Genomic DNA, 243904 nt, shown 5'->3' on the forward strand with positions numbered 1-243904 from the left:
ACCCTGTGCATAGAATTCTTTATTAAGGAGTCATCCACATATTACGTCACAGCAATAGGGGGAGGGGGGTCATGCCAAATGTGACAGTACGTATAAGTTTTTTCCTATCTTACATACAAAAAGTGTAACAAGGGTGGGTCCAAAAAATCTAAATTTTGTGAGATGTAATAAATGGATAATCCCTATAAGTATGAAGGAATAGGTATAGGTACATAATTCATTTATTAGTGCCGTTGACTAATCTAACATAATAATAATTTTTTATGTGAAATACACTTTATAAATAGGTAAATTTAGGTTCTGAACCGTAAACAAATCTAATTAAGATTAAGTATATATTGTACTTTGTATAGTCGCCATCAGATATATCGGAGCGGCCAAGGTGCTCAAAAATATCTGAGCACGCCTTGACAATAGAGGCGTGTTCAGATATTTGCGAGCACCTTGGCCGCTCCGATATATCTGATGGAGACTGTACCCTGACATTGCATATTACTTTAACAAGCTACCGCCATCTATTACGTAACATGATCCAGTAATGCTTTTAGCCTTGTCGCTCGCCAAAAACACGATGACTTCAGCAACATCATCTGCCTGCACCGGCTTCTGTAGCGGCTGGCTATTGACAATATTCTGCACGACCAGCTCTAATTGGTCCTCCGATAATCCAGCATCACTCAGGATATTCGTTTTCACAAATCCAGGGTTCACGGAGTTAACGCGTACCCCATCCGCCGCCAATTCGAGCGCTACGCATTTTGTGAACTGATCTAAAGCGGCTTTAGAAACGTTGTACGCTATGGTTAAAGCGCTAGGCTTCGTGCTATTTATGCTCGATACGTTGATTATACAACCTTTGGTTTGTACGAGATGACGCGTAGCCAGCATCGTTAAGTGGTAAACTGCGCGCATGTTTGTTGACATTACTTTGTCATAGTTCTCCATGTTGGAATTCTTCATTCCACCCGGCTTTAAAACACCGGCACTGTTGACCAGCACATCTAACTTCCCAAAATGTCCCACGGCTTCCTCAACAATCCTTCCTACCTCTGCGTCCTCGGTAACATCCGCGGTTATAGTCAAAGGTTTTATTCCTTTAGCATTCTCACAGTATGCAGCGATAGTCCGCAAGGCGTTTTCTTTGCGGCCAACTAAGACCAGCTTTGCTGACAAGTTGGCAAAGTAAATGGCGGTGGCTGCTCCAATTCCTGAACTGCCACCGGTTATTAAAACAACTTTATCGCTGAAATCCATGTTGTGTTGGTTTATTTTGTTTTTGCGCACAAGGTCGAACTGACTGCCAGATAGAGCGCCGGCGCGTCGAGTCGACTACTGAACTGGAAAAAAATTTGCCAGACATAACTAATATTAGACATATATTACGCATAGACGCATATAGTCAAATTTTTATGCACTCGAAGTAAACAAAGGTGTGACCGGTGAGAAAAAAACTTTGGAACATTCGAGATATTTTAACTTTTCACAGTTTCTATATAAATAAGTAATTTACTTTTATAGACGTAATTTTATAAATTAATTAACTTATATTCTACTGCAAGAATATTTACTTCGTTGATAGAAAACTTCATTGTTATATGAACACTTTGGTATGTTAAAAGAGAAAAAATGAAAAGTATTTTTGGCACCATCACCATAATTTGTTTATTGCACTGGTATCCCTGTCTGGACACACCGACGACCAAGTTGCGGCCGTTAAATTGCTCGTTTCACAGGATGATTGAGATTGAGTGTTTCTATAATGGCTATTATTTACTTTTTTTTCGTCACACTTGCTCGAAAAAGATCTTATTTCATGTGTACTGAAGGGTAGGCCTATATTGTTCCCGCGAGAATTATGGATTGTGAAAAATAGTCATAACTTTTACAATTTCAATAAGTAACTATTACGTATACTGAGATACTCAACTACTTCTAGCATTGCTTACAGTCGCGAGCTAAATATTTCACCACTACTTCTCTTGTCGTCGTTTTTTTCTCGTATAAAAAAATTACAACAGCGCCACCTAGGGCTAATTTAATAGCGACGTCGTTTAAACTGGGGCGCGATCATTACTAAGATATGTACTTATTTCAAAGCTAAAGCTAAAGTCTGTTTAATAAAAGCAAAAAGAATAGATAGTATAGAGGGGTCCTGTCATTGTCAATTTTGTAGTCACGGTACATTTACTGCCATCTATCGACACACGATTAAAACTTAAAATAAAATTGAAAATGTATAAAATAATCAAAATATGTTTACGGATAAATGATTCTTAATTTTTATTGTTCCATACTGACCCATGTTCTTTTACTGATATGGGGTCATCCATTAATTACGTCACACGAATTTCTAGGTTTTTTTACCCCTCCCCCCCCTCCTTGTCACACTTGGTCACATTTGGCAAACCCCTCCCCCCGTAGTGTGACGTCACATTTTTTCTACGAAATCGACAAATCGAATTAAGTAAGTACCTAAGTATTATTAATATTTAATCAAAATATTTTTGACGATATAAATATTAGTAATTTTATAACCCAAAACTGCTGAGGAAAGAAAATTAAACGAATAAAAACGATTATCGTTTTAAAAACTTGTTATTTAAATGTACAGCGAATAAAATAATTTAAATAAATTTTCGGTTACTGATGAAGTTAAAGTGACGTCACAAAGTTTGTGTCTCCCCCCTCCCCCATGTCACAATATGTCACATTTTCTTGACCCCCTCCCTCCCCCTAAACGTGTGATGTAATTAATGGATGACCCCTATGTGTTATAATTGTTAAATACCAAACGGTGTCGTTAACGCCATCTATTCGAGAATGACTTTTCCTTGGCCGTCCGCGGCACGTTTTTTTCTTAGACTTTATTTATCTTATACGGAGTTATATATATATTATATATCTCTGATAACAGTAAACAAAATCTACCCTCAAATGGCTCCTTAAGTCAGTTGAGGGTAGATAAAACAATTCACGATTAAATAATGTAGGTTAAAGTCAGGTCGTTCATTTCAGTGACAGATCCAGGCGGTTTTGTTAACCAATAAATAAACGGTTGGGTTTGGATAACCAATAAATGTTATAACTACCCGAAAATGTACAAATAATTTGTTTACTTTTAAATGTACCTAACGATACATAGTATATGTAAGTAATTATGATTAGCACACATTACATGTATGTTAGATTAGATAAATACAAAATTAAAAACAATTATATCAGACTAGCCTTATATTTATACATAATACAGATACCTTAGAGACTAAATTATTAATATGACATTGCTTTTGCTAATGACAATGATAGTGTTCATGTCGAAATTGATATTTTTAGTCTCGTATCCAGAATTAGATAGTTTTGTTCAGTTAAAGCACAGAATAAATAATAGTACTAGGTACAGAAGATTCACTCTCTGACAAAACGCGTCTGTTACGATTAGGACAGATATGGCCGCTAGGTGGCGCAGCGCGGCCTATGGCTAGCTACCAAAATTGGAGTGGAACGGATGTACTTTCAGCTACCTGTAGCAAAGCGACGAAATCGCGGAGTGAGCCACGCCTGGTTAAAGTGATTGTTTTACGATTCGATAGGCTTTTTAAATCATATTTGTTCATAAAATTTATGAATCAGAATAGTTATTTGTTTTACAAGGGGGCAAAGTTGTTGTTTAACCGCTCGTGCTAATATTGATACCCGAGCAAGCGAAAGATTCCAAAATTGAACCACGAGCGTAGCGAGTGGTTCGAAATGGAATCTTGAGCGTTGCGAGGGTTTCAAAGCACGAGGGTTAAACAAAATTTGCCCCCGAGTGAAACACAAAATTTTTCACCACACCAACCCGAAGCAAATATTAAATGTAAAATATCAAACAAAATCAAACCAAATCAAATCCAAATGAATGTTATTAAATATTTATCATCCAAAATCATCATTTAAAAGTCAATTCTACCAGCAAACATAAGAAAATAACTCAAAATTTGCATTTGATTACTTTGCCTCACATGTGGATAAAATGCAACTTTGCTATTCGTTTTTGAAGTGCAAAGTAATTCTTTCCGAGCTGGTGTGGTGAAAACATTATTTCAACACATTTAATACACTTTTACCTTTCTAATACTGGATATGAGTGTTGTAACCCGACTTTTTACAGTAACACTGACACTGACCGCACAGTTAAAATTTAAAATCAAGTTTGATAACAACGCCACCTAGCGTCGGATGGCGACGTTAGGCCTGACGGTAGCTGGTCGTATGTAGACGGCGGGGTGGTCGTGCGGGGGGCGCTGCAATCGTCCGGGGGCCGGGGGGCGGGGGGCCGCTTGGACTGGGGCGCGCTCTGGTGGCGGAGATATGATCTCTTCCCGCGGCGCCATTGCTGAAATTACAAAATTCACAAGTGGGATAAAGTTGTTTTGGTACTTATCTGCTTTGCCTAAAGGTTGACTGGTAGAGAATGCCTTATGGCATTAAGTTCGCCTTTTGTACAGTGTGTTTTCTTATGTGCAATAAAGATTAAATAAATAAATAAGTATATATTATATATTTGATACCTACATGAATGCTCGTGGGTCTTATTTATTTTTTAAGTCTTAGGTACTTAAATCTAACAAGCTTAGTAAAAGCCACGGTCGGAAACGAGACTTCTGATCGGACTACTGAGACCTTGGTGAGCGTCCATTAATTACGTAAGGGGTTATTGAGGGTTATTTTGACCCCTCTTCCTCCCCTGGTGACATGTCGTGAGATTTTTTTCGACCCCCTCCCCCCAATCTCACGTGAGATCTTTCAAAGTTAGTATTTCGTTTTGAGTATTAATGCATTTATTAAACAAAACACAATTTGCTATATTTTCTTTTATTAAGAGTAGTAATGACCACGTCGACATGGACCGAATCATCAATATTAAATAATAAGAATTTAATATGTAGAAGAATTGTGTCAGATTTTAGCATATTTTAGTCTTAAACAAAACGTGTTTTACTTTAAATTAATCTGATGCTTTCATTATTTTTACACTAATTCTTGCCCCGATAAAAATGACTTAGTACTTGCTAACATTCTTATTGTTTTACTATTTACTTACAGAAATACCTATATAAAATATATTTCTGTCTAGTTATTAGCAAATGGTACAGACTTTTACGCTGATATTGACTGTATAAAGTCGGCTACGCAAAATCTGACAATGATATATTAATCTGCCTCGACCTAAAGGCATTGGAAACAACCTAGATTTCATTTAATGTGAAATAACTTAAATAATTAACTTACCGATTTAATATTTCAAACTCCAAGTATTTTAAGACTAAAAATGAATATATTTAAGCGTTGTTATGTATCAGAGTGACGGTAGCCATTTGGATTGTTGTTTTGAACGTTGCAAGAGCTGGAGATATGTTATCGCTATCTCGGGATTAGATTGTGATAAATATTACAGATGTATAGGTAGTTATAGGTGTGTTTTATAAGCGAACGTGATTTTTGCAATCTAGATATCCATCCATGTCTCAAGCGTACGAGTATACCTACCTATGGGGCTGTGCACAAGTCCCGCGAGGTGTTTTCGGCTACTTTTTGACCCCCTTCCCCTTTGGTGAAATTTGGTGAGGTTTTTGGCTACCCTTCCCTCTCCGACATAACCTCACGAGTATTTTTTTGAAATTGTTTTTTCCGACCGGTCAAGGCCACGCGCTCCAAAATTTCGTAAAATAGACTCGCTATTTTGAAGTGCCGAGTGAAGATTTATGTTTAACGAAACCGAGAAAAAGTATCCACTCATGTGGCAGATATTTTTTCTTAGTTTCGTTTACTGTAGAAAAATACAGGTGAGGTCTCCTTATACCCCCCTCCCCCAAAGTGATCTGTCGTGACCCCCCACCTCGAACCTCGCGTGATTTGTGCACACTGCACAAGCCCTATGCAAGAGATACCAATCTACTTATCTCTAGATAACAAAATAATACTATGCATAATAAAAATACCTTAACGTTTGACTAGAATTTTTACTTTTATTTTACCTATACTTTCAGTTTATTTTAATGCGGTAGAAATGTTACAGGTAATTATCATTGAAATATTAAAAAAATAAAATATACCTATAGAAATGGTGCCGTTACCATACTTACTAAAAACCGAACAATTTGCGAGTTGGACTTGTCCACCGAGCAATAGCGCGATATGCTAGCCCGACCGCAAGGTAACTCGTGCTAGCCACGCAATGTGTTATAAAACTGATTAATTAAACATTTTAACCGTAATTTGAAATCGTTCCAAAATTAAAACGAATGTGTAATTGAGTCGCGCGTCATTTACTTAGATGAGAAGCGATAAAAACCTCCATTACCGTAATTATAGCTTATTAATAATGGATAAGGGTCTAACTGCATGGGAAGTTCATACAATTTGTGTCATTTTCTAACAAATACATTGCGCCTGTGTGTCAAATCCATAAGAGCGTATTTCACGTACTATTTCAAGTAGTTAAGTCCTGTTGAACTAAGAGGAGTGATATTATAATTAAAAGTTATCAGCATAGCGCAGTAATTTTATTGTTATTGTCACAGTGTAACAGTTAATAGGTATGATAATTTATGTAAGGAATATGCGTATGCTTGTGTGCATCGGTCTCCATCAGATATATCGGCCGAGCGCCCCAAGTTTCAAAAATATTTGTTAAATTTGCCGCCTTTTCTACTGGTTGGTCTTTTTCCTTCAATTTTATTTCTGCTTCCACACCACCTGATTAAATTGATAATTTAATCAGATTGGGTGAAAAATTGTCACGTCTGAACTGGCCTTTAGGCCTTTGCAATGTCAAGTTGACGCTGAAATCTGGTGTCCAAACTATGTTAATACTAGTTACCTAATTTTAACTCTGAGCGTAACTTTTTGTACATTTGAACAATTATGTCGATTACGTGCATTAAATTTAAGTCCAGTTTGTAACTATAATTTTGTTTTGGGTTTTTATTTATTTAATTTTAGTATTTAAGACTTTAACGTAATAAGTAACTAGCACTGTGTACAGTTAGCTTAATTTGGACCACATATTATTTGTTATGTTGACAGCTCAGCTTCGACTTTGACAGTTGTAAAGTGGAGCACGGTGTTTCGGGTGTTGCTTCGAGAACTTGAAAGAACACAACAATTTCTAGAATTTACATCAGCTTTTGTGAATCATTCCAAACGATATACACCCACACTATTATCCGTATTCAACCAGTGTCACAATACTGTACATTTGTCTTGTTAGTTAACCTCAAATAAGTTGTTTTCATTCAAAACATGGCTTCGAGTAATCCTGGTGGTAACAATCCTATTGCTGGAGCCCTGACGTTCCCTAGCAGGAGTGAGGATGTTCAGCGAGTGGCGGAACAACCTCGGCAGCCAAGGAATTTACAGGCAAGTATTTAAGTTATGTTTGAATACCAGTTTTTAAGCCCGTTTTAAACACCAGAGTGTGGTCTTGTAATAATATAATGTTTAATTATTATTTCAGGGTCTCCTCAGATTTGCTATGGAAGCAACGAAGGCTGAAGATGCGCCAGGAAATTCAGAGTTAGGTCCTATGGATGAAGAGGTATGTTATTTAAAGATTCTTTAAGGGTTGGTTGGTTGGCTGGTGCATCACATTTTTTTACATACTTAAATAATATACTTAACACATAATACTGACTACATATGTATTATCAGTATAAGCTGTAAACTTTATACTTTGTGTTTGCCTGAATAAAGCATATAGAATAAAATGTCACCAATAGCAACTAAAGATACAAGTGAGTGTAACCTTTGTGATCTAAATATTTAAATATATGTCTCACTGAAAGTTTAATTTCGAATACACTTGTCTGAATTGGCAGTTACAATACTACAATAAAGCTCGGAACACACTTATCCTACGTATGTAATGCATTATGACATCTGAACCCTAAAATGTACCTTAGAAACATACTTGTCATACGCAATACAGCATACAACTTTCAGGGTTCAGATTGTCATAATGCATTGCATGTTGCGTACGTGGGATGTGTGTCCCTGCCTTCTTCTTCTTCTTCTTTATTAGGGGCTATATAAGGCTCCAAAGCCTATGTATGTATCACTGCGACCATTCCTGATCTATTGTGATCGCCACCTACTACAACTCTCGATCCAACCCTGCAACTTCAAATAGCTGCAGGATCTTTTTGGTTTCGAGAGACTTTACCTCCTCCGGGCGTAATATGTGTCCGCCCAAGATTAGGTCACGAGTACGCATTAGGCAAGGGCACTCTGTGAGGATGTGTAAGGGCGTCTCCTCTGCCTCCATGCAGAGTCTGCACCGCCCTATGTCACGTTTCCCCATGGTGTGCATGTGCTTATTTAGGCCGCAGTGCCCGGTAAGCACCCTTACCAAGTTGCGCAGTTGGTTCCTAGACAGCGCTAAGGCGTTCGAGGACGCCTTTTTGCTGAAGGCCTTGATAAGCGCTTTGGAATGGTTCAAACCTGTTGTTTCTCTCCAGAGTTGAATGGTTTTGTAGTGACAGTAGGTCTTTAGGGTGAGCCGCGTTAGGCTTTTGGGGATACCACAAAAGGGCTCAGGACTGTAGTTCTTCCCCTTAGCCCCTGCTCGCGCGAGTTCGTCGGCCTTCTCGTTTCCTACGACACCCGCATGCCCCGGGACCCAACGTAGAACAACCTTGTTCCTGGCTCCAAGGTTGTTCAATAGTTGCCTGCAGTTCTGAACCAGCCTCGATGTGGTGACATCGGAGGTTAGGGCTGAGAGTGCCGCCTGGCTATCCGAATGGATATAGATAGTATGGTTGCCGTAGTTGCTTTGCAGATTGATTGACGCACATTCCAGAATGGCGTATACCTCTGCCTGGAATATAGAGCAAAAACGTCCTAGGTTTAAGCTGATACTTTTTACCTAGGCGCTTCACCGTATACTCCGCAGCCTACTTCAGATCCGGATTTGGAGCCATCAGTGTACCACCTCAGGCTTCCTTCTTTCCACTTGATTTGACTGTTTGACCAGTCCTCCCGTTTGGGGATTTCCACTGAGTAAAGTTTGAGTGGACAAAATTTGGGTGACATAGTGTCGGATGGCATCCCAAGAACAGGAATATCGTACACTGATTCCTTAAACAGTCTCAGAGTTTGCGATAACCAATTACCTCTCCTCGCGCCCGCTATTCTAAGCATACTAGATCTCGCCTCCAATTCTAGATGTAAGTGGAGGGGCGGTAGATTTAGTATGGCTTCTAGGGCTGCCGTCGGGGAGGATGACATGGCCCCAGTGACGATGACACAGGCAGTTCTTTGAAGGCTGCCAAGCTTCATCACTGTTACCTTCTGCGTCGTTTTCCTGTACCATGCTACAGAGGCGTAAGACACTATCGGCCTCACTATGGATGTGTACAGCCATAAGGCAATTTTGGGTTTTAGACCCCATCTGTTGCCTGCTAAACGACAGCATATTGCCAAGGCTGATCTGGCCTTTTGTATGGTTCCGTCCACATGTTTGTTCCAGGTCAGTTTCTGGTCCAGTGAGAACGGAATAGTTTTACCATTCATGACAAGAGGTTTAAGTTTGTCCAGTTTCCTCTTGTTCGTGAATGGTACTATAATTGTCTTATCTGCATTGATAGACAATTCATTCTCTCCGCACCATGTATTTATGGTGTTGAGAGCCCTCTGCATAAGGTCTGATAAAGTACTTTGGCAGTTGCCCCTCACCGTCACAACAAGGTCGTCTGCGTACCCCTGAGTGTCGATTCGGAGTTCCGCCATCTTGTGCAGAAGTCCATCCACCGCGAGAGTCCAGAGCAAGGGAGATAGGACACCTCCCTGCGGGCAGCCTCTCACAGTGGCCACTTCGAGTGTAGTGTTAAGCAAGTCTAGCCTAACCACTCTGCTTGAGAGCATGCTTTGCACCCAGCGGACAGTGGTGGAATCCACCTCCTTGGCCCTAAGCCCTTCCACCAGTGTCCGAATGGGTGTATTATCAAAGGCGCCCTCAATATCTAAGAAGGCCGACATGGCTATGTCCTTGTCTTCCAAGGCCCTTTCCACTCTGTCAACTAGCTCCAGCAAGGCAGTCTCTGTAGACCTGCCCCTGCGGTAAGCATGTTGGCTGTCGTGTATGGGTTTTCTCAGAAGACAGCTCTCCCTGATATACTTATCGATTACCTTTTCCAAGGTTTTAAGGAGGAACGAGGAAAGGCTGATCGGTCTGAAGGACTTGGCTAAAGCGTAATCCTTCCTCCCAGCCTTTGGTATAAATAATACCTTGACCTTGTTCCACTGTTCTGGCAAGTGTCCCCAGGCATAACTAGCTCTGAAGATTCTAACCAAATGCGGGATTAGGACTTCAGCTCCTCGCTGCATTAGCACAGGGCTTACTCCGTCCAGGCCGCACGTCTTGTAAGGTTTGAAAGAGTTTATAGCCCACTTCACCATCCCGGGCCTTATGACGAGGGCAGCCTGCCTCCAGTCCTCCGGGCGAGGCCTATGCAAGCCTCTGAACACCTGGGACTCGTGCGCCTGTCCTGCCCCTGGGAAGTGAGTTTCAGCTAAGAGCTCCAAAGTCTCCGTCTCACTAGCAGTGAAGGAGCCATCATGCCTCCTGAGAAGGCCTACCTGATTGCTTCTAGCTTTGGAGAGTATCCTGTGAAGTCTCGCTCCTTGAGGCGTATTTTCAATTTCCTCGCAGAACCTCCTCCATGACGCTCTCTTAGCTTTCCTAATCTCTTTACTGTATTCATTTAGGGCTTTCCGATAGACCTCCCACTCCCCTGTCCTCTTAGCCCTATTGAATAACTTGCGTGTTTTGTCCCTGAGCCTCCTAAGGTTGGAGTTCCACCATGGGACCACACGTTTGGTAGTTTTGACCTTGGGAGCACAGTTTTCTTCAAAGGCACTTACAATGCCATTTGAGACAACCTCTACCGCAAGTTCTAAACTCTCCCGCGTTTTTATTACCTTCCCTACGGATTCCAGATTACGTTCTAGGCAGCTCCTGTAGCCTTCCCAGTCAGTCCTCCGGGGATCCCTGAAGGTGACCGTTTGAACGCTGAGAGAAAAAGATATATTAAAACAGATGTGTTTATGATCTGACAACGATTCTACATCACTTACCCTCCAGTTCTGAATATGCCTGGCTAGATTTGAAGATGCAAAAGTCAAGTCCAAAACCTCCTTCCTAACCCTAGTGACAAAGGTGGGTGAACATCCTATGTTTAGAATTTGGAAGTTATTGCATAGAAGAAAGTCATGTAGTAACTCACCCCTATCATTGATGTCGGTGCTCCCCCAGTTGGTGTGGTGGGCGTTGGCATCACATCCCACCAGTATTTCTGCGTTGTGTTTGCGGGCATAGTCGGCCACGGCTGTGAGTTCCGCAGAGGGGTCGTTCCTATCTCCAGGGAGGTATGCCGAACAGAGTATAACTCTCTGCCCGCTCCATCCCTTGAAATTTACATACGCTGCTACCAGGTCGTCTGTGCATAACTCTGGAACAGGTAAAAAGTCAATGTTCTTGCCAAAAGCAATGCAAGCCCTAGGCTTAATTCCGTTAGTATTGTATAAAACTTTACCAACCGAGTTCAGTCCTAGTATGGTTGAGTTCCGCACCCAAGGTTCTTGAAGTAGTGCGAGGTCGACGTGTCCTGCAAGCCGGCTTTCAACAATAGCCGTGGCTGCTGCCGCATGGTGGATGTTTGCTTGCAGGACCCTCGCGGGTGCCGTAGGGCCAGGGAATTTTATTTGGCCCTCTTAGTGACCCGTTGTGGCCCTCCCCTGCCTCTCGCAACAGGAGTCCTTTGAGGCCCTCCTGTCACCGAGGTTATGGGTCTGGCCCTACCGGGTACCATGCCCCTCGTCATGCCCCTTGTGCCTCTAGCTGCCGGTTGCCCGCCCCCACGGCCACGAGAGCCCTGGGGTCTAGGAGTTCGGCCACTAGGTACCATGGTACTTGGCCCGGGAGTAGATTCAGCGAGGGGCTGGGGTTGCTGCTCCGTCTGCTGTGCTGGGGGAGCGTTTGGCCCCCCTTTTAGTCGGAACAGTACCTTCTTAAAGCCAATCGCTACCTCCCCACGATTGGCCTTAAGGGTTTCGGCGGAAGGCTCATCCAGAGCGAAGGTGACCACCTTGCCACCCTGCTCAGCCTTCTCCCCGAGAACCTTCCAGAGCTCTGTATTCAGGCCAAAGTTCTGGACCCTGATCAGCGCCAAGGCTTCCTCCACTGAGGCCGCCTCGGACTCTGGAATAAATGTGATGGCCGTGGCTGGTTTGGGCAATTCACCCTCCGGGATGACGGAGAGATTCGCCTCCGGCCACGGCTTTAGGTTCGGGACCTCACTCACAAGCCAGTCCCTGCTAACCTGGTTGACACAGGTCACCAGTATCCAGCCTGTCTTGTGAATGAAGCCCAGAAACTGTGGTGCACCGCCCTTCGCATTCGCCCATTGGCTGACCATGGCGAGATTTAGGTGACGGTGGACCAACTTCATCTGGTCCTCACTCATAGGGTCCGAATTACGGATCCCTACTCGTGAGGACCCCGCTACCTCCCTGAAGCTCGGTTGACGAGGCTCCCCTGAGGTTTCAGCGCGGAGTTTCGGGGCCTTTTTCGCTGATCCCTGTGGAGATTCGTCCTCAGAGCGGACCCTTTTTACAGGGCCTTTCTCTTTGGCCGGCTTCTCCACAGCGATATCCACCCAAGGCTTACGGGCCAATGACAGGGCCTGCTCTTTGGCTACCCCGTCGCCCATTAGCCTGCGGAACCTCTTGCGCGCAGCACCCGACATGCGTTTAAAAACACGCGGCTCTTTGGTCGAGGAGCTGTCACCGGGCGCACCAGAGACGATGTCGTCTCTGTCGACCTCAGCTACCCCCTCCCCTCCCTGAGAGCAAACCTCGGGCGTGCCAGAGGCTTCTGCAGCCTCCTTCGCTCCGATACTACCTTCAGCCTGGATCAAGTCCAGAGCTGAGGACATGGCGTCAAAACTTTCTAAATTGTTGTTGCTAATATTTTCCATGAACGTCCCACGAGTAGCAAGGGAAATATAGGTCACAGAACGGCAGAGCCCCGCTTGCCGACTGAAGGACTAGATACTACTACGATTCGCCCCGGTTTCGTAGAGACGCCGTTAGAGACTGGTCTCGCCACCAGCCACGCATCCATCGGCACGGTACGTATGACACCTTGGATTGGCGGAGAGGAAATGGAGTAGGAAAGGGGAGCAAAAGGGAGAAATAGGGAGGGGGAGGGTTAGAGAGAGGAGGGATAAATATAGGAGTAAAGACGGGAAATGACTATTTGGATCACAGGATGTTAAGACGGGAGATAAGGTAGGGGAAAAGGATTACCTGGCGGGTGGGACTGTCACACCAGGTATGGCCCTCATACTTAGCTGCTAGTGGCCCGAGGTTGTTGGTAAATAGTGCGACGCTCGTTAAGACCACTAGCATTTCCAGGGTGTACGACCCACCCAGCAGTGAACCCCGGGTGGGTTCAACCCTGGTCCGCGGCGGCAAATCCAGGGTCGACGGGGACGTGTATGAAGGACTTGAGTGAGCAGACCTGTAGCCCAGCGTCGCAAACCTGAGCGTGCCTACCCCCTCCTACACCCCGTGTCCCTGCCTTAATGTAAGTCTTTTTCCCTTAAATAAAATATTCAAATGTATTTAAATAAATATTTTATTATTTCAGCGCAGGCGATTCTTAGAAGAAGCCCTCAAAAGCCTCACGGTGGACGTAGCAAAGGTGCTACAAGATGCCATAGCTGTGCTGTCAGACGCGGACAAGATACACAGTGTTCAACTGGGGCAGTCGCTGCCCGATGAGATTAATCAGGCCTTCACTAGTGTCATGGACTTCATTGATGACATTGACACCGCTAATGGTAAGTTTCAGCGTACATAAAATGTATTTTAAAAAAAACAATAGTCCTGTGAGACATAGACATATTAAATATATTACTCCGTACTGAGGAGTGTCATGTGACCCGTTCTCAATATATTTAATACATAAAATGTATTCTCAATATGGCCGCAATTATAACACTTTATAAACTTTCGCGTTTTTTACACATATTTAATAACACAACTGCAGCTGGTGCAACTCAGATGAAACGTCGGAATTAAAGGTAAAAACAATGAAATTATATGTGGTAGACCCTAGAGTTTGTGTAATTAAATATATGACTGGTATTATTTTCCAATAATCTTTGGATGAGGCTCATCTACACATGCCGTTGTGCGCGAGGAAATTGCCTTTCGCACATGCTCACTCTGTGTAGCCGGGTATTCACTAAAATACATTAATTTCACAATTACACTAACAACCATCTTTCCAGATTTCTACAAGCTAGGCGGTTTCTCCATCTTCCCTGTCTGCTATGGCAGCGAGAACGAAGAAATCCGCGCGCGGGCCAGCGGCATACTGGCAGAACTGTGCCAGAATAACCCCTTCTGCCAGTCGCGAGCGTTGGAGAGTGGTCTACTCAATGTGTTGCTGGCTTTAGCGAGGACAGAGCGCGGGGAAGCGTTGGCAAAGTGTGTGGCCGCTATCTCTTGTAAGTATGGTTGACTGTGTGCTATCCTGGTTCACTGTGTGTCAGAATAGCCCCTTATGCCAGTCGCGAGCATTGGAGAGTGGTCTACTTAATGTGTTGCTGGCTTTAGCGAGGACAGAGCGCGGGGAAGCGTTGGCGAAGTGTGTGGCCGCTATCTCTTGTAAGTATGGTTGACCGTGTGCTATCCTGGTTCACTGTGTGTCAGAACAGCCCCTTCTGTCAGTCGCGAGCGTTGGAGAGTGGTCTACTCAATGTGTTGCTGGCTTTAGCGAGGACAGAGCGCGGGGAAGCGTTGGCGAAGTGTGTGGCCGCTATCTCTTGTAAGTATGGTTGACTGTGTGCTGTCCTGGTTCACTGTGTGTCAGAACAGCCCCTTCTGCCAGTCGCGAGCGTTGGAGAGTGGCCTACTTAATGTGTTGCTGGCTTTAGCGAGGACAGAGCGCGGGGAAGCGTTGGCGAAGTGTGTGGCCGCTATCTCTTGTAAGTATGGTTGACCGTGTGCTATCCTGGTTCACTGTGTGTCAGAACAGCCCCTTCTGTCAGTCGCGAGCGTTGGAGAGTGGTCTACTCAATGTGTTGCTGGCTTTAGCGAGGACAGAGCGCGGGGAAGCGTTGGCGAAGTGTGTGGCCGCTATCTCTTGTAAGCAGAGGCGTAACTAGGGGGGGGTTGGAGGGGGCACGTGCCCCGGGCGCCGTCCTAGGGGGGGCGCCAAAATGGGCAAATGACTACCTCTCCGCCTTGCCAAAAGGCAGCAGGGAAACTTTTGTCAGTCGTATTTACCACCACTGTGAAGTGTGAAATGCGGATGGTATTCTGGCCCACAGCGCAAAAGAGAAAGCCGATCTCTTAGGTAGCCTTTTTGCCTCGAACTCGACCTTGAAAGACGACGGTAGCCCCCTACTGCCCACCATCCCGCAGTGTGGATACTCTATGCCAGAAACTTCTATTTATTTAATCGTATGGCAATAGCCATATGGCAAATTACCATCTTATGGACTGTCCAAGAGACTACCTATGCAAATGGATCACTATCCCTTTGTCCGGCAGGCGCATATGAGCCGTAGTAGACGGAACCTGGCCGCGTAGTCACTGTCACACTAATAAGGAAGAGTGATAGAGAGACATACTCGTAATGCTTTTCGTTGTCGAAGCGATAGCGATTGTAACCTTGGCTAGGCCGGCTGCTCCAATAGCTGCTGCTGCTGCTTATCGGTGACATGTTGTCTATCGACGCCATTCATCAATATGCGGACGACAGTACCATGGCTAAAAAATAACTACATTCCCGTTGCCATGGAGGTTTTGGGATTATACTGAGCAACTTTTACTACGGGACCAACCCCGAAATCGCGAAAAAAAAGTTTACCCTCCCATAGAAAATGGACCAGCCAAAATGTAAGAAACAGCTAAATTTTTTTTCGCGACTCAGGGGTTGGACTCATAGTAAAAGTTGCTCAGTATAATCCCAAAACGTCCCTGGCAACGGAAATGCAGTTATTTTTTAGCCACCCTGTATACAGGCTGGTCCAAACCTTGACGCCCAAAATTTTTTTTAGAATCCTCGACATGGGTTATCAGAATATTCCCCATGTACGAGTATGTTAGCCGATTTGCGTAGTTTTCGAGACTTTTAACTTTTGTTAAGAAATTGCGGGGTGAAGCTTTGCTTTGCTTAAATTATTAAACACAAGTTCTATTTAATAAATAATAATAATAATAAATAATTTCTTTATTCAGACAAATACAGTCCACATTTGTTAGTCTGTTGCTTATAAACTAGGCCTTCTAAACTTTAAAATTATGCCTTCTAATAACAAAAAAGGATTTTTTTTACAACTTATGACTATTAAGTATCACTTTTTTGACCTTTTAAAAAACTTAGGGTCTAGCAGTTTCTAAAATAACCAAAAGTCCTTGAAATCGCCTGTATTTTTTATTTATTTAGGCAAGGGCAACATCTAAGCTTGACATGCTTGAACGTAAAACTGTCCTTTTTTCCCAATTCAGCCAAGTGAGGATGCTGTTTTTTTTTAGCAACTGCGCCGTTTATCAAGGATTATGTTACAAAAAGAAACATTTAAAAAAGTTGAATAGTTTTTTTAAATAAATTAATTGCTTCACCCCGGAATTTCTTAACAAAAGTTAAAAGCAATAACTAGAAAACTACGAAAATTCGGCTAACATACATACCTATTCTAATAGCCCACGGCGTGAGCAATATAAAAAAAAAATTGAACGTCAAGGTTTGGGCCAATCTGTATAACACATGCCGAGCCAACATCACTCGGTCTGTGATACTAGAATGTCGTGAAAAACCTGTGTCAGGTATCGAGAGCATTCTATCCAGAGTTACGGTGTGGGATCGGGACAATTCAGTCCAATTCAATCCCACCAAGACTCAATTTTGCGCGTTTACCGCTAAGAAAACCTCATTTTTCAAGGCACAACCCTTCCCATGTCAGGGAGTATTGGGAGCCTTGATCGGTGTTGACATCTCCATCAGTGACGTCCAATAATTTCGTAGCCACCTTGCTGGGTAGGCTGCGCTCGTATCCAAAAAAAACTCGGTGTGCTCAATAAAGGGAGGCGATATACTTTACTCTGGGGTAGACTGATCCCATATATTGAGTACTGCTGTCACCTTAGGACAGGAGCACCTGGATGCCACCTTGGACCCTTCAAATCAGTCCAAAGCCGCGCTGTACCTATGAATAGTCTACGATCCCAAATTCACAAGCGATATTGAACCTTTAAGTCTAAGGAGATCTCCACAAAAGAAGTTTATAAGTTTTAAAATGGTCGGCAACGCGCATGTAACACCCCTGGAGTGTAGACGTCCATAGGATGCGGTGACCGCTTAATATCAGGTGGGTCGTAAGCTTGTTAGCCACCGATGTACTAAAAAAACATAGGTACACTGTATTTGTCTAAATTAAAAGTAAACTTTAATAAGCAAAAAAATAACCCTTTCGTTTCGTTAGTTCATTTCGTTTGGGGGGGGGGGGCGCAAATTTGGTGTCTGCCCCGGGCGCCATATCCTCTAGCTACGCCCCTGCTTGTAAGTATGGTTGACTGTGTGCTGTCCTGGTTCACTGTGTGTCAGAACAGCCCCTTCTGCCAGTCGCGAGCGTTGGAGAGTGGTCTACTCAATGTGTTGCTGGCTTTAGCGAGGACAGAGCGCGGGGAAGCGTTGGCAAAGTGTGTGGCCGCTATCTCTTGTAAGTATGGTTGACTGTGTGCTATCCTGGTTCACTGTGTGTCAGAACAGCCCCTTCTGCCAGTCGCGAGCGTTGGAGAGTGGTCTACCTTGTAAGACATGCCATATCTTGTAATTATGGTTCACAATATCTGAACACGCACTCTAACGCCTTGAAAATTGAGGCGTGTTCAGATATTTGTTAGCGCCTTGTCCGCTCCGATATATCTGATGGCGACTGTACCATATGGATTGATGGCGCATGTGTAACTTCTAAGCTAAATATTCAAAAGGATAGCTTTTTTTTGGGTATTCTATTAATTATTTACCATGCGAAATTACGAGCCCGGACTACTGTGTATAGTTTTGTCAGCCTAAAATAGAGTGTGGCCTTTTTAATGTTGGCTCTTTTGTACAATACAATCAATATAACTAAAAACAACAAAACTAGTAAATGTACATTATACAAATTATGTATTTGTTTTTCTTATCAGGTGCATGTCGCGAATATGCGCCCTCGTGCCGCGAGTTCCTATCCCAAGGTGGTTGTGAGACTATAACCACCGTGTGTGGCGCCACGGATGTCCGTGCGAGAACGAAGGCCGCGCTGCTGGCCCGGCACCTGTGCGACCACTACCCCGAGGCCAGAGGTAAATTCAACCATCTTTGTTCAAGTAGACCTAGCCAAATACAGTTTAAATTTATTTTACGCACGTGTCTTCTATTTCAGTCAGCCTCGGTACAAAAAGTACTGACGTTGGCTGAAGTAGCATGACAAATACGAACGTTTCCGAGAAAATACGATGGAAAACAACTATCCACTACATCTGTGCTTTCGTTAAGCTTGTATGTTAAAGCAGTGGAATATCAATATCAAATATCAATTTGTAGAGGGGTATCAGAACATTTGCAAGCCCAAGAAATTCTATATGAAAATTTTTGTTTTTAGATTATTTTATGCGTTTTGTTTAAACTCAATTTCTAAAAATCTTAATCCAAAACTGAGTGTATTAAAGGACTCTGGAGGGGCACTTTTTGAAATCGTTGAAATACCTAATTTTGTCAAAAAGAACTTGATGTTATTTTTTCTTAAGAAAAATAAGTTAAGTAAAATAACTTTTCCAGAAAAATTCATCGAGCAGAACCTAGTAAAGACATTAGGAGAACAGCTGTCAGCGGGCAGAGATGCATCATCAGAACACCTGCTGAACACATTACTCACTCTTCTGGCTGACTTGGATGAGAGGGTGCTGGCGCAGTGCCGGGACCCTGGCTTAGGGCTGAAAGGTATGCTTATAATTACCTTCTTCTTCGCGTTACCACGGCATTTTGTCACGGCTCATGAGAGCCTGAGGTCCGCTTGACAACTAATCCCAAGAATTGACGTAGGCAACGATAACGTCGGCTTAATGAGAATTTTTATTTTCGTCACGTTAAAACAATACTTTACAACAATATATTGGTTTATGGATTTTATAATGACAACCTAATCCAATATGTACAACAAATCATACAAATACGAAGCTCTTTCAGAAAACATAAAATTCTCACAAAAGGAACTTTTTAAAAAAAAGAAATGAGAATACATATTATATAAATCTGACTGATGGTTATGAAATACCTACATAAAATATTTGATGTGCTTACTTACCTGAGCTGTGTCACCTATAACTATACATAATACAATTATTTTAATTGCTTCTTGTTAGGGTTCCGTACTTAAAGGGTAAAAGCGGGACCCTATTACTAAGACTTCACTGTCCGTCTGTCTGTCACCAGGCTGTATCTCATGATTCTCATGAACCATGATAGCTAGACAGTTGAAATTTTCACAGATAATGTATTTCTGTTGCCGCTATAACAACGAATACTAAAAAGTACGAAACCCTCGGTGGGCGGATCCGATTCGCACTTGTCCCGTTTTGTTTATTACAATTTCTGGTTTGGACCATGCATGTTTGTCTGTCAAGTAGTCCTCAACTCTGTAATAAGCTTTCAACATCAATTCAACTCTAGCAAAGTATGGATTTTCTTCCACATTCAAAATTTTACACTTTAAACTCTCGCGTTATGTACACATATTTAATTACACAAACGGGTCTACCGCGATATAATTTCATTGTTTTTACCTTAAATTCCGACGTTTCAGCTCAGTTGCACCAGCTGTTGTTTAATTAAATATATTCTAAATTTATTCTATTTTTCCGCAGGTATCCTAGAAAGGCACCTAAAACACCCCGACCTGAGAGACGACACGTTCAGAGAGGAGGTGGACTACTGCCAGGAGATCCTCTGCAAGGTGTTCCTCAACAGACCAGACGTGGTGCCAGCCAATGAGGAGGCCGACAGATAGGGGATAGGGTTCACCGACTCTTGGATGACTCTCGCTTTGTTAGGGATTTTTTAGCTTTATGCATATCAAATATGTTTAAAACATGTGAGATACTTAAGTAAGGGTTGGCAATTGTCAAATGTATGCGTAGATGGCGCCATCATAGCTTGCCCCCTTTTTCTATGAGATTTGGCTCAAAGGGCTGGCATCTACCGCATCTAGGGTATTAAAAAAACAAAAAATTGACCCAATTCTACGGATTGACAGGCCAAACTATGATGGCGCCATCTGCTAAAAACTTCCACCGGCCAACCCATTTTATTCGCGCGAAGTACCAATGTGAAGTTAAAGCTGTTTCTGTAGGCCACAAGATGGCAGAGCAACGCGCACGGTCCCTGGTGTATAAATACATGGTGTTAAAAATTGGACTTAACTTATTTGTATGTACGAGAGAGGAGTTTTAAGATCTAATATAATGCTTTTTTTATATTGCTGGAGTTTTTTTTGTTGAAGTGCCACTGCTATGCGTTTATGTGCTGGAACAATTATGTAGGTATAGGTATTACCTAGGTCAGCGGTCGGCAACCTTTTAGCAGCCAAGGGCCACATATAGCAGTTAACGAAGTGGACGCGGGCCGCACTTTGTTAATATTTATGACTTTATCAGACATTGTCATTTGTCAATATTACATAAAAAATAGCCAGGCAGGCTCGCGCGCCGCAAGTGAGAGGTTCGCGGGCCGCATGCGGCTCGCGGGCCGTTGGTTGCCGACCGCTGACCTAGGTGATCATCCCTGGCCCTTAAAAAATAATCTAAGTACACCTAATCTCTAGGTACTTGATCATCACTAGACCTAGAAACTACAATTTTTATATTAGGTACCAACTTCGATATGTCTTTGCATGAAGGCTCCAGGTTTTGACCTAGGTTTTCAGGGGTACAGGGTCTAAACAAAGATGAAATAAAATACTTAAAAAGTATTTATTGCAAAGGTCATGTCAAAATATCTAGACTTGAAGGCCTTCAACAGGCAGTTGTATGGGTTTGTATGAAGGCTGCAGGTCTGCGGTGGACCAGTCGAAGTTGATGCCAGTTATCTCGAGGAACCAGTCGTGGTAGTGGCCGGGACGGACGTACGCTGAAAGAGAAGTAAAACATTATAGTGGCGAGGTATAAATGACGCTAACTATATGTATAAGCACGTTCAATAGGCGAGTCCACACAGGACGAGGCGCCTGGTGAGACAATAGCCGCGCGAAGCAGCTCGTTCTGTATAGACTTGCCTCGGCCGCATTGCCTCGCGCGTGGCACGTCTTCACCGACTGAGCTGCTTCGCGCGGCAATTTCCTCGCGAGCCTGCTCGCTCTGTGTGGACCCGCCTACTCGCACAATCGCACGGTAGGCGAGTCAATGTACGTCCTTACTTGAATACGAATCGCCACCATACCAGTATATACCTACTATACGAGTTAGGTACAGGGTACCTACCTAACTCGTATAAAATCAGTAGGTATTATACTAGCATTCGGCATTTAACCCTTTAACCGCCGTAGACTGACACAAAATCGGGCTCATTTCGCCGCGGTCTGATAAATAGGTAACACAAAACTTCGTACCGGCGGCGGCACGAGCACACTCGATGAAAAATTCTATGGCGGTTAAAAGGCTGGTAGGTAATGGTTAGTAGGTACTTACCAGAGGGGAAGGGGCTGTTGCAGCCAGCCGAGGAACCGAAGCTGACGATGCCCACCATGGTCGGCTTGCCGTCCAAGTCCACTTCCGTCAGGGGACCGCCGCTGTCACCCTGTACAAAAATAAGCAATTTTAATTTTCTTGGCCACTTCAATAATATATTTCCAATGCACGATTAGGCACTACACTGAATGGGCTGCCTCACGAGGAAATTGTTGTGCGAGGCAGGATTGTGTAGACAGGCCTCGGCAGACACAAAGGCGCAAAGCTTCGGGCGAGGCACGTCTAACGTCTTCACAGATCGAGTTGCTTCTCGCGGCAATTTCCTGACGAGTCAGACTGTGTGGACGTACTTATTCGGGTAAGCTTCGATATCCCAGAGTCTTGGAATCGAATTTCGAATTTATCATATCATATCAACGAAGTAAATATATGTTAGTACAGATGTAGGTCCTGTAGTGCATGATTTTATTGCATCGTGTTTCCTCGGAAACGTTCGTATTTGTCATGTTCAATTAATGTCAGTACTTATTGTACCGAGACTGACTGAAATAGCAAGACACGTTCGTACGATTCCGTGAAAATACGATGGAAAATAAATTATGCATTACATCTGTAAACGGCTTTAGGTACTGTGAGGTTCTACATTCAGATTTTTGACATGGCTCTTACCTGGCAAGATGACTGTGCTGTGTCGTTATAGTATTCAGCGCAGATGGTCTCGTCCTGGACGACGGTGCTGCCGCCGTACCACTGCCTGCATTCCTCGTTGGAGATGCCTCGCAGGTGCACCCAGCGGAGGATCTCAGAAGCCACACCACCTGGTAACCGGAATTTTACTTGATCATTATAGTATCATCAATATCATCATTATTATTATAAAACAGGCCATGTATATGGAAGAGTGTTCTTAGAAAATAAATAAAGAGAAAATGTATAATTTACTTCCTCGAACGATTACTTACTCGAATTGGTTAGTTCCCGATAATTCCGATTCGCCGGATTCTTGTTTCGATGGATTCCTGTTTCGCCGGATTTACTTTAGTACCTACGTCACAATCCGAATATACGAGAAACCGACGAAACAAGAATCCGGCGAATCGGGAACCAACCCGAATTTCCTACTAATAAAAACATTTTATATAATATAGTTACCGCTCAATCAATCAGTCGCTCTCAGGTCTGTAGAGAGTACTTCTTTCATACGCCGCCTCTGATTGTTATTCTTATGTATACGGAAGAGACTCTCGGAGGGTCTGTTAGGTGATGAAAAAAGCTGTATGGTTGTAGAAGTGGAGGGCAAGTGGGTTGCTTTCCTTTCAATTCCTTGGAGCTCGTGTGCTGTGAGATTGTAAACTAACCGTTGATGGGATCGTCAGTCCTGCCGTAGCCGCTGACGGTGAGGACTATTCCGGTGTAGACGTTGTTCTTCTTCTCGCTGTTCTGCAGACGGCAGGGCTGGATGAATTCTGTTTAAGAAGATCTGTTTAGTACTTAGCCCTTGATATCTATCAGAAAAACCTTTTATTTTTACCCCTATGGGTAAAGAGCCTTGTTTATGAATCAATGCTGGTGCACACGACCAGGGGGCCGATTTATGAAATTCGTCCACTCGATTTCGTGTATTTAGTTATATAATTAATATCTCCACTACCAGGAATTTAAGTTCTACTAATAGAATTGCAATTGAGTAGTCAATACCAATAGATTCCAAATTTCTATCGCTCGTATTTAAAAAATTAGCACCGTTTTCCACCGATTTTCGTGTGACGAAATCGAGGGATTGAAATTCAAAAATCGCCCTCCAGATCTAATTTATGTTCTGAACGCCTTGAGGTTACAAGTTACAATTTCTCTCTAATTTTAACGGGTGAGAGCAAGTGTGTTTTCCAGTGAGTCGTAAACCCAATGGGCATAAGTATATCGCATCGCATATATATATCAAGGTCCATCCAGATTTCGTGCGGCACGCCTATGGCGCGAACAGAGATGTGACTTATTTGAAATACTTGTATTTAAAATGCAAATACAAAATGCAAAATACCTATTTTGTATTTAAATACCTTTTGAAGAAAACTATTTTGTATTTTATTTGAAATAGTTTTTGGGACCTATTTTCTATTTTCAAAATACAAAATACTTTATAGTAGGTAGGTAGGAGTTACTATCTCTTCTGATGTTACAATCCTGGCAACTCTCTCATTCTTTTAACATGGAACTGTTGAATCTGTTTAGTAACGTCGCACATGACCACAAGCGTAGCGAGAGGTTAAAAAAGTGGAATCTTGAGTGTTGGGAGAGTTTCAAGGCACGAGAGGAGAACAAACTTTTCTGCCCTGGTGAAACACAAACGTGACGTTTTCATTACACTAACGAGAACTTTTCAACTCGGAAATTCCGAGTAATACTTTTTAATTCAGACTAGGTATTCACGACTCAGAGTACCTTTTGTCGAAAAGTATTTGTATTTTAAAAAAGTATTTTGAAAATACCTATTTCGTATTTTGTATTTAAATACAATTTCAAAAACTATTTTGTATTTTGCATTTGAAATAGTATTATCAAGAAAGTATTTGTATTTTGTACTTAAATACTTTTTATAAAGTATTTTTCGCATCTCTGGGCGCGAAAGCCTGACCGGTGATCCTAATCTGAGCGCATCTTGTGACGATGTTTTGTATTTCGGTATTCTGACAAAGTTTAGGAGACCGCGTCAGTACGTATACAGTGAAGGTATCTAATACCGTCTTGACTCACCTCCGTAAGGAATGCTCTGCTCAAGGCCCAGCAGCGCGATATCATCAGTCTGCACGCCCGCCGACACTTCGTTGTATTTGGGGTGGATGAATTTGCGGGAAGTTTCCACGAGGTACTCTGGGCGAGTGAGGTTGGTCAGCCCAAGGCGGATCACGAAGGTTGGACGGCTGTGAGGATAAAGTAGGAATATCAAGAATAGAATTCAGGGGCAGTCAGCAATGGACGAAAAATATTTATAATTGCGTCTCAGCGTCGTAGTGAGAAATCACTAAGATAAATGTGAGACGCAAATACACATTGGGCAAAGAAATTGGACAGGTGGAATACCACCGTAAGGTGAGGGGACCATTATTTCTGGGGACACGGCACCAAGGTTGCTCAATAGACTGGTCCTAGGCAACCTGGATTTAAATAAACTTACTTGGCCACGCAGTGGGCGGCAGTGATGACCCACTCGTGGTGGATGATGGAACCTCCGCAGGAGGACACCGCGCCGAGATGGCTGACCATGCGGAGGCTGATCTGGTAAGGGATCTGGCCGTCTTTGGCTTCCCAGCCGGCCACGATACGGCCACCGTTACCTAAAAAAAGGTATTTTATTGTCACACACCCAAAAAATAAATTAAGGAAAAAAAGGCAACCAAGTGCAAGTTAGCTAAGACCTCGTAATGGTTTTGAACATAATATCTTTATTACCTAAATACTTAACAATAATTTTGGCTCAGCGATCCAAAGAGAACCTTGGCCTCCGAAACGAGAGCGTGCCACCTGTCCCGATCCTGTGAAACTTCCTGCCAGTTACTGACGCGAAGCTGAAGCAGATCCGCCGCCACACTGTACCACTGTACTCTGTACCTGTTACTGTTACCTATACTGGGTAATTATGGTATAATTCTTACCCATTCGCAAGTCCTCAATGATAGCGGGATCATTATCTCTTTGGAGAGGTTCACTCTGTAAACGTTAAGGCATGTAAATAGCCGGGTCCACACAGAGGAGCATACGCGCGAGGCAATTTCCTCGCGCACAAAACGGCCAGTGTAATGTAGACTGCCTCGGCCGAGGCGGCGCGCGCGAGGCATGCCGAGGAAATTGCCTCGCGCGTATTGCTCGCTCTGTGTGGACCCGGAAAGCTTAATTTCTCATCACTAATTATTATTGGCAGAAAAATAAATCACTTAGTGTAGCGCATTATATGACGATAAAAAGTACTTAAGTATGATAAGATATGAATAAAGAAAATAAAAGTTACACAACTTTTGAAGAGTTAGATTACTTAGAATCATGATCTTTCTTTTATTGGTTTTATTTCCCCGCATACAATAGCATTCAAAAGTGCATGCATAGATGTCGACCGTAATGCCTTAATATGACGGTTGAAATTTAACATCTCCATGCACTTTTGAACGCCAGTGTAAATCATCACGTCACGTTAAATGCATTTTTAGGGTTCCGTACCCAAAGGGTAAAACGGGACCCTATTACTAAGACTTCGCTGTCCGTCCGTCTGTCTGTCACCAGGGTGTATCTCACGAACCGTGATAGCTAGACAGTTGAAATTTTCACAGATGATGTATTTCTGTTGCCGCTATAACAACAAATACTAAAAACAGAATAAATTAAAGATTTAAGTGGGGCTCCCATACAGCAATCGTGATTTTTGACCAAAGTTAAGCAACGTCGGGCGTGGTCAGTACTTGAATGGGTGACCGTTTTCTTTTTGCATTTTTTTCCGTTTTTTTTTTTGCTTTATGGTACGGAACCCTTCGTGCGCGAGTCCGACTCGCACTTGCCCGGTTTTATTACGGTTGATGTAAGTAGGTACCTACGCCCATCGGTTTATGTCCGGGATCGAAAAGACGCGAAAATTTTAAAATGGAGGCAGATAATAATTATTGATTATGATTAATATTAATTAGTTAAGGATTGTATAATTACCTGAACCACCCCAAAGATAAACAAAACTAGAAGGTACGCGGCCGCCATCCTTCGATCAACTCGCGAATGTGATTGAACCGTTGAGTAGCGCTAATCTCTCATTAACACGGACTTATCACATATTAGTGTTTACCCGCGGCGTTGCTTGACTTGTAGACTAATGCTAATTCCAAAAGGATCTACCGCGAAAATCGAAATGCGCTATGCAACCGCTGTAGGCCTAGCCAAATAGCCAATCGTTTGCGCCCTATCACTCTAAGTGAGATAGAGAGACGATATAATTAGCGTTACGTTCGCTACGGCGCAAACGATAGGCATCTTTGGCTAGGCCCCCTGGTGTAAACAGGTTAGATATAGTGTCCGCTTGTTTGCCACCATTGTTGTTTGAACAGTACGTCCCTACTTATGTACTTACAGGCTCTTTAGGTAATTATTTATAGATATTACTTCAATTAAGATATAAATAATTATAGTCATTGAGATAATGCTTGGATTATATGGGATAATTAATTACTTATCAATGATTAATATCGAGACAATATTATTTTGATTAAAGGTTAATTATGTTGCCAAACTTTTCAAAGATAGGCAGGTACTTACATGGTGTACGTTGGAAATGTTAGAATTTAGCCCGTGTAGGCTAGAAGGTGAAACTTGACTTAACCCTTTTCCAGGCATAGTACGATTTATCGACCACATACGCACCGCTAGAATTTCAACTTTAGCATTCGGATTTAAGATTCAAATTAGATTGCACTTTCGGGATATTTGAGTTGTCTTCAAATGAATTATCGAAGCTGGATTAATTGGAATATATTTGTATTTTTCGGGAAAACTTTGTAGATTGGTGCGGCCTGTAAAAGGATTAAAATAGTGAGTCACATGGTCTAGAAAAATAAAATTCTAATTTATATGCATATGTGGAAAATATAATCACTCCTCAAAACAGAATTAAGTATAATATTTACATTTCAATGTCATAAATAACAATAATCTTTCATTTTGGTACAGTTATACACAAAAGTTAACTCAGATTTTGGGGCACAAATCTTTTTGGGGGCTTTGCATACATTTCTTCAACAGAACCAACTTTACAGTAAAAAGTAAAAATCAACCCGAAATAATATAATAGAAATCGTTGGTGCGCTTGAAATCTCCCCTATATGTCTAGTAATTTTCTTTTGTAAGGTACATAACTTGAAAGCGCAACAGAACTTGCAAGCGTAACAACGAGTTCTTCAATATTTAAAATATAACATAATTTATTCTTCTATCGTAAACAAAAAAAAAAAAAAAACTAAAAACTTTAAACTTTTCAACTAAAAATATGACAATAGGCGCACTCCACACAGAACGGTCCGCCTCGAGAGGAAATTGCCGCGCGAGGCAACTCGGCCTGTGTACACGTGCCTCGGGGTGGAGCAAACGCACTCGCGGTCCTATTGCCTCGACTGCGACTCGCGTGGCATGCCCTAATCAAAAGTGTCTGAGAAACATAAATAAAATAACACACGATTTAAACTAAGCATAATCTTCATCAGCACTGTCATCAGGCTCCGAATAATCTTCATCTATCTCAATCTTCCTTCTCTTCTTTTCCTGTACATTTTCCTTATTCTCTATCTCGTTCTGCGCTTCAGTTTTAGCTGAGCGGTGATGGAAAACGAAGGAAATACTCTTTGCAAGGTCCCAGCATTGCTTGAGAACAAGATCTGCCAAGTTTTTCTTATCGGCACAGTGATACCAGTTGGATAAGTCTGATGTACAATCAGAATTCTCCGGAGGTAATGTGACTTGGATGTTATTTACACATCTACGGCATTTAAACTTGGTGTGTGTATCTGACAATGTGTTCTCTTCCAATCTAAACAAGTCTTTCAGGTCTTCTGAAGTGAAATGCCTTAGAGACTCCTCATTTTGGTCAACAACAGTGTCGCTTAGGGCTTTCTTGTGGGCTTGTCGTTGGAATATCTTCTCTTCTATGGTTCCTGTGGCTAGGAGTCGGTAGATGTAGCATGGTTTCTTCTGTCCGTCTCGCCACACTCGAGCCATGGCTTGGTCATCGTTAGCCGGGTTCCAATCTGGATCGAACATGATCAAACGGTTTGCTCCGATGAGATTCAATCCGCATCCTCCTGCTTTAGAACTCAACATGAAGATCCATTCTTTAGATTCCTTATTGTTGAAGCTCTCAACAACTTTCGCTCGTTTTTTGATCGTCATAGAGCCATCCAGTCTTACGTATTGGTAGCATCGTTTACGGCAAAGCTTTTCAAACAGATCTAAAGTTTGTGTGTAGTTTGATACAAGGACTATCTTGTCATCTGTGTTTGTTTTCAGATTAGCGAGAATGCAGTCTAGAATCATGAGTTTTCCCGAGTATTCGGGCTTGACATCTTTAATGTCATAGTTGCTTGGTAGCAAGTCTATTGCATTTTCAAAACCTTCTGATCTTTCAAGGATCTTGTCATAAATCAGGTCAGGATGGTTGCAGAGCTTTTTCAGTGTTGTGATGCTTGACAAGGCACTCAAAGTATTCTTCTCCCCATTGCCGGAGAATTTATTCCGGATTGCATCAGAATCGATGAAGTTCTTGTATAACTGTGTCTGAAGTCGAGTCATTTTCACGCAAATGACCTGTTCAAACTTGACCGGCAAGTATTTTGTGAGCAGGCTGCTTGTCCTTCGGATCATACATTTGTTGACTATTCCAGTGAGAGTAGCTAGGCATTCTTGCGCCTTTTCTCTCTCTAGCTCAGTTGCTAAGGCATCCTGGCCTCTTAAAATTGCGTTTTCGTATTTCTTCTTGAACTCTTGTGCTGTTCCAAGAATCCCTTCATTGACAAAGTGTACCAAACTGAAATATTCAGTCAAGTCATTTTGAATAGGCGTGCCCGAGATCAAAATCCTCCTTTTAGCTTTCAAACCCATCAGTGCTTGGTACGTCTGATTCTCGCTATTCTTTAATCTATGGCCTTCGTCACAGAGGACCAAGCCAACCTCTGATGAGTGAAGTATATTTGAGTATATCCTGAATGTCTCATAGGAGATTATCAACACTGGAGTAGCAACTCTAGTAGCAGAGTATGTGTTCATGAATTGCTGTAGCTTCAAGGTTATGTCTGCTTTAGAGCCTCCATCCATAGCTAAAGCATTAATCCTCGACGCAAGCCATTTCTGTATCTCATTATACCAGTTCTTGACCAAACTGCTTGGGCACACGATGATTGCCTTGCAAATGGTTGGTTTACAATCCGGGCTCTGTCTTAACAATGTCCATAGCAAAGTTATGCATTGCAGAGTCTTCCCGAGACCCATTTCGTCAGCCATAATACAGCCAAAAGCGTTTTCTATCTGCTTTCCAGTCACACAGTCATACATAAATTTAACTCCATCTCGCTGATGCGGTCTTAGTATATTTCCTAGTACGGGATCGACCACAACAGCTACTCTTATGTCCTTTGGGTTCATCTTCATCTTTTCATGCTCCGGTATGTGTGGAGGACGATACAGGACCAAGGCATTCGGCTCATCAGGGTCGTGTAATGCTCGTCTGACTTGTGTCCGTTTTAACCCCAAACTTTTACTGCAATACGACGAAACGTAGTTAGGAATGGGCACTTTGAATGGCTTGCTCAATATCTCTTTGATTAAATTCTCGTGTTCTGATGTAGACATGGATTGAGTGAGGGTTCGAGGTGCGACCGTCTTCGTGCATTCCCGCTTCTTGCGTTTGGTCGAATTTAGCAGAGGGCTTTTAAAAACACTATCCCCGGAGCCGAGTTGGCTTGGCGCTAGACTGCGCCGCATTTTGGAATACTTTTTTCAGTTCACCATAGCGTAATAAAAGGTAAAATGTTGAAAATAAACTATTTATGAAGGAAAAGAACCGATATAAAACAAAACAAATCTCGACTTGTTTGACGTTTAACTGACAGTGTTGCTGTAGTCTTCGAAAGTAGTATTACAAAATGTCAGTGTGAAAGAATGTACCTCAAACAGTCGTGATGAATCAATAATTTATGAGTACGGCAGTGGTAACACCAAACTTGTATTTTTTGAACAACTATGTATACATACGTTTGAGAAAATATTCGGACAAGAAATTATTATAAAATTAGGTTAAGGAGACAAGAATTTAAGGTTTCTAACGAATGAAAGTATATATACGATGAAAAAATATTTATTACAAAAACAAGCGTTGACACTTATTCATAACATTACGTTAGATGTTTAACATCGAGAAATTGGTAGTTTCATCACAGAGAATTTTAAGAAAGAACCTTAAAGCTAGCACACTTGTTATTTCAATTGATAACAGTAATATGGCGTTTGATATAATTTAGCGTAGGTTTTTTTCAAAAAATACTGGGAAGATTTAGGAGTAACAATCTTGAATCTATGTTATACCTACGTACATACATCAGGTACATTTTAAACTGCAAAGAAATAAACAATTTTTTTCAGTTGTTTTCACTTATAATCAATAAACACGAGTTTAATGAGGACAATCACCTCAGAAACATAATAATTTAAAAAACAAATAAAAAAAGAAACATAAATCACCATCTCTCAGAAAAGAAATGACAAATAAGAAAAAAAAATTGGGCATACTAAACACTGCTATTTGCTACTATTTTCTTTGTATAAACAAGGAAGGTATTCATTCCATTCTCTAGCACTCTACAATAACAAAATACTGTGTGGAATCCTTTTAAAAGGACTTACAATACATCCACTTTTTAAATCAGAATTTGAAAATTAGATCTAATCATTTTATAGCTAAATGTAGTCAAGATGAAGACAAACAAGTAAATTTCTTATTATATTATAATAAATTCTTATGCCAGAGCTTCGCTTACCAAAGATGATAAGAAGATAATATTCAGATGATATTCTAAGACTTGATTTAAAAAATTAAGTGTCTAACAAAAAAAATGTTTGTGAATGCTAGGTTTCTTAAAAAAAATCAAAAGAGCAGAGTTTGTAAGCGACATTCAGGACCCCATTTCATAAAAGAACAAATCACATTTTTATTCAAACTTTCAATAAAAAAAAAAGAATAAAAAAGTCAACGTGTGATTTTGCCGCAGCTTATTTCTTGGGCAGCCGGAACACTTTGACGTTTGCCGCGTCCTCGTACACGCAGTCCGTTCGCGATGGGTACACGCTCTTCAGGTTGCCTTCTGTGTCCACTATCTTCACCTGTAAGTACATTTTCTTAAGTATTTCATTTTTATTTCTTAAGATGGGAGCCGGCAAACTATTAGGATAAAGAGCAAGGCAGCAAGCCATGGCAAGAGAACGGTAATGATCATCAGAAAGAGAAACAAATATAGAATAACTGTTTTATACAAAATTTGTAAATAAAAATGGAAATGACGATGATGCGGTTTTCTCGGGTGGATGCAACGGGTTAGGGGTAAAGACGCTTAGCAATCCGATTCGCACGTCGCTTCGAAGTTTAAGCGAGACAACGCTATGCGTGTATTACAGCGACATCCCACTCGCACGGAACGACGTGCTAATCCATCCACCATGCCTGCCTCCAGGTGTTCCAGGTCTTGCAGAACTCAACCTGCCCACAGCATACTCTACCAGCTGCACATTAAGCGAGTGATACCCCTGATCCGTTGCATCCAGCCGCCCTCCAGGTGTTCCAGGTCTTGCAGAACTCGACCTGCCTACAGCATACTCTAGCAGCTGTACATTGAGCGAGTGACACCCCTGATCCGTTGCATCCAGCAGCCCTCCAGGTGTTCCAGCATACTCTACCTGCTGCACGTTCAGCGTGTGGTAGCCCTGGTCTCCAGCCTGCCCCAGCAGCAGCGTTTCCAGCAGGAACTTGTCGAGGACAGTCTTGCAGGCGCCGAGCGACGCGTGGGAGGTCACCTCCACGAACATACTCGTGCTCTCGTGCGACATCTGGGGGAGTAAGTTTATAATAACATAATCTATACCATAGTCTAATAAAACATGGTCTTCTCTTCCCTGAATGACACAAGCCTACGTCACAATAACATTGCCACTTTATACCTATATAGCGCTATCGCATATTATCAATATAGCGCTGTGGCATGATGACGTAGGCTTGTGTCAGTGTCACGTGACCACGGAAAGACGGGAAGAGAGTACCAGGCGGAGTATATTATTATACCATGATCTAAACATTTTCTGTACAGTCAAGTATAAAAATATGGGTGCACAAATCATCTCATAAATATGTCCTATAGCTCTTATGTCAGTGAATTAAGAAATATGGGACATATTTTTGAGTAAGTTGTCTACTACACCCATATTTTTACACTTGACCAACAGCCGTCTTCTACTTCTTAGTTACAGTTTTACTCATGGCCTTACTCATGGCCACAGACTAGCCTAGGCGTAGACGTGGCCTACGATGGAGCGAGCTCGCCCAGAAGGTGCCTGTTCACTCTTGATTTGAAGGTTGCCGGGAGAGTAAGATAAAGAGGTAAGAATACGGGAATATAGACGCCGGCAAGGAATTCCATTCCTTGGCAGTGCGCGTAAAGAAAGAAGAAGCAAAGCGCTTCGTGCGAATTGGTGGAATATCTACCAAGGATGGAAACCGGCCGTGCGTCTAAAAGTCCGATGGTAGAATGGGGTATTTGATATGACAATATTTTTACCTTAGTGACTTCCGAGTTGGTGATGGGCGGGAAGCTGATCACCTGCCCGTTGGAGTCCTGCAGGCACGGGTACTTCGGCTTGCCCTCCAGTAGGTATAAATACCTGGAATACAAAATATAGTTGTTTACAATACAAATATTCTTTATTGAACACCTCAATAAAAGAAAACAATACAAAAGAAAACAGAAATAGAAGAAGACGTAAACAACATAAGGTCTTATCGCTAAAAAGAACTGAAGAGGTAGGACCCTGGGCCTTAGAAAAAAAAAATACAAAAAGATGAATTTTTGGGATCCTTATCATACACAGCATGGTCATTGTACAGTCAGCAGCAGAAGTTGCTAAGCGGGCGACGTGTTCAAAATGATCTTGACGCGACTTTACTGTCAAGAAAATAAGTGTGCCAAGGTAATTTTGAACACCTCGCCCGCTTAGCAACTTCAGCTGCTGATTGTAGCTGAACTTCCTTACTTATGTATCCCCGAGTAGACATTTCTTTTCTTCTCCTTCCTGAGGGCGTCGGCCTCCGCCACCAGCTGTTGGAACAGCTGTTCACCGGTGAAAGGCTTGGAGCGCCCCAGTGGCACCAGCTTGAGAACATTCGGTGGCTTCGCTGTGTAGGTTAGGTTTCCTGTGAGGAAATAATTAGGAGGGTAAATTACAAGTCTCTCTCTCTCTCTCTAGCCTTTTTCTACCCTTCGGGTGTAGGCCTCCTTCATTTTACGCCATTTGTCACGGTCTTTTGCAACCTGGAGCCACTTCTTCCCCGCAGTCCTTTTGATGTCGTCGTCCCAACGCATCTTGGGTCTACTTTGGGGACGCTCTTCTCCCCATGGTCGCCACTCAAGTAGTCGTTTACTCCACGAGTCGGTCTTTCTTGCTATATGACCCGCCCATTCCCACTTCAAATTTGCTACGCGTTTCACACCACGCCACGGATGTTGTGAAACGCGTAGCAAAATTACAAGTATAATAATAAAATGTCTGTTAATCTACATAGATATTAGATACATCTCTTTTTATTGTTAGATAAGAAGATGGATTAGGTCATTTCTGTATCTAAGATACAGGGTGTTTATTTAGTCACCTGCAATAATTTACGGACTGAATATACATATAAGTTATACTGAGCAACTTTTACTAAAGGACCAAACCTGAAAGCCGGATACAAAATTTACTCTCCCATTGAAAATGGACACGGTCGGACAGCCAAAATGTATGAAACAGCAAATTATAAATATTTCTAATCTAACTCACCAGGTGCAATTTTCTTCAAGTCATGTGTGGCTATAGTAGCAACGTTTCTCTTCTCGCACACCGTGTCATGCAGCTTCGTCTGCATCTGAATGAACTTCTTAAAAGACGCCTCCGTAAAGTTCAGATCATTAACGATACAACACACTATGAACGGACGGACAGCGCTAACTTGAGACTCTATGATTTGTACGTTAGGAATATTATCTTCAACATATAGAATCTTCATTGAATGGCATAGATCACAGACAGCTTCTTCGATAGGTGGGTCTTCTTGTTTTTTGGCGCCCTTTTTTCCTTTTCCTTTTGTCTGGGCTTGAGAATCACTCCTCGGGCAGTGTTCCCTGACGTAATCTAGGACTTGCTTGGTGCGGCACTGGTCGACTAGTTTCATGAGACGCTTGTCAGCGAGTTTGTTGCCTTTGAGGTTTAGTTCTGGAAGATATGATGCAATTTTAGTAAATAAAAATAATCAAATATTTTTGGAAGACTTAGCAGCATATTCATATATCTTAAGTGTATGTTTGTTATTAGGTGTAGTGTGTATGGGATCATCCATTAATTACGTCACACGAATTTCTAGGTTTTTTGACCCCTCCCCCCCTCCTTGTCACACTTGGTCACATTTTGCAAATCCCTCCCCACCTGGTGTGACGTCACATTTTAGGCAATTTTCAATGAAATCGGCACTATTTTTTTAATAAAAAAATATTTTTGGTAAAACAAATATTAGTAATTTTATAACACAAAACCAATTAGGAACGAAAATTACCTACTTCCAAAACCTCATTATTTAAATGTACAGCGAATTAAAAAATATAAATTAATTTTTGGTTACTGATGAATAGTGATGAAGTTAAAATGACATCACAATGTTTGTGACTCCCCCCTCCCCCATGTCACATCATGTCACATTTTCTTGACCCCCTCCCATCCCCTAAACGTGTAACGTAATTAATGGATGACCCCTATGAGGAATGTTATGAAAGTGAAGGAAGCGAAAGAGGTATGTCAGGATTGTAGCAAGTAGAAATCCATGGTCTCTGCCTACCCGGGAAATAGCCGTGATTATATGTATGTTAGGTAAAGTACCACAACTAATGTATGAAAAGGAAATATAAAATATCATGTTTAAGATACTAAGTCAGCAGTAAATAATAGCATGACATTAAATCAAATGTTGTGCAATATATATGTAATTTACTAGTATCATTTCGCAACGTTGCATTTTTTGCATCCTGTTTAAACCTTAAGTTATAAATATATATTTTTACCTTTTAGTTTTTGTAGATTGGCGAGTTCCCCCGGTACAACTTTGATTTTGTTATCACCCATATCATAGTTCTTCAGCGACGGCAAACTTTGCGGTAAATAGCTAGGGATTGTCTCAATAGCGTTGCCTTTCAGCTTCAGATCCGTCAAATGAGGCAAATGAGCGCCTTCCAGGTCTATAAACTCGGTTAATTTGTTATTAGACACATCAACTATAATTAAGTTGGGAAAATCGACGAATTTCGGCATAGCTTCGATTTGGTTCGAACTTAAATTGATGCTAGTCAATTCTTTCATCTTATTCAGGCTGTCTGGGATACTTTTAATCTCGTTTCTGGACAAATCGAGCACCTTTAACTTGCGCAGAGAGGTTATATTTTCGTTAAAGTCTTGCAGTTTGTTTCCGAATAATAACAGCGATTGTAGGTTAACTAACCTATTGATATCATCGGGAATAATCGTGAGGCACGTATCACTAATATTTAGAAGGTTTAAATTGGTTAATTGGAACAAGTTGTTATCTAAACCTTCCTCGGATATTCGTTTGGATATTGACGCGCCAGACAGCTTGATTTCATGTCTGTTCTCATTTTTTACAGTTGTTACCTCTGGCCAAACTCCCATTTTGTATGTTGATCACTAAAGAAAATGTTTTTTAGAAATTTTATATTAAATTTTGATTTAAACACACCACGTCTTTCTTGTTAGCAAACTGAAAATGACATGAAAATGAAATGAAGAGTGAAGACTGTAAAGATGACAAACGAGAAGTGGTGTTGCTACTCTTGAAAATAGTTCATATTAAGCTGTTTCAGTCACTGAATATACGGCTGATAAAGTAGCCTGGCAAACCAATTTGTCAGTAGAAAAAGGCGCGAAATTTTTTTTTATGGAAGTTGCTGTGGACGCTAGAGTGGGATTGACAATCTTATTGCCTACATTTAAGATCAAATTGTCTATTGGATTGCCAACTAAGAAAGGAAACAAACTTCAAACATTAAAAGACAAATACAAAATAACTTCCACTTTATTTAATCCAAATCTTCAATTTAAAATCCTGCGAAAGCACCGCGGAAGACCGACCAGAAAAGACGAGACTGGACTTCCTCGCTAGTCTCTTCGGTTGTTTCCTCTGATTCGGCCTCAGGGGTTTCAATAGATTCAGCCTCAGTGGACTCCTTAGATTCGGCCTCAGTGGTTTCTTGGGATACGGCCTCAGGGGTTTCGTTAGATTCAGCCTCAGGACTTTCATTCGATTCGACCTCAGGGCTTTCATTTGATTCGGCCTCAGGAGTTTCATTCGATTCGACCTCAGGGTTTTCATTAGATTCGGCTTCAGGGATTTCATTAGATTCGGCGTCAGGAGTTTCATTCGATTCGGCCTCAGTGGTTTCATTAGATGCGGCCTCAGGAGTTTCATTCGATTCAGCCTCAGGGGTTTCATTAGATTCGGCCTCAGGAGTTTCATTCGATTCGGCCTCAGATGTTTCATTAGATTCGGCCTCAGGAGTTTCATTCGATTCAGCCTCAGGGCTTTCATTAGATTCAGCCTCAGGCCGTTCATTAGATTCGGCCTCAGGGGTTTCATTAGATTCAGCCTCAGGCCGTTCATTAGATTCGGCCTCAGGGGTTTCATTAGATTCAGCCTCAGGCCGTTCATTAGATTCGGCCTCAGGGGTTTCATTAGATTCGGCCTCAGGGGTTTCATTCGATTCAGCCTCAGCGGTCTCCTTGGACTCGGCTTCAGGCGTTTCATTTGATTCGGTCTCATTGGTTTCTTGGGATACGGCCTCAGGGCTTTCATTAGATTCAACTTCAGGAGTTTCGTTAGATTCGGCCTCAGAGGTTTCATTCGATTCGGCCTCAGGAGTTTCAATTGATTCGACCTCAGGGGTTTCATTAGATTCAGCTTCAGTGGTCTCTTTTGATTCGGTTTCTGTGGTCTCCTGGGATTCAGCTTCAGCTGTTTCCTTGGAGTCAGACTCGGAGGTTTCCTTAGATTTGCTCTCGGATGATTCCTTAGAATTAGATTCTGACTCGGACGCCGCCTTAGACTCGCTCTCAGAGGTTTCCTTACTTTCCTTAGATTCAGAAGAGTCCTTCGATTCTGATTTTTCTTGACTAGACTCGCTAGATTCATTGGATTTTGACTCACTGGATTTCGACTCGCTAGATTTGGATTCGCTGGATTTTGACTCGCTGGAGCTTGACTCGCTGGATTCGGACTCGCTGGAGCTTTTTGGTGGTTCCAGCTCCCAGTTGTCGAAGTTGATACCGGTTACCTGAGTGACCCAATCGTGGTAATGGCCGGGACGGATGAATCCTGTAGAATAGGAAAATTACGTATTTTATTTTTTCTTGACATCGCAAGTTTTAATAAGATTTAAGACTTCTACAGCTTATAAAGCCCTCTCGCGCATGAGAGGAGGCCTGTGCTCAGCAGTGGGACAGCTTATTTTAAAGGCACTAGTTTAATTTTATGTTCGAGTTTTAATAGTTTTTTTATACCAGCAGGAGCGTCGACATGGCAACCTTCAATGGACACGAAGGAGGTGACTCCGACCAGCGTGTATTTGCCGTCTTCTTCCAACTCCACGAGAGGACCTCCGCTATCACCCTGAGGATGAGACACACCGCATTTAGGTACTTCTAAATATTTAGTAAACCTAATGATCGGCCGTTTCGACCATGGCGACCACTTCGACTCCTAGTCAGTTCGGCGCTAATGCATCCGAAGATGACTGACGTGGCTATTAGGGATCTAATAATCTGTGCTTATAGACTCGCGTTAGACCGGGACATATAAGCTTACTTTTCTATGACATGACAGGCGATCACGTGATGCTTTACATAGAAAACGATTCGCCGGAAGCTCCGGCCGGTCTACCGTGTCATCCTTAAGGCTCTTTTTTATGGATCTCCATGTCAAATCAAGAGTATAAGTTAGTTTTAAATTGTGCCCCTGTGGATACATTTTGTAAGGGTTAAATAACCATCCATCATAGTCTTACCGAGCAAGTAGATTGGCTGGTGAGGTTGTAACCACTGGCGCAGATCGTGGAATCCACTACTATGTCGAAGCCGACATAGGCGTCCCGACAACGCTCGTTTGTGTCTCCTCGCAGGTAGACCCACTGCAGGTTCTCTGGAGAAGCTCCTGACAGAGGAAATAAAGAATTACAAATACCACAGGCGATAGTTCATTCACATTCACAGTAGGTCTGAAGCGAGGATAATTAAAAAAGAAAGTTCATTCACAGTTTAGTTGTGCAAGGAAGGAAGATTCTGGAGAAAGTCACAAGTCACAACAGGCAATAATCGCTTATGTGTGTAGACCTTATTGCGCTGGAACGGCAGGCCACCCAATGGCACCAGAAACTGCAGGCGGACTGGTATTGATTCCCTTAAAAAGGATGTCTTAATACGCTAGACCGGGCCGAGCCCGGGCCAAGGCGGGGCGTCCGACATGTCATTTTCTATGACGACTGTTCAGTGATCACGTGGAGCTTCCCATAGAAAATGAAGCGCCGGAAGTTCCGGCCCGATTACGGAATGGTCCCGGCCCGGTCTAATAGCGTGAGTCATCCTTAAGGAGAAGGTGGGATTACCGTCAGTCCACGTGCGGCCCCAGCCGGATGCTGCAAGTCTGACTCCGTCATAGTTCCGGTCTTTCTCCGCTGAGCGCTGCACTCGGATGGGTTGTACACGATCTGAAAAACGATAGGTAATTCACACAGTTTTGCCGCAAAATGAAATAAATATTAAAGTGGGGCTCCCATACAACATTTTTTTTTGCTGTTTTTTGCATAATGTACGGTACGGGTACGGTACCTTTCGTGCGCGAGTCCGACTCGCATTTGGCCGGTTTTTTTGTCTGATTTCGTAAAAAAATGGTAGCTATATATGTGAGGTGACTATGTCCTATGGTGGCTATACTATGTATGTATGTATGCACAGTACCTTGCAAGGCGTCAATGTAAAACGGGTTGTCGTAAGAGAGCACGATACTTACCAGAGAAGGGGATACTACGTTGGAACTTCAATATGGCTATGTCATGTGGTTGCACGGTGCCTTGCAGGGCCTCAATGTATAGGGGGTGGTTGTAGTACTCGTAGGTCTCGAAGATGAGTTCAGGACGCCAGAGACTGACTGCTCCAGCTCTTATCACCATGGTTACGCGGCTGTGGAAGCATGAAAGAATAAGATTTAACTACCTTTCAGTCACAGTATATGGAATACTTTATGCACGACCCAAAATAAGTATATATCATAAACTTAAACTTGAGAGAGGAGAGCTGTGCTGTGCCTATAATAGCGGCACGAACAAAATATTTCTGTTCATCACAAATAAATACCTACTTTTACCGGGATTCAAATTTAGCTTCACAGGCAGGGTCACTACCACATATTAACTCACATTTATAGACGGGTCTAACGCTACGTCTTACGTAGGCGAACAACGCGCGAACGCGGCGCGGCGCGGCGCGGCGAAATCAATCCTTTGATGCCCATAGAAGTGTCCTACGTAAGCGATCTCGTTGCGAACGCGGTGCGGCGCGATTTGCACGCGAATGTCAGGCGGCGCGGCGCGGCGCGGCGCGGCGGCGGCCGCTTTCGCCGCGCCGCGCCGCGCCGCGTTCGCGCGTTGTTCGCCTACGTAAGACGTAGCGTAACGCGAATTTTATTCAATTACCTTGATTTACCGACGTTTCGACACAGGTTTCACTGGTCGTGGTCGCGGCTGACTGATGTCCCAGCAAAATGTCAAAACAGAGATTTGTGCAACTATCCGACGAAAAGTGTATGGAAAAGACCCGTCTATAAATGTGAGTTAATGTGTTCAAAACGCGAAAGTTTAAAATATTATAGGGTCACTACCAGTGGCGGATTTGCAGTCTTTGCCACCCTAGGCCCCAGGCCCTATAGTCGCCCCTTTCGCAGCGCCCATCATATTCACTACATTTTAAGTTATTTCTTGTTACCATCAGCGAATTTTTTGTCACAATTTGCTGCCCCTAATTTTTTGCCGCCCTAGGCCCGGGCCTACTGGGCCATAGGGAAATCCGCCAGGCCTCGGGGGTTTCGTTAGTAGTGACTCACTAGGCCAGACCGGTCGTCAAAATAGCCTGGTTATGATTATTACTTAGCGGTGCAATGCGCAGCGGTGAGGCCCCACTCGGGGTGTATGATGGAGCCCCCGCAGGCGCTCACGGTGCCGGTGGGGTTCACCATCCGCAGGGACAGCTGCCACGGGATCTGGCCTTCCCGTGCCTCCCAGCCGGACACGATACGGGCACCGGCTTCTGGAAAATATTTAATTTTAAAGTATAAGAAAAAATAATACTGGCCATACTGCAACAATAGGCTAGAGTCAGTCCATGAAAAGTCTGCAGCGGATTTGATAGCCCACGCAGTGCAAGTGTATTTTAAACGTCAAACTTTCATGAAATTATGACGTATAAAATAAATGACACTTGCACTGCGTGGGCTATCAAATCCGGTGCAGACTTTTCTTGGTCTGACTCTACGTCAGTCAACTGAGAGCTCACGATCGTCTCTTTTACTAGCCAGTACAAACTCTTTTTTTTTTGTCAGAGGTGGAGGTAATAATCTTCATTGGATACTGCCGGCCCGGTATTCGACAGCATGCCCGACTCGGCTGCGTTGGAGATTTTTCTCCCAGCCGCCTACGGACTAAACCCCTCCACCCTGTAAAGTGCTTTGTTGCCAGATCGGTGCTATCGGTATACGATACCTTGTTTCGTGTATCGGTATACGATACGATACGATGCCTTGTTTCTGATGTAGTTGTGTGATCGCTTTGCTACAGGTAGCTAAAAGTACATCTGTTCGACCCCAATTTTGCGGTTTGCCGTAAGCCGCGCGTGGCGCTGTCGCCACCTAGCGGCCATATCTGTGCTGATCGTGACAGACGCGTTTTGTTAGAGAGTGAGTCTTCTGTACCTAGTACTATTATTTATTCTGTGATTTAGTGTATCTATGTGTTAACAGTGCCACTACAAACAGGCGCCTAGGAGGAGGAAACCGCACTGAGAGAAAAATCATCACCAGGAATTAAAAAACAGTTCTGTACTGGGGGAAAAAATGAAGTTTTAATAAGGAAGATTCACTATTTCTGTAAAGTTTATTTATTTCTACAAACAGCTCAGTAATCCCAAATATAGTTTCAACAAACAGATAATAGAAATTGCAAGAACTAATAGAAATTGCAAAAGTCAATTTGTTCCTATGTCTCCTTGTTCCCGGATTAAGTTTATTTTTGTAATTCTAAGGCCCACTTGCACCATTCTACTAACCCGAGGTTAACGGGTTTCGCCTGGAGTTACCATGGTTACCAGTACAATTTGACACTAAGTTAACAGTTTAATCGCTTAACCCCGGGTTATTGGGATGGTGCAAGTGGGCCTAAGTGTATTTTTGTTGTACTTTTCTCTCAGTGCGGTCTGGACAGGGCAGGAGGATGTGTGTAGGTACTTACGACGAACATTTTCAGGGAACGCAGGCAGGTCAGCGAATACCTACAAAACAGCAACATCTAATTATCGGTGTTAGCTTAGGTAAAAATAAAATAACCATTCCAAATTTCAAATCGATAGCTTCAGTAGTTCTCGAGATAGTTAGCGACGTGACAGAAGGACGGACAGACGGACAGAGTCGCACTCGCACCATAAGGTTCCCTTTTGTACCTTTTTTGGTACGGAACCCTAAAAAGAAACTCTAAACTCTCTAAAGTTGATCCTCGTGGCATAGCGCCGGGAATGCTGGCAGCATTTCGCTGAATCGCAATAGATATACGGATTGAAACCATGCAGGCGTAAAGGATGGCTTTATCCATGATAATATAGGGTAGGGTGGTCTAAGACTGCGCGCTTAAGGTTTGAGACGTGATAAAATAAAAACAAACGGTAATAAATGAAATCAACTTTTGTTATATTTTTCCCTAATAACAAGACAACATAATTTTAAACACTTTTTGTAAATGAGATCAACCAATATTGATATATTAGAGCATAATTGAAAAATGAGAAATGCGCATTCTTACACTATCTGTGTTGTAAGAATGCGCAGCGTGATGTGTAAGTCTGCGCGGGTAGGGTAAGAATGCGCGATACCCAAAAAGGCTATAATTATTTACATAAGTCCTCAGTACAGTATAGTGTCCTCAATACCATGTCCATATTAATCGCCTAGAAAGAATACAAAATGTTTTTTTGAGAGCACTTTGTTACAGAACCGGTACTCCTCTGGAATCATCAGCCAAGTCAGCCAAACATTTCAATATGATTTCCCTTTGTAATAGAAGACTCTTCTTAGACACAGTTTTCTTCTTCAAAATCTTAAAAAATGAAATTAATTGTCCAAATTTGCTACAAAATATTATGTTTAATGTACCGCATCGCTCCTTACGTCCTCGTAATTTGTTTTATGTGAGTTTCGCACGAACTAATTATTCTAGACATACTTTTTTCAAACGAGTATCAAAAAACTATAATGAGTATTTCTGTGACATCGATCCATTTATGCACTCTCTTGCAGCTTTAAAAGAACATACGAGATCCAAACTGCTCTTGATAAAATAAATTATGACTATAATTAGTAGGTAGTAGTATTATCAGTTATGTTTTACTTATTTTCTCTTCGCAAAACGCTTTTGTACCTTTTAATGTTTACATTATGAACCTCCAGGTCTGTTCTTATATCTTTTTGTAAGTTATATCTATATTTTTATGTATGACTGTATGTGTTCTGAACAATAAATAAAAAATAAAATAAAAATAAGTCAAAAGCAAAGGCGGCAGCACCCGTGTACGCTGTGCATTGTTTATGCCACCATTCATTACAAGTGACACACGCGATCCAGTCTTCAGTAATAGGATCTTTATAGATCTTGCCACATCACGGGCATATCCAAGAGGGTCAACATGATTAACAACAACATATCTTGGCTTGTAAATTGCGCTTGATGTGTTTCTTTGCCATCAGCAAAATCAGCCTCGTTTTATCGTTCTATAATATCGGGTATAGAATTAGCCAAGAAATCAGCTTCAGTGAGTACCTCAGGATTATAAGGCGATATTCCTGTAGTTATACAACTTTCAGGATCACATGCGGGGTTTGCAGCTTTGAGACAAGCTGGTTGGAAGGTTTTACGCATTTGGAATACAGTTATAAAGTCCTGGGGTATTTCTGAGCCATTTTTCACATTAATGTGGAAATGGATGTGCAAGACTGCGCGCGCACCCTTTTTATACGGTCGTACCATGCGCATTCTTACACATTCCTTCATTTTCACTAAAACATACTGGTAACGCCATCTATGCAAAATGACGTGAACTAACGACTCCCAGTCAAACGCGCCTTCGCATACGCGATGCAAATTCAACATCTCATCTTTTAATTTACTTAAGTCTATTTAGTGACAATAAATTTAAATTGAAGAAAAATAAGATCAAAGTGTGATAAAAACTTCAAACTTACCTAGAGTGTCGTATTTTCACAATAAACTAAATTAATTCCTGGAGCAATAACGGGTGCCAATACACTTCAAAACAGCACTGAAGTTAGCCACGAGCTTCACTTTGAATCTAAGTTATGATGTATGCGCATTCTTATCGACCGCGCAGTCTTAGACCACCCTACCCTAACTGTCACTTTTTAACACCGTGGGATAAAGTCACAGACACCGTTTTATCACGCTGTCACGTAGACAAGACCATCATGACCGTGCTTATGTATGTACATATATATATGACGTATGACGTAATTAATGGACCCCCACTCACCTGTCCTGTAGCAACTAACAGGAACACAATCGCTTTCCAAGACTTCATTTTGTCGATTGCCATAATATTTACCTACTTACTTAGTACTTCCCTATCAAATAATGCTCTTCGTCACTTATCATAGCTTAAAAGATAAATTTGGGTATATGTATATATATGTGACTAATTTTACGTCCAAAAATATGTTCGATTAATTTGATAATTGGTGAGCCTTATTTCAATACTATTAAGATCTAACAACGATCAGTTGCTGTTTGCTGTTAGTCCATATTTAAATAAGTTTTGGGTTTTTTTATTATCTTTTATCCTATAATCCATTCATGCTTCCTGTCAATAACTAGTTTATCGCCTCTGGGTTAATGAATGATCAAAACCATGATGATATAAAAAGTAAGTACATTTTGTTTTTTTTAATATACAATAACATGAATCTCAGAGATTTATATCTGAATAAATAAACGAATAAACCCTCTATGTACCTACATACATACATATTTAAGTCTGTTCGGGTAATTTCGGAAAATGGGTAATCCCTAAAATCATGTCAAAATCACTCATTCCATTGTAATAAGGATTGGAATTATGGTCACTTTTCGAAATTATCCGCCACTTTTTAGGGTTCTATACCTCCATAGGAAAAAACGGAACCCTTATAGGATCACTTTGTCCATCCGGCCAATCGTCCGTTCGTCGGTCCGTCCGTCCGTCCGTCTGACAAGTCAAGGTCCTCCGGTCTGTCAAGACCCTTTATCTCGGGAGTGCGTGGAGGTATCGAGTTGAAATTAAAACCTACATGACATTTTATGCTCTTATTGCTCTACAAATAAGATCGCATCAGATACTTTTGCGGCCTTCGTTGTGTAACTTATTATTGCAGTTGACTGTACATATGACACTCTTTATACACGGTGTAACATGAGTAAACCGAATAATTTTAACAGCGTATTCCTGATCATATTTAGAGACAAAAATGTCCTATAAACTTTTTTGAAATTCGCCTAGTTTCAGAGATATTATTATTAAAAAAAAACAAGTTTTTATTGTTACATAGTGTAAAAGGCCTTTTTGATGGTGATGTTGCTGCTATGGGAAGTAGTCTAAATATCCTTATTGATAGATGTCAAAAAGTGACAAGTAACACTTTGCAAAAAGTAGGTTCTATGAAAAAAAATGTAAAAATCAATTTTAAGTGACAAGTTTACCAATAACATTTATTTTTTATGTACAATTACATTAAAAAAATTGAAAATAAAACAAAAAAAAAATTTTTTTGGCGAAATTTACCTAAACTCATATTACATTTTTGACTTCTTTTGACCTCAGAAATGCGTGGTTAAAATTATTCGGTTTCCTCATCTTACACCGTGTATAGTCCGCTTCACACTGATCTGCGAAATCGACTCCACACTCGCGTTCTCGGCTTCGCGCCGCGATTCGCGAATTCAAGTGTGGAGCGGGCTTATGATTTTCAGGGAATTAAATAGGACTAAAATACACAATTTATTTCAAAATAACTTTTATTTTATTATATTCTACTTATCTTCTTTAATTTAATATCCAAAGGCTCTCAACGAGGCACCACGGAAGACTGACCAGAAAAGGCGAGACTGTTCTTCCTCGCTAGTCTCTTCCGATTCGGTTTCATTTGATTCGGCCTCAGGGGTTTCATTTGATTCGGCCTCAGGGGTTTCGTCAGATTCAGCCTCAGGTGTTTCATTCGATTCAGCCTCAGGGGTTTCGTCAGATTCAGCCTCAGGTGTTTCATTTGATTCGGCCTCAGTGGTTTCATTCGATTCGGCCTCAGGGGTTTCATTCGATTCAGCCTCGGGGGTTTCGTTAGATTCAGCCTCAGGGGTTTCGTTAGATTCAGCCTCAGGTGTTTCATTAGATTCGGCCTCAGGTGTTTCATTTGATTCGGCCTCAGGGGTTTCATTCGATTCAGCCTCGGGGGTTTCGTCAGATTCAGCTTCAGGTGTTTCGTTTGATTCGGCCTCAGTGGTTTCATTCGATTCGGCCTCAGGGGTTTCGTTAGATTCAGCCTCAGGTGTTTCATTTGATTCAGCCTCAGGAGTTTCGTTAGATTCAGCCTCAGGTGTTTCGTTAGATTCAGCCTCAGGTGTTTCGTTAGATCCGGCCTCAGGAGTTTCATTCGATTCGGCCTCAGGTGTTTCATTTGATTCGGCGTCAGGGGTTTCATTCGATTCGGCCTCAGGGGTTTCGTTAGATTCAGCCTCAGGGGTTTCATTCGATTCGGCCTCAGGGGTTTCGTTAGATTCAGCCTCAGGTGTTTCATTAGATTCGGCCTCAGAGGTTTCATTTGATTCGGCCTCAGGGGTTTCATTGGATTCGGCCTCAGGGGTTTCGTCAGATTCAGCCCCAGGTGTTTCATTTGATTCAACCTCAGGAGTTTCGTTAGATTCAGCCTCAGGGGTCTCATTCGACTCGGCCTCAGGAGTTTCGTTAGATTCGGCCTCAGAGGTTTCCTCAGAGGACTCGGCAGACTCAGATTTTTCTTCGCTTTCACTAGACTCGCTAGAGCTGGACTCGCTGGATTTGGACTCGCTAGATTTGGACTCGCTAGATTTGGACTCGCTGGAGTCGGTGGGCGGTTCAGGGACCCAGTCGAAGTTGATACCGGTCACGTCGGTAATCCAATCGTGGTAGTGTCCGGGACGGATGAAACCTAGAAAAAAATGGTATTTAAAGTTTGGAATCACAGTAGAAATATATGTAGGAAGAAATGGAATATATAGTAACTTTTACCTTTTACCAAGTTTAGCGGAAGTGTTCTTTTGTGAATGCTACAAAATAATGTAATAATGTAATAACTAATGTTGTTTTACAAAAGCGGCATTTGTTAAGTAGTTTAGACAGTTTGGGAATTTTTCGAAAAGGACTGTATAAGAATGAATTTAATTATGATACGTGCTTTTTACTTTTTAAACTGATACCTAATTAAAGACAGTCATTTACGTGTATATTCATTTAGCGCCTGGAAGAGAAAGACGACTGCCATTGCCGAAACTCAAAAGCAAAGTTAGTGGTAAGACTGGCAAGGCAGTATGTAAACATTCGAGCTCGATCGTGCTACAGCAGTAATTGGGATATTAATGCCGGCAGCGGCAGTACAGTAGTTGAAAGTAAATGTAGTAAAATAAATATTTACCGGCAGGCATGCCAGCATGACATCCTAGAGCTGACACGAAGGACGTGACTCCGACCAGCGTGTATTTGCCGTCCTCTTCCAAGTCGACGAGAGGGCCGCCACTGTCACCCTGTAGTTAATAAGTACAAATTATTATAGATACAGACTTATATTGCATCTTCTTTTTTTATTCAAGTCTATCTTTATATTTTCTTTTTAGGCCAGGTACAGTCCCCATCAGATATATCGGAGCGGCCGAGGTGTTCACAATATCTGAACACGCACTCTAACGCCTTGACAATAGAGGCGTGTTCAGATATTTGTGAGCGCCCTAGCCGCTCCGATATATCTGATGGCGACTACATTGTTTATCTGACAAAGACGTTTAAAGGTGAAAAGAGATTGCATGCAGCGGAGATGAGAATGTTAAAATGGATGTGGCGTGACGAGAATGGATAGGATAAGGAATGAGTATACCTATAAGAGGGAGACTGAAAATTGCACCAATACCTAACAGAAAAAGTAAGGGCAAATCGCTTTAGCGTGGTACGGGCACGTGACGAGAAAGGTATTATGAATGAATGTAGCGAGCAAAGGAAAACCGAGGAAAAGGTGGACTGTGTGAGAGATGATAATATGAAACGAATGCGAATGAATGATGAGATGACTGGCGATAGAGAGGTATGGAAGAAAAGGACATGCTGCGCCGACCCGAATGATGATATTGTTTGCAAGCACTGGTGGCCTAGTGGTAAGAGCGTGCGACTTTCAATCCGGAGGTCGCGGGTTCAAACTCCGGTTGGTACCAATGAGCTTTTGCGCAGTGTTGCCAACTCGGATTTTGAAAAAATGCTAAACTAATGTCTAGATTATGCCAAAATAATGCCAATTTTTGAAATATGCTAATAAAACTGATTTGCAAGACCGAAGTGATCCCATAAGTGTTCCGTAAACAAAGTTTTGTACGGAACACTAAAAATGGTAAAGTGTCACTTGTAATTAGACACTTAAACGACATACATTTTTCAAATTTGCCGCCTTTTTCTACTGACAAGATCTGCTTGACCAACTTTATATGTGTATTATGTGTGTGTATAGACCGTCGACGTCCATCCGTCCACTAAAGTCAAAATTCATAATGAAAATATAAACCACATAAGGCGATGGCGCATATTGTTGCTGCCAAGTTGGTGCAAACTTGGCTTTCGACTAAATTATGCTAAAAAATATGCCAGATGCTAAATGGAAAGTTTTGGTGCCAAAGCGAGTGAAAATATGCCAGATCTGGCATCATTTATGCCAAGTTGGCAACACTGGTTTTGCGAACTTATGTACGAAATATCATTTGATATTTACCAGTTGTGTTTCGGTGAAGGAAAACATGTTGGAATGTCAGATGGCAGTCGCTTCCGTAAAAACTAGTGCCTACGTCAATTCTTAGGATTAGTTGTCAAGCGGACCCCAGGCAGTGGGGAGACACTCCTGACTTCGGTCGAACTCGGCACCGTTCGGCTCAGCATTGCTCCGAGATGATATTAGGGTTGGCACCACTTGACTTCCTTGTGCGTGCACGACCACAGATAAGATAATCACTTGAATTTTGACAACCCTAAATAGCCGAAAGGGATAGTGCTATATATTAGAAAGGGATAGCATGATTCGACCCTGAATCGCTGTCAAACTTCGGGTTTGTAGGAAGTGCCCTTTCTGTACGGTAGTACTATTATTTCTTCTGTGCCCCAGGCTCCCATGGGCCGTGGCAAAACGCCGGGATAATGCAAGGAAGAAGAAGAACGATGATATTACCTGACAAGTAGACTGACTGGTGACATTGTAGGCGCTGGCGCAGATGGTGGAGTCGACGATGATCGAGCTGCCACCGAAGGCAGACGAGCAGCGTTGGTTCGAGTCTCCGGTCAGGTACACCCACTGCAGGTTCTCGGGAGTAGCTCCTGCGGATAGAACATTCAACATTTTAGAAAAAGGTCACTTCTGTGGACAATGCAATAAAAGGTAACTCGGGTACAGTCAGCAGCAGAAGTTTCTAAATTTTGAACACCTCGCCCGCTTAGCAACTTCTGCTGCTGACTGTACATATATAGGTATCACGTTTTCTTATTCGAGTCTAAAGTACTGAAAAAAGTATCACGCCTGTGTAGCGCAAAATTTTGCTTTAGATTCCCTTAACTTTGCGATGTCTATAGGAAAGAACGGATAGATATACGTTAGAAAGGATTCCGACCACAAATCACCTAAACTATAAGATGGAACATACAAAACAACCAATGGTAATTCACATATCATTCCTTTATTAACTTTAGTAACGGAATAGGGCCACTTTATACTTGTTGCGTCTTCGTTTGTTAAGGTCATGTAAATTAAAGATAATTATATCAACAAAAGTTTTTGGGGATGAATGAACGGTTGTTGCAGCATAAAATGATGCCTACATCTCTCTAGATATCATAGGTAAGTCATAGATGCTGATTAAATCATTTGTAAAGATGCACAAGGCCTAATGATGATGATGATGACATCTCTCTATGGACATGATGGTTGAGTTCTACTCGTCAACGTGATCAAGACAGTCTTTCAATCGCGCAGTGTTAAATATTAAATAGTGACAGTTTATATCACGTGGATAAGGTCAAACCTACAGGGCCCAGTGTCTTACCGTTGGTCCAAGTGCGACCCCAGCCAGAAGCGACGAGCCTTACTCCATCATAGTCGCGATTCCTATCGAGAGAGTTCTGCACACGGATGGGCTGCACACGATCTGAAAGAGCAACATATAATTACCTCTAGAATATAATAATATTTCAAACCACATAGTGTCTGCCAAACTACATAATATACTATCATTGGCCAGGGTATTCATGCCGATGAAAATTGCAGCGTGTAAGGAAATATTTTGCGATGCCGTAAAACCTCCCAACTATACGAAAGCTCCCAACTATGGTCCATAATTAACTGTAATTTTTTCGTTCACGTATGTCTCTTACTGTATTTATTGTATTCTAAGACAAAGTAGGTATGTATAAGGAAGAAAAAGAATATTTATACTTAAATGGAAGAAAAAACGCGGAGTAAACCAAAAGGAACATTGGTATTGATGCCTAGCATGAACGGTAAGCTCACAAGGGCGCTCCTTCAACTAGGAAAGGTTCGACTGAGTATGGTAACCAGTGTCATAACAGGTCATGGACTTTTTAACAAACATCTTTTTATAACAGGTGTCACAGACAGTCCCCTATGCCGTGGATGCATGGAGGAAGAAGAAACAGCCTCTCACGTGGTGTTGGAATGCAGCGGATTGGCCCCATACAGGGCAAAACATCTCGGATCCCCGAGTGACCTCCCCGAGGTCCTACTCAACATCAAAGGTTTGATAGGATTCGTCGAGGAGCTGGGCTGGCAAGACTAGTCCACCCCCTATCACGCAAAATAGGCGCAAGACGTCGAGTTGCGGAAAATCGCCCGAGCTACAATACAATACAATTGGTATTGATTTAATTAATTTCCTTTTGAACCCGTGGGCTATAGTTGCAGTTTTGGACTATAGTTGGGGGCTTTTACGGTGGCGGTATAATCCAATAGCCGATCGGCCGGTTCGATCATTGACATTCTTCACGACACGATCACGGACAGAGATCGGATACTTAACAATGAAGGTGATATAGTACGTTGAAACCTGTGTACAGTGAGTGCATGGTTGAAAAGATCGTTGACCTTCGTAAGATAATTAGAGATCTTACGAAAGTCAATGACATTGTAAAGTATGTGACAGCGAAGACCGGATTCATCCTGAGGGTCGCGAAGTTGGAATCTCGACACACTAAAAAACTGAACTATCTGGCGGCCTTCGGCCTATATGACTGAACATCTAGCGGCCTTCACCAAGGAGGAGTTTTGGCCGATGGGTGTCAAGTTTCGGCGGGTCCGCGGCCGGTTCCCTGCCACTGAGGGGTTGCGTAATGCATGCGGTACGTTGGAACTTCAGTATAGCGATGTCATGACGCTGTACGCTGGACTGCAGGGCGTTGATTTACAACGGATAATTGAAATATATTGAAGTACTCGGTGTTGCTTACAGACTGGCAAAAAAGAGTAGGTAGAAACTAAAAAGTTGCCACACTGTAGTGTCGTCCCTTTTAAATCAATTTATATAAGAGAACTGGACGTTGCTACAGTGTTGCCACTTTTTAATTTCTACTCTTTTTTGCCAGAGGGCCTACCGCGAACCACGTTCGACTTGTTGCCTCTCTGTCGCACTTGTTGATTCGTACGTAAGTGGGACAGGGAGGCAACATGTCGAACGTGGTTCGCGGAGGCCCTCAGGCTGTACAAGAGGGTATGATTGAAGAGTCAACAACTTACCAGAGAAGGTGATGGTACGTTGGAACTTCAAAAGAGATATATCATGCGGCTGCACGACAGACTGCAGGGCGTCGATGTACAGGGGATGGTTGAAGTACTCGAAGGTCTCGAAGATCAGCTCCGGACGCCACAGGCTGACTGCGCCGGCGCGAAGCACCATGGTGACGCGGCTGGAAGAGATGGAAATCGTGAGTTATGGATGAGTTCTATTTGTAATTTGTATATACAAATGTGTAGGTATCACAATGAAAAAAGGAAATAAGTATGATCAACTCTGCCAACGTGAGATTTGAACTTATATTTAAGGATTGCCGGTCCAACACACTAATACCTACCGCCAGCTCCATTTTAGCTTAAATCCCGACGTTTCAGGTGAGTTGCACCAGCTGTGGTCACGGCATGACCACAGATGTGGTGACGGCATCGTTGACATTTACTGGGACGTGAGTCTTTCCGTGTCCACAGCTGGTGCTACTCAGCAGAAACGTCGGAATTTAAGGTAAACACAATGAAATTATATCGCTGTAGGCGTTTGTGTAATTAATTATGTTAGACCGGGAGACAGTGACACATTTTACTGAGTCATTTCTACCAGTATGGCGGTTCGTCAGGGGTCTAAGTACGTAATGAAGGAAAGAAAAATGATGGTTATAGCGCTGGTACCGGCGGCCCAATCGCGTGGGCGTTAGTCTTTTTTATGGACTATCGGAAAATACGAGGATTTTTGTGGAACAAATCGTATTTTATCCAACACGTTCGACTAACGCCCACGCGATTGGGCCGCCGGTACCAGCGCTATGACCATCATTTTTCTTTCCTTCATTACGTACTTAGACCCCTGACGAACCGCCATACTGGTACAAATGACTCAGTAAAATGTGTCACTGTCTCCCGGTCTATGTGTACAAAACCCGAGAGTTTGAAGTGTTATATGTACATATATTTATATTTGGTATATAATACGTACGTAGCAGTGCAGTGAGCGGCAGTCATACCCCACTCAGGGTGGATGACTGAGCCTCCGCATGAAGACACGGCTCCCGTCGGGTCCACCATCCGCAGGGACAGTTGCCACGGGATCTGGCCCTCTGCGGCCTCCCAGCCGGACACGATACGGGTAGTGGAGGAAGCTAAAAATGTAAATACAATTTTTTATTGCCGACTGTACTTTGCTTTAGAGAGTAGGCCAATAGTATGGTGCCATCGCTCTAAATTGCTCGAAAAGATGGCACCATACCTTTGGCTTATCCTCGACTAGATGGCGATTCTTTTTGACATTTTACAAATTTAACACATATCAGTGAAAAATAAAGATCAGAGTCAAACGGCGTTCTAAAAGTGGTACTCATTTGTGTTGAATGACGGCAGTATTAAATGTCAATATAAATTTATATTTTTATTCATTTAGTATAATTTTAGTTTATAAGTTTTTATACAACATCTATGTGTGCTTGTCTATAAGAGAATAAATGTCATATAATGTGTATGTGTAATGTGTTTGCCAATATCTCTCTAGTTTAAATTCTCTTTGATGATAGGTAACTACAAAATGGAGGCCGATTCTGACTAAACTGTTTGTTAAGGGTTGGATCTTGTTAAGATACGACTTTGACACGACTCGCTGTGCATCTCACGCGCACCAATAAGTGCGAACGAAACGTGTACCTATCTATAGCTGTTCAATTGTACTCATATTTTTAGATTTTGGGACTTGCGAATACTGGAATCATTTGAATAAGTAAAAGAAATTAGAAAATATAAAATCAGAAATAATAAAATTAAATTCACTTTTAATATTAATACACCTTATAAAATAAAGTTCCCCGCCGCGTCTGTCTGTTTGTGTGTTTGTTCGCGATAAACTCAAAAACTACTGAACGGATTTTCATGCGGTTTTCACCTATGAATAGAGTGATTCTTGAGGTTTAGGTGTATAATTTGTTAACCCGTGCGAAGCTGGGGCGGGTCGCTAGTTAGAAATATAAAAAGTGTCCAACATTGGGACATTTGTGTTACTTACTTCTTGCATTCTCAGGGAACGCGAGGTCCTCGGCGAATACCTAAAACGTCAAATGTTATCAGTATTATTTTTTAATTAACAAGATAACATACTGATATTGGATTACATTATGTGTAATCCAGCTTATCGATGACGAAAATCCGGCTGAAAACGTTGACGGACTAGATTATAGACTACGTTTTTTTAGCATTAGAAAAAAGATAAACAATCTTGATGGGTCTTTATATTGAAACACACTTTAGAAAAATAAGTCACAGCAAATATGTAACAATCATATAGTATGTTAATTTACATTATTTTGGTTTCATAACTAATGGATACTATTTTTTAATGCGTTTTTCAGTAAAAAGACACGTCAAGATTGTTTACCATTTTTCTAATGCTAAAAAAACGAGGTATAGATTATAACTATAGTTCGTTTTTTTTAGCATTAGAAATAAGGTAAACTATCTTGATGTGTCTTTTAATTGAAAAACACATTTTAAAAATAAGTTACGGCAAATATGTAACAATTATGAATCATATACGATCATTTATATTCTTCTGCTTTCATAAGTAATAGTTTTTGATTTTTAAAAAGCGTTTTTCAATTAAAAAACATGTCAACATCGCTTACCTTCTTGCAAGTTCTTTCTAATGCTAAAAAAACGAACTATAGAAATAAATGAGATTTACAATAAATATCAATTAGACATAGACATAGAAAAACTTTATTTAAAAATTACATTTGCAATGATTTAAGCCCGTCAACAAGGGATCTAAACCACTACCACCAGTTTTTGACACTGACAGATACGCTCGCGTCTAAGTAACTTACTTTCTATGCATCTCGCTCGTACTCGCATATTAGTGCAAGCGAGATTTACGTAGTGTAATTTACGTAGACGCGAGCGTATCTGTCAATGTCAAAACTGGTGGTTGCCGTAAAAAGTCTGTAGCGATTTTGATAGCCCACGCAGTGCAAGTGTCATTTTAAACGTCATACTTTTATGAAATTATGACGTATACATAACACTTACACTGCGCGGGCTATCAAATCCGCTGCAGACTTTGTTTGGTGCGACTTATACTAAATTAATTACGTGACACACGAATGGCGGCTGCCTTTTTGGCGCGAGCATGTATTTTTCTTTGCATAAAGCGATGTTATTTTCATTAAATAAAAATACTAGCAAAGCTATACGAACATTTACCTACCTATAAATATAATGAAAAAAAATGTGGAATAACATTTGAAAAGCAGAAAAATAGAAAAAAAAACCTGGCCTTAGTTACCAAAACTTGAGAAATAATAGGAAAAAATTATTGGCTACTTTTTATAATACCTGTATTCCGGCAACTGCCACTAAAAACACTATCACTCCCCACGATTTCATCTTGGCAATTAATTAATTACATTGGATTAATTAATTTGGAAATAATCAATCGTGACGTACATAAATAATCAATATAATCGTGGATTAAATGATAAAGTAGGAAGTCGCGGATGCACGGTAGTGCGATCGCCAAGTAAACAAATCAATTTCAAAGTTTATATAACGTCATGCATGCTGTTTGTACACAGCTGAAAAGGTGAAACATAATACTGTATAACAATAAGACCTGTAATTACCCTTTTTTGCAAATAAATAATTTGTTTGTTTGTTTGTTTGTCAAATGTCTGTTATTGATGATACAAATATATTTAAGACACACTTATAGATGCCAATTTTTTTTTTTGCTTTGCAAAATCATTAGGTACTTAATAGGGTCAATATGGCTAATTACGTCATATTAGGGCCTATACCGTCCACGAGCATATATTTCATTGATTTCCAATCATAGGGAAAAAAACCATTTGCGTTTGATTGCTGAAGCTGAAACTATTTAAAGCAATCGCTGCTTCGTCGATGAAATTATCGTTGTGTTTTTTGTTCGACTTGTTCGACACAAACGCTAGTGGACGGAATTAGCCACAACCACACTGACCTTATACTTACTTAATCACAATGTGAAACTGTCTACTAATGTGCAGTTATATGTGTTGTTATTTGTGCCAAAAGATATTAAGATTCCTTTGACTTGGCCTGCTTGTTTACATTTTTTTTCTAATTCTCATAATTATTGCGTATTACAATTATCTACTATACAATATATAACGAGTCACCGATGAATGTATTCTTTTTACATAAAAAATAGTAGTACCTTTTGATAAAGACTATGAAAAAACAACAGGTTATGGGCCAGTCACTTTAAAGACATGTATTTATTTGAAACTAACTTCTGTCTGCGACTTCGTCTGCATGGAATGATGACGATTTTTTATAACACGTCGGTGGCAAACAAGCATACGGCGCGCTTGATGGTAAGCAGTCACCGTAGCTTGTCAACACGTCTGCATGCAACTCCGAAGGTTATATGCGCTTTGCCGACCCTTTAAAAACTTGTACACTCCTTTCGATAAAAACTATCTTATGCCCTGGCCTCAAAATATCTCTATACCAAATTTATCTAAATCGGTTCAGCAGTTTGAGCTTGAAAAGGTGGGTTCCTTTGTTTGACATAAACTTTTAAGTCATAATGTATTCTTTGTCATATTATCATTAGTCCTAATACTGAAACCTTTAACGTTTTAGGATTTTCGTAAGGTTATCCTATAAATAGGTTAGGTTAGTTAAAACCAAAATAATATTAATTAAAAAATAATATTAATATAAAATAATAATAAAATCAAAATAATATTGCTAGATTTTATTCATTAGGTTAGGTTATAGTTCGTTTTTATAGCATTAGAAAGAACTTGAAAGAAGGTAAGCGAACGAAATGCTTTTTAAAAATCAGTAACTATTACTTATGAAAGCAGAAGAATATAAATAATCGTATTAGATTCATAATTGTTACATATTTGCAGTAACTTATTTTTAAAATGTGTTTTTTAATTAAAAGACACATCAAAATTGTTTACTTTATTTCTAATGCTAAAGAAAACGAACTATATTTGTTTTAAGGTTAGGTTTGTTTTATGGCAATCCTGAAATATTACGCGTTTCTAGCCCCCTCCAGACTATGTGCGTGAATCGCGGCGCGACGTCGCGGAGCGAACATATCGCGAAGTTGACGTATGACTCCACACTCGCCCACTTCACGGCGATTTCGCAGTTTGGTTTGCGGCAAGATGGCGGAAAAGCATCAGCTGATCGAGTTTAACTGTTAGTTATCTATGGCATCATACGTGATTTAGCTGTTTTTCCATTTTGATTTCTTGTGAAACCGTAAAATATAGCTGCTTAATGTAATATAATCATAATATAATTAATATTTATCTGGCCACATAAGAGCCAACATAGTGTGTAATGTGGAGTCTTGCAAGTTCGCGCTTCGCGTCTCCTTTGACGCGGGCCGAAATACCGACAAAAAACGGAGAACAAGGCGCGAAGACGTGAACAATCTGCGAAATCGACGCCACACTTGCGTTCGCGGCTTCGCCCGCGATTCACGCGCATAGTCTGGAGGAGGCTTCTGAACAAAACAAATTATGACTAACGAAAATGCGAACAAAAATACATTATGACTTAATTTTGTGAAACAAGTCCCTGGAAAAGGTAATTATACTTAATATTAGTTGGGATTATGTAGCAGGGATTGGGTACCGTAAAATGGGGTGAGTTGGATGAAATTTGACTTTCACACCTCGATAATATTTTATTTTTACATGTGTAAACTGAATGGTGTATATAGTGGTTCGGACGTTTGTATTATAGTTTGTATTTTATTTTGGGTAGTTCCATTTCTTAAATTTGACGATAAAGAGGAAAACCCGCCTCACCCTGTAGTGACTCGTATTTGGGGTGAGAGGGTTTTTCATACAAAGGTGATTTTGGAAGATTGTTGGATCGATTTTTTTTTATTATGCGTATTACTATAGCCCCATTTTAAATTGGAATACATTATTTTTGTAGCAGTAGCCTTAAAATCCCTTCTCACCCCCCTTTCAAACTTTCTCTCCCCATTCATAACCCAACTCTCCCCGCGAAACCTACTCACCCCGTTTTACGGTAATTGAACAATGATCCATCATGATTCATTTGTATGCGACAGCTGTGCTGTATAGAAAAGAAGCACGTGGCTACTGTTATGAATGAAGAATAGGTACATATGTATATGTATTGTATGTCTGTATATTCCGACTGTACGTGTACACATACCTACCTGGGTGCTTACTAGGGTGGTTCAAAAATATTTTTTATTTTATTTTCCGACGGGGCACCCCTTTATTTTGTTACACTTATTATGCTGATAAAATACACCAAGTTTCGTAATTTTATCTCAACTACAAGGGGGTTGAAAATTTTGTATGTTGTATGAAAACCAAAAAAAATACAAGTATTTATTATTCAGAATTTTATTTAAGTATCTATTTTCTCATTATTTGCACATGTGATTTATAAGTTTTTAAGTAGAAAAACAGTTTTATTTCTAATTTTTATAATTTTTCAAAAGTAAGATATTTAGAATTTCACCTAAAAAAATCATAAAAATTGAAATAAAAATGGTTTTTCATCAAATAACTTTTAAATCACACTTTCAAATAATGTGAAAACTACTACTTACATAAAACTGAAACAATAATAACTCGTTTTTTTTTGGATTTCATACAAATTTGAAAAATTTCAAAGTGTTTGAGCACCCCCTTGTAGTTGAGATAATATTACAAAACTTGGCATATTTAGTCAACAGAACAAGTGTAACAAAATGAGAGGGTGCCGCTTCTTCTAGCTAGAGTTTGAATTTTCGTGAACCACCCCTAGTGCTTACCCAAGATACGAATCGTTCGCCACCGAACGACAAGCTTACGTGGGCCATACTGAAAGTTTCTGGATTCTGATATATGAGACGACTTATTTTTTCTAAGTGGCCAGTTCCAGGAATTTTCAGTATGCCCTAGCCCTAAGTATCTCTCTCTATCACTCTTACACAACAGTGCGACAGAGGACAGAGAGACATTAGCGTACCGTTCGGTGCGGAGCGAAGGATTGACATCTTGGCTAGGCACCCTGCCATGTTATAGGTCTAACGCCTAACAAAGGCGGTTGGTAAGAAGTTATTATGATCACGTTAAGTACTAAGATATATTTTATGCTTTAGATCAATATGCTTTAGATCTGTAGGTTCATCGATATATGGGGTTTTTTAATTTTTTACTGATTCTGACAGTCACGGGTATACTAAGTCGTATATGACATTCCTAAAAATTTACCACATTACGTCCTAACTCCTCAAGCGTCCGGTTTGCGGCAACCGGAAATCGGAAGTCCGGCAAAATGGACAAGCCGGAAAAGTATCTAGTCTGTGATTGCCTTTATATCTCGTAGAAATAGTTATTGATTGAATAATTTCAGTTAATATGTTGAAATTGCTGTTATGTCCCAAATATTTTCCAGGAAAATGGTGCAGCTGCGCCGGCAGAAATCATTTTCACATGGAAATCGGTTATTCACGTGGATTTCACCGTTGAAACTGACTGACCATACATAACCCTTATTCCGTCTACATAAGACCGACCAAAGGGCAGTGAAATGTGTTACTTTACGTACGTCTGGCTCCTTGGTCGCGTGGACAATAAAAATAGGCGCAAGTCGCTCGCGTCGTAATGCAGTGGCGGTGACGCGCATGCGCGAGGGGGTTGCCAGCCGTGGCAATCAATAATCCGAGGGGAGATTAGTTTTCTGTAGATATACGTTTTTTGTTAAAAATTTCATTTATGACTAAAAAACTTACCAATATAACCTAATATGCAGTTTACGCGGCGCGTGACACGCGGTGATTGTCATTTTGCCGGCCTAGGCTGATAACTTTGTATGAAAATTTATTGCCGGCGCGCTTTGCTTGAGCGACCGCAACACGCAGCCTTTTATTATGAATTATGACAATATTTTCTTTTCACGTATGTTCCTTAATAATACTTTTGGACTGCCGTTTTCGTTTATATATGTCTGCGGCCGATCGTAATATCCACCCTATCGTAAAGTTCCTGCGTAATGTCTTGACGGTAAACCAATAAATAGGTATAGGAAAGGTTCCTTAAAAGGTTGCATCAGATGCCCGAAGGGCAAACTGTACAGAAATGGGCGGGCGTTACAATATTATTATTAATATGTAGAAAATTATTCAGGGCGCTACTTCCTACGTAACTGTCATATTTTTGACGTATAATACAACATGGCAACAGCAACAATTTAAGTTCTAAATTATTTAATTTCTACTATTTTATGTCACACTATACAACAAAACTCTTAAAATCCCGCTAGCCTCCCTAACCTGGCAATACCTTATTAAAATTGGCGCGCGCGCGAATCGCTCCCCAAGACTCCATCATGGCCGCCGCTCGCACCGCGCGCCTCGCGTCCCAATAACCGTGTTCAAAGTGTCTCAATAATGTTATAGTGCACAAAAGTGTCTGTTATTTCGTGTTGAAGAGCCGTTTAGTTCTTTGCATGATTGACCGGCATGGCGGGGACGGCCGGGACTCACCGGCCAGCACTGAGCAGCTAACGTTAGTAACGATTGATTTTTGTATTTCGAACGTGTTTTTAAATGTTTTTTTAATTTGGACGCGGCTGCAGCGCGTTGGGTTCTAGGTTTTTGAGCATCATTTTTATACCATACATTATTGTACTTCGTAAATATTTCATTTGTAACAATTGAAAATTATTACATATATTTAATGTATATTTGTAACAGTTGGAACTACGTCATTATCTGTGATTTAATGCATAAAAAATACTTTACAGAAATAACCTTGCAATGATTACAAAGGTTTAGGGCTTTAAGGGATCTAACCCAGATAACCTACAGAGTAATTGCGTCTCTAGGTTAGAAGTCCGTCGCGGCTTTTCAAAATTCACAGCCTGAGTTTTCATTTCATCGTGTTCGTAAAATGAAAATAATCATATAACCACCCTTTGACTAATTTGTATTCGTATTTATGTAATATGATTTAACCCATTCAGCGCTAATCACGACACGTTGTCTTTTTGCCTCTACGAAGCATTTTCGCTACATACCGGGAAATCCAGGATATCGGCTACGACCGTAGCTCAGCGGTGAATGTGTTCAAGATTCTAGTATGCTCAATTTAAACCAAAATATCACTTTGTTAATCCGCGTAAAAGATAACGTGCTAGTCAATCAGTGCTAACCCGTTATATATACTTACTTGCGTATTTTTTACATGCTCCCACCGCAAAAATAAATGCGTAAATAAATATAACAAACCACCACCAAAAGAATAATACTCGAGACGTGTTACGCGGATTAGCAAAGTAATATTTTGGTTTAAATTAATATGGATTTCCGCAAAGTAACGCCTGATTCTATTCACTAATATGCTCTACTTTTTTGCTTTGCCTGCGTGGCATGTCTATTCCACATATACTCGAGTACTTAGCGCAATATTTCCGGTATTAAACGTGAAGTAGGTTAAATTATACAACTTATAAAGATTATAAACACCGTATTCGTTTAAAAAACGGCACATACCGTAAAAATTGTAAAAAAATAAATATACTTTCAAACCTCGATAAAATTTTATTTTTACATGTGAAAACTGAATGGTGTATATAATAAGTGGTTCGGACGTTTGTATTTTAGTTTGTATTTTATTTTGGGTAGTTCCATTTCATAACTTTGACGATAAAGAGGAAAACCCACCTCACCCCTTAGTGCCTCGTATTTGGGGTGAGAGGGTTTTTCATACAAAGGTAATTTTGGAAGATTGTTGGATCGATTTTTTTTTATTATGTGTATTACTGTAGCCCCATTTTAAATTGGAATACATTATTTTTGTAGCAGTAGCCTTAAAAACCCTTCTCACCCCCCTCTCAAACCTTCTCTCCCCATTCATAACCCACCTCTCCCCGCGAAACCTACTCACCCCGTTTTACGGTAATTCGTTTACTGCTATGTTTCGTATAAAACTCCCTCTTTTGGCAATTGGTTTAAAATGTAGGCTATGTCACTTGGCCGGGCCGTCTCGGGCCGTATAAAGGACCAGATAGATCTTAGAGCATTTAATAAATGGAGTCGCCTTTAAGAGCTTACCACTCTGCTAAAAACCTTGCACAATTGTGCAAACTTTTGTATGAACTCACGTTTATCTGACATATATGGCGACCAACCTACATTATTTGATCATGTAATGTTTTCATCTGCCCCCAAGTAGGATAAGGAACTATTTGAGGGTTGATTTTGTTTACTTTTATTTAAATACTTAAAGATACAGACTATAATACATAAAGTCACGACTAGATATCACAATTAAACTTGAACGGCAAAAATGAAACGTTAATGTAGACTCCCAATTTTATATTTTCACAATAAAAGTATAAAAACAAAGTTTGTAAAATTCGATAAGATACCTACGATACTCGAATTTAATAACATAAGAGCAGAACACACTAGAAATGTAATATGAATTTAATAAAAATACCACGACAAAAACGTAATTCAATTTTCTCTTCACTCTCAACGTCATGATATTTTCACAATAAAAAAAAACTCAATAACATAAGAGTGCATCATATCATATCATACTTGAAATGTAATATTACTAAGTTCCTCGAAAATACAGTGGCAAAAACGAAATGCAATTTCCAACTCACAAGGGCTCGATGCACGAATACTTGAAGTATTGGAAACATACTCGTATTGATTGTATGCGCTTAGGGTTTCTGCTCGAGAATTCTCGAGGCGGGAAATCTCGAGAAATTTGTCCTAAGTCGAGACGGGAAAAATAAACTCTATGCCTCGAGAACTCGAGAAATAAATCTCTTGTGATAAGTAAAAAGAAAACACGCGTATAACACGTGGTGTGTCTATAGTGTATTTCTTTAGGTATTTAAATTAATGTAAACATTGTTTTTTTTTTTACATTTTCAGGTACTTAAACCATTTATTAGGTACCAACCAAATAAAAAACTGCTTTGATCCGTCCCCTAGCGTTCTGGCTTCAACCGTTTTTTATGTTTTGTAAGCTTTGAACTATCGTGAATGACGTGTGTTTTTACTGAAAAATTAATAATTTTTTGAAACTTATGAAAGCAAAATAATATAAAATATCGTATATGATTTGTTAATTGTTACATAACCGTGGTTTGTTTTTCAAAAGTGTTTTTCAATAACTTTTTATTAGCACGTCAAGATCACGTAGGTATCTTCTTTTTCAAAAACTTCAAAACTAAGTTAGTATTGATAAATTAAATCATCCCGATATATTCATATTAGCAAAGTATCACAATTTTAGCAGTTTCATTGTTATGTTCAGTAAGTATTAATATTACCGTATTACGTAGTAAAACTTCTGTAAGTTTGTCACATCAAGTTAAATTTATTGACTTGAATATTCTTGCTTAATAAAATAGGTTCCATATTGTGGTTTGTTTACATTTTGTTAAATATAAATAAATCATAAATCATTTATTTTTCGTGATAAACTTATTTTACATACAAAAATATGTACCTAAAGATATACACTATATCATATCACATATCGCTGTCGCGCGCGCCTGCATCTATAGTTTTTTTTTGCTCGTTGTTGAATTTATGATTATTGAAGAGAGCAATTTATGGTGACAAAAATTTTACCATACGTTTGATTATTGATCTCACCTACGATTCGCGTGAGTCTTATTTGTACTAAAGCAAAAAAATAAAAATAACATAGCGTTTTTTACAACTTTCAAAATTTCTCGAGATACTCGAGAAATCCTGGTCGAGAATTCCCGTGCCTCGAGAAATTAAAAAGGTCGAGAAACCAGAAACCCTATATGCGCTCTCTGTGGACCGATTCCATCCAGCCCAGGCCCGGCTCGGTATAGCTAGCAATATACAAATTGCAGAAATTGCAGAAATGTTCTCAGAAATTTCAGAAAAATTACATGAAAGAAACTTAGAAAGTTCTCTGAGAACTTTAACGTTTTTTGTAATATATGCCGACCGACCGACGTAGACACATGCCATTTTAAATGTTTCACCTATATATATATATATATATATATATATATATATATATATATATATATACAGTGGAACCTGGATAATTGCAATCTCAAGGGACCGGCCAATTTTTGTCAATTAACCAGGTTTTTCATTTAAGCAGGTCGTGTCAATTAACGAGGTTCATAAAATCGTTGTGTCAATTATAGAGGTTTTCATTAATAGAGGTTGCGTTCTGACAAATTTCTTTTATGGAGGTGCAAATAACCATGTAAAGTAGATTTACACGCTTACGTTCTGGGTTTCTGGTCTATATATTGCTTCTGTCTATAAGTACTTTCACTTTTACACTATATTAATTACCACTTTATTTTCTTATCATTTGGGTTTAAAAATTCCCTTGAATTGTAGAAGAAAGTTTTATTAGAATGTAAAAAGCATACTTTGTTTTTTATTGATCAAAACTATTTCACCTACTACAGGCTGTGATAGATACCCAATAAATAAATTAAATTCTGGATGAAGATATAAATAAAATGGTCATTGCTATTAAAACATTGTTTGTGCTGTCTACAACTACACTATTTCAATTACAGAGGTAATAAGTAAGACTCGTTTCAATAATAGAGGTAAAAACAAGAGAATAATAAGGGATTTTTTTAGCACAGTGTCAATTATAGAGGTCTTAAGTTGCGATGTGGTCAATTACAGAGGCAAAATTACGAAAAAGCACTAAAATCTAAATTGCAATTATAGAGGTTCCAAAATTTCAATTATAGAGGCCTTTTGGTCTCAAGGGGCCGGGACCGGACTTTTGGTTGCAATTATTGAGGTTTTCCGTTTATCCAGGTGCCAATTAACCAGGTTTCACTGTATATATATATATATATATATATATATATAATATTACACGCCACATAACAGTAAAGCGGGCAGGTGAAACATTTAAAATGGCATGTGTCTACGTCGGTCTTGACACGATTAGATTGTTTATTAAATTTAAGTCCCAGAGAATATTCTTCATAGAAGTTTCGCAACTTAAGAAACTTCTCCTCGGTACATTGCTGGGTATAGCGTAAGTTATCCTTAACTCAGACGAAGATTTTTCAGGACTACCGTGAAATTTCGCTTTTATTCGACAAAATACGAAACTATCTATGCACTAAACTTTATCGACTGGCGAAAAAAAATCGTTAATGAAATAATAATTGGACCCTTTACAGATTTAGCGCATATTCATTTTCCATCGTATTTTCACGGAAACGTACGAACGCGTCTTGCTAATTCAGACGGTCTCTGTACAAAAAGTACTGAAGTTGACTGAAGTAGCATGACAAATACGAACGTTTCCGAGAAAACACGATGGTTTAACAATTATGCAGTACATCTGTACTAGAAAGGGGAAACGCCAGCAGCGTGCTAGGTACAATTAGCCGGGTACCTATGCCCTAATAGCATGTAATACCCTTAATTTTTATATTTACCTAGTTATAAGTTTGTAAATTTCTGTTCTTAAATAAATATTATGTATAGAAAGAAAGAAAATAAATTTATTCAGGACGCTTACAGTATTGCTTAATACGAATACAACACTTTTATAAGTTTAAAACATCAACGTCACTGAATAGGTCTCCCCTCAGCTTGATGACAAGTTACCTTTCGGGTATCTTGACGCTGGTCTTCCGTGGAGACTGACCTACTAGATTGTCATGTCATGAAATAAGTGTTTCGTAGCAGTCTACGCCATGCGCGTAGAGGTCTCTCGGTCGTAGCGCCGTAGCGTGACGTCACAAGTTAATTTACTTCGTAGACGTATATGAGTGACAGGCGAGAATGTGGAGCAAAGCCACGAGGGCCGGGTTTGAGTTGGTTTAATAGCGTGACATGACTTCCTTGTATTTGAAAATTAGCAGTTAGAATTCACAAATGTAAATTTTTATAGTAATTAATATAGTGAAGTTTAAGGTGTAATCCGATTGCAGTTTTCTTCTTAGCTATATATGCGGGTTTTCGGGGGCGAAAACTCGACCTAGCTAGGTGTTATCGCTGGGAAAACGCACATTTTAGAGTTTTTATGTTTTCCGAGCAATTAAAGCTCGGTCTTCCAGAATAGATATTATATACTTATTAGTAATAGGGGGTCATAATCGGCTCGATTCAGGAAATAAATTAGAGACTCACTAGACATGAAATAGTAAAGATATGTGACGTTCCGCTGCAAAGGTACCTTATGGCGGCCGGCGCCGCGATTCGGGAAATGAATTAGAGATTCAGTACATATGAAATAGTGAAGATATGTGACGTTCCACGGAAAAAGGTACCTTGTGGCGGCCGGCGCTTACGTCGCATAGTGCCGCAATAATATTGGAGCGGCGTTAATAATACCGTAAGCGCTAACTGCCATAAGATACCTTTACCCGTGGGACGTCACATACCTTTACTATATCGTATCTAGTTAATCTCTAATTCATTTCCCGAATCGCGCCGAATATTGGTTTTTGTTGAGTGGTCGTTTTGAATAAGTATGCCTCTAGTGATGGCGCGCGGCCAAATTGCCGTTGCGCAATTATATAGGGAACGAAAACTATAACATTAGGGAATTTATGATTTGTATAATAACAATAATACTGTCAATAAGTACCTATACGTTCTATATAGAGACGGTACATGGTCATCAAAATTATCTGTACGTAGACACAGAATAAATAATAGTACTAGGTACAGAAGACTCACTCTCTAACAAAACGCGTCTGTCACGATCAGCACAGATATGGCCGCTAGGTGGCGACAGCGCCACGCGCGGCTTATGGCAAACCCCAAAATTGGAGTCGAACGGATGTGCTTTTAGCTACCTGTAGCAAAGCGCCGAAATCGCGGAGTGAGCCACGCCTGACGTAGACCACAATTTTCTCCAACGCTTTGACAAAAGAGTCGTTGTTCCGATATTTACGAGCATTCTAGCAGACCATATATATATCTGAGTGAGCACTTTTGTTACGAGAGCAACCCGAAAATCACAAAGTTATCAGGTGTTCCATACTTACTAAAATTTTGTCCTACAATTGTATGGAGACCTGATTTTTTGTGTAATTTCCGAACTACTGCTAGATATAGGTACAGTCGACGTCAAAGATATGTTTACACTTTTCGCCTTATTACAAAGGAGTTATGGTGCAAAAGTGTAAACATATCTTTGACGTCGACTGTACCTAAAAGTTGATCATACAGCAAAGAGTACAATCACGTACATGTATCTTGTATCACTGAAAAATATCACCCAGCATATAAAGTGCGTCTGTCATTCAGTTTTATGGATAGATAGATAGATAATATTTATTTCTGATTGAAAATTTACATGTTATTCTTCCTTAAAAATAGCAGAAAAAGTAAAAGTATAGTGTGAATCAATACTTAATGTCAAAAATAAAATAAAATAGAAATCAAATTAAAACTATTTTGTATATTATACCAGGGCTTTCCTAGGTCATATGTGACGTTCCACGGGAAAAGGTACCTTATGAGGGTTTCTAGTTTCGGAGATATGAAATGTTTTGTAAAGAGGTGAAAAAATGCTCAATTTTTTTTTATTATGTGATCTGAAACCTTAATGCGTAACGTTTGTTTACCTGTTTTTATTTTTGTTATAAGTTAGTTATAAGCCTAGTAATGTCGTCTCAGAGTTTAGTCGAAAAGGTACCTTATGGAAAAAAGATTGAAAATTCCCAAAAAAACTAGTCAATACGGGAAAAGAAGTTTGGTAGAGAACTGTATTAGCATTCTGCAAAACTAATTTGATAATTTCAGTTCTGGTTGGGGCGCCTAGCAAATATTATAACCGTACATCGACCGACATTACAAATCCAAGTAGCCTGCTATTATACCAAAGTTACTCTCGTCAAGTCTTTCTTAACTAGTATAATCTTCATTTAGTTTGGTCGCATGCAATAAATCAGCCATTGGTTTGCTGAAAAATGCCAATACCCGACGCATTACCTTATGGAATATCTGAGGTCATTGAACCTCAATGCCGCTTCTCTTCAATGGCAACCAAAATATATTATTGATAAGAAATAGACGATTTATACCATCTTTACCCCAAAATATTATTAGTTTATCCTAACTGTTCCATCATCATCATGCCTCATCATGTAACTTAACCACAAGGTACCTTTTCATTACATACAAATTATTGGTCTTTTTTAAGATTATTATGACGAAGAACTAATTAAATTTGTGGCAGTTTAATGTAAATTAATATTTTCTATTCATAAAAGATAAACTTCAATGTGATTGATGTTTTGTAGTGATGTATTATTAGATTTATTTCCATAAGGTACCTTTTCGTAAATGTATGGAGCAAATACTGTAATTGTTATGTAAGTTTAAAGTGGCATAAGGGGTTAAATATAGTATTTAGTTGGGGTTTTAGGATTTATTTCATTTGAATGACAGAATTTCTTTCATATGTGCTCAGAAAAATTGATTGTGTGTTACATTAAAAGTAAAAATATTCAATTTTCTGATTTTATATGAAAAAGTCAGAAAATACATTTTCACCTCTAAATCGGTACCTATTGTTTTTTGCTTAAACTGTCTCTCAGTGTCGTTTTCTAATAGATACAATTTAAATCTTGAGAGCTCATTGCAATCAATCGTGAAAATGAAATAAAACTTTATTTTCAAGAGATTGGTTAGTATACACATAAATCAGTCGATATCAAAGGTTTCTATTTGCATTACAGAACAAGTCGCAACATTTTTTTAATCTCAGATATATAAGGTATTATTATTTGTAGTCAACTATGTAACTTACTTCAGGAACATAGTTTTTTAGGCGGCTAAACTTAAAACTTCTCTATCGTAAAGTTGCTCATTTCACAACATTATTTTCAAAAAATCATATCTCTGTAACTACGCAACTTAGAAGGTTGATCTTTTGTGTTATCGATAGCTTATTTATTGTAGATTACTGGGGTATGCATAACTCCATACCCGCCATAAGGTACCTTTGCCCGTGGGACGTCACATATAATGTCAAGTTCCATAAATAAAATGTCAACAATCAATACCAGAAAACAAAAATATGTGGTTCAAGGACAAGCGTAAAATGTATAAAAAATACAAATATTATGCCATACTCAATATCCGGCGACAGACTCCCCTTTGATCTATAAATACATCAGTATTTGTGGCCCATTCACGTCTATTAATACCCGTATACACTTGACGGCACCGGACTTCGCCCCGTGCGATGTCCGGCTACGAGTAGGTACGTTGTTTGACGACAATCTATAAGTAAATTGGAAGCGCTGGTGGCCTAGCGGTGAGAGCGTGCGACTTGCAATCTGGAGGTCGCGGGTTCAAACCCCGGCTCGTACCAATGAGTTTTTCGGAACTTATGTACGAAATATTATTTGATATTTACCAGTCGCTTTTCGGTGAAGGAAAACATCGTGAGGAAACCGGACTAATCCCAATAAGGCCTAGTTTACCCTCTGGGTTGGAAGGTCAGGTGGCAGTTGCTTTCGTAAAAACTAGTGCCTGCGTAAAATCATGGGATTAGTTGTCAAGCGGACCCCAGGCTCTCATGAGCCGTGGCGAAATGCCGGGATAACGCGAGGAAGAAGAATCTATAAGTAAATATTTTTTCTCAAACATGCGTCAAAATTTACTAATATGTCGACATTACCACACATCAAGAAAGCTGTGACATCTTTTAAGCATTATTCGAATGGGCGGATTGACGTTCATACAGATTTAGTGAATAATCCTTTCTTTCTCGGAATCATTCAACATCTACTTTTTGTACTGAGGCTGACTGAATTAGCAAGACATGTTCGTACGTTTCCGTAAGAAAAAAAATGGGAAAGAACTATTTACCACATCTGTAATAGAAGGCTAAAAAACCGGACAAGTGCGAGTCGGACTCGCCCACCGAGGGTTCCGTACTTTTTAGTATTTGTTGTTATAGCGGCAACAGAAATACATCATCTGTGAAAATTTCAACTGTCTAGCTATCACGGTTCGTGAGATACAGACAGACGGACGGACAGCGAAGTCTTAGTAATAGGGTCCCGTTTTACCCTTTGGGTACGGAACCCTAAAAAAACATGCTACGTGCGCAGTCACCGGCAACAGTTTTGCGTACAACATTGAAGGCCTAGCAAAGCATACATTGAAATTTAAGGTGATTATTAGTTTTCACGCATTATTGGAAAGGCACAAACACTTAGAGCCGCCATACACGGACTGCTCGAGCAGTAACCCAGTGATCAACATACACGGACTGCTTTTGCAGCTTGACCGCATGATGAAATTTCACCGCGCAGCCAACCGCCCGAAGCAGTTGCAACTGCTTGAGCGGTTCGTGTATTGCGAATGACGATTTTGTATTGAAATTGCAGATCACCCATCGGCGACCGCTCGAAGCTGTTGGCATTGACTCAAAGCAGTCCGTGTATGGCGGCCCTTACATAAACATTTGTTCCTTGATTACCTACTGGAAACGTCCAACCAAACCTCGTTTAAGTAGATAGTGAAGATAGTGTAGATAGAGATAGTGAAGAGTGAACAGGCCCCTTCTGGGCGAGCTCGCTCCATCGTAGGCCACGTCTACGCCTCGGCTAGTCTGTGGCCATGAGTAAGCCCATTCATAATAATAATAAAAAAAAAGATAGGCAAAAAGTGATCAAATATATATATATATAAATTTTCTTGATGTGACGAACAAATGGTTATTAATTGTATGATTTCTATTTCTGTCCATTTGACCTGACCTTCTAGGAATCCAAAATAAACAAGATAGCGTAAATATTGATATTCCATATGGACGCTATGAATACAATTGGGGCGACAAATTAGATTTCGACTTCGACTTGGCAGTTGATTCGAATGTACAATTTGATCTAGAGTCTGTGCGGAAAGAGAAGAGTTGTGGAATGTATTGAGCCCCATACATTCCACGACTCTTCTCTTTCCGCACAGACTCTAGTTAATTTGATTTCATTTCATCATCTCAATAATATTTAATTAACCTACATTATATAGTGTGAGTGAGATGTGTTACCGAGTAATCATATGGATAACCAACGAACCAAAACCGTCGCGTTATATAGGTTATACAGATGTAGTGCATAATTATTTTCCATCGTATTTTCACGGAAACGTACGAACGTGTCTTTCTATTTCAGTCAGTCTCTGTACAAAAAGTACTGAGGTTGACTGAAGTAGCATGACAAATACGAACGTTTCCGAGAAAATACGATGGAAACAATTACGCACTACATCTGTAGATAGTGAATACTGACACACAACACACAAAGATAAACTACTGAAGGTAGAGTCGGACCAACGGAATTTTGCACAGACTGTTAAATCCGTAGGATGTTTTGAGTATGCCTTTTTGCCTATTTGTTTTTAAGGGAATTGCCTAGACTACCTAGAGTCTGGCTAATGATAGTTAAACCTGTAGCAGGGGTTCTTTAATTACAAGGATTGCATATTTTTTATACTTTTTATTCTACTTTTACTTGCCAAACTCCAGGAAGCGATTCGTTTTAGCCGCTAATGTATTTGAACTGTTTTGAAATGGTTTATTAGAATGATACATGAATCGAATAATTCATCCAGAATTCAGTTTTAAATTTTCGCGGTAGACCCCATGACAAGAACTTTCCGTAGACCTGCGCGCACACTCCGGTTGTAATGTTAGAAATTATATGTCAGCTGTCACATCGCTAGCGTGTTCATGAACGTGCGTAGAACACGCAATTCAAGCGTTTTGACAGGTAATATTATAATTTCATAGCTTGGCCTTTAGTTGCGTAATAAAATAACTGTTTTGCCCGGTACCACGAGAGCTAAATAAAAGAAAATGTGTCTTTCGGTTCTTCGGGCAGCCCTGGCTAGAAGGCTAGACTTCGTTGTTATAAAATACAAAATGGCGACTACAGAATCGAATTGTTGACCGTAAAATAAACGGCATACATATACTACGTTGTAAGCAGCGACGGAATACATAAATTTAAAAAATGTAGGCGCGAAGGGTTATCGTCCCATAGAAAATTTGAATTTCGCGCGTTTTTCTACTGACTAGATTTGCTTGCCCAGCTATACAGGGTGGAAAGATAAGTCGGGCCCTGGAGGGAAACTACCTTAAATCCTTAAGCTGCATGGCTCATTTTACTTCAAGGAGACATTCCTTTATTTTTAAAAAGAAACAAAACTGCATTCAAAGATTTTCTAAAACTCGCTTGCCTCGCCCGGGACTCGAATCGACAAAAAATTAAAAAATAATAACTCGCAATTTTATTCTACTAGTCGATACAGTTAATGTTAATGATAACATTTCTCCAAGAAACATTAGGTCTTACACTCGTCTGTCGTACAAAATATCCATAGAATCTAATATTTAGTACTTAAGATTTTTTTAGACAAGCCAAATTGATGAAATTAAGAAAACAACTTTGAATGCAGTTCTGTTTCTTTTTAAAAATAAAGGCATGTCTCCTTTAAGTAAAATGAGCCAGCTTAAGGATTTAAGGTAGTTTCCCTCCAGGGCCCGACTTATCTTTCCACCCTGTATATGTAAATACAATTAACGAACTAGAATAACTATTTATTTGTAGAAGTATGACTAGAGCCACAGAATAAATACTTAATAGTATTAGATACAGAAGACTCACTCTCTAACAAAACGCGTCTGTCACGATCAGCACAGATATGGCCGCTAGGTGGCGACAGCGCCACGCGCGGCTTATGGCAAACCCCATAATTGGGGTCGAACGGATGTACTTTTAGCTGCCTGTAGCAAAGCGACGAAATCGCGGAGTGAGCCACGCCTGCTAGAGCTAGAAATGGCCCCCACGTGGCCATCCCGTGAGCGACTCAACAGTACCTGCGCGCAGCTTGACTAGGGTTGCCAGATTCGAAGGCGCTATTATCGGGAAACAATATCAATTTTTCGGGATTTTGGGACATAAGTCGGGAAAAAAATACATTCAAATTAAAGTACCTAATTGTATTGAAAACAACGATATTTTATTGGCACTACGTCAGCTCGCTCGCTCGACGACAGTTCGGAACTTAAAATTATTGTTTTATAACGTGAAGCTGTTTTTCGGGACAATTTTCACTTTGTCGGGAATCGGGAACACATGCTAAAAATCGGAAGAATCCCGCCAAATCCCGACCATCTGGCAACCCTAAGCTTGACAACCAACCAACCAAACGCCGCGCAAGGTGATTGACATTATAGAATTGAATTTTTGTCAATCAAAACTTTTAATAACCTTTTCAAGGGTCCAACGTTTTCTGTTCTCTTTCAAGGCGCAGCAACTAGTATAATTTCTCTCTCCTCGCTCGTTAAAAATGCCGTTTGTCAAAAAAGGACAACCATACTGTTGACAAGGTGGACTTCAAATCAAGTGTTGCCTTTCTTGATGCGCCCAGTCTGTATATGTGTGCGTAAAAGCGTATATGTGTGCTCTTTTAGGGATGTGAAAAGTCGATTTTAATCATGTTATATATCGATAAACGCTACATAGCGGAACGAAATAGCGATTAATTGAAGCTTCAATATCTTCGTTAAACATAAACATAATTGAAATGCTAATGGATAATTAATATATTATAATATAATAATATAATTCAATTATTGCGGAACACCTATTTTAGGAGGTATTTATGTATTTTAATTAAATATCTGAACTTTCCCTTGGTTCCCTGCTGGGGCGTGACTATAAAATTGTAATCTGATAACCACAATAAAGAATAAAAGCGTTTTTGGTCATTTTAGGTATCGTTAAGCCTTTGAAGTAAAATTAAAATTGCAAGAAATGTCGATAGTTTATCGATATGACTTTATCGACATGGCTACAGCAACGTGGGCCTCATTGTTAATCGTACACTAAACAAAAGTGGCAACAGTGACAGCTCGCTGAGACACCGTCTTTATATATTATTAAGTCTATGAACCTTTTTTATAGCACAACGTTTTTATAGCGATATTAGATATTAAAAGCTGTCGTCAGGGTATTATGTATTTATGGAAAAGCGATATGTGTCAGACAAGCGTCAGACACGTGGACCGTTTATTGAAGTCATACATGAACCTAGTCGGTTCCCTAAAAAGTATGTTATTTTTACGTTGCGTAATGTGCAGGGAGGCAATTTCAACTGCGGGGAAATTTAAACTAATCGAAATATCTTCCATATTCTACATTATTAAGTAACTAGAGTGTCATGTATGTCCAAATATCGAATAAGATGTCTTGTGTGTGTTGTGTGTTACTCTAGTTAATAACTATGATATTTTATGTGTAGATAAGCCATACACTAACATATCAAGCGAAAAAATTGATGCCAACCAATGCTGCCAACGACACGGCAGCATTAGTTACAATTTGTTTACAACTTCATACGCAAATGCGTAAAAGAGACGGCACAATTAAAAGAATACCTAAGTAAAAAAGAGACGGCTAGTGTTTGTCACTTGCGCGTGAATTTGGTAAATCAGTGATACCACCATAACACGACGGCAAACAGTGAATATGGCGCGAAGCGTAAAACTTATTAAGAAAAAAAAAAATCAAAGACTAAGATGTTTGACAGAAGGTGCAAATCATTTTAATGCAGTTTTATGTAGTAATGTACTCGCTACCGAAGTAAAAAGTTTTCATATTTAGTTATGTAAATAAAAGATATTATATAATACTCTTTATTCATCATTTTTCTTATACTATAGAAACATTTTGACAAAAAGCAAACTCAATAACAACAAAATCCTTTATTTTACTAACAATTTTATGTTATTAATAATTGTTACTGTGTGAGAAAATGAAATGCCTGACAATAAATACTAATTTTGTAGTAATCTTTGTATAAACAGCAATATACCTATTTACTTAATTGACGCGACCCGGACAATAATATGGCCAATAATAATCTTTAATTTGCCAATTGTTGTACTTAAATACAAGAAAAAATGCGTTCAAGTAAAAAACTTCAATATTAAAGTTGAAATTTAGAAATAGAATAGAATAGAATAGAAATAATTTTATTCGTAAGCACAAACACAAAATAAAAACTTATACTAAACAGAGAAACATAAAAAAGAGAAAGTGCCACGAAATGGTCTCACCTCAGCATGTTGCTGGCGACTTCCAGCGCTGATCTTCCGATAAGACCATCCGGTGAAACAATCACGACAGGTAACATGAATAACAAGAGAATTAACAACAAAATTAATACATACACAAGACAAAGATAGTAATAAGAATACAAAAGACAAAGATAGCAATTAGTCAAGAATACATTACAATAAATTACTATGTATAGTTTTACTACGTACAATACAGCTGTTACATTATCAGGTCAAACTCATCTTGGCCGTACATTACGCCTGACATTACATCTAGCGCCATGCGTATTTAAGTATATTTCTTTTATTTGTACGACAAGCACCAAACAATGAATGCAACTTACCATGACGCGTCTGCTATGATAATCTATGTACGCAGTTGGTGCGTCCTTGTCATTCTCGCTGATGAGAACATAAACTTATCTCGTTCTGTCAGCCGGCGAAAATGGCGGCTGGGTTTATTTCATTCAAGATTAAACCGAAGAAAAACGGGTTATTTCAGCTTTTACTTACCAATGATATGTGACGCCGTCAATTTTATTGCGCTTCCGCGGATAATTTGAGCATTTCAACATAACGCAGGTCGGCATTTTGTTGCTTAATACACGTTATTTGTGGAAAAGTATTAACCGGTGTACACTTCGCGCTTGCGTCAGGCAGACTGAGACAAACTCGTACACATGACACGAGGTGAGTGCTTCAATTTTGGAACGTGTATAACACATCTACATATAAAATATCATAGGTTAATAATAAAACATGGAAGATATTTCGATTAGTTGAAATTATCCCCCAGTCGAAATGGGCCCCCTGCATCTTATCCACTTTTCTATACAATTACTATACTAACACGTACGACCATACTAAGAACTTTCTCTATGTATATTGGGCCTCATACCAGGCGTGGCTCACTCCGCGATTTCGTCGCTTTGCTACAGGTAGCTAAAAGTACATCCGTTCGACCCCAATTTTAGAGTTTGCCATAAGCCGCGCGTGGCGCTGTCGCCACCTAGCGACCATATCTATCCTGATCGTAACAGACGCGTTTTGTTAGAGTGTGAGTTCTTCTGTACCTAGTACTATTATTTATTCTGTGACTCAACTTAGTTTTCTGACGCTCTGTAAGGTATTGGAATACATCCAGACAGGTGCCATTCCACCCACCGACTGCGTCACATCAAGCCTTTCCACATTTGCAACTCAATATTAAAGGGAATAAAGTACAAATTGCGCTACCAACGATTAAATAACAAATAACAGTACTGGGACTAGACGTCACGGGTGTCATTGGGCGTTGTGACGTGACGTACGTACGCACAAAATTGTACTATGGCGTCATGTGCTTTAGGTAGGTATTTTTGTTTAGGTAATAGGGATGTTTTTTATGGCTACACATGGGCTAAAGACTCTGTAGTCTTCTACATCTGTGATGTAGTGTATAATTAATTTATTTTCCATCGTACTTTCACGGAAACGTATACGAACGTGTCTTGCTATTTCAGTCAGTCTCGATACAAACAGTACTGAGGTTGACCGAAGTACTGAAGTAGCATGACAAATACGAACGTTTTCGAGAAAATAAGAAGGAAAACAATTATGCACTACATCGTACAGTAGTGCATAATTGTTTTCCTTCTACCTAGTTGGATAGGATTTTAAAAACTAGAAGCTCTCTGTGCTTCAAATCGTCATTCCCCATGGCCTGGCCTAGCCATTAAACAAATCTGAAGTAGGTGTATACTATAATTATCGAAACAGTTCCTAATATTTCACGAGAACCGGTTGAGAAATACGACCTGTAGAGAAAAATTGCTGGAATTAAGAGCGCTGGTGGCCTAGCGGTAAGAGCGTGCGACTTGCAATCCGGAGGTCGCGGGTTCAAACCCCGGCTCGTACCAATGAGTTTTTCGGAACTTATGTACGAAATATCATTTGATATTTACCAGTCGCTTTTCGGTGAAGGAAAACATTGTGAGGAAACCTGCATACATCTGCGAAGAAATTCAAAGGTGTATGTGAAGTCCCCAATCCGCATTGGGCTAGCGTGGGGACTGTAGCCCAAGCCCTCTCGCGCTCGAGAGGAGGCCTGTGCCCAGCAGTGGGACGTATATAGGCTGAGATGATGATTGATAATCCAATGAGTGAACCCTAAATTGAAACGGAGGCGCTTTCTCTCACGTGCTGGGGTCGTTTCTATATAAAACTAAACAAAATCTACTCACAAATGGCTCCTTAAGCCAGTTGAGGGTAGTTGAAAGCATTACATGATCAAATAATGTAGGTTAAAGTCAGGTCGTTCAGTGACTGATCCAGGCGGCTTTGTATTTGGTTGGTTAACCAATAAATGTTATATTATAACTACCCGAAAATGTACAAATTGTTTGTTTACTTTTATTTAAATACTTAAAGATACAGACTATAGAATCCGGTTTCGTGAAAAACGGAACCTGTTTGCTGCATCTGTTCCGGTACCTATACGAGGTACCGGAACAGACGCAGCGAACAAACATAAATCGGCAGATTATTGATTCTGGTGCAATATTTAGGCGGCCTTCATCGCGAGTACTCGAATCGGCCACGCGCCAACGGTAAAAGCGCCGCTCGGTCTAGGATGCAGAACAGCTTGCAAGACTAGCAACCAGTGACTAGCTACCTAAAGGACGTTCTATACTTTACAAAATCTACTCTGCTCTGCTCTGCGCTGCGCTACGTGAACTGCGTCGCACGGTGCGTCTCAGCATACTTACGCTTACGCTTTACGCTTAGTCTTAGGTACTGGGCTATAACCGCGAAAATCGAGTTCGCAAATTGCGGGCATCTTTCTCTGTCACCCTTATTACGCCTTCATTGGAGTAAAAGAGAAAGTTCCCCGCAATTTGCGAACTTCGATTTTCGCGGTTATAAGCCCTGTTGCGACGTTCGCCGCTGTATTTGCTCAAGGTAGGCGGTTACTCTTTTTTATGTCACTCTATGTATAATCTGTATTATTTAGTAATCTTTGTACAAACCTTGGGACCTCTATCTTGGTCCAAAGTGTGTTTCCATAAGATTTTCGTTCGGACTTGGCAAGTCCCCAAACAAAACAAAGGGTTCGTAAGGCGTTGTCATTCCAACCGTTAACTTTCTAACCTTGTTATCGAATAAAACAATGAGTGGCAGACCTGCCGGCCTAGCCAAGGTTACAATCGCTATCGCTTCGACAACGAAAAGCTTTATTCTTTCTATCACTCTTCCATATTAGTGCGACAGTCAATCAAACAATCAAATTTTATTTGGTATAAGTAAGCACAGTTGTATGAATCCAAATACAGTTCATTTCACTTATAACAGTCGTGGGTTACTCCGCGATTTCGTCGCTTTGCTACAGGTAGCTAAAAGTACATCCGTTCGACCCCAATTTTGGGGTTTGGCATAAGCCGCGCGTGGCGCTGTCGCTACTCGCTACCTAAGCGACCATATCTGTGCTGATCGTAACAGACGCGTTTTGTTAGAGAGTGAGTCTTCTGTACCTACTATCTGTGCTTATAATAATAAGTCACAACAATAGATACCTATACAAAGAATAAAACTAGATATAACACAAGTAAAATAAACAAACAGAAGAAAATAATAATAATAATAACAGTAGATATGGATAACAGTGACAGTTGCGTTTCGATCGCTGCGGAGCGTAGAGTCAGACCGAGAAAAGTCTGCATCTATTTTGATAGCCCATGCAGTGCAACTGTCATTATAAACGTCAAACTTCTATGAAATTATTACGTGTAAATATCCCGTGTAATTTCTTGGTCTGACCCGTCTAACTCTACCTGTTTGAAGTGTCGCCCCTGAAATCCGATACCTGTGTATTAAATACCCTCCTGAAACCCTTTACATAGTCTAATAAAACATGGTCTTCTCTTCCCAGAGTGACACAAGCCTACGTCACAATAACATTGCCACTTTGTATAGCGCTATTGCATATTATTATACCGGGTGTGGGCTGTAACATAAGCAAATAATTAAAACATAGATTATACTCCTGAAACGTTGAAACTTTTGTTAAACAACTTTTAAAAAACATGAAGTATTTAGACTTCCTATTTTTCATACAAAATAAATATTATTTTCAATGGACGCCATCGCCATGCCATATCATTTGTGATTGACGTTGCTTGTCATGCCTTAAACATAACAAAATTCGCAATACTTACATTGCGCCTTTGAATAAACTTTAAAATGTATTAAAAATCAAACCACAAGTTATTTTTAAAAGTTGCTGAACAAATGTTGGTCAGTATGAGGAGTACAGCCTACAGTTTAATTTTATGCTCGTATTACAGGCCACACCCGGTATAGCGCTGTCGCACGATGACGTAGGCTTGTGTCAGTCACGTGACCACGAAAAGACGGGAAGAGAGTACCAGGCGGAGTATATTATTATACCATGAACCCTTTATATCTCAGCTCATATTATTTTTGACGCTAAGCCAAAGTTTCAAGGACACATCGCTTTGTGCGGATCGATAGAGAAAGTTCAATGATTCGAATTTGATTGTATAAGGGCTTTGAACCGAATAGGGAATGATTTTACTTTTTGTTAGCCCTTTTATAGGGTTCCGTATCCAAAGGGTAAAACCCTATTACTTAAGACTCCGCTGTCCGTCTGTCCGTGATAGACAGTTGAAATTTTCACAGATGATTTATTTCTGTTGCCGCTATAACAACAAATCGTCGGGTGACAAGCAAAAGTCACTAACTAATGTGATATTTCATAAGATTTCAAGAATAAATTATAATTATTTTGCGTGAGTTATGTTAAACTTATGGCATTCAGTGGGTAGTGATTAAAAATGTGATTTGTGTTTACCCGAATATTTGTTAATTAATCTGTGGGTAGTCGCGCAAATGACCCTTCTCTCCTACCCGCCAATTCCAATGAGGGAAAAGTATAAAATGTAACTTACCATGGGATGGAGGGATCATTCTCGCTTGGCGCTTGAACCAGTAACATGTAGCACGAAGGGTACGGCTTGTTAACTAAATATTGTCAAAGAGTGTTGAAGTAAGAAGTTGGAGTAAAATAAAAGTAATTGATTGTACGAAGGACTTTGATTCATCATACTAACATTGAAATTATTGGACAATAAACCGTGTTACAAGTGTAATAAGGTGCATTGTTACTTTATATTTTTGATAGTACCTACTTAGTGACTTTTGCTTGTCACCCGTCGAAATACTATATTTACATAATTTTTAAGAAAAAAAAACCGACTTCTATGGGGGCCGGTGAAAGATTATTGTAGATGGTGCGTTATCTAGAAAATGAGATAAAACCACCCACTTTTCTACTAGCATTTCGCTTCTGTAAGGGTCGTAGTTCTAGCCTAACCTGACCCACTTCTCTGATAGCAGTTCGGTTCTGTGAGGATCGCAGTTCAAACCTAATCAAACCCACTTTTCAAGTAGCATTTCGTTTCTGTAACGTGTGTGTGTGTTGTGTGTGTGTGTTTGTGTTGTGTGTTCGGTTCTGTGAGGATCGCAGTTCAAACCTAACCTAACCTATTTAACGGCGCATGCGGTGACCGTGTACGGGGGTTTGAGCGGGTGGGGCTAGTAAGATTGGCATCATCATACTTTATACCTACATTTTATGGTAGGTAATCATAGTGGTTTATTTAGTTAAGGTATCATAGTGGTTGTCCGGGTCTGAGTCCGGGTCAGAGTCCGAGTCCGGGTCCGAATTCGGTTCCCAGTCCGGGTCCCAGTCCGGGTCCGAGTCCGGTTCCAAGTCCGGTCCCAAGTCCTGGACGGGACAAAAAAATTAAAAAATCACTTTGGGGTCATCCATTAATTACGTCACACGAATTTCTAGGTTTTTGACCCCTCCCCCCCTCCTTGTCACACTTGGTCACATTTGGCAAACCCCTCCCCCCTAGTGTGACGTCACATTTTTTTCTACGGAATCGCCAAATCGAATTAAGTAAGTACCTAAGTATTATTAATATTTTATCAAAATATTTTTGACGATATAAATATTAGTAATTTTATAACCCAAAACTGCTTAAGAAAGAAAATTAAACAAATAAAAACGATTACCGTTTTAAAAACTTGTTATTTAAATGTACAGCGAATAAAATAATTTAAATACATTTTCGGTTACTGATGAAGTTAAAGTGACGTCACAAAGTTTGTGTCTCCCCCCTCCCCCATGTCACAATATGTCACATTTTCTTGACCCCCTCCCTCCCCTAAACGTGTGATGTAATTAATGGATGATCCCTTTCTAAAAACACCCGTAAATGAAAATGATTTTACATAATCCAGCTACATACTACTACTACTTTAATATAACAAAAAGCCAACGACCCGATTCGAACAATATTTATAAGAAGTCATAGCGGTACGATCCGATCTGTCAGTGTCAAAAACAAAATCTTCAACCGCATTCACTTTTGACACTGACAGAATCTTTATCGTACTGCGGTGACTTCTTATGAGCATTGTTCGAATAGGGCCGTTAGTCTAAGCCCATAACTATGTAGAAAGCACAAGAACTATTTCTTAAGTAAAGGTCGCGGCACACCTCCGCGCCGCGGCGGCGGCGAAGGCCATAATTGTATGCAACGAAGGTTGTGTGATTAGGGTGTTTTTACGATGACCACAGACATATGTCTAAGTAGACCACGCAAGTGGACTTGAAAAATAAATAAACCCTAGTCGTGGCAGGGGTGCGAAACTCCTGACTTCGGTCAAACTCGGCTCCGTTCGGCTCAGCATTGCTCCGAGCAATTATTAGGGTTGGCACCACTTGACTTCCTTTTGCGTGCAAAACCACAGGATAAGATAATCACTTGATTTTTGACAACCTTAAATAGCCGAAAGGGATAGTGCCATATATTAGAAAGAGACAGCATGATTCGACCCTGAACCGCTGTCAAACTTCGTTTTTGTAGGAAGTTTCCTTTAATATGTACGGTAGTACTATTAATTATTCAGTGGTCGTGGCCGAAGACAGCAGCGAAGCGTTTACTAGGACGCGGACGTGTACAAACAGCAACACTTCTAACTGTACATCGGTAGACCTTATTATAAAAGGCATAAGGTCCACCAATTTACAGTTAACAGTGTGGGCGATGATACCTTAAATTAAGATGCGATTGACACATGAGTCGTTATTTTAACATTTCATTTATTTTATTTTATTTTTAGCGTTACTATATGATAAATAGCGCAACGAATGGAGTAAAACGATTGTTTTTTTTTTAGTGCATTTGAACCAAACTTAGAGCAAACTAATGATCTGGGCGACTAGTCGGCCGACTAATCGGCCATCCGACCGCCAATTAGTCGGCTAGTCGGCTAGTCGGCCAAATCAATAGTCTGTACATCACTAATTTTAACACATCCCAGCAAAGGTAACATTATAATGTTTATAAATAGATACTTAATACTTAAAGATATTTTTCGTTATTTCTCATATGCAAGTGTGACAGATATGTAGCTTTTTTATAATAATCGCGACCTAAGTAATATATATAAATATATATGTCTGTGGCAGCAGTAGGGTTATTCTATAATTCATAGACCGGGAATACCCTCCATGACAGTCAATAACAAGTAAAGTATCTAGGTGCTATGTGGGGTCATTGGCAGTTACAAAACCGTTATGCTATTTTATATTATCCCTACTAATATTATAAATGGGTGAATTAACTGTTGGTTCACTGATTTATTATGAGGCAACTATTGCAACTAAGGCCCATAATAGTTTATTAAGGCCATAATATAAATATTTTATTAAGGCCCATAAATACAAACCTTACAAACTTACATAGGGAAATTCTAATTATATATGTCATAATAAAAAAATCTTACAAGCTAAAAATTATTTCGGCGACAAGGTGGTTTTCTATTGGGTCGCATGTACCGGTGTGTAATTTTCATAATTATAATCATTTATTTACAGACTGCAATGGTCCACACAGTAAACGTAATATTATTATTATGTATTACACACAATTTTAATGTTTTAATTAAATACTTATGGATCTAATAATGACCTAATAATAACCTTATGACCCCATGCATCCACGAAAGTCAGATATACCTAGATGTTATATTAAACTTGTTATGTATTTGACGTACACCCCCTATAACACTAATAATAAATTATGAGCTAATTGTATTAGTTAACCTAATGAGGGTGATAGAATTTGCATAATTGGATGGAGAGCTTGCTTAGGCCAGTGTTTTGCTAGAATATATTATGATTACATATTAACTCACATTATAGACGGGTCTAACGCGAATTATATTCAATTACCTTGATTTACCGACGTTTCGACACAGGTTTCACTGGTCGTGGTTAGACCCGTCTATACATACATACATCACTGGCTCAGTGACCCAAAGAGGATCTTGGCCTCTGACACAAGAGAGCGCCATTCTGCCCTATTTTGCGCCACTTCACGCCAGTTGGGTATTCCGAGGGCAGACAGGTCTTTTTGGGCTTCGTCACTCCAGCGGTATCTGGGACGCCCAGACGGACGTTTTCCGCCCGGGCGGCCCACATACGCTCTTCTCACAGCACGATCCTCCCCCATTCTCTCCAGGTGACCAAGCCAGCGGAGTCGTGTTGCTTTGATCTCGCCAATTATATTAGGCATCGCAACCAGCTCCTCTAGCTCCCTATTTTTTCTTCGCCTCCAAGTTCCATCCTCCTCTCTGATAGGTCCTAGAATCTTCCGCCAGATTTTCCTCTCCGCCACTAAGAGCTTGCTCTCTTCTGTCTGAGTCAGCGTCCAAGCTTCACACCCATACATCAAAATTGGTCTAATCACGGTCTTCCCCCCCCCCCGTCCCCGTCTATAATGTGAGTTAATATGTATTCAAAACGCGAAAGTTTAAAATATTATATATTATGATTAGATGCTAATATAGTAATATAGGTACTTGATGGCTTTAATTATTAATAATTTGATCTATTACGTTTTTCAGACGTACTTTTCTTTGTCTATTTTTTTTTGTTTTGTTTTTTTTTTTGCTATTTAATAATCCCAAACCAATTAGGTTGCGTTGTTATATCACAGAGTTCCAATGGCCCACTCTTGTGTCCATCATCATATCAGCTCGATGGTGCTTACATTTATATGTATATGTATGGGCATTTCTCAGGAGGGCCGTTTTTACGTGTCCGGGGCAGTAATTGATTGAATTTACTGTTCAATAAATCTGAATTAATTTAGGCATGATCTTCAGCTTATATTCTGTCTGGGACACTATTAAATTATTTATTTATTATTTAAATAATACAAGAAAAAGAAATTCAAATGCCAAAAATGATGTTCGGTGGGCGTGTCCCGCACCCAGATTTTATGAAACAAAAAATTATTACTCAAGATGGGGCATTAGATCGGAGTTATTATGGGTATTCACGCATAGGGTATTAGTTAGCTTATCATATTCTTTATATAACAATAATGTGTTTGCTCAACACATTGAATAAAACCAAATTTACGATGTGTCCCGGGCTAGCGACTGATATCGGTGTAATTTGCAAAACATGTCAGTACTCCTTCAAAGTTGTAGACCAGGAACTCAGTGTCTCAAACATAGTATGCTTTAGTTGTGCCTTAACCGTTGAATGAAGTAGAGGTACAGTCACAGTACAATAAAGTGATTTTTTAAACGTTTCTCCGTCCTTCGCTGGGTTTGGTCCTATGTTTTTTTGAGATCGGTGGTGCAATTTACTACGAAAGTTTTAGTGCAATTATCCTTATGTAAGTGATTAAGAAGTCATCGAAAGTACGTAAATCCACCATTATTACATCTTCTCTGTATCGTTCATGCTATTTCTGTAATTGCTAAAAAGCGATTAATTTTGATATCGCTGGTGTTGATTTCCCTGGTTTCGGTGGATTTTTTGACCACCGATATCAAAAAAGTGATCACTGAATTCAAATCCTGCTTTGTAAACTAGTTTGTTGTACTAATTTATTGTGTCTAAAAAGTGAAAGATACGTTGTACAAACGTAAAATTATGTTTGTAAGTAAATTATGTCATAGTAGGTACACAAAATCACTAGTTCACTATGAGTAGTTTTTTAAACCAGACGTATAGACCCAATGTTTCTTTCTCTGTCTTGATATTCTTTTCCAACCAATTAAGTAAATTATGTTCGTTGTCCTCTGTATCACCGGAGGCCCTACACCTCGATACCTTTAAACATGTTAACATGTCAGCCATGTTAAATAAATGTAGTCAATTAGATCCCACTTCTTTTAAAATAACTTGTGTATGTAAGTACTATGCAAGGTAAACCCAAGGGACAGGATGTACAGAACAAGGGATTAAAAATAAAATTGCATTCTAATGTCGAGATCGCTTCAAAGGCACTAAGCGTACCTACTGATCGATATTTCTAAAGCATAGCCATAGACACAAATTGAACACAGCAAATGTTTTAAGAATCCTCAATGTCTTATGTCTTTGTCAACAACTTTGTTACAATTTAGCTCAAGTGTTTGAGGGTGCTGGATTAATTGGTAATTGGATCTTCAAGCATTACTCGACTACTTCAAATATTATAGTTTTAAATTGACGGAGTTCACGCTTTTAAACTCTTTTATTAAAAAAAATACTTGTTTTCCGTATTGCATCACATTGCTTTATAAGTACATTAAATATTTAATGAGCATTGAACACCACTCAAGAGTGTATTGTTTATCGGGAGCAGGTAACATAAGTTTTTTTAGATGCGTGTGCGGTCGGATTGCGTGAAACAAACATCTTCTCCTTCATGGATATAATAATGCAATGAATAAATGATTATAATGTGCGAATTTGTGGTCGACAATGTCGACATGTCTAAAACTCGTTTCAGGACCACACATCACCCTATTATATGAGGCCAGTCATATAGTGTGGGATATCTTCTAGAGATGTTGATTTACAAGCCGTAATTTGGTTATTTTAAAATCTTGAGTCTATATCTATTAAATTTATGTAAGCTTTCGAGATCATTAGCCTTGTTACATAGCTTATCAACAAATAGGATTGAAAAATATGATTAAGATAATTATATAATTGAGATATAATACCTAAATGTGATTTTGGTGTAAGCATTATTGAATTCGGTGACGCAAATTGATTTCAGTGCCTGCACATGATTTCGGTGTTTTTTAAATCTCAAATATCTTGAAAACTATAAGGTTCTAATGGAGGCCTCCACTACCTATATTTTTTATATTAAGGGTAGATTTTAGGAAATAAACTCGCATATTATATAAGTTAAAAAAAAATTTTGGCACCGAAGTCAGGCACCGAATGTCATCTCTGAGAATCGCCCGTATTTATATGTCATACAATAATATATGTATGTCAAGTTTCAGCTCAATCGAATGAAAGTGATGGGTTTAATTTAGCTTGCAAGATTTGACTCTATCATACATCATTGGTAGAATAAGTTTTTATAATTATAAAAACTACTTCAAAATTGGTGTTAGAGGCCATCATTTTATTTTAATACATATATACTTAGTCATCATCAGCGGTTCCACAGCGCTGTAACGAAAGCTACTAAAGTGCAATTTTAAGTGGATTAACTTCGATTCTGGGTCAAATCGGGGGTGTGATTTCGGACAACGCCCTTTAGATTAGGAGGGGCCGAGGAGGGAAGGAGGGGGCGACAAAGTTGAATCATATCAGAAGGTACTAGGCTCGAAAACAAAAATAATTTATCTTTGTGTTTACGCGCGACACTCGGACACTCACATATTCACAACTTGAAGGCGAGCGGTGAATGTCTACATATGTAACACATACTCTAGGTAACACATAGATATCAGTGAATGAATATGGGTCAAATAGATATAAAAATAATAAAATCATTTATCCATATAGGGTAATTGCGTTAGTTTTCCGTCCGGTGTCAGTTTCCGTCCACTTGACGAATTAGTAAATAATACATTTCATTTATAATTTGCTACTTGCGAAATATATTTTTTATGTAGATAGATAAATTGTTTAGATTTTAAGGATGCAATAAGTCCAAATTTGTGCAGCAATGAAGGATTATATTCAAATTTCGTCAAGTGGACGGAAACTGACACCGGACGAAAACTAGCACAATGACCCTATATTAATTTTTTTGATAATTTTATACGTGTTTATTTTGAGTTATAGTCGTGTGTCGATAGATGGCAGTAAATTTACAGTGACTACAACATTTACTATGTCAGGACCCCTCTATACTATCTATTCTTTTTGTTCGGGACTGTCAAAATTTTGTTCTAACTGACAGGCCGATACCGCCCGGCGGACTGTTAATCAGTGGGCCCCAAGATCTTCATCTACGCCCACGCCCCCTATTCATTGATTGCGCGTGGTGTAACCTGCCCTTAATCGAAAAACATCGATGTCGTAAAACCAATACCCTGATCACACAATATAAACGTTACCTTTTAATTAACTCGCCTTTACGGCGTACTGAGACGTCATGGCATAGATGGCCTCGAATAGATCTCGTGTTAAAGGCTCTGGCACACTGCGTGGCGTAGACGTGCACTAAGATGACAATCATACATCGACAAACGCCAAACGAAAAATATGTAAACATATATCAGGATGACATATGTTACGGAAAGTCGTCTAGGCTATTTCTCCAGCCCGCGTAGCCAACATGCCTTACGCTCCGTAGCAATTGAAAGCAACTGTCACGGTCGCACTAATATTTAGTCGTATGGCACAAGTAGGTACATCATATAGGTAATAAATTAACAATTAAAATTACAATAAAACAATTATTAAGTCAGATGTCAACATTCAGTGTGATCAGCCATGCGGAAAAGTGATAGAGAGACACAAAGCGTTTCGTTGTCATCGCACTCGCATATTAGTGCAAACGGGATGTATAGAAAGTAAATTACGTTCTCGACGGCGTTTATGTCAGTGACAAACTGATGGTAACCGTACTGGGCTAGGCCGGCTGGAACGTTATAGCATGAATTCACTCAATTTAACTGAATGTTTTCGAACTTTTACGACGCTCTATAGAAGTCTCGCCCTAAATGCTCCCTCTATCGGGCAAATGATTTGCGTCACGGCAATCAAGTTTGGAGGCCGGGACCCTGACGCGCCCTGCAGCCCTGGACTTTGTTTTCATTCTTCGCTTCGCCTACATTCTGTCAGATTTACCTATTGCGAAGGGGAAGCGTTGAATGCTTGACCAAAATTAATTTGAGATTATCAGCTCGATTCGGGAAATGAATAAGAGATGCACTAGATATGAAATAGTAAAGATTGTGACGTTCCACTGCAAAAGGTACCTTATGGCGGCTGGCGCCGCGAGTCGGGAAATTAATTAGAGATTCACTAGATATGAAATAGTAAAGTTAATTATGTGACGTTCCACGACAAAAGGTACCTTATGGCGGCTGGCGCTTACGTCGCATAGCGCCGCAATAATATTGGAGCGACGTTAATAATTGTAAGCGCCAACCGCCATAAGGTACCTTTTTTAACCGTGGGACGTCACATATCTTTACTATATCGTATCTAGTTAATCTCTAATTCACTTTCCGAATCGCGCCGTATGATCCTTAGAGTTACATGTAGTGCATATTGTTTTCCATCGTATTTTCATGGAAACGTACGAAGTGTTTTGCTATTTCAGTCAGTCTTGGTACAAAAAGTAGGTACTGAGGTTGACTGAAGTAGCATGACGAATTATACGAACGTTTCCGTGAAAAAAAAAAATACAACGGGTTGCACTCCGGGAGTGCCGACAAAAGTGAAAATACAATGACTAGCCCAAAATGTCTGCAGCACTATGTATAATTGACCCATCCTCCTTTCTATTGAAAAACTTTAGTTCCGAAATTGCTGGTCAGTGAGCTTGTTTAAAATTCGAAATTCTAATTTGTAGCGTTAATTGTTTAAAATTCGAATAGAAATTGTAAAGTTACCTTGCGATATAAAGTTAGAATGTAACTGGGAGATCCTCGTATTTTCTTTTTTATTATTAAGAATGGGCTTACTCATGGCCACAGACTAGCCGAGGCGTAGACGTGGCCTACGATGGAGCGAGCTCGCCCAGAAGGTGCCTGTTCACTCTTGACTTGAAGGTTGCCGGGTTATAAGAACACGAAAATATTTGAACCCGTACAAGATTAGAACCTTTTTCATGTAATGTCATTGAGTTTTTCTTTATTGATTTAAATGCCATCTAAATGACTGGCCATCTAAACGTTACGGCCACGTGATCGCCTTACGCTGTCTCGAGTTTATCATTTTTTCCCACCTCAAAAAGTGCCCAGCGCCGCTAAAGAAGTTTTCACTTCAAAAATCAAAAGCTACAAACAAAAAAGGGGGAAGGAAGTGGATGAGTATTACTTATTTCCCCAATATCTCAAAAAGTATTAATATTTAAGAAACCAAAATTAATATTATTTATAAAAGAGGAGGATATTTCCAATAAAAAGTCCATACTTGCTGAACTGTATCTCAATTATTTTATTCAACTAGCACTGGGGGCCGATTTTTGAATTCCGATCGTTCGATTTCGTCACTCGAAAATCGGTGAAAAACGGCGAAATGCTAATTTTTGAAATACGAGCAATAGAAATTGGGAATCTCGTGGTATTGACCACTCGTTTTCAATTCTATTAGTAGAATTTAAATGCCTAGTATTGGAGATATTATTGAACGAAATACACGAAATCGAGCGGTCGAATTTCAAAAATCGGGCAAGTGCGAGTCGGACTCGCGCACAAAGGGTTCCGTACCATAAAGCAAAAAAATAAACGGAAAAAATGCAAAAAGAAAACGGTCACCCATCCAAGACCACTGACCACGCCCGACGTTGCTTAACTTTGGTCAAAAATCACGTTTGCTGTATGGGAGCCCCACTTAAATCTTTATTTTATTCTGTTTTTAGTATATGTTGTTATAGCGGCAGAACAGAAATACATCATCTGTGAAAATTTCAACTGTCTAGCTATCACGGTTCGTGAGATACAGCCTGGTGACAGACAGACGGACGGACGGACGGACAGCGAAGTCTTAGTAATAGGGTCCCGTTTTACCCTTTGGGTACGGAACCCTAAAAATCGGCTCCCTGGTCTCTGCCACTCGCTCCGTGTTGATAATTTTATTGTCATTTATTTTATCACGTGGATAACACCGATCGATATAGAAGGTCACGCGTCCGAAACTGTAGTGTTCTGAGGGCCTACCGCGAACCGCGTTGGACGTGTTGCCTCTCTGTCGCACTTGTAAATTCGTACGTAAGTGTGACAGGGAGGCAACACGTCGAACGTGATTCGCGGTAGGCCCCCTGATCAGATTAGGAAGCCGTTGTATTACGTGGTTTATCGATGACGAGGGTTGAGCCGACACATCTGTCGTGCTTGAAAACATTAAATGTGATGGGCCCCTATTTCAGTGATGATGGAACGTTTATATGTGAATTTCAATATGATACATACATATTCTTATTCTCATAATAATATTCTGGAGTTTTCCTCTCATCTAATCGAAGGTTAGCTGGAAGAGATCCCTTATAGGGATAAGTTCGCCTTTGTACTTCCATTACTGTAATTTATTTTTGTAAACCTGTGTTGTGTACAATAAAGTGATTACTACTACTACTACTACTAATATTTAATTTTCTGAAATTTTTATTTATAAGGTACATACAAATATTAAAAATAAAAAAAACAACGGGTTGCACTCCGGGAGTGCCGACAGAAGTGAAAACTCAATGACTAGTCCAAAATGTCTGCAGCACTATGTATAATTGACCGTAGTTCTGTAGAAAGCGACCAACTTTTTATTTTTGTCAAAGTGACTTATACCCTAACTCAGTGGCTTTGGTCGCTTTCTGTATTGATAAAAAAATTGAGTTGGTCGTTTTCTGCATAACTACGGTCAATTGACCCATCCTCCTTTCTATTGAAAAACTTTAGTTCCGAAATTGCTGGCCAGTGAGCTTAAATTTGTAGCGTTAATTGTTTAAAATTCGAATAGAAATTGTAAACCTTGCAGACCTCGCATCTAAATATATCTGGTGATGATATTTTGAGTTTTATTCACCAGTACTAGAGTTCAATTTTATTAGCGATTTCATCAAGATGTAGCTTTATTGAATTATATTTGAGTGATATAAAGTTAGAATGTAACTGTGAGATCCTCGTATTTCAGCCCGTACAAGATTAGAACATTGAGCTTTATTGCTTAATATAAAAGTCCAGTTTTAAATAATTGACCTGATTATGATACGTTATGACTAAAGTTCTTTGGTGAATAACATTGTCTGTCACACATGACGTCAGCGTTACGTTACGCGTTACGCTGAATCGAGTTTATAATTTTTTCCCCACCTCAAAAAGTGCTCAGCGCCGCTAAAGAAGTTTTCACTTTAAAAATAAACTAACTGATCTATAAAATAAAACCAAATTAAAACTAAAAACTAATACTAAATAAAATAAAATAATATTAAATTAAAATATGTCTAAGAAATTGACAATATATTTATAATATCAGTAAATTGAAGAATAAGGATGTTGTCCTTAAGGATTTTAATAATAAAAAAACAATAATAAATTATCAAGTTGTATAAAATTTAAAATAGATTTGAAGAAGCGAGCTAAATAAAGTTATTTAAATAAAGTGTAACAAAAAATTATAAACTAATATTAAAAACTACATAAACTACATAAATAAAGCCTAAATAAACTACATAAGCAAGCTGGGAAATTAGAAATAAGTAAACAAAATGCAAAAAAATAGGTAAGTACCTGCTTGTCATGTTTCCCCGGATTCTTGAAATGTAAAGTGCTCGTGTCTGATTAGGAAGCCGTTTGGTTCGATGACGAGTCCGACACGTGACGAGGGTTGAGCCGATTTTACGCGATGAGCCTTTAATTCGGAGAACATTGGTGTTGAACACTAGGTAATATATACGATGACACACGGTAAGAAATATTTACGAACTCTCTCTTGGCACGATTCGGGATTTTCGGGAACTGAATCAGAGATTCACTAGATATGAAATAGTAAAGATATGTGAAGTTCCACGGCAAAAGGTACCATTGCCCCGGCTGAATATTGGAGCGGCGTTAATTATAGCGTAAGCGCCAGCCGCCAATAAGGTACCGTTTGCCGTGGAACGTCACATATCTTTACTATTTCATATCTAGTGAATCTTTCAATCATTTCCCGAATCGCGCCGTCTGTCTCGCTTTCTTTCTTACACGTGTTTTGCCTTGTTTCGTCTTGATAAAAAAATTACTTGTTAAAATACCCCTGTGGCCTATTTGCTGAATAGTTTTTTGAGACGTGTCTGACGTGTATTCAAAAATACATAGGACTCGCGCATTAAGAATCTTCATTTATAATATACTAGCTGTTGCCCGCGACTTAGTCCGCGTGGAATCTTATCTTCAACATTTTACATCTTTAGTACCTATAATTTTCATATCCAAGCAATGTTGAAATTAAGTGCTTTTCGTTTTTAGCAAGTTGTATGAAGTTTTAAGTCAAGTGGATTTTGATGTTGGTTGCTGAAATTACTTTTCTTGTATTCTCATAATAGGTACCTATGCCCTTACACAAAGATTCAAGTTCCGCATTCCGCACTCACAAAATATCTGATCTCCATACTAACTTTCAACCCCTTTCTCACCACCTTGGGGGATGATTATCAAAAATGCTTGAATTAGTTTTCATGTTTATTAATTTATTACCTTTTTTTTCCAAAAAGTTAAAGTTCCTAGCTTAAAATTAAATTTACACCCCAAGACGAATTTTCATCCCCTTTTTAGCCCCCTTAGGGATTGAATTTCCAAAAACGTTGCAATTTTTTTTTGTAATCGGCTATTATGTCTTTCTAAGAAGTTTCAAAGCATTTGTAATGGATTCAAACTTTGAACCCCATTTTAACCCTGTTAGGGGATGAATTTCACAAATTGCTGAATCCACTTTTATTGTTTTCTAATAATATCCCCAAATACAAAGATTCAAATCCCGCGCTCGAAAAAATGCATGATATCCATACAAACTATCAACCCCGTTTTCACCACCATAGGGATGAATTTTCAAAAACGCCGAAATTAGTTTTCTTGTATTTTAATATAATACCTTTTTACAAAGTTTCAAGTTCCTAGCTTCAAATAAAATTTGCACCTGAAGACGAACTTTCATCCCCTTTTTAACCCCCTTAGGGGTTGAATTTCCAAGAACGTTGCAATTACTTTTTTTTTGTAATCGGGTATTATGCCTTTCTAAAAATTTTCAAAGCATTTGTAATGGATTTAAACTTTGAAACCCATTTTAACCCTGTTAGGGGATGAATTTCACAAAACGCTGAAATTACTTTTATTGTCTTTTAATAGTATCCCCAAATACAAAGATTCAAGTCCCGCGCTCGAAAAAATGTTTGATATCCATACAAACATTCAACCCCTTTTTCACCACCTTGGGGGATGAATTTTCTAAAACGCTGAAATTAGTTTTCTTGTATTTTAATTTAAAACGTTTTTACAAAGTTTCAAGTTCCTTGCTTAAAATAAAATTTGCACCCGCAGACGAACTTCCATCCCCTTTTAACCCCCTTACGGGTTGAATTTCCAAAAACGTTGCAATCACTTTTTTTGTAATCGGCTATTATGCCTTTCTACGAAGTTTCAAAGCATTTGTAATGGATTAAAATTTTCAACCCCTTTTTAACCCTGTTAGGGGATGAATTTTACAAAACGCTGAAATTACATTTCCTGTCTTCTAATAATATCCCTAAATACAAAAATTCAAGTCCACCACTTGAAAATTTTTTTGATATCCATACAAACTTTCAACCCTTTTTTCACCACCTTAGGGGATGAATTTTCAAAAACGCTGAAATTAGTTTTCTTGTATTTTAATAATATATCTTTTTACGAAATTTCAAATTCCTAGCTTAAAAGAAAACTTTAACCCCATACAAACTTTCATCCCCTTTTTAACCCCCTTAGGAGTTGAATTTCTCAAAATCGCTTCTTATCTCTTGTACACTTTATAAATGCAATCTGGTGTGCAAATTTCAACTTTCTGGCTTTTGTAGTTTCGGCTCTGCGTTGATGAATCAGTCAGTCAGTCAGTCAGTCAGTCAGTCAGTCAGGACACTTGCATTTATATATATAGATAGATTATTGCAGATCACTGTACTGTGGTATTTAGACTGTGCCCAGACATTTTCTCGTCCTTGGCATTTTGACGTTTCAGGCTATAGCGAGTGTCGTAAAGCTGCCCCAAATCGTAACTTGTAGCCTCCAGGGCTTACCTAGTCTACGTCTGAAAGCCTGGATTTACAACGAAAAGTATTTTAGCATTTAGCATTAGTTTAATCCTTGAGTGCCAATTACTTACGACACATTCTGCCTTACGAAAATCCTGAAAAGTAAACGGTTTCAAAATTATGACTAATGATAATCTGACAATCGTTACATTATGCCATTTAGTGTAGTAAATAAAGGTAGTGGACCCCGCAGTAATTCCTCAGCCAGAAAAAGCTTTACAGTATGATAAAGTATCAATAAATAAAAAGTATTGTATAAATTTCCAAAGAATAATAATAATAGTATTTAAGTAAATACCTAAAGTCTTAAATCGTTAATATCTATTTACGGAAAATTGCTCCGTTTAAACTTTCTTCTCCGGACATGTTCATGTAACGTATTGCAACAACATATGAAATATCAAAAAAAAAATCCCCGCAGAAATACCAATATTAACAAAATATAATTTTTTGGCGTGGCTTGGACCGGAAAATTACTCAGTCTAATTTTTTCACTGGAATGCCATTTTATTGCCGATTTATACATACAAATTGAAAATCTAAAAAATTTACCATGTAACTATACTTTTTTTCAGAAATTGCCTTTTTACTCGCTGTGGAAAATTTCTCTATCCATTTTATTTATTGAATTAAGTTCACAGTTTTCTTTCCATTTAACTATAAAAACATCCAAAAAAATAACGAGCGTATTCAAAACTAAACATATCGGGAGCAGTGTATAGGGAGCGGGGTGTACGAGAGATGACAGTTCTTTTGGATATTTTGGATTTAAGTATATACGTGACTACTTAGTATATATTTCAAAAGAAATCAGGCTGAGAAATTTACCACTCTCAGTTTTTAATATGTAGTTCTAAAATACATAAACTTGGGTATGCATTTTTTTTTGGATTTTCTTACCCACTACGCCAAATTATATTCTAAGATCATATAAGAAGGAAAAAATGGCAGAGCAATTTTCCGATGAAAATGAGCGTCAAAAGTTTTAATTTTTTTTCTAGTATCACATAATGATACAAATAACTTACATATTTGGTAAAATAATTTTGGACAGAGGAATTACTCGGTTCAATATATAAACAGATTTGTATTTTTACGTATAAATACCTAACTTAATAAATACCTAACTTAGGAGTGGTTTTTTTTAGGATATATTTATATGTTACTTTCGGCTCATACTATACAATAACCTAGCAAAATTTCATCGACTGAGAAATTAATGCATGGGTCTCCATACAACAACTTGCTTCGTTTACTACACTAATTCAATAATTATGTCAAACTAAGGGATCCGTTCTGTACCATTTGCTTGATGATAGCGTCCATAAACAGTGCAACATATTTGCTAAACGTTTCATTGTTCTTGAGTGCATCTGCAAATAACTAGATCTAACTGCGTAATAAAGAGGAAAGGTAGTATAATTATACAACCGTAGTAGTCTCCATTTTCCTTCCTGGATATTGACATAATGGAAATATGCAATTTATTTCCACAATATAAGACTTTTTTCGATTCGTTTCGTTTCCGTTCTATGTTGGACTTTCATCGATTTTTTTAGTTGTCATAATTACTTAATGCGGAGTAGAAATCAAAATCCACGCAAATCCATGAAATATGAAAAAAAAACATGAAAACACTCCTAACTATTATAAAAATCATACTAAGCTAAATATGCATTTAGCTGTGGTGAGGTTAATACCTATACATTTAATTGCGTACATTTATTTTCTATAAGTACCTACTTGATTTCATCCCCTTTTCTCTTAAGTACTTCTTTGGGAGAGTGAACAGACAAATGACACAGAAAAAAACCTATTCATCTCCGTCTCGTTCTGATCTGAATTTACAACACGTCTTCTAAGCAAATACATTTTTCAAAAGACTAAAGACCTAAACGCCTAGATCTTACACTAGAGCTTACACTTTAGTCCTTTCGGGGCAAAATGTCGCGGCAAGGCCAGACTCCCCGGCGGCGGGGGCTGGCATTCATCCCAGAGAATGTAGGTTACCCGGGCAAAATGGAAGGAATACCCGGTCCAAAGCGGTTTAGTGTAAGGAAAACTAGTCCACGAAAATATGTATATTTTAAAAACTTTAGCTAAATATGCAGAAAGATCTCTGAAAGACAGTTGTGGTCAAATTTCCGTCACCCGTTGATAGATTTATGAATCGTGTGCAAAGATACTAGTTCATATAATCGAGGCTATATGTAATACGAATCAAGTACGAATCTGTTGAAACCTCGTTTATTAAATCTGCAGTTTTGACCCATATGAATACAAGGTTGACCGTTACTAATACCACAAGAGTAAACCTTTGGCGTATTCGGGTAGAAACTAGAAACAAAGAGACACACCGGGTTAAAGCAATTAGGTTCACGTCACTCCTATGAATATACCTAAAGTAAAGGGCCTTAAAGCGCCATTTTTGGGTTGATGTTGATTCCTTATCCACTATATATATGTAGTGCCTGTGATGAAATCACACAAGTTGTTAATTATTGTTTACAGAAGTGACAGATATTGTTTAAAATCTGTGCATGATCCCACACCTACCTTACAAAGATTCCTACTATCACCGTCAACCTTTCCATATTTTTGCACTTTCCTGTCAAAGTACACTCTGGTGTCTTTAAAAACCGCACCATGTGCTTGCACATAAAGTAGACAATCAATCAAACCAGTCACGTCTCCAACGCAATCAGTCCATGCCAATATGATTGACAGATAATGACAGCTAACTGGTACTAATGAGCTGCATTGAACAATGGATATCAAATCATATAGGTCCTAAAATTTGAATGTCGCACCGTGAGTCAAAATAGGATTACAGCGTATTTTCGGGTTAGGTATTATTATAAATGTAATAGAGTTAGTCCAAAAAGTCTGTCCGCGAATTTGATAGCCCACGCAGTGCAACTTTATTTAAATGTGTCATCATTTCATAGAAGTTTGACGTTTAAAATAACACTTACACTGCGTGGGCTATCAAAATCGCTGTAGACTTTTCTTGGTATATAAGAAATTCAATACATTAAACAATACAGGGGCCAGAGGCCTCATGATTTGGCAATAAGAGACTTCGGTGAGCTTTATGGCTCTTACATAATAATGCGACACGTAAATAAAGGTCGGACTGGAAAGTATGTAAATTTCAAAGAAATGGTAACTGAATCCTAGGGTAAATATATTGGCTGAAAGTTATTTTGAACTATAACCCGGCGAACTTCGTTTTACTCGTACCTACGTTTATCTATTTCTTAGACTCTATCTATTTTTTAGACTTCCTTATTTTTTAGGGTTCCGTACCCAAAGGGTAAAACGGGACCCTATTACTAAGACTTCGCTGTCCGTCCGTCCGTCCGTCCGTCCGTCCATCTGTCACCAGGCTGTATCTCACGAACCGTGATAGCTAGACAGTTGAAATTTTCACAGATGATGTATTTCTGTTGCCGCTATAACAACAAATACTAAAAACAGAATAAAATAAAGATTTAAATGGGGCTCCCATACAACAAACGTGATTTTTGACCAAAGTTAAGCAACGTCGGGAGGGGTCAGTACTTGGATGGGTGACCGTTTTCTTTTTGCTTTTTTTTGTTTTTTTTTTTTGCATTATGGTACGGAACCCTTCGTGCGCGAGAGTTTTTTTCTTTCATAAGAACCTTTTCCTGACAATAACAAACACAACACAAAAAGAATCAGCGAAATTGGTCCAGCCGTTCACGCGTGATGCCGTGACCAAGGGAAAAAGGGATTCATTTATAAACTTTTATATATAGATTACTGGACTTGAGTTTGCAGTGATTTTGATAGCCCACGCAGTGCAAGTATCATTTTAAACGTCAAACTTCTATGAAATTATGACGTGTAAATAACACTTACACTGCGTGGGCTATCAGATCCGCTGCAGACTTTGGTGTGACTCTAGCCACAGAATATGAGTCTAATATCTTGTTTTTCTTTGTCGTACACTATTGGACATACATATTTAGATTGCTAAAGGGCCTGAACACTGTTATATATCATCACAAATCGTCATCGTAAAGACATTTCTGGTCAGCTGCTGCGTGCCAGATTTACGACAGAAACATTTTTATTCCAAAACAATATAAAACCATAGAAATTTCACGGCACGTAAGCCCTTCTTCAACTAAAACACAGATGATATAACCAATTCCAAAACGTCTTATCAGCTTATTTAAATGTATTAAAGTCTAGTCAAAGTTTCTTCTTTGTCGCTTGCCATAAGGACGAGATTTGCTTGTACCTTTATACGAATAACCTGCCAAATCGTCCTTACGGCAAGCCACAAAGTTGAACTTTTTGCTTGGAAACGACACAAATAATGTTTTTATGCTCTTATTCTAATGAAGACAGTATAGGGAAATGGAATCGCGCCAAAAATGGACGCTTTTGTGGCCTTCACCTCGGAGATTACGATCGCGATGATAGAAAACGGTGATGGCGGGTTTTAATGAAAATAAATGAAATACGGGACTGTATAGTTAAAGCGTCAAGTCCAAGGATTAATTAAACTAACATTTACTCCTGAACATGGCAGTTATCTCTCTATCACGCCAATCGATAGGTATTTCAATAGAATTTTCAAAATATTTTTATACTAAATAGCTACAGAAAACAGCTATTTTATATATCCCCTCAGCTGTGGGAGATGAATATGGCCGCTCCCCCTCATGCATCTGTGGCAGCCTAAGGGGTCTGCTCCACAGACAGGGTTTCTAGGTCCATGTGCAAGTGGAAAATTGCGATTTATTCCGTTTTTTACAATGATACAGTCTATAGTTTGTATTTTTTCTGCTCTTTATTTAATTATCTAACTGCTACTTAAAATTACGACCATTAAACTAACATAAAATAACTGTACAGTCGAATTCAAATTATAGGTACCGAAATGTATCTTTCATTTTCTATTGTAATAAAAAAATAAACAGTTTTTAGGCGTATCTGTTACTCTAATAATGTACATAATGTAATCATACACATCAAAAAAACATAAAATGTCAGGCTTATCAATTAAATACATGAAATATACCATTTGAAAACTTTATTGAAATTATGTCTGCCCTAGAAATGGCGCACGTAAATAAGTTTCTAATTACATGCATTGTGGAGTCCTACCACACCTTATGTAATAATTTTATACATAAATAAGAAATTTAAGTTGTAAACTATCTGTGGCCAAAGTAATAGTAATGCAGGTGCAGTAGTTATATGGTAAGAAATGTTTAAAAAATGCTTTTATTTATTCATGCACCATTGATAGCCCACAAAATGTTGAAAAATCACAGCAACCAGCAGCCTTAATCCAAAGAAATTCCGTTTCTCAGGGTATTAATGAAACAATATTTAATAATAAATAATCGCACTTGTTCTTATTAAACAAAAAACATCTAAAAACTTGATCTGAAAACAAGACAAATATAGACCAAATCACATCTATATGGTTTGATTAATATGGACATACCTAGACCGTAAGAGCAATAAAGGAATATTTCAGAATGTGTGAAGAGTAACACCTAAAATCTTAATAGCAAACCCCACCACCATCATTATTATTATCATCATCATCATCACTGTCGCCTAGTACCCATATTAAAACCCTTGCATAATTAATTTATATTAAATTTTTTTATACTCGTCAATCTCAGTATAAAGACTTCATGGACCAAACTATAATCTTACAAATTAAATGTCCAGCCCTTGCTCTCACTCATTACAGTTGCGCTGAGCTGTGTTATTATAGCCTATGTGGAAAGAGAATTATCGTAGAATTAGTTAGTAAGTGGAATGTCCATGCTATGCAAACGTGCGTTAGTAACATGACAGCGCCGTCTGTGGTGACAGCCTGGCAGGTGCTCGTCCAGTCTGTTGCGACAGCCCGAGAGGTTATGTGCCGACCGTTATTTAGTTTGATAGCTATTATTCACTTTAAACAGATTTTAAACTAATTTCATTGTATTTAATATAATCTATATGAACTACGACATATTATGATTGTTTTGAGACATAGTAAAACTTATACAAATAATAAGAAACCGAGTAAGAAAATTTCGGCTATGACTTGGCATGTCATTTCTTCACACCTTTAGCACTTATATTATTCTAAAAACACACCCAAACATAATATTAACATAAGTTTACTGACATTTCCTCAGCTTTTTAACGGTTTCACCATAAAAATCCACAATTTTACTATAAAAACACGTAAAATCCTACTCGTTACAGTGGCTGTTTTTGACTGACGAAAGTTAACGACTTTTTCAACCGTTGATCATTCAAATGTTCGCTTGCTAGCTGTCTTGCTTCATTCACTCCACGATTAAATATGTCAGAGCGAGTTAAACATATGTTTCACTGATATTTTACCTTAAGTTTAGGCGCAAATTATGCGAACCTGGCAGGTTGAGCCACAGATAAACCGCCAATTTTATGACCGCCTGAAAGGCGCTCCCACAGTTGAGGGGATATATAACTACAGAATATTGAATGAGAAATAAAATAATGTGAGAGAGTAAAGTACGTACAAAATATAAAATTTGGTACATTACTTACGTATGAATATTAAATGAAAATCGAAACGAAACACGATTGCAGCCGAAATATTCATGTCAAATGTACAACGGACAGTAAATATTGGCCATTTGTTTCTTTTATGCCCCGTTTTTTGTAGCTCATGAAATGCCAACGAGTTTAACGACGCTGTGTGTTTGGCTTGGCCGAGTAAATACGAGTAGACGAGACGAGTAGTCTATTGTTAACCCCATTCCCACATTAGAGTTATCAAAACTTGTGAAGCAAAAATGTATTCGAGGCTGGGTGGGGATACATTTTGTATGAGGGTAGATTTTTGAAATATATTTTTGTGCAATTTTTCTGGTTTGAAGATCGTATGTATGCTAGTATGTATTTTATGTATTTTATGAGTTGACAATACGTTAGTTTACTTTTTCTAAATATTACTGTACATCCCGTAAGTTTGTCTATCTGACCTGACTGGAGTTTTCCTCTCATCTAATCGAAGGTTAGCTGGAAGAGATCCCTTATAGGGATAAGTTCGCCTTTGTACTTCCATTACTGTAATTTATTTTTGTAAACCTGTCTTGTGTACAATAAAGTGATTACTACTACTACTACTACGTATCAAAACCATTTCAAAACCATAACAAATTGCTTAATCTGAATATGCTCTAGCGGCTAGATTCGAACTTTAAGATACGGAAAAAAATTGCTAAAGATACGATATATGGATCTGATATGTCACGTTTTTGTTTGAATAATCTTAAAGTTCGAATCAGTCCGTTCCGTAGGTAAATGCCCTGAACAGAATTCCAACGCCCTGACTACTCTAGATTCTAGAATACTTTCCCAACTTCCACAATTCCAGGAACGCGAGTATTTCTCTCATCGCTCACTTCCTTTATGATTCAGATGAAAGAAACTTTCTTGGAATTTATTTGATGTTTCATAATGTATTGAAATGAACTGTTTCTATAGTTTCTAAAATCGGAACTTTTGCATAGTTCGAACGTCTACTTTTTACAGTATAATTGGGGTTACTCTTAGCTAGCAATGCACCAAGGAGAAGTTTCCAAAGTTGCGAAATTTTCCATACGGAATGTTCTCAGAACTTAAATTTTACGAACCATAAAAATTATTCAGGAAGTCGACGGACACCGCCGTTATCAATTATTTTAACTGACTGTCTTATTTACGAGTTTACTAAAGTAATACTAATAGTACATTTTTTGATAATTCTCATAGGGAATGTTCGCATTGGAAATTTAATTTAAAATGATTGTGTAAGTTTCCGGAAATTCCCAGAATGTTACTGAATTTTTGAGAATGTTCTGCAACTTGTACATTGCTACTCTTCGCTATATAGTTTAATATTCTGCTATTCCGAAACCTTTATATTTATGTGGAAAACCTCGCACAGTTGTCCAAACTTTTGTATGGACTAACATGGTTATTTGTACGTTACCTAGAAATCATGTAGAAATAGCAATACATTTTGACGTCCCCGCAAAAATCGGCAGACTTTTTTGTACAGAAAATGATATCCATGACGTCTCCAGTTACTACTAAATGTTCTGGGGGCCCACTGATTAACAGTCCGCCGGACGGTATCGGCCTGTCAGTTAGAACAAAATTTTGTCAGTTCCGAACAACTGACAGGCCGATACCGTCCGGCGGACTGTTAGTCAGTGGGCTCCTTAAGCCTTCAAAGTTCTCAAAGTCAGTTGTATACACAGACAAAACATCCTCCAGACTGAGCATAGTCGCGCTACCCCCTCTGCCACGCATACGGTAATTTTACTCCATGTTCGAGTCGAAAGTGTCTTTGTGCGACGTCCGTGTCTTTGAACGGACCAATCACGGCACGGGACTAAACTCGCTCTAGAGAATTCCTAGTCTATGGTTGTATATTAAGTACTTACAAATCAGATCGATCGTTATACCCTATAAAACAGGTTATGCCTTCCCCTGGCACCTTGGCCCCTCCGGAAGTGCTGCCCTGAGGGTGCGGTGCATATTGTATGACAGGGACTCTATTCTGCCATATGCCTACTGATTTATTCATATTCAACCGTTTTATAACTTCTGACGATTATAATTGCCTTAAGTACCTACAAAAAAAAATATTTAAAGGTGACAGTCTATTTCCAACGACAGCTGCATTACTGTTCACTTTACCTACCTATGGAAATTGACAATAACAGCGACGCGTTCAGTACTAGTAGTGCAGCTGCAGTTAGAAATGGAATGTTACCATTAGCCTCCGCGCGTGATTTTGTCGACGAATCTAGTTATTGTTAGATGGTGAATTTCAAAAATTCGTTTCTTTGTGTAGTTTCGCAAAGAGTTAGCTGATTCGACTAGTTAGTAATAGTTATTTACGATACAAGTGCGAAAAATAGGAAAATCGCAACTTGTGGCGAATATTATAAACACGACCGAAGGGAGGGTTTTAAATCGACACAAGTTGCGAATTACCTATTTGCATGTGTATCGTACATTGTTATACAGTACATATTGCCCTTTAAACGTAGTTACGTAATGTGCTTATTATAGCGCAGGGTGTCGTAATGGAGCATCAGAACTGCAAAATAAGTAACCTAACTGGCTCTCAAACTCCGATATGCTTGTGATGGCCCACATATTTATTTTATTTAGAAATTTAATTCAGGCAACAAGGCCCATATTACAAATACCTTACAGACTAACATACATAATGTATTTTATAAACTTAAAACTAAACATATGAGATCAACATTCATTTCATGTACGAAAACGCACCATAAAGTTCGAAACTACAGGTACTTATTCGTGCTAACGAGTTTCCAAAGTATCTGGTATAAACGTTCTCGTGTGTCATATTACCGGGAACTGTTGGAACTTTGTATTTTCAAGGTTACTTCCCCGTAACTACTTAATAGTTAGCTTTACATAATTCATAGCTACTAATAACTTTAATTCTGTGATACCTAAGCTAATTCAAAATAAAAGAATGCGTATTTTTGAAATTAGATTTTTGTTAAATTTCATATTATTACAGAGCTATGTAAAATGTGAGACATTTTTTTACGTACCTTTTATTTTACAATAATTTAAACGTAATCTAGTCAATCAAGCATACTAAACGTAAACTTAAAATCGAAATTGTAGAAATTATCAATCTAATAATTTCAATAACATGCTCACCGCGCGAGAATATAGCCCCAGTTAAAATGCATGACAGTGGCGCCAGGGGGGCTCACTCATTAGGGCGCCCTAATAATCACTCCAATAAAGGTAGGGTTCAAAAACACACGCACTAAAGGTAAAGTTAAACTGCTTGTATGCTTTAAATTACTAGGTTACCGTTATCGCACGCAATGGGGAAATTGTCAGTGTGATTTCTAGCAAATGGTGTATAAAAGCAAGTTTGAGTATGAAGTACTTATTTAGGGGCCATACTTTTATATCCACAACGCAGGCTTCGTCAGGTGAACACAAATTTACAATCAGCTACAGGCATCGTCACAAAAAACTACAGCGATAAACTCCGCAACAGGCTTCTTACGTACTTATTTCAAGCTGATTCTGTCTTAGAGCGATTAGAGACGACCTTAATATTTCGCCAATGTTAATTGTTTACCCTTTTCAAATTAATTTGTAAAATTACTTTCTTCAATGTCACCCCTTTTGCCCTTTTAAGAAGATTAGTGTAATCGAAAGATCAACCTATAGCTATTAATTATGTGTGTGTTTCCTTGTAAATTTATTTTGAGGTTATGCAATAAAGAGCAGTTGTAGTGTATTGTAACCTCTACTCTACAGGATAGAGTTAGGCCAAGATAAAGTGATCTTGGTCTAACTTTATGTTAGTTATTATTAGAATAGTTAGTCTGAAATGTCACTGATCATGACAATGACGGTAACATTTCTTGTTATAGAAAATGCGAAAAAGGCGCTGGCACGCCCGACTGCGTGGCGGCGGGCAGCCGGCTGCGCGGGACCATGGGCTCGCGGCCGCCCGCGCGCTTCTGGCCGCAGCTCTGGGCCACCACCGTGCGGAACCTGTTACTCAAGAAGAGGGACACGAGGAAGACCTTGGCTGTGAGTAATCTGGGTTAAAACTAGATTAATTGGCCTCAACGGTCCGATTGTTCAGAATCCTGGTCACGGCACCAAATTGTAACTGCCCATCCAATGTTAATTTAGAGATACGATCCAGGTAACGATGATGCCATTCTTATCACCATCATCATCATCTCAGCCATAAGACGTCCACTGCTGAACATAGGCCTCCCCCTTGGACCTACATTCGTACCGGTTGGAAGCGACCCGCATCCAGCGTCTTCCGGCGGCCTTAACCATTCTTATATTGTCAGTAAATTGTTATGTATCGTCTGAAACTTGCTACTAAAGACTTTATGATTGTAATATTTGTAATTCATTAAATATCGGAAATTTTGATAAACATTAAATAATCTCACTCTATACAAAACAGAAAATGCATCGTGAAAAACATTCCAATTTAACTGAAAATATTGTACATCTCAAAATTTACTATGTATGTCTAGAAAATTTTACTGATTAATTTTGACTCATATATTCTTTCACAGGAGGTACTAGTACCGCTATACTCGCTGGGCGTCCTGATATTCCTGAAGATGCTGGTACCCAACCCCAACTTTCCTGAGGTCACCAAGCCGGGTCGGACGGTCCGGGTGCACTATGACGCTTTCCCGGCTAACCACTCCGTCGCTGTGGTTGCTGATTGGTTGAATGATAATGGGACTGTGGTGAGTACATACAGCAATACATTTGACCGATTATCAGTAAATGTTACTTCGTTGGATCATTGTTTTGTCAGTTTTTATGTAGACGATGCGATTGTTCACGATGATAGATCTATGAAACACAGTAGGAAACCAGAGGTAAAAACGGTTAAATATTTCGATGTATTTAACCTCGTAAGATCCACCATAGAAAGTTTTCCAATTTTTAATTTGAACCTTGTTCTGTAAGTGAATTGGAACGCTTGTTTTAAAACGCAATTAAAGAAAAGAAATACCACTTTATTTGTTTCACGACAGGTTCAAATTCGATTGCAATGCAACGAATATATACATTTTGATGTACATTTAGACTCGCGAGGTTAAAATTGAAAATAATAAGTCGTGTGTTTTTTTAGTTTCTTGCATAATATATTTATGGAATATTAAAGAATTCACTGAGTATAAGATGTACCCAAATCCTCTAACAGTTCTAAATTGTTCACAAATAATTCTAATCATCTTCCTGCTGCAGCCTTTCCTCGAAGAACTGAACGAGATGCTATTGGAGTCCCACCAGCAGCCAATTCGCTGGGTGCGCTACAACAACACCACCGAGCTCAACGACGCCTACCACAGCGATGCCAAGAACTTCCCCATTGCCGTCATATTCCATACGGATCCGACTAGCTTCGGGGAACCACTTAGGTAAGACGCAACCCTTTACTGCTAAAAAATCTCTTTGTTCCTGTTTGCCTCAGATGGAGACCATGCTTTCTTATGGTTTTCTAGCTTCGGGGAAACAGTAAGTAAACAATAAGACCTTCACTACTGAAAACATTCCTTTTCTCATCTATAACGCCGTCCCTGACCCTCTGTGCACATGCTTAGAAAGGTAGCTCAGGGAGCTGTGACATTGTGTAAAGTATAAACACCTTACTGATACTTATGCTGCTACCCGATTATTGACAGAGGAGTTTTGAGTATGAGAGAGTTCACACTAATGTCTTTGCCCGGTGCGGCGTGTTTACACCCTACAGCTATAGCACGAACTATGTGTTAACGACACCATCATCCACCATCCACCATTCAGCCTATATACGTCCCACTGCTGGGCACAGGCCTCCTCTCATGCGCGAGAGGGCTTGGGCTATTGTCCTCACGCTAGCCCCATGCGGATTGGGGACTTAACGACATATAACACTTTTTCTGCAGGTACACAATCCGCACAAACCCCTCAAACTTCGGGACGCCCTCAACTCGAACCCTCTACACATCCGACGCGTTCTGCCGCGAGGCCCCTCCGAAAGGCGACTGGTCGTCCGACTGGTCGCGCGGAGGGCAGCTGATACCGCTCTCGGAGATGCACAGCGAGGATACGTGTCCTGTGCTGCAGTATTACTATTCTGGTTTCCTGGCGCTGCAGACCTTGATCGATTTTACGAAGATTAAGGTAAGACTTTTACTCATTTGTTTTTCCACGGCGAAGGTGACACTAATAATTTTAGATCTCTGAACAAGACAATACGGTATTTGATTGTAATAAATTATTTTACACCATGCATGAAATAAAGCATCAGAAGATTCAGAAGGTTAATAGAAAAACGTAGACATGAGTTATTTTAAAACCCGTATAAAACTATAAAGAGATGGTAATTTGATAGTGTCTGGCTGTAGCTAATCAATTGGACTTTATATCTCAATACAACTGCGAATCTACTTCTTTATGAATGCTCTCAGATTTATGTATCATACTCGTATGTCGTGATGATCATGAAATATACGATAGATTCCCTTGGTTGTCGAACTGCATAAAGAATGACTCACGTTAGGCCGGGCCGTGTCCGGGCCGGAGCTTCCGGCGCATCGTTTTCTATGGAAAGCATCACGTGATTGCCTCTCATGTCATAGAAAAGTAAGCTCCGGAAGCTCCGGCCCAAACACGACCCGGTCTAACGTGAGTCATCCTTTACTTACCCACTTTTATCATTTTTCAGTTGGACACCGGCACACCCTTCCCCCCACCCCGAGTAGACCTAACCCAGTTCCCCAAGCGCCAGCACACCGGCGACTGGCTGGTCATCTTCCGCGTCATCATGCCCATGTACATGGTGATGACGCTCAGTCAGTTCATCACGTATCTCCTCATGTTCGTGGTGGGGGAGAAGGAGAAGAAGATCAGGGAGGGAATGAGGATTATGGGGCTTAAGGATTCTGTTTACTGGTGAGATTCCTAATAAATACTAACTAAGACTGAGTCTAATTTCTATAATCTATTTGTCTATAATCGTCTAAAACTGGTCACGATTACCTGTGTATGATCGGTATGACTTTAGAGACTTTAGAGCATATGATCCACTAAATAACTCAGGATTTCTCATTGAGAAATAGGTTAAATAATAATAATCGGAGTGGAATGTTTGATTCATTTTAATGTTCTTTGTTTTTTTAGGGCGTCATGGTTCCTGATCTACGCTGTCTTCGTAACCATTCTATCAGTCTTCAGTACTGTTTTGCTGTTTGCTCTAAAGGTAAGGCTGTAAGAATTATGGTTATTGCGAAATCTACTGTTACTGTTAAATGAAATCTAATTTACTGTTAAAATACGTCATATTCTTAATATATTATTGATTTTTTCAGGTGTTCCAACATTCGTCGTACATCCTAATTTTCCTCTTGATGCTGCTATTCGGGTTCACGATCATAACCTTTGCATTCATGCTGACACCATTCTTCGATAAAGCTAGGGTGAGTACACGTGGAGTTTGGTGTTTGTCAAAATTTGTATCAACGATGATCTGGTGAGAAGCTAGAAGAAGGATTGACAAATGAACCTAGGATCTTATATACTTGGTGTCAGTTCATCCTCGGCGATGAAAAATTGTCTGAATAACTTGCATTGCATAGGTAGCAAGAAAAAAAGTGTTTTAAGGGCCGGATTCCATTGGTCATGCGTCGCGGGGACTACGTCTCTAACCCTCTTGTAAAACTATAGGCAAGAGATGTGATATGTGAGAACCTCTAGCATAAAACAATACTGTTATCTATTTGTATCCAGACGGCCGGTATCCTGGGCAGCTTCGCAGTGAACCTGATGAGCGGTCTGTACTTCATCCAAGTGTTTGTGCAAAACGCCGACTCCCTCGCCTTCTGGTTCGTCTCTCTTATCAGCTCCAGTGCATACGCGCTCGCTATGGATAAGGTGAGTTTTCTCTCCTCCTCCCGACTCCTGATTTTTGTCTCCATATGTGTTGTCGTGGCCAGATATGGCCATCATTTAAAAAATATTATCGGTTGGCCACATCATGAAAAAGTCAAACCTAACCTACCTATTCATACTATACAGACTAATGATGACCACTATCCAACGACTGATGATGATCTTGTGTTTGTACATAGATTATTACAGCTTGGCAAAAAAGCTGTCGTCCCTTTCAAACCAATATATAGAAAAGGGGCGACACTACAGTGTTGCTACTTTTTAATTTCTACTCGTTTTTGCCAAGCTGTACTGTACTTTGCTTGACTTTGACTTGGGTTTTTTTTGACGGCGTGGGAATGCATTTACGCATGGTTTGTGCCGCTCCATTTCCCTCTCTTGGCGAGAGTAGGGGAGAATTTGGTCGTACCCACTAAACCCACTCCGGCGTTTCACTCTCGTTGCCGTTCGTGACGGCGCACTGGGATCGATGACATTCCACCACGGCGCCCTCCGGCAGGCTTGTCGCCAGGGCACCCTCACAATGGAGGGGGGATCTTACCGTAAAAGTGTTGGTCGGCAGATCAGACGCATATTACCTACTTTGTTATAAGTTTCCTGTATTCTATATTTGTGTGTTCCAGGCCTTAGTGCTAGACATGCAAGGGCAGGGCGTGACGTGGGACAGCCTCTGGAGCGGGCCTGGAGTGCCATTCGGCGGGAGTCTCATCATGATGGCGGTTGACACTGTGCTCTACGCCCTCATAGCTTATTGGCTCGATGCTGTGATGCCCAGTAAGTCCATTCGTTTAAGAGCCAACAGGAGTGGTCATTTCACGAAGCGCTGGTGGCCTAGCGGTGAGAGCGTGCGACTTGCAATCTGGAGGTCGCGAGTTCAAACCCCGGCTCGTACCAATGAGTTTTTCGGAACTTATGTACGAAATATCATTTGATATTTACCAGTCGCTTTTCGGTGAAGGAAAACATCGTGAAATCGGACTAATCCCAATAAGGCCTAGTTTACCCTCTGGGTTGGAAGGTCAGATGGCAGTCGCTTTCGTAAAAATTAGTGCCTACGTCAAATCATGGGATTAGTTGTCAAGCGGACCCCAGGCTCTCATGAGCCGTGGCGAAATGCCGGGATAACGCGAGGAAGAAGAAGAGTGGTCATTTCTCCATACAAACGTACTCGACTGTTTCCTCCGTGGGTTTTGATGCTAGAGCATTGATTTTTTCAACACAGATTAATATTGTCAATATCTGTGTCGGAGCGTTTTGCTTTTTTTGATATTTTTGTTTTTTAAGGCGCTAGAGCCCTTCAAAAATGGCCAAAATGGCATAATTGACTATGCCGCAATGAGAGGCGTAGTATTCAAAACTGATATCAATAAGCCAAAAAAGCAAAACGGTCCGACACAGATAATTTCATAATCATTTAGATTTCCAAGTTTGGTTAGGATTGGTTAAGTTTTGGAGGAGGAAACAGTCGAGTACGAATCCTCGATTTTTGAGATTTTTACGCGGGATTTTTCGCCTTGTCCTTATCGCACTAGTTTTAGGAGCCGCTTCCGTTAGCGAGACGGGTATATTTACCTAAAATATTTAAAACTCAGCTCCTGTTTCGTCTTAAATACACCTGTGGCGGTAGCACGGTCGCATTTTTATCGCTTGTCACCATGCCTGTCACGTTCTAACAAGTATGTAAGTGCGAAAGTGACAGGCGATAGAAATGGAACCAGGTTGCGCCCGTCTCGTTGAAAATGAAAAGAGAAAGATTTTGCGGTATGGTTGGTTAAAAAAATCTGTATCCTAAATTCGGCTGCCTACGCTGAATGTTTAGTTTTTAATGCATAGTTTCACCTCATTTCATTCCCGCCTTTTTATATATATATTGTCGTTTGGGGAAAGAAGAAAAAAACAGAAGAAATATATGTGTCAGTGAAAAGAAAACGATCGGTGCGGACAATTTTACACGAAAACTTATTTATTTCGGAAGAATTGCGGTTACATTGATTGCGGATGACCTGCACCACGGCACAGGGGGGTGAGTGTAGGGTTCTTATTTATTTATCTTATATTTTGTGTTTTTTCCACCCTTCATATGAAACGGGTGTCGATTTGGCGAGGCCATTGAACCAGCGCAAGGAATAAGTCAAAATCCACGCCGAACCGGCTGGAAGGCCTATTTTAACATTTGGTCCTTCGAGCCGGATTTTTTTGTCGGCGCCTCGGCAAATCTCACCCGTTTCTTTCATTTTATCATTGCGGTTTCATTTCATACCAATTTGGGGGAAATATTTATTTTTAGGTCACATTTTTTAATATTTTATATATATTGACTGGGGATTTTGTTTTATTTCATTTCATTTTCCATACATTTTCCATCTTTATTCGTCGCGTTGAAATTCAATTTGTCATAAATTTATTTTATTGGTTTTGACATCTCAAACTAAAACAGTTTTGGTTGTCAAGTTACCACATCGCTAGGTTCAGATACTATAGGGTTATTTCGTCTAGTTAGGTAACTGCTACACTAGCCTAGTGGTTGTAGTGGTTGCTTACTATTATTGAGGTCGAGGGTTCGATCCTCAGCTAAGGTGGGATTTTTGTGTTTTTCTGAACATTGATATTTCTAGTTTAAGCGGTATTGAGCATTATTTATCGGTATTTAATGCAATTTCGGTACATGAACAGATTTTTCAGGGGTTCTAAACATTTTCTTTCAAAGTTTGCGGAATAAATATTTCATAATATATATTGAAGTTAGCGGTAAAAACTCAATAGGTATTATTACAAAGTGCGGTTTATATTTAATGATTTATTGCGGTGCGGTACGTTAAAAATAAAAATAATGTATAATTGTTATTTGTAGTTTTCATGGTGTGGTTCTTGTTTGGATTCGTGATCCTATTGATTATATTTATTTGGATTTCGTATTCGAATACCAACGTAAACATGGCGGCAGCTAGGCGGATACAGTTGCTGCAGATGAAATATCATACAGCATGTCGTAGTATGGATGTGTTGGATGGATTGGCTCGTAATCCCGAATTGTCTTCGGAACAAGAAGGTGATTTTCTCGTGCGGTTTCAAGATTTAGAGAAAGTTTATGAGACATTTACGGAAATGTTTTATGAACTTCAACTCTCTGCTGCGGATATAGAGAGCTTTGATTTGGAAAGTCATCTTCAGGAGTACGAAGCGTACAACAAGAAATATTATTTTATAAAACAACGCCATTTAGGGTTGACTAATTTGAACGCTTCAGCTAACGCGGACAATAGCTGTAGCAGCGGTAACGGTAATGACAATCCTAAAAGCGCGCGGAATAGGGCAGTTCTCCCTAAAGTCAAACTTCCTACCTTTGCGGGACAGGTGGAAGAGTTTGTTCCTTTTATGGAATTGTTCCAATCTTTGGTGGGCAATGATACCACCTTATCGGATACTGAAAAAATGTATTATTTAGCGGGGTCGCTTTTAGGTGAACCAAAGTCCTTGATCCAGCATTTGTCGGTCACAGGAGATAATTATTCGGTTGCGATTGATTTGTTAAATGCACGGTACAACAACAAAAGGTTGTTAGCGGATCGTTTGTTGCACAATTTGTTAAGTGCACCTCATGTCACCATTAAAGGGGCAAGTGGTTTAAAAATGTTTTTAAATACTTTAATTGAAAACACAAAGGCCTTGGAAAAGATGCAGTTTCCTGTTGATTCGTGGTGCTATTTGCTGTTTTATATTAACTTTCAAAAGTTAGACGGCAACTTGAAGAAACATTTTGAAGATAAGCACGCCGATAAAGAGTTACCCACATTCTCGGACCTTATAAAGTTTTTGGAAACCGAAATACGGATTTTGGAATCCAGTGCGGAGCCACAGGCCAGTACGTCAGCGGGAAGGCGTAGTGGAAGTGGACAGAGCCATGCGGTAAAGGCTCATGCGGCATTCGAGGGTGCGGGTTCGGCGTCGGCGTGTCGACTGTGCGGAAAAAGCGGACACTTCATTGCTAGGTGTGAAAAATTCCTGGAGATGAAACCTGCGGCTAGGAAGCGTGAGGTGGTATCGCTCAGGTTGTGCTTCAAGTGTTTGAATGGTCACAACATTAACCAGTGCACTTATAACAAGAACTGTTACAAGTGTAATTCGGCTAAACACCATTATTTATTACATTTCGATCTTCCGGCGACTGGTTCAGATCGTGAACAACGTTTGACTTCAAATAATGTTGCTACAATTGGGAAGGCTCACAGTGCTACCTCGTTCTCTCCAAGTGCTCCTATTGTGAGTGCACCTTTGGCCAGCGGCAACCCAGGAAGTGCGGTCCCTGGAATTACTGGACTAATGGCATCACAGGTCAACAAATCTGATAGGTTTCAGCGGAAGGTGCTTCTTGCGACGGCAATAATAAGAGTACTGGACAGCAGCGGAAGCTTCCACGAGGCGCGGGCCTTACTGGATGGAGGCAGCGAGAGCACATTTATATCGGAGGCTTGCGTGCAGAAGTTGGGCTTAAAACGGTTTAAGTCTGATGTCCCAATCACAGGACTGAACTGTACTCCTATAAGCGGTTGTAGGGGGGCAGTTAATTTAACCATGGCACCTAGGCTGACGGATCAGCCTGTGCTAGTGACCACGGCTACAGTTTTAAATGAAGTTACCTATAACATACCTGCATATTCGTTGCCGGCCCAATTAGCGGATAATTATCGGGGACTGTATCTTGCGGATGAACAGTTCTTTGTCAGTCGACAAATTGATATTTTAATAGGCGAAGATCTACTTGGTGATATTGTACTCAGCGGACGCATTAAAATCAAGGATCACATTCCACGGGTGACGAAAACGGTGTTCGGCTACGTGCTGTCAGGTCCAGCCACTTTAACGGCTTCTTTATCTGATGCTCCGGAGAATGTAAATACTGTACCATTAGCCACGAATCGGTTCTTGGCTATGGAAAAGCGGTTCCTCGCGAAGGGGAATCGAGTTCACCAATTGTGAATTGCGGTTTAGACAAGTCCTGGAGACACTTACCTTCAGAAATTAACCCTGCTGATGTCGCGAATTGCGGTTGTCGCGCATCAGTGCTTCTTGAGTACCCGTTATGGTAGGGTCTTTATTAGTTGTCAGGTGATGCGGATACCTGACCCAGGAATAAAATGGATATCGCGGATGATCCATTACCTGGATTGCGGAAGATGAAGGTAAATGTTCGGGCCTTAGTCGGGATTGTTGACAAAATTAATATTTTTACGCGGTTTAGTAGATTCAATATGTTATAGGCGGTCGTAGCATATTGTTTCCGGTTTGTCAGCAATCCCAGGAATTTGTCTGAAAGACTGATAGGGGTATTAATTGTCTCAGAGCGACGGTTCGGTTAATTTTAATTTCATTATTGTTTTAATTTTTTGCGGTTAAATTGGTCCAGCAGGAGGAGTTTGCGGAAGTAATTATTCTAGTGCAAATAAGTATTTGGATTATGTGCGGAGAAATTTGGCTTCTCAGGAAGTACAGCAAGGGCTTAGCGATGGCGCGGCCAAGCTGTCTCATTTCGGTGGTCTATTTGAGGCGACCGTAAAATCGGCTACCTATATCACTATTGCGGCGTGTCATAGGTCAACAAGTTTTGACGTTCGACGAATTGGTAACGGTATTTACCAGGTTGAGTAGCGGTTCTTAATTATATTTTGTCGTCCGTTATGCCCGTTGTCCCAAGATCCTCATGAACTTGAGGTCTTGACGTTTGCTCATCAATTTATAGGTAGTTTGCTTTCGGTTCCGGAGTACAATTTTGAGGACATTCCAAACTCGCGGTTGAGTCGTTTTAACTTAATTCAAGCTATGTCTCAACGCCTGTGGAGAAAATGGAGTGAACAATATCTACATTCTCTCCAAATGCGTAGAAAATGGACATCTCCAACTGATCAGCCTAAGCTGGGCGATCTAGTTCTTATAAAGGAGGAAAATTTACCTCCTCTTAAATGGAAGTTAGGGAGAATAGAGGAGTTGCTACCCGGCAAAGACGGCGTTTTTAGGGTAGTACGTTTAAAAACTCCAACAGGTAGCCTCACGCGGCCGGTTGTAAATTTTGTAGGCTTCCTTTGGAAGAATAAGCGGAGGTAGCGATACCAAACTGTTTTAGTTTAGTTGTAGTTTATTAATAGAGTTGAATTTTCTTTGTTGATAAAGGCTTTAGCCTTTCTCAGGCGGGGGAATGTTTAGTTTTTAATGCATAGTTTCACCTCATTTCATTCCCGCCTTTTTATATATATATTGTCGTTTGGGGAAAGAAGAAAAAAACAGAAGAAATATATGTGTCAGTGAAAAGAAAACGATCGGTGCGGACAATTTTACACGAAAACTTATTTATTTCGGAAGAATTGCGGTTACATTGATTGCGGATGACCTGCACCACGGCACAGGGGGGTGAGTGTAGGGTTCTTATTTATTTATCTTATATTTTGTGTTTTTTCCACCCTTCATATGAAACGGGTGTCGATTTGGCGAGGCCATTGAACCAGCGCAAGGAATAAGTCAAAATCCACGCCGAACCGGCTGGAAGGCCTATTTTAACACTGACTAACTAGCATTCTCAGAATTGGCGGAGATTATGAGGGTTCCGTACCGGAAACGGAAAAAATGGAACCTTATAGGATCACTCTTGCGTCTGTCTGTCTGTCCGACCATTTCCCCCCTTTTATCTCCGAAACTACTGGGTCTAAAATTTTGAACGTGAGTCGGACTTAATTACTTAGTTTTTGATCCAAGCCGTACAGGTTTTTTAAAGACATTTTATTCCCGTTCCACATAAAAAATACATTGTCAAAAATAGGGTAATGCACGGAACCCTTGGAACGCGAGTCCGAGTCGCACTTGACCGGTTTTTACCAAATTGGTCGTTTTCCCACATCTCCGCTCCGCTCCGCCTCAGTGGACAAGCAGCCTGATTGTTTGTCTAAGACTAGTTATGTTAAAGCAGCCTGTATTTCTAGGTGAATACGGTATAAAGCAGAAACCTTGGTTCTGTCTGCTACCCTCCTACTGGGTCGGCAGCAGACGCGGCCGAGTGTCGGCCGTGCACTTCCACTCTAACGGCGACACGCAACATAATAAGGATATTGAGCCTGTGCCTAGGTAAGTCTTGAATATTAAGGATGACTCGCGCTAGACCGGGCCGCGGCCGGGCCGGAGCTTCCGGGGCTTCATAGAAAATGACATGTCGGACGCCTCGGCCCGGGTACGGCTCAGTCTAACGTGAGTCATCCTTTTGGCTCCGCCCGTGACTTCGTCCGCATGAAATTCGTGAATAACCCTATTTCACCACTCCCGCCTTTAACTATCTTCTGTACTTTTCATCCTTAGGTAGGTAGTGAATAAAGGAAAAAATTGTGCTCCTTTCGGTTATAATTTAAATTACATTAGTAAAATTTTGCTCAACAAACTCCTATTTTCTTATTTATTTCTCCACTTACCTATACCAACCTTCAGCTATCTTTATCAAAGGCGACAAACTCATCCGGCCATCTCTGACGATATCAACCGTGATTCCTGATAAGATTTTATCGGGTTCAATCGTCCCTATTCCTCAAATATTATAGAAAATCAAGCAGACATTTTAGTTATTTTTCAACTTAAAAACTACTTTTTTTCAACAGAGAACTCCAAGACAAAGAAGCCATCCGCATCGTTGGGCTCCAGAAGTCCTTCCGTCACTGCCGAAGACCAGAGATCAAAGCCATCGATAACATAGAGCTCAGCATCTATGAGGGACAGATCACGGCGGTTCTGGGGCATAATGGGGCCGGAAAGTCCACGCTGTTTAATATCTTGACCGGGTTGACCGCTCCCACGGCTGGGACGGCGTATGTTTATGGATTGGATGTTAGGTAAGCTGTTTTTTTTTTGTCAGAGGTGGAGGTAATCCTGGTTTTAACCTTTTAACTGTTGGTATATTTATCAGGCTGGTAAGAATGTACAGCAAATGATCAGAACTTTTGGAAGACAATGGGGCTAAGAAAGCTACCCTATTTACCTGACCTTGGCCGGCCTAATTTTTTGGATTGGCCTGCATGTTGTATATACCTAATAGTTAACTTCAGTGAAATTACAGAAAGAACATGATTTTTAGTAAAGATTCTCAATTCCCCGCATAAAATGACTGTATTAACTTGGGTTTTCTAATGTAGCATCGGCAAAGCATCACGTGGTATTTATACATGATGCCATAGCAAACCCGTTTAAAGTTTGCTTATTTTTTAGCAAAATAACTACAAAAGAATCAAGAGAGATTTTCATTTCGGAATGTTCTCCTAACCCAAAAGAAATTTAGAGAATTTTCGAGCACTTGTAAAGTTTCTGATTATAGCAGTTTTGAAAATGTTGCTGACGGTTTCAGGGACCCCAACGACATGCACGAGATCCGGCAGATGATAGGCGTGTGTCCTCAGCAAGACGTCCTGTTTGATCTGCTGACTGTACGGGAACATCTTCAATTCTTCGCTGCCGTTAAGGTACCACCAAAAATACCATGATACCAAAACAAAAATACCATGAGTTGAAGTCCCTTCCCCGAGGAAGAGATCCCCGATTAGTGAACGGTCTACCCTAAGTTGACCCTAGTCTTACATTTGAAGCACTAGAAATAATTTATTCTTCCAGGGTATACCGCGCAAGCGTCACAACGAGGAGATCAGTAAAGCGATGAGCGACGTTGGTCTCTCAGACCAGGCCAACGTGTTCTCCAAACATCTCTCTGGGGGGCAGAAGAGGAAGCTTAGCATCGCTATAGCTTGTATAGGAGATCCCAAGGTACTTAAATAATTCGATTTGCTAGATAACCCTCTCCCAATACGCAAAACGATCGTTCAATGCCCTGAACCAAGGGTTTTCGTCGATCTTGACAAAGACAACTATTTCAAAATCTGAATAATTATATCTTGGTTTTTAGAGATTTGAGCTTTGTATTTCTTAATTATTATTTACTTAAACGGGACTTATAATTAAGCTTTAAAATTACCTCCAATGTTTCGATGGTGGCTTTGTCCCCGTTATCACAGCAAAAATATTTATCCGTATCCAGTCCAGTAAATAATAACGTGTGAAAATCGTGAAAGTTTTCCTTCGTGAATCGTGTAAGTTCGCCTTTGTACTGCCTATCCTGTGCCATAAATTTGTGTTTTGTGTTTTGTACAATAAAGAGTTTATACATACTCGTACATACAAAGTTTTAATAAAACAATGAATCTTTTAATGCCATAAAATCGACTATCAACATTTTTCCTACACACTTCATTAAGAATACAACCTTGTTGCTTGAGGATAATACTATATTTTATGATTCTCAGATAATAATCCTGGACGAACCAACGGCAGGCGTGGATCCAGTGTCCCGCCGACAAACATGGCGGATCCTGCAGCGGGCGAAAAAGGGGAAGGTTCTGCTCCTGACTACACACTTTATGGACGAGGCGGACATTTTGGGGGATCGGAAGGCGGTCATTAGTAAAGGCAGGGTGAGTAGCAGTGTTTAATGGGAATGCCCCTACTATTCACTACACACCTAATCTGCGCAGACCTGTGGGGTTCTACCCACGCCGCCCCCATTGGGAAAATAATAGACCGTGCAGGAGTTAAATACTATTATTAGTCATAACATTCTGAAATAGCGTTATTGTTGCTATGAGTTAACTTCTCTATTCTTTGCCTTTCTCTATCCTATTTCTCTTCTGTATTCCTTGCTATCCTTACTCTGTAAATTTCCTTTCCTTTTCGTCCTTGATGGTGCCGCGGCCCTTTCGGCCACGACACCAATCTCTTCACACCAAAAGCAGTCGCTGGTCACTGTGTCGACCAAACTGCGTAACCAATAAAATAAAAAGCAAAGTGTTGACCGTAAATGTACACTCGTAACTCTCGCAAGAAATGCGCTAAGTTGGTTTTCTTGTATTCTCCGAAGTTTAGAAAGGCAGGAATTGAAGGACCATTATTTCTGGGGCCAGATTCGACATGTAGAACTGTCAGATTTCGCACCCAGGGGTGCTAGACCACAGACAAAACATCCTCCAGACTGAGTATAGTCGCGCTACCCCCTCTGCCACGCATACGGTAGTTTTACTCTATGTTCGAGTCGAAAGCGTCTTTGTGTGACGTCCGTGTCTTTGAAGGGACCAATCACGGCACGGGACTTCGCTCACCTCGTTCCGCGCACCCCCGCATTTTTGGCATCATCGGTTGCATGAAATAATTGCTCTAAAGAGCCAACAGGAGTGGTCATTTCTCCTTACAAACGCACTCCTTGTTTTCCTCCGTGGTTTTTGAAGTTAGAGCAATGATTTTTTCAACACAGATTAATATTGTCAATATCTGTGTCGGACCGTTTTGCTTTTTTTGATATTTTTGTTTTTTAAGGCGCTAGAGCCCTTCAAAAATGGCCAAAATGGCCTAATTGACTATGCCGCAATGAGAGGCGTGGCATTCAAAACTGATATCAATTAGCCAAAAAAGCAAAACGGTTCGACACAGATAATTTTATAATCATTTAGATTTCCAAATTTGGTTACGATTGGTTAAGTTTTGGAGGAGGAAACAGAGGAGTACGAAACCTCGATTTTTGAGATTTTTACGCAGGATTTTTCGCCTTGTCCTTATCGCACTACTTTTAGGTGCCGCTTCCGTTGGCGAGACGGGTATATTTACCTAAAATATTTAAAACTCAGCTCCTGTTTCGTCTAACCCCGGTCTAGAGGCTTCCTAGTCTATGTCTAGCACTAATTGTGACAATGAGAATTTTTAATACTCAATTTGATTACAGGTGAGATGTGCTGGCACATCATTATTCCTGAAGAATAAATTCGGTATTGGATACCACCTCACTTTAGTATTAGATGGTAAGTATATTTACTTAAAGATATATTTCGTTCCATTCTACCTGCCGGTAGAAGTTTAAATACTCATAAATCACATAGTTAATACATCTTATGTAGGAATATTAAAGCCGTATATACTAATTTAGTTCTATAGTACCACAGGTAGATGTCGTTGCGCCATCTATTGTAGCTTTTAACTTGAAATGTTTGAATGTAGCTTGTAGAGTCTGAACGGAAAGACAAGAGTCGTAGAATGTATATATACATTCCACGACTCTTCTGTTTCCGCACAAACTCTAACGTACTTTAATCATATCATCAAACCAATGTGATCTTGGAAACCGAAAGTGGCCATAGGAAAGGAACAAAAACATTATTTCTTTATGAAACATGGTCTTCTCTTCCCTGAGTGACACAAGCCTACGTCACAATAACATATATAGCGCTGTCGCATGATGAAGTAGGCTTGTGTCAGTCAGGTGACCTAGAAAAGACTGGAAGAGAGTACCAGGCGGAGTATATTATTATACCATGGTTCAAAAATAAAACTCTTTGTCTAGGAGCGTGCCGTGAGCACCAAATAACGCGGCTGGTCCGCGGACACGTGCCACGAGCTGAGAAAGCGCGCAGACATGGACGGGAGTTGTCCTACATCCTTCCCCATTACGCTGTTCATCTGTTTCCACCACTATTCCTCGCTATCGAGCAGGAGATACGGGAGAAGACTAATCGATTGGGTAAGTTTATGTAGTGCCATCTAGTGGCGCATTATGGAACTATACTATACGTCAGCTAGTGGCGTAATGTGATTGGTCCGTGGACACGTGCCCCGAGCAGAGAAGGCTCGTAGATACGGAGCCTTTTCTGTTCGGGGCACGTTTGATAAAATAAATGTGGAGTATAGTCTACAAGTTGTGGGTATTAAATAACGCTGCTGAAACTAGGTACTACTTTGAATATTGACCAGTAAGGCTTGACCTTCGTAGTAACAGTAAGTAACGGATTTGCCAAGTAATATATTTGCCACTAACACTTGCACTGCGTGTGCTATCAAAGTCATTGCAATGTTGTCTTGGTCTAACTTTAATTTGTTCCATACGTTAAATCCCTCTTCAACTATTCCAGGAGTAACAAGTTATGGCGTATCCATGACAACTCTAGAAGAGGTGTTCCTGAGCCTAGAAGGAGAGAACGCCGAAGAGATTGAGGCGGTGGAAGGAGTGTCGTCAGTGAAGCTGGTCAGAGCTCGCGCGCTGTCCAGGAGCTTATCTTTGCAGAGCAAGACTTTGAGCTATCAGGTATGATACTGCCACGACTTAGGTACTAAAGATATAACATAGCCCTATTGGTCGATATAACGACACCAAGAGGTGTTCCTGAGGCTGTGGAAGGAGAGAACGCCGAAGAGATTGAGGCGGTCGAAGGAGTGTCGTCAGTGAAGCTGGTCAGAGCTCACGCGCTGTCCAGGAGCCTGTCGTTGCAGAGCAAGACTTTGAGCTATCAGGTATGAAACTGTCATAACTTAGGTAGAGTCTGTGCGGAAAGAGAAGAGTCGTGGGATTTGAGGGCGCGCCAGTGCTATTTTATGGTTTTTGCTATGCTGACAACACTGGTCACGTGATTATAACACGACACTAAAGGTCTTGATACTTGAATCCCTTTTGTTCCGGTTTATTACCACGGCTTACTAAACGGAGCCTGGTGGTGGTGTCGGCTCGTCAACTCAATCCCCTGATTTAGCGCAGGCACTAGTTTTCTTTTTAAAACACACTTGTTTTTATGTCTCAGATACTAAAAAGTGACAGTGCGATTGACAAAACTGCTAAAAGTGCTAAAACTAGTTAAGAATCTGCCCAATACAACTGTAATTTTAGTACCAAACAAGATAGAGTCTCATTTATGTACTGCCTAATCTGTGCAGTCCAACAGTTATTAAAACCGGGTAGATCGGGTAGAAATTGGGCAATAGAACTGTAATTTTATCAGGGATATATTTCACCCATTGTAAACTTGACTTGTAATGTATGTGTACATTATTAATAATAAATATGGATATGAATAAAAATAGTGCATAAAGGATCATCCATTAATTACGTCACACGAATTTCTAGGTTTTTTGACCCCTCCCCCCCTCCTTGTCACACTTGGTCACATTTTACAAATCCCTCCCCACCTCGTGTGACGTCACATTTAGGCAATTTTTTCTTTGTAATCGAAGTCTGAATTAAAATATTCAATGTCACTTATGTTTGAGCTAGCTTCAGAACAACCAGGGACACTCATAGAACTATCTTCATCTGAACTGGATGTGCTTGAATCCGGCACGTAGATTACGAATTCTTGCATATCACCTACTTAGCGGGCTTTTATTCGAGATACCGTAGGTACTTTTACACAATCCTGAAAAAAATTTTTACATATAAATATGCATAAAATGGCAAGTATCAAGACTATTTGTCAGTTATTTTAAAGACCATGAATGACCTGCATATTTATGAAAATTTATATATTTTGAATGAATATACTTACCGATTATGTACCGGAGACAAGTTACTTAGGGGGCTTATTAAATAGGTAATTATTTAATATTAAATACAACATCAATACCCGCGAATAGCGGAAACACGTTCCGTCGACTTTTAGCCGTTTTCTTCCCGCTGACAAAACCGAACAATGTTAAATGTAATTTTCCTTGTGGTTTTATGTACGGTTTTATCGTGTTTTGAAAATATTTTATACATAAAACTTGCGGTTTTTGTTAATAAATATACAATGACAGAAGTTTGTTTACTTTTTACATGACAAGGTGTCAAAGGTTTGATTGCCATATAAAATTTAAAATGTTAGTTCCCGTTTCTGCCACGACTCTTCTCTTTCCGCACAGACTCTACTAAAGAAGAAATAACCAAAGCATTTGGTGATAAAGGTTACATTTGAACTGTAAGCATCTTTAGCTTTATTAATTTATTTATATTTAAACTTTATTGCATAAAAGAAAAACTTAATGTAAGAACAAAAGGCGAACTTAATGCCATGAGGCATCACAATTAAGCTATAACTCCTATCATCACTATTCATCACCCATCCCAGCCCCGGGACCCTTGTCCGAATTTCTCAGGTTTTGGAAATTTTACTTCAAATCTGCCTTTATGTTGGTTGGTAGTACTGGCTTATGGCAATGAAAACCAGCCAGAACCCAGAGCCAATACATATCAATATCATCTTCATGGCGATCACGTCGAATTACAAATATATAAATTGACAGAAACGTATGTTTCAGGAGCTGAACGACAAGGATAACCAGAAGGCCACATCACTACCGACACCTGCGTCGCATGCCTTGCACTCAACCACGCATGGTGTGGAACATGTCAAGGTAATCTACATCATATAATTTTTTCTTCAAAAAATCTAACGTTTGAAGATAGCTTGAAGAAGATAGAGATTGAAGTTCTCAATTTTTCAAAGATGGCTGAATAATTTGGAAGATTCTTTCCTGTTTTAAAGAACCTTGTGGTTTCACTGTCGTCATCACATTAGAAACTTATTATGGGATCCTGGAGAAATCGAGGGAACTCTCGGAATACTTATTATGGGATTTATAGTCTAGAATTTTAGATGATTGTTGGGGTATATTTTATAACATGCCCTTGAAGATTTGCTCTCGAAAAGTTTCGGTTCCGGTCCACGTATAGTGTAGAAAATTAATGAAGGCGCCATTTTTTACGTAACTGTCACATTTTTGACGTAACATGCTTAAACATGGCAACAATTTAGTATGGATTTTTTTAGTTCCAATTTATTTACTTAATGTCTACTGTTTTATGTCGCACTATAACTAGGCACTTAGTGAATTTTAGACTGTTTTGTGGAGTTGAATCTTTATTTGTTAAACATAAAAAAATTGTGTGATTAATCATTATATTTTTCATCAGGTGACTCCCGAAGCCCCAATCTCAGTGGACACCCTCGGCGACGTGGTGAAGACCAACCCGTCCTGCTGGCGGACTTTCTGCGCGTTAGTGTACATCCGAACCGTACGGATGATCCGTGATCCGTACAAGCTTTATGTCATGATCTTCATGCCTATTAGTAAGTGCTTCTTATTAATTAAAGGATAATATAATATTTATGTCATATACTAAGAAAAATTACAAGGGTCTTGAAGATGGCTGAAGCTGGCCTTGAAACAGCCGCTTCGGTTTCAACGGCTGATGTCATATCCCATCCCATATAGACCACCCAGACTTCTAGAATCTTTAGGATTAGTATGTCTTTAGAGAGTCAGTAGAGGGAGAGTCCTTTGACAAAATTGCGTGTTTATAAAATAAAAGTAATTAAAAGTTTTCTTAAGTACTTGCTGTGGTAACTTTAAAAGACTTTCGTTTCTTTTTTCAGTATCATGCGCTCTCGGTCTTTACATCAAATCGAAACAGATAGTATTCTTCAGGATGCAGCCGCTGAAATTGGATCCTTATGCGTACCAAAATAAGACTCCTATTGCGTTGTTCAGTGAGCAAAACAATACCAGAGACCTCCTTGATTTGAGGAGTTCATTAGAAGTTTTAGGAGCTACGCCGATTGGAGGTAAATAACACTTTGATTCATATAATGCTGATTGAATGTTATGATCTTGTTGATTTGTAAGTTTGGAGACATCTGGCAGCAGCCAAACAGCGTCTGTGAGTAGTCTGCCATAGTATGTGACGCCATAAGCTCATAAGACAAGGTGGTGTCGAAAACTGAAAACCCCGTATAAGGTGTAACTTTTAAATGCATAGCTCATATTTAACCCATATCATCTAACTGCTAGAAATAGTAGAAATACATTGTTTCAATTTTACAAACTATTTCCAGGCTACGATGGTAACTTCTCAAGCCTTCTTAAAATGGAGAACATCGGAGCATTCAGCGTGAGAGACAGCGTGATTCCGTATGGGAAAATTATGGCCTACTACAATACCACCCTGACACACGGCCTGCCAATCATTATTAATCTGCTCGATAATAGTATATTTAGGTGAGTTAATATTTAACAAAACCAAAAATGGCCCCTACTTTTCAAGTGTATGTCTTTGTCAGTTCAAATTTGGTGCAGATTTGGTTCAGACGGACTCTTAGAAAGCATCACTAAGTCCTACTAGTCAAAGCCCTATCCCTGGACTCCGGGAAGGTGACTAAATCGATCCTCTATTTCCTTTACCTGCCTTGTCCACCTTTTAACTAGAACAAGCCCGCTAATTACAATAAATGCGGCAAACGCCACCACCTCAGTCCTACTTCAGCGCAGTAGTTTTTTCGCCTGAGCTATGTGGTTTTTCGAGAGCAGTATTCCTGATGTGGTCAAGAAACAAGCTTGTTCCTTTCAGAATCCTAATGCACACATCGGGCCAGCCAGAGAACTTCAGGCCTATCGAAGTGTTCGCTCATCCGTTCCAACAGACAGAGCAGCCAGAGGAATTCAATCTGGGCAATCTGGTCTGCGCCATCTTCATGGGCATGATCTTCGCGTTGGTTCCTGTCACGCTCGCGGTGGACATCGTGTATGACAGAGAGGTGGGTTAAATAGGCTAGAAGCCATTTCCTGTTAAAGGGCCGGTTTTTGTGAGAATTCAATGTATATGTGGGACAGATAGCAATTATGCAATGCAAAGTCAGATATGGGCGTCAAATACCACCCTCAAAATGCTTCTTACTTAATGAAGCCGTGATGTGCGATGTATGACATTGTTTAATATTAATGAAATATCAAGAATATTGCTGTTTTTACTGTATAATATAAATTAAATTGTCATACTATAATTTTTAAATCAATCTCACAGTATTTTTTCATTTTAGACGCAAAAAAAGACTTAAATGAGGAAACTTACTGTCTACCTTTTTTACAATTTCAGATAAAAGCAAAAAATCAACTACGCGTGAACGGGCTGTCGATGAGCATGTACTTTCTGACATATTTTACTATCCTGATTTTCATTATGATCGTTACGAGCATTGGCGTCCTGCTCCTGGTAAGTTCATAATTGCAAACCTGATTTTTTATTGTTTGTTTAGTTAGAGTCAGACCATGTCAGAGTGTACAGATATTAACTACAATGTATTAGGCACTCAAAGAGCTTCGCGTGACCTTTTTAAGGTTTCGTACCTCAAAAGGAAAAAACGGAACCCTTATAGGATCACTCGTGCGTCTGTCTGTCTGTCCGTCTGTCACAGCCGATACTCCGGAACTACTGGACCAATTAAGTTGAAATTTGGTACACATATGTAAGTTTGTGACGCAAATACGGACATGTAACGTAAACAAATGAATTTTAAACATGGGGGCCACTTTTGGGGGGTAAATGAAATAAAGTTTTTCAAACTATATTATGTTACATATCAAATGAAATAGCTTATTGTAAGGATCTCAAATATATATATTTTTTTTATAATTTTCGAATAAACAGTTTAGAAGTTATTCAAGAGAATAGGCAAAAAATTACCATTTCCCCCCCCCCCCCTTTATCTCTGAAAATACTGGGTCTAATATTTTGAAAAAAAATACATCAAATAGGTCTATACCTATAGATGACAGAAAAAACCTATTAGAAATGTACAGTCAGCGTGAGTCGGACTTAATTACTTAGTTTTGATCCGACCCCTACGGATTTTTTAAAGAGATTTCACTCACGTTTCACATAAAAAAATACATTGTTAAAAATTGTGTAATGTACGGAACCCTTGGAACGCGAGTTCGACTCGCACTTGGCCGGTTTTTTTCTTCTTCGCGTGACCTGACAACTTCTAACAGTCAAGATGCCTTAACTCCTCGTATGCTGCCTGTCAAATATGATCATTGAAAACAGACCTTGACATTTAAAACAATAGATTTGTGTGTGTCATTAACTCCATGATATTCCAGGTGATCCTCAACGACATCCCAAGCCTAACCAACGGCTCGGCCATCACGATGCTGTCATTCCTGCTCGCTCTGTACGCGCCGTCGGCCATTTTGTTCAACACGTGCCTCTCGTACGTGTTCGACAAGATGGATTCCGCGCAGAGCATCATGCCGAACATCACTACGTGGGTCGGCGTCGTGCCTTTCGTGCTTGTTGCTGTTGTTGAAAAGTTCACTAGAGGTCAGTACAAAATAATTTCAACACGCTGGTCCCATGTGGGTTGAGTCATTAAAACATATATATAATCATTAAAACATAATAAATAACAGAAATGTAAGCAAATAATATCACAAAGCTTAGAAAAAAAACTTGAGACTACAATTTATAAAGTACTTTGTCATAGAAGCGTCTCCTGTTTCCGTTTGGGCAAAATGCTTCCCCGGTTGACTTTGTCAAAATTGACGCGGAGAACCATTGCTTAAAACCTGTGTCGTGAGTGTCGTGACTTATTCGTAGGGGCTATTCATAAATTACGTCATTTCAAATTAGGGGGGGGGGTCTGGACATCGGATGACGGTAGTATGAAGTAGGAGGACATGGGGTCATTTGAAGCATGATTTTTGGATGATTGTAGGGGGTGGGGGGGTCAAAATCGTCAAAAATCGATGACGTAATTTATGGACAGCCCCGTAGATAAAACTCGTATAAAATTACTTGCTCAGCGTCGTCCTATTTGGCGTACATATTTTTTTATTTTGGAACCAAATATATTGTATTCAGTGTTACATTGTTGTGTGAAACGTTTGATAGATGGCACTGTACTGAGTGCATACTAGACGACTATGTGCTTCCACTGAAAGTAGGGAAGTGTAGAATATTAATTTGATCTTTAGAAGACGGAAACATTTCTGGAAATAATTTTTGAAAACAGCAAGCGCTGGTATTCAGCGTCGCTGTTAAAAATTGTGGCCAAGTGTGAGTAAATGCAAGTATTAAGTAAGTAAATATCCTATATTGCGCCATAAAGTAAAAAAAAAATACAAGCTTAAGACTAGGTAACAACAGACGGTCAAAATTATTGATATGTATTGGTATTTTACTTTATTACCACACCAGACGGTCTAGCATGAGTTGCGTTCTCGCGAGCGACTCCACACATCAAGCGCGACTTCAAGTGGACTCGCGCGCGAAAACGCAACTTATGCTAGGTCTAGCATAAGTTGCGTTGCGTAGCATAAGCCAGAAGGCCGATTCGTATTTAAACTGGTTTTGATACGACCCTGATGATTTTGAGTGTCATCAAAATGAGATCTAAACCGTAATAAGTTATGGTGCGACATAAAATAGTATAAATTAAATAAAATGGAAATAAAAATGTCCATACTCAATTGTTGCCATGTTTAAAAAGAAGAAAAAATGTGACAGTTACGTAGGAAGTGGCGGCCTCAATAATTTTCTACAAGTTTTTATGGACTAGTGTTGTGAAAAATGCTCATTTCGAGGCTTAAAGACTCGGACACTTAAGACTCTCGAGCCTTAACTTAACGCCTCAAAGGCGGCAAAGACCATTTCTTACATCCAAACGCGTAAAATAAATAAATACAATTCTCAAATATAGTCGAGTCTTCAAAACTTACGAGTCTTGAGGACTCGAGTCGTTAAGCCTAAAAATAAGCGTTTATAAAACCGTTATTGAGAACCGAATGTCACCTTTATAATTAAATTGTTTTCATTGTGTAATACATATTTTATATATTGTTTCAGGCAACGATGTGGCATTCTGGCTGCACTTAATATTTAGCTTCTTGAACGTCTTGTACATACCGTACGCCATCATCTACTACGTCGATAGGTAAGACAACTCAGTTTTAGAACTACTTTAATGATAATGTTCTTGTAAACAATCTATTTCATTAACTGTTTCTATCTATCTATTCAGCCTATATCCACTTTCTGCTGAATACACGTGATTTTTAGGTGTTAAGTAAGATAACCCAGATCCTCATTTCCACTTCTTTACAACCCTCTGCAGAAGCGGCGTGCTTTCTTCGCCACATCGTTCCAAAAACATCTTGGTTGATAAAGTATAAGTACTTACAAGCGTCATTGAGTTTACTGCAGGCCGATTTGTGTAAAGCCTCATCTACACTCGTGCGCGAATCGAGGCGCGAAGCCGCGAATGCGAGCGTGGAGTCGATTTCTCAGATCAGCGAGATCGACTCCACACTCGCGTTAGCGGCTTCGCGCCGCGATTCGCGCACGAGTTTAGCGGGGGCTTCAGACTGTCCATATTCCAGGGTGTACGTGACATGCAACTTACGCGGGCTCTGCACGACGCCAGCACTATGGAGCTACTTCACAGCGGAGATATGGGTGCTGATAGTAGCCATGGTGTTCCATGTGCCCGTCTGCGGGGCTGCACTACTGGCGGCTGACCGACTTAAATCTGGCGGACGGCTCTGTAAAGTAAGGAGAAGTAAAAAGAAACCGTAGCATAGTCCGTTGAATCCAATTGATTAGTTTTTTAATAAATAAAAATATGACAAAATATTATACTTTAAGGTACTAGCTACTGAACGCGACTATAGTGCGACATAAGACATAACTATAGTTCGTTTTTTTAGCATTAGAAAGAACTTGCAAGAAGGTAAGCGATCTTGACATGTCTTAATTAAAAAACGCTTTTTAAAAATCAAAAACTATTACTTATGAAAGCAGAAGAATATGAATGATCGTATTAGATTCATATTTGTTACATATTTGCCGTAACTTATTTTTAAAATGTGTTCTTCAATTAAAAGACACATCAAGATTGTTTACCTTATTTCTAATGCTAAAAAAACTATAGTAGAAATAAAATAAAATGTAACTATAAAATGTCCATATACTAAAGTGTTGCCATATTTAAGCATTTTACGTCAAAAATGTGACAATTACGTAGAAAGTGGCGCCCTCAATAATTTTCTACAATTTCTTGTACATATTTCTTGTTTGCGTAAAATAAGTACCTACATCGACATCCCTCAGTTAAAATCTAGTTCTCATTAATTGTCATCCCCTTAAGACATAATTTCAGGGATAAAAAGGACTCAACTATCTCCATGCCAAATGTTATCTAAATCGGTTCAGTAATTTAAGCGTGAAGAGGTATTCAGAGTTACTTTCGCTCTTTTGCATGGACCCAAAGAACCACATTAATCTCTTGAACCGCTTAAAAAACTATTTTTATTACAGAAACGAGCCAGTGAGCCTCAAGAGCCCCCCGACCCTGAAATAGAAGCAGGGGGCGAGGCGGGGGAAGATGAAGACGTGAGGCGGGAGCGGCGGCGGGTCGCCGCCATCTTGCAAAACAAGGGCAAGGCTGCGCCTGCGCTGGTCGTGCATGTAAGAATCACCAATATTTTTACACATCTAATAGATAGACACCATCTCCACAGATCCATCTCATCAGACTTTGACGAGCATACCCACATTTTTCTGATTATTGTTTCTAGAACACACGGGAGGAAAAGGTAAACTTCGTGTGCCGCTGTTATAGTTTTTGATGTTAAGTAACGTTAAGTGTTTCATCCGCAAATAATCGTAATTATCTCAGAGAAAGAAAGGACCTAACCTAACATAATATAACTATCTAAATCTAACCTACGAGTAGGGAAAAAAATTACTAGCACCGAAATCAAAATTACTTATGATCTTTTTTCCAGAATCTCCGCAAAGAGTTCAAAGTTCGCGGCACGGGCGAAGCGTCCTGCTGCGGCCCCAGCGACGTGCCGGCGCGCAAGGCCGGCGTCGCGCGCCTCAGCCTCGCCGTGGAGGGCGGGGAGGTGTTCGGTCTGCTGGGCCATAACGGCGCCGGGAAGACCACCACTATGAAGATTATCACCGCTGAGACGAGACCCACATGCGGCTCAGTAAGTGACAACTAGGTACCTCCTTTTTAGGGTTCCGTACCTCAAAAGGAAAAAACGGAACCCTTATAGGTTCACTCGTGCGTCTGTCTGTCTGTGCGTCTGTCACAGCCTATTTTCTTGGAAACTACTGGACCAATTAAGTTGAAATTTGTTTTATAATTTTAAAATACATAGGTTCGAAGTTATTTAAAAAATTAGCCAAAAAATGATCATTCCAACCCCCCCCCCTCTTTATCTCCGAAACTACTGGGTCTAAAATTTTGAAAACAATACTCAAAATAGTTCTTTACCTATAGATGACAGGAAAACCTATTAGAAATGTGCAGTCAAGCGTGAGTCGGACTTATGTACGGAACCCTAGAAACGCGAGTCCTACTCGCACTTGGCCGGTTTTTAGAAAAAACATGATGAGTATGCTTGAGGAACATGAGGAGGAGGAGGAAGGAGAAACATGAGGATTTCGAACCTCCAATTCTAGTCCAGTCCCGATAAAGCCTGTATACAGGTCAACCCTCTCTAATCCCGATGACGTACCGCTCCAAAACGGATGCTCTTCAATTTATTATTCTTATTTGTTAGCCTGTTGTGTCCCACTGCTGGGCAAATAGCATCCCTCTCTTCCTTCCACGCGTCTCGTTCTATGGCAATATTAGGCCAATCTTTCCGAAAGACTTCAAGATCGTGCCGCCATGTCCTTCGAGGTCTGCTGTGACGCCGCACTATGTTTGGTGTCCACTCGGTTGTTTTCTTGCCACACAAGTCGTTTGGCATACGGCAGATGTGTCCGGCCCAGTCCTATAAGCTTGGTGGCTGTCAGGGCTACGTCGGCTACTTTTATATACTCATTAAAAACAAATCTTCTGGTCTGATTGCAGGTGATGCTGGGTGGCCAGAACGTCTGCGACAATGCAGCGTCAGCCTTCCAGGTGCTCGGCTACTGCCCACAGCATGACGCCCTGTGGAAGAACGTCACCATACGCGAGCATATCGAGTGCTATGCGGCCATTAGAGGTGTCAGCAAGTCTGACACACCAAAGTAAGTATACTTAAAGAATCCAGCGAATGCCGAACGATCAGAAAAACCTCTTAAGGCCCACTTGCACCATTCCAATAACCCGGGGTTTAAGCGGTTAAACTATTAACCTAGTGTCAAATTGTATGGCTAACCATGGCAACTCCTGGTCTAACCGGTTAACCCCGGATTAGTGGAATGGTGCAAGTGGGCCTTAGTAGTTTAAGTGATGTAGCTACTGCCACGAACGAATTTCGTTTTATTTGTACATAAAGGCCTCTCTTGTATGATAAGGATCCTAAACAAATGATTAATGAACTCGTTGCGGTCGAGAACGACTTTTTTTGCTGTACCTATGGCACGACCAAGGTTTGAACTCACTATTTTTAGCACATTCGAAAGGTTAAGGCAAAAGGGTCGAAATACGATTCTTTAAGGGGCTCACTGATTAACAGTCCGCCGGATGGTATCTGCCTGTCAGTTGTTCGGAACTGTCAACTTTTTGACAGACCGATTCCGTCCGGCGAACTGTTAATCAGTGGGCCCCTTTAGGCACGCGTATGACGTTTGTTCGAAGTTCATTTTGAAATACTGTGGTTTCATGAGTTCAAATAAAATTTTCTTTTAGCACTTGCCACATCCATCGTAATCTATTCAAGACATTTTCTTCCAGGATAGTAGACGCATACCTGAACGGTCTGCAAATAATGGAGCACGCAAACAAGAACGCGGAAGAATGCTCGGGCGGCACGCGGCGGAAGCTCTCGTTCGCGTTGGCCATGGTCGGGGGGCCGAGAGTGGTCCTGCTGGACGAACCTAGCACGGGCATGGACCCTAGGTCCAAGCGGTTCCTCTGGAACACCATCCTGGCCAGCTTCCAGGTGAGAAAAAGTAGTTTTAGTTTCAATTGCATGCATTCTAAACAATGGTACCCGGGTAAGAAACACAAAAACAGTATAAAATTTGTTGGTGAGGATCATTCATTCGGGAGCGACCGCCGACTTCAGCCTTGATTTTTAAGTTTGTGCATGCATTAGAAACAACATATTGTACACCATACACTGGTTGATTGTAACGCACTTTATATTACAATAAATCCTGTTATATTTTGTATGTGCGCTGTAAATTACGATTCAGACTTTTCGGGTGTTTTTTTTTTCTAAACACCGAACGCGTTTCATGGTCTGCCGATCTGCGATCACACAAATAAGATGGAGTTGTCCCTTGGTCTTGGGGACATTGTTATATAAACTAGCTATTTGACATTGACAAACGAAATGGTGTGCATTTAACCGCTTTGTCAAAGAACCCTTGTAACCAATACCTTTTTGGAAGAATACCTATATCAATTCACTAAAAAATTAAGCTTTTTATTTGAGTTATCGTGATCCTGACCTGCACGACGGCTACAGACACTTAGCACGAACAGGAGATTCCTGTGCTACCCCTTATAATTCACTCACTGGGACCTGACCCGTTTCTAATCCTCTGTTTTTTTTCACAGGGTAAAAAAGGTGCTATTCTCACAACACATTCCATGGAAGAGGCTGATGCTTTATGTTCTAGAGTCGGGATAATGGTTAAAGGTGGCCTTAGGTAAGAAATTGCAGAAATCGCGAAGCGTCTGGTGACCGAAAAGCTGGCGACTTCCTCGCACAACGTACCAACATTGCGATACAACGAGGAAATGCCGCCAGCATCCTTGGTACAATGTCTCAAAGGCCTATTTTAGATTTAAGCTAGTTATTAGTTTAGTTTAGTATTTGTATTGTATATAAATACTAAACTAAACTAGTATGTAAATATAATGGTTTTTATTTCAATCTTATCTTGATCGATTTCATGTACCTTTTTTCTTTTTTAGGTGTATTGGTTCAACGCAACATCTGAAGAATTTGTATGGGGCTGGTTATACGTTAGAAATGAAGATTGGACAGCCGTATCAGAAATCGGTACATATTCATACAGCCTGGCAAAAAAGAGTAGAAATTAAAAAGTGGCAACACTGATTTCAAAAACTTTGAGGAACAGACTCAGGAGAAAAGTCTTCTTCTTCCTGCCCTTATCTCACGTTATGTGGCGTCGGCACATGTTTTGTCTCTGCCATTCTCCTCTATATTTCGTCACCTCAGCACTCTCTCCTCACTCACTTCACTCACTCCTTTATTTCTCATATCTTCTTTCACACAATCCATCCATCGTTTTTTGGGTCTACCATCCAATCTCCGACCATCGCAACATTCATCCCTCCTCATTATTTATATGCCCATACCACGCTGACCTATTCCTCATCTTCTCCCTACTTTCAAAGGTGCTACTCAGGAGAATAAGTATAATATCAATATATGCTAGTCAAGTATAATCCGTGTTAATACGAACATTTTGTTCCAGGTGCTAGAGTCAGAGTCGTTGTCGCCTTCCCCGCTGAGGTCGACAGAAAATTCTCCATCATTAGGAGAAGCCGATGAAGGTAATTAATCTTCAATCTATTCATCGTCAATCAGATATATTTCGGTATCCCTTTTGGTACCGCTGGTGCGACATGGTGGAGGCGGATCTGCGCGAACTTCGAGTCAACAATTGGCGAGAGGTCGCACAGGACCGAGAAAAGTGGCGCTGTCTTGTGTCGGAGGCCAAGTCTCATTATGGGTCACTAAGCCTGAGTATAAAGTAAGTATGGTAGTATGTTTCGTGTAAGTTTACTTTTGGGCACCAAAGCGGGCTGTAGAATGGCTGACTTGAACTCTTATGTTATTGTGGGACAGTTTAATATATATGATTCCATTAATATTATAAATATAAATTCTAAAGCTGGTATGCTTGGATGTTTGTTGAATAACAAATAAATTAGGTTCACCGGATTATAACGGATATAACCTGGCATAACTTAAAGGATACTTTTTATGAAGGGGGTGAAATATTGGTTATGTTGAAAGTTAATTCGGAGGGGGGATTAGAGAGGGGATGGGGGTTACTATGAACGATTTGATGTAGTAGTAAAATTATAATTTGGTGTATTTGCAGGTAACTCGCGCACGGGGTCGATGTGCCCGGAGGGAGCGGAAGCGGAGGCGGAAGCGGAAACCGTGGACGTCAGCATACACACGCCATTGGTGGCTGGCACGCCAATGCGACACCAGACACACCAAAGGTAATGCGTCATATTATCGACGAAGTCAGTAAAGTCATATAGAGTGTTTGTGACGTTTTAAAGCAAAAATAGTAAATTTTACTACTTTGTTTATCTATGTTCTATGTACGCATTGTTTAGATTATTGTGAATTTAGCTTATGTTATTCTCAGAAAATATGTATATGATCTAATTGTAAAAAAAACTCGTTGGCGCAAAATACATTCATGAACGCGTTCGCGTGATTACGCGTTCTACGGGGCCGATTTATCAGACTACCCTTTCTATTCCATTTTACACTCCCTTATCCTTATTACACAACCATAAGTATGAGTAAGGTTGACGAAATATAAAGTGGGCCGATCTCTTGAACAAGTTTGAATAAGATCGGCTCACTTTACATTTAGTCAACTTTAACACATTCAGGGCCAACAACCAGACTATCGGGTACACTGTTCGTAGCGACTATGCGCTACATACGGCAAAGACGTCGCTACGCGCTACGAGTGTAACCCGTAGCACTTAGTGGCTAAAAGTAGTCGTAGTTAAAAGTACGAGTCCTACGATTTGACAAGATCTTTTGTTTCTCAGGATGGAATCCTCAGGTGGAGTGAGCGCAGAAGCCTGCGTGTCTCTCGTGAACCAGCTGTTCCCCGCAGCAGTTCTGGAAGAAAACTTCGCGGACCGTCTCGTGTTCTCCGTACCTCAGTCTTCAGTCTCAAGCTTAGCTCGATGCTTTCAGCAAATTGAAGAAGGTAACCAAATAACCTTGTACTTCCAGGTACAGATATGCAAGTTCACAATGGGAAAATTTGATAATTCCGATTGGATATTTACTTAATAAAATGAATATTGGCGCCCAACGTGTAATTACGTAGATTTAATAATGGCGCCCAACGTGGGCCTTTCTTAACTAGTGTGTGAACTAACTTTAATGAATAGGGAGTATTACTGCAATGTTCTGCTGCCAAAATGCAGCACTAGCTCCTCTAGTAAACCATAGAGTAAATTATACATACTGCGCCTTAAACTGTTTGTTGACAAGTTTTCACGAACAATAAAATATGACATTGATGCATCAAGGCGGTTTGTTAACAAGGGCCTACCGGTAAACGCGAAAATCGAAATTTAGTTATCTGCCTCTTTATCGCTCGAATACGGTTCTTGGTGACCACAAGATTGTGATGGATAGTGGTAGTGACGATTTCTTATAAAATGAATATTGGCACCCAACATGTAATTTCGTAAATTTAATAATGGCGCCCAACGTGGGTCTTTCTTAACTAGTGTGTGAACTTAACTAGAGATGTTTATCTTTGTAGTTGTATTTTGTTTTATGCTTTGGTTGTACATACAAGCTATCTCTGGAAAATTTCATTTAACCCGCATACATCAATGTGGTTCAATGAAGAAGACAGACTGAAAATCAACGCTATACAGGCAATTGGTAATGAAATGGCTGACGCAGCCTATGCTGAGCCCGTTCCTTGTGCCGCACATGACAATATTTTTGAATTGTGTTATATTTTGTAACCTGCCTATTTTTTGTGCGGCAATAAATGGTTTCTTATTCTAACTTTAATGAATTTCAGGCGAGCTCCGATTACTCCTAACGCCCTCTCGCGTAACACACATTCGCATACACATTGCACATTCTCCTGCCTCCCTAAACTCCGAAAATGTTTGGAGCTTGAGTACAGACCGTATTATTTGTGAACACCACGTTGGGCGCCATTGTAGTCTTCACAAATTTAGTATAAATATTTAAAATCATTTTTAATGATAATTGTGTGTGATAATATTATACTAACCACGGTTTATTTTTTCAGCGAAAGAAAAACTGAACATTGTAGAGTACAGCTTCAGTCAAACTACACTCGAGCAGGTGTTCCTCAAGTTTGCTCAGTCGGAGAGCCACGACCGAGACTCAGACCAAAAGGCGGATTAAGCTAGAAGTTATTCCGAAACGCGGCTGGCAACACTGAGATTCAGACTAAGAGACGGATTAGGGCTTGTTATTCCGAAACGCGGCTGGCAACACTTGAGATTCAGACCAAAAGGCGGATTAGGGCTAGTTATGCAGCTGGCAATACTGACATAAAGTCTCTTTAAGGTTAGCTTACAGGTTTTGCAACCAGGCAAAATACTTTTTTTGAATACGTAGATAAACAAATAAAGTTTATCGGTCATTCAACGAATGAAATACGATTTTATTTAAGTCTAGTTTTGTATCATTTGTTGAATGACATAGCTACGTAGTTTTGTTTGCGGACATTGTTTTAAAATGACAAAACGTTTTGTTACCTGGCAAGGCCAAAGAGGGAAAGTCCTTTCTTTACGAGTGTATCAAATACGCACGTTTAAACTTCAATCCGTTAATCTTTAGCCGAGATTTTCTATTTTCATAAATAGAATTAGGCATCAGCGACGAATCGCACATTGAATGAAAATTATATCAATTTAAAAGATGCAATCTGTTAGTAAAAAAAGTCCAGCTTATATCATACAACGGCGGAAAATATACAAAGGAGGTTTAAATAATTATTATAGTAGGAATCCCAGTGATCCCGTTATATTACATGTAGATCCTGTAATGAGACCTTAGACCAATACTAGTTTTTATAGTCTGGCCAAATTTCTTTCACTGAACAAGCGTCAAATAAAAAAAAAGCGCAACATGCTGCTCATTTTTTTTATTTGCTACTTTTTGGAAATGATCCAAAATTTAGATTGAATACAATTTGTTTATTCTAAATTAGTGTTGCCAGTTGTTTAAATCGGTTGGTGTTAAAATATGGATAAAATATTAGTCTAAGAGCGATGGTGAGCGATGTTAAAGCTTTATTTTATTTGTAAGCTGTTTGTGGCTGACTATCCTTAAGGAAATCGTAATATTTATGTGATATTATCCGTGAAAGTATTCGTAAGGTTCGTTTGGTAGTTTTTAGTAGTTTTTTTTTTTATATATCTTCGAAATAGGTGACACAAATGACAGTTTAGTTTACGCTTTAAAAGGTAGAAATAAGTCAAGTCCAAGTAATTGAGCTTTTGGAGGACTGTATTATAAAAAATGCTTCAGATATTTTTTTATGTTATTCTTTTTGTGTTTTTTTTTAGGCTTTTTGTAAGTGTTTCCATTTGATGAGAGAATATTGTATCTAGTCGTGTTAGTAATATCTAGGTCGAAGTGACTTGTGATTTTTTATAATTTAATACTTTGAGTAGCAAGTTTTATACATAACAAAGTAGACTTGTTGCATTATGTGTGTTTTATGTGACTTTTAGAAATATTATTACCAATTTAAATGTTATAAATAATCTGCTTTCTAATAAGGAGTAATAGGTACATAATATACCTATCGAAATTCCTCTTTTTCTAAGCCTCGTACTTACAATATATAGACTAGATAATACTAAGTCACATATAACAGATATAGTGTAGTTTATGTAAATACGTATAAAAATATATCACCAGTACATACGGTCTAATAGTGCCTATGACCAGTTTCGTCAGTCCCAAACATATACAGGATGTAATAAAAATAATGGTGATCCTTTTAAGGGCATAATCGGTATATATGTCGGCAGCTGATCGTAAGATCATAGAGATCGTAATGTTCCTGTGTAATGTTTTGACGATAGTTACATTAAACCAATATATAGGCAGGATAGGTTCGTTAGGTTGCTTCATATGCCGGAAGGGCAAACTGCCCAGAAATAGGAGCCCCGTCGCGGGGCTCCGTCGACTCAGAGAACGGGTCAAAGATTTTCACGTTTCACGTGTATAGATAAGGCAAAAAAATTTATTTGGCGCGAAAATATGTTCTTTTATCTATGGGGCAAGTCGTCCAAGTCGGCTATCCCTCCATACTAAGGCAAACCGTTTTTCACGTGAAATATTTTTTTCTTCTACTTTTTCATTACTATTATGCCCTTAAACTGATCACCATTATTTTAGTTATACTTAACCTGTATTTAAACTTGTTTGTATATTTTGGCGCTAAATTTATATGTAGTTGAAATAAATGTTCACCAGTACATATATATAATTATGTTTAATTTATGTGATGTTTGCTAGTCAGGAATTTTGTATATAGCTGATGTACATAATTCCGCTAAGTCTCTGGGAATACATAGTTTTTACAAGTTCGGGTTTTTCGGATATTACTTACATTTTTATTTTTCAGAAATAAAAAAAAACACATTTTCAACCATTAATTTGGCATGCTACGATAAAGTACCTATAGATTAACTTGTAAAAAACTATGTTTTTCTTTTAAGACTAAATTCTTTCTCAAATTTGTGTTAACACAGATATCATGTATGTTGAAATTGTCGTATAATTAATCCATAGATACAAACGTTAATACATAAAACTATTCCAAGAATATAAAGGAATGACTGGGATGTAAATTAGGCATGGGATATATACTATATACAGGGTGGTTTTTAACCCTTAATTCCTTATTTTGTCCTATACATATATATATGACACGCTTAGCAATTTTTATTATGGAAATAACTCAATAATCGCGAGAACTTAATTCACTGTTTCATAGATTTTGGCTAATCAGATGTCCATGTTTTGTATGGGGGGCAAATAATTTTACGCGATTTCGAAGTTGGTCCTATAGTAAAATTTCTAAGTATCATCTATATACTCGGACTAAGCTAACTCTGCAATCTACATGGCATGTGCAAAGAAAACAAATGTGGTAAAGTCATCGTTAATGTTAAATTAGGTACTATGTTTTTTAAACAATAATGGCCTGGATGTGAGTCCGTTAAGTGACAAATTACTATGAAAACATGAAGTTTTTAATGACACTTCCTCACATTGTTCTTAGTAAGTTGGTGCAGAGTTAGTTTGTACGGACTCTACGCAAAATTTGGACTAAGGTTGAAAAAAAAACACTCCTTATGAATCGGACACCAAAACACCTACAAGTGCTTTTAGCGAGGGCATCCTTGCTGGCGTATTTTTTTTTCACAAACCTAGCTGCGCTTAATGTTGCCATAGTCGAAAACAATCCATCTCAGCTGTTACCGGGAAAATCAAAGTTCAGAAATTGCGGGCATCTTTCTCTATCACTCATATTACGCCTTCATTGGAGTAAAAAAGAAAATCACTGCAATTGGCGAATTTCGGTTTTCGCGGTAGCCCCTCTGATTAGGCGCCAATGCCACCAAATATGGGAAATGTAATGATGTTTGATACTTTGATATTAAAACACAATAATTTATACTTACAGATCTTTAAATTATTATTGGAGCGTTTTTTGTGAGAACTACTGAGAACATTCGGGCACACATTTTTTGACGTGGCATTGGATTTGGTTTGGTTTGCTCTGTAACTGATAGGAAGTGCAAGAGTTCTGCCCGAAATGAAAATAGACATTTCGACAAAATTGTATGCCTTTTAATTTTTCTATCTAAAGTCTGTCGAGTCTTTTTCGTGAGTAGAAAAAAAGTTGCAAATTTAAAAATTAAGGCGCGAACGGTAATCGTCCCATATAAAATTTGAATTTCGCCCCTTTTGCTACTGATAAACTTGTTTGACCGGCTATACCTATTTTAAGCCCGCTTTCTTGGAATGTTTAAATGAAACTAAGTAAACAATGTTTAATTTTGATTTACTATTAGGTAGCAGCCTTAACGATAACGTTATCATCTTATCTATGTACACATCCTGACTTTCGCAGAAATAATTTATGACTATTAGCTAGAACATGTGAATAATATTTAAAATATATGGTGCTGCTGTCTAAAGTACATTTTCAAACGAAAAAAACATTGCTACAATGAGGATAATCACTCAAAAGTTAACGCAGATGGCGCTGAAATCGTTTAAAAAAACATGCCATTAGCTATTCGACATCGAAGAAACATTTATAAACCATAAACTTGTAATTATTTAAAAATCTATGAATGCAGTTTAAATTAAAATAATGTCTTCTTTCAGTAAAATGTTTCATCTACAATATTCAGGGTACTTTCCCTCCATGTGGCATAGCCGTGGGACGCCCTGTATAATCTCTGCGTTTTTAACCTCACACAACGTCACATTTTCCCATATTTATCCCATGATTTATAGAAAAATCAACTGTTTCTGGAGGGCTAGAAAATTAAAGATATCATAAGCTCCAGATATACAGGATGGCCCATTTAGATCGGTCAGTATAGGAAAATCTGAATCTATAAGACCGTCGTATATCTTTTCTTAGGAACCATGTCATCGATTTTAGTAACAAGAAATCCAGCATTCATACATTTAAAAAAAATGTGTACTCAGCTCGGGAATCGAACTAAGGTCTTCAATGGTGTCGTAGCTTGTTTTGTACAATTCATCCTTAACGTAACCCCACTAGAAACAGCCTAGTGTTGTTAAATTTTAAAAAAATTTAAGAAAAACGAAGTAAATTTTTTTAATGTATGAATGCAGTTTTTCTTGTAACTAAAATCGATGACATGGTTCGAGAGATCATCGTAAGTCTTATAGTTTCGGATTTTCCCATACGGACCGATCTAAATGGGCCACCCTGTGTACATCAGTGTTGGGCAAAAAGTAATTGAATTACTAATTAACAATTGCAATTACAAAATGTAATTCCAACAAATAATTTCCATTACATGTGGAAAGTAATTAAAATTTTAATTACTAATTACAATTGCAAAATGTAATTAGTAATTAAATTATTAATTACATTTTGTAATTAAAATTTGTAATTTAATTACTTTTTTGAATTACAGTTACTTTTATAGAATGCAAGTTTTTGATCATCTTTATTTCCAAAATCAGATGAACATTTTGAATGGTTTTAAATTTGACTAAGCAACATTGTCAATGTTAACTTTGGTTGGACTGTAGCAAAGGGAGGGCTGGGACTTAGAATTTTTTTCTGATTAAGTGGTGTCATTAATAATTAAGATACTATTTTTAAATGATTGTAATGTGTAGATCACGTCAAAATAAGCATCTTTTACTGAAAAAACTTTTCTCTAAAATAAAAAATGGCTGAGTTAGACGCCTCCAAAGATTGATGTTTTTAAAGGGAGCTGGGACTTAGAAAATTTTCATCGCGAGTGGTGTCATTAAATAAATAATAAATAAATAAATAAATAAATATTATAGGACATTCTTACACATATTGACTAAGTCCTACAGTAAGCTCAAGAAGGCTTGTGTTGTGGGTACTCAGACAACGATATACATTATGACATATATTTTAAATGATTGTAACGTATAGAACACGTTAAAATAGGCTACTTTTACTTGAAAAACTTTTTTCTAAAATTGAAAATAGCGGACTGTAACAAAGGGGGGCCGTTTCTGGGACTTGGAATTTTTTTTGAGAAAATGAAAAAAACAGGGGTTTTAAAACAGTTCTTAATAAAGTTTTAGAAAAAAGTTTTTCAAGTAAAAGTAGCTTATTTTGACGTGTTCCATAAGTTACAATCATTTAAAATATATGTCATAATGACACTACTCGCGATGAAAATTTTCTAAGTCCCAGCTCCCTTTAAAAACATCATTCTTTGGAGGCGTCTAACTCAGCCATTTTTTATTTTAGAGAAAAGTTTTTTCAGTAAAAGATGCTTATTTTGACGTGATCTACACATTACAATCATTTAAAAATAGTGTCATAATGACACCACTTTGTCAAAAAAAATTCTAAGTCCCAGCCCCCCTTTGCTACAGTCCAACCCGAAAGGCACCTTAGGTTGGCGCTTACGTCATTATTAGCGGCGCCCCAATACTAATGCGGTGCTACGCGACGTAAGCGCCGACCGCCATATTCAACGTGGTTTGTCACATAGTACCCTGTAAAGGTATGATTCCAGGGACAAAAAATATGTTATAACGTTATCCAGCGTATAATGGAATTCATAAAAGTTTTTCTTTATAATTACTCCAAGTAAATTTGTTCATATTTGCATATTATTAAAAAGGTAAATGAAAAGTAATTGAGTAATTTAATTACTAATTAATGTAATTACAATTGCAAATTACACAGAAAATTTAATTACATGTAATTAAATTTTATGTAATTCAATTACATTGTAATTCAATTACATGTAATTCAATTAGTAATTAAATTACACGAGTAATTAATTACGCCCAACACTGGTGTACATATTTATTATGTTCGTGATAGGGGCTCCAGTAGATAAGTGTTTAAAAAAAGAACAAATTGTTTCATAATTATACTGAAATTTTATGGACATATTAGTAACTTCTGAAGAAATGAAACAACCAAATAACCGACTTCATGTAGTTAAGACGTTAACAATAACACATCGCGAATGTATTTTTGAAGAAAAACAAGTATGAATGGATAATCAAGTTCAATTTTTTTAAATAATTTAGACAAATAACTTAGCAAAATATGTCAGAGTTAAAAAAAAAACTTTATTTATGTAATTTAGTGTAATGTACCTAAACTAAACAAAACAATACAACTTTGGTCTCTGAGAATTGTATCCAAGAATCCTTAATGTAAACTCTGCAGAAAAGCCAATTAAGAAGATTTATACAGAAGAGAGGAGTATGAAGAGGAACTCAAAAAAAGTCAAAAGTTATAACTCTTTTCAAGTTAAATATTATATACTTGGTCAAGCAGATCTTGTCAGTAGACAAAGGCGGCAAATTTGAAAAATGTAGGCGCGACGGGATATATCGTCCCATAGAAAATTTGAATTTCGCGCCTTTTTCTACTGACAAGATTTGCTTGACCATCTCATCTATATACTCTGGCAAATCTAATACTTTGTCAGTACAAAAAGGTTGTCCTCGCATAGAGAATTTGAATTTGGTGCTTTTTCTACTGACAATTAAAGTTGTCAGAGTAAGGCAGAGTAGATGTATGTTTGTATAAAAATATGCGAAACGCAATCTTCAGAATAAAGTATTGTATAAGACATCTGAGATCTGTAAGTATCTTCGAGCAACACCGGCTTCCGACACGTCGGAAGGGAGGGGCCCAAGCGATATCTCACCGTACAAATCATTCTGCCATTTTTCGCGGGGGGAAGGTGCACACAGTCGCACTTCTCACACACTTACATACAAAATCCAATCAAAGGCCCTACCGCGAACCACGTTCGACGTGTTGCCTCTCTATGGCACTTGTAAATTCATACGTAAGTGTGACAGGGAGGCAACACGTCGAACGTGGTTTGCGGTAGGCCCTCTGTAATGACGACACAAATACATAGAAAATGACATACGTCAAAGACAAATCTGGCAAACCTCGATCTCTTTTTATGTACGGACGAGTGACTAGTGTCACAACACGTACACTAACACATTTTCTTTGAAGTATGTCATTGTATTCTGAGAGATGAGAAGTCGGATTTGTCGCTCGACCGATCCGCAATTAGTACTGAGCGAGTAAAATCGATAAATCCAACAATTACTTGAGACTAAAATATAATAATTGTATTTAAATGTAATTAAACGTATGATATGTAAAAAAAATATTACATGTGAAATGTAACACTTTCTTTTTGTAAATTTGATGTCCCCGACCTCTTGTTATAACAAAAAACCGAGCAAACAGGCATTTTTGTGCAGCAGTGTTCACGCGCGCGTCTGGACTCAGTCTAGTGAAAAATCCAAGTGCAACTAGTTTTATTACCCGCGCTAGATTTTATTGACGCGCTAATCTTGTACCTCGGCAGAGGGGAAATAGTGCGAATGCCGCCTCCCTTCCGTGTTGCTCGAAGGTAAGTATTGTATCGTAATTATCTGAAATGGCTTTTCTGTTGATTTACTTTCTGAAACGTGGAAAAGGAAATGTAAGATCGTTAATAGTTAATAAGTATATAAAGTGCTTGACAAGATAGCTAAGGGTTTTATGCTTGTTTCACTCTGTTGATAATTTTTAACCGACGATCTAGTTCTAAAATCAAAATACTGATACATTTTTTAGTCAAATGAGCAGAAAGATAAGGGATTTAAAGTGAAATTGTAATATTTAACTATATTGCCTTTTCATTCTAACCTCCTGAGATCCAGAAGCAGTTGTTACAAAAATTGGAACTATTTTTTTTTACCGTAAAAAAGTTCAGAATATACTGTGGAATATGTACAAAAAGTACGCGGGGTCTTAGGATGCTAAGATAAATTTTTAGTGCTCTTGCAGAACAGACCGCGAGTACCTACCAATATAATAGACAGTATTTAGGTAATTCGCGCGGAAATCTGATAAATTCATAATTAAAATACCTAAAGAATTACTTTTTGCATTGCGCATTGTGACTATTTGGTCTAGAATCTAGATCGTCGAAGTGAAATTAGGCTTTGCATTCGACATGGTCGCAACGTGTACGGGGGCAATATTTAAAGACAATTGGGATGTGTTATGGGGTTTTGTACACTCGGATAATAAGTTATTTTTTAGATATAAATGTAGAAGTCAGTTGAAGAAAATACAGTATGTATCAGAACGAAAGGCAAAGAAAGAGGCCCATTAATGTTTAGGTCATACTGAGCAATTTTTACTATGGGACCAACCCCGAAATCGCGAAAAAAAATTGTCTCTCCCATAGGAAATTTCAACATCACCAGCCAAATGTAGTATGAAACATCCAATTTTTTTCTGCGTTTTCGGCGTTGGTCCCATAGTAAATGTTGCTCAGTATGACCTAAACACTAATGGGTCTCTTTCTTTACCTTTCGTTCTGATACATACTGTATAGTATTCATATTATGCAACATACAGTCCGTTTTTTTTAGCATTCGAAAGAACTTCGCAGAAGTAAGCTTGTGGTTCCAAATCCGGCACTATTAGCGGTAATAATTTGAAGTAAATTATATGTATTGACCATGCTTCATTAGATAATTCAATAATTATTAACAATTAAAGAGCCTGATAAAAACTGCACGCTTGCTTCTGTGGAGTTCTTTCTAATGCTAAAAAAAACGAACTATAGTGAACCAGACTTGTCCTTTACTTCACAATTTTAGAGATTATATTTTTCACTTTAAAATTAGTGTTTTTAAGTCTATGATTTTTAGTGATTGAAAATGGAGACCTAGGCTCTCTAAAACTAGTCGCGCGAATGAATAAAAAATACAGCTGAAAAATAGTTTATTTAACACATTTTTTATTGAAATATGATGTACCTACGGGGATTTACTTTTATTAACCTATATATATACAAATTCCAATTGTCTTTAATATTGATTTGTTATCACTTTTTACTGTTTACAGAATGTCAATGATGTGTTTAAATTTGTAGCTGGACGTAAATTTTCGCTAAATGTAAACACAAATGTTACAAATATGTTACGGTATTAAATAAAATGAGAAAATCACTGGGTCCAGATATAAATTAATTTCACATTTCTTGCTTCATAATACGACAGAGTATGGGACATTGACAGCAACTAAATTTTTGACTGTTTTTGTAATGATCACTGTCTATATGGTACTAGACTCTATCACACTACTCAAAATTAAAAGGAGACTAACGCAAAATTTTAAGCTGCAGTATATTTTCAGAGTAATTGAGACATATGTTCCGTTGCAATTTTCTCGCGACGCCTCGTATCTTTTGATTCCTTCTAAATTCCTGGGACGGGACATAAAAATACAAGGTATTCATTTACTAACTACGAGTATTAGGGGTCATCCATTAATTACATCACACGTTTAGGGGGAGGGAGGGGGTCAAGAAAATGTGACATATTGTGACATGGGGGAGGGGGAAGACACAAACTTTGTGACGTCACTTTAACGTCATGAGTAACCGAAAATTTATTTAAATTATTTTATTCGCTGTACATTTAATTAACAAGTTTTTAAAACGATAATCGTTTTTCTGGGTTTAATCTTTCCTAAGCAGTTTTGGATTATAAAATTACTAATGTTTATATCGTCAAAAATATTTTGATAAAATATTAATAATACTTAGGTACTTACTTAATTCGATTTGGCGATTTTGTAGAAAAAATGTGACGTCACACTAAGGGGGAGGGGTTTGCCAAATGTGACCAAGTGTGACAAGGAGGGGGGGAGGGGTCAAAAAACCTAGAAATTCGTGTGACGTAATTAATGGATGACCCCTTATCAAGGGAGCCTAGATTTAGTTTGATTAGTTGTAACCGGCTAGCTAGTGCGGTAAAAGAAAACCAGGTTCTTTACAGTAAACAATATAATATGAAAATATGTACAATAAAATAAACTAATTTCTGTCAGTACTTGAACCTAAACCAAATAAATATCGTCACTGGCCTTAACGTTGTTGAATCCCATGCATTCTTAGTCGAACCGTACGATCAACTGTGGCTGCGGGTGCAGGAATCAGCTTTAGCAATGTAGGCTCCACGCAGCAAGGTCCACAGAGAGGAAAGCTTCAGCAGCAATTATTCAAATAATAAGCAGCAACAGTAGTAGCTCTTCAATTTAAAAGTAGAAGAAAGGGCTGGAACAATCGTACGTTCTTAGACTTGTAGTCGAAACCTAACCCAAGCCTTATTCCGTTACAAGAACCAGTGACGTGCATTACGTACAAATAAGACTTGGATTAGGTTTAATTTCAACATAAACCTAAACTTAATGCTATATATACAATTATACAAACTTTACCTGCATTAGTGGCAGCCCTAGTATTAAACTTTATCACTAATTATAATCATACAGTCGCATTAAAATAATAATTACAGAATTGTGCCATATCTGACAACATTTCCAAAGGAAAATTTTACGAAGAAAAACAAAAGACGGCGATACCCTTAGTTTTTTTATTTACAACCGGCCAGTGTGCGCGGTGACTGTACATGCAGGTTTGCCATGTTACATAGTACTTTTGTAATTGTTGTAGGTAAATAATTTCGTTATAATTTTCTAGTTCATTATATCAGGATAAAGTATCTTATTTAAAAGTATTCGAGAAAGATATTTTAATAAAAATGCTGTTAATGTCCCATCGTATGTATGAAAGCAAAACGCAGTTTGTACAAATGCGCTTGGTTAAGTTTGGTTTGTGAATTTTAGTCAATTAATTTTAGTACAGAATAAAACAACCGACACGTATATCTGGTTTTAATTAAACACCTGAATAATGCTTTTAATTAACACAGGAAAATAAAAGTAGCAAGGCAAACTAGCAGCTAAAATGATACGTTACTAATAAATAAGTTTTTGGCAAAAATTTCATTTTTGGTACAAGCTTTTATCGCTGACTGTACTTTTCTTACGACAGACAATTAATTCTCATCGAGATTATTCTAAAAACCCCTAAAACAATTAGGTTGCGTTATTGTTTCATCACAGAGTTCCTATGGCCACCTCCTGTCTCCATCATTAGATCAGCTCGATGGTAAGTACCATAATAAATATTGCATTGACATCCGATTTATATACACGCATGCAAAATTTCAGCTCAATCGGAAACCGGGATGTGGATCAAATTTAACTTGCAAGATTTGATTACAGACAGACAGACAGACAACGGTCAGGTGAAAGTAAATAAAAGCTTGTAAAAAAACAACGCTTAGGCAAGGCATAGAAGCAAAAACCTATACATCTTATAAAACAAAGTCCCCCGCAGCGTCTCTGTTCGTATGATCGCGATAAACTCAAAAACTACTAAACAAATTTTCATGCGGTTTTCACCTATCAATAGAGAGATTCTTAAGGAAGGTTTAAGTGTATAATTTATCAACGTTTACCCGTGCAAAGCTGGGGCGGTTCGCTAGTGTATTACAAGCAAGAAACACAGTAAGGTGGTGGTACTAGTGCTCGACATGCTAATGCCCAATCCAATGGATGACACCCTGCTGTCACCTCTATTCACAATGACTTAAGTTTCAAGATGACATGTACTGGAACCGCGTTGAGCACCAGTACCATCACCTTATTCACAAACGTTGAGAAACAATTCAAAGTAATTTGGGTTTATTGGGATAATTGCAAATATCTACTACTCGTATTGTAGCAACTCACCTTGGTAAGCGTTGCAGTTAGGGTTTCTGCTCGAGAATTCCCGAGGCGAGAAATCTCGAGAAAATAGTCCTAAGTCGAGACGGGAAAAAAATATTCAATGCCTCGAGAACTCGAGAAATAAATCTCTTGTGATAAGTAAAAACACACATGATGTGTTTATAATGTATTTCTTTAGATATTAGTTAAATAAATACGAACAATGTTTTTTTTTACATTTTCAAGTAGGAACCTACTTGAAACATTTATTACCAACCAAATAAAAACTATCTTGATTCGTCCCCTATCGTTCTAGCTTTAACCGATTTTCATGTTTTGAAACTTTTGAACTATCATGATTCTTGATATTTCATGTAGTGTCTATTTATTGAAAAACGCTTTAAAAAAATGTAACGAATTATACGACCATGTAATAATTGTAATAACAAATATTACAAAACTAAATTACTATTGATGAATCAAATCATCCCGATATATTCCTATTAGCAAAACATTACAATTTTAGCAGCTTTTCATTTATTTATTTTTCTTCTTAGGCTAGGTCATTTATAACATGAATATAAAAGTAAAATACAAAAACACATAAAAAACAACAAAAAATAAGTATAAACACATTATAAAAAACCTAACCTAGGGTGCCGCCAGCAGCGGGGCAGGGCCCAAGCTGCCGGTGGTCAGGGCCGCAGAGAGAGGAACCGGCGGACTATCCGCGCCGTGTCCAAGATCACCGCCTTCTTGATTCGGTCAAATTGTGTTTTTTGAAAAACTAATTATAGCCAGCATTCTATGAATGTAGTATGATACCTTTGGGTATGGTGCTTTACGCAGGCTAGCGTCCCGTCCCCTCCCCCTGACGCAACCCCCCCCCCTTTTAGCATAAATATGTCCCGGTTGGGAGTTTTTTTTATTTTTTGGGGAAAGTATACAATATAGGAAAAAAGTGTCAGTGAAAGAAATGTTCCCTATTAAATTCTAAACAAAAAAGGTTATATTCATTTTTTGATACGACGCACCATATTCATGTTATGGCTAGATGAACCTCGACAAAATTTAACCGTTGAAAAACTTGCAGAAGATCAATATAACATAGTACGTGATAGTACTAAAAGAAATCATACAGGACAATAACCTTGCAAGCTTATTTTCCGTATAAGATTTTTTTCAGTACTATCACGTACTAACTTATAATGAACTTCAACAAGTTAATACATGAATATGGTGAGTCTTACTAAAAAGTTGTATATAACCTTTTTTGTTTAAAATTTATTAAGGATTATTTCTTACCTTGACACTTATTTCCTAACTCTAATACTTTTCTCAAAAATAAAAAAAAACCGTAAACCGGGGCATATTTCATGCTAAAAGGGGGGGTTGCGTCAGGGGGAGGGGGAGGGACGCTAGTGTACGTAAAGCACCATACCCAAAGGTATCATTCTACATTAATAGAATGCTGGCTATAATTAGTTTTTCTTGCCCATACATTAGAACATAATTTAACCGAATCATCTGCATCTAGGGTTGCCAGATCGAAAGGCGCTATTATCGGGAAACAATATAATTTTTTCGGGATTTTAGGACTTCAGTCGGGAAAAAAATACATTCAAATTAAAGTAATTGTATTAAAAACAACGTGATTTTACATTATTGGTACTACGTCAGCTCGCTCGCTCGACGGCAGTTCGGAACTTGAAAGTATTGTTTTATAACGTGAAGCTGTTTTTCGGGACAGTTTACACTTTGTCGGGAATCGGGAACACATGCTAAAAATCGGGAGAATCCCGCCAAATCCCGACCATCTGGCAACCCTATCTGTCTGCATCTGACCCTTGATCCAACCACCTAGCGAGAGTCTCTCAAGATGTCGGTCGAGACTCTTCGCTATTAGACCGTTCACTGAAACGACTATCGGGACAATGATCGTCGAATCAACATCCCACATAGCGGTTATCTCGTGAGCCAAGTCTAGGTACTTACTGGACTTGTCCTTCTCGGCTTTCACGAGATTCTCATCATGGGGGATGGTGATGTCAACGAGCACGGCCCGACGTTGCGATCGATCTATTATCACGATGTCAGGCTTATTGGCTACAATAGTCCTGTCAGTGATGATAGCAGCTTTATTGTTACGTCGAGTAAGTACGAGTAATTAATATTACGTAGTAAAACTTCTGTAAGTTTTGTCACATCGAGTGAAATTTATTGACTTGAATATTGCTGCCTGATAAAATACCATAATGTGGTTTGTTTACATTTTGTTGAATACCTAAAGAAATACACTATAGCATAACACATCGCCGGTGCGCATGCCTGCACCTATATCTTTTTGTTGTTGTATTATTGATTATTAAGTGCAATTTATGGTGACTAAAAATGTACCATATGTTTGATTATTCATCTCAGCTACGATTCCTAAGTCTGATTTGTAAAAAAGCAAAAAAAAATTTAAATAACATGGTGTTTTTTGGAGCTTTCAAAATTTCTCAAGGTACTCGAGAAACTCGAGAATTCTTGGTCGAGAATTCCCGTGCCTCGAGAAATTAAAAAGGTCGAGAAACCAGAAACCCTAGTTCAAAGAATATAATACTCACCTAGTTGCAGTAGCGTAAGCATTGCTGAAATATGAAGTGGTATATAATATTAGGTCAACTACTTAAGTATACCTACTATGTTTATAATTAATCAACTGCACGCAAGTATTATTTGGAACCGTGAGAAAAAAACATAATTATATTGATTAGGTCTAGAACAATACATTCATGAAACGTTTATACTTATTTCAAGCGTCGTTTGTGTTGCTTACTTAGAGCATGTAGTATCTGGAGACGTCATTCATGGCCTTAGAGGATATAACCAATGGAGACGCCATGTCTAAAATTTTCGGTACAAAATAGTCTGCCGTTTTTTGCGGGGGAGGGGCACATCAAATGTATAGGTACGTCATGTCAGATAAACGTCAGTCCATACATATGGTTGACATGTGGTTGACCATTGGCCGCCTATTTTCGACAGAGGGGAACGCCTGTTAATGGCGGCTCCATTGTTAACAATTAATTACTCCGAGTTCATGGCTGTCATTTTCTTTACAGGGGAGGGGACAAATGTATTGCTATTTTACATGATTTGTACGTAACGTACAACGTACAAATAGCCATGTCAGTCCATACAAAAGATTGTACACTTGTGCAGGTTTTTCGACAGTAGGGTAAGCTCTTAAAGACGACTCCAGTTATTAAATGTTCTAAGGGCTATGTCGATCTGAAAATTGTGTCCAATTTTTTTTTACTTATTTATGACGCACCTACGCATATTATTAAATTTATTGTAATTTAAGGTGCTTGTAGCATCACTATAAATACTATAATATAATAAATTCTTGTCATGCATTGATATTGCTTCTTTAACCTTTGAGTTGGCAGCCGGTTTTCTTACGTCGATCGCATTTAGCAGCCATAGACAGTGTAAACTACGTTTCACTTGAATATTAATATGAAGAGTCATTGACCAGCCCCAAATAGTAATAAAATAAATATAAATCACGCCGTTACGTCGTGATTTGTGCCAAAAATGTTTATTTTGTTGTATAGGTACTCTTTATTGGCATATCTCAGTAAAAGATACAGCTTAAAAAAGAAAAACAATTTGAACTGTCCTTTTTTTACTCAAATTGAAATTTCATATATTTATTTTGCTCAATGAAAAGGTCTTCAAACTTTGTAAGATCATTCGCCCTTTTGCTGAAGGTTTAAGGATGATTCACGGTAGAACGGGCCGGGCCCGAGCCGAGGTTAGAGTTAGACCAAGAAAAGTCTGCAGTGATTTTGATAGCCCACGCAATGCAAGTGTTATTTTAAACGTCAAACATCTATGAAATTACGTATGACACTTGCATTGCGTGGGCTATCATAATCGCTGCAGACTTTTCTTGGTCTAACTCTGTTTTCTATGACGACTGATCGGTGATCACGTGGTGCTTTCCATAGCCAACGAAGCGCCGGAAGCTCCGGCCCTGCCCCGACCCGGTCTAGCGTGACTCATCCTTGAAAGGCACTTAAGTATATCGGCCCGGAAATATCGCGGGTGACGTTTATTCCACAGTTGTGCAAAGCAAAGATATTTCTAGAAAAAACACACAGTACGGAGATAGTTTAAGATTAAAATATTGCTGTAAGAAACCGCACATTCTTGTAAAAATTATACAAACGAATGAGTAACTGAATATTTTCAACACAATAGAGTTATGATTATGAATTCCTTAACTGTGCTATGAAGTAATTCATAGTTTTTACCTGAACTCGAAATTTCATAAGAGAAGGTTCTGCATTCTCCGGATTTTTTTATTTAGATCCCTGTATGCGTAGCCAATATGCCAATCGTTTACGCTCCGTAGCGAGCGAAACCACAGAATAAATAATAGTACTAGGTACAGAAGACTCACTCTCTAACAAAACGCGTCTGTCACGATCAGCACAGATATGGCCGCTAGGTGGCGACAGCGCCACGCGCGGCTTATGGCAAACCCAAAAATTGGGGTCGAGCGGATGTACTTTTAGCTACCTGTAGCAAAGCGACGAAATCGCGGAGTGAGCCACGCCTGGCGAAACGCAACTGTCACTGTCGAACTAATATGGAAGAGTGATGTTACATTTGTACGGAACCCTCGGGTGGCAAGTCCGACTCACACTTGGCCGATTTTTACTACGCGGACTTACATAATGGGAGTTGACGGAAAATATACGTAATAAAATACCTAATATTTTAACGACAGTTAATTGTTTAATAATTGTATTAGATAAAGAGGTAAAGTTACGTGTTATCATTATCACGGACGTCATAAATAATGATTATGATGCATTTCTGTATGACGTTAGGAAACAAGTTTTTAACTGCTTTGAGAGATGAACCCATGCCCAGACAAAACGTCATGCCACCGGCGGCACCCTAGGTTAGGTTTTTTATAACGTGTAAATACATTTTTTTTATTGTTTTTTATGTGCTTTTGTATTTTACTTTTATATTCATGTTATAAACAAACTAACTTAAGAAGAAAATTTAATAAAGAGAATAGTAATACTAGTAACACATTTTAGGATAACATTCACGGTACCTATTCACCCCAATTGTCTTAAAAACTCACCCTCTCAACATAACGTTAATTTTTTATTTCAAAAAACTGGTCAAGTGCGAGTTCGGACTCGCGTTTCAAGGGTTCCGTACATCACACAATTTTCAACTTTTTTTTTTGTAAGTATATGAAACGTGACGTGAGTGAAACGTCTTGAATAACCCGAATGACTCAATCAAAAACCAGATGTAACATGAAGTTTTCTGGCGTGGTGGCTTATATCTCTGCAACTATGCAAAGTAAAAAGATAAAGATGAAAAGATATAAAAATAGTTTATTCAAGTAGGCATATTACAATGCGCTTATGAACATCAAATAAACCTTTACCGGCTCCAACCGTACACCTCTGCCCCGAGAAGATTTAAAGTAGCTTAGACAGGAAAATTAAATGCCGAACAGTAGTACAGTCAGCAGCAGAAGTCGCTATACACTCCAGGTGCTCAAAGAGAGATAAACGTTTAAACTGTCAAAAAGTTGTTGACTGTCATGGTAGTATTTACTTGTGAGCGCTCAACGTGTCACAAATATGTTAACAGTCGCTATTCATTAATTTTTACACTTACAACAAGTCATTGATACCTTAGCTGTCAAAAAACCAATGGTATCTAAGCGGTCAACGTGTCAAATATATCTGAACAATATGGAAAAATAGACTTTAAAGCATACAAGTATGGTCGAATATTGAATAAAAGATAGCCATGCTAATTTCAGATAAAGCTTTTTGACAATCATCGAAAGCAGTACAGTCTTGTCATCACATACATCTATCTCACGTTTTGCCCTTCAACCATTTGACAGGAGCCTCTCGGTCAACTTACTGCAAACTATTTCTTTTAACAGAATCGTCAAGACGAATGACACATAGCAAAAGCTAACTGAAGCCGAATTTAGAACCAATTGTCAAGGCACGTCGTGGTCTCAGTAACAGGCGTTTGCTTTTCAAAGCAGAGACCGCGGGTTCAAATCTCAGTCGTACGCACCTAGAGATTACAGCTTTTTGTTTTTTCTTTTTGGGTTTAATTTCTATTATTAATTTGTGTCTTCTGGTTTTATGTTAATTTCGCATTAGTTTATATAATTTTTGAAGATAATGTCACATGTAGCGTATGTACGACTTTCTATCAGGACGTTGTAGGTTTGAACCCGCAGTGGGCGTTACTTAGTTTACTCCTGTGCGGAATGCCATTTGATATTTACTACTCAAAAATCATGTTTGTTGTATGGGAGCCCCACTTAAATCTTTATTTTATTCTGTTTTTAGTATTTCTTGTTACTTATAATAGCGGCAACAGAAATACATCATTCGTGAAAATTTTTAACTGTCTAGCTATCACGGTTCCTGAGATACAGCCTGGTCACAGACGGACGGACGGACGGATGGATGGACAGACGGACGGACAGCAGAGTCTTAGTAATAGGGTCCCGTTTTACCCTTTGGGTACGGAACCCTAAAAATGCTGGTCTCTTCGAAAACTGACTAAATTAAATTAAAGGATATGAAAACAATGCATTTTATTAATTTCAGACATCATGTTTCATAGTAACATTTATTGCTTAAGACCTACACAATCGATATCTAAATAGAAATAGTCTTAGTTTTATTTTTCAAAACGTTCGGGGTTCGATTCCCGAGCTGAGTACACATTTTTTTTAATGTATGAATGCAGTTTTTCGTGTTACTAAAATCGATGACATGATTCCTAAGAAGAGATCGGTGTATATCTTATAGTATCAGATTTTCCCATACTGGCCGATCTAAATGGGCCACCCTGTATAGTATATTTTACTACAATAAGTGGGCTAAATAAATATATTAACATATTATATATATTATATACCGGGTGTGGCCTGTAATACGAACAAAAAATGTAACTGTAGACTGTACTCCTCATACTGATCAACATTTGTTCAGCATCTTTTAAAAATAACTTGTGGTTTGATTTTTAATACACTTTAAAGTTTATTCAAAGACGCAATGTATTGCGAATTTTGTTATGTTTAAGGCATGACAAGCAACGTCAATCACAAATGATAAGGCATGGCGATGGCGTCCATTGAAGATAATATTTATTTAGTATGAAAAATAGGAAGTCTAAATACTTCGTATTTTTTTAAAGTTGTTGAACAAAAGTGTCACCGTTTGAGGACTACAATCTATGTTTTAATTATTTGCTTGTGTTACAGGCCACACCCGGTATATGGTATATAATATGATCAACGGTTTGGAAGAACAGCCGCATATGACAGTTAAAATAAAAAAAAAACGATCATTCTAGTAGAACCTACTTATTTATTGTATAAGTTTGACACTTAACGATAAAATACTTCTTTAAGAAAGGAGGTGTCAATTCGTAGTGCTACAGTATTTATTTTAAAGTTAAACAGATAAAATGTTGATGCTTAGTTACCATTGAAATAACAACTGCTTAGCAACTGGTGGCACCCTGGCTGCTGACGTACGTGATTGACAGTGCGTGTAGGTATTAATGACAGCAGCTTGAATTTGATTGCTTAGTTACCACTGACTTTTTAACCGTTATTGTCATTGTGATTAAATAAGGGTGTATGTGTTAAAGAAAAACTCAGAAGTTAAGGTATTTGTGACGAACTGAAAGCTTACGTGAAAATGACATCTTAGATGTCCTTATTTTTGTGACGATTGAAGTGTATATGTTTTCTTGGACACCTTGCCCGCTCAGGTATATCTGCTGCTGACTGTACAAAGTACAAGTGTCCAAATGCGAAGACTGAAGACCGAGCTCCGCCTAGGAGCTATAGCTCAGAGCGTCCGACGGGTCGAAGAGAGATAATACCTACAGGATGGCCAAAAAATAAGTACATTCCCGTAGCCGGGGCGGTTTTAGGATTATACTGAGCTTTACAACTTTTACTATGAGACCAACCCCGAAATAGCGAAAAAAAAAGTGTATCCTCCCCAGTGTTGGGCGTAATTAATTACTCGTGTAATTTAATTACTAATTGAATTACATGTAATTGAATTACAATGTAATTGAATTACATAAAATTTAATTACATGTAATTAAATTTTCTGTGTAATTTGCAATTGTAATTACATTAATTAGTAATTAAATTACTCAATTACTTTTCATTTACCTTTTTAATAATATGCAAATATGAACAAATTTACTTGGAGTAATTATAAAGAAAAACTTTTATGAATTCCATTATACGCTGGATAACGTTATAACATATTTTTTGTCCCTGGAATCATACCTTTACAGGGTACTATGTGACAAACCACGTTGAATATGGCGGTCGGCGCTTACGTCGCGTAGCACCGCATTAGTATTGGGGCGCCGCTAATAATGACGTAAGCGCCAACCTAAGGTGCCTTTCGGGTTGGACTGTAGCAAAGGGGGGCTGGGACTTAGAATTTTTTTTGACAAAGTGGTGTCATTATGACACTATTTTTAAATGATTGTAATGTGTAGATCACGTCAAAATAAGCATCTTTTACTGAAAAAACTTTTCTCTAAAATAAAAAATGGCTGAGTTAGACGCCTCCAAAGAATGATGTTTTTAAAGGGAGCTGGGACTTAGAAAATTTTCATCGCGAGTAGTGTCATTATGACATATATTTTAAATGATTGTAACTTATGGAACACGTCAAAATAAGCTACTTTTACTTGAAAAACTTTTTTCTAAAACTTTATTAAGAACTGTTTTAAAACCCCTGTTTTTTTCATTTTCTCAAAAAAAATTCCAAGTCCCAGAAACGGCCCCCCTTTGTTACAGTCCGCTATTTTCAATTTTAGAAAAAAGTTTTTCAAGTAAAAGTAGCCTATTTTAACGTGTTCTATACGTTACAATCATTTAAAATATATGTCATAATGTATATCGTTGTCTGAGTACCCACAACACAAGCCTTCTTGAGCTTACTGTAGGACTTAGTCAATATGTGTAAGAATGTCCTATAATATTTATTTATTTATTTATTTATTATTTATTTAATGACACCACTCGCGATGAAAATTTTCTAAGTCCCAGCTCCCTTTAAAAACATCAATCTTTGGAGGCGTCTAACTCAGCCATTTTTTATTTTAGAGAAAAGTTTTTTCAGTAAAAGATGCTTATTTTGACGTGATCTACACATTACAATCATTTAAAAATAGTATCTTAATTATTAATGACACCACTTAATCAGAAAAAAATTCTAAGTCCCAGCCCTCCCTTTGCTACAGTCCAACCAAAGTTAACATTGACAATGTTGCTTAGTCAAATTTAAAACCATTCAAAATGTTCATCTGATTTTGGAAATAAAGATGATCAAAAACTTGCATTCTATAAAAGTAACTGTAATTCAAAAAAGTAATTAAATTACAAATTTTAATTACAAAATGTAATTAATAATTTAATTACTAATTACATTTTGCAATTGTAATTAGTAATTAAAATTTTAATTACTTTCCACATGTAATGGAAATTATTTGTTGGAATTACATTTTGTAATTGCAATTGTTAATTAGTAATTCAATTACTTTTTGCCCAACACTGATCCTCCCATAGAAAACAGACCAGCCAAAGTGTATGAAACAGCCAAATTTTTCCTCGCGATTTCCGAGTTGCACATTGGCAACGGGAATACACTTAATTAATTTTTTGGCCACCGTGTATAATGCTTTTTTTAAAACACGTAACAATAGTAGCCTAATCAATCAGTACTACAAGTACCAATGCGGCTGTGTGCCAGATACAGCCTATAGTCGCATTTCTTGTCGTCATTCCGACTCACGCTTGAAGCTAAAAGCACGCTTCTTCGGGACGCTTCGGGCCTTCGGCCTTATGCGGATATCGGCCTAGGGCCTTCGCAATAGCTGTCTACATCACGTTTCACTTAAACCATTGCGGCTGTGTCCCTAAAAAACCTAAACCGCATTTTTGTTCTTAAATCCGACTCACGCTTGACTGCAGATTTCTAATAGGTTTTCCTGTCATCTTTAGGTAAAGGACTATTTTGTGTATTTTTTCCGAATTTTAGACCCTGTAGTTTCGGAGATAGAGGGGGGGGAATGGTCATTTTTTGTCTATTTTCTTGAATAACTTCTAAACTTTTTGTCATAAATTTATAAAAAAAAAATATTTGAGATTCTCACAATGAGCTCTTTCGTTTGATATGTAACACGATATAGTTTGCAAAACTAGGTTTTTAAATTTTATCTTTAACCCCCTAAAAGTAGCCCTTATGTTTAAAATTCATTTGTTGACGTTACATATCCGTCTTTGGGTCACAGACTTATATATGTGTACCAAATTTCAACCTAATTGGTCCAGTAGTTTCGGAGCAAATTGGCTGTGACAGACGGACGGTCAGACAGACGCACGAGTGATCCTATAAGGGTTCCGTTTTTTCCTTTTGAGGTACGGAACCCTAAAAAACATGAAGTTTTCTGGAACTCATCTCTGGTTGGTGGTTTACCCAAAGGTTGTCTGGAAGAGATCGCTTTTTAGCGATAAGACCGCCTGTTGTTTACGTCTGCTTGTATTTCTGTTTTCTTTTCAAACTAGTCTGGGTGTCTGGCGACCTACGAGCTGCCCCTTTTTTAACCGACTTCCAAAACCCAAAGGAGGAGGTTATCAATTCGGTTGTATGTTTTTTTTTATTTTTTTTATTTTTATTTTTATTTTTTTTATTTTTTATGTTTGTTACTCCATATCTCCGTCATTACTGGACCGATTTTGAAAATTCTTTTTTTGTTTGTATGTATATGCATACAGATTGGTCCCGTTTTTGTCAAAATCCAGTTCTTATGATGGGATCCATGAGGAATCGAGGGAACTCTTCAAATCTTAAAGGCATACATATCGTGATTTTTGTGTTTTTATCAACAAATCAAGCATATACATTCAAAAACGTGACACTTGATGAAGTGGAACTGCTGATGATGGTCAGAACGGAACTCTTCAACGACGCATAGTTCACCTTTGGCGATTTCTCCTCTTCTTTATGTTTGTTAAGCAAGTTAAGTTTTTAAGCCACATTTTTGTCAAGCTTGAGTTCTCATGATGGGATCCATGAGAAATCGAGGGAACTCCTCAAATTTTAAAAGCATGCGTAAGGTAAACGGCCCCAAGTTCGTGTTAGTACGTTATTTCGTTAGTTTTTTTTCTGGCGCAAATAATAAGGAATTCAAATATCTTTTATTCAAATTATACATATGAAAAAAATCTGTATTATTTAATCTCTTCAATAAAATGATAACCAATATTTTAGTGATTAAATTAAGAGTAATACGACGGTCGAAACTGTTAGACGGCCGCGAATAGCTGTGTTGTATGCGTGCACTTTTTTTAGACGTAAGGTGCGCGCTCTCACTTGTTAAGCTTATAGGAAGGAAAAGCTAAACCCATTCGAATAAAAGTTTTTGGGAGTGTTTCTGTGGGTTCCTTAGTAATTGATTTGATAAGAAAAAAGATTGAATATATGCATAGAAATAACTTAAAATTGCAATAAATCGACTCACGAAATAGCGGTCATTTTATCTTACGTGTGTCTCCTATTTCGTGCCACTAACGAATCAAGGATTTTCTAGATACATTTTGAGTGCTTGTTTTTAAATATAACAACAAAGATAATTAAAAAAATAAATAAGAAAACAATTAATGTATTTCATGAAGTTTCGTATGAGCGAAATTCGGTATATGTTTTTTTCACTAGAATTCTCATAAAACGAGTTTGAATGTGACCCGAGTAAAATTTTTTAAGGTATGTTCCACGTATATTCTCATATTAACTACTAGCACAATTTTATTTATTATTGAAATTTGATTTATTTTTGTGTATGCTTATTTTTAACGTATAAGATAGTAAATTATTTTTTGTAAATAATTATTAGGAATTTTTAGTTATTTTTTATTTTTTTTAATTTTTTTTTTTTTTTTTTAAATTAAATAGTTTGACTTTTAATAAAGTATTAAAGTACCCATATGGTTTACCTAAGTCTTAATTCAACCATTAAAGTCGACGAGTACAAAAAACTTTAAGCTAGCTCTCAATTTAAAATTTTTTTTATTATTATTTTTAATTTGACCTTACAATTATTCGTAAGTAGGTAAGATCGTTAAATATTTAAAATGATTATCAGCAAATTATCAATTTATCACCAATTACTCTAAGAAAACTTTATGCCGAAACAGGGGACACGAATTCACGAATTTAGGAGCTGACCTAAATTTGTATCACGAAATGGGAGCCAAAAAAGAGGTTCACGAAAAAATTCATATAAAAAAAGTGTCAACTAAAACCCTACAGTTTATACATTAAATTATTAACAAAGAACTAATATAACATATTCAAAAGCTTTCAAGGTATTGATATGCTTAGTAATATTAAAAAAAATACACAAACTCTCAACTCACTCTCAAGAGCCTTAACCTGCCGAAACAGGGGCCCTTTACCTTATAGAAATTTTTGTAATTTCATCAGAAAATCAAGCATTTTCATTAAAAACTGTCGCATTAGATGAAGTGGAACTGCTGATGATGATCAGAACGGAACTCTTCAACGACGCATAGTTCACGGTTGGCGATTTGTCCTCTTCGTTATGTTTGTTAAGCAAGTTAAGTTTTTAAGCCACATTTTTGTTAAGCTCGAGTTCTGATGATGGGATCCATGAGGAATCAAGGGAACTTCTCAAATCTTAAAGGCATGCGTATAGAGATTTTTGTATTTACATCAGAAAATCAAGCATTTTCATTAAAAAACTGTCGCATTTGATGAAGTGGAACTGCTGATGATGATCAGAACAGAACTCTTCAACGACGCATAGTTCACCTTTGGCGATTTTTCCTCTTCGTTATGTTCGTTAAGCAAGTTAACTTTTTAAGCCACACTTTTGTCAAGCTCGAGTTCTGATGATGGGATCCATGAGGAATCAAGGGAACTCCTCAAATCTTAAAGGCATGCGTATAGAGATTTTTGTATTTACATCAGAAAATCAAGTATTTTCATTAAAAACTGTCGCATTTGATGAAGTGGAACTGCTGATGATGATCAGAACAGAACTCTTCAACGACGCATAGTTCACGTTTGGCGATTTTTCCTCTTCGTTATGTTCGTTAAGCAAGTTAAGTTTTTAAGCCACACTTTTGTCAAGCTCGAGTTCTGATGATGGGATCCATAAGGAATCGAGGGAACTCCTCAAATCTTAAAGGCATACGTATAGAATTTTCTGTATTTTCATCATAAAATCAAGCATTTATATTAAAAACTGTCGCATTTGATGAAGTGGAACTGCTGATGATGACCAGAACAGAACTCTTCAACGACGCATGGTACACGTCTGGTGATTACGAATTTCGAGGCGCCCTCATACTAAAAGTGTCGGGCGTAGCCCGACGTACGCGTTCCAATGCCGCCTCATACTATAAGTGTCGGGCGGAGCCTGACGTACGCGTTCCAAAGTCGGGCGCCTTCGGCGCCCTCATACTAAAAGAGTCGGGCGTAGGCCGACGTACGCGTTCCGAAGCCGAGTGCCTTCGGCGCCCTCATACTAAAAGAGTCGGGCGTAGCCCGACGTACGCGTTCCGAAGCCGGGTGCCTTCGGCGCCCTCATAATGAAAGTGTCAGGCGTAGCCCGACGTACGCGTTCCAAAGTCGGGCGCCTTCGGCGCCCTCATACTAAAAAGGTCGGGCGTAGCCCGACGTACGCGTTCCAAAGCCGGGCGCCTTCGGCACCCTCATACTACTGCGTGCATTTCTGTAATGAGGACGCCCTCGCAAAAGTAATATAAAGTGACTTCAAAAAGTTAGTAACGAAATCATGACCCCAAAATTAATTAAATAAAAAATAAGTTCAAAAACTAAAACCCGACTACTGCAAATCGCGCTCTAAAAAGTATGAAACAAGATAGAATTCTTATCTGAAATTATCAAGCAGGAAATATTATAACTGTTACCATTTTTTACAGTTATAATATTTCCTGCTTGATAATTTCAGATAAGAATTCTATCTTGTTTCATACTTTTTAGAGCGCGATTTGCAGTAGTCGGGTTTTAGTTTTTGAACTTATTTTTATCTACATAGTGTACTATCTACTATAATCTTTCACCGGCCCCCAAAGAAGTCGGTTTTTTTTTCTTAAAAATTATTTGCACAAAAACTCAGCCTCACTGTGCAGAGGGGGAACGCGGCCAGCGTCCTGGGAACAATGCCACAGGCTAATTGAGGGCTAGATAGATAGATAGATAGAATAGATAGAATACTCTTTATTGGCACACCTCAGATTGATGATGATGGCTAGATTTATGATTTATTTATTTTCTTATTTAATATCTGTTTTAATAAATAAACGATCTTTGTATTGTCTTCTTTTATTGAGGTGTGCAATAAAGAGTATTTGTATTGTATTGTATTGGTTCTAGACAAGCTTTTGTAAGTTCCTGGCAGTCTACGTAAGTTTTAATTTCAGTTTCGAAAACGCAAAACCAACACATAATAAATGTTTCTCCAAGTTAAATATTAGTATCATTGCTACCTCACCACGCTTCACCGTGAAACCGTTATCTATATGAATGGCATTATGTGTACAGTCAGCAGCAGAAGTTGCTAAGCGGGCGAGGTGTTCAAAATGAGCTTGACGCGACTTTACTGTTAACCTTTTCGACGCCGTGTCAAACACAAAAACTGTCACGCGGACGCCACGTCACCGAAGTGTCAAAACTGAAATTTATCTTTATGTATATGCACCATAGAGGTACAATAATATAGAGAAGACATGGGGGAGGGGCCAAATGACCGAACGAGATACACTTATAGAACTTTCAGTAGGAGTAGCAGAGAAAGCGGTACTATTGCTTGTCCTTATCAGTCTCACTTTTTGTTTGTTCCCCACCTTTTTGTTAGTATGGGCTATTGCGGGCAACAAATAACCCGACCGAATAACGTAGATTGTTTTTGGTATATTGTCAGGAATTGTTAAAACGTGTTTTTAATATTGTCGCATTGCGTATGTTTTGTCCCTCACGGAGGCACGCGTACCACTTCTATAGGATGCTACTTCTATGATATGCACGTAGGTCTATGTTGCTCTGTGATCTGTGACGGATTAATCAGTCTTTAGCGTTGAACCTGCGGTGCGGATATATCGGTCATTGGCGTCCAACAGGTTAAGACCTCTTGCTTTGCAACTTCTGCTGCTGACTGTACACATGACAAACATCGGCAGCCGTTTACAATGTGATGATGAAATGGAAAACAAATTTAAATTAATGATAAGATTATATCACCTTCAAGGATATGAAAGAAATATTATGGGCAGTAAACTCAGCTCTTATATTATGTCGGCAGCCGATCGTAAGATCACCAGATCGAAATCGCAATCAGATCAGAATCAGATCGTAATGTTCCTGTGTAATGTTTTCACGATAGTCACATTAAATCAATATACGAGTATATAATGTAATAGGTAGGATAGGTTCGTTAGGTTGCTTCAGATGCCCGAAGGGCAAACTGCCCAGAAATAACGATCCGTTGACTCAGGGAACGAATCAAAGATTTTCACGTTTCACGATATGCCTGATCTTACGATCGGCCGCCGACATATATCGTCATCATCATCATCTCAGCCATAAGACGTCCACTGCTGAACATAGGCCTCCCCCTTTTTTATGGGGGGTGAATGCCATAATCGCCACGCTTGGCAGGCGGGTTGGCGATCGCAGTCGAATACACCGAATTTGAAGGACGCTGCTGCCCGTCCACCGGTGGTCTTGGACGGACATACCCGGGTCTGGGCCCGGGCCGACATATGTAGTCGTACCAAACAAAGTCTGCAGCGGATTTGATAGCCCACGCAGTGTAAGTGTTATGTATACGTCATCATTTCATGGAAGTTTGACGTTTAAAATGACACTTGCACTGCGTGGGCTATCAAAATCGCTGCAGAATTTTTACGGTCTGACTTTACAACGAAATTAAAAACGGCCAAGTTCTCAGATCGAAGGTCATTGTCGTGGGGTAGCACCTCAACGCTCCATAGCGAACGAAACGCAACTGTCACTGTCGCACTAGTGTGAAAGAGTGATAGAGAGAGAGAGAGAGAGAACAATTGGCACGTTGGCTACTCGCCCAGGACCGCAAACTAGGCTACTTATAAGTGCCACTTGCACCATTCCACTAACCCGTGGTTAAGCAGTTAAACCATTAACTTAATGTCAAATTGTACTGGTAACCATGGTAACTCCAGGTTTAACCGATTAACCCCGGGTTGGTGGAATGGTGCAAGTGGGCCTAGACGATCAAGTAACCCATTGCCAAGACCAGTCGACTAGTATGCGACGACGAAACCGGCTGCCACCGGCAGACCGGACAACTTATAGAGCCGTTGACCCTTTCACTGCCACAACATGCCCAGATGTAGATCGGTAGGTAATCCGCAATTTCCCTACGGTTAACGCTTATCGTGACGATAACGATAAAGATTAGGTAAGATCGGGTAAGTCATTTGTCAGGTATGCACCTGGGAAAGAACACTTTTTGAAGAACATTTTTCCCACAACGAAGACCATAAAATATTTATTATAAAAGGTTATTTTATCGTAAGTTAGTTACGCTAAACAAAGGAGCATGCGTAATGCGTAATTAAGTAGTTATCGCGCGTGTATATGTTACTAAATGTTACTATCAAACGTTTATTTGCTTTGATAATATTTTCCCAACTAACTGTGAAATTAAATACAAACTACGTAAAAATGTAGAGTCAGCGGGTCCATATTGAGTCGCATAATAATTGATTGTCCTAATGTAATATTACGCATAAAACTCATTTCGCATAATTGTTATTGTGCTGGAAATATTAAAATTTCTGAAAAATTATAACACAAACCTAACCTAACCTATCCTATTCTACAAAACCTATGCAAAATATTTTCGAAAATACTTTCTGTTTCAGCTGGAGAAAAATTATTCGAAAAAATATTTATGCGTAACATTACATTATGACAATCAATTATTATGCGATGAGATAGGATCCCAGAGTCAGCCCAAGTTAACCCTTTTCCAGGCCGCACCAAACAACATGGATTTTCAAACAAATGCAAATAGATTAAAATTTATACTTTTCCCGAAAGACCAATCCAATATGAACCTTAAATCGGATTCCTAAGGTTGAAATTCTATTGGCGAGTATGTGGTCGCTAGATGCACTATGCTTGGAAAAGGGTTAACTCGGCGGCAATTTTGATAACACAGACAGTGAAATAGAAGTTTGACGTTTAAAATCACACTTGCACTTGCTTGTCTGTGCTACTGAAATTGCTGCCGAGTTAGCTTGGTCTGACTCTAGACAGGTTTTTAGTTGCTTTTTTATAATATAGGTAGCACAGGAGCAGACAAAATGCCTGATGATAAGCAATTACCGTCGTCCATGGACACCTGCAAAGCCAGACGGGTTGCAAGTGTGTTGCCAGTCTTTAAAATGGGATTACGCCTTTTTCTTGAAAATGTTAAAGTCGTATAAGGTAGTTACAAATTGGTCGTTAACCCTGCATACCTAATGTAATTCCCGTTTCCGATTGTCAAATAGATAAAGAAACTAAAAGAAAGAAAGAAAAAAGAAGACGCTGATTTTCAATGCATTCAGGAAAACCTAAAATAAGCAAAAATAAACATTAATTTTAAGTTTAAATCAATCGTTTTATTTCATAGGTAAGAAAGTTTACATATTACCTGGGGATGCGGAAAAACTTACATGCACTGGTTCTGCGTTTTCCTCCTTATGCGAGTCTCCACTGATTCGGCGGCACTTTATTATTGTTGTATGACTGAATTAGGGATCCTTTAGGTTTAACTTTCTTCTTAATTTTCTTGCACACAATTCGTAGCGACTTTTATTTTACGTGCATTGACATGATGTGTCACATTTTCTTTTTATCGCCTTGCCGATTTATTTTGAAAACCCGACAAGAAGGTCAGAATTCATAGGAGAAGTTTAAGTATTTATACGTGGCGCAAACATTCCCCCGGCCTTGAAAGGAATAGCTTTCAAAAAGTTATTTAAAATAAATCATTTACTACATAATAGCATCCTTATTGCTCAGAGAAAACTAGATTAACATAAACATATGAAGCCTCCTTAACTTGAAAGAGATAACTAATTACTAATAGAAATATGAAATTATAATTATTATTGAGAAGGCAAAGGACATAATTTGACCAAAGGCCTTTTAAGAGTGCCTGATTTTGTTTTAACCAAAGCAACTCTGGCAATACCGTCCTTGCCTGGAAAAAGTTGAGTTATAAGACCTAACGGCCAATGTAGAGGCATAACATTATCTTGAAGGATGACTACAACTGTTCCTTCCTTAACAGGCTGAGAAGGAGTATTCCATTTTTGTCTGGCTTGCAACGTGTGCAAATACTCATCGCGCCACCTCTTCCAAAAGGATTGCGTTAAACGATCTAATAATTGACATCTTTGCAAAAGATGATCAGATGTTACCTCCGCAATAGACGCAGCTGGAAAATATTTCAAAGGAGTAACATTAAGAAAATGAGCTGGTGTCAATGCGGAAGGTTCAGCGGGATCAGAGCTTAACACGGATAGCGGCCTAGAATTTAATAAAGCCTCAATTTCACATAGAACTGTCATTAATTCCTGAAATGATAAGATTTGTTTACCTATAGTACGATACAAATGTGATTTGACGCATTTGACATTACTTTCCCAACATCCTCCAAAATGCGGAGCACTAGGGGGAATAAATTGCCAAATTATTTTATTGGCTGATAGTTCATTTTCCCAAGCGTCTCGATACTCATTCGCAAGGAAATTGTGAAGTTCTTGCAAATATGTATTGGCTCCCTGGAAGTTGGTTCCGTTATCGCTATACATATATTTTACAGGACCACGTCTAGATAAAAATCGTTTAAATGCTGACATAAAGCTTGCTGTACTTAAGTCAGTTGCAAGTTCTAAATGAATTGCTCGTGTTGTGAGACATGTGAATAAGCACAAATAAACCCTTTGACTCTTCACGCCTCTTCGTCGAACAGGTGTACAATACAACGGACCAGCGTAATCACAACCAGTATGTATAAAGGCCTTCTCAACTTGATTTACCCTACATGCTGGTAAATCTGCCATCATTGGATAGTTAGCCTTTGGCTTGGTCCGGAAGCAGTAATTGCATAAATGGATGCGATGACGAATAATACATCGAGCTGCTACGATTCAGAATCGATGTCGCATAATAGATATTAGAGTTTCAGGTCCTGCATGTAAATGGCGTCGATGATAATAATCGACCAGTAGATTAATGATGTGATCACGACGTGGCAATAACAAAGGATGTTTATAATCTTCATTAGAATTACTGAGACGTCCTCCAACGCGAAGGATTCCATCTTCAATAAATGGCTTCAGGCTTGCAAAGGCCTTTGTAAACCCTTTTTTCAAGGTCATGTCTAAAATATGTTGACTGAAATAAACTCTTTGTAGCGCTCTTACGATTTCTAATTCGGCTGCTGTTAAGTCATCAGCACAAATGGGACCCTTAGGTAATCGTTTTATAAATTTCAAGATATAGGCAACTGTGCGTACATATCTAAGCCATGAAGAGAACCGTTTAGACAAATCATAAATTATGTTGTCGTTCGAATTGTCACAAGTCACCAAAGAAACCGTTCTTTCTTCAGGAACGTTGACTTCGTCTGGTATAAACGCCTGAGTCGGCCATTCGTTTTTCGGGAGTTTCATCCATGGAGGGCCTGATAGCCATAGAGGATGGTTCACCAGTTGAACTGGAGTTAAGCCCCTAGACAGGCAGTCGCTTGGATTTTCTATTCCCTTAATATGATAAAAATGATCGCTTGAGAGGTTCTCTTGGATCTTGGTAACACGATTGGCCACAAAAGTTTGCCATCGATGAGGCGACGAATGAATCCAACAGAGTGTCACTGTTGAATCGGAAAAGGCCATTACAGAGTCAATTGGGTATCTGGTTGAGTAAGTATCAACCACCCTTTTTATCAGTTGTGACAATAGCAATGCTGCGCACAATTCCAGTCTTGCTAGGCTGACAACCTTTACGGGCGCTATCTTAGATTTAGCGCAAATTAAATTAATGACACCTCGTTCATCATTAGGAAAGGTGACGTAGGCATAAACCACTCCACCATAAGCCTTTTCACTAGCATCCGAAAAACCAACTATAGTTAATGAACAGTTTTCAATAACACCTAGATGTCTGGGAATGCTAATGTTAGATAGTAGCGGTAGTTCACTTTGGAACTGTTGCCATTGGCGTACAATATGATCAGGCGGCAATTCATCCCAATCGATTTTCAAAAGCCACAACTCCTTTATTAGAAGCTTAGCGAACACGATTACAGGAGCAACCAGGCCCAGAACATCGAATAGTCGAGTTACCGATGAAAGAATGTTTCTTTTACTGCACGGTCGATCGTCGGGACTAACCTGGAACTTGAATACATCTTCACCAGGATACCAACGCAGACCTAAAATCTTCAACGTTGTATCATCGTCGAAGGTGACACTTTGGGACAAATGTAGTTCTTTCGGTATTTCATTCAGAACAGCTGCAGAATTTGACGACCACTTTGCCAGTTGGAATCCACCTTTCAAGAACAAATCCAGCAGTTGTTTAGTCGCTTGTACAGCTTGGTCTTCGTTAATAACTGAACTGGCTACATCATCCATATAAATATCACGAGATGCAATTTCCTTTGCGAGTGGGTATTTATAACCTTCATCAGCTACTAACTGTTTGACAGTTCGCAGTGCCAGGAAAGGACTGCTGCGTAGACCGAAGGCTACCCTGTTATATTGAAACACTCTTATAGTTTCCTCAGGACTAAACCTATAAAGTATACGCTGATAAGGACGATCCTCCCCCCGTACGTCAATACACAGATACATTTGACGTACATCAGACGTGATAGCAATACCAAACAATCGTAAGTTTAGGAGAATGCAGAACAAGTCTGCTTGAAGACTTGGTCCTGCGTGAAGTATATCATTTAACGATAAACCGCTTGTGGTCTGTGCACTAGCGTCCAGGACAATTCTAACCTTTGTGGTTATTCTGTCAATTTTGACAATTGCGTGGTGGGGTAGGTGATAAGCGTCATTTGACTTATCATTCGGAACCTCCGATAAATATTTTTTATCAATATGTTCACAGATAACTTCATCATAAGCTGGCTTTAATTCAGGTTGCTTGAGGAATTTTCGTTCAAGCGCTAAAAATCTGCGTTCAGCAGTCTTGTAAGAATCGCCTAAATTGCTTGGGTCCAATTTAAACGGAAGTGCTACTTCATAACGTCCGTCTTCCAAATGATTGATTGTATTTTTGAATATATCTTCAGCTTGTTTCTCGTCTGGACTATGAATCACTCCTCCATCCAAATCTTCAATTTCCCAGAATTTTTGCATTAAATTTCCCACATCGACCGAAGTAAAATATCCAGCTGCTGAGTAGGAAGCGTTAACTGCGGGAGCATCGCCTAGTATGATGTACCCCAGTGTAGTTTCTAAAGCGTCAGGCAAACCAGGTTTGTTTTCAACTTTATCTGACATTAACAATTTGGTGAATAACTTAACACCAAGAAGTACGTCAATTTCACCTGGAATCGCCCAAGAGTCATCTGCTAGATGTAAATTATCAAACAGATCAGTTGCAGATTGATCAATATGACAAGTCGGTAAATCAGGCGTGATCTCATCTAAAACAAGCGCTTCGATAGTATATTGATGTTTAGGATCATATCTTGACCTAAATGTTAAGTTGACAGTTCCTCGGATGGGTTGTGTTATAGCTGTTCCACCTAATCCATTTATTGACGTCACGGGGCTGCTGTGTACAGGAAGACCTAAATTCTTGCAGCACTTCAATGTAACGTAATGTTTCTGTGATCCTGGATCCAGCAGACATCTCAAAACCTTGTCCTTGCCGTTACGCCCACTAGCGAGTACCTTAGCAGTGGCGAGAATTTCCGTCAAGGGTGATTTAGTCTGTCCCGATGCCGAATGAGTACATATGGAGGCACCGCTGTCCGTTACGGATGAACTTGTGCTAGCTTCACTACCATCCTTTGGTGAGGACTTGGACTCGTTGCTATTCATTGCAGGTTATAGTCGAGTTATCAAAGTGTAACGTTGTATGATGTTTGCCTTTACATTTACGACAAGTTTTCTTGGAGGAACATTTCGAGGCAGTATGGTGCGTGTTTAGACAATTAGTGCACGCGTGAGTTTCCTTAACGAAATTAAATTTTTCGTTAGGCGTGAGTTTCATGAAATTATTGCAATTATAAAGTTGCGAGTGATCATTACTCTTGCACATAGCACATGGATTTCCGTTGTCATGCCCTTGCGTGCTAACATACGCTTGGGGCGTGCAAGGGAGAGGAGCTCGCACGCTGCTAGTGCTGGCAGCGGAGCCGCTTTCAGCCTTAGTTGGCGTTCGTTGCGATGTCCGATATAAAATCTTTACTTGTTCCCTAACGAAACAAATGAATTCGTCATATGTAGGCATTTTAGAAGAATTCCGAATAGACATCTCGAAATTTTTTGTGGTATCTGAGTCTAATAACTTAAGACCCAGGTGAATGAAAATAAAGTCACTTAAGTTTTCGAGCTTGAGTTGTCTTATTGCTGAAATAGTAGCAGCAAACGAATCAATTATTTTTTCTAAGTTAGATGCCGAAGGACCATTGACGTTGACAGGTTTCATCAAAAACAGCTGGTTTAAATATGATGTAGCCAATGCGCGTTTGTCATCATATTTCGCGATCAATGCTTCCCAAACTGTGTTGTAGTTTTCTGCGGCAGGTATAACTCCCGCACAAATTGACTTTGCCTTTCCTGTCAAATGACTAAACAAGTAGTGAACACGCTCAGAATCCGTAAGTTTCTTATTCTCGTGTATGACACGCTTAAATGTTTCATAGAAGAATGGAAAGTTTTGAATATCTCCATCGAAAGAAGGAAGATCAATCCGTGGGATTTTAATGGAGTCGTCCTTACAGGAATGGCTCGAATCCCTGGATGTCGAGAGGCTCGGAGCAGGTGCATCAATTTTTGAAATTTGACATTTGATTACACAGTAGAGATCTTCAAAGGCATTCATTGCGCTGTAGTTGACGTTGTATTCTGGGTCCAACTCCAAGTTTAGAAGATTGACTTCATCCATCAACTCTATAAATTCTTTTCTCAGTTGATCGACCAATCGAGCTTGCGCGATGAACTGCGAGAAAGCCTTCTTGTCACTGCTTAGCTTTGGAATCATGTCATAAATATTTTGCAAACGCATAAAACATTGAGCACGTTTTGCTTCCGCGAGCTTAAGTTTCGTTGCCATGGTTACCTAGTTCTTACTATGACGGCATGAAAAAATATGAATAATAATTATTGTGCTAAGATGCACAAATAATTATAAATTATATTCAACTTGAATAATACCTTAATGCAAGTCGAAGGAAAATTAAGTAAATACGAATGTTCCGCTTGTATAATACCTTAATACAAGTGTAACCTTCGCAGTAGGTTAATTACAGTTTATGAAAAACTGAGGCTTTCAGGAATAATTTACCCGTAGCTTTCAGTTTAGTAAAATGTATTTTGTAACTTAAAATACACTGAAATTATATAACGAATATGGTGTGCAAAAATGTTCCGTGAAAATTATGACACAATATGACAGTTACAAAATACGAAATATTTTTGTAACGCATTTATGAATAAGGTAACGCGATGAATAATCCCACACGCTACGCGTAAACAAAATATTAAAATAACAGACAATAACAATAATTTAGTATACTGACTGTACTTTGAAATAAAATTATGACGGAAACATTTTATGAAAATTAAGAAACCGAAAGGAAAGCCGAAATTATTTTTACAAGCGATTCAGTGAGCAACAAGGATATTATGTAATTTTTAAAGGTAAATTTGCTATCCGGCTCGTTTGGGCCAAAAATGGGGATGCGGAAAAACTTACATGCACTGGTTCTGCGTTTTCCTCCTTATGCGAGTCTCCACTGATTCGGCGGCACTTTATTATTGTTGTATGACTGAATTAGGGATCCTTTAGGTTTAACTTTCTTCTTAATTTTCTTGCACACAATTCGTAGCGACTTTTATTTTACGAGCATTGACATAATGTGTCACATTTTCTTTTTATCGCCTTGCCGATTTATTTTGAAAACCCGACAAGGAGGTCAGAATTCATAGGAGAAGTTTAAGTATTTATACGTGGCGCAAACATTACCATTAGAATTCTGATATAATTTCGCATGTCCATTTATTATTTTGTTTTAAGGCTAGGTATATGGCACGAGTTACTATAAAAATACCATACTTAATAATATAAAAAGTCTTCCCTTCGACCCCAGTACCGGCTAGGCTAAAGCGGCTATCGAAGCCTATGGACGTCTCTCTCACAAGAATTAAAATCAACATAATTAGTTCAAGTTCAAATAAGCCTTTCCTCTCGTCTCAGGTTTATGTAACGGTTTACTATTGGCTACACGTTACAGGTGGGAGCGATTTTAAATGATGAACGCTCCAAGAAAGATTTTTTAACCCAGCTTCTAAAGAGACAGGCCCAGTTGCACCATTCCACTATCCCGGGGTTGACCGGTTAAATCTGGCGTTACCATGGTTACCAGTACAATTTGACACTAGGTTAAAGGTTTAACCGCTTAATCCCGGGTTAGTGGAATGGTGCAAGTGGGCCTAAGGGCCCCTTGCGCCACCCAGGGTTAGTCACAAACCAGGGGTTAACCGTTAACCCATGCATTGTCAAAAATTGTACTGGTGACCAGGTTTAACCGGTTAACCCAGGGTTAGTGGGCTAGCCCTGTATGGTGCAAGTGGCGCATAAGGTTTTAAAATTGTCTCAATTGCCTGTGAAGGTCTGTCTTTTAAAGACAGATCAATGGTTTCTGAAACTACATTCAAAACTTAAAGTTTCACAGGCCAGAATTCACCTCCTGAATTATGTGGATGAATGATTGCAAATGGTATTAAGGTTGAGTTATCAGGTTATCACCAATCAGAGTTAGAACTGAGGAAAATCGTGCAGAATGTAAGATAAACTAAAGACGAAATCAACGTTTGTGGCTCTTTGAGATTACTAAAACTGCGACCAGAGCAAGGTATGTCTGACCAGCCCACGACATGTTCGGGGGTGGTTAAAATAACATCCAAAAGATATAGAATAAGGGCTCATTTAGGCGATGCGAGTTTCATTTCCTTGCGGGTTTTGATCGGTCGGTTGAATTGGACATAAGCAACAGTCCGCAATGTAACTTCTTAAAATCGCATGCGAGTTCGCGCGCCGTCTAAAGGATGACGTTAGACCGGGCCGTGGCCGGGCCGGAGCTTCCGGAGCTACTTTTTCTATGGAAAGCACCACGTAATCAGCGATCGGCCGTCGTAGAAAATGACCCAGGCACGGCCCAGTCTAGCATGAGTCGACTTTAAATCAAACCTAAAGGAATAGCGGGAAATACCGGAATAATCCGCTCATCGCTCCTCGCTTGCAGCTCTCTCCCGTATCGCCCGCTATCGCATACACGTTGCGATCGCTCAGTGCCGGCGCAGCCGCGATGATCGATAACCGAGCGCTGCGCACAAGCAGATTGCGCGACGCGGCACACGCGGAAGAGTTAGTGTTAAGAGGTAAGTTTCATGTTTCGTTTTAGTAAGTAAGGCCCATTGGCCTATTTTTAGAGTGAAAATATGTAGTGATAATGGCCCGTAAAACCGGGTTTTTTAAGCCGGTTCAGACCTTATATTGGAGCCTGAAAGGCTAAAATAAATATCCTTATGTTATTTAATTTGTCCAAAAAAGAATGGGCCTAAGGTTAAAAAAAATTATACACAATTTTATTGCTGGCTGTGCATAATTATCTTTGCATGCCTATCGAGTATTTGACGAGATTTTTCAAGGTTAAAAACGACTAGTCTTTCTAAGTTGGCATATTCTCAAGAAATTGGGACGGGTACCGCCGTGACGGGGGGTAGCGTAGGACGCTGCGTAGGTCCGGCGTTAGCCGCGATAGCTGAAGATCCCGGTTCGAATGGGTTATTCCCACTAGTTACCACCAAGTTGTTACCAGTGGTAACTTCTGGGAATATAGTTCCCACCTTTTACCACTGGTAATTACTAACAATATTTTGGTGGTAACTACTGGGAAAAAAACCCACTTTTTATCAGTGGCAACTACTGGGAATAAAAATTCCCAGTAGTTACTACCAAACCGAGTTGGTGATTTTTCCCAGTAGTTACCAGTGGTAAAAGGTGGGAAAAAAACCCAGTAGTTACCACTGGTAACAACTTGGTGGTAACCCGTTCGAATCCGGCCTCCTTGACTGGAGGGTTTTAGGGTTTTTACACTTTTTCTTTAGCACAATGACAATTTATTTCAGTTTATAATTTATTTACAGTAGTGTGACCAGGTACAAACACTTTATAATTATTGATAGCATTTTATAAATCGTCGGGTGACAAGCAAAAGTCACTAAGTACCACCACAAGTTCATAGCCATAGTGAATCATATTAGTACTTGAAGAAGGTCGATTATTGATTAAATTTTTTTTAGTAATTAGTGACTTTTGTTTGTCACCTGACGAAATATTGACTGCTATTCGGTAAATATTAAATACAATACAGTACGTAATATATACATAGGTATATTACACTTGTGTAAATAAATATGTGGCGTGGTATATTGTAAGTAAAACAAATTTACTGACATTGACATAGTGTTGGCAAACTGTAATTTCACGCCGGACGGAGATTAAATTTATTGTTATATATAAATTATTAAATATCTGGGAGACCGAGCTTTGCTCGGAAAACTTATAAAAACTCAAAAATGCGCGTTTTCCCAGAGATAAGACCAAGCTAGATCGATTTATCGCCCCAGAAAACCCCTATATTATTATAGCAAATTTCATCGATCTCGTTAGAGCCGTTTCCGAGATCACCGAAATATATGTATAGGTACCTGAACTATAGAATTGCTCATTTAAAGGTATTAAATTAGATTACAGTCAGGTATAGTTCGTTTTTTTTAGAATTAGAAAGAACTTGCAAGAAGGTAAGCGATCTTAACATGTCTTTTATATAATTGAAAAATGCTTTTTAAAAATCAAAAACGATTACTTATGAAAGCAGAAGAATACAAATGATCGTATACTTCGAGCAACACCAGCTGCTATTAAGCTTAGAATAAATTTTTAAGTGGAAAAATTACTGTCTTGGGTGAGACTTGAACTCACGGCCTCTGAATCGATACTCCAGGCGCTCTAATAACATTTAATAGCACGTTTCTGCTTGTTAAAAATTAAAATTATTATTGGGTTATTACTGATACGGACTGCAACCCGAATCCAGCTTGTATGTGAACTGTCTGCAGTTGGCGTGCAGTTTCCATACACATTGCAGTCGATTTGCAGTCCGTCTGTATCGGCCCTTATGGACTAGTTCACTACCGACTAGGCTACCGGTCGTTAAAAATATCACACTACACTGCGCTCTTTCCCAAAGTCAAGGTAAGTTTATCAACAATATTATGCAACTCAAGTGCAGCAAGGTTGCACATGCGCATATCAGTCAAGTCTGTATCCGGGCCGAATTAGGAATTAATCGGTATAACCTTGGATTTAAAGTGAATGCCCTAAATGTCAAGAAACGCGATTTTTCAATGTAAAACGATAATTTTTATGGTTCCATACCCAAAGGGTAAAAAAAAACGGGACCTTATTACTAAGACTCCTCTGTCCGTCTGTCTATTCGCCCGTCCGTCTGTCTGTCACCAGCAGCTGTATCTTATGAACCGACAATGCTGAACAACATTAGACTTTCCGGTCGATGCTACATCTATTGTCAAGTAGCAGTACTGATAATTCCGCTACTCGATGCTAGATGTTCTTCCTCGCGTTATCCCGGCATTTCGCCACGGCTCATGAGAGCCTGGGGTCCGCTTGACAACTAATCCCATGATTTGACGTAGGCACTAGTTTTTACGAAAGCGACTGCCATCTGACCTCCCAACCCAGAGGGTAAACTAGGCCTTATTGGGATTAGTCCGGTTTCCTCACGATGTTTTCCTTCACCGAAAAGCGACTGGTAATATCAAATGATATCTCGTACATAAGTTCCGAAAAACTCATTGGTACGAGCCGGGGTTTGAACCCGCGATTTCCAGATTGCAAGTCGCACGCTCTCACCGCTAGGCCACCAGCGCTTCACTCAATTCTAGATGTCAACTATGAAAATAAATAGAAGTTTGGAAGTAATAGTCTTATTACTACCAAAACTGATGTATGGAGAGAGCAATCTATGTATTTTTTCTCTATGCCCGCAGTAACATTTACTCACGTATGATATGATAGATATGAAGGCTTAAGAAAAACCGGGCAAGTGCGAGTCGGACTCGCGCACGAAGGGTTCCGTACCATAATGCAAAAAAAAAAGCAAAAAAACGGTCACCCATCCAAGTACTGACCGCTCCCGACGTTGCTTAACTTTGGTCAAAAATCACGTTTGTTGTATGGGAGCCCCATTTAAATCTTTATTTTATTCTGTTTTTAGTATTTGTTGTTATAGCGGCAACAGAAATACATCATCTGTGAAAATTTGTCTAGCTATCACGGTTCGTGAGATACAGCCTGGTGACAGACAGACGGACGGACGGACGGACAACGAAGTCTTAGTAATAGGGTCCCGTTTTACCCTTTGGGTACGGAACCCTAAAAATCAGAAAATCACAGAGATTTAAATATCATCAGTTATCGCAGTGGCTTGACAGGTTAAATAGCCCGAAACGTAAGCACTCTTGTTTACCCAGCAAACTTTACTGTTTTTCTCTTCATTGAGAAAACATTTTAGTTTTATAATCACACCAGCTCATCAAATAAAATCTAAAATTTCCAATTTCCAACACGAGTAGAAAGAGAACAGATTTTTTTTTCGCAATTTCGGGGTTGGCCCCAGAGATCGGACAGATGGACGTCATTGCTCGCAATAATGTGGACATGACTCCAAATTTGATTAAATAATTAGTCATTTAATTATTTTCATGATTTTTTTACCTGAGATTTAATTTTGTTCCCTAGTCAATAAATACACTTAAATATATTTCTGATATAAAAATATATGGAATTTATTTATTGATAAAAACAAAGAAAGGAATAAACAAACATAATAAAACTTACAAAACTATAGATAAAAAATTTGCCCCAGGTCGCCGTCAACGGGCAAGGTGCCCAGAAGGCTGGCCGTATTTCCCCGCTGTATAGCGATGCTAATACGCTGGGCGAAATAAAAAAATTAGTACCTACCTACAGAAAATTTGGAAAACATTCTGATTATTTTCTTTAATAAATTGACATTATAAAAGAAATTTTTGTGTTATTTATTGATTAGGAATCAAAATTGAACCTGAGGTAAGAAATTAATTAAATGATTAATTATTAAATCATTTTAGGAGTCATGCCCACATTATTGCGAGCAATGACGCAAATTTGTTCGATCTCTGCCCATAGTAAACGTTGCCCTTTGTATTCACCCTTCAGAGTTTGATCAGTGATAACAAAATCACCCTGTATAGATAATTACATTACAATTAGTTAAGTCTTTTCCAGGCATGGTACGATTTATCGACCACATACGCGCCAATATAATGTGCACCTTAGCAATCAGATTTAAAGTTCAAATTATATAACTTTCGGGAAATGTAACTTGTCTTCAAAATAATCATCAAAGCTGGATTAATTGGAATATACATATTTGGATTTTTTGGGAAAACCTTGTAGATTGGTGCGGTTTGGAGAAGGGTTAAACCACTTGTTAATAAAATCCTGCGTCTAAATTGTTTAAAATAACATTGCTATTAATATTTTCGAAGGAGTTTTAGGATCGCAATTAATAACAACAGAATTTAAACAGCACATTTATTAATCAACGGTAACAATACTATAGCTAATTTAAATACTATACCTAGGTGTATATGTATAATTAAATAATATAAGGTGTATTCGAATAATTCCAAATACACTTTAAATAAAACAGAGCATTTAAATGAGATTCGTTCAAAAATGTCAACAAAATATCGGTTATATAATAATATTTAATTTAAGTATGGCTTAACATTTTTGTAATGAATACATAATACCTTTTTTTCATTTACTTAATTTAATAGTTGTTACATTTGATATTTTTTCATCGATTTTATATCTTAACACTTTCGCTGCGACAACTAGTGTATTTTCGTAACTAAACATACTTTGCATGTTTGCAGGGGGTCTTTCGACCCCCTCCCGAGTGTCATGTTCTAACTCAATGCACCTACTATTATTTATTTGTCATGATCTACAAGCGTTTTCTATATATGTTGCAATTTTTACTAATTTTGCGAAATCTAATTGCATTTTCTATTACGTTTTAACAATAACACGCCTACAGATAAAATAGTTCTAGTAGGTGATTGACAGATTATACATTTGATTTTCTTTATATGCAAATTCTATTTTTTTACATGTCGCATATTGTTGATAATTTTAATAAATGTTTGCGAAGACGTATCAAAACTATTTAAAAATATTTGGAATATTATATGTTTTATTTTAGTTAAATACTTGTAGTTTTTATTTTAATGGCATTTTGGAAAAGACGTGTAAGAAAAATGTTCCTCATAATATTAAAATTACTAACATATTGTTAAGCCACCTCTATGATCTTGTAGAAAATCAAATGCATACTGTATACAAACTGTATGCCAATCGCAAACTATACCTGACGCATCTATGATATATGGATCCTATGAGTTGCTCATAGCCTTTGGACAAGTATAAAGCAGTAACAGCTGCTCCATATTATAATAAAATAAAAATAAATTAATAATAAATAAATAAATAAAGGAGATACAATAAATAAATTAAAAATAAAATAAAAACACGATTGCTGTTTTTTATTGTGACGTCACATAGCCTATGTCACCCGGGATGACGTAAGGATTCCAACGCTATATTATACATCTAAATCCGAAGTCACAAACATGAACGCTGAAAATAATACACTCCTTTTTTTAGGCAGTTGTGTAAAAAATAACTGTCAGTCATAGGGACCATCATTGGCGCGCCAGGTTATAGGGCCACCTCACACTATTATAGCGTCTTCCGAGAGTCGGCGTCTAACTCTATGGCTGCTGCTCGACGCAACGATAGCGCTGACTATAGTCCTTTTTTTTAGCATTAGAAAGAACCCCACAGAAGCAAGCGTACAGTTTTTATCAGGCTCTTTAAGTGTTAATAATTATTTAATTATCTAATGTAGCAGGTGAATACATATAACCGTTAATTGTTACCGCTAAAAGTGCCGGATTTGGAGCCACAAGCTTACTTCTGCGAAGTTCTTTCTAATGCTAAAAAAAACAAACTATAGACGCCGACGCTCAAAAGACGCTAGTGTGGGGTGCAGAGGTAACCAACGAGCTTAGAGATTACAAAAATAATTCGAATAATGTCAAATAGCAACATACATTTCACAAGCGTGTCAAATCCTATGGAATTATCAAAATTATCACAGCAATTACTAATAGAGAGCTTAGGGGAACACTCAGTCATAAATATGCCAATTTGCTTTAAAGGGAACTCCTTTGATTTCCCTGTAAAAGGTAAGTTTAAGACTCTTTGATTAGATGTAAGACAAAATTTTAGTTTCATCGAAATTGCTAATACAATACTGACAGGAGTTTTTTTACGAATGTGTTAAACTCTTGAGATTTTGTAATAGTAACATCTAACATTTGTATTATAGCTCGATGATTAAATAAATAGTCTATTTTGTAGAGATGCACCGGTTATCCGGTTACTATCCGGTATCCGGCCTATCCGGCCATTATTTTACTATCTGGCCGGATACCGGATAGTGACCTTCTATCCGGCCGGATACCGGATAGTGACCTTCTATCCGGCCGGATACCGGATAATAACATTGCTTGATTTCGGAGTAAACAAATTGGATTTAAGAAACAGACACGGTCATAATCGTACTGAATTATTATTGTAAAACAATTTAATCATTCCACTGACTTGCACGCGCACTCATTTCAAACCTAGAAATGAGTCCTCGCGAACGTTTACTAGGAAACAGGTCAAACCTGCAGAATGCGCACCTGAAAAACCGCCGGCCGAATATCCGGCAGCCGGATACCGGATATTAGGCCGTGTCCAGGCCGGATATCCGGTATCCGGCCAAACAACTATCCGTTGCATCTCTACTATATTGTGTACGGCGTTGAATTTTATAAAGCGCGGACTAAAATCTGTAACCTAAGCTTTTAAGCAATTCCTAGTGCGTGTCTAAATGCATTTTATTCTACATCTATCATCAGTTTTAAATCTAATCTTATTATCACTATCATTTTTGTTATTTAACAGATCTAATCTGCAGTTCTGATGTTTTCTTGTGATGCTGAAATTAAATTAACTGTTTTTAGGGTTACCTCAAAAGAAAAAACGGAACCCTTATGGGATGACTTGTGCGTCGTCTGTCTGACTGACCGTCTGTCTGTCCGTCTGTCACAGCCTATTTTCCCCAGACGTACTGGAGCTATTAAGTTGAAATTAGATACACATATGTAAATTCGTGACCCGAAGACGGACATCTAACGTAAACAAATGAATTTTAAACATGGAGGCCACTTTTGTGGGGTAAATGAGAAAATTAATAAATAATGTTTATTGAACTATATCGTGTTACATATCAAATGAAAGAGCTCATTTTGAGAATGTCAAATATATATTTTTTGTGACTTTTGCCAAAAAAATTACCATTTACCCCCTGTATCTCCAAAACTACTGGGTCTAAAATTTAGAAAAAAATACAAAATAGGTTTATTTATTTTGAAAAAAAAAAACCTATTAGCAATGTGCAGTCAAGCGTGAGTCGGACTAATTACTTAGTTTTTGATCCGACCCCTACAGGTTTTTTAAAGCCATTTCACTCGAGTTTCACATAAAAAAATACATTAAAAATTGGGTAATATACGGAACCCTTGGAACTTGAGTCCAACTCGCACTTGGCCGGTTTTTTGAGTTATGATTCAAAATTCCATGCGTACCAAGGGTTTCCTTAAATACGTCATTTTAATAAAATATAGTTACCTGACTGAATAGTAAGTAGACTGTGTAGTTTAAGGGTGGTGTCCAAAGATAAGTCTGTATGTGACATTCATGAACAAGGAGACAGCCCGGTCGATCGGAGTAACTATTATTGGGATGCAGGCCAGACCGACCGCGACGGGGGCGAACCGCTGCACCGCCGGAGTCACCGGTCTACCTTTCAGTGCTCGGCCTGTGTAGAAGACGATCCTGAAAAAACAATATTTTTTTTTAATCCGGCCTAGTACGAGTCGGATCGCGCACGAAGGGTTCAGCCGGCCTAGCCAAGGTTACAATCGCTATCGCTTCGGCAACTAAAAGCATTATGTCTCTCTATCACTCTTCTATATTAGGGTGACGTGACGGTGACAGTTGCGTTTCGATCGCTACGGAGCGTAAGCGATTGGCACCTTGGCTACGCGGCCTGTACCATTACGCAAAAAACGGCAAAAAAATCACGTTTGTTGTATGGGAGCCCCACTTAAATGTTTATTATATTCTGTTTTTAGTATTTGTTGTTATAGCGGCAACAGAAATACATCATCTGTGAAAATTTCAACTGTCTAGCTATCACGGTTCATGAGTTACAGCCTGGTGACAGACGGACGGACAGCGGAGTCTTAGTAATCCCGTTTTTACCCTTTGGGTACGGAACCCTAAAAATGAATTGACTCTGCTTGTATACAATACAATACAATACTCTTTATTGCACACCTCACATACACGTAGTTTACAATAAATGGACAATAACATAAACAAAGACAATAGAGGTAACAACAGGCGGTCTTATCGCTTAAGAGCGATCTCTTCCAGACAACCTTTGGGTATCGGAGACATAAGAATTAGAATATACGGTAGGTGGCGCAAAGAAAAAATATGAAAAGTGGAATTGAATATAACTAAACAACACAAAACATTACTATAGATAAACATACTTAAATACTTATAACCATAAACATACATAGACATACATAAAAAGTATATATTAAATAAAGAAACAACAGTGTCAATATTATAAAAATGAAAAACTAAGGTAGGGAAAGATAGTATTCCTTAAGGTTTGATTTGAAGGAGGTAATAGATTGAGAACGTTTTAAATTAACTCGACAGGGAGGGATAGGGTTTGCACAACGGACCCAAAATGTATGGGAAGATCCGCGGATCCGGATCCAGATCCGGATAATTTCATACATATCGGATCCGGATTGCAAACCCTAGGGAGGGAGTTCCATAGTCGAATGGCCCGAAAAGTAAATGAGCAATTATAAAATTTGGAAGAGGAAGATGGCACAGATAGGAGCAAATTTTGAGAGGATCTAAGAGAATTAACATAAGGGAAACGTTCCTTGAGATAGCGGGGAGTTGCAGGATTAAAAAGTATAGAATAAAGAAAAGAAAGTATGTGAGAGTTATGACAATGACGGATAGGGAGCCACTTGAGTTGGGATCGGAAACTGGAAATATGGTCATATTTGCGTAACCCGAATATGAACCGTATGCAGACATTTTGAATGCGCTCAAGTTTATTGAGTTGCTCCTCGGTAAGGTCGAGATAGGAGATATCAGCATAATCAAGAATGGGGAGAAGTAACGTTTGAGCAAGCGCAATTTTAGTAGGTATAGGCAGAAAATTACTAAGTCGCCTGAGAGACCCTATAGCGGCAAACATCTTCCTGCTCACTTCACTCACTTGAGGTACCCAACATAGAGAGCGATCCATAACAACGCCAAGATTTCTCACTTGTATCTGTATCTGATATCCCTCTCTAAGGGATAAGTTCGATATTTGAGTCTTTGTGTATTCTGTACCTACAATAAATACATATATTACCTCTAAAACCCGCATTGCTGACGTAGGCGGGAAAACCGCTAAGCTCAAATGGGACTGGGCCGGTCACGTCTACCGCATGCATCCGGAGAGGTGGGCTAGCTTACCCACCAAGTGGATGCCGGTAGAGGGACGTGGCCGCGGCAGGCCTAAACGGAGATGGCGGGATGACCTGGACAGCTTACTGACTGGCCGGAGGAAACACCAAATCGGGAGTCGTGGAAAGGGGAGGGGCCTTTGCCCAGCAGTGGGAGACTCAAATAGTCCTTCTTCCTTCTTCCTCACGCTATCCCGGCATTTTGCCACGGCTCATGGGAGCCTGGGGTCCGCTTGACAACTAATCCCAAGAATAAGAAGGCACTAGTTTTTACGAAAGCGACTGCCATCTGACCTTCCAACCCTGAGGAGAAACTAGGCCTTATTGGGATTAGTCCGGATCCCTCACGATGTTTTCCTTCACCGAAAAGCAACTGGTAAATATCAAATGATATTTCGTACATAAGTTCCGAAAAAGTCATTGGTATTGGTACGAGCCGGGGTTTGAGCCCGCGACCTCCGCATTGAAAGTCGCACGCTCTTACCGCTAGGCCACCAGCGCTCATAAATAAGCTAGTAAGAAAAAACATTACCTGTTGATAGTGATTCCGGGTATGACAATGGAGGCCAGGGTCTGCCAGATGAGGGCGTCGCCGGTGCTGAGTATCACGCTTGTGATGCTGCCCTCCCTCTGAAAAATAGAATCAAGACTCCATCAACGTGCACACTAGCGCCACTACTACTAAATAATCGTGATTATTTAAATTTAACCAAATATATTTAAAAAAGAGGGCCACTACATACTGTATTTTGTATTTTAGTACCTTTTGAATACATCAAACTAGTTTTTGTGTTGCTGTATCTATGCGTCCAAAGTTAAAATGGCCGTTTTTATTTTGATTTCAAACATAAAAACTAGTTTGACGTATTATAGTGGTAGACGGACTATAGTGTGATTACCCATAACGTCTTCAAACTCTTGTCAGCAGTGTCAGCGAGCACATAAGCCCCGGCCACCTTGTAGCTGAAGTTCACCGCATTCCTGGAGATCACTGGCCTGAGCGCCTCGCCTACTTCGTTGGCGTAGCCTGCAACATGAATCTGTTCAGTGACTATTACATCACCAGGGATGAACAGTGAGTAATCCACATGTGTCTGTTTGTGTGTCATTGTTGCTTTACAACAGTCACTGTGCCACCGGGCTCAAGAAATAAAATGATGATGATGATGATGACATCCTGTTATCCCTCATCAGGGACATAGGGCTCTCAGAAGGGATTTCCATTCTTCGCGGTCCAGCGCGGCCTCTTTTAGCTCCGCCCAGCCGAGGCCAACTGATGCCGCCTCTTTTTCCACTGTGCGTGTGTGCAAGAAATAAAATAAATAAATAAATAAAAATAGCCTTTGATACTGAAGTTTTGTAACATTAATACTCTATCTACTTAAAAATATACCTTATCACTATACTATTATATATATTACTATTTACTATTTTCTAGTTTGGGCTCAATACAAAGCATAATTAATTGTGTAGCTTAACTTCAAACTCGGGTAAATCCATTCAACCGCCTCAGCCAATATCTACCCTATTACCTTTTCGTAATACAAAAATCGCATATTCTGACAGACGGATTTACTTGAGTTTGAAGTTAAGCAACTCAATTAAGAGTTACATTAATTGCCGCAACAAACATGTAATTGTATTATAAGCACTCTATATGTAATATTTTACTATAAATAATTGTGTAAGTACATAAAATTTCTTCACTAGTCCGAATTTAATTGTTTGGCCCTTCGGGCATATGAATAGGGTTGCCAGATCGAAATTATCGGGAGACATGAGAAATTTTTCGGGATTTTGGGACTTAAGTCGGGAAAAATAAAAACATTCAAATTAAAGTAATTGGAGCATTCCATGAAATTGTCTACCGTTGTCCCGTACAAACGCGAAGTTTTTGAAGATTTAAAGTTTCCTTTTCTATGACAAATGGTCAAAAATATGCACAGAAATATAATCGCCTGCTTTAAATGTCGAAAAAAAAGTTGCAACTCAGGAAATAAAATGCGTTTGTACGGGACAGCCCGTAAATGCTCCAATTGTATTAAAAACAACGATATTTTACATTATTGGCACTACGTCAGCTCGCTCGCTCGACGACAGTTCGGAGCTTGAAATTATTGTTTTAAAACGTGAAGCTGTTTTTCGGGACAGTTTACACTTTGTCGGGAATCGGGAACACATGCTAAAAATCGGGAGAATCCCGCCAAATCCCGACCATCTGGCAACCCTACATATGAAGTCAATTAAAATTGCTATTGAATTAATAACTTTAAAATTGACGTTGACTGTACACTTTGCATCACAACTTTGAATTACTTCTAAACTAATATAGTTACTATTGAGAATACATTAAAATTGTAGATATCTAATCTTTGACTGTCTACAAAAACAATTAAGTATAGGTATACTATAAAACTCGAAGGAAAGTGGAAACTTACCTAAATACCGCACTTTGGTATCGCGGAAAAAGTCCCTATTATAAACCATACTTAAATGGTATTATATCAGGACCAAATCAACTTCCGTCGTGCCCCCGAGGCGGCCTGGACTAGTTCAATTCATTGACAACCTTCAAGGCTGTCTCATACATTAATTTATTTATTATTAAGATCATTTACGCTAACAGATGTTAGGTAACAGTTTTCAATCCATATTTGGCTTTTAGACAATTTCCTTTTGGAGTTTTATGTAAAGAAAGGATTAGGGTTGAGTATGTGATTGTTTTGATACGGGTTTAAGTGAAATATGTTACATATTTTGTAATTTTGAGACTAATCTTCTAATCTTTTTGAATTTTGATAAATGACTGCTGTCATTTTCAATCAGAAAATATCACATCTGAATAAACTATTTTAAATAAATAATTCAGCCAATCAATAACAATAAAATAAACTCTAACACTAACGCAATAGGGTGTAATTTATAGTAACGTATTGTCAGATAATAAATGTAACTAGCGGCCAATAGCCCGTGTGTCAATTTAACATAATGGCCTTGCCATATCATAAAAAAATACGGTCAATTGCTCAATAATATTTCTATATTTTTAAACAAATATTTACATGTGAATTTAATTATTCACATCCCTATTAATATACCCATTATACCTAGATGTTTTTAGAATGAATAAACTACAATCGGTTTTAAGCGAGAAATGAATGAGTAGTGCACCTATTCGTAGTAGCGCAGCAATGTTTTGCAAAGTCAAAAACAGCTGTTTGTGCGCCCTTGACGGAGGTGCTTGTGTGACAATGACTTAGGTTATGTTATTAATTTGCAAAATACAATCAAATTACTAATGGATATATAATAAAATAACTACTAGTGCTAGTGAAAATAAGTGTTCTTTAAAATTAGTTCTGTGCGTATACAGTCATGGTCATTCATCCATCATTTATTTATTAAGTTTGCGGTATTTTGCGTTTCAAACCATTCAATTTCATTTCTATGGTGAGTCTTCCGTATTTTCTGTTGCAAGTACCACCTTAACCATTAACCACTTGGTTCAAACGTTATATATAATTTAATAGCATGTAACTATAACATTTTCCGATTTAGTTAAAATTATAATTTATTACAAGCATGATTTGCTTCCCCATAAAATTAATATCAATATTTATTTTACCACTTTTAACGTTTTTGTGGAAGTTTTAAATGGAACATTTCTTAACTTTTAACAGTTTTAACTTCAGTATATCCAAGCAGTAGGTATCTAGTGATGGCCAAAGTTGATAACGTTATCGATAATCTCGATATATTTAAGTCCCTAACAATAAAAATAAACTTTAATTGTTAATCAGCTTACAGTAGATTATGTCAAGTGTATGTATGGGTGATACCTATATTCCATCTGTCCAATATCTTTGTCCAATATGCATCTCACATTTTGCTTAATGACAGAGTGAGATGGAATGACTTTGGACAGGTGAAATATCAGAACACCACCCTAAAGACACATGTTAAATTAAATAATACTTTAACCATTTCCGAAATTATCATTATAGTTTTGATATGTTAAGTGTAATTCAATATAGTATTACTGCAATCTTCTATCGCCAGAGTGCAGCATTAGCACAAACTGTAAACTCTATCATATACACTCTATTCCATAAACAGGTGAGGCGGGCCGTGTGCTTGTTGGCCATTAATGCAGTATTAAAAAAAAGTTTAAATCTTGTGTTTACACGTCCCTGTCACGTGTTGTGCGCTGCACACAGAACACCGCCTCTAGAAACCTAATACAGTGGAACCTGGATAATTGCAATCTCAAGGGACCGGCCAATTTTTGTCAATTAACCAGGTTTTTCATTTAAGCAGGTCGTGTCAATTAACGAGGTTCAAAAAATCGTTGTGTCAATTATAGAGGTTTTCATTAATAGAGGTTGCGTTCTGACAAATTTCTTTTATGGAGGTGCAAATGCAAATAACCATTTTAAGTAGATTTACACGCTTACACGCTTAGATTTACGCATTCTATATATTGCTTCCGTCTATACTTGCACCTTTACACTACATTAATTACCACTTTATTTTCTTATCATTTGGGTTTAAAAAATTCCCTTGAATTGTAGAAGAAAGTTTTATTTGAATGTAAAAAGCATACTTTGTTTTTTATTGATCAAAACTATTTCACCTACTACAGGCTGTGATAGATACCCAATAAATAAATTAAATTCTGGATGGAGATATAAATAAAATGATCATTGCTATTAAAATATTGTTTCTGCTGTATACAACTACATTATTTCAATTACAGAGGTAATAAGCAAGACACGTTTCAATAATAGAGGTAAAAACAAGAGCAAAAATAACGGATTTTTTTAGCACAGTGTCAATTATAGAGGTCTTAAGTTGCGATGCGGTCAATTATAGAGGCAAAATTACGAAAAGCACTAAAATCTACATTGCAATTATAGAGGTTCCAAAATTTCAATTATAGAGGCCTTTTGGTCTCAAGGGACTGGGACCGGACTTTTGGTTGCAATTATTAAGGTTTTCCATTTATCCAGGTGCCAATTAACCAGGTTTCACTGTATTGGCCATTTTGTTCCCGACGCAAATCACCAAACTGTGAGGTGCGGGAGGGGTGCTCACGGCGTTGCGATTGGTCGTTTCAAACATGGCGCGCTGATACGTGTAAGCGTAGGGATGGGACATGTTCATTACAGCTAGTGGGTACTGCTACTAGTGGTAGTGATGCCGAAATTTATTGTGGTAAAATTGTTACCAATTTAGTATACTTAGAGTAAACTTACTTAATAATTATATTGAATAATTTAATATTTCATTAAGTAATTTAACAATGTACCTGAAAATTTTACTTAACATATTAGGGCATTTCTGTTTAAAGTACCCAGAACTTGAATTTTAAAGTTTAGAAATTTTATATTATTTCCACTCAGAATCGCAATCTCTTTCGATACGAGAAAAAAAGTGTCGCCAAAATATCATTTTTTTTTTGTCCCTTTTATTAAGGTCATAGAAGATTGTATTGAAAACATATTCAAATGGACCAATAACATATGCCTATTACAAATCAACTCCGAGTTCTCTCGCACTTCTTTGAAGTTCATCACCAGGTCCATCTCGTGACATGAGACCTAACTGCTCACCTAGAGGATTCTAAAAAACCCATACAACATATGTCTATCACAAACCAACACCGAGTTCCCTCGCACTTCTTTGAAGTTCATCATCAGGTCAATCTCGTGACATGAGACCTAACTGCTCACCTAGAGGATTCTAAAAAACCCATACAACATATGTCTATTACAAACCAACACCGAGTTCCCTCGCACGTCTTTCATCATCAGGTCCATCTTATAACATGCGGCTCCGCTGGCCTAGAGGATTCTAAAAACATATTACCTACATATTATGTCTAAAATGGTACAATACGGCATGACGAAGCACGAAGTTTCCGCAACTGACGAAACCATCATCGTCACAACACTAGTCGAAAGGGAAAGCACATTGCATTTTCAAGTTGACGAAAAGGGACGGACTACTGCGCCTCTGCTTAGTGACCAGTATAAAATGAACCCCGCGGACAAGAAACATTATTCAATGAAATAATGAATTTTACTTTCCAGTGGGATGTTATTCCATCTGTTTTGTAAGTAGAAGTCTTAGATGACTTGCCACACCATTTTATGCTGCAATATCCCATGATTTCCCAATGAATTAAATAGTTTACGATTTATTTTCTGAGACTCGTGCACACTGCTAACAGGTCGTAATCTTGGGCGCAACTGATCGGAGTGGCGCGCGAGCAATCTTATATTTGACCTATACACCATACGTGCGGTGACCGCGAGTCGTCCTATAAGCTCGGTCTATAGGGGTTGGTCTGTGGCGCTGCAACAACGAACAACATTGTTGATCTCCCATCAGTCCCACAGTTGCATTTAGATCGGAATTTCTCATAGAACATATACAGCAAGTAGGTATATAGGTATCCAGGTATAACAAATTAACTCGTAAATTCAACCAGATTTTGTAATTTTACATGCTTTATTTATTATTTAAAAAAAACTCGCGAAAAAACAAACGTCGTATAACCGAAGACCCATATGTTGATCTAACATTAATTCCGTCTTCTATTTGCTCAATGGTAGCAAGTTTTTAATTTTTAAACACTGCTCAGACTAAACTCCTAAAACTTCGGAAAAAACCCTTATAATTATTTCAATGCGATGTGTGAGTGTGATTCATATCTCAAATACTTAATGCGAAATGACCGCGAATAACCTGCTCGTATTTTTTATTCATTTTGCAACGACTGCTTTTTGCATGACGTATTAAGAGGTACATATCATGTTGAGAATTATAGCCACGCAAGCCTTTGTAAGAATATTATTATAAATGAAATTATTTTAAAACTGCCAAATGCAGCGTACTTTGCTTGTGGAGCACAGTTTTCATTGACTTATGATCTCTAAGGTTTGCGCAAAAGCTCTACGGACTTAAAATGAAACGAAAAAAGTCCAGTTAACATTTATAGCAAGCAATGTACGTAGCTAACGTTGTAATTAATATAAGATATAAACAACATATAATCTCAAGTTTATCTGAAATCCTTTTGCGTACGTATTATTTGCTTATGTATTTCACAACACATGAAGTGTGGATAATGTACATTATATCTCGTAAAACTAGGACTAAAGATACACTATAATAAATTAATAAACAACAGATTACTTAGACCCACTATCGTACACTCAACAGTTTATCTGTTTGCAAGAGCCAGACTGTCATGTCATAAGCCTATTAAAATCATGTATAAATCCTACATTCATGTTTACCTACTCATAAAATGAATCTTGTACGCAAACATGAAAATTGTCTGGTTAACTTAATCGTAATATTTAAAATACAAGACAGCACAATACGATTAAGTAAGTATAATTTTTTAGGTATTAAATAACTTCGTCTTATGTCGGACACTAAATACAATGCAAATCGTATAGGATATACGAAATCAGTGAAATCACAAAATACAAAATTACGAAATCGAAGAAACGATGCCTGATCTTGAGTTTCCTTACACCTTATACCCATAGAATTACGAGTACCTATAACAAGAAAGCGTAAAATTAAATTAAATTTCCTAGTGCTCCTAATGAATAGTTTTGCGAGTTGTCAGATTGCAACTGTATCTGATTCCAGTAGAATATCGTATTGTGGTGACAGCGTAAATTGATATGTGATCCCTTTCAACAGGAATGGTATCGCACACTTGCCTTTTACCGGCGATACATTTACATTTCTTCAAGAAAAACATTCCACCAATTTTTCATTAGCTAGTCAGCCTAAATTGTCAACTTATTGTTCATTGAATAGATATTACCTTCACTTTTGTTTTACTTGGACTAACACGCGAAATTATCATCTGTTTATTTTAATTAATTGGTAAGATTTATATCAGCATCGTCAGATCGCCACAAAAAGTCGTTGTTTGCTAATATGGCACTAAAGAAGTATCCTAACCAAGCAAGGAAATGAAAGGCCAGCGAACATTTTGATATCATTTTATTTTAACAGATAATTATGACTGTTATAGTAATGTGTATATAGACATATCAAACGGTCATTTATTCGGTCTGGACAGAAAATCATGGACGTAGCTTAAACAGTACTTCTTGGAAATCTTGGAATATTGAAATGTACATATTGGTGATGCAACATTTATGACATGGATTTGCATACGCTTAACATTATTGCAATCTTGTTATGAAACATGCTATAAATTAAACAGTGTTGTTATATCAATATTGCTACCGAGTTATTAAATCGCCAATTTGAAGATGTGACTAGGTTAGTGTAGTTCACACTTTATGCCACGTTAATTAGGCTCAAATTGCTATGTAATCTTAAATGATCATATTCGTACAAGTGCAAGTTGATACACATATAAGCTGTACTGTATAGACATATAGGATAGGTAGTTTTTAACGCCTAGATGTGATAATTTACGGAAACGCTTGTGTCAACCAATGTGTTAATTTCTTGGTATCAAAATAAATATCTTTCGTACATGGATAGATTAGATAGGCTAATAGTTGCCTGTTAATATTTACTCCTAAAAGACGTTATATCTTCAATAAAAGTTTTATAATAATTCTTATTTAAATAAATATTTATTACTTAATATTCTTCTTCCTCGCGTTATTCCGGCATTTTGCCACGGCTCATGGAAGCCTGGGGTCCGCTTGACAACTAAACCCAAGAATTGACGTAGGCACTAGTTTTTACGAAAGCGACTGCCATCTGACCTTCCAACCCAGAGGGGAAGCTAGGCCTTACTAGGATTAGTCCAGTTTCCTCACGATGTTTTCTTTTACCGAACAGGAATTAATCAATATTTATCGATAAAAACAAAGAAAGAAATAAACAAACATAATAAAACTTACAAAACTATAGATAAAACATTTGCCCCAGGTCGCCGTCAACGGGCAAGGTGCCCAGAAGGCTGGCCGTATTTCCCCGCTGTATAGCGATGCTAATACGCTGGGCGAAATAGTGGCTAGCCCTCTGGCCCCTGTTTCACCAACGTGACAGGTGCGACGAATTGTAAAATCACTGTTGCTGACGTCACAGGCATCCATGGGCTACGCTTACCACTTACCATCGGGCGGGCCGTATTCCTGTTTGCCACCATCATTGTATTTAAAAAAAAAACTTTATGATATCGGAAAAAAACGGATATTTCTCTTGCTAAGTTTATGACAATTGTCACAGGAAACACTACAATTGTCACGAAATTCCGACATATAACTCATTACCTGTCAAGAATTACCTACAATTCCTCTAAATCTTTGACAATTGTCAGAAACTTGGCAGGAAAAATATCTGTTTTTTTTCCGATATAATAAAGTTTTTTAAAATAATACAATGATGGTGGCAAACAGGAATACGGCCCGCCCGATGGTAAGTGGTAATCGTAGCCCATGGATGCCTGTGACGTCAGCAACAGTGATTTTACAATTCGTCGCACCTGTCACCGATGTGAAATTGGGGCCTGGTCACCAGAAGCCTCTATTAAGCGCGCCGACAAGTCTTTGTACAGTCGACGCGCACTTTGCCCCCACGGCCCCAAAGTTTCGACACCAAACGCCGCAAATATGTAGCTGCTTCCCAGAGCGGCATATTTGCGGCGCTTGAGGCTTTCGGCTGAGGAAGCCGCAGCGCCAGCAGAATCTTTGGTGCTTGGAACATGGGACGGTGCCAGGATATCAACGCAAGTAGCGTCCCAAACTAGCGGCCGACCCATGCTCCAAGGCACCAGTGTCATTCCGTCGGGTCTGGCCAGACCGCTGGGCTCGAGGACTGCAGGTACTTTGGCACTAACAAGAGCCCGACGGAGGACATCATTTATACTGGCATGGCGGGGGATCCTGCCAGCGCTTCGAGCACATGAGACGCCATGGTGGCCAAGAATGTCCACCGTGGTGCCACATTGACAGCGATGTGGCTGATTGGTAGATGCCCCTAAACGTAAGCTAGCTAATATTATACCCAATAATTACCACTCTGCCGTAGCATAATCAACAAAAACAATAGAATTACCGCTTCTAACGCGAAATGCGAGACGTTGCTAAGATATAACTGTCACTTTCCAATGCTCTATAATTAGTACACAAGGGCAATGTCGCTGCCATTGAGCCTAATATTGTCCGCGACGGTTGCTGTCCATTGAATACACATTACACATTATTTATTTTATAAGTCTAATTTACGAGTACATATATATTTTTCAACGACAGTTCTAGCTAATTGTCCTAAAGATTCCTAAGCGTATAAGGTTATGTGTTACGGTGGAACCGCTATGGTTTTCTCAAATGATACTTGACATTGGCAGTGACCTCTCGCACTAATCTTTAAAGCGCTGAGATAAAATGTAACGTTTGACTCTACATTAATAACAACGATAACGTAGTTTTTATAACAATCATTTCTGATACTTCTTACACTGACTTGACTAATATTTTATTTTATTTTTATTTGAATATTGTAATAACTTTAAATCATTCTCTTAATTGTGTTCGTGATTTTTTTTAAATTGTGTTACATTTTTATTTTACAGCGTCCTTGACTTTTCTTAAACATTTTCGTCCTGCTTACGATTTTCTGAAAATAGAAGAAGATATTAGTCTGAGTGCGTATACTACAATACAATTCGAGGAAATCTGATGTTATTGTACTTTTCAATTTCTGTACTTCTGTAGTGGCTTTTTTGAATTTGACATACTTAACCGTTTGATTAAAATGATACCTTAATAAGTAAAGTTTCCATTTATCAGACGTCATTAAGTTATTGCCATTGATAATATAATTTATGACGCGACGTTTCATCATTTGATCTTATGCCCGGAATGTTACTAGTTACATTGAAGTAAGATTGTCATTGAAAATAATTTACCTAATAAACATTATGATCAAACTCAATAACACTAAACCCTAAATAATGAATAATGATATAGGTACATCTGTTTTTATTAGGCTTACCACTGTTAAAAAAGTAGGCAAATTTGTATTTAAAGGCTCAAAATAACATTATTAAGTCCTTAAGTCAACATAAAAATATTTCTGCTAATTATGCTATTATACACCAAGGTCAGATATATGTGGCTATTACAGTAATGTCCTAGTGCACGTGCTAATTTGGTCTCGTATTTTCCTTGTAGACATAGTAACTGATCTTACTAGTCCTCTAGCGCATTAAGATATTCGTACATAAAGAGTATCGTTTTTTTTAAGCAGTACGGGTGACAAAGAACTGAAATGCCTTTGAGTATGATATTCTGAAATAGATAGTAGACGTTGCTAAGGTAGGTAGCATAGCATGTTGTAGTTTTAATTTTACGGAAGACAATTTCCTTATACATACATACAGATATTTTTTATCTAAGTTGCTCAGATTAACATAGTATTGCTAGTGTAAAGAAATAATATCATGATGAGATAAGTCTATCATATGTCCTAATCCTAATATTATAAATCGCCTTTCAAGTCCTTCAAAATATCTTAAATTTAATATTGTGTGTTGTTGTGTTGAGGTTCCTTGGTATATATTATATTTAACTATTAGTCCACACCAAATAACAATTTTTTCTTCATTAAATGTTTCAATAATAAATATTTTTATCGTTGTTGGATTTTAAATGTTTTTTCTGAATTTCAATGACCAAGAAATGCCAGTTGAGTAAGTAGGTATTGTTTGTAAAGCGACTTCACAAAGAAATATGGTTCATTCATTCATTTAATTGTGCATCTGTTCCTACAGCTGCACAACAACAACAACAATTTACTAACTAATTACTATTAACAATATAAATTGGCATCAGATCAAGTGATAGCATCTCATCATAATAATCAGCCAAACCGCAAAAAATGGTTCTTGAGAAAAAATACCGAACAGGTTTTGAGCGTTTTAGGTTGTAACTGGATGCATTTTTTGCCAATAATTAATCGGAATATTCAAATTATAATTATATTGACTTCTTTAGAGAATCTAAGTAAATAAGAAATAAAAAGCACAGAACCTTAAAACTATACAACTTATTTCCTTGAAAGATTAATATGTATATATAGCTTTATCATGAGGCAAATCTGTCCCTGTTATCGATACTTCAACTTGCCGATATGAAGATTGCAAAAACGTCAGATCATATTGACAGTACACGGTTACCGTTCGATAAGGCGGGACGTGGGGCATCACTACTCGGTCCCATTATTCGCGCGCTTTTTTTTTAAGTTTATTTTTTGTTCAAGTTCGTATATACGTTACAGTTTTTTAAATAACTAACACAGTTATTGTTTTAGAAATTTGTATTTATGTTTTAAATAATTAATGACACTTAAATACTTATTACAATTTCATATGTGTTAAATTATGATGCCACAGTGGAAATAATGCCTTATTATTATTTTCATTAGGCATTATAATCTTCATTAGACATTCTAATTCAATAAGTACAACATTTGAAAATGGAATTAGTGAAGTGAATGCATTAGGTCTTGCAAAATCCGTGCCCTAAAATTGAAAACCTGTTCAAGTGAAGGCTGAGTTTGGAAAGAAATCCGAAAAAGACCGAAGTGTAATATGTATTTAAAAATCTTTATCCTTATAGTAGAGGTGATCTCACTTGCAAGGTGGTAATCCCCATACATACAGATACAGAGTGGTCAATATTTGTCCTAAATTGTGGTTATACAGATGTACAGTTGTTATACAGTGTGTATATAATTAAATAGTGGATCAGTCATGAGATCAGTAATCAGTATTAATTACTACATTTTATTATGGACCGTTTTTATTTTCGATTCCTTTAAAAAAAAATTATAGTGCATATCAATTAGGTATACTAATTTTATTATACTAAAATATACTAGATATTAGTTGTATTCTCCTAAAAATGCATTGAACCAATAGTTGATTTTATCAAAATGTTAGGTTTATAAAAAAAATTGTCTACATAGTTTCAATAAACAATAAAAAAACTTCGATAAATCTAAAGAATGCAACGTGCATTTCAAGACTATACATACATGCTTATATCATTTTGCCTACCCAATGCATTTATACGATACGACAAAGCTATGGCATTTTTTACCCTATGTGCACCCCTTACAAATTAAAGCAGTTTAATTTTATTTTTTTTTTAATTAAAAAAAGACGAAAGGGCCTTTACGTGTGTAGGTACATACACAAAAGATTATAATGATGGAATTCGGCACATAAAACGGTTTAGAAATCGTCTTAAACAACAAAGTATATTAGATCAAATATTTCGATCAGAAAGGCTATTTACATAGATCAAATCAAATTAGTGACGAATACCTATAATGGAAATGGCATTGTTTTTCACTGGTACCCACAAGACAGCATTGAATTCCAATGAATGCCGTAACATTGACTTTTGTGAGGAAGGAAATTCCGAGGAGTGATTGTAATGTGCTATCTATAAATTTAAAGAGATTTCGTTAATATGACGTAACTACAGGGCGAAATTGTTATCTGAATATGTAGGTCATACTTAACAACTTTTACTATGATGGTAACACCGAAATCGCGAAAATAATCTTCCGCCTTATACATTTCGGTGAATCAGAGTCAATGTTTTCTATAGAACACTAGAACAGTTCAGTATGACCTACATATCCACCCGTCAGAGTATGGTCAGAGATGACAATTTCACCCTGTATACCTTCGAATAAAACCTCCGAATTCGCAAATACAGGTTTTGTATTTTTCCTTTTCTTAAAGAGTTGGACATAAAAAAGTAAGTAACACAGCGGGACATAACGCCATAAGTCTCAGAGCATTAAACTCAAGGGTTTTGCAATTTATTTATTTTATTCTTATCGTTATTTTTATCGGACAAACACTTTTTTCTCTTTGTTTATAATACAATCACCTAGATATTCTACGCCGATAGCTACCAGTGGCTAAATATAAGTACTTACTTTGCTATGAATGTGTGAAAGTTGTATTGACGTCAGTAAATCTTGTAGGTACAAAATGATTTTATTTGGTAAAGTAATGATTAAATATTACATTCGTTTCGTAGTGACATCCGCGTAGATGTGTTCCAAAAAATCCTTTTTAATACGAACAGTTTTAATAAAGTTTACTATTTGTTTGTTAACTGTAGGCCTAGCACATGATTGGCGCTATAGTATCTCGCGGCGAGATAGACTACCCATATTTTTCTATGTTAATTATAATTACAGAGGGACAGGTAGAATAATATATCTCGCCGCGAAATACTGTCGCGCCAATCATGTGCTAGCCCGGCTGTGGGCGATAGTACATTTGCTCTGGCATACCCTTATATTGTATATTAGCAATTACTCTAATGCAATCTCGTTACATTTCCTGAGTTCACTGTTTGCTGATTACTCTATCACTCCACATTCATATTATAAATTATAAATTACAGATAGGTTATTCTCATTATTAATAAGTAGAAATATACATACCAATATTTCATACAATATTGTCCCTTATTTCTAGAAAAATAGGTAGATAAGTAGGTACTATGAAATTAGTCTTAGCGGGTTGAAAAATAGTGCAGATAATTCTGACCTTTTTTCTAGACAAATATTTAGAGCAATAAACATAAAAGGAACAAATGAAATACCGAATAAAAACCACTGCATTCCGTGGCAGCTTTCGTTACGCTGCCACGAAGTGCGGGAATAATATTCTGTCACCAATCCGACAGAGCAGTACTATTGGTTCCTTTAAATAACATATTTTAATAACTTGAATCGGAAGTCTAGAATAGATTACGAGAAAAAATAATCTGAGATAAATAGTGCGTCGTAATTTTATCAACCTTTTATGATAGGTACAATATAATACCGTCGGGTGTAAATCTTAAAACTTGTATAAATACGCGATAAAGTCACGTTTTACAATTTAATAATACAATGTAGTCGTTGAAAAAGCAAATTTTCTAAAGCATACATTTGTTTAAAACTTTAAAGTAACAAAGTATACATTTGCAGATATTTCGTTCACGGTAGTTAGTCACAAATTCGCTACAGCAACGGGTAACGGTACGTTATGGCGATTGGCGCTTACGCTATTATTAACGCCGCTTCAATATTATTCCGGCGCTATGCGACGTAAGCGCCAGCCGCCATAAGGTACCTTTACCCGTGGGACGTCACAAATATCTACCTGCTATTGAACCTAATCGCTATATAAATGTGACTATCCATACTAATATTATAAATTCGAAAGTGTGTCTGTCTGTTACCTCTTCACGCTTAAACCGCTGAATCGATTTAGACAAAATTTGGGCCTCGAGAAAGGACATAGGGTAGTTTTTATCAATATCATCATCATCTTTCCACGCAGACGAAGTCGCGGGCAGAAGCTAGTTGTTTTATAAAGTTAATTAAAATTCGTACATTTAAATTAAAACATATCATTAGGGTCTGCATGAGTTCATGCTGAATATGTGGTCATATTAAACATACACGCTATAATCGGTATACCTCATGCGATGTCAGCTTCGGTGGTGCGATCACGTTTCGCGGATAAACGACCAGCGTGTGGCTAAGCGCATCTTTTATTCTGAGCTTGAGGAGGGCAAGCGGAAACAGTGTGGCCAATTCCTCAGGTACAAAGATGTGCTTAAGATACCCTCGCGGTGGAAGCAGCAGGCAGCCATACGTACAAAATGGCAGGCTGCGATAAATGCCATGGTAACTGAATTTTGAATCGCGACGCGCTTAGAGCTTGATGCCAAGCGTGACGAAATAAAAGCCAGACCACCTGCGGCACATTATAATTACACAAATGGTGTGCTCACTTGCCCTCTATGTTCGCGAACTTTTGGTACCTTAACAAAATCGGCTACTTGCGAGCACACCAGAGACAGCAACGGAGTTGATAACAGTCGCCGTGGTCGAATCGGCGCTATTTAATCGCTATATACCGAATATATTAATGCTATATATTATATCTTTACTAAACTCAGCCTCCATTAATATTATCATTATTTATTAAATTCAGAATACGCAACACTTAAAGACGTATAACACAGAACTAACTAAACCCCAGTGTGTGCTAGTTAACATATAGTGAGACTGATGTGCTTAAATAGAAGAAAAGTACTTATTTTTGAATAAATCAAGATAAAATGAGGAACGGCAAGCGTCCTAGCATAGATGAAGAAAAAGAGGAATTGAATCCCGATAAAAATGGATGGTGAGTAAAATTATGTCGTTTTTAGCTAGAAGGGACCATTGTGTGATTGTTAAGTTGATTGACGAACTTCACAAATACGACGCATCACGGTCGCTTTTTACGGGAACCGCCTAATCGTAAGCGGTTGGTGTGCCCGGCGGGGACAAATGTGAATACGCCTGATCCACGAAGTATAGAGGACCTTCCGCGAACCACGTTTGACGTGTTACCTCCCTGTCACACTTACGTACGAATTTACAAGTGCGACAGTAAGGCGTCGAACGTGGTTCGCGGCAGGCCCTCTGATATCACGACAGTACGACTTACTACGAGTTGAGAAAACATTCTAATTTCTAACGTAGTGGAATTAATTTATTGAAATTAGTAGGTATTTTGCCTTACAATAAAACCTAAAGTCGGAAACCTTTTTATGTCGCCCGAGACGCCTGATAGTGATAATGATAAATCTATAGTGTCAAGTGCACCGCCCGATATACGTATTATCTATAAGATAAGTGCGCACACGTTGTGATCCTCTGATCGTTCACGTGATTCTTCCCGCGAACACGTGATCTCTTTGTTTATTAATAAGAAGGGGGACGATCACTTTTTCATACAGACGTAGTCCTCATATACCTCCCTGGATATGGACATGCCCATTATTAGAATTAGGTACTGCTACAAAATTCGAGGCAAACGAGAAAAAAAATGTTGATGGCTTTTCTGTTAGAGGAAAATGTACCTATGCAATTTACCGTCTTTATGCGTTCTATGATATTATATTCTTTATTTATGACTATGTAGGTACTTAGTCTTAACCTAAACTTAGTCTCTAGACATCCAAGTCTTGGTACAAAAATATGTAAGTAATAAATATTGTAAACGACTATATTAATAATATTTAAAATATATTAAGAACGGGTCACTCACGTATTTTTAGTCGAAAAACGCTGGACATGTATATGTAGTACATGTATTTTAAGTAGGATTTTACAAGAGTACCACCCATTTATTATTTACTTAACGCCACTTGCACCATCCCATTAACCCGGGGTTAACTGGTTAAACCGTTAACCCAGTGTCAAGATTTCAAAGAGACAGGCAGTTATCTTGTTTATAACGTTTTCTTATTAGTTTATATAATTTTTGCATGTCGTTCATCGACTGAGTACTTTATCACCTACTGTACCTTAACATCCTGTACTACATGTTGTTTTAAGTATTCTAGCAAATAAAACAATTCTGATTCAAATAGTACTGGTAACCATGGTAACTCCAGGTTTAACCATTTAACCCCGGGTTAGTGTGATGGTGCGTGTGGCCCTTAGGTGGTTATCTCACTAGCGCCGCACCTTAAAACTGTATCTGTTTTATAACCGCATTAAGCCATTGGAACTGGAGCAATCCCTATTGTTCCAATAGTAATATTAATTAGTTGATTGTGTCAAACAAAAACACAACAAAACACACATACAACATAAATTCATATTAACTCACATTATAGACGGGTCTAACGCGAATTATATTCAATTACCTTTATTTACCGACGTTTCGACACAGGTTTCACTGGTAAAGGTAATTGAATATAATTCGCGTTAGACCCGTCTATAATGTGAGTTAATATGTATTCAAAACGCGAAAGTTTAAAATATTATATAACATAAATTCAAATATCAATAGAAGCTATATATTTTATTTAATCCGTAAGTAAACGACAGTTGCTACAGCAGATAATGCCTATATCCAGTTCCAATGTCCTCTAAATAAGTTATCTGTTGAGAAGAACAACCACTGTTCTTATCTAATTTATTATTTTATCGACAAAAGTTTTGTCGATAAATCAGCGCACGCCACTAGCTGCTCCGTTGACGGTTCGTTCGTATTATCGACAAACTCACGAATCTCACGATGCACTACCACGAGGTCACGCTCGGTGAGTGTTGACAGCTCGAGTGAAAACAGCGTGATATTTTGACGTAGCGCGCGAAACGCGGGATATTTAAAAAGTTTGTATGTATTGTTTGCTGTGGTAAATTATATGTGAGTTTTAAGAGACGTGAATGAGATTTTATGAATTAAATTAATGATATTTTTTATTGACTATGAAGATACGAAAAAAGAACTACTTATACATAACATGTTGACAGGCAGTTTGCGTGAGCGAGACACGTATGTATCGATGTCCCGCTCGCACACCGAAGAGGTGTGCACATCCGCCCGCCTTACGTATAAAATTAAGAGCAGAAGTTCCGTATATATATAAATAGTTAAAAAGAAACACACACACATACACACAGACACACATATATATACACGCTTTAAGAAGAGTCAGAAGGGATCACGTCAAAAACGCATCTTAAGCGGGAAAGCGTGTAATTGAAAAAAAAAAGAATGAAAACAGGGGCCCATTTCTTGAACAATATTAGACTAATATTATTAGTGTATTGTCATGAAAACCCATACGATTTGACAGTTTATGGACTAATAATAGTAATAATATTAGCCTAATACCGTTCGAGAAATGGGGCCGAAGTTGCAGGGACCAATGTAAAAATAGCGTATTACACGGGAAATCGTATTAAGCGGGTTCCATTGCGTAATATTTGCGTGAAACAGGTTTCTGGTCAATACCCTTGTAATCGCAATAGTCGCAATATAATATTACTAATGACTTATTTATATTTGTCATATTTGTTGATACGGAATCACATGACTGGGTATATGGAGCATTTCTAGATAAGGGCAGGGATCTGCAACCCTCTGACGAGATCATAATTTTATGGACAATGGATTTTAACTTTAAAAAATCTAGAATGGAACACGCAATGTATATCGATCATGATGGCATGAGGCAAACGCGCACATGAATCACCTAATGGTAAGCAAAATCCAGAGGGGATATGGAAAAAATATAACGTTAAATACAACACATTTAATAGAACTCATTTGTAGAAAAACTTAAATAGATATTCAAAATGTATCTCCAAGGTAGATAAAAAACTGATTTGGTGTATAACTAGTTTTGTCGCTCTGTATTATATTACGCCACATTGTCCGTTCTAAAAACTTAGGCATTTATTTTGGCCAGTTTATACGAAACGGGCTTCCATGATTACTAGTCAGTGAAAATTTAAAGTGCTATGATAAACAATACAAAATTGCAGCAAAAATCTTTTGTGATACCTATTGAAATTATATTTGATTTAAAAATTTTACTATCCTATTGTATATTATTTTTTTAATTCTTAATTTATCTGTCCGATTTTTTGTGCAAACCATGAAACCAATCACAACGCATACATAACTTGATACTGTGACAAAACTAAATAAAAAAATTCTAACACAGTGACAATGTTAAATAACTGATTTAATGATTATACTTTTCAGACGACAGGTTAATATGTAGATGGATAATAGGCACGAGTACACATCGTAAACGTTTAAATCATTATTTATACATTATTCTAATAATATTTGGCTTTTATTAGGGTTCCGTACCCAAAGGGTAAAACGGGACCCTATTACTAAGACTTCGCTGTCCGTCCGTCCGTCCGTCCGTCCGTCCGTCCGTCCGTCCGTCCGTCTGTCACCAGGCTGTATCTCACGAACCGTGATAGCCGAAATAGTTGAAATTTTCACAGATGATGTATTTCTGTTGCCGCTATAACAACAAATACTAAAAACAGAATAAAATAAAGATTTAAATGGGGCTCTCATACAACAAACGTGATTTTTGACCAAAGTTAAGCAACGTCGGGAGGGGTCAGTACTTGGATGGGTGACCGTTTTTTTTTGCTTTTTTTTGTTTTTTTTTGCATTATGGTACGGAACCCTTCGTGCGCGAGTCCGACTCGCACTTGCCCGGTTTTTTAAACTGTAATCTCTGGACCAACAGTTGCTCGTCCATCCGCGTCGTTGCGTTATCGAGCGCCTTACTGACCACTAGCTCACCAAATCTGCCCCAGTTATACGCCGGCTTTCTTATAAATCGAGTAACTTTGCCCGCAAAATACTAGTAAATTGAATAAACAGGGACTTGGCCAAGAAAATTTGTCCGGTTTGTCTGGTTTATTCGAAAAAAATTACGTGAAATTTCAAGTGTTAATTAAGTGAACTTAGAATACACAAAATTAGTAGAGCTAATTCAAAATAACAAGAAGTGAAAAATTGTGTGTGACTTGGTGTGACTTCTTTTTGGTCAAATCTTTTTAAAAAAAATTTCTTATTTGCCGCGTAAAGTTGTGCGTAAACCTCAATTTGTGGGCATACCTAATTATTGTGTAATATTTCAGTGTTCATAGTGGTAGATAAAGTATAATCAAACAATAATTTCCATTTATTATGAAAAGTTTACCTTAAATTCTTCCTTATTTAAAGTGTTCTGTTTTTCGCATAAATTCAACATAAATTGGTTCAGAGTGATTAAAAAATTACTTAAACGATTTGTATTTTTACGGATTTCTTGAAAAAATCAATTTAAAGTTCCTTTTTTGATACCTGTGTATTTTTAATCGAGTTTGTCAAGTCAACAATGCGAATGAGAAAAACGTTTATATTCTTCGATTCTGATTTGAATCGTGTCGGGGAGAGAGAGCCGCTCTTACAACAGGATTGCGACAATGACTGGCAAGTTACTTCAACACCAAGTTTACCTGTAGCCTTACCACGAGCCTTACCTACTTAGATTTCCAAGTTTGGTTAGGATTGGTGAAGTTTTGGAGGAGGAAACAGTCGAGTACGAAACCTCGATTTTTGAGATTTTTACGCGGCATTTTTCGCCTTGTCCTTAGCGCACTAGTTTTAGGAGCCGCTTCCGTTAGCGAGACGGGTATATTTACCTAAAATATTTAAAACTCAGCTCCTGTTTCGTCATTTTTAACTCACTAGCGACCCGCCCCGGCTTCGCACGGGTTGCACAAACAAATTATACACTTAAACCTTCCTCAAGAATCAGTCTATTGATTGATGAAAACCGCATGAAAATCTATGCAGAAGTTTTTGAGTTTATCGGGTAGGTACATACGTACAAACAGCAGGCGCGGCGATGGTGTTTTATAACTTTTATAAGGTGTAGTGATAACTCTTCCCCCGAACCAATGCGCGTTACTTTTATGCTGCCCATATTCTCTATGATACGGGTCAGACCATAACATTACTTTTAAGTAATGTCATGATTAAGAATTTTCGCTGCATAAAACCAAAGAACGATTCAGATTTCCTATACAAGAACATTACCTACCAGGAATTCCCGGTTTTCGCCATTCAGATTTCATTTCATTTAATCTTTATTGCACAAGGAAAATACAAACGTACAAAAGACGGACTTAATGCTACAAGGCATTCTCTACCAGTCAACCTTCGGGCAAAGCGGATAACTTGTAACTTGGTTTCCTGTGTTCCCCTAATGTTTTCGTTTTTTTTGCAGGGCACGCGTGCGTCCAAGCCAGCAGTTCAACGTGGTCCGCCGCGTGTACCAGCAGGACGCGTTGAACGAAGACGCGGACTACCACGAGCCTGTCCGACCATGTAAGAGCAATTCTCAAAAAGTTTGTACATTTCGATCACATCTTAGATTTTTATAAAAACCGGGCAAGTGCGAGTCGGACTCGGAAGGGTTCCGTACCATAATGCAAAAAAGGCTAAAAAAAACGGTCACCCATCCAAGTACCTACTGACCCCGGCCGACGTTGCTTAACTTCGGTCTAAAAATCACGTTTGTTGTATGGGAGCCCCACTTAAATCCTTATTTTATTCTGTTTTTAGTATTTAGTTATTTATAGCGGCAACAAAAAACGGCGGTGAAAATTTCAACTGTCTAGCTATCACGGTTCGTGAGATACAGCCTGGTGACAGACGGACGGACGGACGGACGAACAGCAGAGTCTTAGTAATAGGGTCCCGTTTTACCCTTTGGGTACGGAACCCTAAAAATTGGTATGCTGGTAAAGTACATGAAGCTGAAACCGGTCTTCTCTCGTTTCCAGGGAAATACCACGTGAAGAAATGCATTCGCGACTGCGGCATTGCAAAATGCATCTGTGGCATACTTCCCATCGTGGACTGGCTTCCGAAATACAAACTCAAGCAGTACGCCATTGGGGACTTGACTGCTGGAGCGACTACTGCCGTCATGCATATACCCCAGGGTAATGTACACTCATAGATGGGCATTAATCGATTAATTTTTTAGTTAACTAATCAATCGATTAAAAATATCAATCGTCATAATTTAATCGCGATTAATTTAGTTGCGATTAAATTAGTTGTAAGAATGTACAACTAACAACTAAATTAGTTCTAGTTTCAATCGACTAAATTTCACGGTTAAATCTATATTAAAACTATGGCATCGCTGGTTTTTGCATTTTTTATTTAACTTTAAATATGTAAATAAAAGTTGGTATGTATGTACATTGGAGGTACTTATATGTTGTACCTGTGTTGGTTTGGGTAGAATCTTGCAGCTTTTTTCGAAGCAGATACCTTCAACCGATTGAGCTAAAATTATGTATACACGTTTAATTTAAAATGCTTGAATGACAATGTAATATTATGGGCAATAATATAACGATATATGTGTAGTATATATCATTATATTATGGATACAGATAAAGATAAATAGCGAAAAACTGCAATGTTTACAAGTCGCAAACAATAATGAAGATTGGTGCATTATTAATAATTAAGTTGTACACGATACCGTAAAATGGGGTGAGTTGGGTGAAATTTGACTTTCAAACCTCGATAAAATTTTACTTTTACATGTGAAAACTGAATGGTGTATATAATGTGATTCGGACGTTTGTATTTTATTTTGGGTAGTTCCATTTCATAACTTTGACGATAAAGAGGAAAACCCACCTCACCTCGTAGTGCCTCGTATTTGGGGTGAGAGGATTTTTCATACAAAGGTGATTTTGGAAAATTGTTAGATCGTTTTTTTTTACTATGCGTATTTTTATTATTATAGCCTCATTTTAAATTGGATTACATTATTTTTGTAGCAGTAGCCTTAAAATCCCTTCTCACCCCCCTCTCAAACCAACTCTCCCCGCAAAACCTACTCATCCCGTTTTACGGTACTGAGTAAATCTTAGACAAAGAAATTATCAATATTCTGCTGTCGCTGTCAATAATAAAACTCTTTTTAGTTACACGCGGCGACAAAACAATGGGATAATCCTACTTACCTGGAAGTTGTTTATTGCATTTTGATGCAAGTGCCGACGCATTTTCTAAAAAAAACACGTTCTATTTATTGCATGAGACATCTGCATGTTGTTTATTATTTATGCCGTCTAATTTGTTTGTCAATGCACAAAGTACCCAATTTTTATTTACCCTTAGATAAGAGAAATTTTACACTCCATAAAAATGGTCAAAATATCGCAAGTAACACATGTGCTATTTCATTTTTATACATGCGTTAAGATGTCCTAATCTGCAGGCTGTCAACATAGCCATACCGAGGTTTTCCATTTAATTTGCTTCTAACATTAGTCGCGGAAAAAATAGTCTAACTAATTAGTCGATTACAAAAATTAGTTGTCCGTAATCAATCGGCAACTAAATTAGTTGCACTCTATACAACTACGATTGATCAGTCGTCGTTTTCAATCGTCAGTCGCAATTAATTCTTGTAGTCTTAATCGTTAATCGTTAGTCGATTACATTTTGCCCATCTCTGTGTACACTTATCCTAATTTCATAAGACATTCAGACGAAATATTCATCGGAGCCCATTTCTCGAACGGTATTAGACTAATATTATTAGTCCACGAACTGTCAAGTCATATGGGTCACCATGGCAACACACTAATAATATTATATTATACTATAATACCGTTCGAGAAATGGGCCCCTGCCCCTCGTAGACTTCCGAAGTACAAGCTGGAGCCCATTTCTCGAACGGTATTATGGCATTGTATGCGGTAAGGGGTTAGTCTAATATTATTAGTGTGTTGTCATGGTAACCCATACGATTTGACAGTTCGTAGACTAATAATATTAGTCTAATATCGTTCGAGAAATGGGTCCCTGAAGGTACATACATACTAAGCTATCTAAATGCCAGATTATTTGGACGTCATATTCATAATAAATCTTTGTTATTGCATGTAATATATTTTTGAGTGCGTGTTTGTAATAAAAATGTTGTTTTCTAGGTGTTAAAGCAAATAAATCAAACAGATGGAAACCATCTGTGCAAATTTTATACAAATATTGTGTTTTTAATTAAATGTACAGTCATCAGCAATAGTATCTTACACAACTAGGGCCGCAAAAATATATGAAGCGCTCTTATTGCGCTCCAAATAAGAACGTGTCACATATTTTTGCGGCCCTAGTTGTGTAAGATACTATTGCTGATAACTGTACGACGTATTTCGACCACAGATTTGATACAAGCACATAATTAATACGTACAGAATTCTTACTGTCTTACAAAACCGATTTTTGACAGCAAAAGGTGCAAATGCAAAATTCTAAAACGTCCAGCGTCCAAATAAAGTCACGCAAATAACTTTTTTAGTAGAAAAGGGCGCGAAATTAAAATGTTCTATGGAACAATAACCCTTCGCGCCTACATTATTTGTCACTCTTTTCTACTGACGGAAAAGTTGCTTGACAGAGTATTTTTCACGGAAACATACGAACGTGTCTTGTTATTTCAGTCATTATTACAAGCTTTTATTTAGTTTCACCTGACCGTTGTCTGTCTGTGTGTAATCAAATCTTGCAAGTTAAATTTGATCCACTTCCCGGTTTCCGATTGAGCTGAAAATTTGCATGCATGTATAAATCGCATGACAATGCAATATTATGGTACCATCGAGCTGCTCTGATGACGGAGACAGGTGGCCATAGGAACTCTGTGATGAAACAACGTAACCTAATTGTGTTAGGGGTTTTTAGAATTCTCTCGATGAGTATTAGTTTTCTGTCGTAAGAAAAGTACAGTCAGCGATAAAAGCTTGTACCAAAAATGAAATTTTTGCTAAAAACTTATTTTTCCAACTTTATTGGTTGACTGAACTAGCATGACAAATACGAACGAGTCCGAGAAAATACGATGGAAGACAATTATGCACTACATCTGTACCGTTTTTGATAATAAAACATTTTTTCCAGGAATGGCTTACGCGATGCTGGCGGAAGTGGCCCCAGTAGCGGGTCTGTACATGGCCTTCTTCCCAGTCCTGATCTACGTGCTGTTCGGGACCTCACCGCACATCTCCTTGGGGACCTTCGCTGTGGCCTGTCTTATGTCTGGAAAGGTATGTATATGTCGGCGGCCGATCGTAAGATCAGGCATATCGTGAAATTCCTAGGCATATCGTGAAACGTGAAAATCTTTGACTCGTCCCCTGAGTCGACGGAGCCCTGCGATTTATGGGCAGTTTGCCTTCCGGGCATCTGAAGCAAGCTAACGAACCTATCCTGCCTATATATTGGTTTAATGTGACTATCGTGAAAACATTACGATCTGCCAGATCTTACGATCGGCCGCCGACAGATAGATAGCAGAAAAAAAAATGTAGGGAGATTTTACGAACGCCTTGTATTTTGTAACAGCATAGACCGTAGACCGCATAATTTCGGAAGACGTACAGCGCCAGCTACATCAGCTGTCAAATACAAAGCACGAATAAACTTTATATCTAAAGTACATCTTTTACAGGAAACAAAGGGATATATTTCCATACAAAGTAACCCGTTTTCATTGCTAAGGTTCATTTGGCGCCTTTACATACATTTATAAATGGTCTAATTTTTTGCAATTTTTAATTATAAAAAAGACAGTATTTAATGATAATACCTAACTAGTACCTAATTACATAAGTACATATCTATTTACAATTTTATTTTTAGTATTTCCATTTTTTTATTGCTTTATTTAACTTTAATAACTTTAAAAATAATGTTTTTTTTTATGTATCTTCCAGGTGGTGAGCCAATACGCGAGGATGCCGGAAATAGATAATATTAGCAATATTACAAATGTAACGAATGTTGTTACAGGTAAGTCGTATGAGTCATTACATACAGGGTGTTTGGTACATCGTTTGCCAAATTAAAACGGCAGATAGGTTGAGTCATTTGCTATCTTCTCATGCCTAGAAAAAAAAATTAGCCTTGGTTTTTTTTTACTACTACGCAAGTAAAAATTATATATAACTGGCATAGAAGTGCAAAAAAAAATGTGCGCCAAATTAAAAATTTCTATGCCTGAGAAGATAGCAAATGACTCAACCTATCTGCCGTTTTAATTCGGCAACCTATGTACCAAACACCCTGTATACTATTTGTGCTAGTGGCGCTACGCAGTTTTGTGTATTATTCCCCATTGAATGAGTTTTTCAATTCCTGTTACGTTTATTTTGCGTAGTGAGCTTATTTTAATAAATACTCAAAATGTTTTACAGTATTTTTTGTCAAACATTTCAGATTCAGGGAACGGATCTATGGAGTACACTCCAGAGCAAGTTCTCAGCGTGTTATGTCTAACCGTCGGCATTATGCAGGTTAGTATATTATCAAAGAAGTGTATAAAAATAAAGTCTAAAAAAACGCGTCTCGGAGAAAAAAAATGCTCGAAATGATGGCGCCATACCTTTGGCCTATACTCGTGTAGATGGCGACACCGTTAATATTTAACTATTTTAACCTTAGAGAATATAACTAAACGGAGTGGTCATTAACAGGCCCTCTGTCGAAAATAGGCGGCCAATGGTCAACCACATGTCAAACACATGTATGGACTGACGTTTATCTGACATGACGTACCTATACATTTGATGTGCCCCTCCCCGCAAAAAACGGCAGACTATTTTGTACCGAAAATTATAGACATGGCGTCTCCGTTGGTTATATCCTCTAAGATTTTAACACATATCTGTGAAAGAACATGGGTCCAAGTCTTATGAAGTTCTAAAAGTTTTAACCCTGTATCGAAAGATGGCAGTAAATTTACTGTGACTGCAAAATTTACTATGACAATAAGGCTCTCTCTAATTCTATACTAAATCTCTCTAATACTAAATTCTCTTTGGTATTATAGTTAAAGTAACAAATCCGAAATAAACAAGCGAAAAAATGTCTTTTTGTTAGGAGTGGCCAATTACTATGAGTACTGCAAACGTAATTCAAGACCAAAAAAAGTAAGACAATGTTACCGTTTACCGTACTAAATGTAACTTTTATCTGATCAAGTTGTTAATTTTAATGTGTTAATTAAATATTTATGGATAATAATGCCTATGTAATCAAAAAAGTAAGAAAATCGACATGGTTTTTGAAATATCGATTTTTCTTTGCTCGGGAGTCTAAATCAGTGTTCTAAAAGTTGATTCACCCATTTATGTAAAAATAAGTAAATAAAAGTACTTTTTTTAAATCGTAGGAGTAAAATTACTAATAAATAAGTTCTCTTAGCGTGATTATTTATCACAAGGAATTTACTATTTTACAAACGAATTGCGCACACACACATTGCGCGCAGAGAAGTTGGCCGATGGGGTCGAAAAGTGCTCGAGTGGAGACCACGGACTAGCAAGCGCAGCGTAGGACGTCCGCCCACAAGATGGACGGACGACCTTGTTAAGCCCGCCGGAAGACGCGTATGTTCAGCAGTGGACGTCTTATGGCTGAGATGACGATGATGATGACAAACAAATTCATCATCATTTCAGCCTATATACGTCCCACTGCTGAGCACAGGCCTCCTCTCATGCGCGAGAGGGCTTGGGCTATAGTCCCCACGCTAGCCCAATGCGGATTGGGGACTTCACATACACCTTTGAATTTCTTCGCAGATGTATGCAGGTTTCCTCACGATGTTTTCCTTCACCGAAAAGCTAGTGGTAAATATCAAATGATATTTCGTACATAAGTTCCGAAAAACTCATTGGTACGAGCCAGGATTTGAACCCGCGACCTCCGGATTGAAAGTCAGACGTCATATCCACTCGGCCACCACTGCTTCAAAAACACAAATTATGGTCTTGAATTACGTTTTGCAGTTTAGTGGCCATTAATTATAGCAGTGACCCTATTTCCAGACATGTATGTGGATGTTCCGGCTCGGGGCGGTGTCGACGCTGCTCTCCGAGCCGCTGGTGTCCGGGTTCACGACCGGCGCCGCCTTCATCGTCATAGCCTCGCAGCTCAAGGACCTCTTCGGCATCAGGATACCCAAGCTGTCGGGGAACCATAAAGTCATACTTGTAAGTAGGTACCTATGGGCCATTTTATTTAAAGTTGTCCCCTACACTTTTTTTCAAATTTGGGTTTTTTATGTTATTTCTACTCAGAATCATGAGCACTTTTGATCCTAATAGGAGAAAAAAAATGTGTCCCAAAATTTCCGATTTGTTAGCCGTTGGTCAGATACCTTCTGTACCTACTATTATTTTATCCTGGGGGACAGATTCAAATTTAATTATTACTAATAAAATAAGTACTGTAATTGAATTACACTAATATATTTGTGTTGTTTGTTAAAGACAGTGATCGAGGTGTCGAAAGCGCTGCCGAACACCAACTTGGCGGCCGTATGCATCTCCTTCGTCGTGTGTCTCGTGATAGCCTTGAACAACGAGCTATTCAAGGTAACCTTATCTTAGAAAGCTAACTTTAACCTTTAACCCATGCTATATGCCAAATAAAAATCCATTTTATGGCAAAAATGCCTTACATCATTTTGGAAAAGATGCTGATGGTACTCTTCAAACTGTTGGATCGATTTTAATCAAACATAGCTAAGAATCACTGCTAGGAAACTCGCTTTTTTCGTAAAAAATCCGCATCGAGATCGGTCCGTCCGTTGGTAAGCACTGACAGACACACAGACAGTCATTGGCGTCAAACAGGGTTTTTACTACTAGTCAAATCAGTTTCTTTTTTCAAACTGTCAAAACGATCTTGCTACTATGGAATTTATGGTAACCCTATTGTTTCTTCTTTCTCTGTAAACCGTATTATTTTACATCTCTTCTCTTGTGGACCACTAATGTCAAAAAGAAGTACCTACCTAGGGCGACACGTAGTGCAACCCTATGAGGTACAGAACATTACGGCCCAAAGAATCTGGAACTTTCTGGATGCAACGGGCATTAGTAATGATCTTTAAAGGGCCGTCACAATAGATCAATGCTGGTCGATGCGACACTCAAAGGCCCACAACACCACAATAATAATAATAAATTATTTTACATACTATAATAGTTATAGTCTAGTGTGGGAATGTCAGCTTAAATCTTTTCATCACACTCGCTCAGTAAATGTGGAATTGCACGCAGGTTTAGCGGGAGTTATAGAAAAAGCGTTCTCCCTAGGGAGTTATGAAGTTTCTAGTGCCATAATTAACATTTTTTTGTCTTTATACTTAATTTTTGTATCGCAAGTGTGATGAAAAACATTGTGTGTAACACGGGGCGTAATAATATTGCAAACAAAGTCTATAAATTTAACTTACTCTCGTTTGCAATACTCAACTTACGCCCCATGTTGCACAATGTACTATAATGTAACACTGTTTTTACTCAATTCGTGAAATAAACATTTTGTATATATATTTGCAGCCATGGGTAGCCAAACGCTGCCGGGTGCCAGTGCCCATCGAGCTACTGGCCATAGTCATCGGCACACTCGTCACCAAAGTTACCGGATTGAAAGAAAAGTTCGGGATAACACTCGTCGGAGAGATACCTACTGGGTAAGTGAACAAATTTTACATTGAAAATATTCTTATATACACGATTCTTGAAAGAAATTTCATTATAAATTTGTATTTCTTCAAGTCTGTGAGTTGTTTCTATTTATTTATTTTTATATTGCTTACTTATACTCAAATCGTTTCTACGTATATAACTAGCATTTGGATCTAGATCTAAATAATAAAAACCTGATTTTCTGAGTGTATTTTCAGGATCGTCATGTTAAAATATATTTCTTAAGTATGGGATGTACCCAAAAGTTATTGTTTTATAAAATACCTATATCCCATTTTTTATGCTTAAATGGATAAAGCTAAAGATAATTACACATTCTTAATTATATTGAAAATAAAATGAAACTGAAAAATGGAAAATGATTTATTTGGTATCAAAAATGCAGCTTATTACATAGTAGAAGAGTATATTATTTTTGTATAGTTGTTTTTTAAACATGGTCATTTCAATTTCTCTGATATTTTGCGCAAGTAAAGTTTATATACCAACTCTGGCACACTGCACAGTCTGCACACCCAGTTTGTCAGTACAAAAAAGCGTCAAATTTCGAAAATATTGGCGCAAAGTTGTCCTTCCGTACAACATTCGAATTGTGCGCCTTTTTGACAATCTGGGTGTGCCAGAAGGTACTTTGTATCCCACAGTTTCCTTTTTATTCTTCTTTGACCCAGGTTACCCACGCCGTTCGTGCCGCCGCTGGAACTCATGCCATCAGTGGCGGTAGACTCGATCACCATAACCATGGTGACATACACCATATCCATGTCCATGGCGCTTATATTCGCGGCCAGAGACAAGTACGAGGTGGATTCCAATCAAGAGTTGTTGGCTCTGGTAAGTTGACAAGGCCCTTCTTGTCCTAGTTTCCTCTACTATAGTTAAATAGTGGAGAGAGTACCTATAGTTCGTATTTTTGAGCATTACAAAGAACTTGCAAGAAGGTAAGCGATCTTGACATGTCTTTTAATTGAAAAACGCTTTATAAAAATCAAAAACTATTACTTATGAAAGCAGAAGAATATAAATGATCGTATTAGATTCATAATCGTTACATATTTGCCTTATTTTTAAAATGTGTTTTTAAAAGACACATCAAGATTGTTTACCTTATTTCTAATCCTAAAAAAAACGAACTATAGTTTCCTCTATTATAGTTAAATAGTAGAGAGACTAGAGATCTACGCAAGAAATATACTAAGTACCTACTTAAATGACCCCCATTTCAGTTTATTGAATAAATAATTAAATATTAGGGGACGTCTTACACAGATCAACCTAGCCCCAAACTGAGCACAGCTTGCATTATGGGTGCTAGGCGACGATATACTTATTTATATGGATAAATACATAAAAAACACCCATGACTCAGGAACAAATATCTGTGCTCATCACACAAATAAATGCCCTTACCGGGATTCGAACCCAGGGGTTCATTTCTCGAACGGTATTAGACTAATATTATTAGTCTACGAACTGTCAAATCGTATGGGTTACCATGACAACACACTAATAATATTAGACTAATATCGTTCGAGAAATGGGCCCCTGATATTATTCATGTGGTAGATCGTACTGTTAACAATAAAAGCGAACTGGGCCAAGTGTTAAAAAAAATCTTATTTTTACTTGGTCCGCGTATGTACAGTCGCCATCAGATATATCGGAGCGGCCAAGGTGTTCACAAATATCTGAACACGCCTCTATTGTCAAGGCGTTAGAGTGCGTGTTCAGATAATGTGAACACCGTGACCGCTCAGATATATCTGATGGCGACTGTACTACTGATGCTCAGTACATTTGTACAGCGACATTTTCTTCAGTTATCAAATTGCTACTACAATATTTTATTATTATGAAGTATTTCATCATCATCATCAGTCGTTCCCTCAATGCTGAGGATCGTGACATCATGTCCTAATGTTGCTGACCAGTCTCTTCCATAGGCTTCTGTCACCCGCCATATGTACGGCTTCCTGCAGATGTAGATGCAGCGGTGTAGTGACTTGTGCGCTCCATCTAGCGGGTGGTCTGCCGCGAGTCCTCTGGCCCTCAACTTTGCCCGTCATAGTGAAGTATTTATGAGTGTATTAATTTCAGGGCGCCAGCAATGTAATGGGCTCATTTTTTTGCTGCGCACCGATCTGCGCGAGCCTGTCGAGATCGTACATCCAATACCAGGTAAATAAAAGGCTTGCTACACGGTCGCCGACAAGCCTTCTAACCGTCTGACCTTGGTCTGCCCTTGGTCAGTTTTGGTCAAATTTTGTTGGTAACAACTGTCTACACGGTCCGGGACCGGCCAAGGCCACGCGGTCTGGGGGCTTGTCGGCGACCGTGTAGCAAGCCTTTAAACACTGGCGGCCGATTTTTGAATTTCGATCGCTCGATTTCGTCACTCGAAAATCGGTGGAAAACGACGAAATGCTAATTTTTGAAATACGAGCGAAATTTGGAATCTATTGGTATTGACCACTCGATTTCAATTCTATTAGTAGAATTTAAATGCCTAGTGGTGGAGATATCATTTAACAAAATACACGAAATCGAGTAGTCGAATTTCAAAAATCGGGCCCCTGTTCTAATATTTCTTATCCGTTTATGTGTACAAAATATACGTGTTACAAATTTGACGGCTGCAGTAGATAAGATAAGATAAGATAAGATAAGATAATCTTTATTGGTACAATACAGGTACACGTCAGATACAATTTTGTACAATAATCATACAAATTCCACATTACAGAGTATTTCAACTGAAATATACACAACATAGTAATGTCAACAATTCAAAAGAGAAAAAATAAAAACAATTAATAAATATGTTTTACATAGTCATTGGCAGTGCCATTATTTCATTAAAGGTGTAAAAGTTTTTTGTAAGTAACCACGATTCTAAATTTCTTTTAAAGGATTGGTGAGTCTGGACATCTCTTATGCTATCAGGGAGGCGGTTGTATATCATAGGGCCTGTGACGTAAACCGACTGTTCGGACCGTGTGAGTTTATGAATCGGTGCAACTAGGCGGTCTCTGTGTGCGTTGCTTCGTAAATTATGTGAGGTCACTATGCCTTTCCGTTTAAATTTATTTATGTTTATGTGGGTAAAGGTCGCGATTTGAAGAATAACCAGGCTAGGTAGGGTTAAAATGTGTAGGTTCTTGAAGTGATCGCGGACTGATTCATCACTGCGGATACCTACGATGCTTCGCACTGCGCGCTTCTGCATTCGAAAGGCACGGTCAAAATCAGATGCTCGGCCCCATAGCTCAGTTCCGTACAATAGTATAGAGTGGACGGTGGCGAAATAACAGGATCTGACTGTATCTCTGCTAGCTGTGGATGCAAGTCGTCGCAGTGCGTAGCATGCTCGACCTAGACGGGCACATACGCTATCGATATGTTCCCGCCAAGACAACGAGCTATCCAGCACAAAGCCGAGGAGTTTAGCGGTCGCAACTTGTTCAATTTTAGTGCACCCCGCGTGGACCTCGAGGTCAGTACTCTGGTGGCCGTTTAAACTGACGCGTAGAAAACAGGTCTTTTCCGTATTAAGTGCTAGGCCGTTCTGCGCAAACCAAATATATAATCGATTGACGGTGTCATTAAGGGCCACTTCGAGTAACCGTTCGTTCGGTGCTGTGATCACTACGGTAACATCGTCAGCGTACATAAATACTTCGTCCTCATCGAGAGCCCCCGGTAGATCGTTGAGTAGTATTGTGAACAGGGTATTAGATAAACAGGAGCCCTGCGGAACTCCCATTACGCTACTTTGTTCTGCAGACCGTACCCTTCCTCGATCACCTACTACAGTTAGGGTTCTGTTCCTCATGAAGGACACCAGTATACTGAGCGCGGGTCCACGGAAGCCGTAGTGATCAAGCTTGGCCTCGACAAGACCGTGGTCCGCGGTGTCGAAGGCGCGCGAGAGGTCGCAGCACAGCACGGCCGCCTGCCGCCCGGCCTCGCGCGCCCTCATCACCGCCCACACAACCTCGCGGACCAGGTCCGTTGAATTTCGACCTCTCTGGTACGCGTACTGCCGGTCTGACATCGCGTTTTGGGACAACCAGAAGGACAACATACGCTGGTTGAGACCGACTTCGATAACTTTGCTGAGGGCGGGTACCAAAGAGATAGGGCGATACGACTTACTAGCGCTTTTTGGTCCTTTCCCCTTATACAAAGGTGATATTTTTACTTTTTTAAGTGATTCTGGGAATGTCCCATTTTTAATACTAATATTAAAGAGGTGCGATAGCGGATAGCTAATTATCGGGCTAACAAATTTAAGAATGCTCGGTGATAATTCGTATATATCCTGACTATTCTTGGGCGCTATCTTAACCTGCATTATTTTGGCTACTTCATGAGCAGTAAACGATTCAAGTCGTATCGAGCGGTCAAGAGGCGGCGTGCGAGCGGCGAGCGCAGTCAGCGCGGCGCGCACGTCGGCGCGCGGTGCGCCGCACGCCGCCGCCGCGCTCACGAACTCCGCGTTCAGCGCGTCCGCCACCTGCTGCTTGCTTGTCACCGGGATACCGTTACATTGTTTTATCAATTCGGTAAAATCCAAAGGCTCACTGGGTTTTCTAGCTAGCTCCTTATTGATAACGTTCCACATTGACTTGCTTTTATTTTCATTTTTACTAATTAGATCATCATAATACTCTGTGCGTTTTGATTTTAGTTTAGTGCAATAAGCGATTGATAGGTTTTCCGCAAAACATGACAACCTACCAGAGTCCGGAAATTTATTTTTTAGATCCATTACATCGAAAAGGAGGCACTTGGTGGTTAAAATGTCAGTATCGACCCACGAGTTAGATTTTTTATAACACTTACTCTTTTTCTTTGGGAAACAAATGTTAAACTTGTTTATTAGTGAGTTTAATATAAAAATTTTACCTTCCAATAAAATTATTATTATGTTTCCTATCCACATCGGATATCTTCATTGAGAGAGTAACGCGATCGTTGACCAATGATGCCGCTAGCGTCTATGTAGTCGCTCCGCCCCACGCCGTGACGTAGTTCCGCTTCCACTTCCTGCGAACCGTTGCTCGCTTCCCGCTACTCGCCGCCGCCATGTCATTGTTGAGGAGAAGTACCGTCGGCATAAAAGTAGCCTAGTAGCCTGCCAGGAAGGCATTACTCAGATATCCGATGTGGATAGGAAACATAATAATAATTTTATTGGAAGGTAAAATTTTTATATTATGTGTTCCGTACTCCACATCGGATATCTTCATTGAGACCTGTTTATTATCTCCTGGTGGCGAGTTAGCGGGCGCGCAAGCGATAGGGCTACACCTACTGTCATAGAACTCAGAGAAAGAATAAATATGTATACACCATATTGCAACCCATGAAATCACAGTGACTCGTTATAATGTGAATTACAGGAAATTGAGAATTGAAATTGTAATCTCAGGTTCGAATCTGACGTTAAACTGGTTTAAGAGAATTCTCATTCGAAATCGCATCCGATCCGCAGAATCTCGGCGAGTCATGTTCCCAATTAACATAAGCGAAAATATCGCTAAGTGAATAGCTTTCCAGCCAATTTAGTTATTAAGTACATTGTGGATCAAAAGCAATCGTAGGCGAGGCCGGCTTGGATGAGACTGTGGCTGAAAGAAATAAGCGAAGTGTCCCCTAACATTTTGTGTAATTCTCGCAAGGTGACGTACCCAGACTACCTACTTATACTGGGTCTATACTTTATTCCGGAGCTTCTAAGAGTCCAGTCGGTAAGACACGTTATCTGGTTTAGAGCCGAATTTCGGACACAAAATAATAGCGTTAAAGTTATCTATGTAATTGCCCGGGCTACAGTGTAGTAGAGTAAGGTCATTGACCCTGCGGCCTGATGCTAACAGCAAAAGTGCGGCAGCTATTCTATCGTACTTCTTCTAACGTACCTAACGTTGTAAGGCTATTTAAATTAGGGCAAGTAGATGTCTCGCGTCCCAAGCTGGTGCTTTGGGAGGCGCTGGTCTCGTTAATGGCGTTGGAAGAAGGCATAGTGTCCGATAGTGGTTCATACACAGCACTTGTGAGAGGCTTATGAACGAGTATCGTTCTGAAAGCTAACATGGATAATAGAAATAGACGTCTGAGATAGCTCGCTACTTCACTGGATAGAGGTACCTGGCAGTTGATCTTATTTTTGATGCACCATAAAGATCGTTTCTACATTGTGGCCGTACATGCAGCCTAGACAAGGGGACGATCTAGGGGCTCCCGTTACTGTTTTCTATACAAACACAGTACCGGAATCGGGAATATCCGGTTCTTCCATATTAGTGAGACAGTGACAGTTGCGTTTCGTTCGCTACGTAGCGTTAGACCTTGGCATGTTATATGCATGCGCCAGTCACGCCAGTAGCGGACGTCACTCCTGATCCCGCCAGCTCGGTGTTGGAGCGTCCTATCTGACAGGAGCTACGCCTCATTCTTAAGGTCGTTGACTCGTAAGGGAGGGCGGTCTGACGTTGTGTTCACTAGGACCGCCAGTAAATTGCAAGCTTACCACAGCTGCTTTAAGACTCCTTATCACGCCGTCGCAGTACACAGACTAGGCTGGGAGGTGGAGACATCCATGCCAAGTCTCACAGGAAGCTGTCAAAGGTCGTGGTAGCAGTTCAATGAGTCTGTTAAGAAATACCGTGGCACAGTGCGAGGGCTCTCGAAAGCGGAGGCCGGCCAACAATAAGGCGCCTGTCAGGCGAAGACAGTCTCGGCGGCTGCTGGGCGCAGCTGCCACTCGGGCGCGCAGTGACTTCTTGATAAACCGTCGCCCTCGGGGGTTGTACCGACCTGGCAAGTAGCAAGCAACCAGCGCGACCTGTAGACGATCTGCTGGCATCAGCAGTTTTTGCGACAGCCGTAGTAACGGAAGGGATGTAGTGTCGCCGTCGTTTTATGTATACTGTACCGGTGCGGTTGTATGTTTACACTTCTGTCGTCAGCGCTGCAGATGCGGCCCGTTAACGGTTACTCTTCGCTGAAAGGGCCTTACCTCGTACATTGTCTACCAATATTGGAGATTGTAACGGACTGCTTGCATAAGATGAGGAAGAAAGTGGTGCGAGGCTTTCGGCAGCTCCGTGTTGCTGGGGACTGCGAAGGCTTCACCTTCCTCCATGAACTAAAGTTTGCGAATTTGAGACTGAACAGAAGGCATTGAGTCTCATTTCTGCGAGAAACTCTGCAGCAAGGCAGGCCTGTATGTCGCGAAAAAGAAAACTTTCAATCGGTGTGTTGTGCCGCGTGTCCCACGTGATGTCTAGGAGCGTGATGGTCTAATTCGCTTTATCCGAAGAGACACCCTATATCGAGTTAGTATAGGGCATCGAGTTAGTAGCATGCTCTTAAGGAAATCGAACTGATGAAATCAAGTCTAAAATCGATTTTGGCGCTTTGCGTAACAAAACTGTTTCGATAAAGTCGAATACAGACAGATGGAAACTGCTGGAGTCCTCCTGGCCCCTTTCTCTTAGCACCGGAAACTCAAGCTTGTTCAGGCGCAGCGGGTTTATTTGTCCCATTTTGTTTATTATGGCTTTTCGCACGAGTTCGTCTTTGTAAGACGGAACTTAAGCTGGAGAGCGCGAGCAAGCAGAGATAATTATGTGAAGTCTGCAGACATTTTCGATGCCTTTCACCTCGGTTTCGAGCGGTCGCACAGGGCCTTGTCGCTAGCTGTTCTCCGGTTGGACCACTCCATGGCCTCGAGAAGTCGTAGGAACTTCGAAGCGACACAGCGAAGTCGATCAGCACCTTTATGAAGCCCGAGAACACGACGTATTTTCCTCTGAGTATCGACATATCTTACCGCTTTCAACTCCGGGCAGTCGAGCCGCGCTAGGACGGGGCTCTTTACGACCTTGTCTGCCGTCGCCGGAGGATTCTTTAACCGAAACCAAGAGCTTAGCGGTCTGTTCGTGCTGTACCATACCATACCTATACCTGCACCACAGCTATAGGCGCCTGCGTACCTCAATGGAACCATGTGGACAGGACAAAACTGATACTGTGGCGCCCAGCGAGCAAGGGACGACATCGTCGTAGTTGCAGCATCGGTGGACAGCATCGGCGTGATTGTGGCAACCGCCGCCGCTCGGGAGGCAACGGTGCGTGAAGCTAGGGGCGCCATCGTGGCGGCCGGCTCGGGGGGGGGGGGGGGGGGGGCACCGGTGCCTGAGGCCGGGCGGCTCATGGCGGCCGCCACTGGTTCGGGAAGCGCTGGTGCGTGAGGCGAGGACCCATAGTGGCGGCCCGCTCTAGAGGCGTTGTCGCGTGAGGCGGGCGGCTCCATCGTGGCGGCCGCCGCCACCGGCTCGGGAGGCGCCGGTGCGTGCGGCGAGAGGCGCCATCGTGGCGGCCAGCTCGGGAGGCACCGGTGTATGAGGCGGTCGCCGTCTGGCTGGCTGCTCTGGGAGGCACTGCTGTGAGGCGAGAGGCGCCATCGTGGCGGCCAGCTCGAAAGGCGCCAGTGCGCAGGTGGTGGTGCCATCGTGGCGGGCGGCATAATCGTGGCGGGCAGCGCCATTGTGGCAGCCGCCGCCGCCGCGTCGATGCGTAATGCGAGAGGCGCCATCGTGGCGGCCAGCTCGGGGGGCAGGCGGCGTCATCGAGCGGGCGGCACCATCATGGCGGCCACCGTCGCCAGGCTCAGGTGCGAGAGGCGCCGTCGTGGCGGCCAGCTCGACAGGCGCCGGTGCGCGTGACGGACGTTACCGGCACGGGAGGCGCCGATGGCTATAGGCTCGTAGCTGCACGCATCATCACGGCGACGCTGTTGCCCTCGGCGGTGCCATCGTGGTGGCCACCACCGGCGCGTAGGTCACCAGCGACGTCATGACGGGCGGCAACCAACGCGGCGATCGTCGCTGTACTCGTAGCATTTCCACTGCTTACACGTAACTTACCTTCCTTCCGCTCGAGCAGTCGGGACGCAGAAGCGGTCCGCCTTCACCTTGGCGCGATCCACCCGCGATGCGCCCGCAGCTGCAGGAGCGGGCGTGTGACGTCTCGCAGAGCCACGCGGATCTCTCGGAGTCCCGCTGGACTGGAAGCGACCGCACCGCAACTGCAGCAATAGGAGCGGGCGTGTAACGTCTCGCGGAGTCCCGCGGACTGGAGGCGTCCGCACCGCAACTGCAGCAATAGGAGCGGGCGTGTAACATCTCGCGGAGTCCCGCGGACTGGAGGCGTCCGCACCGCGACTGCAGCAACAGGAGCGGGCGTGTGACGTCTCTCGGAGTCCCGCGGACTGGAGGCGTCCGCACCGCGACTGCAGCAATAGGAGCGGGCGTGTGACGCCTCTCGGAGTCCCGCGGACTGGAGGCGTCCGCACCGCGACTGCAGCAACAGGAGCGGGCGTGTGACGTCTCTCGGAGTCCCGCGGACTGGAGGCGTCCGCACCGCGACTGCAGCAACAGGAGCGGGCGTGTGACGTCTCTCGGAGTCCCGCGGACTGGAGGCGTCCGCACCGCGACTGCAGCAACAGGAGCGGGCGTGTGACGTCTCTCGGAGTCCCGCGGACTGGAGGCGTCCGCACCGCGACTGCAGCAACAGGAGCGGGCGTGTGACGTCTCTCGGAGTCCCGCGGACTGGAGGCGTCCGCACCGCGACTGCAGCAACAGGAGCGGGCGTGTGACGTCTCTCGGAGTCCCGCGGACTGGAGGCGTCCGCACCGCGACTGCAGCAACAGGAGCGGGCGTGTGACGTCTCTCGGAGTCCCGCGGACTGGAGGCGTCCGCACCGCGACTGCAGCAACAGGAGCGGGCGTGTGACGTCTCTCGGAGTCCCGCGGACTGGAGGCGTCCGCACCGCGACTGCAGCAACAGGATCGGGCGTGTGACGTCTCTCCGAGTCCTGCGGACTGGAGGCGTCCACCGTGGCCCGCAGCGTCGCGGTGTCTCGGAGTCACCTTGGACGACAGCAGAAGACGCGGCGCGCGCGGGCGGGGGCGGGCGCCGGACCCGCGCCCCCGCGCCGGGGGACGGGGCGCCCCGGTCGCGCCGCAACTAACAACACGAGGTACTCCCAGGCTACTGCCTGAGAACCCTCCGCGAGTGTCGAAGTAACTTCTGAACGCCAATAAAATTAGAATATCTTAAACTGGCTCACCGGATGGTTCGAGACAATTCAAACCTCCTTATCAGCGAAGCGCGGCACCCGGCAGCGGCGCGCGCAGGCCGTCCGCCGCCGCGCCGCCCCCGCCGCCGCGCCGCCCCCGCCGCCGCAGGCACGATGACCGCACGTTCCCTCTCCGATGCGGAGCGACTTGTTACCACTTGTTAACAAAAACCACTGACGCACTTCCTACTTCGATCTCGAAAATGCGAGTTAACGGTAACGATTTTAGCAGCATGGAATGTGAAAATTAATTTAGCAAGAAAAAAGTGGGTAGAATCGAAAAGCACCGTTCGATGACTTCGATCGCGAGACCGCCAAAAGACTAATAGTGGCGATCTCTGCCATATCTCACTATTTAATCGACCGAGCTTTGGATCGGAAATGTTAAAGCACCATGCTGCAAAAATATACGCAAAAAATATTTGCGGACCATCGGTCAAGACGGTCGACGAAACAATGACATGGCGGCGGCGAGTAGCGGGAAGCGAGCAACGGTTCGCAGGAAGTGGAAGCGGAACTACGTCACGGCGTGGGGCGGAGCGACTACATAGACGCTAGCGGCATCATTGGTCAACGATCGCGTTACTCTCTCAATGAAGATATCCGATGTGGAGTACGGAACACATAATATCAGTTCGGCTAATTTATTCTCATCATTATCGCATCTTGTTATCACTTCAGTCCAATCTATAGACTCGAGATGTTGTCCAAAATGGACCTTATTTGTGAGAGTATAAGATCGTCGAGGCAGCGGCTCGTGTTTGCTCGACGAAGTTCTAGTAATACCGGTTACTTGCGCGCAGTGGTCACTGAGGAACGTTATCGCTCTGTGCACGGACACACTGTCACGGCAGATATTATGGTACGCGTGATCCAAAAGTGTAGATGACGTAGGAGTAGTGCGTGTAGGGAAACCTACATGTTGAGTGAAATTATTAGCGGCCATAATGTCTGTTAATGATTTTTTGTAAGTCGATTCGTTTAACAGGTCTATGTTTACGTCACCGACTATAAGCGCGAAGTGACCATTGTCGTTGATTTTGGTCAATAGATTTTCGAACAGCTTGAGATAGTCTGAGTGACTGGTTTTATTTGAGTGATAAATCCCAGTAGACGGCCGCTGTAAGGCTCCATACAAATTATTTTTTAACACTGTCAAATTTCACATTCAACAATCCAGTAACATATTGACGCCGTACAGCTCTATCTAATTCAGCTGTCAAAGTCGGGCACGATTTTTTCTGAAATTACTTATAGTATTTTTCAAACTCGATGGGTAGGATAGCCGTCATTTCAATACAATTTCGCGAGATTTGACGTTTCTAGGTTATAAATATGGAGATGACACCTGTCATCCTACCCATCGAGCTTGAAATCGTCGGGTGACAAGCAAAAGTCACTAAGTACTATCAAAAAATTAAAGTAACAACGCACTTTATTACACTTGTAACACGGTTTATTGTCCAATAATTTCAATGATGTTAGTTAGTGGCTTTTGCTTGTCACCCGACGAAATTTACTATAAGCTTTTGTACTGATATACAGTGTGGAAAGATAAGTCGGGCCCTGGAGGGAAACTATCTTAAATCCTTAACCTGGCTCATTTTACTTAAAGGAGACATTCCTTTATTAAAAAAAAAAACAAAACTGCATTCAAAGATTTTCTAAAACTCGCTTGCCTCGCCCGGGACTCGAACCGACTAAAAATTCCAAAAAATAAAAACTCGCAATTTTATTGTACTATTCGATACAGTTAATGTTAATGATAACATTTCTCCAAGAAACATTAGGTCTTACACTCGTCTGTCGTACAAAATATCCATAAAATCTAATATTTAGTACTCAAGATTTTTTTAGACAAGCGAAATTGAAGAAAAAACGTCTTTGAATGCAGTTTTGTTTCTTTTTAAAAATAAAGGAATGTTTCCTTTAATTAAAATGAGCCAGCTTAAGGATTTAAGGTAGTTTCCCTCCAGGGCCCGACTTATCTTTCCACCCTGTATATCAATTTTATTTTTTAACAAACAGAAACGTCTGCGTACGATGCTATCAAGCTTAGAATAAATTTAACAGTGGAAAAATTACTGTCTTGGATGAGACTCGAACTCAAGTGGTCGTGAGTTCAAGTCTCAACCAGGACAGTAATTTTTCCACTTTTAAATTTATTCTAAACTTGATATATATCCAGTGTGTGAGGTTTTAACTTTTTATATGTGCGTTATGTGTCTATTTTTTTTTATTATAGGCGGGCGCCAAAACCAACCTAACGCAAGTAGTGAGCGCGCTGTTGATATTGTGCGTCCTGCTCTTCTTAGGCCCGTTCTTTGAGGACCTGCCCCGCTGCGTGCTCGCCTCCATCATTGTGGTGTCTCTAAAGGGGATGTTATTACAAGTTTTGGACCTTAAGAGGTACGTACTTTGACCTTTGGGACTTAATATTGAGAGAACCTAATCAGTTGCATAACTATAGGATGGCATATTGGCAAAATGCCATGGACCCCTGGCCCGAGAGAAGGCCCAATTAGACTGGGGGCCCCCAATGCCCCCATTCGATAAAGCCGGGAAAAATTGCGTGGGGCCTAAGTTGGTTACTTACACCACTGGATCTAATCCCTGTTACAACTGTTTTGTGTATCTATATGTAACTCTAAAGGAGTCATTATTTATTGCTCAATTAGACAAAAGTTAGATTTAATGCCAGAACATATTGATTACCAGTCAGAGGGCAGTTACAATTTTGGTGCCGTGACCAGGATAAGTAGCCTTTTTTTAAACCTACGTTTACTAAACTAAAGAATGCAATTTGACATACATAGTTCGTCTGTAAACTACATACTTACATAAATATATTCGACATAAGTTTGTGGCGTCCCGTGCGTAAAAGGGCCTTGCCGCGTAGCCAAGATGCCAATCGCTTACGCTCCGAAGCGATCGAAACGTAACTGTCACTGTCGTACAATACGAAAGAGTGATAGAGAGACAACGAAAAGCTTTACTTTTCGTTGTCGAAGCGATAGCAATTGTAACCTTGGCTAGGCCGGCTTATGCATAAGGACTTTGGCTAGGCCGGCTTATGCATAAGGACTCTATAGGCATGGAGAGTCACATTCATTCTGGGGGCCGGTTTTTGAAATTCGACCACTAGATTTCGTGTACTGAATGATATCTCCACTACTAGGCGTTTAAATTCTACTAATGGAATTGAAATCGAGTGGTCAATACCACTAGATACCAAATTTCGATCGTTCGATTTCAAAAATTAGCATTTCGGCGTGTTCCACCGATTTTCGAGTGACGAAATCGAGCGATCGAAATTCAAAAATCGGCCCCTGCTTTTCTTCTTTCATTTTTAGCCTAGTTTATGTAACTATAAATATATTTGTTTCAGGTTCTGCTACCTGAGTAAATTGGACGCAGCCGTCTGGCTTATTACCTTCCTCATGACTACTCTCGTCAACATCGATTATGGGTAAATTTTCCATTTCAATGGGGTTGGCCGGTCAAAGTATTAAGCAGATGGCGCCATCATAGCTTGCCCTGTCAATCCCTAGAATTGTGTCAAATTTTTTTTAATGCTTTGGATGCCAGCTATTTAAGCCAAATCTCATAGAAAAAGGGGCAAGCTATGACGGCGACATCTATGCAAACCTTTGACAGTTGCCAACCCCATTAAATGTATTGTAATTTAGTTCAGGCACGAAGTTATTTGTTATTATTACACATGGGTGATGTTAAATATATTTCTAAAAAATCACTCGACATTCTAAAAAGGCGATCCGAAATTTAAATCAGAGTTTAAAACATTTTACATACAACATTTTTATGGTTTTTAATTGTAAAGTTAGTTACTTTAAGTATAAGTACATAAATACCCCCTTATTCATAAACCCACTACAAACCTCAATTAGCTAATAATCGTAGGTCTTTATCTGTCATTTTGACTTATGAATTAGTAAGAAAGGGATAAAACATATTATAAACGCCGTTTTATAAACGCAGCGTACTACGTAGGCGAAATCACGCGAACGCGAAGCGAAGCGATGCGGCGAATCCTTTGATACCTATAGAAGTGTCCTACGTCGCGAACGCGAACGCCTTGGGCCCGCCGCGCCGCGCCGCGTCGCGTCCGCGAGTTATTCGCTTACGTAAGACGCAGCGTAATCCTTTATGAATAAGTTGGATAATATGTTGTTGTTGTTGTCTTATGACACCCCAGAGGACCCTTCACAAGTTGGATAATATATTGAATATTATATTTTAGGTTAGTAGCAGGTCTATTAGCGAGTGTCGGGGCGCTGTTCATTCGCTCTCAGAAGCCCTACACCTGCCTGCTGGGCCGCGTGCTGGAGACAGACCTGTACCTGGATATCAAGCGGTACCGAGCCGTAAGTCAATTTTTTGGTATACTATTTTAATAATTATCTGAGATCAAGGAAGTGCCGCTGCCGTAGTACCTAGACTTTCACACATCTTTTCTCGAAGTGAAAGAAAATGTATGTAGGGGGAAGCGGGGCAGCTTGGTACACCTTTTTTTCAAATTGATTTAAGGCCCCAAAATTAACTCAAAATACATTCTTTTTGTACTTAGTAGATGATAAATTTACTAAGGTATACAAAGTATATCTTTTTTTGTTAAATTTATGGGCAGTAAATAGGTCAGGAAATGAATGCTCAAAAAACGTTGTAGAGGGAAATGCTAGGAACACAATTTCTGACTCCGTAACTTTGTTTGGACTAGTTAGGAGGTGAACATATCAAAAGTCCCCGGCTGTAGCCCCGGTGCTGGTGGGTAGAGGGGGGAAAGAAGGTCGAATTTTTCGGTTTTTCATTGATATCTGGGAAACTTTGCGTCTTAGCGACATGACTACTAAGACAAACCGAAAGCTGATAAAATTAGTTACAAGTTTTATCCAGTCAAGTTTTTCGATATCTTGAATAGTTTTTGAGATACCCGCTCTTGAAAGTTTATTTAGGGATTTTAATTTTATCTTGATATCTACATCAGTGAAGCTGTTAGGCCATGTTTGGTATCATTTTCGTATAAATCGGGGATGCTAAATTCATTTACGGTATCACATTGACACTATTTCGATGTAAAACCAAAATTTAAAAAAACATTTTTTTAAATCCCTCTTCACGCTCAAACCGCTGAACCAATTTCGTTGAAATTTGGTATAGAAATAGTTTCAGTCTCGACACAGGACATAGGATAGTTTTTATAACCAAAAACATCTTTTGAGGGTGTGAAAAGTGGGGTGTAAGTTTGTATGGGGAGTCATTAATCGCTGAACCGGTTTAGATGAAATTTAGGTTGGTATACATCTGTGATTTAGATGAAAATGATACCAAACATGACTTCAAACCTTACCTTAAGCAGTATTAACCTCAGGAATTCAGTTTCGTCGACGAAGTTGAATTCCCCCCCATACTCCATTTCACAACTTTAAAGGATGATTATAAAGATAAAAAGTATCTTATGTCCTGTCTTCGGACTCGAAATATCTGTACACCAAATTTCAATTAAATCGGTTGAGCGGTTTAAGCGTGAAGAGGAATTTAAAAAAAAAAGGTATTTGTTTAAAGTTTATATGTTTTTTCTGAGGAATGGTGTCAATGTGATACCAAAAATGAATTCAGTACCCCCGATTTATACGAAAATGATACCAAACACGGCCTAAGAGCTTCACTAATGTAGATATCAAGATAAAATTGAAAGCCCTAAATAAACTTTCAAGAGCGGATATCTCAAAAACTATTCAAGATATCGAAAAATTTGACTGAATAAAACTTGTAACAAATTTTATCAGCTTTTGGTTTGTCTTAGTAGTCATGTCGCTAAGACGTAAAGTTTCCAAGATATAAGTGAAAAACCGAAAAATGAGACCTTCTTTCCCCCCTCTACCCCCCAGCACCAGGGCTACGGCCGGGGACTTTTGATATGTTCACCTCTTAACTAGTCCAAACAAAGCTACGGAGTCAAAAATTGTGTTCCTAGCATTTCCCTCTATAACTTCTTATTGTTTGGCCTAAAAAGAGATACATGGATTTTAACAAAAAATGGGATTTATTCAATTGTGCCCCACCTGCAGGGCACTTTGATACATTGCATGGGCCACTTTGATACATCATTTTGGGCTACTTTGGCACATGAATCAAAGTGCCCCGTAAGTGTTTCAAACTGCCCCGCAGAGCACACGTTACAGGTCATCTCAGTTAGCTGACGTAGTAAACGTTTTAAACATTATAAAACGTCCATTAAATGCGGTGCTATAAGAACATACTACAGTTATTAAGCAGGTGCACTAATACTACAATAAAAAGCTTTTAATGAAATCAGTGTCATTTTTTGACATAAAGCTACTTAAGTTGTTTTATCTTTTCTTTGTCAATTTTCTTTCATCATTTATTATAAATATACTATTAAGTATTACTTTAAAATAATCAGCTAACTTTATTACTGAATAAACGTACTTATCGCTCATTATGATTTTCATCCGATAAAGTCTAAAATTTCGCACCAGAACACGATAAAAAAATCATAATTTATTTACTACGCGACCGTGGAAACACGTTTTCACGCACCAAGCGACAGCGGCTGGAAGGACAAATGTGCCACTCACACATACAAAGCCATGTTTTAGCATTGTAGAAGGTGAAAATAAGTTTTTAGTTAAGGAATTAGTGTGGGTGTTCAAAACTGCCCCTTGTGCCTATCTGCCCCGCTTCCCCCTAAAGCCTAATCAGGAATATATGATCCTATTTATGGACAGCTTACCCTTCTATTCGGGTATCTGACGCAACCTAACGAAACTATCCTATATATATATATTGGTTTAATGTGACTGCCGTCAAAACATTACACAGAAACTGTACTATCAGGAGCCGACATTATACACTTTATTTGAGTCTAACATATTTGTTATAATTTTCACCAAAATAAATGTAGGTATTATATACCCGATGTTGCCAAAAGTAGAAGAGACCGTAAAGCTCGCACTGTCAAAAAGTGATCAGATTTAGGGTCGGTTGCACCAAACTGTTACGAACGTTAAAGAGTTCGCTAAATTTTTATGTATGGAAAGTTTCATAGTAAAGCCGCGGGGCGCGCCGGCTGACGATGATCAGTCTGTCAAATGTGGTTGGTGCAACTGGCACTTAGGGTCGGTTGCACCAAACTGTTCGTATCGTTAATATAAAGAGTTCGCTAAATTTTTATGTATGGAAAGTTTCATAGTAAAGCGCTGGGGCGCGCCGGCTGACTTTGATCAGTCTGTCAAATATGGTTGGTGCAACTGGCACTTAATGTTGAGCCAAGCTTCTAATTCTCCACGCCCTAACCCTACAAGCCCTAACTTCACAAAATCTATACCTTCCTTAGTCAAAATATGTTGCTTGGCAGATTCATAACACTTACCTCTCGAAAGGGTGCGTTTAATACAAAATAAAACACAAATTCAAACCAACTATAATTTATCATTATCATTACCCACCATTCCCCTACTAGCCATATCCAACTCCTCCTCTCTTCTGACCATGACCAGAAAGAATCCGACCGCGTACATAACCAGCCAATATATAGCTAGGCAGACGACCCATCTGTACATGTCCAACACACTGACTTCATAGTCTAAGGAGTATGGGTACTTTTTATATGGGAGTAGACGCATGGCGAATGGTTACAGATACTTATTCTTATTCTTTCTTGAATATTATATGAAGATATTATTCTTTTATACTAGTTACAGGTATTGTTCATCTTCTTTCTTGGTTAGATGAAGATATTATTCTGTTTTCTTTTATACTAGTATTAGTTTTTGATTATTTTTAGAGGAATAAGTAGGAATATTGAGTTCTCTTATTATGTAGAAATTTTGATTACGCTTGAGTTTCGGTTTTTTTGTTGATATTTATCTGTAATCCTGTGATATTTTTTTGGGATGAGATAAATGTTTAGTTTATGTTGGTTTGTTTATTTTGTTTTGACATGTTCTGACATTTAAAAGTTTATTTTTTGATTGATTGACATACATAGATAATAATATAATTATTTGTTTAAAAAAGTATGCGTTTCTTGCAATCGACATGTAGGTCGATTAATAAACTCTTCTCCCAAGTCATAGACTAGGAATCCTCTGCGCCCGAGTTTAGAGCAATTATTTCATGCAACCGATGATGCCAAAAATGCGGGGGTGCGCGGGACGAGGTGAGCGAAATCCTGTGCCGTGATTGGTCCGTTCAAAGACACGGACGTCACACAAAGGCACTTCCGACTCGAACATGGAGTAAAATTACCGTATGCGTGACAGAGGGGGTAGCGCGACTATGCTCAGTCTGAAGGATGTTTTGTCTGTGTCCCAAATATCTTTCTCTCTCTTCTCTTCAAAAGTGCATAGAGTGATTATGCAGTTAGGTATACAGTTACCTGCAATAACATGTTACACAACGAAGGTCGCAAAAATATCTGACACGATCTTATTTTTAGAGCCATAAGATCGTGTCACATATTTTTGCAGCCTTCAAAGAGTGTATGGATTCTAACACAAAAACAAATAGAGTAATTCATAATAATTCATAATTTATTGCATAATAAATTATGAATTCTATTTTAAATTCATCATCATCATCATATCAACCAGAGGACGTCCCCTGCTGGACATAGGCCTCCCCCAAAGAGTGCCACAATGATGTTATGATGATTTTAAATTATGTATTATGTTATGAAATATATTAGTTAGACCAAGATAAGTCTGCAACAATTTTGATAGCACACCCAGTGCAAGTGTTGTTTTAAATGTCAATTTTCTATCGAAATTATGACGTATAAATAACACTTGCACTGCGTATGCTATCAAAATCGATGCAGACTTCTTGATCTAACTACCCATATAATATAACCCAAAATTTTCTGTTATTCAAGGCTGAAGAACTCCCCGGAATCAAAATATTCCACTACTGTGGGGGCCTCAACTTCGCCACCAAAAACCTCTTTCGGGAGACGATCTTCCGCAAAGTTGGCTACATGAAGCCCATCGACCTCACACCAGAGGACCAAGACAGCAACAATGGCACCTTGAGCAAGAGCGAGAGCTACGTGTGGGACCCCAGTATTGGGCAGAAGGTAGGGCATTACAGATTATAAAAAACAGATACTTTAGCAAAGTTGGCTACATGAAGCCCATCGACCTCACACCTGAAGACCAAGACAGTAACAATGGGACCTTGAGCAAGAGCGAGAGCTACGTTGGGACCCCAGTATTGGGCAGAAGGTAGGGCATTACAGATTATAAAAAACAGATACTTTAGCAAAGTTGGCTACATGAAGCCCATCGACCTCACACCTGAGGACCAAGACAGCAACAATGGAACCTTGAGCAAGAGCGAGAGTTACGTGTGGGACCCCAGTATTGGGCAGAAGGTAGGGCATTACAGATTATAAAAAACAGATACTTTAGCAAAGTTGACTACATGAAGCCTATCGACCTCACACCTGAGGACCAAGACAGCAACCATGGGACCTTGACCAAGAGCGAGAGTTACGTGTGGGACCCCAGTATTGGGCAGAAGGTAGGACATGACAGAGTATTATAAAAAACATATACTTTAGCAAAGTTGGCTACATGAAGCCTATCGACCTCACACCTGAAGACCAAGACAGCAACAATGGGACCTTGAGCAAGAGCGAGAGCTACGTGTGGGACCCTAGTATTGGGCAGAAAGTAGGGCATTACAGATTTTAAAAAACAGATACTTTAGCAAAGTTGGCTACATGAAGCCTATCGACCTCACACCTGAGGACCAAGACAGCAACAATGGCACCTTGAGCAAGAGCGAGAGTTACGTGTGGGACCCCAGTATTGGGCAGAAGGTAGGGCATTACGGAGTATTATAAAAAACATATACTTTAGCAAAGTTGGCTACATGAAGCCTATCGACCTCACACCTGAGGACCAAGACAGCAATCATGGGACCTTGAGCAAGAGCGAGAGCTACGTGTGGGACCCCAGTATTGGGCAGAAGGTAGAGCATTACAGAGTATTATAAAAAAACATATACTTTAGCAAAGTTGGCTACATGAAGCCCATCGACCTCACACCTGAGGACCAAGACAGCAACAATGGGACCTTGAGCAAGAGCGAGAGCTACGTGTGGGACCCCAGTATTGGGCAGAAGGTAGGGCATTGCAGATTATAAAAAACAGATACTTTAGCAAAGTTGGCTACATGAAGCCTGTCGACCTCATACCAACAATGGGACCTTGAGCAAGAGCGAGAGCTACGTGTGGGACCCCAGTATTGGGCAGAAGGTAGAGCATTACAGAGTATTACAAATAACAGATACTTCTGCAAAGTTGGCTACATGAAGCCCATCGACCTCACACCTGAGGACCAGGACAGCAACTATGGGACCTTGAGCAAGAGCGAGAGCTACGTGTGGGACCCCAGTATTGAGCAGAAGGTAGAGCATTACAGAGTATTACAAATAACAGATACTTCCGCAAAGTTGGCTACATGAAGCCCATCGACCTCACACCTGAGGACCAGGACAGCAACTATGGGACCTTGAGCAAGAGCGAGAGCTACGTGTGGGACCCCAGTATTGGGCAGAAGTTAGGGCATTACAGAGTATTATAAAAAAAATATACTTTAGCAAAGTTGGCTAAGGCGCCCATCACGCAGGCAGCGTTCCCGCGCTGGATTGCTATAAAGGTGGTAAGCTCGGGTGCGGTTTACTGTATATAACAACTATGGATATATTATTGGTCGATATAACGATCAACGGATATAATTTATTAGACATATACATACGAATGACATATTTTTATCAGATATATCTCATACAGTATAAAAGGTATTTGCTATAATATCTTTTCTCAAAAATGGACGGCAAAGTCGACTTTGCCGTCTAAAAAATAGGTCGCGAAGCGCGTAGTTTATGGTCAGTCCAAAATTAAAAAGTTAAAAACATTGCAGTCTCGATTTTGGGACTGCAATGTTGCATACAAATTCCATTATTTGTCGAGTTCCAAACTTTTTAAAAGTTGAAATGACCATATCAAATGAAGGCACAGGCCCATTAAACAGCCAAACAGATGATTAGTACCGCGACCGACTATTTAGATGTCTCAAATAGGTTGGCGTATTTTTGGCAGAAAAATACACTTCTATTTTTATATTAATAATTTTTAAGAAAAAAAAACCGACTTCTATGGGGCCCGGTGAAAGATTATGGTAGATGGTGCACTATGTAGAAAAGGAGGTAAAAACAGTACTTTCTAGTAGCATTTCGTGTCCGTAAGGGTCGTAGTTCTAGCCTAACCTAACCCACTTCTCTGATAGCAGTTCGGTTCTGTGAGGATCGCAGTTCGAGCCTAATCAAACCCATTTTTCTAGTAGCATTTCGTTTCTGTAAGGCTCGCAGTTCTAACCAAACCTAACCCACTTTTGTTCGGTTCTGTGAGGATCGCAGTTCAAACCTAACCTAACCCACTTAACGGCGCATGCGGTGCGGTGTACGGGGGTTTGAGAGGGAGGGGTTTGGCATCATCATACTTTATACCTACATTTTATGGTAGGTAATCATAGCGGTTTATTTAGTTTAGGTATCATAGGGGTTTTCCGGGTCGAGGTCCGGGTCTCTGAGTCAGAGTCCGGGTCCGAGTCCCGGTCCAAGTCCGGGTCCGGGTCCGAGTCCGGGTCCGAGTCCGGGTCCGAGTCCGAGTCCGAGTCCGGGTCCGAACCGGATCCGGGTATGAGTCCGGGTCCCAGACCAAGTCAAAATCGAAATTCGAAATCACCAAACATGTACTATGCGTCGTTGAAGAGTTCTGTTCTGATCATCATCAGCAGTTCCACTTCATCAAATGCGACAGTTTTTAATGTAAATGCTTGATTTTATGATGAAAATACAAAAAATTCTATACGTATGCCTTTAAGATTTGAGGAGTTCCCTCGATTCCTTATGGATCCCATCATCAGAACTCGAGCTTGACAGAAATGTGGCTTAAAAACTAAACTTGCTTAACAAACATAACGAAGAGGACAAATCGCCAAACGTGAACTATGCGTCGTTGAAGAGTTCCGTTCTGATCATCATCAGCAGTTCCACTTCATCAAATGCGACAGTTTTTAATGAAAATGCTTGATTTTCTGATGAAAATACAAAAATCTCTATACGCATGCCTTTAAAATTTGAGGAGTTCCCTCGTTTTCTCATGGATCCCATCATCAGAACTCAAGCTTGATAAAATTGTGGCTTAAAAACTTAACTTGCTTAACAAACATAACGAAGAGGACAAATCGCCAAAGGTGAACTATGCGTCGTTGAAGAGTTCCGTTCTGATCATCATCAGCAGTTCCACTTCATCAAATGTCACGTTTTTGAATGTATATGCTTGATTTGTTGATAAAAACACAAAAATCACCATATGTATGCCTTTAAGATTTGAGGAGTTCCGTCGATTCCTCATGGATCCCATCATCAGAACTGGATTTTGACAAAAACGGGACCAATCTGTATGCATATACATACAATCAAAAAGATAATTTTCAAAATCGGTCCAGTAATGACGGAGATATGGAGTAACAAACATAAAAAATAAAAAAAATAATAAAAAAAATAAAAATAAAAAACATACAACCGAATTGATAACCTCCTCCTTTGGGATTTGGAAGTCGGTTAAAAAAAAATAAAAAGGCGGCAAGGGCTTTTTTCTGTCAAAATATATATGTAAGAACGTTGCTTTTGTAAAATATTTCTATGATATTTATATTTCTTGCACCATTTTTGAGAAAAGCACTATATATGACTCGGCTGGAAGGCTACTTGCTGGCTTCGGATTCAATTAAACGGACTCCCAAGGTCGTCCGTTTAAAACGAATCCTCAGCCTGCAAGTAGCTACTTCCGAGCCTCGACAATAATGTACTATTCAACCTAATGCTAAGGTAGTATAACGCATGTGATGTGTCCCCAGGTCCACTGCGTGATAATAGACGCGTCTGCGATTTCGTACGTGGACGCGCCGGGGGTCAAGACGCTGGTGGTGGTGTCGAAGGAGTTGGAGGCCAGTCACATTATGGTGCTGCTAGCGGGGGCCAATGGTAAGAGCATAACATTGTTTTTACGGTTCCGTACCCAAAGTGGGATTAATTGTTATTCGAATTGATTATTTATTTATTATTAGGTATATTTGATTATTGATGAGGAAATGAATATTCCGATGTAATACTATCTATCTACTTCTTTTGTTACTTATGCTTTTTTTGACATTTAGATTTTATTCTAGAAATTCTAGACTAGTATTTTTTTTATACAATTTTTTTAATGTTTGACGATCCTTTTGTGAAATTCTTAGTGTTAAATTTGATATGTTTAATAATCCAATGTTATTATGGAATAATATTAACATCAATAAATTGCTCTGATAATTAGATTATGATTAATTACGATTCATAAGAGCTTGTTGCTAGGTCTACATGAATATGAATAAAGTATATTTTGAGTTGAGTTGAGTTGAAAAGGGTAAGAACGGGACCCTATTACTATCCACTGTCCGTCTGTCCGTCACCAGGCTGTATCTCATGAACCGTGATAGCTAGGGAGTTGAAATTTTCACAGACGATGTATTTCTGTTGCCGCTATAACAAATACTAAAAACAGAATATAATAAATATTTAAGTGGGCCGCCCATATAACAATCGTGATTATTTTGCCGGTTTTGCGTAGTGCTACGGAAACCTTCGTGCGCGAGTCAAATTTCGTCATAATTTAATTTAATGTAATTTACTCAATTTTTTAACACTATTCTTTTGCTAAAAAAACTCGATATTTACCTAGACCAATCTCAATCACGTGATATGTGTTCTAGAGATGCCACGAATATTCGGCAACTATTCGGTATTCGGCCTATTCGGCCACTTTGCCGAATATTCGGTATTCGGCCGAATGTTGCCTCCTATTCGGCCGAATACCGAATACCTGTTGCACCTACATAAAAAGAAAAATTACCCAACAAAAGAACCAAGAACAAGGTATATTTAATATTTAAAATGTACTCTTGGAAAGTGTTTAAATACGAAGGTACGTTTTTGAGCATTTGTTGATTCCAAAATATTTTATTTATATCATGGGTCTGACTTGATTGACTCTAACTACATTCATTAATTCTGTTCATCATAAAAATATATCTTAGCAAACGTTGTGCTTTGTTGGCGTTTTCGCAATAATTTTCGCAATAGTTTTCGTAATAATTGTGACTCAAAAATGTTCGCACATCATGCCGAATATTCGGTATTCGGCAGAGAGCGGGGACCGAATATTAGGTATTCGGCCAAATTCACTATTCGGGGCATCTCTAATGTGTTCAACCCCACACCACCCTTTACCAGGCCCATTAAAAAAAATTCTCACAAATCTATGTATTCCAGGTCCAATGCTAGAAATGATCCATCGCTACAACGAGTTGGAAACCACCAACCAGCTCCGTATAGACATCTTCCCCACCGTCCACGACGCCGTGGTCTACTACAAAGTACTCGAATCTAAGAGGGGAGCCTACCCACCCGTACCTCTCACTATCAATGAGTGACCTTACTAACACGGGTAGAGGTAACTCGGGACACTGTTCAACTAAGGATCAAATCAAATTAACTCAGTGGTCTACTACAAAGTACTTAAAGCTAAGAGGGGGACCTACCTACTCGTACCTCTCACTATCAATGAGTGACCTTACTAACACGAGTAGAGGTAGTGTAACTCGGGACACTGTTCAACTAAGGATCAAATCAAATTAACTCAGTGGTCTACTACAAAGTACTTAAAGCTAAGAGGGGAGACAACAACTGTGTTGTAACTGTGTTGTTGTGTGAGGTAGTGTAACTCGGGACACTGTTCAACTAAGGATCAAATCTAATTAACTCAGTGGTGTACTACAAAGTACTTAAAGCTAAGAGGGGAGACAACTCAGTACCAGTCACTATAAATGAGTGACCTTACTAACTTGAGTAGAGGTAGTGTTAAACTCGGGACACTGTTCAACTAAGGATCAAATCAAATTAACTCAGTGGTCTACTACAAAGTACTTAAAGCTAAGAGGGGAGACAACTCAGTACCTGTCACTATGCGTGAGTGACCTTACTAACACGAGTAGAGGTAGGGTTAAATTTCGGACACTGGTCAACTAAGAAACAAATTAACGCTGTAGTCTACTACAAAGTAAACGAAACTAAGGGTCGGTTTCACCAAACTGTTCGTATCGTTAAAGAGTTCGCTAAATTTTTATGTATGGAAAGTTTCATAGTAAAGCGCCGGGGCGCGCCGCACACAGGCGAAAAATCAATAAAAGTCGGACAAAACCTAAACATTCAGGATTATTATAGAAATCGTATTAATGCACGTTTGCCAACTAATAAAAACAAAATTACAATTATATTATGACATTTATTAAATTTTGATCATAATATCTGGTTCTTCTAAAAGATTTAAAACATTTTGGCATATGGGAAGCGACTTTTTACTACCCAATTTTCTTAGTCCTGTTATATAAGGATCGGAAGACATTAAAAGTCTTTTCCATAGCCATTTGCCTAAAAAAAATGTGACTAAGCGCTCAACCTTGATTACATTAGTCATCGATTAAAATGAAAATTTTGTTAAAACGTCGCGTAAGGTCGCATAAAATAATGGTTGTATGTTAAAACCCAAGTTCTGTAGTTTCTAAAATTGATAATATCAAAACCGGATCTATCAGGAAGTTGTACTTTTCTCCTTGGTGAAGTTGAACAATATGCAAAAAATACAAGACATTACACTTATTTTTTTTTATAATAAACAAGCAAGCATAGCTATCAAAAGTAACTATTAGTAATTAGGTTATTACCTCCTAGAAGGGTATCCATCATTAAATCACAACTTTCTGAAAGCAAACGATAAATAAGTAAGCACATAAATAACACTCGCAGAGCAGTAAAATATTCGCCTTTGAACAAGTCGAACTTTGGAATGAGAACGTGTCGCGTAGATTACTCTAACATGAAAATGATTATGGGAGTAGCGTGCACTGTTTATTGGACTACCCGCTAAGATTGGTTTTTGCCTGTTGGGGCTACTTAGAAGTTTTTTGGTTTTGTCCGACTTTTATTGATTTTTCGCCTGTGTGCGCCGGCTGACGTTGATCAGTCTATCAAATGTGGTGCAACTGGCCCTAAAAGGGGTGACAATACATTTCCTGTAACTATGCGTGACCTTACTAACACGAGTAGAGTGTTAAACTCGGGTTGTCTATGACCTTACTAATACAAGTAAAGGTACTGTTAAACTCGGGACACTGTTCAACTAAGGATCAAATAAAATTAACGCTCCATGGTCTACTACAAAGTACTTAAAGCTAAGAGGGAATACAACACGGTTCTTGTCACTATCAATGCGTGACCTTTCTAACACGATTAGAGGCAGTGTTAAACTTTGAACACTTGTCTATGACCTTACTAACACAAGTAGAAGTAGTGTTAAACTCGGGGCTTTGTTTCTGTTTATTTGTGCATGCTCAAGAACTGGCAAATATTATGGTTTGTTCTTCAAAATGAAAAAGTAATCGTCCTAGCGCAAGGTTCGGCAAACTGCGGCTCGCTGAGATGCCCAAAAATGGAGATTTCTATTATTACAGTAAGAGAGTACTGATAAGTGAGTATAAGATTAATCTATAGATTGAGGTTTGCGCTCTTGTATTACCAATAGTTTTCCTCCTCTATAGTTTTCCGATTTTTGCCGGTTCCTAAAGTCTAGAAATACAGTCAAATTAATTTCCGACCCATTTTGTACCTTGGCACAGTGGCAATAGTATGAGTTTTCTAGCGACTTTAATATACACGGTGTAACATGAGGAAACCGAATAATTTTAAAAGCGTATTCCTGATCATATTTAGAGACAAAAATGTCATATAAACTTTTTTTTGTATTTGCCCTAAAAATTCAAGTGAGTGAAACCGTTGTCGTATAAACAATTTTAACAAGTTTTTGTTGTTACATAGTGTAAATGTTGCTGCTATGGGACGTAGTCTAAATATCCTTATTGATAGATGTCAAAAAGTGACAAGTAACACTTTGCAAAAAAAAAATTTAAGTGACAAATTTACCAATAACATTTATTTTTTAAATACACTCAAAAAATTTAAAAAACAAAATAAGAAAAAAAAATTGTATTTGGCGTAATTGACTTAAACTCATATTACATCTTTTTTCCTTCTTTTGACCTCAGAAATGCGTGGTTAAAATTATTCAGTTTCCTCATGTTACACCGTGTAGATAGTCACTGTGACAAAGTACGAATTGGGTCGGAAATTAAATTCATTTATTGTGCCTACTCGAATTTTATGTCCATAAACTTCTTTGACTTCTAAGTGCCTCAGCATGTATAAGCTACATGCTTGGTTGAGAAAGCCATGAGTGGTCATCCATTAATTACGTCACACGAATTTCTAGGTTGTTTGACCCCTCCCCCCCTCCTTGTCACACTTGGTCACATTTGGCAAACCCCTCCCCCCTAGTGTGACGTCACATTTTTTCTACGATATCGCCAAATCGAATTAAGTAAGTACCTAAGTATTATTAATATTTTATCAAAATATTTTTGACGATATAAATATTAGTAATTTTATAACCCAAAACTGCTTAGGAAAGAAAATTAAACGAATAAAAACGATTATCGTTTTAAAAACTTGTTATTTCAATGTACAGCGAATAAAATAATTTAAATAAATTTTCGGTTACTGATGAAGTTAAAGTGACGTCACAAAGTTTGTGTCTCCCCCCTCCCCCATGTCACAATATGTCACATTTTCTTGACCCCCTCCCTCCCCCTAAACGTGTGATGTAATTAATGGATGACCCCTGAATGGAAATTAAGTAAATAAACTAACTACTACCAGGAATGGTTAAAATCTCGAATTACGAGTAAATTATATTCGGTCAACATTTTATTGGTACCGATTGATCATTTCTTATTTATTTTTGATTTTGTGATAAATAAAAAATGAGAATTTGATATATTTTTATACCAGTTACTTAGTTGGTACTTATTTGTTATAGGGAATATACTGGGAAATCTAACCTATAGAAATACAGATAGAGTTTAAAATCAGTAGTCTAAAATCATGTTTTAATTGTAATGCAAAAATTAGTGATAAAAATCCAAGATGATAAAATAAGAAAATTATTTTGATTTTGCTAGTATTTAATAGGTTTGACAGGAAAAAGTTATAAATAAACTATGTACATTTGATAAAAAAATACGCGATATATTTGCGCTAAAAGTATAGTTTTTTATTTTGATAGATATAGATAGAGATCTTTATTTGCATACCAGTACAGATGTTACATACATGGGCCCTGGAAAGGGTGTAGCAAAATTTAAATTATTTATAAGGTCCGTCCGGCTGTTAGTAAATTTAGGTTTAAAGTTTAACGAGCAATATTTATTATAAAATATAATCAAATTATGAAATAAGTGTGCTTTTAGATACTATTCTTAACTGACATTCGGTAAACCAGTTTCAACTTCCAAACATCTTAGCTTAGAACATCATTATAACAAAAGTAGCAAATTTTTTGTAAATAAAATAAGGCTAGTGGGTGATTGCTATAGTTATTCGCAACTACATAGTAATTAGCAGAGCTCGGCAGGGGTGAGTCATTTTGACGTCACTTATGTCAAGTGTAGATATTAATATAGATACACCTTAGAAAGAAATATTAAAATAAAACTTTATTACAGTGCCAACCACTTAAATAGCCTCACCTATATATTGTGAGTATTATAATTATACGTGATAATTTTTATCAATATATCTTAAATTTGAATTGTACGCCCTGACGTTTATCGAACGACACATTCACAAGTCCGAACTTGTCTGCGCGCGAAACGTCGTGGACGCAAGAGCTAATACGGGTCGTCCACATGAATAGCCTCAGTGTAACATAATTGTCCAAACCGTGCATTTATGTTTCGCTTTCAAATTTATTTTATTATGATTAGATAATACAGAAGGCATTCTATTAAGTACCTGCAGTAACGCGATAAATACAATGTTTTAGTGACTATAGGACGCGGCAAAAACTTACAAGTTTAGAAATTGAAAAGGTTAATTTTTATTTAACTCATCAATTATCCCATCGTGAGATAGCTAAAAAAATAGGTGGCAGCCCTAAAGTTATTAATAATTATGTTAAAAATAAGGAAAAATACGGCAACCAGTATAAAGGACGCACAAAATTTGCCACTATGGATCGTGAACGTCGACTTATTTTACGCTCTGCTTCAAATTCCACCAAGACCGCCAGGCAGATAACTAGTGAAATAAATACTAGAGTATCTCTCTCTACAGTTCGACGAATTATTAGAACATCATCCCACCTCAAACGAAAAATATCATGAGTAAACCTCCTTTGCGCGAACAACATGTGGCGGATCGACTGTCTTTTGCCAAAAGTACATGTGCTGGAAAACCGAGTGGCGAAATGTGATTTTTAGTGACGAGAAAAAGTTTAATCTAGATGGTCCAGATGGATTTAAATATTATTTTCATGACCTAAGGAAAGATCCGAAAGTACTATCACGTCATCACTCAACTCTCGGATCGGTGATGGTTTGGGGAGCAATTTCTTACTATGGTACTGTTGATTTAATTATGGTAGATGGAAGACTAAATGCTGAAAAGTATTTAAATTTATTAAAAGAAACAAAAAGTAAGATCAGAAAAGTATTAAGTAGAAAAAAAAATGTTTTTTCAGCATGATAATGCTCCCATACACACGTCAGCCATAGTTACAAAGTCGTTTGATGAAAACCAGATTGAAGTTCTAGATTGGCCATCCTTGTCTCCTGATCTGAACATCATGGAGAATGCCTGGGGTTGGCTGTCTCGGCAAGTTTATTACAACGGAAGACAGTTTAGTAATAAAGAAGAACT

The 243904-nt window shown here is 39.1% G+C and overlaps 10 protein-coding genes and 2 long non-coding RNA genes across 13 annotated transcripts; 4 read left to right on the plus strand and 8 right to left on the minus strand.

The window, feature by feature from the left end:
• Positions 1-348: 348 nt before the first annotated feature.
• On the minus strand, positions 349-1472 carry LOC134674319 (uncharacterized oxidoreductase MexAM1_META1p0182-like). The gene has a single exon (XM_063532345.1). It carries the CDS (start codon positions 1252-1254, stop codon positions 493-495), a length of 762 nt encoding a protein of 253 aa, XP_063388415.1. The 5' UTR covers positions 1255-1472; the 3' UTR covers positions 349-492.
• A 5598-nt stretch (positions 1473-7070) lies between these two features.
• On the plus strand, positions 7071-20574 carry LOC134674496 (hsp70-binding protein 1-like). The gene is made up of 7 exons (XM_063532595.1): positions 7071-7401; positions 7499-7579; positions 13691-13883; positions 14337-14555; positions 18247-18402; positions 18878-19039; positions 19963-20574. The coding sequence occupies exons 1-7, from the start codon at positions 7285-7287 to the stop codon at positions 20103-20105; spliced, it is 1071 nt and encodes a 356-aa protein (XP_063388665.1). The 5' UTR covers positions 7071-7284; the 3' UTR covers positions 20106-20574.
• Positions 20575-21085: 511 nt separating this feature from the next.
• Positions 21086-26618, minus strand: LOC134674635 (trypsin-7-like). The gene is made up of 8 exons (XM_063532756.1): positions 26473-26618; positions 25434-25488; positions 24956-25115; positions 24535-24701; positions 23139-23246; positions 22450-22598; positions 21781-21889; positions 21086-21223 (listed from the first exon to the last, which is right to left on the minus strand). Exons 1-8 carry the CDS (start codon positions 26518-26520, stop codon positions 21093-21095), a joined length of 927 nt encoding a protein of 308 aa, XP_063388826.1. The 5' UTR covers positions 26521-26618; the 3' UTR covers positions 21086-21092.
• Positions 26619-27383: 765 nt separating this feature from the next.
• On the minus strand, positions 27384-30395 carry LOC134674634 (DNA repair and recombination protein RAD54-like). The gene has a single exon (XM_063532755.1). The coding sequence runs from the start codon at positions 30280-30282 to the stop codon at positions 27994-27996; it is 2289 nt and encodes a 762-aa protein (XP_063388825.1). The 5' UTR covers positions 30283-30395; the 3' UTR covers positions 27384-27993.
• Positions 30396-30639: 244 nt separating this feature from the next.
• On the minus strand, positions 30640-36367 carry LOC134674741 (leucine-rich repeat-containing protein 47-like). Its single transcript, XM_063532867.1, has 6 exons — positions 35652-36367; positions 34381-34812; positions 33595-33754; positions 33123-33225; positions 32248-32397; positions 30640-31677 (listed from the first exon to the last, which is right to left on the minus strand). The coding sequence occupies exons 1-6, from the start codon at positions 36271-36273 to the stop codon at positions 31567-31569; spliced, it is 1578 nt and encodes a 525-aa protein (XP_063388937.1). The 5' UTR covers positions 36274-36367; the 3' UTR covers positions 30640-31566.
• A 331-nt stretch (positions 36368-36698) lies between these two features.
• On the minus strand, positions 36699-44502 carry LOC134674901 (retinitis pigmentosa 1-like 1 protein). Its single transcript, XM_063533056.1, has 8 exons — positions 44455-44502; positions 42150-42189; positions 40794-40953; positions 39662-39831; positions 39258-39359; positions 38661-38806; positions 38158-38266; positions 36699-37972 (listed from the first exon to the last, which is right to left on the minus strand). The coding sequence occupies exons 1-8, from the start codon at positions 44500-44502 to the stop codon at positions 36699-36701; spliced, it is 2049 nt and encodes a 682-aa protein (XP_063389126.1).
• A 1502-nt stretch (positions 44503-46004) lies between these two features.
• LOC134674902 (retinitis pigmentosa 1-like 1 protein) lies at positions 46005-55372 on the minus strand. Its single transcript, XM_063533057.1, has 8 exons — positions 55322-55372; positions 53997-54036; positions 52944-53106; positions 51977-52146; positions 50274-50375; positions 49406-49551; positions 47621-47729; positions 46005-47137 (listed from the first exon to the last, which is right to left on the minus strand). The coding sequence occupies exons 1-8, from the start codon at positions 55370-55372 to the stop codon at positions 46005-46007; spliced, it is 1914 nt and encodes a 637-aa protein (XP_063389127.1).
• Positions 55373-60343: 4971 nt separating this feature from the next.
• LOC134674459 (cholesterol transporter ABCA5-like) lies at positions 60344-136748 on the plus strand. Its single transcript, XM_063532537.1, has 37 exons — positions 60344-60528; positions 104882-105044; positions 105554-105733; positions 106242-106414; positions 106922-107159; positions 107704-107930; positions 108159-108237; positions 108347-108454; positions 108765-108908; positions 109550-109700; positions 115895-116036; positions 116558-116788; positions 117298-117412; positions 117561-117710; positions 118247-118414; positions 119713-119788; positions 120328-120504; positions 120893-121065; positions 123048-123143; positions 123703-123859; positions 124166-124354; positions 124625-124787; positions 125137-125323; positions 125662-125778; positions 126669-126888; positions 128413-128500; positions 128946-129114; positions 129883-130032; positions 130353-130559; positions 131435-131595; positions 132245-132452; positions 133076-133167; positions 133436-133523; positions 133963-134041; positions 134596-134722; positions 135293-135456; positions 136531-136748. Exons 1-37 carry the CDS (start codon positions 60470-60472, stop codon positions 136647-136649), a joined length of 5535 nt encoding a protein of 1844 aa, XP_063388607.1. The 5' UTR covers positions 60344-60469; the 3' UTR covers positions 136650-136748.
• A 4353-nt stretch (positions 136749-141101) lies between these two features.
• LOC134674502 (uncharacterized) lies at positions 141102-142944 on the minus strand. Its single transcript, XR_010099619.1, has 2 exons — positions 142828-142944; positions 141102-141240 (listed from the first exon to the last, which is right to left on the minus strand). It is a non-coding gene; the product is annotated as an uncharacterized LOC134674502 (long non-coding RNA).
• A 579-nt stretch (positions 142945-143523) lies between these two features.
• Positions 143524-144546, plus strand: LOC134674499 (uncharacterized). The gene is made up of 2 exons (XR_010099616.1): positions 143524-143632; positions 144428-144546. It is a non-coding gene; the product is annotated as an uncharacterized LOC134674499 (long non-coding RNA).
• A 34161-nt stretch (positions 144547-178707) lies between these two features.
• Positions 178708-186648, minus strand: LOC134674656 (mitochondrial fission process protein 1). 2 transcript variants are annotated; one of them, XR_010099652.1, is made up of 6 exons: positions 186295-186648; positions 184756-184883; positions 184389-184486; positions 181935-182141; positions 180732-181242; positions 178708-180701 (listed from the first exon to the last, which is right to left on the minus strand). XR_010099652.1 is itself a non-coding variant. In XM_063532775.1 (5 exons), exons 1-4 carry the CDS (start codon positions 186341-186343, stop codon positions 181964-181966), a joined length of 453 nt encoding a protein of 150 aa, XP_063388845.1. In that variant the 5' UTR covers positions 186344-186648; the 3' UTR covers positions 178708-181242; positions 181935-181963. The 2 variants fall into 2 exon arrangements, 1 of the variants encoding a protein (XP_063388845.1); XM_063532775.1 differs by having other exon boundaries at positions 178708-181242.
• Positions 186649-187057: 409 nt separating this feature from the next.
• On the plus strand, positions 187058-240427 carry LOC134674657 (prestin). The gene is made up of 18 exons (XM_063532776.1): positions 187058-187306; positions 199887-200081; positions 205486-205586; positions 206045-206206; positions 209193-209338; positions 210008-210083; positions 210510-210586; positions 212123-212287; positions 212567-212671; positions 213644-213777; positions 214465-214627; positions 215891-215971; positions 226188-226351; positions 227331-227411; positions 228204-228327; positions 232860-233060; positions 236914-237040; positions 238367-240427. Exons 2-18 carry the CDS (start codon positions 200014-200016, stop codon positions 238525-238527), a joined length of 2136 nt encoding a protein of 711 aa, XP_063388846.1. The 5' UTR covers positions 187058-187306; positions 199887-200013; the 3' UTR covers positions 238528-240427.
• Positions 240428-243904: the final 3477 nt, after the last annotated feature.

Source organism: Cydia fagiglandana, chromosome 20, assembly GCF_963556715.1.
Source record: "Cydia fagiglandana chromosome 20, ilCydFagi1.1, whole genome shotgun sequence".
NCBI classification, from domain to species: domain Eukaryota; kingdom Metazoa; phylum Arthropoda; class Insecta; order Lepidoptera; family Tortricidae; genus Cydia; species Cydia fagiglandana.

Coding starts and splice junctions, on each gene's coding strand:
- LOC134674459 (XM_063532537.1), top strand. CDS start 60,470: ATGATTGACCGGCATGGCGGGGACGGCCGGGACTCACCGGCCAGCACT. Junction 130,033..130,352: donor CGCCTGCGCTGGTCGTGCAT/GTAAGAATCACC, acceptor TCTTTTTTCCAG/AATCTCCGCAAAGAGTTCAA. Junction 131,596..132,244: donor AGCAAGTCTGACACACCAAA/GTAAGTATACTT, acceptor ATTTTCTTCCAG/GATAGTAGACGCATACCTGA.
- LOC134674635 (XM_063532756.1), bottom strand. CDS start 26,520: ATGGCGGCCGCGTACCTTCTAGTTTTGTTTATCTTTGGGGTGGTTCAG. Junction 25,489..26,472: donor TTATCTTTGGGGTGGTTCAG/GTAATTATACAA, acceptor TAACGTTTACAG/AGTGAACCTCTCCAAAGAGA. Junction 21,890..22,449: donor CAGCACAGTCATCTTGCCAG/GTAAGAGCCATG, acceptor ATTTTTGTACAG/GGTGACAGCGGCGGTCCCCT.
- LOC134674634 (XM_063532755.1), bottom strand. CDS start 30,282: ATGCGGCGCAGTCTAGCGCCAAGCCAACTCGGCTCCGGGGATAGTGTT.
- LOC134674656 (XM_063532775.1), bottom strand. CDS start 186,343: ATGGTTTATAATAGGGACTTTTTCCGCGATACCAAAGTGCGGTATTTA. Junction 184,884..186,294: donor TACCAAAGTGCGGTATTTAG/GTAAGTTTCCAC, acceptor TTCATGTTGCAG/GCTACGCCAACGAAGTAGGC. Junction 182,142..184,388: donor CCCGGAATCACTATCAACAG/GTAATGTTTTTT, acceptor TTGTTTTTTCAG/GATCGTCTTCTACACAGGCC.
- LOC134674496 (XM_063532595.1), top strand. CDS start 7,285: ATGGCTTCGAGTAATCCTGGTGGTAACAATCCTATTGCTGGAGCCCTG. Junction 18,403..18,877: donor CCACTACCCCGAGGCCAGAG/GTAAATTCAACC, acceptor TAACTTTTCCAG/AAAAATTCATCGAGCAGAAC. Junction 19,040..19,962: donor CCCTGGCTTAGGGCTGAAAG/GTATGCTTATAA, acceptor ATTTTTCCGCAG/GTATCCTAGAAAGGCACCTA.
- LOC134674741 (XM_063532867.1), bottom strand. CDS start 36,273: ATGGGAGTTTGGCCAGAGGTAACAACTGTAAAAAATGAGAACAGACAT. Junction 34,813..35,651: donor CAATCTACAAAAACTAAAAG/GTAAAAATATAT, acceptor CATATCTTCCAG/AACTAAACCTCAAAGGCAAC. Junction 31,678..32,247: donor ACACGCTGAACGTGCAGCAG/GTAGAGTATGCT, acceptor ATGTACTTACAG/GTGAAGATAGTGGACACAGA.
- LOC134674319 (XM_063532345.1), bottom strand. CDS start 1,254: ATGGATTTCAGCGATAAAGTTGTTTTAATAACCGGTGGCAGTTCAGGA.
- LOC134674902 (XM_063533057.1), bottom strand. CDS start 55,372: ATGAAATCGTGGGGAGTGATAGTGTTTTTAGTGGCAGTTGCCGGAATA. Junction 50,376..51,976: donor ACGTACCATCACCTTCTCTG/GTAAGTTGTTGA, acceptor TTGCTCTTTCAG/ATCGTGTGCAGCCCATCCGT. Junction 49,552..50,273: donor GGGTCGCACTTGGACCAACG/GTAAGACACTGG, acceptor TTCTATCCGCAG/GAGCTACTCCCGAGAACCTG.
- LOC134674657 (XM_063532776.1), top strand. CDS start 200,014: ATGAGGAACGGCAAGCGTCCTAGCATAGATGAAGAAAAAGAGGAATTG. Junction 200,082..205,485: donor AATCCCGATAAAAATGGATG/GTGAGTAAAATT, acceptor TTTTTTTTGCAG/GGCACGCGTGCGTCCAAGCC. Junction 212,672..213,643: donor TGAACAACGAGCTATTCAAG/GTAACCTTATCT, acceptor ATATATTTGCAG/CCATGGGTAGCCAAACGCTG.
- LOC134674901 (XM_063533056.1), bottom strand. CDS start 44,502: ATGAAGTCTTGGAAAGCGATTGTGTTCCTGTTAGTTGCTACAGGACAG. Junction 39,832..40,793: donor GCTGCGCATTGCACCGCTAA/GTAATAATCATA, acceptor ATGCTTCCACAG/CCGCGTAACCATGGTGATAA. Junction 39,360..39,661: donor ACGTAGTATCCCCTTCTCTG/GTAAGTATCGTG, acceptor ATCGTTTTTCAG/ATCGTGTACAACCCATCCGA.